The 228,550-nt window shown below is 45.8% G+C and overlaps 2 protein-coding genes and 1 pseudogene across 52 annotated transcripts; 1 reads left to right on the top strand and 2 right to left on the bottom strand.

The window, feature by feature from the left end:
* Positions 1-1,046: 1,046 nt before the first annotated feature.
* On the bottom strand, positions 1,047-5,003 carry LOC127484638 (cytochrome b-c1 complex subunit 7 pseudogene; annotated as a pseudogene).
* A 2,108-nt stretch (positions 5,004-7,111) lies between these two features.
* Positions 7,112-183,522, top strand: NUMB (NUMB endocytic adaptor protein). 50 transcript variants are annotated; one of them, XM_051826025.2, is made up of 14 exons: positions 7,833-7,988; positions 40,741-40,872; positions 81,177-81,261; positions 100,677-100,809; positions 102,012-102,152; positions 130,646-130,720; positions 138,890-138,922; positions 160,328-160,402; positions 164,123-164,263; positions 169,618-169,822; positions 174,738-175,031; positions 176,412-176,561; positions 180,070-180,216; positions 181,469-183,522. In XM_051826025.2, the coding sequence occupies exons 4-14, from the start codon at positions 100,726-100,728 to the stop codon at positions 182,182-182,184; spliced, it is 2,061 nt and encodes a 686-aa protein (XP_051681985.1). In that variant the 5' UTR covers positions 7,833-7,988; positions 40,741-40,872; positions 81,177-81,261; positions 100,677-100,725; the 3' UTR covers positions 182,185-183,522. The 50 variants fall into 50 exon arrangements, with proteins under 50 accessions (XP_069921339.1, XP_069921308.1, XP_069921336.1 ...); XM_070065202.1 differs by lacking the exon at positions 81,177-81,261 and adding an exon at positions 32,804-33,053 and having other exon boundaries at positions 7,899-7,988; XM_051826026.2 differs by lacking the exon at positions 81,177-81,261.
* A 1,257-nt stretch (positions 183,523-184,779) lies between these two features.
* PAPLN (papilin, proteoglycan like sulfated glycoprotein) lies at positions 184,780-215,314 on the bottom strand. 2 transcript variants are annotated; one of them, XM_008272099.4, is made up of 26 exons: positions 215,199-215,314; positions 213,435-213,493; positions 208,349-208,464; positions 207,452-207,512; positions 207,152-207,254; positions 206,428-206,558; positions 205,774-205,897; positions 205,423-205,503; positions 205,151-205,323; positions 204,869-204,992; positions 204,361-204,487; positions 203,706-203,913; positions 203,008-203,149; positions 197,519-197,605; positions 197,101-197,335; positions 196,193-196,316; positions 195,763-195,901; positions 194,442-194,901; positions 193,585-193,716; positions 193,281-193,405; positions 192,905-193,058; positions 192,311-192,448; positions 191,304-191,431; positions 191,107-191,215; positions 188,280-188,446; positions 184,780-185,634 (listed from the first exon to the last, which is right to left on the bottom strand). In XM_008272099.4, the coding sequence occupies exons 2-26, from the start codon at positions 213,486-213,488 to the stop codon at positions 185,459-185,461; spliced, it is 3,618 nt and encodes a 1,205-aa protein (XP_008270321.3). In that variant the 5' UTR covers positions 213,489-213,493; positions 215,199-215,314; the 3' UTR covers positions 184,780-185,458. The 2 variants fall into 2 exon arrangements, with proteins under 2 accessions (XP_008270321.3, XP_069921302.1); XM_070065201.1 differs by lacking the exon at positions 215,199-215,314 and adding an exon at positions 215,072-215,090.
* Between the last annotated feature and the right edge of the window lie 13,236 nt (positions 215,315-228,550).

Here is a 228,550-nt window from a genome sequence, read left to right as displayed (position 1 = left end):
ACCTAAACCCTCCGAAGGCGTTTCCTTGTAAGGACAGTTTTTTTTTTTTTTTTTTTTTTTTTTTTTTTTTTTCCCTGCCTGGAAGACGGAAGGAAAGGACACTGCAGATACACACAGGAGAGAGACAGAATTTGAATAGACCCCCCTGACATGAAAAGGTGAGACTCAAGGAGTTGTCAAGGCTCAGAACCTTTGTCTTCCTATATTTTGGCTGAAGCTTTATAGCTTAGAATTGTTTTCTATCTTTCTTATATAATAATCATGAGTGAGCCTTGAGAAATGACTCAAAGCCAAAATAATGGGGTTTCCTTGATTATAGTTCCTCATTTTCCCTGGCCGCAGGCCAACCTTCAATATCCGGCTGCCTTATAAGGAAGCAGCTTCAGCCCCGCCCTGCTGGGTTCCTCCAACCACTTAGCAATCTTTCTTTCATGTTGCACACTGGACACCCTTCTTCCAAAATTGCAAAATTGCTCTTGGCTTGGTCTCTTGCTTCTTACTGCTTCCAGCCCCGATTCAGGAACTTCCTTTCGGGAACCTTCATCCCGGCTGCAGAGTGGGCAGGACCCCTCTCTCATCCTCAGCTGAGGCCCGAGTCGCCAGACTACACAGTGACCGGCTTTGTCAGCGGCTGCTGCCTTTTTCTTTCTTTCTTTTTTTTTTTACAATAGACATTTGTAAGTAATAAATATTTAAAGTAATAAATACTTCTTTTTAAAAACAATTATTTTATTTGAAAGGAGAGTTACAGAGAGAGAGAAGAGAGAGAATCTTCCATTTGCTGGTTTTCTCTCCAAATGGCTGTCATGGCCATAGCTGGGCTGATCCAAAGCCAGCAGCCAGGAGCTTCTTCTGGGTTTCCCACATGGGTGCAGGGTCCAGGCACTTGGGCCACCCTCCACTGCTTTCCCAGGTGCATTAGCAGGGAGTTAGATAGGAAGTGGAAGAGCCGGGACGCAAAGTGGCACCCATATGAGATGCTAGCACGGCAGGTGGCGGCTTTATCCTCTATGCCACAGCTGTATCCACAGATTTCAGCTATATGATTACTTCTTTGCCCATTCTTCTTTCTCTTCTTCCCCAAATAACCTCTTTCAGATATGGTTCAAGGTAGAATTTATCCTCCTCATATTTTGTCTGCCGCTCTTTAGGCAGGATCTGATGCCTCATGGTCAGGTCCTGTGCCCTCTTCTTCGTGCGAGACATCCTCCTCTCATTATGAAGTTCTCAGGAAGACTTCTCATGGCCTCATTTCTACCCTCATCCTCGTATATTGTATCATCTCACGTTAACCCCAGTTTGTCAATCTTGCAGCACTGTATCAAATACCACCCAGTCACCGGCCTGCAGGCACACTGCAGCATCCCGCCTACTGCTTTTAAGATTTTATTTATTTATTCGAGAGGTAGAGTTACAGAGAGTGAGAGGGAGAGACAGAGAGAAAGGTCTTCCATCTGTTGGTTCACTCCCCAAATGGCCGCAACGGTCAGAGCTATGCAATCTGAAGCCAGGAGCCAGGTGCCTCTTCCTGGTCTTCCAAGCAGGTGCAGGGACCCAAGGACTTGGACCATCTTGTAGTGCTTTCCCGGCCACAGCAGAGAGTTGGATTGGAAGAGGAGTATCTGGGACTAGAACCAGCATCCATATGGGATGCCGGCGCTGCAGGTGGAGGATTAACCTATTGCGCCACGGCGCCGGCCCCCTACCTGCTGTTTTGACCTGAGAGCTTCTTTTGAAAACAGCAAAGGTCACACACCCAAGTCCCAGAACCTGGATGGAGCCAGTTTTGGACTTCCTGCAAATAGGAGGTACTGCCAGGAATAGCTGGCATGCTGGTTTTGAGCTTATCCTCCCTGGTACAGGGCAGGCAGGAAATGAGACTGGGTCACAGCTTTGCTGGTTTTATTTTATGAGCCTCAGCTCTTGGAACAGTGCTCTGGCAAGTGTAGGGTGCTCACAGAAGAACAAAGCAAGAGATCTGGAAATAAGACCATCCTGGGAAAGTCACCAGAGTGGGCAGAATGTGTGGCACGTCCTCCTAGTAGCTTGGAGAGGCAGTTAGAAACCACATAGTATTAATGTCAAGCGTAATTAATGGCTATTGAGTACTTACTATGTGTCAGGTCCTGAATTACGTGTATAATTTCATTTATTCCTCATAAAAGTTTTCCTTTTAGTAGCCAGAAGAGAGAATCTCCAACAATACTGTTAATAGTAATAATAGCTACTTTATAAGTTACCTGTATAGTATATTACATATGCCCGCCCCGAACTGGAGCATAGCCTCTCGTTTACTTTTTAAACAAACACCACAGGTAGGTATTATTGTTATTCCCCTTACCCTAAAGTCAGTGGCTTCTAAGGTGGTTCTGGATGATGATCTGCCTGCTAGTGTTTACATCCTTGTGTGATCCCTCCTTGAACGCGAGCCTCACTTAATGCCTTCCTTCTAACAGAATGTCGCAAAGGTGATAGAAACCACTTTTGGACTGGCTTACAAGAGACTGTCTTGCTGGCTTTCTACCTCTGCTTGGCCCCCTGGCTTGCTTGCGCCAATGAAGTCAGTTACCACCTTGGGAGCTGCTCTATGAAAAACCCGCAAAGCCAGAGAACAATGGCTGAGGAATGAAGACCAGAATCTAAAGCCCGTGAGGAACTGAATCTTGCCAGTGACCATGCGAGCGAGCTAGGAAGCAGATCATCTGATTTGAGCCCTGGGAGATACTCGGAGCTAGGAGACCCAACATTCTCTTATTTCTGATCTTCAGAAACTGTGAGCTTGTACTGCTTTAAGTGACCAGGTTTTGGGGGTTAGTTGTATGTAGCCAAAGATAGCTAATATACATACCCCATTTTGTAAATTAAGAAACTATAGCTTAGGGAGGTTAATCAATTTTCTCAAGGGCACACAGTGAGTAAATGGCAGAACCAGGATTTTTATTTTTATTTTTTGACACATCGTGTTCTAGAGTCTGACTTCAAATATCTTTCTTACGAGGTTCCAAGTGGTTGGGACACTGGAGTTGTAGTGGGCATTCTACTCTCTGAACTCCTTGGAGTGTAGCCACGTTTCCAGGAAATTCTTTGTGTGCATGTAAAACAGAGGTGGACACAACTTCAGTGGTGCTAAGTGCTTTGAGGGCCCTCTCCCTGCTGCAGAAGAATGAGCCGTCCACCCGGATATCTGATGATAGTAACCGGGAGCTCCAGCCACAGCGCAATGGCAGTACAGCCCACCTGAGTCACAGACGCTGAGTGCCTTCATGAGGGCACTTTAAGTTCATGGAATTAAACTATGGAATCAAATTAAAATTAAAAGATAAGTTTATTCTCGTGCAATATTTGAAATCCATGCATAGCCTTTTTTTTTTTTTTAAGATTTATTTACTTATTTGAAAGGTGGAGTTAGAGAGAGGCAGAGAAAGGGAGAGAGGTCTTCCATCTGCTGGTTCATTCCCCAGATGGCTGCAACGGCCAGAGCTGCAGGGATCCGAAGCCAGGAGCCAGAAGCTTCTTCTGGGTCTCCCATGTGGGTGCAGGGGCCTAAGGACTTGGGCCATCTTCCACTGCTTTCCCAGGCCATAACAGAGAGCTGGATCGAAGTGGAACAGCCGGGATTTGAATGGGCGTCCATATGGGATGCCAGCACTTCAGGTGGCGGCTTTACCCACTACACCACTGTGCCAGCCCTCATAGCTTTTTTATAATATGTATTTTCCATTAACTTTTTGATGACCCCTTGTAATCTGCAAGGTGGGTGAAGGGAGGCATACACTTGAAATAAATATAGTGTGGTATTTAAAATTCACATGAGCCCTGGAATTATAAAGCAAATGACTCCATCTTCGAGAATAACCCCTCCCATGGATCCCCTCCCCCCTGCTTTCCATCCCTGATCAGAGCCTTGAACTTTGAAACCACAGTATCTCGTTCTAACATGGAAAGCAGCTTGGCACTTCCCTATACTGGAAGCTCCCCAGCCTGGGATGGTAAAAACGTCTTTTCCCAGATAGTCTCCCTTTCATTCAGCCAGAGCTTTTTGTCAGTGGTCACCTTTATGAAATCAAATGAAGATGCGCTCTTTGGCTGACTGCGCGGATCTCCTTCCTCGTCAGCTTTGTGTTGCTGCCAGAGCAGCAGGCTTTGAGCTCGGGAAGGATTTCTAGGTGGCAGAACAGCGGCCCCACAGGCTTGAGCCCTGGCACACTTAGCCTTTTAACCAGTGGCAGAGACAGCACTTGCTGGTGCAATTATGCAACCAGGTATAAAGTCCACAGCCAGGGAGGGGCGGGGCAGGGCTTGGCTGGCTCAGCACTACCACGATGAGGCTTCTGGACTCTTTCTGGCTTTCCATACCCTTTTCTTTGCTCTCTCTCGCCCAGCCCTCTCTCTTCTTTCACTTCCCCTCTCTTCCCCCTTCTCCCTCTCCTTTTCTGGCCCTTTCTTTTTTCTTCCCCTCCCCCTCTATTCCTTTCCTTCTCTCTAATCCCTTCATCCTTATCAGCCTTCCACTCTGAGGGATCCCAAACTCAGGAAACCAGCTCTTATCAAGTATCTTGGCTTGTCTCCAATGGCTGGTGGCGGGCATCTCTGGCCCTTGTGCTCCAGCTGAGTGATTTTCTTTTCCACGAGTTGTTGTTTCTCTAATCCAATTGGAACTAGAGTTGTGTGTAGAATTAAGGGAGGGGGAAAAAAAGAGCATTTCCCTAGGGAGATTGTCCTTGTGGACTAAACCAGAAAAGAAAGGAGACTGGGATTCTGCTTCGTTGAAAAATGAAATTATGAACAGAGAGCAGGAGAAAAAGTAGCGTCACAGACCCATGACGCTCAAGGCATACCACCTCAGTCCTCAGATACTGGGACACTGCATGGAATCCTCTGTTTTGCAGTCAAGTGTATTTTTAAAAGGCTCTTTTTTCTTTTTTGGCTCTTACGGTACCTGCCATCCTGGTCTTGCTCAACTGGCTCGGAACAGATACCATCTGCTCCACCTCCACAGCCATCCACACCACACAAAGCTGCAGACTCCCAGACTCCAGATCTTGCTTTCTAAAAGCGGCCGGGAGAGTGGAGAAGCACAGAACCCAGGGAAGGAAAGAGAAGCTGCGTGGAGTAATTACCCGATAGAGTTACCTCGTGTGCATAAAAGAAAAGTGTAGGGCACAAGCAACAAGATCCCCAGCACGGCACTCTTTGGTAACGCAATAGCCTTCTTTGGGTTCAAAACATGTTCCCTAAAACCTTTCTTTAAGGATCCCCCTCCCCCTTACTGCATTGTACATATTTGTTTTATATTTTTTTTCTTAACCAATTTTCCCAAAGAATGAGAGTGATAGAAGTGTATATGAATGTATGAGCAAAAGCCTTTGGGAATGTCTTTTTCTTTTTTCTTTTTTTTTAGGTGTACAAAATAGAATGACTAGCTGAACTTTGTGGCAATTTTCTACCTGATTTCGGGGTAGTAATTTTGTTGAATTCCTAAACTTAGATGGCAAGTCGTCTTAGTGAGGCTGGCCTAATTCTATGTTCTCTATGGCACCTAGTCACTGTGGCTGTGCAAGAGCCATTATTACCCAAAGTACCATAATAATGGCCGTGCCCTCCTATGATGTTATTGTTTTCTATCTGCCAGGGCATTAATTGCCTTCTAGCTTTGCCCTAAAATCGGGAGTACAGCACACTGCCAAGCCTAGAGAGAAGAAAGCGCTGGTCGTGTAGTTAAAGGCCGTGGTGCCATCTCATTCTCTCTGGTGGTCGTCTTCACATTTGCATGTTACTTCATTTGCTGGGGAGTGTTAGCTCAGGTTTGCCTTATATGTCTGGTCTTGGTTTCCATCTTATCATGGTCAATGTCTGATTTTTCCTTCAGTGGAATGAGTCAGACATCTCAAGTTATTTCGGCTTTTCCACTTTCCTTTTACAGGCTTTTTTGTGAGTCACTGAATTGAATGGGAGGTTATTTCTAAATTGGAAGGTGAGGATGAGAGAAGGGGGAAGAAAGTTCTAGAAAATCACTAGGAAGAAACACCTTATTGTTATGTTTAGTTACTGGAGGAATAATTTCTGCTTAGTTTGGTGGTAGAAGTGCAGAGTTTATTTACACTTGACTTAAAAATATAAGCTAGAAAACACACAATTTTCGTTTTTTGGATAATGAACCACACTGTTTCAGAATCCTTGTAGCTTGCTCAGGAAAGGACAGGAGGTTGGTAAATAGAAGAATCAGCAGGAAGAAGGACGAGGCAAGGCACATTTCCAAAGTCCAGATTCTTGATCGACAGGAAGTAATTTTTTTTTAAAGATTTATTTACTTATTTGAAAGGCAAAGTTACAGAGAGGCAGAGGCAGAGAGAGAGAGAGACAGAGGTCTTCCATCTTCTGGTTCGCTCCCCAGATGCCCGTAACAGCTGGAGCTGAGCTGATCCAAAGCCAGGAGCCAGGAGCTTCTTCCTGGTCTCCCACGCGAGCGCAGGGGCCCAAGGACTTGGGCCATCTTTTACTGCTTTCCCAGGCCATAGCAGAGAGCAGCTGGGACTTGAACCGGCGTCCACACGGGATGCTGGCGCTGCAGGCACTGGCTAAGCCACAGCAGCAGCTCCAGGAAATACTTCTGAGGAGAATGCTTCCTTGACTGTGTCCCAACCCATTCCTGGGTGTAGGTTTCATGGCCCATGGGTTAATGTATTATTAGCAGAGTTGTGAGGAAGGTACATTTAAATCTGATTTAGAAATTGTAATCAGGCCAGCATTTTGTTATTTGAAAACAGAAAAAGTGGGTGGAAATGAAAAAGAAAAGCAAAAAAGCTAATGATGAATATATTTCTAGAAGCATAAGAGTTTTTATAGCAACACCAGATTTCTTCAAAATGCCTACTGTGATTTGTACCCAAATGAATAAAAATGAAATCATTTATTCTTGTGCATTTTGCCAAGTTAGGAAAAAAAAACTGCAATTCATTCAATTGTACTAATTTAGACTGCTAGGAAGAGGGGAGGTTTAGAGAAAAGAAAAAAGAAGCTTTTAAGGTATCTGACACAGCTAGCTAGTAGGGCTATTTAAGAACTGCCGAACATCAAAACCAAGTGGGGGTGGAGGTGGGCGGGGTGGGACGGAGCGGGATCCTCACTTCCAGAGCATCCCAGGCTTGTTCCGAACTCGCCTGGTCGCTTGGCAGAAGCCAGCCAGGAGGGGTCTGCAAGCCGGAGAACTCTCACCAGGCCACTTCGGGTTTGCTGGGGACGTGTACTGATTTCTGCTAAACAAACGGCTGCACTTTGCCCTTCAGAGACTCCCGGAAGGAACTTCGAGGAAACTGGGTGAGCTGGAACCTCAAAAAAAAAAATAAATAAAGGGGGAGAAATGTTAATCTCTACGGTATCTTTCTCCCGCGAGGTTAGAATCACTTCTTAAACACAGCCCTTGATGTTGGTGTTTCGCGAGTACTAGCTCTGAGAAAGCCGGCCGTGATGAGCTCCTTGTAGGTAGGGAGTTGAAGAAGGCGCAGAGTTTTACAGAGTGAACTCTACAACAAAGAGTTAACCCTTCCCCCGTAACCTCAGAGGTGAGCGTCGCCCCCCCCCCCCCCCTTTTTTTTTTTTTGGCTTTCTACTGCGCAACCAAACTGCACAAGCTCGAACAATCATGGCCGTCACATCCCTTGCCTGTCAACTTAACAGACACTTTCAGCAGCCTATAATAACTTCGAGCTTCTCAACAATCAACCAATTACAACTAGAGCTTGGTCTAGGACGCTTCAGGTCTGGGCGGGGGCGAATAACAGATCCAGGAAAAGGGGCGGTCAAGAGGCGATGATAGGCGGGTAAACTAAGCCAATCAGAACACACGGCCGCCGCCCCACAGCCCAATGGATAGGTCGGAAGTATGAAACAGGGTGGGCCTGTTGTCATGGGGGAGGTGGTGGCGCTTGGTGGCTACTGGCGGCCGAGGTAGAAGCAGTGGCGCTGGAGTTGTCCGGGGCCAGCGGCAGGTGAGTGCCGGTAACGCGAACCTGAGAGCTGGGGGCCGTGGCGGAGCAGAAACTGGCTCTGCGCTCTGGAGGCGGGAGCTGAAAGAAGGGGGCCTGGACTGCGGGCCGGGTCGGGGCCGGGGCCAGGGCGGAGGCGGAGGCGGCGGTGGCTGCGAGTTCGCGCTGACTGGGCTCGTGGGAGAATGGCCCGGCTCCCGGCGGTGGAGTTGGCGTTGGGAAGGTAGGCTGGCGCCGGACCCAAGCGGGTGAGGCCAGGAGGTCCCTTGGGACGGCGAGTTGCTCAGGTCTGGGGCACTGACTGGCGGCCGGCGTGTGCGGGGTAGGCGCCTGAGGAGACGGGAGCGGCTGGGGTCCCATGGAGAGGGTACCCGGGGGCGACCCGTAACGACCAGGTCCGAGGGTGGGGTCACTTGGGAATACCCTGGGCAGCTTGGGGGTGAGGATGAAGGAGAACCCGGGAAACTCGCCAGCGACCCTTGCGGAGAGAACGGGGGCGGGGGGTGCCCAGGGAAACTGGGAGTGGCCCCGGTCGGAAAGAGAAGGGGAAGGGAAGACCGAGGGCGGGGGGTGGCGGGGAGCGGCCCGGGGCCGAGTCGGGGCGTCTGAGGAGAGACGGGGAGCGGGTCGGGGGCCCTCCTGGGAAAGGTTCCCCGGAGAAAGGCTGCAGTGGCGGCGGAGGAGCGGCGGGTCTTGAGGAGGGTCGGACGGGTGGAGACCTTGAACTGCTCGGGCGAGGGGAATCGGAGCGCCCTGCCCCCATAGCTGGGCCAGGAAAGGAGACCCGAGAGTGGACCTGCAGCTCCGGGGACTGAGGATCCCCAGGGAACCGGGAAAGAAGTCCTGGTGCCGCAGCTCAGGCTCGAGGCCGGGGCGGGGGTCCAGCGGGGAGTGGAAGTTCCCCTGGTTGGAGAGGAGTCCAGCAAAATGGGTCCAGGTGGGCGGGGGTGGGAAGGGAGACGTGGTTTCCCTGTAGGAAGGGAGGAGATAGGATGAGAAAGTTCCCCGGGAGAGTGGTCTGGTGGAAGCTGGCCAGGACAGTAAACGCGAGAAAGCAGCAGAGGGGCCAGTATTGGGTTCTTCTGAAAAGTGATAGGTTCTAAGGTTTTCAGAAGCAGAACAAACTTCAGCTTCTACTTAACACTAAGGTGCCCTCCAAGGCCGCAGCAAAAGAGCCTAAAAGCAAGTTTAAGTGACTTGCATTCCGGTGCCTTAGAAGAGAAATTTGTTCTAGCGTGACGACAGTAATGTTAGAAAATAAGGACAGTGACAGGATGAGGGATTTAAGAGGGAAAGGGGAGGAGTGGCTGAAGGAAGGGAGGAGAACTGGGAACTAAATCCGAGAATATTCTTGTCGAGGATAGGCAGACCCTGCTAAATTGAAAATGTGTTTGAATTCTAGTTCCGCCACTTCCCTTGGCCGGCTTAGCCTCTGCTGTTTCCTTGTCTGTATAAAAGGGGTAGTAATAGTTCCTACCTCAGTGGTTTTGTTTCATCTATTTATTTTTACATGAATGAGTATTTGTAGAACTTTTAGAATAGTTACTGGCACACAGTAAGCACTGTGTATTGTTAAGCAGGGGATGCAGATCCGAGGTCTTGCTTGCTTGCCTGTGAAGCACCTGAAGGGCTTGGTAATACTCACTGCTGGCCCCCACCTGCGGTTTTTGATGCGGGAGGGCTGGGCTGAGGCCCAGGAATTTGTATTCCTCTCAGGTGATGCTTAGGTGGGTTAAGAGGACCACTGTTTAAGAACTTGTTTTAATGAAAATAGTAATAATGTGGCAGCCCTGAAATGCCTGCCCATCCTGTTAAAGAGGCAAATTGCAAAAAGGATCCTGTTGTAAAAGATATCCATTTTTAAGCCTCGATTTTTCAAGCTGTGGGTCATGATTTATTAGTAATTTATAAAATCAATTTTGTGGGTTACCACCAGCATTGAAAATAAAATGAATTAGATCAGGGTAGGCCAGCATTTGAGCTTGGTAAGGAAAAGTATTGTTTTGAGCTTTTCTCGTAAACGTATGTCACAATATAAAGTGACTTATACAGTTAAATGTTTAAAAACCTGTTTCGAGCCACTCAGTGTATTGAAAGCAACCCTCTAATACCTAGGAATTGGACTTATTATTTTTATTTCTGTGATAATTCTTAGGTGGTTATACATTCCGTTAAATTTTTTCAATTTTTGAGTTGCATTCTCCTGTGTTTGTCTTATCACATATTGTGTTGTGCTTCTGACCCTGGAACTTCTTTTGAATGTTGAGAATCTTTGGCATGAGGACTTGAGAGAGCTTGAAGCAGAAATTGAGTGGTGTTTCTCAAATGTGATCTAGTTTTGTTTCACTTGTGCCCTTTTGTTCACCCTTTCTTTTTTATCACTTTAAAGCACTGTCGGTAAAATACCTAAGGGTGTACAGACATATTGATGGTAACACCGCTGAAATGAACTGGTTTGAGAACGTTTCATGTATAGAAAATAAGCAAAAACAAAATAAGAAACATTTTAAAAGAGAAGAGTGAAAAGTTATTTCCTTTTTAGACAGTAAAGGCATTTTAAAGATTTCTTGGCTTTTCACTAATATAAAACGAAGATATTTTTAAGTGAACTGGATATACAGTTTCTAGGTTTTTGTGGAGAGGAAATAGTGATAATACTTGACAACAAAATGCACCTGGGATAGACGCGTAACTACAGAGTAAGTTGTTTATTAAGCAGGCACTTTTGTTTTGATGTTTTTCTCCTCTGGGAGTGAATTGGATATGGTATACGCTGTAACTTTCACTAGCCCAAGAAAACCTAAATGCAACCAATACTTATTTAAAGCCATAGGAAAATATGCGTGTGTCTTTTGCTACTCATGGTTTGAGTTTTCTTTACTGAAAACTAGATAGTTTATTTGAAAACTATATGGTGTTGCTTTAGATCCGTGCTAATAGATAAAAGAACAGAGAAAGCAATTTTGAAAACTGAAAAAGGTGCTTGCAAGTCTTTAACCTACGAGATTATGTAACCCTTTCATTAATGTTTTATGAAATTGTGAAGAAACTGTTGGTGTAGTGTTACATCAGGATTTTTGCATATTTTCTCTCAAAAATAATTTTCAATTATATTTCAGGTTTTTATATTTAAAATATTTTTTGGAAGACTACAAAATATAATCATCACAGGTTTGAGTTCCAAAGCAGGAGCAATCTTTTCACAAAACAAATTCACTGATTTTTTTCCATGACAAACATTATAAGGATGAAAGTTTTTGATTCTTTGCATTGAGTTAAATGGGGTACCCCCACCACTGGATTTTTTTTTTTTTTTTTTTTAAGATTTTATTTGTTTATTTGAGAGGTAAAGTTAGAGAGAGAAGGAGAGAGAGGTCTTCCATCTGCTGGTTCACCCCCGAGATGGCCACAAGGGCCGGAGTTGGGCTGATCTGAAGCCAGGAGCCAGGAACTTCTTCCAGGTTTCCCACATGGGTGCAGGGGTCCAAGCACTTGGGCTGTGTTCTACTGCTTTCCCAGGCCATAGCCGAAGGTTGGATCGGAAGAGGAGCAGCTGGGACTAGAATTGGTGCCTATAGGAATGCTGGCACCATAGGTGGAGGCTTAGCCCACTATGCCACAGTGCTGGCCCATAGAATGGTTATTCTTCAAGTCATTGCATAATTATATAGATCATTCAGTTTTATGCAAAATGATGGAAGAGTGTGAAATTTTAATCAACTATAGGAAAAATATAAAAGTTAATTCTTCATAATTGTGAACATTGAGCAGTTTGATCACTTTTAATGAATGGACTTTTAATAATTTGACATATCATCTGTAACTTAATCATATTTATCTACAAATGCTTTTGATTATCCTATTTTACATAAGGCTTCATTAATCTGTGGTTGATAGTGTTTTTTAAATCTCAAACTGTTTGCTCCAACTATATTATTATTATTTTAATTTTTTATTTATTTTAACAGGCAGAGTGGACAGAGAGAGAGAGAGACAGAGAGAAAGGTCTTCCTTTTTGCTGTTGGTTCACCCTCCAATGGCTGCCGTGGCCGGTGCGCTGCGGCCGGCGCACCGTGCTGATCCAATGGCAGGAGCCAGGTACTTCTCCTGGTCTCCCATGGGGTGCAGGGCCCAAGCACTTGGGCCATCCTCCACTGCACTCCCTGGCCACAGCAGAGAGCTGGCCTGGAAGAGGGGCAACCGGGACAGAATCCGGCGCCCCTACCGGGACTAGAACCCGATGTGCTGGTGCCGCAAGGCGGAGGATTAGCCTAGTGAGCCGTGGTGCTGGCCATCCAAGCTATATTATTTAATGAGACTCTATTTCACATATCAAAATTTATTCAGGTAAATGATTTTTTAAAATAGAAGTCCTGGGACTGGTGCTGTGGCATACAGGGTAAAGCTGACGCCTGCAGTGCTGGTATCCCATATGGGTGCTGGTTCGAGTCCTGGTTGCTCTACTTCTGATCCAGCTCTCTGCTATGGCCTGGAAAAGCAGTAGAACGTGGCCCAAGTCCTTGGGCCCCTGCACCAGCATAAGAGACCTGAAAGAATCTGCTGGCTCCTGGCTTTGGATTGGCACAGCTCCAGCCTTTGGGGCCAATTGGGGAGTGAACCAGTCAATGGAAGACCTTCTTTCTCTCTGTTTCTCCTCGTTCTGTGTAACCCTAACTTTCAAATAAATCTTTAAAAATAAATAAAATAAAAGTCCTATTAATACTAGTTAAGTTTATTTTCTCTTAAAGATGTCTGTTCTTTAAAATAGCTTCTGATGTGGTTTTTCTGCTTGCTGCCCTTCAACCACCCATATAATAAGTACTAATGGAATTGTTGGTGTCTGAAAATCTAGTTCTATAAAGGTATTTAACCCCTATATTCTGGGTTCTAGTCCCGGTTGGGGCGCCGGATTCTGTCTCGGTTGCTCCTCTTCCAGTCCAGCTCTCTGCTGTGGCCCTGGGAAGGCAGTGGAGGATGGCGCAAGTGCTTGGACCCTGCACCTGCATGGGAGACCAGGAGAAGCACCTGGCTCCTGGCTTCGGATCAGCGTGGTGCGCTGGCCGCAGCAGCCACTTGGGGGGGTGAACCAACCAAAAAAAGAAGACCTTTCTCTCTCTCTCTCACTAACTGCCTGTAAAAAACAAACAAACAAAAAAACCCTAAATGTGGGTTTTAGTTTGCTTCAAGAATGTTTATCAAAAAAGATTACCAAGTAAATTTATTACCTTTAAAATAAAGTAGTTTCTATAATAGTTCTTGAAAAGGTACATTTTGGTTTTGGACTTTCCAGAACACATCTATTGTGTTTTAATAAATTTTATTTCTACAGAATAGATGTTGAATTCTTCCAATTTCTGATTCTGATATGTTTCCTTGATAGAACTATGGAACAACATACTCCTTAAATTAAAAAATTTTTTTTCTATGATATTTTTCATCTTGACATTATGGTAAGTCCTTAGTTTCAAAGAGTATTTATTTTAGTAATGTACCACATTGTAATTTTCATTATTAGAGGTATAAATATATATAAAACCTTAGGATGTATGTTCAGATGTGCAACAAAGGTGATGAATAGGGTGTCATTTAAGAAAATATTGCCATGTATTTAGGAGGATATAAAATATGCACTTGGGCATTTTAAGACGAAAAGATTGAAGCTAAGGGATGATGAGAATACTGACATGTGCTTAAAGGAGGAGTCTGGAGGAACTGCAGGAAGTGTGTCTAGAGCAGTGAGTGGTTCTTGGCAGGTTTCCTGGAGTGACATATGTAAGGGAGGATGATCCTATTCACAACATTCTCCTGTGGACTTATTCTTAGTTCTCTGCAGTTTCTCTTGCTTGCTGTAACTCTTCCTTTATTTTCTTCCACTCAAGAAAATCATATTAGAACACAAGGAAATAGACTTAAGAAGTGCTAGTCCTAGAGGATGAGAGCTTGGACAAAACCATGTAGACTTAGATGGCAGTTCTTTGCTCCTGCAACACTTGGGAATAGTTCCCCAGCATAACTAGATCAAGCCTTCTTACTGGTCTACTATAGTAGAGTATGGAATTAGGAAGAGATCCTCACATCATTAAAAGAAACTTTTTTCCCCCCATTTTATCTGAAAGGTGGAGAGACAGAGAAAAAGGTATCTCCCATCCACTGGTTCCCTCCCCAGATAGCCCTACCTGCCAGGTCTGGGTCAGGCCAAAGCCAGGAGCCAAGAACTCCATACATGTCTCATGTGGATGACAGGGGCCCAAGCACTTGGGCCAGGTGCTGCTGCTTTCCCAGGCACATTATCAGGAAGCTAGATTGGAAGTAGAATAGCCTGGACTCTGACACTCCAATACAGGATGATGGTGTCTCCCAGTGGTAGCTTAATTTATTACACCATAATGTCAGCCCCAGGCATCTTTAACTGATGTGCCAAACGCATCCCTCCACCCACCAGTCATTTTAAATGGATTAAATGGGGAGCTGTTATATTAGAAATTAATGTTAAGTGACTTCCATTCTTCCTCTACCAGAACTACTACTTCCCCACTTGCTTGCTAAAACCTTAAGTTCTTTTAACAGAGATCAAAGTCTTGAATTCTCTGATTAGATAGCAAAATCTCAATTGTGGTGACCTGGTTTTATTAAAATACATATGATTAGCTCAGAAAATGATTCTGTTATCAGATTTTTTTCCCGGCTAGTAAAGAAGGATTGAAGGTGGTAGAATACTATTTGACTCTCAATAAAGGTAGTGTCAGGAACACAGAAATCAGCTAAATTCATAATATTGTTTAAGATAGAGCTTGGTTACCTTTGACTTTGGTAAAGTAAAAGTGATACTTTTCTGGTCAGCTATGCACATGTATAGCTTAAGTACATTTCAGTTGTATTATGTAGATAATTTGTGACGGTTTATTTACTTATATTTTAATATAACCAGCTTTGTTATAAGGAACTCCTGTTCTTTAATCATCATAAGCTTAAAAAATTATTTTTATTCTTACTTAACTTAATTGAAAGGTAGAGAGAGAAAGAGTGATAGGCAAATAGAGATCTTTGATCTGCTGGTTCACTTCCCAGATGCCTGCAACAGCTGAGGAGCCAGAAATTCAACCCACAAGGGTGGCAGGAACCCAGTCCCTTCAGCCATCACCTACTGTCTTCCAGGGTGTGCATCAGCAGCAAGCTAGAATCAGGAGAGCCAGGACCTGAACCCAAGTACTCTGATGTGGGAGGTGGATATCTCAAGTGTCTTTTTGTTTTATTTTTTAAGATTTTTTTGTATTTATTTAAAAGGCAGAGTTAGAGGCTGAGGCAGATCTCTCCCCAGATGGCTGCAACCTAAGCCAGGAGCTTCCTGTGGACCTCCCACATGGGTGCAGGGGCCCAAGGACTTGGGCCATCTTCTGCTGCTTTCCCAGGCACATCAGTAGGGAGCTGGATTGGAAGTGGAGCAGCTGGGACTCAAACTGGTGCCCATATAGGATGCTGGCACTGCAGGTGGTGGCTTTACCTGCTACACCACAATGCTTGCCCACTAAGTGTCTTAACTGCTGTGCCAAATGCCTGCCCCAGCTTTTTTTGTTGTTAGTTTTTTAGATCTAGGATTTCACAGAACTACAGAACAAAGTGATGATGACAGAAGTATATTTTTAACTACCATATCGTGAAATTGGAAAAGGAATCATTTGTGTCTAGAGAAAAACATAAAATGGATGAAGTCCAAGTTTTTAAAAATTTTGTATTTTATTTGAGAGAGAGAGAGAGAGAGAGAAAGATGGAGAGAGAGGTCTTTGATCTGCTGCTTTACTTCCTAAATGCTCAGAACTGCTAGGGCAGGGCTGGGCCAAAGCCAAGAGCAGGGAACTTCTGGGTCTCCCATGTGGGTGGCAGGGACCCAAGTACTTTAGTTATTATCTGGTATACATTAAAAGGAAACTGGATCTAAAGCAGAGTAGCACTTTGGTACCGGATATAGGCATCTTAAGCTTCAACTTAACCACTGTGCTAAACACTTGCCCCAGAGTCCAGATTTTATAATTATGTGATCATGCTTTTGAATTATAACCATATTATGTATTTAAAAAAATTGACATGAAAGGAAGAGAGAGAGGAAGGCAGACAGAGATCCGCACATTCTCTTCACAAATGCCCACAACAACTGGGGCTGGGTCACACCAAAACTAGTAATTCAGAACTCAGTCCGGATCCACTACGTAGGTGGCCGGGTTCCAGCCGCTTGAGCTATCACCTACTACTTCCCAGTGAATGCATAGCAGGAAGATGGATCAAAGTGGAGGCAGGACTTGATTTCAGGCACGATATGGGATGGATATCCCAAGTGGTCCTGCCCTCAGGTGAATTTTTTTTTTTTTTTTTTGATGGGTAGAGTGGACAGTGAGAGAGAGAGACAGAGAGAAAGGTCTTCCTTTGCCGTTGGTTCACCCTCCTATGGCCGCCGCGGCCGGCGCACCGCGCTGATCCGATGACAGGAGCCAGGTGCTTCTCTTGGTCTCCCATGGGGTGCAGGGCCCAAGCACTTGGGCCATCCTCCACTGCACTCCCTGGCCACAGCAGAGAGCTGGCCTGGAAGAGGGGCAACCGGGACAGAATCCAGCGCCCCGACTGGGACTAGAACCCGGTGTGCCGGCGCCACAAGGCAGAGGGTTAGCCAGTGAGCCGCGGCGCCGGCCATCAGGTGAATTTTTTAAACTTTAAAGGCTAGGCTAAGTTCAGAGCAGTGTTGGTTTTTTACTCATAAAGTGTTTGTTTTCATTTCATTTTTATTTATTTTTAAAGATTTATTTATTCATTTGAAAGGCAGAGTTGGAAACAGAGGGAGAGAAAAAAGAGATTTCCATCTGCTGGTTTATTCCCTGAATGGCCAGGACAGCCAGGGCTAAGCCAGGCCAAGCTGAAGCTCAGAGCCAGGAACTTAATCCAAGTCTCCCACATGGGTAGTAGGAGTACAAGTATTCAGCCCATTTTCTGTTGCTTTCCCAGGTGCATTAGCAGGAAGCTAGAATGGAAGTAGAGAGGCTGGGACTTGAACCAGTGTTCACATGGGATGTTGATGTTACAGGTGGCAGCTTAACCCTGTGTCACAATGGTGGCCCCTCATTTTTATAAAATGATTTTTTTTTACAAAATATTTTCATTTTACTTATATATATAGAGAGATGGAGACAGAGATCTTCCATCTTATTGTTCACTCGCCAAATGCCTGCAATGGCCAGGGCTGTACCAGGCTACAGCCAGGAGCCTAGAACTCCATCTGGGTCTCTCATATTGATGGCTGGAACCCTAGGACTTGAGCCACCTCCCAGGGTGCACATTAACAGAAGCTGGATTGGAAGTAGAGTAGTTGGAACTTGAAGCAGGTGCCCTGATAGAGATGTGGGCATCCCAAGCAGAAGCTTAACTACTGTGCAAAATGTGTGCCTGTGTTGTTTGACTATTTGCTCTGTGTTTGCTGAAAATTCAGCTATTACTAGTTGTGGGGTCAGCAAGATATTTTGGATTTCACAATGATTTGTCATACATAAAAATTCTCAGCCTACTCTTTTTTTAAAAGATTTATTTTATTTGAAAGTCAGATTAAAGATTATTTTTATTTGAAAGTCAGATTAAAGATTTATTTACTTGAGAGGAATGTTACAGTCAGAGGGACAGAGAAGTCTTGCATCTGCTGGTTCACTACCTAAATGAGCCAATCTGAAGCCAGGAGCTTCATCTGGGTCTCCCACATTGGTGCAGGGACCCAAGCACTTGGACCATCTTCCGCTGCTTTCTCAGGCCATCAGCAGGGAGCTGGATTGGAAGTGGAGCAGCCAAGACTTGAACTGGCATCCATATGGGATGCTGGCACTGCAAGCTGTGGCTTAACCTGCTGCACCAGAGCACTGGCCCTCTGGAACCTACTTTTTAAGAGTCTCATGCTCAGCCGACGCTGTGGCGTAGTGGGTAAAGCCATAGGGGCACAAGTTCAAGCCCCGGCTGCATCACTTCTGATCCAGCTCTCTGCTATGGCCTGGGACAGCAGTGGAAGATGGTCCAAGTCCTTGGGCCCCTGTACACCTGTGGAAGATCTGGAAGAAGCTCCAGACTTCTGGCTTTGGATTTTTGGATTGGCCCAGCTCTGGCCATTGTGGCCATTTGGGGAGTGAACCAGTGGATAGAAGATGGTTTTATCTCTCCCTCTATCTGTAATTCTTCCTCTCAAATAAATAAATCTTTTAAAAAATAAATTTTCTTGGTGAAGCTTATGATGGATCAGCTGGACCTGGGCCATTTGGGGAATGAACCAGCAGATGGAAGACTTCTTTCTGCCTCTCTGTAACTCTGCCTTTCAAATAAAATAAATAAATCTTAAAAAACTTAAAAAAGAAGTTATACTCTATTGACTGAGCTATGGAACTTTTTAAAACATATATATATATATTTTTTTAAGATTTTATTTATTTATTTGAGAGGTAGAGACACAGAGAGGGGGAGAGTCAGAGAGAAAGGTCTTCCATCTGCTGGTTTACTCCCCAAATGGCCACAACGGCCAAAGCTGGGCTGATCTGAAGCCAGGGGAGTCAGGAGCTTCTTCTGGGTTTCCCATGTGGCTGTAGGGCCAAAGCATTTGGGCCATCTTCCACTGCTTTCCCAGGCCATCAGTAGAGAGCTAGATTGGAAGAAGAGTAGCCGGACACGAACTGTGCCCATATGGTATTCTGGGCTGCAGGCAGAGGCTTAGCCCACTACACCACAGCGTCAGCCCTAAAATATATTTTAACATCCTTGTAATTGTTTGAAAGCAGTTTAAAAGAGCTGAAAAATAATCCATTAGTGGATATGTCATTTATGTAGCTAATTTACATAAATGTTCACATTTAGGTTATTTGCTTCCAACTATTATAAACAAAACTTTAGTGAATATTGCTAAATATAAATTGTTCACATTTCTGTATTCTAGAATAGGTTCCTGTAAGTATAAATATCAAGTCAAAATGTATTAATATTTCTAGGATTGTATTTTTTTTAGAGATTTATTTATTCATTTGAAAGGCAGTTACAGAGAGGCAGAGGCGAAGACAGAGGTCGTCCATCTGCTAGCTCACTCCCCAAATGGCTGCAACAGCTGCAGCTGGGCTGATCCAAAGCCAGGAGCCAAGAGCTTCTTCTGAGTCTCCCACATGGGTGCAGGTATCTAAGACTGGGCCATCTTCTATTGCTTTCCCAGGCTATCAGGAGGGAGTTGGATTGAAGTGGAGCAGCCAAGGCTTAAACCAGCTCCCATATGACAGAGGCTTGACCTGCTATATCACAACGCCGGCCCTAGTTCCTCCACTTGCTGATCCAACTTCCTGCTTATGTGCCTGGGAAAGCAATGGAGTATGGCCCAAGAACCTGACCCCAGTCACCTATGTGGGAGGCTCAGATTGAGTTCCCTGGCTCCTGGTTTTGGCCAGGCCCAGACCTGGCTATTGCAGCTATTTTGGGAATGAACAGAAGATCTCTCTCTGTGTCTGTCGGTCTGCTGTATTGGTTGCTCTGCCGTGGATTTTTTCAGCTGGCATTGGTTCTAAATTTGGAACATTGGAAAACTTGTGGTTCCTGCAACACAAAAGAAAAGGAATTTGGGAAGTTCACCAAAGAGGGTTTCGATAGTGCACAGAGAGGGAAGTTTGGATAGTGTAGACTGGACTGTCATATGGGCCTGCTGCAGCTGCTGCACCAGTCCACCATGGCTTCCACACAGCCAGAACAGTCATGCTGCTGACTGTACTGTGCCACTGGTGGATTGGGTAGGGGAGCACGATGGTGCTGTCAAACTTCAGTTCCTCTTGCTTTTGGTGTCCCCCTGCCTATATCACTATGGTGTTAGAATAATAGGAAAATCTTTTGTGATCTCGTTGGTGAAGATCATGCTTAGGGTTGATATAGGATTATGGGGACTGGAGTTTGGTATAGTGGCTGCAATCCTTTTTTTTTTTTTTAAAGATTTATTTATTTATTTGAAAGTCAGAGTTACACAGAAAAAGGAGAGGCAGAGAGAGGTCTTCCATCTGATGGTTCACTTCCCAGTTGGCTGCAACAGCCGGAGCAGTGCCGATCCAAAGCCAGGAGCCAGGAGCTTCTTACGGGTCTCCCACATGGGTGCAAGGGCCCAAGGACTTGGGCCATCTTCTACTGCTTTCCCAGGCCATAGCAAAGAGCCGGATTGGAAGAAGAGCAGCTGGGTCTTGAACCTGCGCCCATATGGGATGCCAGCGCTTCAGGCCAGGGTGTTAACCCTCTTCACCACAGCGCTGGCCCCTGCAATCCTTCTTGACACCAACACCTCATATCAGAGTGCCTGGGTTTGAATCCTCATTCTACTTCCAATCCAGCTTGTTGCTGACGCACATCCTGGGAGGTAGCAGGTGATGGGTCAAGTATTTGAGTACCTGCCGTTCACATGGGAGACCTGGTGAAGTCATGGCTCCTAACTTCAGCCTGGTCCAGGCTATTGAGAACATTTGGAGAGTAAACTAGTGGATGGAAGATCTCTCTTTTTCTTCCTTACAAGGATAAACAAACTAAAAACAGTAAATTAGTATGAAGGATTAAAAGGAACCACTTGCAGAGAACTGGATGTAGAACATTTCCTGCAAGTGCAAAAACTGAAGTAGAAAGAGCATGAAGTTTTTTTTAGATTTTTTTTTTTTTAATTTATTTGGAAGGCAGAGTTACAGAGAGGCAGAGACAGAGGCAGAGGAGAGAGAGAGATCTTTCATCCACTGGTTCACTCCCCAAATGGTCACAATGGCCAGAGCTGGGCTGATCTGAAGCCAGGAACCAGGAATTTCTTCCAGGTCTTCTACAAGGGTGCAGGAGCCCGGGGACTTGGGCCGTCTTCTGCTGCTTTCCCAAGCCACAGCAGAGAGCTGGACAGGAAGTGGAGCAGCCGGGTCTTGAACCTGCGCCCATATGGGATGCCGGTGCTTCAGGCCAGGACGTTAATCTGCTGCGCCACAGTGCTGGCCCCCACATTTTTATTTTTAATGGAATTTTTTTCTCCCCTAAGAGGCAGAGACAGAGATACAGAGATAGAATCAATGCATTTCCTATTCATTGGGACTTGGAGCCAGGAAGCAGAATGCAATCCAGATCTCCCATGTGGGTGAAAGAAGCCAATCACTTGAGCCATCACTCCTGCCTCGCAGTATCTGCATTGATAGGAAGCTGGAATTAGGAGCCAGAGCCGGGTATCAAACTCAGGAAGATTTTATTTATTTAATTTTAAAGATTTATTATTTGAAAGAGTTAGGGGTAGAGACAGAATATTTCCCTCCACTGGGTTATTCTCTGAATGACCCTAATGGCCAGGGCAGGGCCAGGCTGAAGCTAGAAGCCTCCCACGTGGCTGCAAGGGCCCAAGCACTTGGGCTGTCTTCTGTTGCTTTTTCCAGGCAATTAGCATGGAGCTGGATAGGAAGTGGAGCAGCCAAGATACAAACAGCCACTCAAATGGGATGCCAGTGTTGCAGGTAGTTTTTACCTGCTATGCCACAATGCTATCTCTTAAAGATTTATTTATATTTTTTTGAAACGCAGAGTTAGAGAGAGAGGGAGAGAGAGAGAGAGACCATCCGCTGATCCCTCCCCCCCCCCCCCCCCAAATGACCTCAGTGCCAGTACTGGGCCAGGCCTAAGCCAGAAGCCTAGAACTCCACCCAGTCTCCCACATGAGTGGTGGCAGCCCAAGTACTACCATTGGGCCATCTTCTGCTGTTTCCCAGGCACATTAGCAGGGACCTAGATCAGAAGTAGAGAAGTGGAGTCTCTTAATTGGGCTTTGCAGTCAGCAGCTTAACCCACTGCACCACAATACTGGCTCCAAAGAGTAAATTTGAAGATGAGGTTAGACAAATATAAAGAGGCCAGATCATGCTATTTCTTGTGTGTTGTAAGAGATTTAGATTTTATTCTAGACACAAGATGGCATTGAAGGATTTTAATCAGGGACTAACATAAATATGACTTACACATTTAAAGATAATTTTCATCACTATCTGATCATTGTAGGGGAGCAAGAGGGAAAGCAGGAAGAGTAGTTTAGAAGGGTGATGGAAACAGAGTAGAAGCAGTAGGGTCTAATATAAATTTCAGAGGGCTAGTGCAGTGGGTTAAAGCCCCAGCCTGCAACACTGGCATCCCATGTGGGCGGTGGTTTCAGTCCCTATTGCCCAATTCCAATCCAGTTCCCTGGGAATGCTGCTTGGGAAAGCAGCAGAGGATGGCCCAAGGGCTTGGACCCTTGTATCCATGTGGGAGACCTAGAAGAGGCTCCCAGCTTTGGATCAATTTAGCTCCAGCCATTGCAGCCATTTGGGGAGTGGACCAGTGGATGGTCTTTCTCTCTGTCTCTACCTCACTCTGTTAACTCTATCTTTCAAATAAATGAAATAAATCTTAAAATAAATTCCAGGGCCCGGCATTGTGGTGTAGTAGGTTAAGCCTCTGTCTGTGGCACCGGCAACTCATGGGCACCAGTTCCTGTCCCAGCTGCTCCATTTCCAATCCAGCTCTCTGCTATGGCCTGGGAAAGCAGTGGAAGATGGCCCAAGTGTTGGGCCCCTGCACCCATCTGGGAGACCCGAAAGAAGCTCCTGGTTTCAGATCGGCCCAGCTCTGACTGTTTCAGCCATTTGCAGAGTGAACCAGCAGATAGAAAAAGGTTCTGTCTCTCCCTCTTTTTGTCTTTAACTCTTCCTCTCACAAAAATAAATAAATCTTTCTTAAAAAAGATAAATGATGGAATTTCAAGATTTATTGATGGATTTGATTGGAAAGAGGAAAAAGGAATCAAGGGTTATTCTTAAGTTTCTGGTGTAATATTTATTGAGATAAAGGACTGGGGAAATTTTTTTTTTTTTTTTTTTTTTTTTAGAGAATGGGGACCACTATTTTGGATCTGTAAATTTCTAGGATATATGTACATGATAATGTTGCAGTGTGGGAGGCTGAAATTTGAGAGGCACTGCTGGAAATTGTCATTATATAGATGGGATTGTGAACCATGAGGAGAGGGTGATACCAGCTTTCTGGTCCTGAGCTTGGAGGCAAGGGAAGTGACTTTATGTAGGTGAAACCAGGGTGTGTGATGTCATGGAAGTCAAGAAAGGACAGGGAAATAGCATCCAGTGGATTTGTCAAAATGGAAATTATGGGGGAGGTGTTGTGGCATAGCAGGTAAAGCTGCCACCTGTGACGCTGGCATCCCATATGAGTGCCAGTTCATGTCCTGGCTGCTCTACCTCCAGTTCAGCTCCCTGTTAATGGCCTGGGAGAGCAGCAGAAAATGGCTCAAGTGCTTGCAAGGGCCCCCCACTCCCATGTGGAGGACCCGGATGAAGCTCCTAGCTTCAGCTTGGCCCAGTGCTCATGGTACAGCCATCTGGGGGGTGAACTAGCCAATGGAAGCCCTCTTTCTGTCTCTTCTTCTCACTGTAGCTCTTTCAAATAAATACATGAATAAATAAGTAAGTAAATCTTTTCTTTAAAAAAATTATGATCTTTGGATGATTATTCTCTTTATGTCCCTCCAGATTGGTTTTTGTCTCTTTTCCCTGCTTTGTGCCTCTCAGGAAGCTAAATGCTGTGAATTATATCATATAGGCTTCTTTGCCTTTGGCTTTGGGTTGCATTCAACCAGTGGAAGTACTACTGACAGGAGATTGGATAGTGGAAGGAAAAAGAGGTTAGGTTATTATTCCTTTTTTCTCCTTACCCAACTGCAGTTTAGGTAGAGATAGCATTCTTCTACCTATGACCTCAAGGTCCCTTTTCTACCACTATAGCTTTTTCTGCTTTCAGTAACCTCAGTCTTGGGGTGTAGGGGAAGCATTGGCTTCCAGAGTGCTAATTCCTGGACACTATATCATCTCTTTTTGGGTCTATTAATCTTGCCCACACCTTTGTAAATAGTCTCTCTGTTAAAGTCTTCATTGTCCCTTTAACTATGTCACCTGTTTAAATGTGTTTAGGAGGCAGTTTCAGTGAATTTGTAGAGTTGGATCAATTTGGAGCAGGTTAAATGAAAGGTTAGGAATTACAGGTTGTGAGAGCTGATATATTTTTGAGAAGTTGACTTACAAAGGAAAACTGAGAGATGGGGAAGAAGGTGGACTGTAGGGGAATGTGGGAAATGATGGGTGATTTTTCAAAATATAAGTATAGGAGTTTTTAGCATATATTTACATAAAGATGGAAATGATCCTGTGGAAGAGGGAAGATTAATGGTACAGGAGAGTGGAAGGAGGGAAAAATTTTTTTTTTTTTAATCTTTTTTTTTTTTATTTATTTATTTATTTATTTTTTTTTTTGACAGGCAGAGTGGACAGTGAGAGAGAGAGACAGAGAGAGAAAGGTCTTCCTTTTGCCGTTGGTTCACCCTCCAATGGCCGCCGCTGCAGCCGGCGCACCGCGCTGATCCTGGCAGGAGCCAGGAGCCAGGTGCTTTTCCTGGTCTCCCATGGGGTGCAGGGCCCAAGCACCTGGGCCATCCTCCACTGCACTCCCTGGCCATAGCAGAGAGCTGGCCTGGAAGAGAGGCAACCGGGACAGAATCCGGCGCCCCAACCGGGACTAGAACCCGGTGTGCCGGCGCCGCAAGGTGGAGGATTAGAAGAGGGAAAAATTTTTTAAAGATTTATTTATTTAAAAGCCAGAGATTTAGAGAGAGAGAGAGGGAGAGACAGAAAGATCTTCCATTGGCTGGTTCACTCCCCAAATAGCTGCGATGACCAAGGCTGGGCCAGGCCAAAGCCAACAACTTCATTTGGATCTGCCACATGAGTACAAGGGCCCAAGTACTTGGCCAGTCTGCTGGTTTCCCAGGCATATTAGCAGGGAGCTGGATCAGAAATGGAGCGGCTGGTGCTGGTGCTGTGGTGGAGCAGGTAAAGCTGCCACCTACAGTGCTGGCATCTCATATGGGTGTTAGTTTAAGTCCCGGCTGCCCCACTTCCAATCCAGCTCTTTGCTATGGCCTGGGAAAGCAGTAGAAGATGGCCCAAGTCCTTGGGCCCCTGCACCCACGTGGAGACCTGGAAGAAGCTCTTGGCTTTGAATCAACCCAGCTCTGGCCATTGTGGCCATTTAGGGAGTGAACCAGCAGATGGAAGATCTGGAAGACCTACCCTTCTCTATCTCTCTCTCTTTGCCTCTCCTTCTCCCTCTCTTTCTCTCTCTGTGTAACTCTTTTTTTTTTTTTTAAAGATTTATTTATTTGAAAGTTAGACACACACACGGAGAGAGGGAGAGAGGGAGAGAGAGAGAGAGAAAGAGAGAGGTCTTCCATTCGCTGGTTCACTCCCCAAATGGCCACAATGGCCAGAGCTGAGCCAATCCAAAGCTAAGAGCTTCTTCTGGGTCTTCCACGCATGTGCAGGGGCCCAAAGACTTGGGCCATCTTCTCCTGCTTTTCCAGGCCACAGCAGAGAGCTGGATTGGAAGTGGAGCAGCCGGGAATTGAACCGGTGCCCATATGGGATGCCGGCACTGCAGGCGGAGGCTTTACCCACTATGCCACAGTGCTGGTCCAAGGAAGGAAATCTTTAATTGAAAAAGAATACAAAGTGTAAGTTTTGGTAATAATCAGATGCTTACTGTGTTTTAAAACAAGAGAAAAGAAATGACTGGTTTATTTAGGGGCTTATACATTTGGTTATAGAAAGAGTAGGAAGCTTCTTCCATCTGATTGCTAATTTTTTTTTTTTTTTTTTTTTGGACAGGCAGAGTGAGACAGAGAGAAAGGTCTTCCTTCCGTTGGTTCACCTCCCCAAGTGGCTGCTACAGCTGGCGCACTGCGCCAGTCCAAAGCCAGGAGCCAGGTGCTTCCTCCTGGTCTCCCATGCGGGTGCAGGGTCCAAGCACTTGGGCCATCCTCCACTGCCTTCCCGGGCCACAGCAGAGAGCTGGACTGGAAGAGGAGCAACCAGGACAGAATCTGGTGCCCCAACAGGGATAGAACCCGGGGTGCCGGTGTCACAGGCGGAGGAGTAGCGTAGTGAGCCGTGGTGCTGGCTGCTAATTTTTTTTTTTTTAAGGTTTTTTTATTTACTTGAAAGGCAGAGTGACATAGAGAGATGGGGAGAGACAGAGAGAGAGGTATCTTCCGTTGGCTGACTTACTCCCCAAATGGTCACAATGGCCAGGGCTGGGCAAGGCCAAAGCAAGGAGCCAGGAACTCCATCTAGGTCTCTTATGTGGGTGACAGGGGCCCAAGTACTTGGACCATCTTCTCCTGTTTTCTCAGGCACATTTTAACAGGGATGTGGAACAGAAGTGGAGAAGCCAGAACTTGAACTGGTATTCCAGTATGAGATGCTGCTTAACCTGTTGCATCATGACACTAGCCCCTGATTGCTATTTTCTTGATGAAAGAATCTTAAGATAAAAGGGGTAGAAGTTGTAGGAAGTGACTGCGGTGAGTGGTGAAGGAATTCACCAGCAGTCAGACAAAGTGAGCAGAATTATATTTATACACTGTAAGGGAGCAACAGGAGAGCAGGCCAGCTGGAAGCTGACTACTGCTGCAGTGTGGATTATCATCTGGGAGATATATATCTGAGGCAGGTTGCTAAGAACTTTTCCATCATTAGTGGTTTCCTTATTGCTGCAGATTTTCATTAGGGGCTTCCTTATTGCCAGGCACCCAGTTGACCATCACAGAAATGAGAGGAAGGAGCCATGAAATGTTTAAGAATTGAAGAAATAGTATCACTATAGGACACTTGTAAGGTAGTATTGCTGTGACTGAGATTGTGAATTTATGATAACCAATCTGCCTGAGTACGATTTTTCTCTAGTGTTTCACTGCTCCATTACAGTCACAGAAGAAGGTTTTCCTGCATTTTTTCCAGGAGAGTATGAAGGGGAAAGACATGGGGGAGAGAGGAGTGTGTGTATGTGTTTAATTTTGTTTATTTTATTTTTATTTATTTGGAAGGTAGAGAGAGAGACCTTCCACTCCGCACATGCCTGCAACAGCCAGGGCTGGACCAGGCTGAATCCAGGAACTGACTCCAGATCTCTAATGTGAAGGCTTGGGCCCAGCTGCTTATGCCATTAGTAAGAAGCTGGAATCAGCTGAGATTTGAACCAGCATGAGTGCTTATATTGATAAAGTGTGCATTTTAAGATGGATAAAGATGATGAAAGTAGGAGAATGATAGGGAAAAAGTGGAGTATTTTAGGAGTTAGTGGTCTCATTAAGAACTAAGAATTATTTCTAAGGGCTCAGTCATACAGGTGAGTTGGAAGGGTTGAAGCTTTTACTAACACATGTCTTTCATCTCTCCTTCCTTCTCATTTATGTTAAAAACAAACAAAATAATTTGTGCAGACTCAAACACTAGGAATCTTCCATTCTAAATAGAAAATTTAAACCTACAATCTAGCCAAATACATTGAAACACACCCACACATGCAGTTAGTGACATATAGAACTTACAAATGTGATTTCAAATATGACATTTTAAAGTCTTTTTAAAAATCTTTGGTAACTATAAATATTTATCAAGTCAAATCAACTTCCTTTGTTAGTTAACTTCATACTTTCTATATATAGGACACAGAAAAATAATTTCTTATAAATATCTGGATGTACTTAGGATTTTTCTGTGAAATTTGTGACTTCAGATTTAATCTTATTTTTTCTTAAAACTATTTTAAACTTAATCGTTGTCTGTTCAGCCTCTTTGGAAAAACAGTTTGGTACATTTTCATATACAGTTAAATACAAACTCACCATACTGATCCAGTAGTTCAGCTCCTAGGAATTTACTCAAGTGAAATGAAAACTTATAGTCACATAAAAACTTATACGCTTTTGTCATAATTGCCAAAAGCTGGAAATGACCCAACACTTGAGCCATCATCTGTGCCTCCCAGGATGCATTAATAGTAGGAAGCTGGATTGGAAGTGGAGGAGCCAGGACTAGAACGTGCTATCTGATAGGGATATGGGCATCCCAGGCAGTAACTTACCTGCTGTAATACCTTCCCCTCTAGTGGCCAGCACTGTGGCATAGTAGGTTAAGCCTCCATCTGCAGTGTTGGCATCTCATATGGGCACCATTTTGAGTCCTGGCTGTTCCACTTCCAATCCAGCTCCCTACTGATGGCCTGGGAAAGCAGTGGAAGATGACCCAAGTCTTTGCACCCCTGCACCAACATGGTAGACCCAGAACAAGCTCCTGGCTCCTGGCTTTGGATTGGCCTAGCTGTGGCAGTTGTGGTCATTTAGGGAGTGAACCAGCGGATAGAAGACTTCTCTTTCTGTCTCTTCCCCTTCTCTCTCTGTAACTCTGCCTCTCAAATAGATGAATAAATCTTTTTAAAAATAATAATACCTGCCCCCTAAAGTTCTAATCTATAGTACCACATTAAAAAGTAATTTGGGGGTGTTCATCTGACCTCACACTTAAGATTCTGTTAAAGAATGCTTGTGTTCTATATTAGACTACCTGGATTCAGTATCTGATTCCGGTCCTGATTCCAGCTCTCTCTTGTACCTTTCTGCCTCTCAAATAAATACATAATTTATAAAAAAAGTTTCAAAAGTAGAAAATTTCCCTAAATGTTTTGTTTTAAAATCTGACTTTTTGAGGAAGAGAGAGTGGTGGAATGGCATCATTAGCACTGGTAAAGTTCTTTGAAGCTCTTGAAAACATGTAAATTCTGAATATATTTATATTTAGAAAACATTTCTGTCATATTTAGAGGGTTGTTGGGGCTGGTGCTGTGGTGCAGTGGGTTAATCCTCCACCTGTGGTGCTGGTATCCCATATGGGCGCAGGTTCTAGTTCTAGCTGCTCCTCTCCCATCCAGCTCTCTACTGTGGCCTGGGAAAGTAGCGGAGGATGGCCTCGGTGCTTGGGTCTCTGCACCCATGTGGGAGACCCGGAAGAGGCTCCTGGCTTTGGATCGGCCTAGCTCTGGCCTGTGCGGCCATTTGGGGAGTGAACCAGTGGGAGGAAGAACTTTCTCTCTGTCTCTCCCTCTCACTGTTACTCTGCCTGTCAAATAAATAAAAAAAAGGGGGGGGGAAGGGGTTGTTAGAAGAGCCTGAGAGACCTTATAAAGTATCTTTAGTTATTTATTTCTTTTAGAATTAATTTAAGTTAAAGAGTTTCAGGGAGAGGCGTAGGGGTGGGAAGAGAGACCGACCTTCTGTAGAGAGAGAGAGACAGACCTTTTGTCTACTCCCCAGGTGGCCACAACAGCTGGGGCTAGGCCATGTTAAAGTCAGGAGCCTGGAACAACATCCAGATTTCCCACCTGGGTGGTAGGGGCCCAAGCACTAGGGCCTTTTCTGCTGCCTTCCCAGGCACATGAGCAGGGAGCTGGATTGGAAGTGGAGCAGTTGGGACCTATTGCAATCTGGTGTCACAGGCAGGGGTTTGATCCTCTATGCCACAGCACTGGGCCCCAAGTTTATCTTATAAAGAACCTGAAGCCTAGATAGCTAAAGTAGTATAGCTAATGGCAGAGGTTCATATAGAATTGAAGTGATACATTACTAATTTGACTTCTGTTTTACCTAAATGTACTTTTTATTTATTTAAGTTATTCTTTCTAGGGACTATTTTTAATTACTTTTCAGAACCTTTCAATTGTGTCATCCTAAAACTAGAATCCACTCCCTTCCTTGTGGTAGTAAAATCCTATGTCTGGTTGATAATAAGAGGGCTGAATTTGAGAGATCTATGTTGCTTAAGTTTGCGTAGACATGGTCACATAGACATAGTTATATAGACAATTTTTTAAGATTTTTTATTTATTTATTTGAAAGGCAGTGACAGGGAGAGTGGGAGAAACAGAGATCTTCCATCCTCTGGTTTACTCTCCATGTCTCCCCCGCTGGGCCAGGCTAAAGCCAGGAGCCTGGAATTCCATCCAGGTTTCCTACATGGGTGCAAGAGGCCCAGGCACTTAGGCCATCTGCTGCTTTTCCAGGCACATTAGTGGGCAGCTGGTTCAGAAGCAGAGCAGCCAGGACTCAGACTGGAGCCCATATGGAATACCAGTGTCGAAGGTCTGGCCTAAGGCATTAGGCCATGGTTCTCGTCTCTATATAGACACTTTAGCTGTGGGAAATCTGCATGGTTAATTTTATAGTCATCAAAGGTCACCAATTAGAAATTGGTTTTCATGGCTTTGTTGTTGTGTTTTAGAAAATAATCATTTCAGATTATCATGATTGTTGGTTTTTGGGGAAGATAAAGTTTAAGTCTTTTATTAGATTCTTTCTGATTACCTTAAATGATAAGACTTATCTTATAAATATCCAGAGATAGGAAGGAATACCAGAAACAGTCATACAATCAGGAAATGGAGAAAGGGATGTCATATAGTAACAGCTTATTAACTATCTTCGATTCTTGAGGCTCCACAATTTTTACTGTCCTTTGTGTTCATTCCTCCTTGTATACTACTTTCATAGTTGCCTCTGGACCCCAATTCTAGAACTAGGCTAAGAGTTCTTGCTTTTCAGAGATGTTGGTTATATTATGGACTATACATATTGTCGGTTCTATTGTGGGTTCTATTGTGAGGCGAGCGGGTGCTTCGTTTTGAAGCTGTTTGTCCTGCAGACTTCCTAGGAGTGTCTATAAGCCATAGCCCCAGGCAGAGTTGGCAAATTGTTTTCAGCCTTCCTTCCTGGCCCTAGCTCTGGTAGTTCCCTGTTTTATATGGGGCATTTTTAGTCTCTGTTCCCAAGAAAGCCAAATTCGCAGTTGCTACTACCTGTTTCTTTAAGGCCCTGATTCGACCTCCCCTTACTACTATTTTTTTTTTTTTTTTTTTTTTGACAGGCAGAGTTAGAGACTGAGAGAAAGGTCTTCCTTCCATTGGTTCACCCCGCAAATGGCTGCTATAGCCGGCGCGCTGCGCTGATCCGAAGCCAGGAGCCAGGTGCTTCTCCTGGTCTCCCATAAGGTGCAGGGCCCAAGCACTTGGGCCATCCTCCACTGCCCTCCCAGGCCACAGTAGAGAGCTGGACTGGAAGAGGGGCAACCGGGACAGAATCCGGCGCCCTGACCGGGACTAGAACCTGGTGTGCCGGCGCCGCAGGTGGAGGATTAGCCAAGTGAGCAACAGCACCTGCCTCCCCTTAGTACTTTGCACATGTTTTCTATCACTGCCAAAGAGATATTTATATTATTTGTATAGGCAGCTATTCATTATATATGTATGTATGTGTATATATATATTTAAACATATTTATATTTAAATTATTTGAGAGGCAGAAAGACACACAGAGAAATCCCATTTGTTGTTTAACTCCCCAAATGCCCATAGTGGTCAGAGCTGTGCTGGGGCTGGAACTAGGAACTGAGAACTCAATCCAGGTTTCTCCATACTGGGACAGGAACTTAATTACTTGAGCTATCATAATTGCATTAACTGGAATCAGGAACCAGAGGTAAGAAATGAACCCAGACACTCTGATATGGGTGTGGGCATCTTAACCACTAGACTAAATGTGTGCCTCTTATTTATATATTTGATATATTTATAATTGTGCTCTCTTTACCAGAAATACATATTTTATTATGAAAAAACTATGCATGTGTTTTAAAATTTGCACCAAAATAAACTTTTTTTTTAAAGACTTATTTAAGTGAAAGGCAGAGTTACAGTGAGGCAGGGGCAGAAAGAGCAAGCAAGTGAGAGAGGTCTTCCATCTGCTGGTTCAGTTCCCAAGTGGCAATGATGGCTGGAGCTGGGCCTATCCGAAGCTAGGAGCCTAGAGCTTCTTTCTAGTGTATCATGCGGATGCAGGAGCCAAAGGACTTGGGCCATCTTCTGCTTTCCCAGGACATGGCAGAGAGCTGGATTGGAAATGGAGCAGCCAGGACTCAAATCAGTACCACCACTACAGGTGGTGGCTTTACCCACTACACCACAGTGCCGACCCCCAAAATAAACTTCAATTCCATTTTCCATGAACTTTTGGACTTACTCTTGCATATATGTGTGTGTGTGTGTGTTTGTGTGTGTGTATTTAAAGATTTATTTTCATCTGTTTGAAAGGCTGAGTATCAGAGACAGAGTTTTCTATTCACTAGTTCACTCTGCAAATGCCTGCAGCAGCCAGGGCTGGTCCAGGCTAAAGCCAGGAGACTGGAACTCCATCCAAGTCTCCCACATGGGGGCAGACTCCCAAACACTTGAGGCATCATCTGCCATCTCCCAGGATGCCTTAGCAGAAAGCTGGATCGAAAGTGGAATAGCTGGCGCCACGGCTCACTAGGCTAATCCTCTGTCTGAGGCGCCAACACCCTGGGTTCTAGTTCTGGTTGTGCGCCGGATTCTGCCCCGGTTGCTCCTGTTCCAGTCCAGCTCTCTGCTGTGGCCCAGGAAGGCAGTGGAGGATGGCCCACGTCCTTGGGCCCTGCACCCGCATGGGAGACCAGGAGGAAGCACCTGGCTCTGGCTTCAGATTGGCGCAGCACGCTGGCCGTAGCAGCCATTTGGGGAGTGAACCAATGGAAGGAAGACCTTTCTCTCTGACTCTCTCTCTCTCTCTAACTCTGCCTGTCAAAAAAAAAAAAAAAAAAAAAGGAATAGCCAAGAAATTGCCATTCCTACATGGGATTCAGGTTTCCAAGTGGCATATTAATACTCTGCATAGCAACACGTACCCCTTCCCATCCCTTGCATATAATTATTATTTTGGCCTTTATTGCACTATCTTGACTAGAAACCTCTTTAATGTTTTAAAGCTACAGTTTCTCATCAGGTGTTTTTTTTTTTTTTTTTTTTTTTTTTTTTTTTTTTTTTTTTAGAGCCTGGAGCCTTTTTATTTTTACTTATTTTTGAAAGACAGATTTCCATCTGCTGATTCACTCCCCAAATGCTCTCAATAGCCAGCATTGGGCCAGGCTGAAGCCATGAGCCCAGAACCCAGTCTGATTCTCCCGTCTGGGTGGCAAGAGCCCAAATACTCAAGCCATCACCTGCTAACTCCTAGGATGACCACCAGGAAGCTGGATCAGAAGCAGAGGATCTGGGACTTGAACCAGGCACTCCAGTATGGTATGCAGGTGTCCTAAGTCTTATCTTAACCATTATGCCAAATACCTGCCCCAAATTGGAAGTTTTCATGAATTGCAGGTTTTTTTTTCAATATTACATAGTATTAGAGTGCTTTGTTATTTATTTTTACTGTAGCTTTTTTTTTCTTCCAAATATTTGTTTTTATATACTTGAAAGAATGACAGAAAAAGACGAAGAGAGAGCTTCCATCTGCTAGTTCAGTCCCCAAATCCTGCGACAACTAGTACTGGCCCGGCTGAAGTGAGGAGCTAGGAACTCCATCCAGGTCTCCCCTCTGGATGGTGGGCAATCAACTAGTTGCTCCAAAATCTGTTGCTTCCCATATGGGTTAGCAGGAAGCTGGGTTGAAAGGAGGTGGGACGTCATTCCAGGCACTCCAAAATGGGATATGGGCTGGAATGTGGGCCTTCAAAGTGATGGCTTAACCTACTATGCCACATTGCGGCTCCCTATAGTAGCTTTTTAGAAATACTCAAGTATTGGCAATTTTTTCAGCTCTTTTGCATATGCTTTACATTAATTAGTAATCATTAAAGTCAGTGTAGTGTGACAGATGTCATAGTAGCAACATTATAGAAGTTGGAGTGAATTTTTTCTTTTTAAAGATGTATTTATTTACTTGAGAGGAATAGTTACAGAGAGATAGAGATCTTCCATCTGCTGTTTCACTCCCCAAATGGCCACAGTGGCCGAAGCTGGGCCGATCTGAGGCCAGGAGCCAGGAACTTTTTCTTAGACTTCCATATGCATTTAGGGGCCCAAGTACTTGGGACATCTACTGCTTTCCCAGGCCATCAGCAGGGAGTTGGGTTGGAAGTGGAGCAGCCAGGACTTGAACCTGTGCCCAAATGGGATGCAGGCACTGCAGGCAGATGTTTAACTTACCACACCACAGCACCAGCCCCTGGAGTGAATTTTAAGTCAGGAAAAAGAGATAATAGTATGCACGAGGGAGAAAATGAAATGTTGCTTGAGGGAGAGATGTGGCTCTAGACCATCATAGTTGTGAATGAGGTAAAGGTTTTCTGGGGGAAAGAGAAACAGAAACAGAAAAGAGGAATAAAATATGGGCTGAACTTCCAGTTTGTGAGGTTTCATTTATGACTAACATGATTGTATATTGTAACTCCTAAAGCTAGCCCTCATTTTAGTTGGTTAAACTTTACTCATGAATTTCAAAGCATAATTTTTCAAAAAGTTTTTTTTTGATACTAGAAATATCTATTCTTTCATCTTGGATTTTGGGTTTGAGTTAGAGAAAGAATGAGTTAGACTACTGTTTACTTAGGAAAGCCTGAGAATAATATTCTACTCTTGGGTGATGTGTCTAAGAGAATTAGGCTTGCTGACAAATGACTTTACTTATTTCGTCAGCTGAAATAATAAGATATACTGCTTATTTTTTCCTCTTACATCAAGCTCTAAGTATGTCTTTGCTTTTATTTTTTCTTATATTGTAAACATATAGGTGCTTAGAACCTTGAAAGTTTTATCAAGTAAGAAACATGGTACAATTTAAATTTTTCTTTATTTTAGGTAAATCTTTTTATTTATATAAGGTGCACAAATTAAATTTGAAGTTAATCTACCAATCACAAATACAAACTAATTAAAAAATGTCATCCCATCATGTATTTATTCTCAGATAATGGTGTTTCTGAGAGGACTGATATAAGTGACTATATTAGAGGCACTTTGGCTAAGCTCAGATTTTATAAATTTCTTTTAGAAAAGTATTTTATTTGAAAGGCAAAAAGACAAAGATCCTCCATTTTCTAGTTTAGTTCCCAGATGCCTGCAACAGCAGGGTTGGGCCAGGCCAAAGCTAGGAGCCCAAAACTCCATCCTCCTCTCCTGTGTTTGGCAGGGTCCCAAGTACTTGAGTTGTCATCTTCTGCCCTGGGTGCACATTGGCAGGAAGCAGGATTTTTGAAGCACAGTAGCTGTGACTCAAACTAGGGACTCTGATAAGGGATGTAGGCATCCTAAGCGGTTACCTAACTGTTGTGCCAAACACCCACCCCAGTAAAGTTCTTAATGATTATGTACTTATCCCCAAAAGGAAAGGTGTTTTTTTTTTTTTTTAAAGATTTATTTTATTTATTTGAAAGGCAGAGTTACAGAGAAAGAGCAGAAGAGAGAGAGGTCTTCCATCTGCTGGTTCACTCCCCAGACAGCCACAATGGCCAGGGTTGAGCTGGGCTGAAGCCAGGAGCTTCATCTGCATCTCCCACGTGGGTGCAGGGGCCCAAGCAATTGAACCATCCTCTGCTGCTCTCTCAGGTGCATTAGCAGGGAGCTGGATCCTAAGTGGAGCAGCCAAAACTAGAACAAGCACCCATATGGGATGCCAGCGTTGCAGACAGCAGCTCAATGTGTTATGTCACAACGCCAACCCCAAATGAAAGGTTTTAAAAAAGACTTTTAATCTTTATCAAAATCTATAGTGGTATTCTGGAATGTTTGATTACATAGAAGATTTGTTATGATTCTGATTCATAAGCAGGTATTAGATAGTAATTAAACACTGTCATGGTTACTCCTAAAATTTTACTTTTTTCTTTTTCAGATTTTTTTTCTTTTCACTTTTTCTTTTTGGACAGGCAGAGTGGACAGTGAGAGAGAGAGACAGAGAGAAAGGTCTTCCTTTGCTGTTGGTTCACCCTCCAATGGCCGCTGCAGCAGGCACGCTGCGGCCGGTGCACCATGCTGATCCGATGGCAGGAGCCAGGTACTTATCCTGGTCTCCCATGGGGTGCAGGTCCCAAGGACTTGGGCCATCCTCCACTGTACTCCCGGGCCATAGCAGAGAGCTGGCCTGGAAGAGGAGCAACTGGGACAGAATCTGGCGCCCCGACCGGGACTAGAACCCCAGGGTGCTGGCGCCGCAGGCGGAGGATTAGCCTATTGAGCCACGGCGCCGGCCATATTTTTTTTCTTTTTTTTCAGCATGAGACATGACAGTGCTAACATTTAAAATTTTCTTATACTGAGATAGGATTGTACTACATTTATTTATTTATTTATTTATTTTTTGACAGGCAGAGTGGACAGTGAGAGAGAGAGACAGAGAGAAAGGTCTTCCTTTTGCCGTTGGTTCACCCTCCAATGGCCGCCGCGGCTGGCGCGCTGCGGCCGGCGCACCGCGTTGATCCAATGGCAGGAGCCAGGAGCCAGGTGCTTTTCCTGGTCTCCCATAAGGTGCAGGGCCCAAGGACTTGGGCCATCCTCCACGGCACTCCCGGGCCACAGCAGAGAGCTGGCCTGGAAGAGGGGCAACTGGGACAGAATCCGGCGCCCCGACCGGGACTAGAACCCGGTGTGCCCGCGCCGCAGGCGGAGGATTAGCCTATTGAGCCACGGCGCCGGCCATATTTTTTTTTTTCTTTTTTTCAGCATGAGACATGACAGTGCTAACATTTAAAATTTTCTTATACTGAGATAGGATTGTACTACATTTATTAACTGTTTACATAAAATAGATCAAGAAGGATTTATATTGATCTTTTGCTATTAATACTTCCATTGTACAGACTGATGAGTTTCCTTTTTTCTTGCCATACTGGATCTTTGTGAAGCAGTACAGTGTGATGGAAAGAATATAGGATTTGAAATCAGGACTTGAAGTCATCCTGCCTCTTTTCATCTACTAGCTTTGTGATTTTTATCTTTTGAGATTGTTCTCTTTATAAGTAATCTGAGTGGTGCCTGTTTCAGGATTGCTATAAAGATTAACATTAAATAAAAATGCTTTGTGTAAACTACAACATACTCTTTGAGTTTAACTGTGTTTCTGAATTCTGACATTTGTTGTATTTTAGCAAAATAGCACTGTCTTCAAAGATTGCCATTGAATAGGTGAAAAAACTGCCAACTTTTGGTTTCGTTTATCATTTTCATTTAGGGTGAATATCTTAATATCTGTCTTTATGATTCTTCATTAATAAATTTCTTCACTTCATCAGTATTCCTCTTTTTGCTAAAGTTAGAAATTCATTAGGCTTTTTTATCATTACATTTAGCTTTATGGTGTCAATGAAAACAAAGTCTGGAGGCTTCAGTGGAACCCAACCTTTCTTGAAGGCTCTGGTTCTCAATGAGAGAGTTCTTTTGCTGTGAGATATTTGGATCTTTGAGAGTACACATCTGGTTGCCATAATCGTAGGGTAGGGTGGGCACAACTGTTGCATTCTTTGAGCAGGAGCTAGGAATGCCATATATCCCACAAAGCATGAGACAGTTCTAGGAATGCCATACATCCCACAAAGCATGATTTTTCAAATATTTTTGCAGATCTTTTTGGAGGTAAAAAATTTGTTTATACTTATCTGAACTAAATGCTGTTTATAGTTGAACACGAAGGGTTGTTTTTAATGTCTTTTTTTTTAACATGGTTTTAATAAACACTGAATTTTCCAGGAATGCAACTACAGAGTAAACAAGGGCAAACTGTTCTTTGTTCAGGCCTTCACCAAGAGTAGTTCACTATTTTGGAAAATTCTGTTACCAGTGTCAGTGCTCTTAATGGTATCTGATTTTCCTGTTCAGTTCATTGTCAGCCTGCATTAGTAGCTGTCACATTCGTGATGATTCTGTGTATAGGTACTATGTCCATTTCCTTAATAATATGAATTCTCAGATGTTTATGTTTGAACATTTACATCTTTAAAGTCTATTATTTTATTAAAATGTCTTTTCTTTCTCATATTCCCTGAGACATTATGTTAACTTAAAAACTAAAGATAGGTGGGTTATCCACTTGCACTTCATTTCACTTATGCCCTTGGCAAAAAAGCAAATGAAAACTCATTTTAGTAAGGTTACATGATAAAGCCTATATTTATGGAAAAGTCTGTGTTGTTTTTTTCAGAGACAAATGAGAGGTCCCTGTGTCTTACAATATAAATGTCTGTCCTACCTTCCTTTTTCCTTTTCTTTCCCTACCCTTTTTTTCTCTTTTCGCTTTCCTTCCTGTTTCCCCATCAGGTTAATGTGATATTTGATACATACTCAAGAATCTGATACTATATGTGTGAATAGCAAAGCATGTAATAAAACCAGTAGCAGTGGGGCCAGTGCTGTGGCGCAGCGGGTTAACGCCTTGGCCTGAAGCGCTGGCATCCCATATGGGCGACAGTTTGAGACTCAGCTGCTCCACTTCCGATCCAGCCCTCTGCTATGACCTGGGAAAGCAGTGGAAGATGGCCCAAGTCCTTGGGCCCCTGCACCTGCGTCGGAGACCCGGCAGAAGCTCCAGGCTCCTGGCTTTGGATCGGTGCAGCTCTGGCCATTGTGGCCAATTAGGGAGTGAACCATCAGATGGAAGACCTCTCTCTCTGTCTCTCTTTCTCTCCTCTCTCTGTAACTCTTTCGAATAATAATAATAATAAAAACTTTAAAACCAATAGCAGTGAATCTACCACCCAGAGCAGAAAATACTTAATAGGATCAAAATAAAAACCTTTAATCCTAGAGTAAGCAACCTAAATTCTTTTTAGAAATTTTAGTATCTATCATTTACATGAGTTCTAAAATTCCTTCTACTTCTAAAATTCTACATACTCACTCACTATTCAACTAGTATTTATTAGTTACCTAATATGTGACAGGTATTCTACTGGTGGCAGAGGGTCCACAAAATAAGTAAGATTGGTCCCTGCTCTTAAAAAAAAAAAAAGCTCTCAGTCTAATAGGCAAATAGACATAAACCTCAAAAACAATAAAAAGGGGAAAATCTCCTAATACAGGCTATGAACCTAATGACATATATGGGAAGAAGAATGGTATAAGTTTTAAAATATTAAAATATAGGAGGAGTTTTGAAGTTGGAGTTACTCAACCTCTTTAAACTCTGATTTCCTTATTTGCTTATTTGTAAAACAGGAATGATTGCAGACATTAGTCATCACAGCCATTTGGGAAATGAACCAGAGGCCAGAGTATCTCTCTCTGTGTCCCTCTCTATATATCATTGCCTTTCTTTTTTATCTGTAAAAGAGTTACACAGAGAGAGAAGGAGAAGTAGAGAGAGAGATCTTCAATCCGCTGGTTCACTCCCCAGATGGCTGCAACGGCTGGAGCTGTGTCAATCTGAAGCCAGGAGCCAGGAGCTTTTTCTGGGTTTTCCACGTGGGTGCAGGGACCCAAGGACTTGGGCCATCTTCTACTGCTTTCCCAGGCCACAGCAGAGAGCTGGATCAGAATGAGCAACGAGCAGCCGGGACTCATTTTCACCCATATGGGATGCTGGCACTGCAGGTGGTGTCTTCACCAGCTACGCAACAGCACCGGCCCCTATAATTGCCTTTCAAATAAATAAATCTTGAAAAGAAATTTTTTAAAAAGGCCAATCTACCAAAAAGTTGAAATTCTACACCTTCCAGATGGCAAATTAAATATTCATCATTTTGGCTAGCACTGGGGCTCACTAGGCTAATCCTCCGCCTGCGGCACCGGCACCCCGGGTTCTAGTCCCGGTTGCTCCTCTTCCAGTCCAGCTCTCTGCTGTGGCCCGGGAGGGCAGTAGAGGATGGCCCAAGTGCTTGGGCCCTGCACCCATGTGGGAGACCAGGAGGAAGCACCTGGCTCCTGGCTTCAGATTGGCGCAGCGCACCAGCTGCAGTGCGCCGGCTGTAGCGGCCACTTGGGGAGTGAACCAACAGAAAAAGGAAGACCTTTCTCTGTCTCTCACTGTCTCACTCTGCCTGTCAAAAAAAAAATTCATCATTTTAATAATGATCTAGCGCAAAAGCAGAGTTAACAACACTATATTTACTTATTTACTTAAAACAATATAAAATTCAATGATGCCTTTCTCCACTAACTTCTTAGTAGCTGAGGTTAGAACCTAATCTGTTCCATTTTATAATCCAAGCTTGTAGTATAATAACTAACAGTGATCAAGTATTAATATATATCTTATTAGGAAAAATGCCTGGAGGCTGGTGCAGTGGCACAGTGGGTTAAAGCCATGGCCTGCACTGCTGGCATCTCTTGTGGCCATTTGGGGAGTGAACCAGCAGATGGGTGATCTTCTTCCCCTTCCCCCCCCTCCCCCTCCCTCTCTGTCTTTCCTGCTCTCTCTAACTGCCTTTCAGGGTGCTGGATGGGAAGAGGAGCAGCCAGGACTAGAACCTGCACCCATAACTCACTCTGCCATAGTGCCAACCCCCCAAAATAATAAATCTTAAAGAAAAAAACCCAACTTCTGTGTTTTAGCACATTATCTCACAAAAGATGCTATTTTATTACCACAAAAGTAGGAAGGACAATCTCACGGTAAGCACAATTGGTAACTACAAATGTATTTTGGTCATGGTTAGCACCTGTTCAGGGATTAGATTTCAGGAACCACTATCTAATTCAGTCCTCTCCTTTTAGAGATGAGAAAGTGATCACAGATACATATCCAAGTTCTTCCAGCAAGGCAGAATGATAGAGTGTGGAACCTAGACTCCCAGCCCCAAATTTTGATCCTGTCCCCCTAATCTTCATCACATTATTAAATGTAGACACAGAATTTGTGAGGGATATTATAGCTCTTAAGAAAGTAGAGCTGGGACTAGAATCCACATTGTCTTAATTCCTTTTTTAGTGAAACTTGTGTACTCACTTCTGTGTATCTTGGTGCCTATATTTAGGATTTTTCATTCCTTATACATTTCAGATTTGGAGCTTCAGCAACTTCTTCCAGGGAAGAGTGCCAGTGCAGCTGCTGTCACAACCCAAGAACTTAACCCAGATCCTTAGATTGGAATATTGGTGGGCCAGCAATCATCAGACGCTTCACTTAGGACAGGTAAGCGAAATAGATAGTTGAGGATAAGAAAAGAGGGTTAACTGCTAATATTCTTTTTTCCTATTTCCAGTTAGATGCAAACAGTTAACTGCTCCTAAAAATTTAAGCTTCTATCTTTGTTAAAAAACAAAACATTTGGAATCTTATGTGGGTGGGCAAAACATTTTTCTTGATCATAAAAGATGTGTCAAAATGTTAACGCGGGTGAAACTTTGAGTAATAAAATTTTTCTTTTTTGTGCATTTTCCAAATTTTATATATCTATATATCTTCATTTTATATGAAAGGCAGAGAAACAGAGATAGAGATCTACCATTTGCTAGTTCTCTCTCCAAAGGAATGCCACATCCTGGACTGTGCCAGGCCAAAACCAGGAGTCCAGAACTCCATTTGGATCTTCCCTCATGGGTGGAGGGGACCCAGGTACTTAAGCCATCACCTGCTGCCTCTTGGGATACACATTAGTGAGAAGCTAGATCAAAAGCCAGGACTGTAGCATGGCACTCTGGTATGGGATGCAGATGTCCCAAACAGTGACTTAAACACTACACCAAAGGCCTGCCCTTCCAAATTGTACTTATGAGCTTGTATTATAGTTATCTATTACCTTATAACAAATTATAGTGATGTACAACAGAACAATAATTTATTTTCCTCATGTATCTGGAGTTTGGTCAAGACTTGTTTTGTTGGGCCAGTGCCGCGGCTCAATAGGCTAATCCTCCGCCTGCGGCGCCGGCACCCCAGGTTCTAGTCCCGGTCGGGGTGCCGGATTCTGTCCCGGTTGCCCCTCTTCCAGGCCAGCTCTCTGCTATGGCCCGGGAGTGCAGTGGAGGATGGCCCAAATGCTTGGGCCCTGCACCCACGTGGGAGACCAGGAGGAAGCATCTGGCTCCTGGCTTTGGATCAGCGCGGTGCGCCAGCTGCATCGGCCATTGGAGGGTGAACCAATGGTAAAGGAAGACCTTTCTCTCTGTCTCTCTCTCTCACTGTCCACTCTGCCTGTCAAAAAAAAAAAAAAAAAAAAAAAAAAAAGGACTTGTTTTGTGGAGATAACTGTTTCTGTTAGCATATGATAAGAGGTAGAATGGCTGGAAGGGTGAGGGTAATTCATTTACCTGAGAGCTAGAATCATCTGAAGGCTAGTTTGCTCACTTGTGTTTCTGGTAGTTAATGCTGGCTCTTGGCTGAGATCTCAGCCTGGGATCTTGGCCAGAATACCTACATGAGACCTTCCTTGTGGTTGCTTGGTTTCCTCATAGCATGGTGGCTATATTCCAAGAGAGAGCATCCCAAGCGAGGAAGGTGGAAGTACCTGGCATATTTGACATAGCTTGAAAGTTATATTGTGTTAATTCTGTTTTGTTCTCTTGGTCGAGGTGGATATGAAGGTGTTCTTAGGTTCAGAAAAAGGGCTCAACATAGACCCCACTGCTTGAAGGGAAGAGTGCCAAGAGAGCACATTGTAAGATGAGGATATGAGAGGGAATCTACAATTTTAGCCATCTTTGGGAAATATGCTTTGCCACAGTTTATATTACCTTTTTTTTTAAAAGATTGATTTCTTTGAAAATCAGAGTTACACAGAGAGAGAAGGAGAGACACAGAGAGAGAGAATCTTTCATCCAGTGATTCACTCCCCAGATGGCTGCAATAGCTGGAACTGCGCTGATCCAAAGCTAGGAGCCAGGAGCTTCTTCTGGGTCTCCCATGTGGGTGCAGGGGCCCAAGGACTTGGGCCATCTTCTACTGCCTTCCCAGGCTATAGCAGAGAGCGGGATCGGAAGTGGAGCAGCCAAGACTCGAACTAGTGCCCATATGGGATGCCGGCACTGCAGGAGGCATCTTTACCCGCTACGCCACGGTGCTGGCCCCAATATATTACTTTTAAGTTAAAGAATACTAACAAGCATATACAATATATGAAAAAAGTATTTGTAGGAAATTGTGGTATAAGAGTCTAGTAAGAATTTGGCATATTCTTGTCCAGTAGAATATGATAATAAGATGCCTAAATAGAAAGAAGGGAAACAGATTTTGAATTTTCCTTTGCATCAACAAAGTAGTATCCTACTGTATTCTAAAATTAAGACCAGGGGTTGGTGTTGTGGTGCAACAGGTTAAGCTGCCCCTCGAGATGCCAACATCTCATATGAGTGCCAGCTCAAGTCCTGGCTGCTCCACTTCCGATCCAGCTTCCTGCTGTTGTTCCTGGGAAAGTCGCAGAAGATGATTCAAGTCCCTGGGCTCCAGTTACCTACATAGGAGACGTGGATCGAGTTCCAGGTTCCTGGCTTCAGCCTGGCCCAGCTCTGGCTCTTGGGGCCATTTGGGGAGTGAACCAGAGGATGAAAGTCTCTGTCCCTTAACTCTGCCTTTTGAATAAATAAATGTCTTTTTTTTTTTTTTAAAGATCAAAGTTCATAAGCAAGATACAAAATAAGATTTGTATTTTTTTTTTCCCCTAATTATCTGAGAGAGTGAGCCAGAGAGTGCATGTGCACTTTCATCTGCTGGTTCATTCACCAAATTACTTCAATGGCCAGGACTGGGTCAGGCTGACTCTAGGAGCTGTGAATTCAATCCAGGTCTTCCAAATGGGTGGCAGGAGCCCAACTACTTTAGCCATTACCTGCTGCTGCACATGGTGTGATTAGAGGGAAGCTGGAGATGGAAGTAAACCCAGGCACTCACATAGGATGCTGGTGTCCTGGTCAGTGTCTTAATTGCTATGCCAAATGCCATTTTCTGTTTTTGTTTTTTGGTAACATGCTAATTATTTTAGTTCAAAGTCTACCTGGGTTTGTGTTTTTTCCTTATTGTTTTAATAATTCAAGAATTATTTGGGAAATTGGTTTCTTTTTTTTGACAGGCAGAGTTAGAGAGAGAGAGAAAGAGAGAGAGAAAGGTCTTCCTTTTTCCGTCAGTTCACCCCCAAAGTGGCCGCTATGGCTGGTGCGCTGCGCTGATCTGAAGTCAGGAGCCAGATGCTTCCTCCTGGTTTCCCACATGGGTGCAGGGCCCAAGCACTTGGGCCATCCTCCACTGCACTCCCGGGCCACAGCAGAGAGCGGGACTGGAAGACGGGTAACTGGGACAGAATCTGGCGCCCTGACTGGGACTAGAACCCGGGGTGCTGGCGCCGCAGGTGGAGGATTAGCCTAGTGAGCCATGGTGCCGGCCTGGGAAATTGGTTTCTAATATACATGTGAGGACTAGCACCAGTATAGTCATTTATAGTCATATATGCATCAGATTTGTTTTGTCTGTCTCTACTTCTTTTAAGGAGAATCTTGTGGTTATTTTCAGAACTGTACAATCTTACCTGCTAAATTTCCAGTACATATTTAAAATAATTTTCAGTGGGAAATGAAAATTTGGAAAGTTGTAGAATATTTGGTTGTCTTATGGTTCATACTTGCCCATTTCATTAATTGCCTGGGCAGGTTTGAATTTAGCTAAATACTTCAAAAGTTGACAAAGAAGTGAAATTTAATAATAAGTTTATTTTGGTGCAAAAGTATTTTTTAAATCCATGCATAGTGTTTTTTTTTTTTTTTTAAAGATTTTATTTATTTGAGAGGTAAAGTTACAGACAGTGAGAGGGAGAGACAGAGAGATCTTCTTTCTGTTGATTCACTCCCCAGATGGCCGCAACGGCCGTAGCTGCACCGATCAGAAGCCAGGAGCTTCTTTCAAGTCTCCCACACGGATGCAGGGACCCAAGGACCCAGGCCATCTTCTACTGCTTTCCCAGGCCTTAGTAGAGAGCTGGACTGGAAGAGGAGCAGCAGGGACTTGAACTGGCGCCCATATGGGATGCTGGTGCCGCAGGCGGAGGATTAACCTACTGTGCCATGGCTCTGGCCCCAGTTTTTTCATAATATACATTTTCTGTGAACTTTTGAAGACCTCAGGTTTTTTAGATAATTCTCTAAGTTTTATATGGCACTATAGTTCCATTCACTTCTATCATTTTTTTTTTCCTTAAGATTTTATTTTAGTTGTTTGAATGGCAGAAAGAGGGAAAGGGATTTTTCATTTTCTGGTTTACTCCTCGAACGGGTGTGATGGCCAGGGCTGGGCCTGGCTGAAGCCAGGAGTTGGGAGCTTTTTCCAGGTTTCCCATGTAGGTGCAGGGGCCCAAATTCCTGGGCCATCTGCTGCTTTCCCAGGGAGCTGGATTGGAAGTAGAGCAAACAGGACAGGAATCAGTGCCAGCACCACATTTACCCATTACGCCAGCCCCCTGGTCCATGCACTCTAACTGAGAAATAGGTTCTAAGATCTCATCTTTGAAACCTGACAAGTTGACTTGCTGTCTTGATTCTGTGCTGTTCTGAAGTGATTTACAGTGTAATGAGTTTGATTCAACTGAGTTGGTTCAGCACTATTTTCCCATTACTCAAAGGTCCATACACATTCTGTAGTGGAAAATAACTGAACCGGCTATTGTGACACTAAAGGTAATCTCAAAAGTTTGCTAATGCTCAACTGTGAGTGATCAGAATGGATTGATTTTGTAAAATAATGTGTTTTACTTTAGAAGGTACAGTAGTTAGGAAAACTGTTTTTGTATTTAAAAGCAAGATGAGATGTTTTACAATAGACCTAGACTGAGAACACTATATATATAGTACAAAATATTGTTTTAAATAATAGTAAGTATAGGCATTTTTATGAAAATATATATAAAATTTCAAACATTTAACTTGATTTACTTTTTGTCTTAAGCACTTTTTAGACCCCTTTTGCTTTTAAGAAATTAGTTTTATTACTGATAACACCTTTTTCAGATGTATCAAATACTTGATCTTGTCTCCATCCTTTTTTTTTTTTTTTTAAAGATTTATTTTTTTTTTAAAACTCAGTTACACAGAGAGAGAAAGAGAGGCAGAGAGAGAGAGGTCTTTCATCCGCTGGTTCACTCCTCATTGGCCGCAATGGCCGGAGCTGCGCCAATCTGAAGCCAGGAGCCAGGAGCTTCTTCCAGGTCTCCCACACGGGTGCAGGGTCCCAAAGACTTGGGCCATCTTCTACTGCTTTCCCAGGCCATAGCAGAGAACTGGATTGGAAGTGGAGGAGCCGGGACTTGAACCGGTGCTCATATGGGTTGCTAGCACTGCAGGCAGCAGCTTTACCTGCTATGCCACAGTTCCAGCCCTTGTCTCCATTCTTTCACAAGGCCTATACTTTAGGGATTAAAAAGTCTCTTATTTGATGAAATAGCTGTTCTCTGAAACAAACAACAAGAAACCCCTAAAACTTATTAGTGTTACATTTTATGTAATCCATGGAAGGAGGTAGATGATAAGATTCCTATCAAAGATAACACACCTATGAATGATTGTTTGACAATGCAAATCGGTTTATGGTAATTGGAAAAGTTATAAATTATATTGCTTTGGCATTTAGTGCTTCTCTTAACTTAGCATTGTTTTTTGATATAATTCTTATTTCTAAAATTATAGTGATTCTGACTTGAAAAATGTCATTAAGTTCTTTCTTGTATAGATTTTTGGCAATATAGAAATTGCATGACTTTGTTCTTACTCCCCCAATGACACCCCTTTTCCAGTTATTAAAAGGTATAGTACCTTTTTTTTTTTTTTTTTTTTTTTGACAGGCAGAGTGGATAGTGAGAGAGACAGAGAGAAAGGTCTTCCTTTTGCTGTTGGTTCACCCTCCAATGGCCGTCGCGGCCGGCGCACTGCGGCCAGCGCATCACGCTGATCCGAAGGCAGGAGCCAGGTGCTTCTCTTGGTCTCCCATGGGGTGCAAGGCCCAAGCACTTGGGCCATCCTCCACTGCCTTCCCAGGCCACAGCAGAGAGCTGGCCTGGAAGAGGGGCAACTGGGAAAGAATCCGGCACCCCGACCGGGACTAGAACTCTGTGTGCCAGCGCCGCTGGGTGGAGGATTAGCCTATTGAGCCGCGGCGCCAGCTGGTATAGTACCTTTTAATGGCAAAATATTTAACAAAATTATTTGAAATATGAGGTAATGAAGCAATTGGCATAGGGTAAAATTTACCATGTTAATAATTTTTAAGTGTAAGTTTAATAGTGTTCAGTATATTCCATAGTGTTATGTAGCCAACCTCCAGAATTCTTTTCATCTTGGAAAACTGAAACTCTGTACCATTAAACAGCTCCTTGTTCCTTATTTAATTCCAGCCTTTGGCAACCACCCCATTGTACTTTCTGTCTTTATGAATTTAATTACTCTAGATACCTCAAATAGTGGAATCTTACAGTATCTTTGTTTCTTGCTCATTTCAGTTACCATACTTTTTTTTAAAGTATATGAGTGCAGAGCTTTTTTTTTTTTTTAATGATTTATTATTTATTTGAAAGGCATAGTTACAGAGAGGCAGAGGCAGGGGGAGAGGGGAGGGTGCCCCCCATCAGCCTGTTCACTCCCCAAGTAACCACAGTGGCCAGAGCTGGGCCAATCTGAAGCCAGGAGCCAGGAGCTTCCTCCAGGTCTCCCACGTGGGTGCAGGGGCCCAAGGACTCGGCCATCTTCTACTGCTTTCCCAGGCCATAGCAGAGAGCTGAATTGGAAGTGGAGCAGCCGGAACTTGAACCAGTGACCATCTGGGGTGCCAGCACTGCAGGCAGTAGTTTTACTGCTACACCACAGCACCGACCCCCCCCCCCCACTTGATTTTTTTTCATGATAGTTTTGGCTTTATGGGCCCTTTTGAGGTCTGTCTGTATTTCAAGATTTTTCTGTGGGAAAAAGTCCATTGGAATTGTGATAGGAATTGTGTTGAATCTGTGGATCTGGGTGGTATTGTCATCTTAATAACGTTAAGTCTTCAATCCATGAATAAAAGATGTCTATTTATTTAGGACTTTAAAAATTTTTCCAGCAGTTCTTTATAGTTTTCAGTATAATAAGTCTTAGTCTCCTTGCTTGAATTTATTCCTTCATATTTTATTCTTTTGCTTTCTATTGTAAGTGATATTGTTTTCTTAATTTCCTTCTCAGATTGTTATTCAGTATATAGAAATTTAATTGATTTATATATTTTGATCTTGTATGCTGCAACTTTGCTGAATTAATTTATTATCTCTAGTAAGTGTTTTTGGTGTGTGGATTTGTGGATTTTTTGGATCTTCTGTATATGTCCTGAATATAGAGATAGTTTTTACCTCTTTCCAATTTCATTTTCTTTATTTTTATTGCTTAATTTCTTTGCCTAAAATTCTAGTACAGTAATGAATAGGACTTTTTTTAATGCTTAACTGTAGTGTTCCATAGAGCTAGACTATTTTCTGCAGTTTGCCTAGGAGGTCTTACCTTTGGACAGATATGTATTATAAGTGGAATGATTTTTCCGTTTTGTCAATTCTGCAAGCTGGAAATTCATGTTAAACTTAATCATTCATAATGACAGAGCTATTTTTATTTTGTAAGATATCACCAGAGATAATTAATTTATCTTGGTATAAACCTGATTATTACATTTACAAAATATTTTAGTAAAAGTGAGCTTTTGAGAGAGTTTGAATGTGTACTAACTCCATGTTACTTTTATAAAATGAATAGTTTGTATCAGGATTGACAATAAGAACTTCAGGATACGAGTCCATGTTCACGAAGGCACAGATTGTATATTAGTTATTAAGCATTAACATTGGTTATTAACCTAAGGATAACTTCAGTGGACAGGTAAGGAAAATTAAGGTCTGAGTGAAGAAAGTTATACTGTTATTAATGGAGATATTTTGCAGACATGTTTCTTACCCTATAAGAATAAAAAAACTATTTATAGTAAATCTTAGAGAAGACTAAAGTCACAGGAGAAGTGAAACGAAGAGCCTTTTCGAGCTATGGCAGAAGGAAATGATAGAGCTTCCTTACTTTCTCTTCAATTGGGATAATGTAACCTTGTAAGAGAGAGGTTGTGAGAATTTTGACATCTTTGAATCTCTTGGGAGTCATGAAACTAGATAAACACAGGAAGGTCTAATTCTGTCCATGGATAGAGGTAAATTAGAAAACTCAAGGCTTAACAAAACCAGTTAGAAGGAGCAGTGAGGAATGAGTTAAGATTAACAGAGTAGGGGCTGGCGCTGTGGCATAGTGGGTAAAGCTGCTACTTGCAGTGCCAGCATCCCATATGGTTAACAGTGAGTCCCGGATGCTCTACTTCCAATCCAGCTCTCTGCTATGGCCTGGGATAGCAGTGGAGGATGGTACAAGAGCTTGGACCCCTGCATCCATGTAAGAAACCCAGAAGAAGCTCCTGGCTTCAGATAGGTGTAGCTCCTGCCATTGTGGCCAACTGGGGAGTGAACAACTGGATGGAAGACCTCTCTCTCTACCTCTCTTCTCTCTGTGTAACTCTGACTTTCAAATAAATAAATAAATCTTTTTTTAAAAAAAAAGGATTAACAGGGTATTTTGCTATTGATATTTCTTTAAATTGTATCTCATCTTTTGAATATTAATACTCGTTAATATTCAAAGTTGTTTCCTAGAAAGCAAATTGAATGAAAAGTGTGTTCTATTTTGAGTCTGTTAACCATATGAGAAACCCAGTTACTCATCATGAAACTTCTACTTTCCTGCATGTTTCAGTTTACTTGATCTGCTCACACTAATTAAGAAAAAAAAAAAAAAGGCATAAAGACATGAATATCTTGCACTTAAGTCTATAAAGTAATAATGATGCCATAGAAAGAAATTTCCCAGAGCTCAGGATTTTTCTGTTCGTTGTTTTGAAGATTTATTTTATTTATTTGAAAGGTAGAGTTACCGGACTGGGGCCAGGCTGAAATCATTGGCCAGGAACTTTATCCAGGTCTCCCACATAGGCAGCAGAGTCCAAGTACTTGGGCCATCTTTGCTGCTTTCCCAGGCACACTGGCAGGGAGTTGGATCAGAAGTAGAGCAGGGGCCGGCTCTGTGGCACAGTAGGTTAATCCTCTGCCTGCGGTTCCGGCATCCCATGTGGGCGCCAGTTCAAGTCCCAGCTGCCCCTCTTCCTATCCAGCTCTCTGCTATGGCCTGGGCGGGCAGTAGAAGATGGCCTAAGTCCTTGGGCCCCTGCACCCGCACGTGAGACTGGGAGGAAGCACCAGGCTCCTAGCTGTGGATCAGCGCAGCTCGGGCCGTTGTGGCCATCTGAGGATTGAGACAACGGAAGGAGGACCTTTCTCTCTGTCTCTTCCTCTCACTGTCTGTAAGTCTACCTCTCAAATAAATAAATAAAATCTTAAAAGAAGAAGAAGAAGAAATAGAGCAGAGCAGACAGTACTCTAAGCAGCGCTGGAATGGGATATCAGTGTCGCAAGCAGTGGCCCAACCCACTAGGTCACATCCCCAGCCCCATGGGGATGTGTATTGTATTAAAATGAATTCTCCTGGTAAATAGCAAAACTGAGGTTGTATTAATTTAGTATGCTGTTTGCAATTTTCAGAGTAACAACATTGTGCTTTATTTAATATGTATCTGTAAAACATGTAATCTCAGAAACATTTTTGAATGTGGTTAACTTAATAGCCGTATTATACATTAAAAGATCATTTCTTTATTTGAAAGGTAGAAAGACAGTGAGAAAGACAGAGCTAGTTAACATTCACTGTTTCACTTCCCAAGTGTCTGTACCAGCTAGGTCAGTCCATGTCTCCCTTGTGGTAGGAACCCAGCCATCACCATTGTCTCCCAGGGTCTGCATTAGCAGGAAGCTGGAGTCAATATTCTGACCTGAGAATTGAACCCAGGCATTCTGATATGACATCTTAACCACTAGGCCATAGGCCTGCTTCTTAAGCATTTTATCTTTAAGCAAGTCTTCTTTTTATTCTCATTGTCACTGTGTTGCTTTTAGAGCTCTGTGGTATCTTTTAGTCACCAAGTAAGATCCCCTAACAACTTTCCAGATTCTTGTTTTCTAATCAGTTAGGAACTTGAACTTTGCATACATATTTGTATTAAGATATTTATATTTATTTCTATATTTTTCAGTAGTCTTATTGATAACTGACAATTAGGAGTAAAACTGATATAAACATCCATGTACAGATTTTGGTGCCATCTTGTTTTTATTTTTTCTTCTCTCATATATCCCTAGTCTAATGCATTTTTAATGTATTTAATATACATTATTTTAAAAATCTATTCATATTATTTTGTGTATGTATTTAATTTCTTTAGTAATATTGAATAGTGAATCTTCTTTTTTGCTCAGTACTGCTTAAGATTTAAACGAACTTGCAAATCTAGTTTACAGCTGACTGTTGTGTAATATTCAATTGTATATGCATTCCTGTCACGCATTCCTGTCACCGGAGAAATGCAGGGTTCTTGTCTTCGCGCAAGAGAGAATTCAGACGTGAGACAGAGAGTATTATTAGGGAAGGGACATCCGTAAGGATGGATGGGCACCTCTCCAGACAGGACCTGAGAGATAGTGCGCAGTCGCTCGGACTGGGGGTGGGGGGGTGAGGTTACATGGTTGAGTGGAGAGAGTACACCTGGCCAGACCAGGCGGGCGGCTCAGCAGAGAGGCAGAGGACTGAGCGCGCAGTCCCGTTGAGGCCGGTGGGGGTGGGGGGGGTAAGGAGATGGGTCTTTGTCTTCACACATCTCCTCCTGAAACAAAGGATTTTATGGCTGTAAATATTAAGAAGCTCCTATCTGAGTTTTCCCTTGAAGGTATCAGACAGGAGGAAGCCTAGCTGATGCCATCATGGGTTCAGAGGAAGGGTGAGCAGGACCCCCTAGAGAATGGGGTGTTTGAAATGCAGATACTGGGCTGCATCTGGGAGATTGTGGAAGATTTGTCAGGCAGAAGGGGTGGGGATCTCCACCTGGCAAGTTATCAGGTAGAAGGGGGTAGGGCAGAATGTGAATACCGGGCTGCCCCTGAAACATTGTCAGCAGATGCATATGCTGGACATAGATGTCTTCTCTTTAGGCCTTTATGTCACACACACATAAGCTCATAACTGACTTCCTACCTAACATTCCCTCATTTAATTTATACATTTCTCTAATAATGGATACCTAGGTATGCTTTGAAAACTAACACAGATAGTATTGCGATGAACATCCTAATACATATCCTTATTGGCTTGTGCAAAAATTTTTCTGAAGTACATTTGTATTGAAGAAAGGAATTGCTGATTTGTGGTCCATACAAATATCTAATGTCATTAGACATTGCCAGATTGCTTTCTAGGATGGCTGCCTAGTTTATGCTCCCATCAGCAGTATATTAGGGTTCACAATCCTTAAGTACTAACCAATTTTTGGTCTTAACCATTTGTTTAGCCTTTTTGATCTGTTAGCAGTAATGTAGTATTTTTAAATTAATTTTCATATCTGTGATTTAGAGGAGTAACGTTTGTCATCTTTTCATTTACTTCCTACTATTTATGTTTCCCCTAACAGTTCACTAAAAAAAGCACTCAAATGATACATACCTGTTGTACTTTTGAAAATATAGATAGGCAAATATAATGAGATTATCTTTAATACCCCAACCCATAGCCGGCGCCGTGGCTCAATAGGCTAATCCTCCACCTTGCGGCGCCGGCACACCGGGTTCTAGTCCCGGTCGGGGCGCCGGATTCTGTCCCGGTTGCCCCTCTTCCAGGCCAGCTCTCTGCTATGGCCAGGGAGTGCAGTGGAGGATGGCCCAAGTGCTTGGGCCCTGCACCCCATGGGAGACCAGGAAAAGCACCTGGATCCTGGCTCCTGCCATCAGATCAGCACGGTGCGCCGGCTGCAGCGGCGGCCATTGGAGGGTGAACCAACGGCACAGGAAGACCTTTCTCTCTCTGTCTCTCTCTCTCACTGTCCACTCTGCCTGTCAAAAAAAAAAAAAAAAACCCCAACCCATAGATAATTAGTTAACATTTGGCTATTCAAATATATACACATACTCACATACATGTATACAGTGTGTATTTTAGAGTTTATTTATTTGAAAGGCAGAGAGATGAAAGAAATTTCTCATTTGCTGGTTTACTCTCCAAATGCCTTCAACAGCTGGAACTTGGCCAGGTCAAAGCTGGGAGCTGGGAACTCAATCCAGGTCTCCCTTGTGGGTGGCAGGAACCTAAGCTATCACTACTGCCTCTCAGGATCTGCATTAGCAAGAAGCTGGAGTCAAAAGTAGAGTTGGGTTACAAGCCCAGGTACTCTGATAGGGGAAATCAGCCTCTTAACCAGCATCTTAGCCACTAGGCTAAATGCCTGCTCCTCTAGGGTCGATGTTATTGCTTCATTTTATAAAAACAAATCTAGTTCTTGATCTTCCAGGGCTGCGTTTCAAAGACTTTCCAGTTGGTCCTTATATCCTCCCTTCTTTTTTACATTTTGACAAGGCCAAAGGTTAGTGTAGAAGGATTGTGCAAGATTAGACTTGGACCTATGCTGAATATCAATGTCACTGTCTGCTCTGATAGAGGGACTTCTGAACTTAGACTCTAGAGAACTTGAAGTTGGTAACTTCATTTTATCTTTCGAAATGTTAATAACTTTATTTTTAAGATTTATTTTATTTATTTGAAAGAATTACAGAGAGAAGCAGAGACAGACAGAGAGGTCTTCCATCCGCTGGTTCACTCCCCAGATGGCCACAATGGCCGGAGCTGCACTGATCTGAAGTCAGGAGCAAGGAGCTTCCTCCGGGTCTCCCATGCGGGTGCAGAGGCCCAAGGGCTTGGGCCATCTTCCACTGCTATCCCAGGCCATAGCAGAGAGCTGGATTGGAAGAGGAGCAGCTGGGACTAGAACAGGCGCCCATATGGGATGCTGGCGCTTCAGGCCAGGGTGTTAACCCACTGTGCCACAGCGCCGGCCCCACAAAATGTTAATAACTTTTTATTACAAAAGTAGGAATACTCTTAAGACAAAATAAATTGAAAACCATAAAGAAATTAAAATTCCCATAATTCTATGATAGACAGCTGCTATTACCATTTTGCCTTCTATGCTTTTAGTTATTCATGGCCTGCATTGTAGCATAGCAGATAAAGCTGCTGCCTGCATTGCCAGTATCCCATATGGGTGTCCGTTCATGTCCTGGCTGCTCCACTTCCAATCCAGCTCTCTGCTAATAGCCTCAGAAGAGCAGCAGAGGATGGCCCTAGTTTTTGGGACCATGCATCCATGTAGGAGACCTGGAAGAAGCTCCTGGCTCCTGGCTTTGATCTTGCTCAGCCTTGGCGATTGCGGCCATCTGGGGAGTGAACCAGCAGATAGAATATCTCTTTCTCTCTGTAAGTCTGACTTCTAAGTAAATAAATAAATCTTAAGAAATATTTTTCAGTGTGGTATGCTTGAGACAGTTGTCACTGGCTCATGAAAGTCAAAATTTGAAGAATCACACAAGCCCAAATCATTGATAATAGCATGGTAGGAGCAGTTAAATTGTGGAAATTGGGAAATATTATAGATTAGGCTTCCTCCTTCTTGTTGAACTACATGCCCTGAGCCTGTTTACTAGTATACCATTGCATATATATATTATAGCAATAAATATGTATAGGCCTACTTCATGTTGATGGCTTCATAGAGGTCTGTCATACATATGGATTAGTAGTTCTCAGGGTTGTCCTTGGACCAGCAATATCAGCGTTGTGGGAGTATTTGTTAGAAATACAAATTCTTGGCCTCTACTCGCACCCATTGATTCAGAAATTCTGATATTGAGGCCTAAGAATTTATGATCTTACAGGCCCTTAAGTTGATTTGGATACATGCTAAAGTCTGAGAACCACTAGTGTAGATGTGCCATAAAAACTGATTGGCCTGATGATTTCCCTGTGACAAATTTCTAGATATATGTTCATTTTAAATTCCTTAGATGCATATTACAGAGTTGTTTTCTGAAAAGGCTGTATTAGTTTCCATTCTCATCTAAAGTCTTTATCAACTTCATTGTAGGGTCTTTTTCCATATATAGAGGAAAACAGCTATGTTAGGGATTTTATTTTTTTAAAGATTTATTTATTAGTTGATAGGCAGAATTAGAGACAGAGAGGGAGAGACAGAGAGAAAGTTCCTCCATCCGCTGGTTCATTCCTCAAATGGCTGCAACAACCAGAGCTGGGCCAATCCAGAGCCAGGGGCTTCTTCCAGGACTCCCATGTGGGTGCAGAGGCCCAAGCACTAGGGCCATCTTCTACTGTTTTCCCAGATCGTTAGCAGAGAGCTGGATTGAAAGAGGAGCAGCCGAGACATGAACTGGCATTGGCACCACAGACAGAAGTTTAATCTACTACACCATAGCACCGGCCCTGGGATTTTACTTTTTTTTTTTTTAATTATTATTTAAAGATTTATTTATTTATTTGAAAGAGAGTTGCAGAGAGAGAGAGACAGAGTCTTCCATCCACTGGTTTACTCCTGCAATGGCTGGAACTGCACAGATCTGGAGCCAGGAGCCAGGAGCTTCTTCAGTGTCTCACATGTGGGTGCAAGGGCCGAAGGACTTGGGCCATCTTCTGCTGCTTTCCCAGGCCAAACAGAGAGTTGGATTGGAAGTGGAGCAGCCAGGACTCAAACCAGCGCCCAAATGGGATGCTGGCACTGCAGGGTGGTGGCTTTACCTGTGCCACAGCACTGGCCCCATAGGATTTTACTTCTCTCTCTCTCTCTCTCTCTCTTTTTAAAATTTATTTATTTATTTTTTTTTTTATTTTTGATAGGCAGAGTGGACAGTGAGAGAGAGAGACAGAGAGAGAAAGGTCTTCCTTTGCCGTTGGTTCACCCTCCAATGGCCGCCGCTGCAGCCGGCGCACCGCGCTGATCCGATGGCAGGAGCCAGGATCCAGGTGCTTTTTCCTGGTCTCCCATGGGGTGCAGGGCCCAAGCACCTGGGCCATCCTCCACTGCACTCCCTGGCCATAGCAGAGAGCTGGCCTGGAAGAGGGGCAACCGGGACAGAATCCGGCGCCCCGACCAGGACTAGAACCCGGTGTGCCGGCGCCGCAAGGTGGAGGATTAGCCTATTGAGCCACGGCGCCGGCTCTCTTTTTTAAATTTATTTGACAGGTAGAATTATAGACAGTGACAGAGGAAGACAGAGAGAAAGGTCTTTGTTCTGTTGGTTCACTCCCCAAATGTCCCTTATGGCCGGCGCTTGCCAGTCCGAAGCCAGGAGCTTTTTCCTGATCTCCAATGTGGGTGCAGGGCCCAAGGACGTGGGCCATCCTCCACTGCCCTCCCGGGCCGCAGCAGAGAGCTGGACTGGAAGAGGAGCAACCGGGACTAGAACCCGGTGCCCATATGCAATGCCAGTGCTGCAGGTGGAGGATTAACCAAGTGAGCCACGGCGTCGACCCCAGGATTTTACTACTTTTTTATTTTGCCAGGCAGAGTTAGACAGTGAGGGAGAGAGCCGGAGAGAAAGGTCTTCCTTCCATTGGTTCACTCCCCTAATGCACTGTCTTAACAATAAGAAGCATTTTGATGTTATTTGCAATTTTTTAAAGAAAAAAATGGAGACAGGAAAAACTATGCTTTGGCTACAGAACACATCTAACATGTTGCATGGCTATACCTGTGAGTGTTTACTTATAATCCCTGTGTGAATGATCAGACCAAGGTTCATATTTTACCTCTAGCAGATAAAATCATTCTGAAATACTACTTTTAAAATGTATTAAGATTCATTGTGAGGCAGGTGCTGTGGCATAGTGGGTTAAGTCTCTGCTTATAGTGCTGGCATCCCATATGGTCACTGGCTCAAGTCCTGGCTGTTCCACTTGTAGTCCAACTTCTTTCTAGTGGCCTGAGAAAGCAGTGGAAGACGACCCAAGTGCTTAGGCCCCTGCACCCACATGGGAGACCCAGAGGAAGCTCATGGCTCCTGACTTTAGATCAGCCCAGCTCTGCCTGTCTCTGCCTCTTTCTTTCTTTAACTCTACCTTTCAAATAAGTAAATAAATAAATAAATCTTAAAAAAACAAAGATTCATTGCAGCGTTTATTCACAATAACCACAATAGGGAATCAACCTGGGTGTCCATGGATAGATGAATGGGTTTTAAAAAAAAAGAATATTATATACAATGGAATGTCATTTAGCTTTAAAAATATAGGGGACAGACATTGTGTCATAGCATGTAAGTATCAACATGGGATGCCTATGTTCCCTATCAGGGTGCCAATTGAAGTCTTAGCTACTCTGCTTCCAATCCAACTTTCTGCTTATGCACCTGGGAGATAGCAAATGATGACTCAAGTACCTGAGTCACTGTTTACCCACATGGGAGACCTGGATGGAGTTCAGGCTGCTGCCCTTGACCTGACCCAGCCTGGCTGTTGTGGGCATTGGGTAGTGAATCAGTGGCTGGAAGAGATCTCTGTTTCCCTCTCTCTGCTGCTTGAAAAAATATGCATTAAAAAAAGAGGGAAGGGGCCTGTATTGTGACATAAAGCCACATGGCATCTCATTTGAGCAATGATTCGAATCCCAGCGACTCCACTTCCCATCCAGCTCCCTTCTTATGTGCCTGAGAAAGCAACAGAAGATGGCTCAGGTGCTTGAGTCCCTGCCATGGACATGGGAGACTGGATGGCGTTCTGGGCTCTTGGCTTTGGTTTAGTCCAACTCCAATGGTTGCCTTTTGGGGAGTGAACCAGTTAGCTTAACCTGCTATGCCACAATGCTGGTCCCAAATAATTTTTTTGTTAAAGAAGGAAGTCCTGTCACTTGTTGCATTGTGGATGAACCTGCAGGGCATTTGCTAAATGAAATAAGCCAGGTGCAGAAAGACAAGTATTTCATATCTCACTTATTTGTGGAGTCTAAAAAAATCAAATTCATAGCAGCAGAGACTAGAATGGTGGTTGCTAGAGGTAGGGGAAGGAGGTAAGAAGAATGGGGCAATGTTGATCAAAGGTACGAAGTGACTCAAAGGGTACAGAGTTTTCAGTTAGGATGAATAAGTCTAGATATCAATTGTACAGAATAGTGAGTTCAGTTAGTGATAATATATGCTTGGAAATTTTTTGAGAGAAGACTTTAAATGTTCTCACAACAAAAAATGTTAAGTATGTTAGGTAAAAGATATGTTAATTAGCTTGATTTAACCATTTCACAATATGTGCTTATATCGAAAAATAACGTATACCAAATATATATATAATTTTGTCAACTATGCCTTAATGAAAAAAAAATTAGATTTAGGGTGTTGGCATTGTGGTACAGTGAGTGGATTAATCCTCTCTACCTGTGACACCAGCATCCTTTAGGGATGCTGATTGGTATCCTGGCTGCTCCACTTCTGATCTAGCTCCTTGATACTGTGCCTGGAAAAGTAGCAGAAGATAGCCCAAATACCATCCATGTGGGAAGCCCAGATGGAGTTCTTGGATCCTGGCTTCGCCCTGGCCCAACTGTAGCCATTTGGGGAATGAACCAGTAGATGGAAATTTTCTCTGTCTTTCCCTTTCTGTGTAACACTGTCTTTCAAGTAAATAAATTTTTTTTTTTTAGAGATTTATTTATTTATTTGAAAGTCAAAGTTACACAGAGAGAGAGGTCTTCCATCCACTAGTTCACTCCCCAGATGGTCACAACGGCCGGAGCTGCGCCGATCCGAAGCCAGGAGCTTCTTCCGGGTCTCCCACTCCAATGCAGGGGCCCAAGGACTTGGGCTATCTTCTGCTGCTTTCTCAGGGCATAGCAAGGAGCTAGATTGAAACTGGAGCAGCCGGGACTCAAAATGGCACCCATATGGGATGTCGGCATTGCAGACAGCAGCTTTACCCACTACGCCACAGCACCGGCCCTGGTAAATAAATCTTTTTTAAAAACTTAGATTTAAAAAAGACCCACTTGCTGTGAAAGCTGCTACTAATTAAGTGCCAAGCTATTGGAAATAAGAAGAATATTACAGCAAGATCTTGGGACTCTTTTTGGTTCACATAGATTAGCTGGAAATATTCTATTTTAAGAATTTTATTAGATTAGGAGCTAGAATTTACAAGTGTTGATGAGATAATTTAGTTAGGTTTTGTTGTATGATTATTGGTAGCTATTGTAGCTATTGTTGAATTTTGTGTTTTTGTTCAAGAACAGTTGCAAACACTAAAACTGCTGCCTTATCCTAACTTTTATTTTCCACTGACTCTTCCTTTCTTCTTTTCTTGGTAGAATGACTGCTTTGGACTCAGACTTAGTTTTATGATGGCATTAGTAGAGTCTGGTAGATTGCCAAATTTCAAGATGTAGGAGAACTCAAATCATTTGATTTAATTAAACAATGCATAATTTTGTCCTTACTGCTCTCTGTAAAGTTGATGTTTTTGACCTGAACAGTTAGTTCTCAGAGCCAGTGCTCTGAACATTGCAGTTGAAATTATAGTCCCTTGTTCTTCTGTGACTCATCCTACCTTCCTCTGTTGTAGCTTTGGTATCTACTTAGTCTTAGTCAAGTCATCTAATTTCTCTGTACTTTAGCTTTTTACCTGTAGAACTGGGCTGCTGATATTCATCTTATAAGATTTTTATCAGTACTAAGTGCAATATGATATGTAACGTGCATAGCACAGTTCACAAGGCACTTAGAAATAGATTCAACTTCTCTTCTTATTTCATATTTAGTTTTTTATTTGAAAGCCAGAGTTATAGAGAGAGAGAGATTAATCAATCGATTTTCCATCCTCTGGGTCACTTCCCAGTTGGCCACAACGACTGGAGCAGGCCATTCTAAAACCAGGAGCCAGGAGCTTCTTCAGGTCTCCTACATGGGTGCAGGGGCCAAAGCACTTAGACCATCTGCTTCTTCTCTTAATGGGTTATTATCAGCTTCAGTAGTTCTAGAATGATTCCAGTATTCACAAACGTGCCCTGCTCATATTGAGACTTTTCAGACTGAAACTAAATTCTGGGAACGGGGTAGAATTGAACAAATTGATGATGATGGATATGTGCGCCATGTATTAAATTAGCTACTTTGTTATGTTCAAGTGCTTTATGTCTAAATTAAAACAATCACTCACATCTCTTGGTTTGTTCTTGAAAATCATCTTTTCTGTCTCAATTCCTTACTATATTCACCTTTTTGACATTTTTGTCAGGGAGTATGTATATTAAAAAATATAATAAGAGTTGGGAATTTGTTAATTGATTAAGAGGATGGGAATTTTTTTTTTTTTTTTGACAGGCAGAGTTAGACAGTGAGAGACAGAGAGAAAGGTCTTCCTTTTCCGTTGGTTAACCCCTTAAATGGCCGCTATGACTAGCACGCTGCGCTGATCTGAAGCCAGGAGCCAGATGCTTCCTCCTGGTCTCCCATGTGGGTGCAGGGCCCAAGCACTTGGGCCATCCTCCACTGCCTTCCCGGGCCACAGCAGAGAGGTGGACTGGAAGAGGAGCAACCGGGACAGAATCCGGCACCCCAACTGGGGCTAGAACCCCGAGTGCCGGTGCCGCAGGTGGAGGATTAGCCAAGTGAGCCGCAACGCTCACTTGGAATTTTTTTCTATACAGTGTATTTTGACATTCAGATGTAAGACTTTTTTATTCATTTAAATTTTTAGATTTGATTACTTTAGTATGTAGCAGCAGAGAACAGAATGACAAGCTTTTTTGCTCAGAGAAAACTCTTGCTTTAAGAAAATAAAAAGTCTAGTGGAGCATTTGTTTAATTCTTAAAGTGAATAAGAATGAATTTCTAACTTTTCCTAAAATTTATAGAATGTATAGAATTTTCTACATTTCTATAAATTTACTTCAACAGTGATTGCAGTATATATTTTAGCAATATAAGTATTGATCATAATACATTGTTTTTTCATGTAATGTGTTCCTAGTAAGATTGATCTATAGTCATTATTTAACGATCTACTTGTATGAGTAACATGTTCTGGAATTTGTCAAAATTCTGAGAATTTTTCTGGAACCAAATCCAGTATTCTTTTTTAAAAATTTTAATGGTTTTTATTTATTTATTTGAAAGGCAAAGCTGTAGAAAGAGGGAGAAACAGGGCTGGCGCCGCGGCTCACTAGGCTAATCCTCCACCTGCAGCGCTGGCACCCCGGGTTCTAGTCCTGATCGGAGCACCGGATTCTGTCCCGGTTTCGCCTCTTCCAGTCCCGCTCTCTGCTGTGGCCCAGGAAGGCAGTGGAGGATGGCCCAAGTGCTTGGGCGCCTGCACCCGCATGGGAGACCAGGAGGAAGGACCTGGCTCCTGGCTTCGGATCAGTGCGGTGCGCCAGCCACAGCGGCCACAGCGGGGTGAACCAACTGGAAAGGGAAGACCTTTCTCTCTCTCTCTCTCACTAACTCTGCCTGTCAAAAAAAAAAAAAAAAAAAAAAAAAAAGGGAGGCGGGGGGTGGGGGGGAACAGAAATAGATCTGTGCTGTTTCATTCCCCAAATGGCTGAAACTGTTGGGACTGGAACAGTCCAGCCCCATGGTTATGTTCTTAATAGGAGATGTTAATCTTTCCGCTATAGAAACTTCTATCTGATGTGAAATAAATTAATGGTTGAATGTATACCTGTCAAGTTTCTTCTTTCATATTTGACTTCAAAATGTAAAATTGAGATCTCTAATTTGCAATAGAGAAACATTAAGTTTTAAAAGAAATAATAATACCTTCAGTATAAGTAAGTTAATATACTTCCAAATTTTAATTCTCCTTTGAATATAGTTATTGAAGTTTTAAGTTATTTCTGACTTTTTTTTTATTTTGAAAATATTTGAGGCAGGCATTTGGTTTAACAGTTACAATGTTGCTTGGGATGCCCACATCCCATCCAGAGTGCCTGAATTTGAGTCCTGGCTCAGCTTCTGATTCCAGCTTCCTGCTGGTACACACCCTGGCAAGGTGATACCTCAAATACTTGGATCCCTGTCACCCACATGGGAGACCTAGATTGAGTTCAGGGTTCTTGGATTCAACCTGGCCTAGCCCTGGCTGTGTCAGGCCTTGGGGGACTAAACCAGAAGATAGAAGATTTCTCTCTGTTTCAAATAACTAAAAATAATTTTTAAAGTAATATTTCAATGGTGGGGGATGGGAGAGGGTGTTTGGTGTAGCAGTAGTCACTCCTTTGGATACCTGCATTGCAGTACCTGGGTTGGATATCTGCATTACAGTACTCGGGTTTATTCTAGCTGTACTCCTAATTCTAGCGTCTGTGTACACCCTGGGATGCAATAGTGATGGCTTAAATACTTAGGTCTTTGCTAACCATGTGAGAGACCCAGGCTATGTTCCAGGCTCCTGGCTTTGGCCTTGGCTGTTGTGGGCATTTGGAGAATGAACTAGTCAGTATGTAGGAGATCTTTCTCTCTCCCTCCTTCCCTTCCTCTTCCTGTCTGTCTGTGTCTCAAATAAAAATTTAAAGCAAAAAAAATTCTTTCACAAGGAAGTTATATTTTATATAGAAAAGGTTTTTATTTGAAAAACAAGAAAAGAGCAAGAATTACCTCCCCAAATACCCACAGTGGCCTGAGCCGGAGTGGGCTGTAGGCAGGAGCCCAGAACTCAACCCCCTGTGGGCTGTAGGCAGGAGCCCAGAACTCAAACCTTGTCTGCTGTGTAGGTGGCAGGGCCCCAACTACTTGAACCATCATCTGCTGCCTTCCGGAGTACACAGTAGCAGGAAGCTGGAATTGGGAGCAGAGCCCGGACAGGAATCTAAGTTAACTCTGATAGAGGATATGGTGTCCCAAGCAGTGTCTTTAATGACTGAGGCAAACATCTTGCCCAGGATTCTTGATAAAACACTAGATCAGTGTCTTTTGTTATTTTGATTCTGGCTTCTTAAAATCCGATTAGAATTGGGCTGAGCACATATCAAATTGTCAATAAAATTTTTTGTAGGGCTTGGTAGATAATGGAGCACCTTTACATTTTAAGACTTCACTATATGGAACAAATTGGACTTGGAATTTTCTTTTACTTTTTTTTTCTTTCCTGATATTACTCTGTAGAGACTGAGAGATTTTCTTCCAGCAGTCAGGCAGCTTAAGCTTCTTTAGTTATTCAGTCTTTTCCCTTTGTGGTATGTGCTTACCAGGCAGAGTAGCCACTGTATTCCAGTAGACAATCTATTGCCAAAATACCCACTAGAGCAGAAAACTGACCTACTTAATGCTGACAGGTTTTTTTTTTTTTTTTTTTTTTTTTTTTTTTTTTTTAAAGTCTGTAGAATTGTAGGAGCATTGGACCAAATTCTTCCCTTCTCTGGTGGCGTATGGGGTTGGGGTAGAAAAGGATATGAGGAAGGTAGAAAATATGAGGAACTGCTACAAGGGAATCAGTCATACAGTAACTAGATATTTAATTGCAATTGATTCTATAAAAACTATTTATTTGGCAGAATTTAAAGACCTCTAAAATGAAACAGTTCTTCTTGAGTCACTTTAAATTTCTTTTTTTAAAAGATTTATTTATTTATTTGAAAGGCAGAGTTACAGAGAGGCAGAGGCAGAGAGAGAGGTCTTCCATCCATGGGTTCACTCCCCAAATGGCTGCAGGGGTCAGAGCTTCACCTATCCAAAGCCAGGAGCTTCTCCCAAGTCTCCCACACAGGTGCAGGGGCCCAAGGACTTGGGCCATCTTCTGCCATTTTCGTAGGCCCTAGCAGAGAGCTGGATTGGAAGTGGAGCAGCTAGGATTTGAGCTGGTGCCCATATGGGATGCCGGCACTCCAGATGTCGGCTTTACCCACTTCACCACAGCACTGGCCCAACACTTTAAATTTCAAAAATCAAAATTAGGTTAGGAGAGCCCTAGGAGTTTAATGCTAATAATAGAAAAGTTCACTTCCTAAGGTTGTCATCCAGCACTTCATTAACAGTAGTTTATTGCAACATATAGTATATTAAAAAAAATCCTTTGGGTTCACTATTTTAACATTTTATAAATACAGAAACAAAATGTTTGGAGTACTTACTTGTAGCAAATGACTGTAAGCCTTTATCAAACTTACTGTTTTCCCTGTTGTCCAACTGCTTTTTCACTGCTCTCAACATACCAGCTATGCCACTCAATATAGAAGCCATATGTGACTATTTTAAATTTAAATTAATTAAAACTGAATAAAATTAAAAATCTAGTTCCTCAAAGTAGCCACATTTCAAGTGCTTACTAGCTAGTAGCTACCAGACAGCACAAATACAGAGTATGTACATCATTGCAGACATTTCTGTGGCTATGAGTGTTCTAAAGGCTGCTCCATCTTTTCATGCTTCACTCAGGGCTTTTCAGCATTGGTATTGATGACATTTGGGCTAGATGATGCTTTGTTGTGGAGGGTTGTCCTTGTAGGATGTTTAGTAGTACCCCTGGCTCTACCCACTAGATACTAGAAGAATTTACCCAGTCATGACAATAAAAAATATCTCCATACATTGCCAGATTTCACTAGAGCAGGGGGCAGAATTGACCCTGCTTGAGAACCACTAATTTACCTACATATATTAGTTCTCTGTCAGTTAGTTTTTGCTATTATAAAAAGCTTAGGGGCTTAAATAAATCATCTAATAGCTCATGAGTCTATGGACTAGCAGTTTGACTTGGGCTTTGGTTAGGCCAAAGGATATAGAATAGCCTCACTCATGTTGATTGGCAGGCTTTTGGCCGGGGTAGGGGTCTGGGAGTTTGTTCTTCATGTGGCCTCTCTAGCAGGCAGGTTCATTCACTTCTTGGTTTCAGAGTTCTAAAATTAGCAAGAGAAAACAAATCCCAGTATGTGAATATTTTTTAAGACTCTGCCGTATCACATTTTCTAGTGTTCCATTGGCCAAAAAGCAAGTCACATGGGCAACCCCAAATGCAAGTAGTAGAGATACAGATTCCATCTTTTGATGCAAATAGTAGCAAAGTCACATTGTAAAGAGGTTTGCCAGGAATGAGAGGAATTATGGTGGCTTATTTTGTACCTAGTCTATTACTTCTGCTTTCTGGACCTCACAGCCCTTTCATTGCTTATCATTCTTCTCTTGTCTTTTTTTGTATTGTGTTAACTGTTGTTACCATCTTAAATGATCCATTGTTATTTAATTTCATCCAGATATTTCCTTTGTCTATTATTTCCTATGTTACCACACTTCCATTTGGGATTATTTTCTTTCTTTATAGAGAGCTCCTTTCCTTAAGTGTGAGTCTGTTGGTAGTGAATGCTTGGTTTTGTCTGAAAGCATTTTTTAAAATTTTGCCTTAATTTTTTAAGGATTTATTTATTTAAAAGGCAGAATTACAGAGAAAGAGAGGGAAAGACAAGAGAGAGGTCTTCCATCTGCTGGTTCACCCCTGAAATGGCTGTAACTTCCGGAGTTGGTCCATTCTGAAGCCAGGAGCTTCTTCTGGGTCTCCCACTTGGATACAGGGGCCCAAGCACTTGGGCCATTCTCTACTGTATTCCCAGAAGCGTTAGCAGGGAACTGGATCAGATGTGGAGTAGTACCCATATGGGATGCTGGCACTGCAGGTAGCCACTTAACCCGCTAGGCCACAGTGCCTGATGTAATTTTTGTAGGATATTTTCATTGGACACTAGAATTCTAGATTGGTGGTTGCTTGCTTTTAGAATGTTAAATATATCATTCCATTGCATTCTGACTTGATTATTTTTGCTAAAGAAGCAATATCATTTGTTTTTAGCAATGTGCCTAGGTGCTTTCTTTACCCTTAGATCCTCCTGAATCTGTAGCTTGATATATTTTGTCATTTCAGCGTTTCTTCTGATAAGGCTTTGCCCTACTCTTTCACTTATTTCTTTCTGGAATTTTAGATACCAAAATGTTAGATCTTTCTTTGAAACCCATATGTCTTTCATGTTCTTTTTTTTTTCAGTACTTTCCATCTTTTTTTTTTTCTTCTGTGCTGCATCTGGATATTTTCTACTGACCTATTTTCTAGTTAATTTTAATGTCCAATCTACTGTTAAAAGCATCTGTTATATTATGATTTTTAGATATCTTTAAATTTAGAATTTCAATGTGATTCTTCTCTGTTTTTAGAAACTTTAAATTCTCTGAATTCTTATCATGTCATCTGTTTTCCTGAACATATTAATCAGAGTTATTTTGAAGTCTGTGTTTGATAATTACAGTATTTGGAGCCGCTTTTGGTCTTTTTCTGTTGTCTGCTTTTTCTCTTGGCTTTTAGTCATTTGGTCCTGTTTCCAGGCATTCCTGGTAACTTTGAAAATGAATGTCAGGCATTGTGTATGAGAAATGATACAGGCTCTTAATGATGATACTGTTCTCTAGGGAGGATTTAATTTTCTCATGGTAGTTAAAAGTAGGGTCAGATGACCTTGATCCAGTACAGGCTTTTGAAGACTTGAGGCTTTGTTTTAGGCTTCTCAAAGATTTTAATCCAGTTTATACGTACTTTAAGAGTGTCGTACTTCAGAAGTATCAAATGGAATCCCAGAGTTTTTGTTAGGGCCTCTCTTCCTTGGCAGGTCCTGAACATTTTTTTTTTTTTTTTTAAGATTTATTTATTTACTTATTTGAGAGAGTTACAGACAGGGAGAGACAGAAAGATATTCCATCCCCTGGCTTACTCCCTAAATAACTGCAACATCTGGAACTAGGCTGATCCCAAGCTGGGAACCAGGAGCTTCTTCCAGGTCTCCCACATGTATACAGCAGTCCAAGAACTTGGGGCATCTTCTACTGCTTTCCCAGGCCATCAGCAGAGAGCTCGATCAGAAGAGGAGCAGCTGGGACACGAACAGTGCTTATGTGGGATACCAGTGCTGCAAACCAAAGCTTAGCCCACCATGCCATAGCACCAGCAGCCCCACCTTTTTTTTTCTTTTTTAAGATTTATTTGTTTATTTGAAATTCAGAGTTAGAGAGAAACAAAGAGAGAGACAGGTTTGTTCATCCTCTGGTTTGCTTCCCAAATGACCACAATGGCCAGGGCTGGCCCAAGCTGAAGCCAGGAGCCAGGAGCTTCATACAGTCTCCCATGTGGGTGCAGGGACCCAAGTACTTAGGCTGTCTTCCGCAGCTCTCCCAGTTGCTTTATCAGGGAGCTGGATGGGAAGTGGAGTAGCTGGGACTCCCAACTGGCTCTCAAATGGGATGCCGGAGCTTCAGGACCTGTTGTGCCACAGTGTAGCCCTGAGGGCCTGAACTCTTCATTTTTGCTTTGCTAGTACTATGAGACTACCAAAAGTAGTCTTACCTTTTAGTTATTTATTTTTTTTGTTTGTTTTCAAATAGGCACTTTGCTTGATTCTTGACTTCTTGTCTCCACGTAATTTAGGATTTAGTAAATACCCTGACAGCAAAAGCAGTCCAGAATGTCCAGACTTACTTTTCTGTAATAGTCTCTTTTCTAGAATTTTTCTCTTCAAATCATGCCTGTCTTTTTAGTCACGAACTCTTAATTTCTGTCTTGTAGCCCCTGTGAAATTGCTGAAAGTTCTTGTCTGCAGCTAGTTGCCCTAGGAAGAAAACTAATGAAAAAATCAGATTTAATTCTGCATTTTCTTTTTCTCTGGTATCTTGATCTCACATACTAGTTGCTTTTTTTTTTTTTTAAGATTTATTTATTTGAAAGGAAGAGACAAGATTAAGAAGGAGAGAGAGACAGATTTTTGATCCACTGGTTCATTCCCCAAATCACACAAGGGTTGGGGCTGGGCCAGGCTGAATTCTGGAGTCTGACATTCCATCTGGGTCTCCCACATGAATGGCGGGGACCCAAGTACTTGGGATGTCCTCTGTTGCTTTCCCAAGTGGATTAGCAGAGAGCTGGATCAGAAGTGGAGCAGACAGGACTTGAACTGTTGCATCATATGAGATGCAACACAACACCAGTCCCTTTTTTTTAAAAAAAAAGATTTATTTATTTGTTCTAAAGAGTTACACAAAGAGAAAAGGAAAGGTAGAGAGAGAGAGAGGTCTTCCATCTGCTGGTTCACTCCCCAGTTGGCTGCAATGGCCAGAGCTTTGCCAATCCAAAGCCAGGAGCCAGAAGCTTCCTCCGGGTCTTCCCATGCGAGTGCAGGGGCCCAAGGACTTGGGCCATCTTCTGCTTTCCCAGGCCACAGCAAAGAGCTGGATTGGAAGTGGAGCAGCAGGGACTTGAACCAGTGCCCATTTGGGATTCCGGCACTGTAGGCAGTGGCTTTACCCGCTACGCTTCAGTGCTGGCCCTCCCCTGTGTGTTTTTTTTCTTTTCATTAATTAATTAATTAATTAATTTTTATTTTTTGACAGGTAGAGTGGACAGAGAGAGACAGAGAGAAAGGTCTTCCTTTTTCCATTGGTATATCCCCCAATGGCCGCCACGGCTGGCGTGCTGCAGCCAGCGCACCATGCTGATCCAAAGCCAGGAGCCAGGAGCTTCTTCCTGGTCCCCCATGCGGGTGCAGGGCCCAAGCACTTGGGCCATCCTCCACTGCACTCCTGGGCCACAGCAGAGAGCCGGACTAGAAGAGGAGCAACCAGAACAGAATCCGGTGCCCCGACCAGGACTAGAACCCGGTGTGCTGGCGCCGCAAGGCGGAGGATTAGCCTAGTGAGCGCGGCGCCGGCCCCTTCCCTGTGTGGTTTTTTTTTTTCTTTCTTCCCTGTGTTTTTAAATCCAGTTTCTGCATTTTCTCTTACTTGGACAGTTGGTCAGGTTAACAGCTACTCCATAGTAACTGATAATAGATGATTCAACTTATTAATCCATTTATTAAATAATAATTTATAATAATAAACGTATTAAACTTTATGATTATACTAATATTATAGTGAGCCTCACACATGAGGTTCCTGCCGTCATGCATCTTACTTTCTTTTTTTTTTTTTTTTTCTTTTTTTTTGACAGGCAGAGTGGACAGAGAGAGAGAGGCAGAGAGAGAAAGGTCTTCCTTTGCCGTTGGTTCACCCTCCAATGGCCGCCGCGGCCGGCGCACCGCGCTGATCCGATGGCAGGAGCCAGGTACTTCTCCTGGTCTCCCATGGGGTGCAGGGCCCAAGCACTTGGGCCATCCTTCACTGCACTCCCTCGCCACAGCAGAGAGCTGGCCTGGAAGAGGGGCAACCGGGACAGAATCCGGCGCCCCAACCGGGACTAGAACCCGGTGTGCCGGCGCCGCAAGGCGGAGGATTAGCCTAGTGAGCCTCGGCGCCAGCCGCATATTACTTTCTTATAAGGAAGAGAGATATTAAGTATACACTTATTTAAAATTTTGACAAGTAGTTAAGAAGTATAGGCTGCTGTGAGTTTATTCTAGAGTACTTGACTTTAAGGAAGTGGTCAAGGACAGCTACTCTGAGGAAGTGATATTTAAGCAGAGGTCTGAGGATGTATAGTAATTAGGTTATGGAAAAGTAAAGGGTTGTTTGAAGTATGGATTGGAAATACTGTGGTAAGAAAAAAACATGACAGGTTTAAGATTAATCTGCTAGGCAAAGACTAAATCATGCTAACCTTTATAAACCATATAAAGGATTTTACCTTTTTTCATTTCTTTTACTTATGATTTGATTGTTGTTCTGACTCTGATTCATTTTCTCCTCAGTATCCTCATCCCAAGATATTTATTTATCTGGGTATTCTATGGAAATCTATTAGGTGGGAGTGGGTGTTGTGGTATAGTAGGTTAAGCCTCCACCTGCAGTGCTGGCATCCCATGTGGACAGTAGTTCGAGTTCCACTGTTCTACTTCTGATCCAGCTCCTTGTTAAAGGCCTGGGGAAGCAGTGGAAGATGGCCCAAGTGTTTTGGCACCTGCACTCTTGTGGGAGACCTAGAAGAAGCTGTGGGCTCCTGGCTTTGGATTGGCCTAGCTCCAGTTGTTGTGATCATTTGGAAGAACTCTCTGTGTGATTCTACCTCTCAAATAAATACATATTTTTTTTAAAGGAAAGAAATGTATTAGGTATCTTTTGTAGATGAGGTTCTAAATTAGGTAACAAGTTAATTAAATAAAACTTTGGCTTTATTTATTTTAAAAAGGTATGTGAAGTTAAACTTATTTATTTGAAAGAGATACAAAGAGATACACAGAGAAACCCTCCCACTCCCTGATTGACTCCCCAAATGCCTTGCCCTACCCGGGGTTAGGCCAGTATGAAGCCAGGAACTCAGTCCAGGTCTCCCATCTGCTGCCTTCCAGAATGCACATTGGCAGGAAGCTGGAATCAGGAGTGGGGCTAGAACTTGAACGTAGGGACTCCAATATGAGATGCAGGCATCCCAAGCAGTATCTTTTTTGTTTTGTTTTATTTATTTACTTGAAAGGCAGAGATACAGAGAGAGAGAAGGAGAGAGAGAGAGAAAGAAATCTTCCATCTGCTGGTTCACTCTCTTAAGTGGCTGCATCGGCCAGGACTGGACCAGGGCAAAGCCAGGAGCTTCTTCTGGGTCTCCCACTTGGGCCATCTTCCAGTGCTTTCTCATGCACATTAACAGGGAGCTGGATCAGAAGTGGAGCAGCCAGGACTTAACTGTTGCCTGTATGGGATGCCTGCACTGCAGGCAGAAGCTTAATCTTCTACACTTCAGTGACAGCCCCCAAGTGGTGTTTTAACCACTATGCCAGTTGCCTACCCAGGACATTGGTTTCAGATTCAGACCTGATTTTAAATGTTAGCCTACTTATTAGTTACCTAATTTTGGAACAGTTAGTTAATCTTTTGAACTTGAATTTTCTCATCTGTTAAATATTAAACAGAAGTGATAATGGAAGGATTAAATGAACTAATTGATAAATATGCTTGATAAATAATGGACCTTATTACTACTATGTAAACATAACCATGAATTCTACTTTCAAGATGTCTAAGTTCTATAGGATCATGGCATGCACCAGCAGTTATAAAACGGGGGTGATGCTGTGGCATAGCGGGTAAAGCCGCTGCCTGCATCCCACATGGGTGCCTATGAGTCCTGGCTGCTCCACTTCGATCCAGTTCTCTGCCATGGCCTGGGAAAGCAGAACAAGATGGCCCAAGTCATTGGGCCCCTACACCTGCATAGGAGACCTGGATGAAGCTTTAGATTCCTGGTTTTGGATCAGTGCAGCTCTGACCGTTGCAGCCAGTTGGGGAGTGAACCCGCGGATGGAAGACCTCTCTCCCTCCCTCCCTCCCTCCCTCCCTCTCTCTCCCTCCCCCCCCCTTCTCTTTCTCTCTGCCTATCCTTCTCTCTCTGTAATTCTGACTTCAAATAAAATGAATAAATCTTTAAAAAAATAGTTATAATACATGATGAAAAGAATAAATGCTGTAGGAAGTGAAAAAAATGATGTTTCAGTGGGAGGAGATACTGTGTTCAGACTTGGGGCTTAAGACTTTAATGGTGAAGACAATGTGTGTTATAATGGGAGGTAGTAATTTTTTAAAATTACTTTGACATAAAGTATCTAAAAAATAAACCTTTATATTTTATTATTCTTAGCTACTTAGCTGTTGATTTGCCCCCCTTCAACCTGTCCTTCCTCTGTCTTCTGTATCTCAGTAAATTGCTACTCCATTCTTCCAGTTGCTCATACTATCATCAACCTTACATTCTTTTTTCACTCTTCATTTTCTCACACTGCACTTTCAGTTCATCAGCAAAGTCTGTCAATTCTATTCTTAGGGCATATCCAGAATCTACCTCTTTGCAGGGCCTTAGAAAATGACCGTGGTTATTGTAAACTTACTCATTTGGTGATTTCTGCTGTATGAACACTAGATGAGGTCTCCCCTGGTGCTGGGAACACAAATAGAAAGTGGACCATCTCTGACCTGTTTCTGTCACTGTCATTCTGATCCAAGCCACTGTCATCTTTTATATGAAATAGTTTAATAGCTTCTTAACCACTTACTTGCTTTATCATCTGTTTACATTTGGTAGCTAAAGTGAGCATTTTAAAATACAAATCTCCGATTTGCAGGTTATATAGTGGGTAAAGCTGCTGCCTGTGACACTGGCATCCTATATGGGAGCCAGTTTGAGTCCCAGCTGCTCCACTTTCAATCCAGCTCCTTGTTAATGGCCTGGGAAAACAACAGATGGTGGCCCAACTACCTGGGCCCCTGCCATCCACATGGGAGACCTGGAAAAAATTCTGGCTCCTGGCTTCAGCCTGGCCCAGCAGTGGCCATTGTGACTATCTGGGGAGTGAACCAGTGGATAGAAGATCTCTCCCTCTCTTTATCTCTCTATAGTTCTGACTTTCAAAACAAATAAATAAATCTTTAAATAACAAATATAAATCTTATTATTCCTCTGCTCAGAACCCTTTAGTGTCTTTCATCGTATTAGAAATAAAAGCCCAAGTGCTTGCCTTAAACCCATGAGACACTTGACTTCCTTTGTGACCTCATTTTATACCCTCCCCTCAATTTGCAAGTTGTAGTCAACATCATCTCCTTGCTATTCCTGTAACACACTGAATGTACTTTGGCCTCTGGACTTGTGTACTTGCTGTTCTTTCCACCTGGAATGCTCTCTAGTTGGGCTTGTCCTGTCACTACTCCTTCAGATTTCTCTCCTCAAATAAAACCTAATAAATAGAGCCTTTCCTTGCCATTTTATTTTATTATTTTTTTAAAATTTTTTAACAGGCAGAGTTAGTGAGAGAGAGAGTTATAAACAGTGAGAGAGAGACAGAGAGAAAGGTCTTCCTTCTGTTGGTTCACTCCCCTAATGGCTGCCATGGCCGGCGCTGTGCCGATCCAAAGCCAGGAGCCGGGTGCTTCCTCCCAGTCCCCCATGCGGGTGCAGGGACTCAAGCATTTGGGCCATCCTCCACTGCCCTCCCAGGCCACAGCAGAGAGCTGGACTGGAAGAAGAGCAACCCGGACTAGTCCCTGGCACCCCAACCGGGATTAGAACCTGGGGTGCCAGCGCTGCAGGCAGAGGATTAGCCAAGTGAGCCATGGCGCCAGTCCGCCATTTTATTTTAAAAAGCCTCCTCCTAGGCCGGCGCCGCGGCTCACTAGGCTAATCCTCCGCCTTGTGGCGCCGGCACACCCGGTTCTAGTCCCGGTCAGGGCACTGGATTCTGTCCCGGTTGCCCCTCTTCCAGGCCAGCTCTCTGCTGTGGCCAGGGAGTGCAGTGGAGGATGGCCCAGGTGCTTGGGCCCTGCACCCCATGGGAGACCAGGAGAAGCACCTGGCTCCTGCCTTGGGATTAGGCCAACTTATCCAGCTTTTTAAAAAAACTTTATTTAATAAATATAAATTTCCAAAGTACAACTTTTGGATTATAGCGGCTTTTCCCCCCATAACCACCCTCCCACCCGCAACCATCCCATCTGCCACTCCCTCTCCCATTCCATTCATTTTCAATTATCTTTATATACAGAAGATCAATTTAGTATGTACTAAGTAAAGATCTCAACAGATTGCACCCACACAGATACACAAAGTATAAAGTACTGTTTGAGTACTAGTTTTACCATTAATTCGCATTGTATGACACATTAAGGACAGAGATCCTACATGGGGAGTAAGTGCACAGTGACTCCCGTTAACTGATTTAACAATTGACACTCTTATTTCAGACGTCAGTATTCACCCAAGACTCTTGTTTGTCATGAGGTGCAAAGGCATTGGAAGCCTCTTGTGTTCACAACCTCCAACCTTATTTAGACAAGGCCATAATCAAAGTGGAAGTTTTTTACTCCCTTCAGAGAAAGGTACCTCCTTCTTTGATCTTATCCAGCTTTAATTATTTCTTTCATGGAATATGTCTTTGGTATTGTATTTAAAAAGTCATCACCACACCCAAAGTCATCTAGAATTTCTGATATGTTCCAAGAGTTTTCCAGTTTTTACCTTTTAATTTTGATCTCTGACTCATTTTGAATTAAATTTGTTATGAGTTTAGATCTGTGTAAATTCGTTTTTGTTTTACATGTAGGTGTCCAGTTTCTTCACCATTTGTTGATAAAAATTGTCTTTTCTACATTTTATTACCTTTGCTCATTTGTCAAAGATCAGTTGACTGTATTTATGTGAATCTGTTGCTGAGTTTTCTACTCTGTTCCCTTAATCTTTTTATCTCATCTTTTGTCAATACCATACTTCCTTGACTATGGTAGCTTTATAGGAAGCCTTGAAGTTGAGTGACATCAGTCTCCCAACTTTGTTTCCTTTGATATCAAATTGGCTATTCTGAGCCTTTTTCTTCTCCATAAAAACTAGATTGAGTTTCTCAATATCCATGAAGTAACTTTTTTGGATTTTGACTGGGATTGTATTGAATCTATAAATGAATTTGGGAAGAACTGACATCTTGATGATATTGAGTCTTCTTACACATGTCCTTTGATTTATTTCATCAGAGTTTTGTATGTTTCTCATATAGATTTTTTAAAAAAATTTTATTTTTAGAAAGCTTTTATTTAATATATATAAATTTCATAGGTACAGCTTTTGGATTATAGCAGTTCTTCCGCCCCATACCCACCTTCCACCTCCATTTCCGTCCCACCTCCTACTCCCTCTCCCATCCCATTGTTGTTGTTGTTGTTGTTGTTTTTGACAGGCAGAGTTAGAGGCAGAAAAGTCTTCCTTCCGTTGGTTCACCCCCACAAATGGCTGCTATGGCCAGCGCTGGCTGATCTGAAGCTAGGAGCCAGGTGCTTCCTCCTGGTCTCCCACGTGGGTGCAGGGCCCAAGCACTTGGGCCATCCCGCTGCCTTCCCAGGCCACAGCAGAGAGCTGGACTGGAAGAGGAGCAACCAGGACAGAATCCAACGCCCCAACTGGGACTAGAACCCAGGGTGCTGGCGCCGCAGGTGGAGGATTAGCCTAGTGAGCCGAGGCAGTGGCCCATCCCATTCTTCATTAAGAGTCAGTTTTAATTATCTCTATACTAGGTAAAGATTTCAACAGTTTGCACCCACACAGACACACAAAAGCATAAAGTATTGTTTGAAGACTAGTTTTACTGTTAATTCTCATAGTGCAACTCATTAAGGACAAAGATCCTACATGGGGAGCAAGTACATAATGACTTCTGTTGTTGATTTAACAATTGACACTCTTATTTATGACATCAGTGATCACCTGAGGCTCTTGTCATGAGCTGTCACGGCTATGGAAGCCTTTTGAGTCCATAGACTTTGACGTTATTTAGACAGGGCCATAATCAAAGTGGATGTTCTCTCCTCCTTTCAGAGAAAGGTACCTCCTTCTTTGTTGGCCCCTTCTTTCCACTGGGATCTTATAGGGATCTTTAACGTAGGTCATTTTTTGCCATAGTTTCTTGGCTTTCCATGCGTGAAATGCTCTCATGGGCTTTTTAGCCAGATCTAAATGCCTTAATGGCTGATTCTGAGGCCAGAGTTCTGTTTAGGCTGTTTGTCATTCTATGAGTCTTCTGTGCGTCTTGCTTCCCATGTTGAGTCATTCTCTTCTTCTATCTACTATAATTAGCAGACAATTGGTCTTATTTATCTGATCCTCTGACACTTATTCCTATCTTTATGATCAGTTATGCACTTAAAATGATCACTTTAGTAAGATGGCATTGGTACTTGCTAACTTAATTGGATTTGGAGTCCCATGGCAACTTTTTAGCTTTACCCTTAAGGAAGTCTGAGAGAACATGCACCAAACTGTACATCCCCTTTCTCTCTTATTCACACTCTTATTTTTTTTTACAGGGATCAATTTTCAACTGGATTTAAACACGCAAGAATAATCTGTGTTAAGTAAAGAGTTCAACCAATGGCATTAAATAGAAAAAGAAAATAGTAAAAAGAGTAAAATAGTAAGCTGTTCCTCGACAGTTAGTACAGTTAGTACAAGGGCTGATCAAGTCATTGCCTCTCATAGTGTGAATTTCACTTCTACAGGTTTCCTTTTAGGTGCTCAGTTAGTTGTCACAAATCAGGGAGAACATATAGTATTTGTCCCTTTGGGACTGGCTTATTTCACTCAGCAGGATGTTTTCCAGATTCCTCCATTTTGTTGCAAATGACCAGATTTCATTTTTTTTAACGCTGTGTTATATTCCATAGAGTATATTTCCCATAATTTCTTTATCCCGTCTTCTGTTGACAGGCATTTAGGTTGATTCCATGTTTTAGCTATTGTGAATTGAGCTGCATTAACGTGGAGGTGCAGATAGCTCTTTTATTTGCCAATTTAATTTCCCTTGGGTAAATTCTGAGGAGTGGAATGGCTGGGTCATATGGTAGGGCTATATTCGGATTTCTGATGTATCTCCAAACTGTCTTCTGTAGTGGCTTACCGGTTTGCATTCCCACCAGCAGTGGATTAGTGTGCCCTTTTCCCCAGCTAGATCTGGATTGGGTGGTGGTGGTTCCAGCAAGGTTCATCCTTTATGGGAAATACACTGCCTGAACTCTAAAGCTCTGCTGCAACCTCTGAGCGAGAGAGGAGGCCTTGGCAGCAATGCATAGGACATCAGATCAGAATGTCAGAGAGATTGCCATGATGATTAATATTTTAGGAATTATAAAAATAGAATCAGAACAAATGGATCCAACCATATCTCAAATAAATAAAGTAACCACTCTGAAGAGGAAGTAACCCCTGTAATACTCAAACATAGTATACTTTCAAACTCAGGATAAACAGACCTATAAACAAATAAGGAACACTTGTTTGTAGATGAGGTTTATATAATGGTATGAATAAATTTATTTTTAAAATTTACTTGACAGAGTTAGACAGTGAGACAGAGAGACAGAGAGAAAGGTCTTCCTTCTGTTGGTTCACCCCCAAAATGTCCGCTATGGCCGGTGCTGTGCCGATCCGAAGCCAGGAGCCAAGTGCTTCCTCCTGGTCTCCCACGTGGGTGCAGGGCCCAAGCACTTGGGCCATCCTCCACTGCCTTCCCTGGCTACAACAGAGAGCTGGACTGGAAGAGGCACAACCGGGACTAGAACCTGGTGCCCATATGGGATGCCAGTGCCGCAGGTGGAGGATTAACCAAGTGAGCCACGGCGCCAGCCCCTTGAATTGATAATTTTAAAACTATTTTCTGGGGCTGGCACTGTGGTGTAGTGGATAAAGCCTCTGCCTGTAGTGCTGGCATCCCATATGGGCGCTGGTTCAAGACCCGCTGCTCCAGTTCTGATCCAGCTCTCTGCTATGTCCTGGGAAAGCAGTAGAAGATGGCCCAAGTCCTTGGGCCCCTGTACCTGCGTGAGAGACATGGAAGAAGCTCCTGGCTCCTGGCTTCTGATCGGTGCAGCTCTGGCTGTTGGGGCCAACTGGGGAGTGAACCAGCCTATGGAAGACCTCTCTCTCTCTTTCTGCCTCTCCTTCTCTCTCTGTGTAACTCTGACTTTCAAGTAAATAAATAAATCTTTTAAAAAAACCTATTTTCTGTTTATTCTTGGATTAAACAAATGGGTAAGTATACTGAGAATAATGAAAACTAGATTTTTCATTATTAGAAAAGAAATTTTATACACAAACTGTACAATTTTATGTAACAATGGAATTAAAAGATACGTTTAACACAAAAAAATTTAGCTTTAAAATTTTTACTTATTTATTTATTTGGAAAACAGAGAGAAGGGACAGAAATCTTCCATGTACTGGTTCACTGTACAAATGCCTGCCGCAGCCAGGGATGGGCCAGGCCAAAGCAGGAGCCTGGAACTTAGTCTGGAACTCAGTCTCATATGGCTAATGGTGACCCAAATACTTGGGCCATCACCTGCTGCCTCCCAGGGTGCAAATTAACAGGAACTATCCTATGCAGCATCTTTTTTTTTTTTTTTTTTTTGGACAGGCAGAGTGGACAGTGAGAGAGAGAGACAGAAAGGTCTTCCTTTGCTGTTGGTTCACCCTCCAATGGCCGCCGTGGCCGGTGCACAGTGCTGATCCGAAGGCAGGAGCCAGGTGCTTCTCCTGGTCTCCCATATGGGTGCAGGGCCCAAGCACTTGGGCCATCCTCCACTGCCTTCCTGGGCCACAGCAGAGAGCTGGCCTGGAAGAGGGGCAACTGAGACAGAATCCTGTGCCCTGACTGGGACTAGAACCCAGTGTGCTGGCACCACAGGCAGAGGATTAGCCTATTGAGCCACAGCGCCGGCCCCTATGCAGCATCTTAACTGCTTTGCCAAATACCTGTCCTTGTCCAAAAAAGTTTTTGATGTTCATGTAGTTCTTTCCGTAGTACACATTTTTCCATGAACTCTTTGAAATACCCTTATATGGAAAAGGCGGAAGGCCAGAATTAGCACTGTGATATTGGATTTGAATGGGAGGTCATGAACTCATAGTTTTTAGTATCTGTATATGTAATGATACACAATATACCCATACATTATATATGTATATATTTCTCATATAGACTTATGTATTTATGCATGCACACACATATGTGTGTCCTAGCTTTGTTTGCTAAAAGGACCTAAAGGCAATTCATCTTCCTATAATAATAAACACACCCAACTCCCATATATTGGTTTCTAAATCATTTTCCACTAAAAAGAAACCAGAGCTTTTTGTAGAAATGGGTCAAACCACAACATGAACCTGCAATATTTTATCATGTCAAGAAGTTAGAAAATGTTCAAAGGATGAAGAGGACATGTGAAAAAGAATGGGAGTAAGTTTGAAAAAGCTTCCACTGGCCAAATAAATAATGTTAGTAACAGATTCTAACCCATTAAGAAAATAAGAATCTGTAGGTATATACAAATATAAGTAAGTGAATGAATAAGTTAGGAGCTAAAATGGAATTAGAAAATGACCATCCGTGCACAGTTAAATTACTTAATTTGTGCAAGACCATCTCTGGGTACCAAAATTATTGAGTGAAACTTAATTAAGAACATGATATTCACATAGTTTTAAGGTGATAACTTATAAAATATTTACTTATTTACAGGGAGAAAAATACATAGCAGCTGTGTAGTAGAGAAAGCTGACAAATGTTCACTTAATCAAGTAATCAATATTAGTATCCCTGATAAAGGTAGCCTCTAATATTATGCAGTGAAAAGGATACATTATTTTGTGACATTCCAGCAAAAATGCGTAGCCTGAGTTTAACCACGAAATACTGTAGACAAATATGAGGTTTGTTCTGTCTGTGAACCGGTGAGAGAGAGAGAGTGATCTTCCATCTGTTGCTTCACTCCTCCAGTTGCTGCAATGGCCAGGGCTGAGGCAGGCCAAAACCAGGATCCAGAAGCTTATCCAGGACTTAAAGGACTTGGGCTGTCTTCCACTGCTTTCCCAGGCACATTAGCAGGGAGCCAGATAGTATGTGGAGCAGCCGTGACTTGAATCAGCACCCATAAGGAATGATGGCATTGTAGGCAATGGCTTTACACACCACACCACTTTGCTAACTCCATGATCTAATAAAACTTTTTAAATCTTTTGTGTGTGTGTGTGTGTGTGTGTTTGAATTGATTCTGCAAAGTTGCCTAATGTCACAAAGTATTAAAATTGGAATTTGAATTTAGTTTGTCTTAATATTATACTATCAACTTTTATCAAGGTTGATTAAAAAAGATTGAAAATATTTGGTTTGAATTGCCTTAATACCTCAAATACCATTTCATAGCATATTTTGCTTGTATAGTTTTCTCCTTAAGTTAGAGATTTTAAATATGCAGGTTAATAGACACTTTTTTTATGGCACTCTGCATTTTTGGAAGCTAAATCTGATTTCTTTAACTTTAGTATGTAATATTTACTCTTTACCAACATATAGTTTTCTTTTTAAGATTTTATTTATTTATTTGAGAGGTAGACTTACAGACAGTGAGAGGGAGAGACAGAAAGATCTTCCTTCCATTGGTTCATTCCCCAAATGGCTGCAACGGCCGGAGCTGCGCTGATCCGGAGCCAGGTGCTTCCTCCTGGTCTCCCATGTGGGTGCAGCGGCCCAAGGACTTGGGCCATCTTCCACTGCCTTCCCAGGCCACAACAGAGAGCTGGATTGGAAGAGGAGCAGCTAGGGCCAGCGCCAAGGCTCAGTAGGCTAATCCTCTGCCTGCGGCACCGGCACACCGGGTTCTAGTCCCGGTCAGGGTACCAGATTCTGTCCCGGTTGCCCCTCTTCCAGGCCAGTGCTCTGCTTTGGCCTGGGAGTGCAGTGGAGGATGGCCCAAGTGCTTGGGCCCTGCACCCCATGGGAGACCAGGAAAAGCACCTGGCTCCTGCCTTTTGATCAGCGTGGTGTGCCGGCCGCGGTGGCCATTGGAGGGTGAACCAACGGCAAAGGAAGACCTTTCTGTCTCTCTCTCTCACTGTCCACTCTGCCTGTCCAAAAAAAAGGAAGAGGAGCAGCTGGGACTAGAAGTGGCACCAGCATCTCATATGGCAGAGGATCACCTACTGCGCCATGGCGCAGGCCCTCAGCATGTAGTTTTCTTTGGGGATAGGAAGAAATAAAATTAGAAACCAAATCCCAAGCCACAATTTTTTTAAAAAAGATTTCTTTATTTATTTGACAAAGTTACAAGAGAGAAGGAGAGACAGAGAGATCTTCCATCTGCTGGTTCATACCCCAGATGGCCAGGTATGGGCCAGGCTGAATCCAGGAGCCTGGAACTTCATCCAGGTCTCCCACATGGGTAGGAGGGGCCCAAACACTTGGGCTGTCTTCCACCGCTTTTCCAAGGCCATCATCAGGGAGCTGGATTGGAAGCACAGCAGCCAGGACACAAACTGGTGCCACATGGCACCAGACGGCAGCCTAACCTGCATTGCTACTGCACTGGTCCCCAAGCCACATTCTTAAAAACGCTTTGCCAAAGTACTAATTGTTAGAAGAAAATTAGTAGAATTTTTTTTTTTATTGTGCATGAAAAGGGAAGTACAGATATGATTATGGAATTAAACTGTGGTCATTTTGAATAAGTTTCCCTTGTATTTCAGTGACCTCTGGGTTTATTTTCCACCATACTCTAACAACATGTCTGTTTTTTGTTGCTATAAAAATTTCTACCAGTGCCAGATATTGATCTTTTATGACACCACTCTCTACCTGTTTTGGGTACCTAGGCTTGAAGGCGTCAAGGAATACATGTGGAATGAGATTTGTGACAGTTGCCCTCAACAAATAACAAATGTATTATTTGTTTGTCTCTTTATGTATATACAGTATTTTATTTCAGTGATATAGTAGTTTACCTCTAGGAATTTGACTTTTATTGGGGGCATTATTTGTTATGTGTTAAAGGCAATTGCTCTACATTAGTGTGTGGATCTTGAAGTTGCTGCAGTGACTTGGATTGACTGTCTTCCTTATACCATGGTAATCAAGTCTTGTTTTCTGGGAGAAAATTGAGAGCCTCCTTCTTTTTTTATTTTGAGTACTTGTGTTTTGTCTGGAGTTACCATATCATGTAATGCCATAATAATTATGTTACTGAGAACAACTTTGTGAGATGTATATTGTTCTCATTTTTACAGATGAGGAAATTGAGACTTGGTGAAGTTTCGAAACTTGTCCAAAGTCACACAGCTTGTAAAGGGCACAGCCAAGAATCAGAGCCAGGTCTGTCCAACTTCAAAACTGTTAATCATGGCCATGAAACTTTGAAATAGCTGTGAAGTGTCAACCTATGATAAGTTATTTTGGTATTAATATTATTTAACTGTTGTATAATTTTTTAAAAAATTATTTATTTATTTTAAATGCAGAGTTACATAGAGGCAGAGACAGAGAGAGAGAAGTCTTCATTTGCTGGTTCACTCCCCAGATGGCCAGAGCTGAGCCGATCCAAAGCCAGGAGCTTCTTCCGGATCTCCCACACGCATGCAGGGGCCCAAGGGCTTGGGCCATCTTCCACTGCTTTCCCAGGCAATAGCAGAGAGCTGGATGGGAAATGGAGCAGCCGAATCTCGAACCAGCGCCCACATGGAATGTCAGAACTGTAGGTGGCAGCTTTATTCCGCTACACCACAGTGCTGGCCCATGTAGAATTCTTTTTTTTTTTTTTTTTTTTTTAAAGATTTATTTATTTATTTGAAAGTCAGAGTTACACAGAAAAAAGGAGAGTCAGAGAGAGAGAGCGAGCGAGAGAGAGGTCTTCCATCTGTTGGTTCACTCCCCAGTTGGCCACAAAGGCCAGACCTATGCCAGTCCAAAACCAGGAATCAGGAGCTTCTTCTGGGTCTCCCACGTGGGTACAGGGGTCCAAGGACTTGGGCCATCTTGTACTGCTTTCTCAGACTATAGCAGAGAGTGGGATCAGAAGTGGAGCAGCCGGATCTTGAACTGGCCCTCATATGGAATGCCAGCACTGCAGGTGGTGGCTTTACCCACTATGCCACAGCGCTGGCACCCATGTATAATTCTTAATAATAACTTTAACAGCTTATTTTTATCCTTGAAAGTAATTTATCTTTCATATATTGTAAAAAGCAATACAATATAGTAATTAATGTTCTGAATTCTTGAGACAAACTACTTGGGTATGAATCCCTAAGCTTCTCCACTTGTGTGACATTGGAAAAATTACTTAACTTTTCCACACCTCAGTTTTCCTATCAGTAAAATGATGATGGTAATATTATCTGTTTGATAAGGTTGTAAAGATTAAATGTGTACAAAGCATTAATATTGGTGCCTGGCACATAGTAAGCATATATGTCAACTGTTATATTATCGTCTCCTAGCAATAGAGAAAGCAAATGGTCATTATTTCTAATTTTCTGTTAGAAAATTTGGATAAAGCAAAGTGTAACCAACAATGCGGAGTATCACAAAACTTGCATAAACCAAAACTAAACTTGAGTTAGAGCTAAAGATCACTCCTTTGATTAAGTTCAGATCTATTGTGAAGTAAAACAGAACTGCTTATAGGTCTCACATGTATAAGGGTCTTCCATATATAAGAACTACACATGGGCCTACTGTAGATACTCTTTGAACCTTATGGGACTGTTACGTTAAAATGTTTTGTCTGTTTTCTCTTCAGAGTGCAATTTAGAACAAATGACTGCATTTTCATATGGCTTTTAAGGAGGTGGTATTTTGGCAATGTTGATAGGTAATTACCAAGAGCTGAAACATTATGTGTTCTATAAAATGTTGGCAGGGCCGGCGCCGTGGTATAGCTGATCAGCACAGCTCCGACCATGGAGGCCAATTGGGGAGTGAATCAGTGGATGGAAGATCTCTCTCTCTCTCTCTGTCTCTCTGTCCTCTCTGCCTCTCTGCCTCTCCTTCTCTATGTACTCTGACTTTCAAATAAAATAAGTAAATCTTTAAAAAAAAAAAAAAAAAAGAAAGAAAAGAATTAAGAGTTCAGGACCAGGGCTGGCATTGTGGCACAGTATAATAAGTCAATACCTGTGACACTGGCACCCCACATAAGTGTGCCAGTTCAAGTCCAACTGTTCTGCCTGTGATCCATCTCCCTGCTATCATGCCTGGGGAAGCAGAGGAAGATAGCACAAGTACCTGGATCTCTGTCACCCATTTGGGAGTCCTGGAGCAATTTCTGGGGTCCTGGCTTTCACCTGGCCCATCTCTGGCCATTGTGGCCATTTGAGGAGTGAACCAGAGGATGGAAGGAATCTGTGTATGTTTGCACATGTACATGTATGTATGTCAGTCCACTTTTCTTATTTATTTTAAAGATGTGTTTATTTGAGAGGCAGAGTTAGAAGAAGAGACAGAAAGGTCTTCCATCCACTGGTTCACTCCCCAAGTGGCCACAAGGGCTGGAGCTGAGCCAATTTGATGCCAGGAGCCAGGAGCCAGGAGCTTCTTCTAGGTTCCCCAAGCTGGTGCAGGGGCCCAAGGACTTGGGCCATCTTGTACTGCTTTCCCAGGCCATAGCAGAGAGCGGGATTGGAAGTAGAGCAGCCAGGATTCGAACTGGTGCCCATATGGAATGCAGGCACCACAGGGAGAGGCTTAGCTCACCATGTCACAGTGCCAACCCCTATCAGTCTGTTTTTCTTTCTTTCTTTCTTTCTTTCTTTCTTTCTTTCTTTCTTTCTTTCTTTCTTTCTTTCTTTCTTTCTTTCTTTCTTTCTTTCTTTCTTTCTTTCTTTCTTTCTTTCTTTCTTTCTTTCTTTCTTTCTTTCTTTCTTTCTTTCTTTCTTTCTTTCTTTCTTTCTTTCTTTCTTTCTTCTTTCTTTCTTTCTTTCTTTCTTTCTTTCTTTCTTTCTTTCTTTCTTTCTTTCTTTCTTTCTTTCTTTCTTTCTTTCTTTCTCTTTCTTTCTTTCTTTCTTTCTTTCTTTCTTTCTTTCTTTCTTTCTTTCTTTCTTTCTTTCTTTCTTTCTTTCTTTCTTTCTTTCTTTCTTTCTTTCTTTCTTTCTTTCTTTCTTTCTTTCTTTCTTTCTTTCTTTCTTTCTTTCTTTCTTTCTTTCTTTCTTTCTTTCTTTCTTTCTTTTCTTTCTTTCTTTCTTTCTTTCTTTCTTTCCTTTCTTTCTTTCTTTCTTTCTTTCTTTCTTTCTTCTTTCTTTCTTTCTTTCTCTTTCTTTCTTTCTTTCTTTCTTTCTTTCTTTCTTTCTTTCTTTCTTTCTTTCTTTTCTTTCTCTTTCTTTCTTTCTTCTTTTCTTTCTTTCTTTCTTTCTTTCTTCTTTCTTTCTTTCTTTCTTTCTTTCTTTCTTTCTTTCTTTTTAGATTTTATTTATTGATTTGACAGAGTTACAGACAGTCAGAGGGAGAGACAGAGACAGAAAAGGAAAGGTCTTCCTTCCATTGGTTCACCTCCCCCAGATGGCCGCAAAATGGACTGGAGCTGCGCTGATCCGAAGCCAGGAGCCCAGCAGCTTCTTCCAGGTCTCCCACACAGGTGCAGGGCCCAAGCTCTTGGCCCATCCTCCACTGCTTTCCCAGACCACAGCAGAGAACTGGATTGGAAGAACAACAGCCGGGACTAGAACCGGCACCCCCACATGGGATGCTGGGCAACGCAGGCAGAGGATTAACCAATGTGAGCCACAGCGCAAGCCCCTCATCAGTCTGTTTTTCAATAGGAAGATTTTATTTAAAAAGTTCAGGGTCCACCCAGCATGAAAAAAATCTAATGGGAGACCCTTTCCACATGAATCCACAAAGGTTTCTTCCTTTGGAAAGTCATGAACCAGAAGTACACCCACTTTACACCATCCCTACACCTCACCCAGATTGCAACTAGGAAAATTGTTTTCCTAGTGGAGAACAGAATAAAGACTCCTAAGAGGCCATAAATATAAGCAGGCCCATAGATATATATGCAGCTCAAATTCACTCTGTTGGTCCAAAATGCCTCAAGTGATGAATTTATTTTAAGGTGTCAACAAACTCTATATTTTGGAGCACCTGGAAAAAAAAAAAAAAACAAAAAACAAAGAATACCCAAAAATATTTTTCCAGGGAGAATAAGCAGGTCATAGTCAAAATCCCACATACAATAAATGAAAAGAAACTACACTCAGACAAAGAATCTGAAACTTCAAAAACAGAAACTAAGAGAAGAGTTTAAAAGCAACGATAGGCTAAAAAAATCCACTCAAAGAACAACTATTAGATAGTTAATATATCAGTAAGAACTACAGAAACCAGAAGAGAGTGGAATTATTTCTTCTGAGGGCTTAAACAATACAAAAGGGGCCGGCGTTGCGGTGTAATGGATAAAGCCACCACCATCTGCAATATTAGCATTGCATATGGGTGCCAGTTCAAGTCCCAAATACTCTACTTCTGATCCAGCTCCTTGCTAATGTGCCTGGGAAAAGCAACAGAAGATGGCTCAAGTCCTTGTGCCTCTGTACACACGTGGGAGACCCGGAAGAATCTCCTTTCTGGCCCATCTCTGGCCATTGTGACCATTTGGGGAGTGAACCAGCAGATGGAAGATCTCTCTGTCTTCCCCTCTCTCTGTAGCTCTGCCTTTCAAATAAATAAAATAAATCTTTAAAAAATACAAAAAAATTGCCAACCCATAATTATTTTAATTAATTAATCTGAAAGAGGGTAGGAGAGACAGAGAGAGAGAAGGATTATCCACCTGCTGGGTGCAGGTACCTGGATCAGAAGCAGAGCTGGGACTTGTGCTTAGGCACTCTGATATGGGATGCAGGCATTCTAGGCAGCATCTTAAACACTGCATCAAAAGCTTGTTCCCTCCTTCACTATTTTGTCAGTCCTTAAATTCTTGTAAGATTTCTTTGACATAAAATTTTATCCACCACATTTCATTGTTTTCAGTGAGAATGTTGGTTAAGTAATCTACCCTAATATGTATTTGGAAAATGATATTATCTTCCACTTCCTATGATTTTTCTTTTTATAATTTGTTAAGATAGATGCCTAACTCATCAATTATTGGTCTTAATTTTCAAATGTAAGCATTTGAACTACACATATTAAAGTAGCTTATGAGTTTGGGGATGGAATATTTCATTATTGTATACATATAAAGTTTAAAAATTTCTGTTGTAATCACCTGGACACAGAGTGTCATTTTATTAACAATTAAAGAAAGTGTGTATGTGTATTGAATCACGGCATAGGTTGTGACATTTATAATAGCAATCGATTTAGCTTGTTCATAAGAGGAGGTTAATACTTAACGTAAGTTAGGATTACCTTGGATAAAAAAATCAGAAACCAATGCTTCCTACCTTAACAAGTTAAAAAATTTGCTGATGTTCAAGGAAGAATTGGATCAATGAAACTAAAAAGGTAATTACAAAATGCAAAGCACTATGAAGGAAATGTAAACAGTAGTTTAATAAAGAATTATTGAGGATTGTATTTAGAAAATGGAAGCCGGCGCCGTGGCTCAATAGGCTAATCCTCCACCTTGCGGCGCCGGCACACCGGGTTCTAGTCCCGGTTGGGGCGCCGGATTCTGTCCCGGTTGCCCCTCTTCCAGGCCAGCTCTCTGCTATGGCCAGGGAGTGCAGTGGAGGATGGCCCAGGTGCTTGGGCCCTGCACCCCATGGGAGACCAGGAAAAAGCACCTGGCTCCTGGCTCCTGCCAGGATCAGCGCGGTGCGCCGGCTGCAGCGGCGGCCATTGGAGGGTGAACCAACGGCAAAGGAAGACCTTTCTCTCTGTCTCTCTCTCTCACTGTCCACTCTGCCTGTCCAAAAAAAAAAAAAAAAAAAAAAAAAAAAAAGAAAATGGAAAAAAGAAGGCCTTTTCAATGATATAGCATTTAAGATGACAGCACAGGTGTTGGGTCATAGTTGGGTAAAAAGTTGCTTGTAACACTTGCATCCATATCTGAGTGTGTGTTTGAGTCCTGAGTACTCCGCTTTTGATCCAGCTTCTTGCTAATGCATCATGAGAAGTAGCAGTAGGTGGCTCAGTTGCTCAGACCCCTGCCACCCATTTGGGAGAGGTGGAGTTGTGGGCTCCTGGCTGTTGCAGGCATTTGGGGAGTGAACCAGCAGATAAGATAGAAGATCTCTGTCTATGCCTTTCTTTCTGTTGTTCTGGCTTTCAAATAATTAAATAAATAAATATTTTTTAAAAAAAGATTTATTTATTTATTTGAAAGGCAGAGTTACAGAGAGGCAGAGGCAGAGACAGAGAGGTCTTCCATCTGCTGGTTCACTCGCCAGTTGGCTGCAATGACTGGAGCTGCGCCGATCTGAAGCCAGGAGCCAGGAGCTTCCTCTGGGTCTCCCATGTGGGTGCAGGGGCCCAAGGACTCGGGCCATCTTCTGCTGCTTTCCCAGGCCATAGCAGAGAGCTGGATGGGAAGTGGAGCAGCCAGAACTCGAACCAACGCCCATATGGGTTGCCGGCACTGCAGGCAGTGGCTTTACCTGCCAAGCCACAGCACTGGCCCTGATAAATAAATCTTTAAAAGAAAAACAGAATTGAAGAGATGAATTTGTCAAAGGGGAGTAGAGCTGGTTTTGCAGCTTATTTGTTTCTTTAATTTTTCCAGTGGCATTTCCCCTTGTTCTGCCCTCCCTTCTACTCCTCCTCCCTGCCACTCTCAGCCAAATATATTTTTATTCTAGTCTGTCTTTTCAGATTCCAGCACCTTTTTCTCATCCCACACTTGACAGATGCTTAGAGGAGGAAAGTCAGTGTAAAAAGTAGGATAGCATTCTTAGCAGTTCTGCCCTTTTTCATCAAGATGTTCCTTGCTAAATCAGTCTTCGCTATATTACAACAAAATCATTTTTTTTCTGTAAGATTTAATTCTTGAAATAATATCCTGATGAGGTCAGTCTGTATATATGTGTGTTGTGGGATTCCATGTGATGGGCATATGTGAGTCTTAACATGCTTTAAAAAGTGAGGTTTCGCCAAATCGGAAATTCATTTCTCCAACTCTCAGTTGAAAGGCAAGTGACCAACTAAAAGATAGCATTGGTTTTATAAGTGCAAGAAAATGCTCTCAAAAAAGATGGCTTTAAAAAGACGCTTCTGGGGCCAGTGTTGTGGCGTAATGGGTAAAGCTGCCACCTGCAATGCCAGCATCCCACTTGGGTACCAGTTCGAGTCTTGTCTGCTCTTCTCCCAACCAGCTCCAGCTAATATGCCTGCGAATGAAGGGAGGGCGTGTATGATGGGAAGAATCATTATTTCCTAAAGTTGTATGTATGAAACTTGTACTTATTAAATAAATTTTTTAAATGACTTATTTTTAGGCAAATTAGGTCAATTAGATCAATATCTAATTCAGAATTCCTAGGATTCATTGATTTGGTAGGGTCCTCTGGCCATGCTGAGAGGCTAGGATTCTTTACATTTTTTCCCACTTTTTAATTTGATAAAATAAACGGATTTGTTTTCCTTCACTGTATGTATAGAAAGCAAGTTTCCTACCTCTTGAGAAATAGTTGAAATCAGAGAAAGAAAACTCAAAAATAAAATACTTTATGCTTATTTAAAATACTCTACATAAATGTTTTGATGATTTAACTTGGTGTATTTTAGCTTTGATTTTAGTGAGTGAACAACTTTTTTTGGCCAGAGAGGTGTATGTTTTCTTTTTTTGTAACTTTCTCATGAAATTCTGGAGTAGAAGCATGACTGAACATACAATGAAATTGTGTAATTTCACGTTAACCATGTTTGTTTAGAGAGTGGTAAAACAACAGTGAGAGTTAAAATCGGTTTAAATACTTAGGTGATTCCGTCAACAGTCCTACTCAGTGAGCTTCTGCTGTACAGTGTTTTTGTGTTTCCCACAGTGTGAGCATGTTGTATGGTTCTTGTGGTAGATATTTTTCTTGTAACATTGCCCCTGAATGAGCTACTTCAGCTGTGTTCATTTGAAAATAGCAAACTGTTTCATCCTAGAAAAAAAAACCCTGGCTGCATGGGATTTACTGTAAGATAGTGTAGTGTTGTATTTTATGGATGATTTACAATACTCTCAAGGTAATTTTTGGATTTATATGGTTTTTCCTTTTACCTTTGGAATTTTTTATTTTATTTATTTATTTATTTATTTATTTTTTTGACAGGCAGAGTGGACAGTGAGAGAGAAACAGAGAGAAAGGTCTTCCTTTTTGGCCATTGGTTCACCCTCCAATGGCCGCCGCCGCTGGCCCACCGCGCTGATCTGAAGGCAGGAGCCAGGTGCTTCTCCTGGTCTCCCATGGGGTGCAGGGCCCAAGCACTTGGGCCATCCTTCACTGCACTCCTGGGCCATAGCAGAGAGCTGGCCTAGAAGAGGGGCAACTAGGACAGAATCCGGCGCCCCGACCGGGACTAGAACCCAGTGTGCCGGTGCCGCAAGGCGGAGGATTAGCCTATTGAGCCGTGGCGCGGCCACCTTTGGAATTTAACACCTGCATAAAATTAGAGTCTCCTGAAAAAGGAAGTCTAGCTAATTTAAGGTAATTTGTGTGCACTAATTTTTTTTCCAGATATTTACAATGATGTCCATAGTTCTAAAATTTAGATTATGCATTGTTATATTTGGAATTAATGTTGTAAACATTACAGAAGCATCTTGATTACTTGGTCTTTTTATTTATTTATTAAGATTTATTTGTTTGAGAGGCAGAGTTAGAGAGAGAGAGGGAGGGAGGGAGGGAGGGAGAGAGAGAGTCACTCTCCAAATGGTTGTGATGGCTGGAGCTAGGCAGATCCAAAGCCAGGAGCCAGGAGCTTCTTCCAGGTCTCCCACATGGGTACAGGGGCCCAAGGACTTAGGTCATCTACCACTTTCCCAGGCCATAGCAGAGAGCAGGATGAAAACGAAATAGTTGGAACTTGAATTGGCGCCCTTATGGGATGCCAGCACTCTAGGCATTGCCTTTACCCGCTATGCCATAGCACTGGCCCCCAATAACTTTATTCTTTCTAGTAAAAATGAATCTTAGTTTTTAAAAAAGATTTATTTACTTATTTGAGAGTTAGAGAAGGAGAGATATCATCTGCTGGTTCGTTCCCCAAATTATTGCAATGGCCAGGGCTGAGCTAGACTGAAGCCAGGAGTCAGGGGCTTCTTCCAGGTCTCCCATGTAGTTATAGGGGCCCAGGCATTGGGCTGTCTTCCACTGCTTTCCCAGGCCGTTTGCAGAGAGCTGGATCAGAAATGGAGCAGCTGAGACTAGAACCAGTACCCATATGGGATGTCAGCACTGCAAATGGTGGCTTAACCCTCTGTGCCACAGTGCTGGCCCTGAAACTTGAATTTTATAACTGTTGTTTGACATATTCTTACTTTTTGGTAGATATTTCCTTTTTTTTTTTTTTTTTTTTTTTTTTTAAGATTTATTTATTTGAGAGACAGAGTTACAGAGAGAGAGATAGAGACAGAGTTCTTCCATCCACTGGTTTGCTCCCCAGATGGCTGCAACAGCTGGAGCTCTGCCAATCCGAAGCCAGGAGCCAGGAGCTTCTTCCAGGTCTCCCACGTGGATGCAGAGGCCCAAGTACTTGGGCCATCTTCTACCGCTATCCCAGGCCACAACAGAGAGCTGGATCGGAAGAGAAGCAGCTGGGACTAGAACAGGCACCCATATGGGATGCCTACACTTCAGGCCAGGGCTTTAACCCACTGTTCCACAGTTCTGGCCCCTAGATGTTTCATAATTATGTTGTGTGTATGTATTTCTGTACCTCTCTTTCTATACTCAGTTCCAGAAGTATTTTAAACTGCTTTCCATCTAATTAAACATATAAAATGGTTGATATATTCAAGAGAATATGTGTAACATATGTAGGTGTATAGCATAGTGAAATGAAAATTTCTGTTTCTACTACTCTAAGAATTAAAACATTGCTAGAATGTTTGGTGTCCCAATGTGATGCCTTCCTGGTTGGTATCATTTTATTTTATTTTATTTATTTATTTATTTTTTGACAGGCAGAGTGGACAGTGAGAGAGAGAGACAGAGAGAAAGGTCTTCCTTTGCCGTTGGTTCACCCTCCAATGGCCGCCGCGGCCGGCGCGCTGCAGCCGGCGCACCGCACTGATCCGATGGCAGGAGCCAGGTACTTCTCCTGGTCTCCCATGGGGTGCAGGGCCCAAGTACCTGGGCCATCCTCCACTGCACCCCCTGGCCACAGCAGTGAGCTGGCCTGGAAAAGGGGCAACCGGGACAGAATCCGGCGCCCCAACCGGGACTAGAACCCTGTGTGCCGGCGCCCCTAGGCGGAGGATTAGCCTAGTGAGCCGCGGCGCCGGCTGGTATCATTTTTTTGTTTACTACATCATCTGTGTAACCCCAAATGTTACCCTGTTTAGTATTGTGTATTGGGGGTAGGGAGCTTCAGAAAGTGCATGAAAAATTTCCATTGGCTTTTAATTACATTTTCCACGAACTTTCTGTAGCTCCTTTGTATTTTGAAAGGCAGTGTAATACAGAGAGCAAGAGCACAGACTCTGGTGTCAGGAGGTCCCAACACTTTTACCAGTTGTGATTTTGGGTAAATTACTTCTCTGTATCTGATGTTTCCTCACCTAAGATGTAGATAAAAAATAAAATCTACAGGGCTGTTATGAGGATTTCATGAGCCATTTAGTTTTGCAAAGTGCTTAGAACAATGCCTGGTACATGGTCAATATTCTTTGCGTTTTAGTAGTTAACTGTTTATAAAAAGGAATCATAACATACTGTATTCTTCTGAAATGTGCCCCTTCCCTAACACATTTGGGAGCTTCATCTGTCTCGCTGGTTATAGCTGTAGATCATTCGTTTTTACTGCTGTGTGGTGTGTGTGTGTGTGTGGTTTTTTTTTGTTGTTGTTGTTGTTGTTTACAGGCAGAGTGGACAGAGAGAGACAGAGAGAAAGGTCTTCCTTTGCCGTTGGTTCATCCTCCAATGGCTGCCGCGGCCGGCGCACTGCGCTGATCTGAAGGCAGGAGCCAGGTGCTTCTCCTGGTCTCCCAGGCGGGTGCAGGGCCCAAGCACTTGGGCCATCCTCCACTGCACTCCCAGGCCACAGCAGAGAGCTGGCCTGGAAGAGGGGCAACCGGGACAGAATCCAGCGCCCTGACCAGGACTAGAACCCGGTGTGCCAGCACTGCTAGGTGGAGGATTAGCCTATTGAGCCGCGGCGCCGGCCCATGCTGTGTGGTGTTCTAATATGTTAATATCCTTTTTTAAAAAATACTGTATTTAGTTGAGAGGTAGTTACAGATAGAGAGATGGAGAGGGCCCGGTGCCATGGCTCACTTGGTTAATCCTCAGCCTGCGGCGCCGGCATCCTATATGGGCTCTGGGTTCTAGTCCCGGTTGCTCCTCTTCCAGTCCAGCTCTCTGCTGTGGCCTGGGAGGGCAGTGGAGGATGGCCTAGGTGCTTGGGCCCCTGTACCTAGGAAGAAGCACCTGGCTCCTGGCTTCAGATTGGCACAGCGCCGGCCGTGGCGGCCATTTGGTGGATGAACCAACAGAAGGAAGACCTATCTCTGTGTCTTTCTTTCTCACTGTCTATGACTCTACCTGTCAAATAAATTGAAAAAAGAAAAAAGAGAGGGAGAAAGGGAGGAAGGGAAGGGAGAGAGAGAGGTCTTCCATCCGCTGATTCACTCCCTAAATGGCCACATTGGCTGGAGCTGGGCCGATCTGAAGCCAGGAGCCAGGTGCTTCTTCTGGGTCTCCCACGTGGGTGCAGGGACCCAAGTTCCTGGGCCATCTTCTACTGCTTTCCCAGGCCATAGCATAGAGCTGGATTGGAAGACGAGCAACTGGTACTAACCGTTGCCAATATAGAATGCCGGTGCTGCAGGTGGAGGCTTAGTCCACTACCTCACAGTGCCAGCCCCCATGAATGTTCCATATTTCATCTGTTGGTGAATATTTCGGTTTTGGTGTTCCTTATTATTTTACTTTTACAGACAGTAAGTAATGCTACGCAGACATTATTCTAAGTTTCTCTAGGGTATATACCTAAAAATAGACTTGCTGGTTGTAAGCATGTATGCATCTTAAGCTTTCCTAGATAATGCTCAGTTATTTTCCAACTTTCCTAGATTGATGCTAAGTATCACTTTATGCTCCTATAAGAGTGCCTGTTGCTCCATATGTTATTGTCTGATTTCTGTAATATTTGCCAAACCGATAAATGCAAAATGGTGTATGATTTTTGATGATTACACTTATTGACGCTACTATACTTTTTTTTTTTAAAGATTTATTTATTTATTTGAAAGGTAGAGTTACAGAGAGAGAGAGAGAGAGAGAGAGAGAGAGAGTCTTCCATCCGCTGGTTCACTCCCCAAATGGCTGGAATGGCTAGAGCTGAGCTGATCTGAAGCCAGGAGCCAGGAGCTTCTTCCAGGTCTCTCACGCGGGTGCAGGGGCCATCTTTTATTGCCTTCCCAAGTCACAGCAGAGGGCTGGATGAGAATTGGAGCAGCTGGGTCTCGAACAGCCCATATGGGATACTGACTCTGCAAGCGGTGGCTTTATCTGCTGTGCCACAGCGCCGGTCCCTGGTGTATGATGTTTTGATTTGCATTTTCCTGATCACTAATGAGGTTAAACATTTTTTCCCTGTGCTCATTAGACATTTCTCTTCCTTTGTGAAATACTTGTTTGTACGCTTAGCCCATTTCCTATTAATTCTGTATTTTAACAGATGTATGATTTGTTATTTATGTTTAGAAATTCTGTAACTATTCAGATGCTAACATTTCATTTATTTATATAGTATATAACTTTTCCCAGTTTGTGTCTTGTCTTTAATCCACAGATAGATTTTTTTTTTTAATTTTGTTTATTTGAAAGGCAGAGTAACACAAAGAGGGACAGAAAGAGAGATCTTTGATCTACTGGTACACTCCTAAATACCCACAACAATTGGGGCTAGGCTAGGCCGAAGCCAGGAGCTTGGAACTCCATCAGGGTCTCCCACATGGGTGGCAGTTGCTCAAGTGTCTGGGCCATCTTCCAGTTTTTTTCCCAGGCTCATTAAGAGGGAACTGCATCAGAAACAGAGCATATGGGATGTCAGCCTTCCAGGCAGTGCTTTAACCCACTACACCACAATACCAGCCACAGGTAAATGATCTTTCACACACTTTTATAGATCCGGGGAAAATCTTTTGTTAGACTCATGTCTTGCTTGGGATATGTTGAGTATAGTTTCCAGAATCCTTAAACTATACTTTTTAAAATTTTATCTCTCTGGGGTTCTAATTCCTCCATTCCAGTGTAAATAACCACTATAGAAAAATAGTCTTGGGGCCAGTGTTGTGGCACAGCAGTTTGAGCTGCTGCTTGTAACTCCAGCATCCCATGTCAAAGTGCCAGTTTGAGTCCCAATTGCTCCACTTTTTTTTTTTTTTTAAGATTAATTAATTTATTTGTAAAGCAGAGTTACAGAGAGGCAGAGGTAGAGAGAGGTCTTCCATCTGCTGGTTTACTCCTCAGATAGCCTCAGCGGTTGGAGCTGGGCCGATCTGAATCCAGGAGCCAGGAGCTTCGTCCGGGTCTCCTGCTCGAGTGCAGGGGCCCAAGGACTTGGCCATCTTCCACTGCCCTCCCAGGCCATAGCAGAGGGCTGGATTGGAAGTGGAGCAGCCAGTACACGAACCAGCACCCAAATGGGATGCCAGCACTACAGGCAGTGGCTTTATCCACTATGCTACAGCACCGGCCCCTGCTCCCTGATCCAACTCCCTGCTGATGTGCCTGAGAAAGCAGCAAAAGATGGCCCAAGTGTTTGGGCCCCTGCTGTCCACATGGGAGTTAAGATAGAGTTCCTGGTTCCAGGCTTTGGCCTTGTTCAGACCTGGATTTGTAGCCATCTGAAGAGTGAAATGGTGGGTGAAACATCTCTCTTGCTCTGTCTCTCCCTCTCTCTCTAACTGTGCTTTTCAAATGAATAAATAAATCTTTAAAATAAATAAGGGCTGATGTTGTGGCATAGCAAGTTAAGCCGCTGCCTGTAGTGCTGGCATCCCCTATAAGCCCCAGTTTGAATTTCAGCGGCTCTACTTCTGATCCAGCTCCCTGCTAATATGCCTAGAAAAGCAGAAGAAGGTCAGAGTGGTTGGGCCTCTGCCACCCATGTGGGAGACCCAAATTTAGCTCCCGGCTTCAGCTTGGCCCATCCCCAGCCATTTTGGCCATTTGAGAAATGAACCAGGGGATAGAAGATCTCTGTCTCTTCTCTGTCTGACTCTGCCTTTCAAATAATAAGATATATCTTTAAAATAAATAGAAATATTAAAAAAAAAACAGTTTCAAAACTGTTAAGCTGACTACGTATGCCAGATTGAGCTGCTGTTGTTAAGAATTATATATACTTTTTTGCCATTAAATTCTTGTCTTTCCAGTTTTATTGTGTTTTTCCTAGTAGACAAGTTCATTTCTAGCTTGCAACTTGTCTATATGAAACAATTGTTTATTTTCTATTAGAGAATTTTTGTTAGCTTAAAGGCATGGTTATTTATATACTTTATGTGACTGAAATGGTTATGTAAGAAACTTTAACCTCTTTAGTTTGGGAGTATGAGAAGTCAGGTGATACTTTGATTACCATTTGAGTCGTTTTTTTACACAGGCGAATTCTTTTAGAAATTATGTTTTATTGGGCCGGCGCCATGGCTCATTGGGCTAATCTCCGCCTAGCGGCGCCGGCACACCGGGTTCTAGTCCCGGTCGGGGCACCGGATTCTGTCCCGGTTGCCTCTCTTCCAGGCCAGCTCTCTGCTGTGGCCAGGGAGTGCAGTGGAGGATGGCCCAAGTACTTGGGCCCTGCACCCCATGGGAGACCAGGATAAGTACCTGGCTCCTGCCATCGGATCAGCGCGGTACGCCGGCCGCAGCGCGCTGGCCGCGGCGGCCATTGGAGGGTGAACCAACGGCAAAGGAAGACCTTTCTCTCTGTCTCTCTCTCTCTCACTGTCCACTCTGCCTGTCAAAAAAAAAAAAAATTATGTTTTATTGTAGTTTTAGGTCACCATTATTTGTATATGATGTTTCATAGGAAGCATTAGGAACTAAAGCTGCAATTAGATGGTTTCTCACCATTAATACAGGCTTCCTACGGTCAAGGGCAGTCACTTAATCTCTAAACTTTCACGTTGAAACTTCTCGTATAATACCATTCACACAGTGAATGTTTGCTATTCATTACTTTTTGATCTTTCTTTGTTCTTATTTTGAGTAGAGTGAATCACTGTGTGTATGTGTGCACTTGTGTGTGGATATAATTCCCCATGCACATATGATTACAGTGGCTAAGAAATTTTTTTCTTCCCAAGCATATGATTAATTAACACAAAAAGGATCAGTTGAGCTGATCCTTTGAATGATATTGTAGATGTGACCTCCTTTTTGAAACAGTTGTGCTGTGAATGAGATCAGAGTGGAACAACCAAGATGTGTAAAAATTTCATCCTTAATTGTGTTTAAAAAAAACTGGCCGGCACCATGGCTCACTTGGCTAATCCTCCGCCTGTGGCGCCGGCACCCCAAGTTCTAGTCCTGGTTGGGGTGCCGGATTCTGTCCCGGTTGCTCCTCTTCCAGTCCAGCTCTCTGCTGTGGTCTGGGAAGGCAGTGGAGGATGGCCCAAGTGCTTGGGCCCTGCACCCGCATGGGAGACCAGGAGGAAGTACCTGGCTCTTGGCTTTGGATTGGCGCAGTGCGCCGGCCACAGCGGCCATTTAGGGGATGAACCAACGGAAGGAAGACTTTTCTCTCTGTCTGTCTCTCTCTCATTGTCTAACTCTGCCTGTTAAAAGAAAAAAAAAATCATGAATCCTGAATTCCAATATCTGAGTCTGGCATTTAGGAGCCTCTACAACTTGAACCCAAACTGCCAGTCTTTTAAATAAGTTTAAGTTTAATAAGTTTAAATTCACCAAGTATAAGGATGAAGACTAATGTCTTTAATTCCAGCCTACGTGGTGGAATCTAACACACCTTTCTCCCACTTAAATAGTCTAAGTCTGATGTCAGTAGATGCTGTGTTAGTGAATAGTACATTTTCTAGAGCAGGTAGAGAAATAATACCCAGAACATTTCTGCCTCACTTTTATAGGCTTATGTGGGGAAGGATTAGGAGATGAGGTAGAAGCACTCAAACAATACTCTATACTTTGTGTGTCTGTGTGGGTGCAATCCGTAGAAATCTTTACTTAGTATATACTAAGTTGATCTTCTGTATATAAAGATAATTGAAAATTAATCTTGATGAAGAATGGGATGGGAGAGGGAGTGGGAGATGGAATGATTGCAGGTGGGAAGGAGGTTATGGGGGAAAAGCCACTATAATCCAAAAGTTGTACTTTGGAAATTTATATTTATTAAATAAAAGTTGAAAAAAAAGAATTCATACCTGACCAAAATAAATCGCACAAAAAATGAAAGAAAAAAAAAAGAAGCTCTCAAATAACAGCAAACCCTAAGGTTTGTTTCTGACACGTTTCCCTTAGTGCAGTTTTCATGGGAGCATCAATATATCTCTCAGCGGAAAACATAAAGCCTTTGGCCTCCAGGTTCTGTATGACTTTGTCATATGCATGTCCTCTGGTCTTGGCATCTACTACTCTCTAGTCTTCATTTTTCATGGGACACACTAATCTGCTTTGTGTCCTACAACATTATGGGCATGGGCCCTCAGAGCTTTACATTGATTATTTTCTTTTCCTGAGCTTCTCATTGTACTGATGGGGCTCACTTTTTTACCTCCTTCAATTCTTTGCTGAAATGTTACTTTCTTATTTAAAAATTTTATCCTGCCACCAGCACTTCTAATCCCCCTCCTTCCTAATCCTGTTTATCTTTATTTGTGTAACATTTACCACCTATCCAGTTTGCCAAGGCCTCAGGAGTTGTATTTTAATTTCTCCCTTTGTCATCTTTCCTAATAAGTTTCTACTGTTGACTTTCCCCACACAGAGAGAATACTTGTTGATTAAACAATGATTTATTCAATGTACTGCATCAAGGGGTAGCAAGACTTTGACAGAGTATTTGTAATTAAAGTAAGTTAGTAAAGAGTATTACTAAGTATTTTTTGAGTTTTTTTTTTTTTTTTTTTTTTTTTGATTTATTTATTTGGGACCTGCATCGTGGCGTAGTGGGTTGGGCCGCCTCCTGCAGTGCTGGCATCCCGTATGGGTGCCAGTTCAAATCCTGGCTGCTCCATTTCCTATCTAGCTCTCTGATATGGCCTGGGAAAGCAGTGGAAGATGGCCCAAGTCCTTGGGCCCCTGCATCCACGTGGGAGACCCAGAAGAAGCTCCTGGCTCCTGGCTTCAGATTGGCTCAGCTCCAGCTGTTCCGGCCATTTGGGGAGTGAACTAGCAGATGGAAGACCTCTCTCTGCCTCTCTATAACTCTGCCTTTCAAATAAAATAAATAAATCTTTTTTCCTAAAAGATTTATTTACTTATTTTGAAAAGGCAGAGTTACAGAGAGAGGTCTTTCATCTGCTGGTTCACTCCCTAAATTGGCCACAATGGCTGGGACTGGGCCAGGCCGAAGCCAGCAGCTAGGAGCCTCTTCTGGGTCTCCCATGTGGGCACTGGAGCCCAAGCACTTGGGCCATCTTCCGCTGCTATTCTAGACACATTAGCAGGGAGCTGGATTCGAAGTGGAGCAGCCGGGGTTCCAACCAGCATCCATATGGGGTGTCAGCACTGCCGGCAGCCGCCAAACTTACTTTGCCACATCATTGGCCCCTACTTTTGAGATCTTGACTCAAGCAGTTGAAGGCATGTCCTTGAGGGGTGGGGATCCAGTTGGAATTAGGCAAAGTGTAAGACATAGTATTTAGAATTCGTGGGCATAGCAAGAAAAAGGCTTTTAATCTGTTATCTTGTCAGGAAAGCTGTTTTTTCTGATGTACAAACTGCCCAAATAAATTTGTCCACAAGAATTTCCTGAAGCAACTAGTAAAGCGGATTATTGGTGCGTAGTTTTATCATTTAGAGCAAAATAATTTCCTGGAGCACAGATACATCATGTTTAATTCTTCCTGCTCCTCCTTTTACCTTCTAAACTTTTCTTCAGTCCCCTTTTCTCCACCTACAACCACCACTGTCATAATTCAAGTTCTTACCAGTTTACCTGGACAATTTAGAAAGCTTTCTAATTTGTCTATAATCTTTTCCCCCCTCATATTTGTTTTCCATACTGCCCCAGAATAACAAAATTGCAACTCTGGCCATGTCAATGATGGCTTAAAATATTTTTTTAAAAAATTAACTAACTAATTTTTAAAGAATATAAATTTCATAAATACAACTTTAGGAATATGGTTATTCTTCCCACCATACTAGCCCTCCACCGACACTCCCATCCCTCCTCTTTCCCTTTCTCATTCCCATTCTCCATTAAGATTCATTTTTAGTTAACTTTGTACACGGAAGACCAACTCTATACTAAGTAAAGATTTCAACAATTTGCGCACGCGTGCACACACACACACACACAAAACTGAGAGCTAGCTTTACAGTTAACTCTCACACTACAACTCATTGAGGAGAGAGGTCCTGCATGGGGAGTTCGTGCACAGTGACACCTGCTGTTAATTGGCTTCTAATTTCCTATGGGATAAAATCCTAACTCCTTACTGGACCTGGATTCATGCCTACTTCTCCAACTTCATCTTTACCCTTCCTCTAATTGCATTACTACCTGACATTTGATTTCCTAAATCCATGCCTTTGTTGATGCTTTGCCTCTATAGAAATATCTTTCCTTTCCTACCCCCCACTGTATGTGGATAAGTTTTCTCCTTCCTTCAGAACTTAACTCAGGCAGTATCTCCTACAGGAAACCTGTCCTAAAACTGTACTGTGCTTCCAGAGCATACTGCATGCAGATTAGTGCTATTATTATACTCAATATTTTATATAGAAATTAACCTTTTATAAAGGGAAATAGCTACCTAAAGGCAAGGAAGTTTTTTGTTTCTATTAACATTAACAGTAGAGCAAAGCACGTAGAACTCAGATTATATACATATGATTTGTTTATTTGAATGGCAGAGTTACAGAGAGAGAGAGAGGCAGAGAGAGATCTGTCTGCTGGTTCACTCCCCAAATGGCTGTGTGGTCAGAGCTGGGCTAATCCAAAGCCAGGTACCAGGAGTTCTTTCTGGGTCTGCCACGTGAGTACAGGAGCCCAAGGACTTGGACTGTCTCCTACTGCTTTCTCAGACACATTAGTAGGGAACTGGATCAAGAGTGAAGCAGCTGGGACCTGACCAGTGCCCATGTAAGATGCCGGCACTGCAGGCGGTATCTTTACCCACTACACCACAGCGCCGGCCCCAATACTGTTTTTATTGAGCCAGACAATTCAGTGGGTGGGAGAAAGTGCCAGAGGCCCTCAAAAAAGTCAAAAAAAAAAAAGGGGGGGGGGGAGAAAGGTGATAAATGAAAGGAGTAGAGTATTAAGGTGAGGGTCGAGAAAGAAGCAAGTATATAAAAGAGAGCTATAGTCATGCTGTCAAGTTTTGCAGAGCAGTAACAGAAAATGAGAATTGTGAAAATTTTTTTTTTCAGTTTCACAACTAAGTGAACCTGGAAAATCTAGTGACCTAAACATTTTTTTTTTTTTATTTTTTTTTTATTTGAAAGTAAGAGCTACACAGGGAGGAGAGGCAGAGAGAGAGAGGTCTTCCATCTGATGGTTCATTCCCCAATTGGCTGCAACGGCCGGAGCTGCGCTGATCTGAAGCCAGGAGCCAGAATCTTCTTCAGGGTCTCCCACGTGGATACAGGGGCCCAAGGACTTGGGCTATCTTCTGCTATCCCAGGCCATAGCAGAGAGCTGGATGAGAAGAGTGATTGCTTAGTGTTTCTTTTTTTTAAACTTATTTATTTATGTATTTATTTATTTATTGGCAGGCAGAGTGGACAGTGAGAGAGAGAGACAGAGAGAAAGGTCTTCCTTTTTGGCCATTGGTTCACCCTCCAATGGCCGCCACAGCCGGTGCGCTGCAGCCGGCGCACCGCGCTGATCCGAAGGCAGGAGCCAGGTGCTTCTCCTGGTCTCCCATGCGGGTGCAGGGACAGGAACCTGGTGTGCCGGCGCCGCAAGGCGGAGGATTAGCCTATTGAGCCTTGGCACCGGCTTCCTTAGTGTTTCTTACTAGTAAACCAAAAAGGTCTCCCAAATTCCATTGTTTCAGAATTAGTTTTTACTAGTATGTATGAAAGTTTTCAGAAGGTGTTAGCAATCTGTAACCTATACACACAAATTTCCATTTTGGGGCCTGGTGCTGTGATGTAGAAGATTAAGCCTCTACCTGCAGCACTGGCATTCCACATCGGTGCCGGTTCAAGTCCTGTCTTGCTACATTTCCAATCCAGCTCCCTGCTAACGTGCCTGGGAAAGCAACGGAGGATAGCCCAAGTGCTTGGGCCTCTGTACACACACTGGAGACCCAGAGGAAGCTCTGAGCTCCTGCCTGAAGCCTGGCCCAGCTCCTGCCGTTGAGGCCATTTGGGGAGTGAACCAGTGGATGGAAGCTCTCTCTGTCTCTTTGTCTCCTCCCACCCCTTCTCATACCTATATATGTCTGCCTTTCAAATTAACAAATACATCTTAAAAACACAATTCCATTTTCAAGAGTTGGAATGGATTTGTCAAAGACGTTAGTAGCAAGAATTTCTCATTTGTTTATTACAGTTAAAGTACTTGAAAGTTCTCAAAATAATCTTTCCTTCAGATCCTACTAGAGGTTAATGTGGTTTTTATAAGAACTAGTATTGTAGTTGTCTTTTCAAAATATAAAATGGTTAATTTGTTTAAATTTGGTGTTACTGTAAGAGAAAGTGTACTGATTGTTCATTATCCTTTAAGCTAAAAACCTTCATTTGGGATGTTACCTCTTTATTAATATAGTAATCCAGAATTCAAATATATGGAAAACTAATAAATTATTTTTTATATTTTCTAACTGTCCACAGATTGTAAAAATTAAAATGAATAAACTGCGACAAAGTTTCAGGAGAAAGAAAGATGTTTATGTTCCAGAGGCTAGTCGTCCACATCAGTGGCAGACGGATGAAGAAGGGGTTCGTACTGGAAAATGTAGCTTTCCAGTTAAGGTAAGAGCTAATATTTCTATAAATCTCTGTGTAGAAAAGAACTGACAGCCTTTTATGTGTTCATTAGTTCAGACAGTTCATTAGTTCAAGGGTTCTCTTCAGATCTTTGTCTCTGTTTCCCTCTCTCTCTGTTTCTTTGACTTTCAAGTAAATAAATAAATCTTTAAAAAATAAAAAGAACCCTTCAAAAACTAATCCTTTCATATTATGCTTCAGTGTTAGAATTAAAATAGAAGAAAAATAAATTGTAATTGGTGATTTTTCCTTTCCAATTTTTTTAAGTATGTATTTATTTGAAAGAGTAACAGAAAGGGAGAATTTTCCATCCACTAGTTTACTCCGCAAATGGCTGCAACGGCCAGGGCTGGACCAGGCTGAAGCCTGGAGCCAGGAGTATCTTCTGGGTCTCCCACATGGGTGCAGGGGCCCAAGCATTTGGGCCATATTCCACTGCTTTCTCAGGCACATTAGCAGGGAGCTGGATTGGAAGTGGAGCAGCCAGGACTTGAACTGTTACCCATATGGGATGCTGGCACAACAGGCAGAGAATTAACTTTCTACACCACAGCACTGGCCCCTCTTTTACTATTTAATTAAGGATTTCTGGTGTGTAACCTGAAATAAGTACCAAGAAGATCACTTCTTATGAAAATTCTAATCCTAAAACATCTTGAGGATCTCTCTCTTTCTCCTTTCCTCTATCCCTCTCCCTCTATCCCCACTTCCCTCCCTCTTCTCCTCCCCCCCCCCCGCTGTGTTACTCTGCCTTTCAAATAAATAAATATTTTTTTAAAAACATCTAAACATCCCAAATTATCAGGATGCAAAAGATTTTCAGTGGGATATGCTTAATACATGATAGCGCAAGGGTAATGGAAATCTACTTTCTTAATTATACATCTGATATATTCTAGAAATCTCAGAATCATAAGAGTTAAAGGAAATTTTCTCTTTAATCTTGTAGCATTTAACCATATAGAAGGTATTGCATTAGAATGGCTTAGTTTTAGGCTGAAGGAATACTGGTTTTATTTCAATATGATTCCTCAGAAAGATGGAAAATAGGGAGAAATGTGCCTAAGTTTGTGGTGTGTTGGCTTGAGATCAGTAGAGTTCTCAAGGGAATAGGAAGTGAAGTTGTGTAGAAGAGTGTGAGTAGACAAGGTGTGGAATTGGATATAGAGGACAACAGAACAGTGACTGCAGAGAATAAGAAACAGAGCTTATGGAAACGTCCACAATTACTAGACAGTAATCAAATGAAATTGCAGCTTATTTGATCTCTACTGTATGTTTAAATATACTGGTAAATTTAATTGATATTAGAATAATGCTTAATTAAAGTAGGTTTCAAAGCTTGTAATTCTATCTGCTAGTATAACAAAGATGATATTATTAATGGAAGAGGAATTCCAGTGTTGCAAATGGAAATATTACCTATACCAGATATAATCTAGAGGTTCTCAAAGTGAGATTGCTAAAATGTTTTCAAGGAGTCCTGAAGTATCTTCTTTTCCAACCAATTATCTCTGTGAGGCCAAACTTTATATACTTTAACAAAATATTCTATTACAATAGATGAAATGTAGATTCAAATGTGAGAATCCAATCTTTTTCTATTAAGCTGAATATTAAGATTAATGCCACTGGGCCGGCGCCGTGGCTCACTTGGTTAATCCTCCGCCTGTGGTGCCAGCATCCCATATGGGCGTCGGGTTCTAGTCCCGGTTGCCCCTCTTCCAGTCCAGCTTTCTGCTGTGGCCCGGGAAGGCAGTGGAGGATGGCCCTGCACCCTCGTGGGAGATCAGGAGGAGACACCTGGCTCCTGGCTTTGGATTGGCCTAGCTCTGGCCATGGTGGCTATTTGGCGAGTGAGCCAGCAGAGGGAAGTCCTTTCTCTCTGTCTCTCTCACTATCTGACTCTATCTGTCAAATAAATAAAAATAATTAAAAAAAAAAGATTAATGCCACTTCTCACTAACTTTTTATTTTGGAAAATACAGTTATTTGTCCTTAAAAATATATTCTTTAGGGCAGACATTTGGTGCAGCAATCCAGATACTGCTTGGGGAAACCCCAGCAGTATCACAGTGCCTGGATTCATATCCCAGTTTCACTTCTGATTCCAGCTTTCTGCTAATGCTCAACCTGGCAGGCAGCATGTCATGACTCAAGTACCCTGGGCCTCCGCCACCCATGTGGGGTTAGGGTTAGGGATGGAATCCCAGGTTCTTGGATTCAGTTTGGCCCAGCTCCTGGTGTTCTGGGTATTTGGGGAGTAAACCAGCAGATGGGAGATTTCTCTCTATCCATCTTGTCTTTCAAATACATAAACATTAAATTAAAAATATATATAAGTATATTATTTATATTAACACTCAGTGGGCTTATTTTTGGATGAATTGAATATTTTATAAAATTCTTAATTTTAATTTTAAGTATTTTACAGCCATAACTGACATACAAACTATTGGAGATTCTCAATATAGTGGAGTCTGGAGACTAAAAATTTTGAGAACTAATGATTTAAACAATATGCTTCATCAATTAAAGTAATGTATAAAGAATCTACCTGTAATTGCCTACAAACATATTTTTAAATGCTAGTATTAATTTTGGTTGTTAAATAAATTGGTGGGGGCCAGTGTTGTGGCATAGCAGGTAAAAGCCTCCTTCTGTGATGCCAGCGTCTCATATGGCCGCTGGTTTGTATCCCGGCTGCTCCACTTCCAATCCAGCTCCCTGCTAATGGCCTGGGAAAGTGGCAGGGGATGGCCCAAGTGCTTGGGCACCTGCCACCCACGTGGGAGACCTGGAAGAAGGTCCTGGCTCCTGACTTTGGTGTTGGTAGCCATCTAGAGAATGAATCAGTAGATGGAAGATCTCTTTCTCTGTCTCTCCCTAACTGTGAGTTTCAATAAATAAATAAATCTTCAAATTAATTAATTAATTGGTGGAATCCAAGCTGATTCTTTGACTTATAATTGAAATCTTAAATCTCTCATTATGTAGAACATATAGCATGCCAAAATAGAGCATCTGTTTGGTGGATTCTGAAGGTCATATTATTTTCACATTTGGAGGAATAAAAATTAGGGCTGCCTGCAGAACTCATTATTTGAACTCAGTGTTAAATGAGATGGAAAGGCTTTTTTATCCTGTTAGTTTGGGAATATAAGGCATTTACTTAGTTGTTTCTAGGAGGTGTACTAGGTAGAGTAGATAGGGTATATCAGATGGAGAATTGAGCATATGGATGTTAAACTTGCATACTAGACCAACATTTTGCTCTGTTAAATGATCTACCAGTTGGTTTGTAGACCACACCTTTGTACAATAAGGACTGCCATTATTGTAGAAGTTAGTATTTTAACAACAGGTCTTTTTTATTTTGTTTGTGACCATATTAGCTGTATCACAGAAAGCATAGCTCTTATTCAGTAATTTTTTTTTAAGATTCATTTATTTATGGGCTGGCGCCGCGGCTCTCTTGGCTAATCTCCGCCTGCAGCGCCAGCACCCTGGGTTCTAGTCCCGGTTGGGGCTCTGGATTCTGTCCTTGTTGCTCCTCTTCCAGTCCAGCTCTCTGCTGTGGCCCAGGAAGGCAGTGGAGGATGGCCCAAGTGCTTGGGCCCTGCACTCGCATGGGAGACCAGGAGGAAGCACCTGGCACCTGGCTTCGGATCAGCGCAGAGCGCCGGCCGTAGCGGTGATTTGGGGGGTAAACCAACGGAAAAGGAAGACCTTTCTCTTGGTCTCTCTCTCTCATTGTCTAACTCTGCCTGTCAAAAAAAAAAAAAAAAAAAAAGATTCATTTAATTATGTGAAAGTATGTGAAAGGCAGGGTGACAGGGAAGGTGAGGGGGGAGAGAGAGATCTTCCACCTGCTGGTTTACTCTCCAAATGCTCACAGCAGCCAGGACTGGGCCAGGCTGAAGCCAGGATCTCGATTCAGGCCGCTCAAGTAGGTGACAGGATCCCAAAGGCTTGAACCATCACATAACTCCCAGTTCCATTAACAGGAACCTTTGCTGGAAGAAGCCATGACTCCAGCCAGTACTCTGATACAGTCATCTCAAGTAACAGCTTACTCCACTGCACCACAATATTCATCCCTGCCATAATTCCATATTTCTTTTCTTTTTTTTTTTTTTTTTTTTTTTTTTTGACAGGCAGAGTGGACAGTGAGAGAGAGAGACAGAGAGAAAGGTCTTCCTTTGCCGTTGGTTCACCCTCCAATGGCCGCCGCGGCCGGCGCGCTGCGGCCGGCGCACCGCGCTGATCCGATGGCAGGAGCCAGGAGCCAGGTGCTTTTCCTGGTCTCCCATGGGGTGCAGGGCCCAAGCACCTGGGCCATCCTCCACTGCACTCCCTGGCCACAGCAGAGAGCTGGCCTGGAAGAGGGGCAACCGGGACAGAATCCAGCACCCCAACCGGGACTAGAACCCGGTGTGCCGGCGCCGCAAGGCGGAGGATTAGCCTAGTGAGCCGCGGCGCCGGCCCATAATTCCATATTTCTTTTTTTTTTTTTTTTTTTTTTTTTTTTTGACAGGCAGAGTGGACAGTGAGAGAGAGAGACAGAGAGAGAAAGGTCTTCCTTTGCCGTTGGTTCACCCTCCAATGGCCGCCGCTGCAGCCGGCGCACCGCGCTGATCCGATGGCAGGAGCCAGGAGCCAGGTGCTTTTCCTGGTCTCCCATGGGGTGCAGGGCCCAAGCACCTGGGCCATCCTCCACTGCACTCCCTGGCCATAGCAGAGAGCTGGCCTGGAAGAGGGGCAACTGGGACAGAATCTGGCGCCCCAACCGGGACTAGAACCCGGTGTGCCGGCGCCGCAAGGTGGAGGATTAGCCTATTGAGCCACGGCGCCGGCTCTCATAATTCCATATTTCTAAGAGGCTAGTTCCTGATCTAGTACCTTATCTATCATGTAAGATTTAATAATGTAAGATTTTGGTACAAAGTGTTATGATAAATTATAAGTTGCTAAATATAATAATTTATCAAGAACAAAACAAAAATGCACAAAATATAAAATGGGAAATTAGTCACAGATACTGATGAAACTTAAATTTAAAAACTTGAAAATATGGATAAAATTGGTAAAATTCTTGAAATGACCAAAACTGACTCCTACAGAAAGTATAAAGAAATTAATTAATGTAAAATATTATATCCAAAAGTTACCTACTTCCCATCCCTAACATAGGTACCCTCAGTCCCTGACGGAGGCGCCAGGCCCAAATAACTTCAAAGGGGAACACTGTTAAGCCTTCAATAAAAATATAAAATCCATGCTTTATGTGTTCATTGAAGCCTTGTAGATTGTTGTAAATTGGTTTTATCTGTGTAGTATTTCTAAAGTTGACAGAATACATCAAAAAAGAAGTCTACAAGCTAACTTAACTCATAGGCATCAACACAAAGTACTTGATAAAATATTAATATTTATCCTAATTAATCATTATCTAAAGAGAAAGAATAAAGGAACATCTCTTTTTATAGGATGAGATAGCCCCTTATGTACCCACAGTGTCTTCCCACAGATTACTACTGAGTAGGACTGAATCAAATGCCCAAACCAAGTTGCAAAGAAAGCAATTGTTTTGTGTTTCAGCCTGTGCCATTGAGGTAGACCTTTCCAGCAGGGAAGCTGAAAGAATGGCTGTGATACAGGCAACTATCAGTGTCAACCGTGGTCATTATTTCATAAATATTTTTATAATTAATTTTTAATTAGTACACAGTATAATCAAGTTCTCATCTTTTTTTCTTTGACTATTGTAAGAACTCTTGACTGTTGATTTCAATGTTACCACCCTTCTAAACTGTTATCTCAAGTGTTCAGTTGTCTTATCACTTAATCCTTTGGTGGTTTTGTAATAAGATTCTAAGAGACATCAATAGGTCTTTTTTTAAAAAAACAATTAAAATTTTATTTATTTATTTGAGAGGCAGAGTTACAGACAGAGGGAGAGACAGAGACAAAGGTCTTCCATCTGCTGGTTTACTCCCCAAATGGCTACAATAGTTGGAGCTGGGCCGATCCCAAGCCAGCAGCCAGGAGCTCCTTCCAGGTCTCTCACACAGGTGCAGGGGCCCAAGCACTTGGGCCATCTTCCACTGCTTTCCCAGGCCATAGTAGAGAGCTGATCAGAAGAAGAGCAGCTGGGACTAGAACTGGTGCCTGTATGGGGTGCCGGTGCCACAGGTGGAGGATTAACCTACTGTGGCATACCCTTTTTTTTTTTTTTTTAATTATTTATTTGAAAGGGAGAGATACAGAGATAGGAGAGAGAGAGAGAGAGATCTTCCATCCACTGGTTCACCCCCCAAATGTCTGCAATGGCCAAGGCTAGACTAGGCTGAAGCCAGGAGCCAGGATCTTCTTCTAGGTCTCCTAGTTGGGTACAGGGGCCTAAGCACTTGGACCATCTTCTATTGCTTTCCCAGGCATACTAGTAGGGAGCTGGATTGGAAGTGGAGAAGCTGGGATTCAAACTGGTGCCCATATGGGATGCTGGCATTACAGATGACGGCTTTACCTGCTGTGCTACAGCACTGGCCCCAAGAAAAGGTTTTATTAAGACTAAATTAATCTAAACTAGAAATTTCTTAATAAGCACTATGACATGAAAATGTACTTTCCATATGGAGAATGAACCAGAGGATGCAAGACCTCTCTCTCTCTCTAACTCTTTCAAATTAAGAAAAAAAATAAAATACCACATTGGGGTGGGCATTTGGCCTAGTGATAAAGACACTGGTTCTGATAGCTGTGTCCCATATCAGAGTGCCTGTATTTGTGCTTGCCTCCCAATTCCAGCTTCCTGCTGATGCACACACTAGGAGTCAGTAGGCGATGGTTTGAAATAATTGAGTCCCTTCCACCCAAGTAAAAGACCTAGATTGAGTTCCCCCTCCTGGCTTTTGCCACTGCAGACATTTAGGGAGTTAACTGGCAAAGGGATGCTCTATCTGTCTCCCTGTTTCTCTGTCTCTCCAGTAAATAAATATTTAAAAAACACATCACTATCTGGCATATGTTAGGTGCACAGTGAGTGTTAATTGCTGCTACTGCTGCTATGGGTTATATGCCAACTGAATAGTGAAGTTTTCATTTGGATTTCTTATTTGTTGTTTTTTTTTCCTTAATTGAATTTTTAACACCAAAAGTTAAATACTTTCTCTTGAATAGGTGCCTGAAGTTTCTGATAGCTCTTTAGTACCTGAGTATGTACAGTTTGATTACACTAACCTGTTGTAACTTTAAAAATTCTGTTTTTTCCAAAAGAGGAGACATTTTCTGCTACTTATAATTTTGTTACCTGAGTATGAAAATTTTCTGCATGTACAATAATGTTTTGTTTTGAGGCTGCCTCACAGTGTAACTTTTTGGAAGATACTGTATGTGAGAGGTAGTGATTCAAAGTTAAGTGAATGTCCAGCCATGTGTGGTACCAAAGAAAAAAATCAAAATGACAACTGGTTGAACAGATTCATTGTATTGACAGTTAAGTTTACTGACATGCTGGCAAAAATTTCATTCATAATTCACTCTTCTATCTTAAACACTTAAAAATCCAGAGAGCAATGTCTTTAGATCTCAGCAGTGAGGTATTTGAGATGGATTTTCAACATAAATTATGAAATGTTAATGACTTATCCACCCCAAGCATTTTAATTCCATTTGATTTGCCATGTATTTTACAAAGAAGTTGCATCTGTATTTGGTAACTTTTTTAAAAAATATTTGTTTATTTACTTGAAAATCCGAGTTACACAGAGAAAGAAGGGGAGCAGAGAGTGAGAGAGAGTCTTCCATCCACTGGTTCACTCCCCAGTTGGCCGCAATGGCCAGAGCTCTTCGAACCAAAGCCAGCAACCAGGAGCTTCCTCTGGGTCTCCCACACAAGTGTAAGAGCCCAAGGACCTGGGTTATCTTCTACTGCTTTCCCAGGCCATAGCAGAGAGCTGGGTCAGAAACAGAGCAGCTGGGTCTCGAACTGGCACCCATATGGGATGCCGGCACTGTAGGCGAGGCTTTACCTGCTACGCTACAACACCGGCCCCCTGCATTTAGTAACTCTTACCTTATTTCTTTGCAGTGTAATATGCACTAAGATTTCTGTTATGCTATTGATAGGGAATATTTTTAATATCTGATTTTTAAAAAATTTTATTTCATTTGAAAGAGAGACTGTTCTTCCATTTACTGGTATACTCTCTCAATTACTGTAACAGCCAAAGCTGGGCCAGACCAAAACCAGAGCCCAGAACTCAATCTTAAGTCTCCTGCTTGCTACCTCCCAGGTTACATGTCACAACCAGATAAGGAATGGAGTCAGGACTCAAACCAGGTACTCCAGTATGAGATGCAGACATCCCAAGCAGTGTCTTAACTGCTGTATTAAATGCTTGCCCCAGAAATAGCTGATTATTTGAAACTAGCATTTGTACTCCAGTAATCTAAATCTAGAAGATACTGCTCTTACGGCTGTATTATAACTTTATAATGTAAAATGTTATAAGTTAAGTTTTAGTTTATTAAAATAATATTGAATATAATTGAAACTTTTTTTTTTATTTATTTGAGAGAGAGAGAGTTAACGTACAAAGAGAAGGAGAGATGAGAGAAAGGTTTTTCATCTGCTGCTTCACTCCTTAAATAGCCACAATGGCTGCAGCTGGGCCAATCCAAAGCCAGGATCCAGGAGCTTCTTCTGGGTCTTCCATGCAGGTGCAGGAGCCCAATCACTTGGACCATCTTTTTTTTTTTTTTTTTTTTAACCTTGTTTTACAGAATACAAATTTCATAAGTACAACTTTAGGAATATAATTATTCTTCCCACTATATCTGCCCTCCCACCCATACTCTCACCCTTTCTTTTCCTCCCTCTCCCTTCTCAGTCCCATTCTCCATTAAGATTCATTTTCAGTTAACTTTGTACACAGAAGACCAACTCTATACTAAGTAAAGATTTCAACAATTTGTACGCGTGCACGCACACACACACACACAAACTGTTTGAGAACTAGTTTTGCAGTTAACTCTAATACTACATTGAGGACAAACTCATTGAGGACAAAGGTCTTGAATGAGGAGTTAGTGCACAGTGACTCCTGTTGTTAATTTAACAATTAACACTCTTATGTATGACATCAGTTACCACCCGAGTGTCTTGACATGAGCTGCCTAGGCTATAGAAGCCTTTTTTAAAAAGATTTATTTACTTGAAAGTTACACAGAAAATGAGAGACAGAGAGAGAGAGATCGTCCATCTGCTGGTTCACCCCCCAACTGGCCACAGCAGCCGGAGCTGCACTGATCCAGAGCCAGGAGCTTCTTCCGGGTCTCCCCCTCTGGTGCAGAGGCCCAAGGCCTTGAACCATCTTCTGCTTTCCCAGTCCATAGCAGAGAGCTGGATTGAAAGTGGAGCAGCTGGGACTTGAACTGATACCCATATGGGATGCCAGCACTGCAGGTGGTGGCTTTACCCACTAAGCCACAGCGCTGGCCCCTATGGAAGCTTTTTGAGTCCACAAACTCCATCAGTATTTGGACAAGGCCATAAGCAAAGTGGAAGTTCTCGCCTCCTTTGGACCATCTTTCATTGCTTTCCCAGCCCATGTCAGAGAGCTGGATTGAAGAGGAGCAGCCGTGACACAACCAGGACACATAGGAAATGCCAGCACTGAAGGCGGATGCTTAGCCTACTATATACCACAGCACCAGCCCCCAAACTTTTTTTTTAAGGTTTATTTATTTATTTATTTTATTTTTTTATTTTTTGAAAGGCAGAGTTTCAGAGAGAGAGAAAAAGGGAAATATAGAAAGGTTTTCCATTTGCTGGTTCACTACCTAAGTGGTCACAATGACTAGGACTGTGCCCGGCCAAAGCTAGCGGCCAGGAACTCCATCCTGGTCTCCCACATGAGTGCAGGGGCCCAAACACTTGAACCATCATCTTCTTCTGCTTTCTCAGATGCATTATCAGGGAGCTGGATTGGAAGTGGAGCACCAGGACTTGAACCGGCACCCATTTGGGATGCCGGTGACACAGAAAGTGGTTTTACCCATTATGCCATAATGCAGACTCCTTTAATTCACTTTTTTTTTTTTTAATCTTCATTGAAGTAATAAATTCTATTTTTTTTTTTGACAGGCAGAGTTAGACAGTAGAGAGGGAGACAGAGAGAAAGGTCTTCCTTCCGTTGTTTCACCCCCCCCAAATGGTTGTTACAGCTGGTGCGCTGTGCCGATCCGAAGCCAGGAGCCAGGTGCTTCCTCCTGATCTTCCATGTGGGTGCAGGGCCCAGGTACTTGCGCCTGCCTTCCCGGGCTACAGCAGAGAGCTGGACTTGAAAGAGGAGCAACTGGGACCAGAACCCGGTGTGCCGGCGCCGCAGGTGGAGGATTAGCCTAGTGAACCGCAGCACCGGCCAGAAGTAATAAATTTTGTAATTAAAAAACAGCCCCTGCCTTACCCTATTCTCACTCCTCCATAATGCCTTTAATCATTTTTGCTTTTGCTTCTCTTGCAAAGTTTCCATTTATTTTTTTCTTAAGATTTATTTATTTACTTGAGAGTCAAAGCTACAGACAGAGAGGTCTTCCATCCACTGGTTTACTCTCCAAATGACCACAATGTCCAGAGCTGGGCCAATCTGAAGCCAAAATACAAGAGCTTCCTCCTAGTCTTCCACACAGGTACAGGGGCCCAAATACTTGGGCCATCTTCCACTGCCTTCGCAAGCGCATTAGCAGGAAGCCGGATCAGAAGGAGAATAGCCAGGACTTAAACCAGCTCTCCCATATGGGATGCTGGTATCACAAGCATAGCTTCACCTGCTGGGCCTCAATGCTAGCCCCAGGGGGTACAATTTAAAACAGGATGGTTAGGGTGGGCTTTCCTGAAAAAAGACTGAGCAAAGACCCAAAGAAAGTGGGAATGCAAGCATTTCAGGTATCAAAGGAAACAGATTGTAGAGAGGGGGACAGGTAGTACAAAGTCTTTGAGATAGAACAGTGGTTGGTTTTTTTGGAGGCACAACAAGGAGGCAAGTGTGTTTAGACTATTAGATACATTTCCTAGAGAGATGATGAAATCAGACAAATAACAGTGTGCCAGATCATGTAGTTTAGAACTTTTTAATATTATCTGACCTATTATTTGTATTTTTACTATAAAAATTTTATAATACTTCTTATTCTGTCCTAAATGAAATGTATATATGATATAAGCTACTTGTGCTTAAGTTTACAAAAAAGAGATTGGCACCGCTGCTCACTAGGCTAATCCTCCGCCTAGCAGCGCCGGCACACCAGGTTCTAATCCTGGTCGGGGCACTGGATTCTGTCCTGGTTGCCCGTCTTCCAGGCCAGCTCTCTGCTGTGGCCCGGGAGTGCAGTGGAGGATGGCCCAAGTGCTTGGGCCCTGCACCCGCATGGGAGACCCCGAGAAGCACCTGGCTCCTGCCTTCGGATCAGTGCGGTGTGCTGGCCGCAGCTCACCGGCCACAGCGGCCGTTGGAGGGTGAACCAACGGCAAAGGAAGACCTTTCTCTCTCTCTCTCTCTCACTGTCTACTCTGCCTGTCAAAAAAAAAAAAAAAAAAAAAAAACAATAATAATAATAAATAAATAAATAAAGTTTACAAAAAAGTAAAATCAAATCTTAATATATTTGTATCCATTGTTACTAACAATGCCTACAGACATTTCCTACACATGACTATTGAAAAACCACTGGTGTGGAACCTTGTAGACCTTTTTAAGGTCTTTGACTTTTATTAAAAGTGAAGTGGAAAGCCATTAGAGGGTTTTGAACAGAGGAGTGACATTATATTGTTTAAGTTTTGAAAGAATCAGTCTGTTTCCTGAGATGAGAAAATCAGCTACTGAAGAGCAAGTATGAAAGCAGAGAGGCCGGTGCCGCGGCTCACTTGGCTAATCCTTCGCCTGCGGTGCTGGCACCCGGGTTCAAGTCCCGGTCGGGGCACCACATTCTGTCCTGATTGCTCCTCTTCCAGTCCAGCTCTCTGCTGTGGCCCAAGTTCTTGGGCTCTGTACCCGCATGGGAGACTAGGAGGAAGCACCTGGCTCCTGGCTTCGGATTGGCGCAGCGCGCCGGCCATAACGGCAATTTGGGGGGTGAACCAACGGAAAAGGAAGACCTTTCTCTCTGTCTCTCTCTCTCTCTCTCTCACTGTCTAACTCTGCCTGTCATAGATAGATAGATAGATAGATAGATAGATAGATAGATAGATAGATAAGAAAGCAGAGAGATCAGTTAGACAGAAGTCGGGGCTGGTGCGGTGGTGCAATGGATTAAAGCCCAAACCTGAAGCAGCAGCATCTGCATATATGCATCAGTTCTAGTCCCCACGTGGGAGACCTGGAAGAAGCTCCTGGCTTCTGGCTTCGGATCTTCCCAGCTCCAGCCATTGTGGCCATTTGAGGAATGAACCAGTGGATGGAAGACTTTTCTCTCTGTCTCTCCTTCTCACTGTTTATAACTCTACCTCTCAAATAAATAAATAAAATCTTAGGGAAAAAAAAAAATTGGATTTGTGAATGGGGGATGATATCAAGCATTCAGTTGTGATGCTATTGGAAATGGTGCATTTCTTAAAAGTTCATTTTCTGTTTATTGCAGTTACAGAAATGCAATTGACTTGTATACTGAAATTAAATTTAGCAACCTTGCTAAACTCAGTTATTAATTTATTTGAATAATCTTGGATTTTCTAATACAATAATTAATCTATGAATAATATAGTTATATTTCTTCTATTTCTATCCTTATACTTTTTATTTCTTTTTCTTGCCTCATTGCCCTGGCTAGAGCCTAGTGTACAGTGCTGGGTAGAGTTGGTGACTAATAAGTACCTTTGCTTCATTCCTGATCGTACTACAGTTTCTCAAATTAAACAAATTCTCTCCTATTCTTAGGAAGTATTTTTTAAATTATGGAATGTAAACACTTTTTTTCAAGATTTATTTTTTTATTCTCAAGTCCATGTTATACAGAGAGAGGAGAGGCAGAGAGAGAGGTCTCCATCCACTGGTTCAATCCCCAATTGTCACAATGACCGGAGCTGTGCCGATCCAAATCAGGAACCAGGAGCTTCCTCTGGGTCTTCCTGTGCAGGTGCAGGAGCCCAAGGACTTGGGCCATCTTCTACTGCTTTCCCAGGCCATAGCAGATAGCCGCATCGAAGTGGGCAGCTGGGTCATGAACCAGTGCCCATATGGGATGCTGACACCACAGGCAGCGACTTTACCCACTATGCCACAGTGCCAGCCCCCAATGTAAATAATTTTACCAATAGTTTTCTATACTATAGAGAGGATGATGATTTTTATCTTAGTTCTCCTAAGTGGTAAATTCTGTGATTTTTTTTTTAATCAGTCAACCAACCTTGAGTTTCTGATATAAACTTACCTTGGTTAGTATACATCATGATCAAGTTGAATTTATTTAGTAGATAGCTGGTCTGTTTTGTTAATATTTTGCTTTTTTGTTTGTTAATGTGTTGCCAACCCCTGTTAATGTTTTGATAAGAAGTTTCACATCTGCTTTTGAGACAGATTGGCCTGTGCAATTCCCTCATCAGGTATTAACAAAATTGAGGCTAGATTATAGTTTGGGCATGGTTCTGTCTACCTCTGATTACTTCCGTTCCCAGGCTATACATTACAGCTGTTGCAGCTGACAGCCTAGGGTGTTTCATGGAGCCAGTTACTCCAGTAGGTTCTGAACGCTAAGCCTTCTGTCCTCAACAAATGAGAATACGTAAAACTAGTTTTGCTTAGTATGTCTCTCTACTTCCTACTTTCCTTTTGAAATTACCAGTTTTCAAGGCTTGATCAGATTTAACTTTAATTTTTTAGTTTTTCCTCCAGAAATACATCATTGTTGATATGGACTGCTATCTGAAGGCAGACAGTAGCTACCCTTTTGTAGTGACAGCAGCTATTGATGATCCTTGCCTGAGTTTATTCATAAAGGCTGCAAAATGGTGACACTCCAATTCTGTTATCACTTCTTCATCTGCCAACTGTAATATTTCTGTGAAGCAAAACTTCCTCATATCTTCTGTTTCATTAGCAATGATGTGGATTAGGAAAGGTCAGGGCTAATTTCAGTTATGGAAGAAATACTGAGCCATGAGGAAGATCAAGCCCTGCTTTAGCAATAAGCAACTGTACCCCATGGATAATTCTCCCTTTCTGATTTGACCACTTTTTAAAGAAAAATAATATATTAAGTTAATGCATTTAAGAGCAGTAAACCATGAGCATTATTTTAATAGGAGAATTGCAGATTGGCATTAACAGAGAGGTAGTGTGAGATGGTTGAAAGATGATAGAAGTAAAAAGACCAAAATTCTATTCCTAGTGCTGTGTTTATTTACTAGTAATATGATTTTCTCTAAACTACTTAATTGTTCTGACATCTGGTGCCACATTTGAAAGTGAAGATTTTGGGTTTCTTAAATCCTCTTCAGTTCTAAACTTATATGATTAGATTTAATATATCATCTTAAGTTGTATGATTTCAGGTGAAGTTGTATTCTAAATTAATAAAGAATATCTCATTTCATTCAGCTACTTTGTGGTTAAAGATCCAAAACAAATTTTGATATTGTGTTCTGCACAATATCAAAATTATATCTGCTATAAAGCATAACTACATATACATGATAAGATGCCTTTGGTTCCTTATAAATGAAGGATTATTGTGTTACTTTTTGCTAATGTTGGGAACTGTGGACTGTACAGTCTCTCACAGCTGGGATCTGCATTTCTTCTCATGGATAGCATTACCAAAGCAGGGGAAGAAATCTTTTTTTTTTTTTTTTTCAAGAAAGGGAAAAATGACTTAATTCATCCAAGAATGAAGTTCCACATACTGGTTTTTCTAAAGCACATTTTATTGAATAAAAGTCTCTTACTCAGAGGGAATTTGGAAAAGGCATACAGACAAAAGATTTTGTCCCAGTGTCAAATATTTTAGTCATTAAAGCATAAATCAGCTGCAGTTCTTCAGTGAGATAGTGTCTCAGAGAAGGAAAGAAATCTTTTTAATAATGTTTATTTCAGTGGTCATGTTTTTCTCATAATCTATTAAGACACAAGGCTGATTTCCATCTCCACATTTCTAAAATAGATTACAGAATCTAGAATCAGTCTATTTAGGAATTTTTTTTGTTCTCTTCACCTGATCTTCCTTTTTTGTGGTTGTTATAAACAGCCTTAATGTGACCAGTTGAGTTGATTAAGGTAAGTGATAGACTAATGACTGTTGGAAATACTTAGAAACTTATATCCTTAGAACCACAAGTAGGGGCCGGCGCTGTGGCACAGCAGGTTAAAGCCCTGGCCTGAAGCACCAGCATCCCATATGGGCACCGGTTCCAGTCCCGGCTGCTCCTCTTCCAATCCAGCTCTCTGCTATGGCCTGGGAAAGCAGTAGAAGATGGCCCAAGCCCTTGGGCCCCTGCACCCGCATGGGAGACCCGGAGGAAGCTCCTTGCTCCTGACTTCAGATCAGTGCAGCTCTGGCCATTGTGGCCATCTGGGGAGTGAACCAGCGGATGGAAGACTTCTCTGTCTGTCTCTGCTTCTCTCTGTAATTCTTTCAAATAAATAAAATAAATCTTAAAAAAAAAAAAAAGGCACAACAGGTATCAGAGATCATAAAACCCTACTTTCTCATTTTATTATAAGGGAAAATACAGAGATTAAATACCTTGGAGATAGTAGAAATAAGTCTTAATAAAGAGAAAAAAAAAAAAAAACACAGGTGTGTAATACTAGAGCTAAGAAAGTGTGGAGAACCCTAATAGGCAGTCAGCCTAGCATTATAGATGCTTGCATCCCACATCAGAGTGCTTGGATTTGGTTCCTGGCTCCAGCTCCTGACTTCAGCTTCTACAGTGCAGACCTTTGGAGAAGGTGGTGATGACTGAAGTAATTTGGTTCCTGCCACCTATGTGAGAACCCTAGATTATGTTTCCTGTTCTGGCTGTGGCCTTGAGCCTCAGCCCTGGTTGTTGTAGGCATCTGAGGAATGAACCAGTAAATGGGAAAGCTCTCTGTCTCATTCTCTCTGACTCCCAAATAAATAAAAAATAATTTTTAAAAACTTTTTTTAAAAAAGATTTATTTGTTTTATTTGAAAAGCAGAGTTACAGAGAGGCAGAGAGAGAGAGAGAGAGGGAGGTCTTTCATCCACTGGTTGACTCTCCAGATGGCCACAATGGCTGATCTGAAGCCAAGAACTTCTTCTGGGTCTCCCATGCGAGTTCAGGGGCCCAAGGACTTGGGCCATCTTCTACTGCTTTCTCAGGCCATAACAGAGAGCTGGATTGGAAGTGGAGCAGCTGGGACTCGAACTGGTGCCCATATGGGATGCTGGCACTGCACGTGGCAGCTTTACCCAATATGCCACAGCGCCGACCTTGGAAAAAAAATTTTTTTTTTTTTTTAAGATTATTTTATTTGTTTGAAAGGCAGTGAGAGAGAGAACTTCAGTCCACTGGTTTACTCCCCAAGTGGCCACTCCAGGAGTGGCTGAAGCCAGGAGCCAAGAGCTTCATCCGAGTCTTCCACGAGGGTGTAGGGTCCAAGCACTTGGGCTGTCCTCAGCTGCTTTCCCAGAAACACTAGCAGGGAGCTGGATTGGAAGTGCAATAACGGCCACAGATTGGCATCCACGTGAGATGCTGGAGGCAGCCTCATCTGCTACACCACAGCACTAGCCCTAAAAATTCTTTAAAAGAAACGTAGGAACTGGGAGCCAGCATTGTGGCACAGCAGATATGGCATCCCATATCAGCGTGCCAGTTCAAGTTGTAGCTGCTCCAGTTTCAATCCAGCTCCCTGCTAATGTGCCTGGGAAAACAGTGGAAGATAGCCCAAGTACTTGAATGCCTGCCAGTCGTGTAGGAGACCCAGCTGTTGTTCTAGTCTCTTGGGCTTCAGCCTCGCCCAGCTGTTGCAGCCATTTAGGGAGTAAAGCAGCAGGTGGAAGATTTCTGTCTCTCCCTCCCTCTCTCTGTCACTCTGCATAAATAGAATAAATCTTTTTTTAAAGATTTATTTTATTTATTTGAAAGAGTTACAAAGAGAGGTAGAGAGAGAGAGATTGATCTTTCATCCCACTGGTTTACTCCCTTAATGGCCACAACAGCCAGAGCTGGAGTAGGCCAAAGCCAGGAGCCAAGAGCTGCTTTATCTGGTCTCCCACGTGGGTGCAGGGGCCCAAGGATTTGGGCCATCCTTCTCTGCTTTCCCAGGCACATTAACAGGGAACTGGTTCAGAAGTGGAGCAGCCAGGACTCAAACCAGCGCCTATATGGGATTCCAGCACTGCATGCTAGGGCTTTAACCTGTTGTACCATAGCGCCGACCCCTAGAAAAAATATTTCAAAAAAACATTAAAAAGGGGCCGGCACTGTGGCATAGTGGGTAAAGCTGCCGCCTGCAGTGCCAGCATCCCATATGGGTGCTGGTTCAAGTCCCAGCTGCTCCAATTCCAATCCGGCTCTCTGCTGTGGCCTGGGAAAGCAGTAGACAGTGGCCCAAGTCCTTGGGCCCCTGCACCCACCTGGGAGACCTGGAAGAAGCTTCTGGCTCCTGGCTTTGGATTGGCGCAGCACCAGCTGTTGAGGCCAACTGGGGAGTGAACCAGCTGATGGAAGACCTCTCCCTTTCTTCCCTTTCCTCCTCCCTCCCTTGCTCCATCCTTCCCTCCCTTTCCCCTCCCTCTCTCCTTTATCTCCCTCTCTCCGCCTCCCCTTCTCTTTGAGAGAGAAAGAGAGAGAGAGAGAGAGAGAGAGAGAAAGGTCTTCCTTCCATTGGTTCACTCTCTAAATGGCCACAACAGCCAGAGCTGCGCCGATCCAGAGCTAGGTGTTTTTTCCTGTTCTCCCTTGGGGGTGCAGGGGCCCAAGCACTTGGACCATCCTCCACTGCTACCCCAGGAGACAGCAGGGAGCTTGACTAGAAGAGGAGTAACCAGGACTAGAACCCGGCACCCATATGGGATGCCAGCGCTGCAGGTGGAGGATTAACCTAGTGAGCTGGCCCCTCAAATAAATCTTTAAAAAAAAAAAAAAAAAAAGATAAGACAATAGAGAATGGTTAAAATCTTGAAAGTCATTTCTGACAAGGATCTAGCATCCAGAATTTACAAAGATCCTTTACAACTCAACAACAAAAAGACAACCTAATTCGAAAATGGGCAGAGGACTTGAATGGAAATGTCTCCAAAGAATATATACAGATGTGCAACAAGTACATGAAAAAATACTCAACATTATTAGTCATTAGGGGAATTAAAATCACATAAGGTACCACTTCACTTAGTTCACCATAATTTGAAAACAAAACCTCAAAAACAAGAAATAACCAGTGTGGACACAAATGTAAGAAAATTGTGATCTTTAGACATTACTAGTTAAAAATGTAAAATCATTCAGCTGCCATGAAAAGGGGATTGGTTTGAAAAAAGAAGAAGAAAAACAGATTGGTTGTTCCTCAAAAACTAAACATATGGGCAGGTGTTTGACCTAGATTTCACATGAGTTGAGTTGGCCCACGTTTGAGGCGGCCCACATCCAAATCCCTGGGCTGGGCTAAGTAATGTTCCTGTAACCCACGTGAGAGAACTGGCTTGTGTTCCGGACTCTTGCTCCGCCCTGGCCCAGCTACTGCAGGTATTTGAGGAATGCATTAGCACCTGGGGGCATTAGGTCTTTCACTCACATCTGTGCATTTTCTCGCTCTCAGATTAAAAAAAAAAAAAAAAAAAAAAGTTAACCATAGAATTACCATATATTACCATATGACCCAGCAGTTATATTCCTGGACATATACTGAAAGGAACTGAAAAAAAAAAAAAGACATCATATTGATAACTTATGTCACCAATCATTGCAGCATTATTCACAATGCCAAAAGATAGAAACAACTGAAGTATTGATCAGTGGGTGAATGGATGACCAAAATGTGATATGAAGCCATGTATACAATGGCCTTTTGTTCTACCATTGAAAGGAAAGAAATTCTTTTTTTTTTTTTTTTTAACAGGCAGAGTGGACAGTGAGAAAGAGAGACAGAGAGAAAGGTCTTCCTTTTGCCATTGGTTCACCCTCCGATGGCCGCCGCGGCCTGCGCACTGCGCTGATCCGAAGCCAGGAGCCAGGTGCTTCTCCTGGTCTCCCATGGGGTGCAGGGCCCAAGCACTTGGGCCATCCTCCACTGCCTTCCCGGGCCACAGCAGAGAGCTGGCCTGGAAGAGGGGCAACCGGGACAGAATCCGACGCCCCGACCGGGACTAGAACCCGGTGTGCCAGCGCCGCTAGGTGGAGGATTAGCCTAGTGAGCCGCGGCGCCAGCCCGAGAGAAATTCTGATCCTTGTTACTACATAATGATCCTTGAAAATTTTCTTTTAAATATAATAAAATAAAAGGACAAATATGTTATGATTCCACTTATCTGGAATAATCTGGGCAAATTCATAGAGACAGGAAGTAGAGATATTCAAGAGCTGGGGATAAGAAGCAGTGGGGAGTTTAGTGGTTGATAGTTACAGAATTTGTGTTTAGGGTGATGAAAAGTTTTGGGGACAGGCACTTAGCCTAGCAGTTAAGACACTAGGTAAGATACCCACGTTGCATATCAGAGTACCTGGGTGTGATACCCAGCTCCAGCTCCTGACTCCAGGTTCTGGTTAGTGTGAACACTGGGAGGCAGCAGTGACGGCTTTAAAAAAAATAAATAAATAAATAAATGAATAAATATATATATATATATATATATATATATATATATATATAAAAATTTGAAAGGCAGTGTTACAGAGGGGTTGAGGAGAAATAGAGCAAGATCTTCCATCTGCTGTTTTCACTCCCCAAATGGCTGAAGGGCTAAGGCTCGGCCGGGCCAAAACCAAGAGCTTCATTCAGGTCTTCCACAGTGTTGCAAGCGCCCAAAGACTTGGACCATCCACTGCTGCTTTCCCAGGTACATTAGCAGGGAGTTGGATTGGAAGTGGAGCAGCCAGGACTTGAACCAATACCTGTTTGGGATGCTAGTGTTGCAGGCAGCAGCTCAACCTGTAATGCCACAGCGCCAGCCCCAGTGATGGTTTAAGTAGTTGGATTCCTTCCAGTTGGGATACCTGAAATGAGTTCCTGGCTCCTGGCTTCAGCCTGGCTTAATTTAGCCTGTTGCAGGCATTTGGATGTGAACCAACATATGGGAACTCTGTCTTTCAGATTAAAAAATAAATACATAAAACTATTTTAAAAGGTTAGAAAGTAAAAAAAATTTAAAAAGTGATGGTTACACAGGATTATGCATATAATACCATTGAACTGTATACTTTAAAATGGATAAAGTGACAAATTATTTGATATATTTTATAAAAATTGATAATGTAATATAAAGTATTATATACTTTAAGATAATAAATTGTATGCCACAAGAATTGTATCTCAAAACTTATAAGAAATTAGTCTCTTACCCAGACACATGAAACTGAGAAAGAAAATTTTTAGCCAGGAAAAAAAGATACATCATATGCAAATAAAAATATAATGGATTATATACCTATTAGAATGACTAAAACCAATGGGCCAGCACCACGGCTCACTTGGCTAATCCTCCGCCTGCGGTGCTGGCACGCTGGGTTCTAGTCCCGGTTGGGGCACTGGATTCTGTCCCAGTTGCTCCTCTTCCAGTCCAGCTCTCTGCTGTGGCCCGGGAAGGCAGTGGAGGATGGCCCAAGTGCTTGGGCCCTGCACCCGCATGGGAGACCAGGAGGAAGCACCTGGCTCCTGGCTTCAGATCGGCACAGTGCACCGGTCGTAGTGGCCATTTGGTGGGTGAACCAACGGAAGGAAGACCTTTGTCTCTGTCTCTCTCTCTGACTGTCTAACTCTGCCTGTCAAAAAAAAAAAAAAAAAATGACTAAACCAAAACATTAAGAATAGCAAATGTTGGAGCCTGCGCTGTGGCACAATGGGTTAAAGCCCCGGCCTGCAGCACTGGCATCCCATGTGAGTGCCATTTCAAATCCCAGCTACTTTACTTCTGATCCAGCTCCCTGTTAATGTGCTTGGGAAACCTTTGGGCCCCTGCACCCACGTGGGAGACCTTGAAAAAGCTCCTGGCTCCTGGCTCCTGCCAGCCCAGCCCTGGTCATTGCAGCCATTTGGGGATTGAACAGCAGATGGAAGCTGTCTCTTTCTGTCTTTCCCTCTCTCTCTATAATTCCGCCTTTCAAATAAGTAAACCGTTTTTAAAAAAGAAAAAAGAATGCCAAATGGTGGCAAAGATGTGGAGGAATAGAACCTTTCCATTGATTACTTGTAAGAATTCAAGTTTGTATAGCCACTTTATAAGACAGTTGCCAGTTTTTTTTATAAAACTAAACATATATACTATCTAACAATCATTCTCAATCCAAATGAATTGCAGACTTCCACAAAAAAACTGCACAAGTGTATTTATAGCAGCCTTATTCATAATTGCCAGACTTGGAAGCAACCAAGATGACCTTCAGTAGCTGAATGTATAAACTGTCCAGACAATAAAATAATATTTGACATTAAAAAGAAATGATGGGGCCAGCATTGTGGCTCAGCAGGTTAGGTTGGTGCCTGTGATGCTTACATCCCTATAAGTGCCACTTTTAATCCCAGATGCTCCATCTACTGGTTCAATCCCCAGATGTCCCCAATGGCCAGGGCTTGGCTAGACAAAACAAGGAGCCAGGAACTTCACCCAGGTCTTCCACGGAGCTGGCAGAGGCCCAAACAGTTGGGCCATCTTCCATTGCTTTTCTCAGGCCATTAGCAGGGAACTAGATTGGAAGTAGAGCCACAGGGACAAGAACCAGCCCCCATATGGGATGCCAGTGTCACAGGCAGCAGCTTAACCACTGTGCCACAACACTGGCCCCAAGGAATCTTAAATGTATATTACTAAGTGGAAGAAGTCTATCTGAAGTTATATGTATATACTGAGTGATTCCAACTATATCATATTCTGGAAAAGGTGAAACTATAAAGACAGTAAAAAAGATCAGATGGGGGAGGATGAATGTGTAAATACAATGGGAAAAACTTGTTCACCGTAGCAAAAAAATCATTAAATACTTATACTGTTAATATAAAAGAAACGTACAAGTCTATATTTGAAAGCTACTGTAAAACTACACTTAGACTTGAATAGGAAGCGTTCGATGGAATGACACAATATTATAGCACTGTCAGTTTCTCTGATTAGTGAATTTAAAGCAATGTTAATTAAGATCTTGGAGGCTTTTCTTGGGTGGAAGTTAAACAAAATCATTCCAAAGTTGATCTTGAAAAATAAACACCAGGAACTGGGGCCGGCACCATGGCTCACTTGGTTGATCCTCCGCCTGCGGTGCCGGCATCCCATGTGGGCACCAGGTTCTGATCCTGGCTGCTTCTCTTCCACTCCGGCTCTCTGCTGTGGCCCAGGAGGGCAGTGGAGGGTGGCCCAGGTGCTTGGGCCCCTGCGGCCGCGTGGGAGACCAGGGAGAAGCACCTGGCTCCTGGCTTTGGATTGGCGCAGCGCCGGCCTTGGCGGCCATTTGGTGGGTGAACCAACAGAGGGAGGACCTTTCTCTCTGTCTCTCTCTCTCTCACTAACTCTGATAAGTAAAAAAAAAAAAAAAAAAAAAAAAAAAAAAAAAAGAAGAAGAAGAAGAAAGAAAAGAAAAGAAAAATAAATACCAGGAACTAAGTAGGAAAATTTTATTGTAGAAAAATTACTGAAGACAGTCATGCCAAAACAGATATTAAAATGTGGATTTTTTGGCTGGTGCTGTGGCTCACTTGGCTAATCCACCACCTATTCGCCGGTACCCCTGGCTCTAGTCCCGGTTGGGGCGTGGGGTACTAGTCCTGGTTGCTCCTCTTCCAGTCCAGCTCTCTGCTGTGGCCCAGGAGAGCAGCAGAGGATGGCCCCAAGTGTTTGAGTCCCTGCACCCACATGGGAGACCGGGAGGAAACACCCGGCTCCTGGCTTCGCATCAGCGCAGCACCAGCCGTAGCAGCCATTAGGGAAGTGAACCAACGGAAGGAAGACCTTTCTCTCTGTCTCTCTCTCACTGTGTATAACTATACCTGTTAAAAAAAAAAAAAAGTGGATTTTTTTTTAAACTTTTATTTATTTATTTGAGAGGTAGAGTTAGAGACAGAAAGGTTTTCCATCAACTGGTTCACTCACCAAATGGCCACAGTACCTGGAGCTGGGCCATTCCAAAGCCAGGAGCTGTTTCCAGATCGTGCATGTGGCTGCAGGGGCCCAAGCACTTGGGCCATCTTTGCTTTCCCAGACCATGGCAGAGAGCTGGATTGGAAGAGGAGCAGCTAGGACACAAACCAGCGCCCACATGGGATGCTGGTGCCACTGGCAGAGGCTTAGCCTACTATGCCTCAGTGCCAGCCCCTAAAATGTATTCTTAAATTGCAATCAAAATAGCATAGAAAGCCCTAAATGATGTGATTTTTTTTTTAAATGTCAGTAATGCCTGAGGTTAAGAAATCTAATTGGGGCAAACATTTAGCAGTTAAGAAGCTGGTGTCCCACATTGTAGTGCCTGGGTTTGATTCCAGATTCTGCCTCTTGATTCCAACTTCCTGCTAATGTGGACCCTGGGAGGCAGCAACTGATGGTTCAAGTAACTGGGCTCTGGCCACCCATGCAGGAGACATGGATTTAGTTCCTGGCTTCAGCCAAGCCTACCCATAGCTTTTGCAGGAATTTAGGGAGTAAACCAGTGAGTGGAAGCGGTACTGTTTCAAATAAATAAAACTTAAACACACACACATACACACACACAGTATTTCAAGTTAATAATCCAGGATAGAGAGTCAATTAAAAGTCAGGATTTTAAAACTTGGCAGTATATATGAGGGGACTTCAATAAGTTTATGGAAAAATGGAATTAAAAGATAGTACCGGGGCAGACATTTGGCCTAGCAGTTAAGCCTCTAGGTGGAACACCACATCCCATCTTGGAGTACCTGAGTTCAAGTTCTAGTTCTGCTCTCAGTTGGAGTATGCTGTTAATGTATATCCTGGGATAGGCAGTACGTGATGACTGAAAAGCTGAATGTCAGGGCCAGTGTAATGGTGCAATGGGTTAAGTACCACTTGCAATGCTGGCATCCCATAAGAGCACTGATTCAGTGATGGCTGCTATACTTCCAATCCATCTTCCTGCTAATGTGCCTGGGAAAGCAGTGGGTGATGGCCCAAGTATTTGGACCACCCACATGGGAGACCCAGATAGAGTTCCAGGCTCCTGGTTTCAGTTTGGCCCAGCCCCCACCATTGTGGCCATTTGGGGACTGAAGCAGGGGATGAAAGATATCTCCCCCTCCCCCAACTCTGCCCTTCAAATAAATAAATAAATCTTTAATGGAAAAAAATAATGAAAGAACATGAAAAAACAACTTCTGGAGTTGAATTCAAGCAATAAATGATTAAAAAATCTGTTTATTGTTATCAACTCGCCAGAATTCAGTATGGTATATGTACCACTGTAGTGTGTTACTGAATAATGAATAATCTTCAGGGCTGGCTATCTTTTGGCACAGTGGCAACTACTGGATCCATAACATGCTACCTCCCAGAGTGCATTGGCAGGAAGCTGGAATTGGGAGTGGAGCTTGGACTTAAACCCAGGCACTCTGGTATGGGATATGTGACTTAAGAGCTAGACCAAATGCCTACCCCCATTAGTTGTTTTTAATGTCTTTGTGCCTAATTTATAATCAGACTTTATCATAGGTATGCATATATCAAAAATAGAGTTTGATATTATCTGAGATTTCAGACACCTGCTGAGGGTCTCAGATAATATGAAATCTCAGATAATAATGGATAAGGAGGAACTACTGTACTGTATTAAGTGTTTGCTTATAATTAAGTACAGATTTAGTATAATATCCCAGACCCTCACCCACATTGCAAACTTATTTTCTATTCCTTTCCTTGGAAATTTTTCAACATTTTAGAAATGAACAAATACTTTGTTAAAATCTAGTTCTAAAAGACCTAGATTAACTGAAAACATTAAAGAGAACACCTTATTCTGTAGACATTTTCACTAATTGAAATGTTGTCATATTTAAGCTCCTTTATTGTTGGACTAATTTTATGTTAGAATACACTGGAAGAAAGATGTAGTGTCACATTCAGATTTGACCTGTGAGGAACTGTCTGAAAACCTATGTGAAATAATCTCCAAACTAAAATGATTTTTATCAGAGTTTTAAATAAAGTAACATGATAAATTAACTGCCTTAGTCATTTATTCAACTAATAATTACTAGCAGTAATAGCATATAGCAAGAGAAACATTACCAACCTACTGTATTAACTGCCTGTAGAGAATAACTTGTTATTAATTGCTAACAGCAATGATAACAACATGTATTAGCTCCCTATTTCTTTTTTTTTAAGATTTATTTATTTACTTGAAAATCAGAGTTACACAGAGAGGAGAGGCAGAGAGAGAGAGAGAGAGAGAGAGAGAGAGAGAGGTCTTCCATCCACTGGTTCACTCCCCAGATGGCTGCAATTGCCGGAGCTGCACCGATCCAAAGCCAGGAGCTTCTCCCGGGTCTCCCACGTGTGTGCAAGGACCCAAGGACTTGGGCCATCTTCTATGGCTTTCCCAGGCCATAGCAGAGAGCTAGATCAGAAGTAGAGCATCCAGGAATCGAACCAGCGCCTGTATGGGATGCCGGCACTGCAGGCAGCAGCTTTACCCGCTACACCACAGTGCTGGCCCCTAGCTCCCTATTTCTACTCTGACATGTTATCACACACTTGTTTAACATACATTTGTGGTGGTGATTTGTCACAGTGTTTAAGATACCACCTAGGGTACTGGCTATGTGGCATAAGCCTCTGCCTGAGGCACTGGCGTCCCATATAGGTGCTGGTTCCTGTCCCAGCTGCTCCTCTTCCAATCCAGTTCTCTACTGTGGCCTGGAAAAGCCGTGGAAGATGGCCCAATTGATTGAGTCCCTGCACCCATGTGAGAGACCCGGAAGAAGCTGCTGGCTCCTGGCATCAGATCAGCCCAGCTCCAGCCACTGCGACCATTTGGGGAATGAATCAGCGGATGAAAGACCTTTCCCTCTGTCTTTGCCTCTCTCTGTCTTTACCTCTCAAACAAATCTTTAAAGAAAAAAAAAAAAAAGATACCACCTGGGGCACCCACATCCTATATTAGAGAGCCTGGGTTCAGGTCTTGTCTCTGTTTTTTATTCCAACTTCCTGCTAATGTACACACTGGAAGGCAACAGGTGATGGTTCAGGTAGTTGGGGTTCATGCCAGCCAAATGGCAGAACTGGATGGAGTTCCAGGCCAGCCTGACACAGCCCTGGCTGTTTGAAAGCACTTGGGGATAACCCAGTAGATAAGATATTTTCTCTGTCTACCTCTCAGATAAATAAACTTTTTAATTAAAATATTTCTAGTATTTAAATTTTAAAATGTAAAAGACATCTTAAAAGATGATAAAGAAATTACTAGAACTTCTCCAGCCTTTGCAGGCATTTGTCGCATGAACCTGTGAATGGGAGTCATGTGTTAACTTATATGCATGTTCTCAGTCTCCCTCCCCTCCTCCACTTTACAAATAAAGAGAGCGGGAGCAGGACTCCTGCATTCTAGACTCTGAGCATAGTGGTTCCCTTTCCTGGTTCTCAGGCCAGAGCTTGAGTGCTTTTCCCAGAATTCTGTCCGTACGACAGCACTTACTTCTGGATTTCTGGTTGTGTTGTTAGGCTTGGAAGTACCAAAAGAAGTAGGGGAGTGGGGGAGGTAAACTCCTTGCCAGTTCAGCAGTAATTTGAATTCTGGTATTCTCTGATTTCATCTTCTACTGTTTACTTTTCAGAGATGTCAAATAGCTGCCCCATGAGCTCTGTATAGGTTTTATGGCTTTATTTTGTGGAAGGAACAGAATGTATAAAATGTGTTTATTCTAGAATCAGATTTTAATTTCCTTTTAAAAGAGAACATTTGTGGGGCTGGCGCTGTGGCGCAGTGGGTTAAAGCCCTGGCCTGAAGTGCTGGCATCCCATAAGGGCACCGGTTCTAGTTCCCGGCTATTCCTCTTCTGATCCATCTCTCTATAATGGCCTGGGAAAGCAGTAGAGGATGGCCCAAGTCCTCGGGCCCCTGCACCCACTTGGGAAACCTGGAAGAAGCTCCTGGCTCTTGGCTTTGGATCAGCGCAGCTCTGGCCGTTGCAGCCATCTGGGGAGTGAACCAGTGGATGGAAGACCACTCTCTCTGTCTGTACCTCTCTATGTAACTCTTTCAAATAAATAAAATAAATCTTTAAAAAAAAATGTAAAATTGCCCTCATGGTTATTCTCATACTAAAGTACAATTGGAATCATACTGGGGCTGGTGTTGTGGCATATTGGGTAAAGCTGCCACCTGTGACATCAGCATCCCATATAGGTGCTGGTTTGAGTCCCAGCTGCTTCACTTGCCATCTAGCTGCTCCTGGGAAACCAACAGAAAGTAGCCAAAGTGCTTGTGCCCCTGCACCCATGAGGGGGACCCTGAAGAAGCTCCTTGCTCTTGGCTTCAGTCTGGCACAGCGCTGGTCATTGGCAGCCATTTGGGAGTGAACCAGCTGATCAAGACTGATCGATCTCTCTCTCCCTCTCTCTTCCTGTTCCCCCTTTCTCTTTATAACGCTGCCTTTCAAGTAAATAAATATTTTAAAAAAATTGGAATCATATTACTACTGTGAAAAAAATACTAGCTCTCCATTGCATCTCTGGGATTAGAGTATAGATTCCTTATTTTAGCAATCAGATTCCTCAACTGCATACATCTCATATTCCAACCAAATAGGAATATTTGCTGATATATATTATGCTATTACATACCCTAACTTTGTGTTTCTTTCAGCCTGAAATAGTTTCTCAGCCTTTCCAATTTTTTGCCTATTCAAATTCAATACATAATTGAAAGCTTAGGTGCACTACCTTCTAAAAATTTGTTTTAGTAATCTGCTCTTATTTGCTTTCAATGTGGATATGTGAACTCTCCTAGCCTTTAAAAAATTATTATATTTATTTGTTTTTTATTATATGTATATATACTTTGTCTTGGGCTTAATTTTATGTGTATATATATGGTAACTGTATCCAACACAGGCCTTTATGCTTCCGATGCAATAGATTTAAGCAATATTTAGCACCTATCAGGTACTTTTTTTAAAGTCTTACTTTTAGGAGAACACTGAGGATAAGTAAAATAACATTATCTTAACTTTTCTGCAGTGGCTATGAGATTTTTGAATGCAGGAATTTTAATATTCAATTTTCTACCACCTCCTAACTGTCATACAGTATGCACTCAGTAAGCATAGCAATAGCTCTAACTTTTTTCTTTCTTACAGTACCTTGGCCATGTAGAAGTTGATGAATCAAGAGGAATGCACATCTGTGAAGATGCTGTAAAGAGATTGAAAGCTGTATGTATTTGATTGTTGTCAGTGTTGGTCCATTTGTTATCAATATTCTCTTGAAAGATTGTACTCAGTAAATTTCAGTGTCCCAGTATCTAATGAGAATGGTGTCTCCTTAAGGCAAAGCATATAGATTTACTAAAAAAAATAGTATCTGTGTTATATTTATCCAAAGGTATAAAGACCAGACATTATCCAATTATTATAACTCATATGAAACAAGTAGTATAAACCCTGATAAAAAAGTAATATTCTAAAATCAAGAAATCAAGATGCAACTGTACATCTTAACCTAACTGTGATAACTGGTTACAAATTATTGATTTTTAATCTATAAGAAGCAATTTTCCAAGAAGAAGTAGAGATTAAAGATTTCTGTGTTGATGCCTGGTGGGATTTACATTGGGGGGGAGGGGTTCTTTTTTTTTTTTTTTTTTTTTTTATTTGACAGATAGAGTTAGACAGTAAGACAGAGCGAAAGGTCTTCCTTCCGTTGGTTCACCCCTCAATGGCCGCCACTACGGCCGGAACTACACCGATCTGAAGTCAGGAGCCAGGTGCTTCCTCCTGGTCTCCCGCGCGGGTGCAGGGGCCCAAGCACCTGGGCCATCCTCCGCTGCCTTCCCAGGCCACAGCAGAGAGCTGGACTGGAAGAGGAGCACCCGGTACTAGAACCCGGCATCTATATGGGATACCGGCACTGCATACAGAGGATTAACCAAGTGAGCCAGAATGCCAGTCCATTTGGGGGGGATTTCTAATTATTATCTTGACTCCTTCCAGCTTTCTTTCTCTATACCCCTCTAATAGAGTTAGTTTCCACTTCCACTTGTATGAACTTGAGCCACTGTGAGTAGAGAGCCCTTTTCTAAGATAAATAATATTTCCTTTGCCTGTTATGCCATAGAAAATATCTCAGGCACATGCCTTTATTTATTTACTATTATTTTTTGACAGGCAGAGTTAGACAGTGAGAGAGACAGAGAGAAAGGTCTTCATTCTGTTGGTTCACCCCTCAAATGGCCGCTATGGCCAGTGCACTGCAGCCGGCGCACTGTGCTGATCCGAAGCCAGGAGCTGGGTGTTTCCTCCTGGTCTCCCATGCGGGTGCAGGACCCAAGCACTTGGGCCATCCTATTTTCTGTAGGTTCGAGCGATAGCTTCCTTTACAGCCTTCCCTTTTCCAGTACACAACCTTTCCCCACTTTGCTATGAAAGCTTTAGCGTTACTTCTGCATTTCCTTCCCCCAGCAGCATTAAATACTTGTTGCTTTGAGTTTGCTGGTATGGTGGGCTGCCACAAGTTTGGCTACTAATTAGTGCTTTTTTTTCTCTCTCTTAATTTGCTTTAGTAATCCAAACTTTTCTATTTGGTATCATCTATGTTATGTATTGTTATATATATATGTTATATATTCACCAATTTACAGGCTCAAAATATTAAATTTTCTGTTTTTACCAAAGTCAGTGTAAAAGGCAAATAAAAATTAATTTTCTTCTTTAACAAAATAATTCTCTTTTTTTTTTTTTTTTTTTTTTTTTTTTTTTTTTTTTTTTGACAGAGTGGATAGTGAGAGAGAGAGAGAAAGGACTTCCTTTTGCCATTGGTTCACCCTCCAATGGCCGCTACGGCTGGCGCGCTGCGGCCGGTGCACCACGCTGATCCGAAGGCAGGAGCCAGGTACTTACCCTGGTCTCCCATGGGGTGCAGGGCCCAAGCACTTGGGCCATCCTCCACTGCCTTCCTGGGCCACAGCAGAGAGCTGGCCTAGAAGAGGGGCAACTGGGAAAGAATCCGGCACCCCGACCGGGACTAGAACCCGGTGTGCCAGCGCCGCTAGGTGGAGGATTAGCCTATTGAGCCGCGGCGCCAGCCCTTATTTCATCTAGAGGAAAATAAATGAATTTAGTTAAAGGCAGTTTTAAAATAGAACTTGGTCTACTTAAACAATATATTTTTTAATTTTTTAATTTATTTGAAAGGGTAGAGAGATACCAGTTTTCTTCCCACCTGTTCACTCCTTAAATGGCCACAATAGCTGCGGCTGGGCCAGGCCAAAGCAAAGAGCTTAGGACTCATTCTGGGTCTCCCACATGGGTGACAAGGACCCAAGTACTTGGGCCACCACCTGCTGCCTCCCAGAGTGTGCATTAGCAGGAATGTGGAATCAGAAGTAGAGTTGGTCTTTACTTAGTATAGAGTTATCTTCTGTATATAAAGATAATTAAAAATGAATCTTAATGAATAATGGGATGGGAGAGTGAGTAGGAGGTGGGATGGTTTAGGGATAGGAGGGTGGGTATGGTGGGATGAACCGCTATAATCCAAAAGTTGTACTTATGAAATTTATATTTATTAAATAAAAGCTTTCTGTTGAGAAAGAAGAAGTAGGGTTGGGACTCAAACCCAGGCACTCCAGTATGGGGTGCTGGAGTCCTAAGAGGCATCTTAACTGCTGTACCAAACACCCACCCCTTGTTTCATTTTGTAACACTATATAACTAATGACTAAAAACAACTGACAAATCGGTGAGCAGACAAGATAAGCCTAAAACAAACTATAAATAATCATTAAAATCTTACAACTTACTAACTTATAATTAAAAGACCACTATGGAATGATCCTTTAGAAAATCTTTTAATTCAGAGTATGGATTCATGTTCATCCTATAAGCAAGGAAAAACTAGAGATAGAAGTTAGTCTAGAAACACTAAGAAATGGCATTTAGTTATTTAATGAGCAGTTAATCCTCCTGTCTAGTTTTTTTGTGTTTTAGGCTAGAGATGTTTTTAATTAGAAACATCTCTTTATTACAGAGGTAATATGTTTGTTGTATAAAATACAAGTTAACAAAGTGCATAAATTCTGCAATTGCAGAGATAGCTACTATTTAAAGTATTCCATTTTTTTCTTTTAAAGATTTATTTATTTGAAAATCAGAGTTACACAGAGAGGAGAGGCAGAGAGAGGCAGAGAGAGAGAGAGGCAGAGAGAGAGAGAGAGAGAGAGAGAGAGGTTTTCCATCTGCTGATTCACTCCCTAGTTGGCTGCAACTGCCAGAACTGGGCCGATCTGAAGCCAGGAGCCAGGAGCTTCTTCCGGGTCTCCCACGAAGGTGCAGGGGTCCAAGCACTTGGGCCATCTTCTGCTGCTTTCCCAGGCCATAGCAGAGAGCCAGATCAGAAGTGGAGCAGCTAGGACTCCAACCAATGCCCATATGGGATGCCGGCACTGCAGGCAGGTGCTTTACCTGCTACACCACAGTGCCGGCCCTTAAGTATCCAGTTTTAAAACTATTTTTTTAGTTGAGTGGAATTTTTTGTTTTTAACCAAGAAGACTATAAACTGTTTGCATAATTATTTAAGGGATAGCACTATTTTGATAATAAAATTCCTAAGTTTTTATATTTACCAGGAATAGGAACAAAATTGCTATTTTAAAGCTTGTGTTGGAGCCAGCATTGTGGCACAGCAGGTGGCTGAAGCACCGGCATCCCATATGGGCGCCGGTTCAAGACCCGGCTGCTCCACTTCCTATCCAGCTCTCTCCTATAGCCTGGGAAAGCAGTAGAAGATGGCCCGAGTCCTTGGGCCCCTGCACCCGCATGGGAGACCCAGAAAAAGCTCCTGGCTCCTGCGTTTGGATCTGCGCAGGTCTGGCCATTGTGGCCAATAGAGGAGTGAACTATCAGATGGAAGACGTCTCTCTCTGCCCCTCTCTATGTAACTCTGACTTTCAAATAAACAAATAAATCTTTAAAAAAAAAAAAAAAGCTTATACCTATGAATGTAACAATATCTAGCACATAGTAACCACTCAAATTCTTTTGGAATGAATATACAGGAAACAACCCAGTTTTCAGTCCATGGTCAGATTGAATCTGTAATAATTATCATAATCATATCTTGTGTTTAATGCTTTAAACTTTGCAAACTGGTTTGCACATCTCTAAGGATCCTCATTTCCCTATGGTCTTTTATGACTAAGAAAGTTTTCAATATGTTGGTGATGACCTTTTGAACATACTTACATCTTTTTTTAAAAGCATAATTTATTTATTTGAAAGACAGAGTTACAGAGAGGCAGAGGCAGAGAGAGAGAGAGAGAATCTTCCATCCCTTGGTTCACTCCCCAGATGGCCTCAATAGCAAGAGCTGAGCTGATCCAAAGCCAAGAGCTTGAAGCTTGAACCAGGTCTCCCACATGGGTGCAGGGGCCCAAGGACTTGAGCCATCTTCCACTGCTTTCCCAGGCCATGGCAGCAAGCTGGATCAGAAGTGGAGTAGCCAAGGATTAAAATTGGTGCCCATATGGAATGCCAGCACTGCAGGCAGCGGATTTTACCTGCTATGTCATGGCGCCAGCCCCACTTAAATCTTTTGAACTTGAGGGCAAATTGACCACTTCCGGACTTACATCATAAAGTTATTTAAAATTTTTTAGACAAACCCCATTCAAGAGATTTGGAGCAAATACAATATATAGTTTTGTACTTGCAAATATATATTATTTAAAACTGAGATAGGGGCTGGCACTGTTGCTCACTTGGTTAATCCTCCGCCTGCAGTGCCGGCATCCCATATAGGCGCCAGGTTCTAGTCCCGGTTGCTCCTCTTCCAATCCAGCTCTCTGCTGTGGCCTGGGAAGGCAGTGGAGGATGGCCCAAGTGCTTGGGCCCCTGCACCCGCGTGGGAGACCAGGAAGAAGCACCTGGCTCCTGGCTTCGGATCGGTGTAGCTCCAGCCATAGTGGCCATTTGGCGGGTGAACCAACGGAAGAAAGACCTTTCTCTCTGTCTCTCTCTCTCTCACTGTGTAACTCTATCTGTCAAATAAATACATAAAAATAATAATTTTTAAAAATGGGATGGAATCTTTTAATGACTGGGGTAAATTTCTTATTTATCATACTCAGTGAAACTCCTCTCCCCTCAATAAATACCCTTTTTTTTTTTTTTTTGAAGATTTATTTATTTTATTTGAATGGCAGAGTTACAGAGAGGCTGAAACAGAGAGGAGAGAGAGAGAAAGGTCTTCCATTCCGTTGGTTCACCACAATGGCCAGAGCTGCGCCAATCCAAAGCCAGGAGCCAGGAGCTTCTAACGGGTCTCCCATTGGGGCGCAGGGGCCTAAGGACTTGGGCCATCTTCTACTGCTTTTCCCAGACCATAACAGAGAGCTGGATCATAAGTGGAGCAGCTGGGACTCCAACCAGTGCCCATATGGGTTGCCAGCACTGCAGGCAGCAGCTTTACCCATTATGCCACAGCACCAGCCCCAATACATACCCTTTCTAGGGGCCAGTGTTTCAACATAGCAGGTTAGGCTAGTGCTTGCAATGCCCACATTCCATATCAGAGTGCCAGTTCAAGTCTTGGCTCTGTTTCCGATCCAGCTTCCTGCTAATATGCCCAAGAAGGCAACAGAGGATAACCCGACTACGTGGGCCCCTGTCACCAATGTGAGAGATCTGAATGGAGTTTCAGGTTCCTGGCTTCGGCCTAGCCAAGACCTGGCTGCTGGGGCCTTTGAGGAGTGAACCAGAAGATGGAAGATCTCTCTATCTCCCCTTCTCTCTGTCACTTTGCCTTTCAAATAAATGAATAAGTCTTTTTTTAAAATGAACAAATACCGTTTCTTGAGTTTTACTGAGAATATTACAGAAATTTGGGTTCTTTGGGATACTGTTCTTCTCAGATCATACTAGACCATCCATATTCATAATTTATCTGACAGACATCTAAGTGGAGATCTACAACCTGCTATACCAGATACTTGTATTTGACTAAATGCTATGTCTCTAAGGATTTCTTTTCTGTTTGTTTGTTTTTTATATAAATCTTCATTTCAACATTTCAAATAAATGGGAAAGAATATAGGGGTATATAACTCAGAAGATTAAAAAAGAAAGAATATTTTTTGAATAGTTTGAATGCCAGAGTTTAAAAATTGAAAGAATTACATAGCTCAGTTGTAACAATTTAGAAGAAAAACAGACATCTTAAACTTGTCATGTGAATAATTTTGAGCTAAAAATTTAAGATTTCCCATACTTTTTAAATTTGTGGGGAATTAAGGAAGATGATTTCCGATTTATGTGTGCACACACATGTGTGTGTATGGGGGGGTTCCCCAAAAAATAGTCCCTCACTGTTTAGAATTACTTTATTTCAAATGACTAAACAAGAGAGTATTTTAAAAATATATTCTTCAGAGCATAAATTGACTTTAATTTTTTTTTCACTTACTATGCTAACTCATTTACTTTATAGCATAATTTCTCTCATTAGCTATTTGGGGACTTAAATTGTAAAGCCTAAATGACGGAAATGTTTATTGCCTAATTTTTGTTGCCTTCATGGCATAATCAGGGTGGGTAGTATTTGTCAATTTTGTCTTTAGTTCACTTGCTTTACTGTGGTGCAAGATCAATTGAAGGTCATTTCTTCCCATTTGCTCTTAAATGTGTCTCCCTCTCTGTCTTGGTTTTAGACTAGTTTCCTTATACTACCTGTTCTAATGTTGGGTTTTTTTTTTTATTCAGTATTTGATATGTTTGTTTTAATGTATGTTCTTGTTTTAGCAGGTAAAAGAATCATAACATAATTGTTTTTAAAAGAATATAACATTCTTTATTAACTATCTTTTTATGGATTTTGCACGTCAACTTTTTCCATTAACATCTGGGATCTTTTATAAGGGGAAACTCCATATTAACAAGTGCTTTTCTAGGAGCTAAATTAAATTTTAACAGATCTCCTTCCCTCACCTTCCCACCCCTCAAGAATGATAAATCTCTTAATTTTGGCTGTGCCCTTGAAAGCTGGTAGTTACTCATAGTCTAACAAAACTAGGGCCACCAAACTTGGCAGCAGAAATACCCTTAATCTTAATGTCATAACGACCCCCATTGCTTTATGAATTTTCCAGCTTAAGTTCAGAATGTTTTGTGGAAATATTTGATGCTATTTATGATTTTCAAAACTTGGGAGGAAAACAAACTTTCAAGTGTTTGAGAGCATTGAATGAGTTTATAAATTGGCGTATTGCTAAGTGTATCTTTTCCTAGGCATTTATACAGTGTTCAAAACTAACAATTGTAAAAAGCACAGGCTTGAAGTAGTTCAACTACAGCTAGGAAATTTAAAGTGAAGCTGGCTTGGATGAGTTATAACCCATCTGCTGTCTAAAAGTTCTTCTTTTAAATGATGGTCAGTTTTTATAAATGATGCTTATAAATTGGCACTGAAACCATAAATAGTTTGGCTCTTGTCTGATAACTTCAAACTTGTATACTTATAAATTATGTCAATACAAGTTTCTGTATTTTACAACAACATTTAAAAAGGAAAGCAAAGTTTATTCTTGAAATTTCATTTGTGGCCCACAGACATGATTTGGTACTCAGATATGTTTTCTCAGCTCCAGTGTAAACATCAGATGTTCTTTATAGGTGATTTGTTCTTTTCTAGGACAGAACATACCTGTTGTTTCCCACGTATGTTGTGAAATTGATCAGCATACACATACCCTATAGATTGGTACTTATGCACAAGAAAATGGAAAGCCAATGGATAAGCTCCCTCAAGTAGTATGGAGTAATCGCTAAGTAATGTCTTTAACTCACCAAGCAAAAGTGTGACAAGTACTCTTAATGTGTACTCATAATTTAATTTTATGTTTTGAAATTTTAACATGATTTGAATGTTGACTGGTGTTTTAATTGGTAAATTCCACATAGCTGACCACTGCTTTTAAATTGAAGAATGTGGATAGAGCCAGCCTTCTATTACTACCCTCTGTTAGGAAATTTTAAAATGCAACATCATCCTAATTCAGCATGTTCTAATCTATTTCTCTGCTGCCAAATTTGTGTAATCTCTGTTTTAAAATTAGAGATTTATAAATTAGTTGCTCTGCATGAATGCAGGTCCTAATTTCTTCTCACTCTTTCCATGGATTCTCAGCTCATATATTGTGTTTTCCTGCATTTTTGTACACCCTTCCTTTTTCCCTGTCACTCCTGATATGGATAACTCTTTAAAACTCTCACTACCTCCCCTTCTCTCACTTTGTCCTTTCCCCGACTTCTGTGTGTGCTTATTTGTGTGAAATCCTGGGACATTTAGCCTGTACAGTAATAGCGCTCGACTTGTCCCCCTGTTCCTCCAGGAAAGGAAGTTCTTCAAAGGCTTCTTTGGAAAAGTAAGTTTGATGCCACATTTGCACTTGCTTTATAAGGAGTTACACCCCTAGTATAGCACTATAAGAGAGGAATTTTTTGTTTATGAATTATTTGTATATGGAAATTAATGAATTAGTTGCTATCAATGGCATTACCTGTGTGTCTGTTACTGTATCTCATGATTCCTTGGAGATCTCAATAAATTAGTTGAGTAGGTTAAAGATTGTCTCCTTAGCACTCAATATTAAAATAAATTTAATTTTATCTTTTAAAAATCTGTTCATGTTAGCATATTAGTGGTATTTTTAAGAAATGGATTTTACTCAGTGCCCAGTGTTGACAGAGAAATGTAAATAAATTTAAATTCAAGTGAAATTTTAGTGTACCCCAAATTTTACATTCAATGCTATTACTTTTTTTCAATTTAAGTTAATCTAAGTTCAGGTGAAGTAAATAAAAGTACAAATACTTGTTTTTAACCTAATTTGCTAATCTAAGAAAAAAACACTATAAGCCTATGAAATATTTGTGTCCAAATTTACCATTGTTTAATTTTTAATAAGTGTTAATAATTCAAACTGAAATAGTATAAGAGAAAAATATCATTCTTAACTGAGTTGTAGGTTGAGTTACTGTGACTGAAAATTTTCATTTCCTTCCCAATAAAATGTTTTTGCTGTAACATGTTTTTGCATTTTCTCATTCCAGTTTAAGTCACTTTTAAAGTCATGTAAACAATTTGAAATCTTTTGATCTAATGATTTAATTAAATTACCCACATTAATCTGGAATTAAAAAAGTCAAATCATTTTCCCACACATGTCACAATAAAAAAAATTTTTAGTAGGCTTTTATTTTTTCAGATTTATTTAAGTGAAAGAGTTACACAGAAACAGGAGAGGGGTCCTTATAATACAGGATGCAAATCTAGAAAGAATCCTATAAACATTTACAGCATTATAAATAATTGTTAAGGAAATTTTATGGAGTATTTATTGTTTCCCAAATATAATTTCTTTTTTTTTTTTTTTTTTTTTTGACAGGCAGAGTGGATAGTGAGAGAGAGAGAGAGACAGAGAGAAAGGTCTTCCTTTTGCCATTGGTTCACCCTCCAATGGCCGCCACGGCTGGCGCGCTGCGTCTGGCACACCGTGCTGATCCGAAGGCAGGAGCCAGGTGCTTCTCCTGGTCTCCCATGGGATGCAGGGCCCAAGCACTTGGGCCATCCTCCGCTGCCTTCCCAGGCCACAGCCGAGAGCTGGCCTGGAAGAGGGGCAACCGGGAAAGAATCCAGCGCCCCGACCGGGACTAGAACCCGGTGTGCCAGCGCCGCTAGGTGGAGGATTAGCCTATTGAGCCGCGGTGCCGACCATTTCCCAAATATAATTTCTAAAAGCAAGTCTATATCACCACAACCATTACGTGATTTTAATTACCTTCTAAGTGACCAGTTTTATATATCTCTACTTTAGTTAAAACAACCTTGTGTCTTTGAATATTAGGTTGTAGAAAATACTGATTTGGTTTATAGAAAAACAGTGTTGAAAATACATAGTTTAGAACTGGCGCTGTGGCTCAATAGGCTAATCCTCCACCTTGTGGCGCCGGCACACCGGGTTCTAGTCCCGGTTGGGGCGCCAGATTCTGTCCTGGTTGCCCCTCTTCCAGGCCAGCTCTCTGCTATGGCCAGGGAGTGCAGTGGAGGATGGCCCAGGTGCTTAGGCCCTGCACCCCATGGGAGACCAGGAAAAGCACCTGGATCCTGGCTCCTGCCATCGGATCAGCGCGGTGCGCCGGCTGCAGCGGCGGCCATTGGAGGGTGAACCAACGGCAAAGGAAGACCTTTCTCTCTCTGTCTCTCTCTCTCACTGTCCACTCTGCCTGTCAAAAAAAAAAAAAAAAAAAGCTAAATTAAAAAAAAAAATACATAGTTTAATGTGATCCCTGTTAAATATAAGAGTGAGAATAAGAGTGGGAAGAGATGTACAATTTGGAACATGCTCAAGCTGACTTGCCCCAAATGGTAGAGTTAAAAAACATACCAGGGGATTCCAATTCAATCCCGTCAAAGTGGCATGTACCAGTGCCATCTCACTAGTCCAAGTGATCAATTTCTGTTCACAATTGATCATAATGAAAGGACTAAGAGTCAAAGGGATCACATGAACAAGTCCAGTGCCTGCTAATACTAACCGATAGAATAAATAAAGGGGAGAGCGATCCAACCTGGGAAGCGAGATACACAGCAGACTCATAGAATGGCGGATGTCCTAAACAGCACTCTGGCCTCAGAATCAGCCCTAAAGACATTCGGATCTGGCTGAAAAGCCCATGAGAGTATTTCAGGCATGGCAAAAAAAAAAAAAAAAAAAAAAAAGGACCCAAATGAAAGATCTGTGTGAGTGAGATCCCAGTGGAGAGAAAAGGTCTTCAAAGAAGGAGGTACCTTTCTCTGAAGGGAGGAGAGAACTTCTACTTTGACTATGACCTTGTCTAAATAAGATAAGAGTCGGTGAACTCAAAAGGCTTCCATAGCCTTGGAAACTCATGACTGGAGCATAGGGAGATTACTGATGCCATAAATAGGAGTGTCAATTTGTAAAGTCAACAACAGAAGTCACTGTGCACTTACTCCTCATGTAGGATCTCCGTCCTTAATGTGCTGTACATTGAGAGTTAATGCTATAACAAGTACTCAAACAGTATTTTTCACTTTGTGTTTCTATGTGGGTGCAAACTGTTGAAATCTTTACTTAATGTATACTAAACTGATCTTCTGTATATATAGAAAATTGATAATGAATCTTGATATGAATGAAAGGGGAGAGAGAGCGGGAAAGGGGAGGGTTGCGGGTGGGAGGGAAGTCATTGGGGGAGGGGGACATTGTAATCCATAAGCTGTACTTTGGAAATCTATATTCATTAAATAAAAGTTAAAAAAAAAGAAAATACATAGTTTAAAAGATTCTAGTATAGTATTAGGGAACAAAGTTCTTCCTTCAAAATGAATCCCGAGGTGGCAGTATTCATTTCTATATATAATGGGGTCATGATGCACCTACATGTATATACTAGTTCAACTGTGTACTACATGATGTACTAGTCTAACTGTGCTTATTAGTTACCTTCGTTGCATTTTTGCTACAGGATAAATTTGTATGGCATAAGAGAAAATTATGAGGTCAGCACTGTGGCACAGTGGGTTAAGCCATGGCCTGCAGCGCCAGCGTCCTATATGGGCACCAGTTTGAGTCCTACTGTTCCATTTCTAACCCAGCTCCCTGCTTGTTCACCTGGAAGGGCACTGGAGGATGGTTCAGGTCCTTGGGCCCCTGCACCCATGTGGGAGACCAGGAAGAGGCTCTTGGCTTCTGTCTAGCCCAGACTTGGTCGTTGCAGCCATTTGAAAGTAAACCAGGCAGCTGGAGATCTCTCTCCTTTTCTCTCTCTGGAACTCTGCCTTTCAAACAAATCATTTTAAAAGAGAAAGTTATGTATCATTTCACTTCATTTTTAAATAACTTGAAATTAATTTTTTCCTTATTTTACAACGTAGAAACTGAGCTTTACAGAGTGTAAGTGACCTGGCTGAGTAATTCATAGATACAGTCAGTGACAGAAGCTAGGATTTTTTTTTTTTTTTTTTTTTTTTGACAGGCAGAATGGACAGTGAGAGAGAGAGGCAGAGAGAAAGGTCTTCCTTTGCCGTTGGTGGTTCACCCTCCAATGGCCGCTGTGGCCGGCGCACCGCGCTGATCCAATGGCAGGAGCCAGGCGCTTCTCCTGGTCTCCCATGGGGTGCAGGGCCCAAGCACTTGGGCCATCCTCCACTGCACTCCCAGGCCACAGCAGAGAGCTGGCCTGGAAGAGGGGAACTGGGACAGAATCTGGCGCCCCGACCGGGACTAGAACCCGGTGTGCCGGCGCCGCAAGGCGGAGGATTAGCCTAGTGAGCCGCAGCGCCGGCCACAAGCTAGGATTTGAACCCAGATAATCACACTGTTATTCACCAAGCCATGGAATCATTCCATTTTCATATTATTTACAATTAAGAGATTTCACCTTTAAAGGGGCTAGTAAATAAGGATCTTTGTATAAATTTACTTTAACTTTCTAACTTTTTTATGTACATAATATTAAAAATATTACTTATTTGAGAGGCAGAGGAGAGAGATGAGGAGAGAGAACTCCTGTCCTCTGGTTCATTCCCCAGGTGCTCGTAATAGCTGGAGCTGGGCCAGATCAAAGCCAGGAGCCAAGAATCAACCCAGGTCTCCCATGTGGGTGACAGACACTCAAATGCTTGAACCATCACTTCTGCCTCCCTGTATAGCAGGAAGCCTGAATGAGGAGCCAGAGTTAGGTATCAAACCCAGATACCCCAGTGTGGGACACAGACATTCTAACTGGCATCTTCACTGCTAGGCTCAGTAGCCATTTCTCTAGTTTTCTTTTGAAAAAGTAATTTAACTTCAAGTTTTATTTCTAGTCATCTTTTTCTGTGGCTCAAATAATTTTTTAATTTAAGACCTTTTTTTCCCCTCCCACAGGGTTTCTTAAAAGGTACTAAGCAACCCCATAATAGCATCTGTGAACAAATGTGACTATCAGAATTCTTTTCCTTATGTATTGAGGAAGGGGGAGATTCCTTTTATGGAAAAGTGATTTTATTCTGATCATATAATTTTTTTAAAATTACAGTAAGTCATTCAAAGAGTTTGGACAAAAAAGGAAGAAAAAGTATAACCCATAGACTTACAAAGAATGTGTTTTTTAAGGAAAATGTTTAATTTTGAACCTTTTAAGTCTTTTTTTTAAGATTTATGTTATTTATTTGCAAAGCAGAGTTACAGAGAGAAGATGGGGGCAGGGGGTGGAACAGATTAAGAGAGAAATCTTATGTCCACTGGTGCTGGGCCTGGCTGAAGCCAAGAGCTTCATCCACATCTCTCATGTGGGTACAAGGTCCCAAGGACTTGGGGATATCTTCCACTGCTTTCCCAGACACATTAGCAGGGAGCTGCATCAGAAGGAGCCTTTATAGGATGCTGAAGTTGCAGATGGTGGCTTAACCTATTATACCACAACACTGGCCCCAAGGACCTTTGGAGTCTTTTTTTTTTTTTTTTTTTAAAGATTTATTTATTTATTTGAAAGGCAGAGTTACAGAGAGAGAGAGGGAGGGAGGGAGAGAGAAAGAGAAAAAGAGAGGGGTTCCATCAGCTGGTTCACTCCTCAGATGGCCGCAATGGCCAGAGCTGTGCTGATCTGAAGTCAGGAGCCAGGAGCTTCTTCCAGGTCTCCCACATGGGTGCAGGGGCCCAAAGACTTGGGCCATCTTTTACTGTTTTCCCAGGCCATAGCAGAGAGCTAGATTGGAAGTGAACAGTCAGGGCTTGTACCAGTGCCCATATGGGATGCCGGCACTGAAGGTGGCGGCTTTACCCGCTACACCACAGTGCCAGCCCCCTTTAAGTCTTTCAAGCTGCCATCATTCAACTTGCCTCCACACTTACATTCAAGAAATTGGCTAGTAAAAGAGACTTGATTTGTTGAATTTGCTAGATGAATTGTGGTTTGATGAAAGCTGAAAGTGAAAAATCTCTTAGAGGCTGGCGCTGCGGCTCAATAGGCTAATCCTCCGCCTGCGGCCCTGGCACACCGGGTTCTAGTCCCGGTCAGGGTGCCGGATTCTGTCCCGGTTGCTCCTCTTCCAGTCCAGCTCTCTGCTGTGGCCCGGGAGTGCAGTGGAGGATGGCCCAGGTCCTTGGACCCTGCACCCGCATGGGAGACCAGGAGAAGCACCTGGCTCCTGGCTTCGGATCAGCGCGGCGCACCAGCCACAGCAGCCATTGGGGAGTGAACCAATAGAAAAAGGAAGACTTTCTCTCTGTCTCTCTCTCACTATCCACTCTGCCTGTCCAAAAAAAAAAAAATCTCTTAGAATAATATGGAGTTTTAAATCCAGTACGGTTCCTCATAAATGGTACTTTCTTAGTCTTCAAATCATGTATTGTGGTTTTTTTTTTTTTTTTTTTTTTTTTTTTTTTGTGACAGGCAGAGTGGACAGTGAGAGAGAGAGAGACAGAGAGAAAGGTCTTCCTTTTGCCGTTGGTTCACCCTCCAATGGCCGCCGCTGCAGCCGGCGCACCGCGCTGATCCGATGGCAGGAGCCAGGAGCCAGGTGCTTTTCCTGGTCTCCCATGGGGTGCAGGGCCCAAGCACCTGGGCCATCCTCCACTGCACTCCCTGGCCACAGCAGAGGGCTGGCCTGGAAGAGGGGCAACCGGGACAGAATCCGGCGCCCCGACTGGGACTAGAACCTGGTGTGCCGGCGCCGCTAGGCGGAGGATTAGCCTAGTGAGCCGCGGTGCCGGCCCAATCATGTATTGTTTAATTAATGGTCTAAGATAAGTAGAATAACATTAGTCAAGAAATATTTCTTACAAACACTTCTGCGTAAAACGAGGTCAATGGAAAAATCGTTAGCTTTGATTTTAAATTTCTTGAGTCATGGCCAGAAAGCCATTTCTGCTTTTTTCCCTTAACTCCTCCTGGACCTGATGACTATTGCTTCCCTATTCTTGCATCACCCGATGTGGAAGCAATCCCTCCAGAAACTTCAGCAGTAGGGAACAGATAATCTGGGTCTGTTAGAGGACCATATTAATCCATTTTAAGCTTTAAAGCATCCTAAAAGAGAAGGAAAGAAAAGAATAACAAATAGGCCGGCGCCGCAACTCACTAGGCTAATCCTCCGCCTTGCGGCGCCAGCACACCGGGTTCTAGTCCCGGTCGGGGTGCTGGATTCTGTCCCGGTTGCCCCTCTTCCAGGCCAGCTCTCTGCTGTGGCCTGGGAGTGCAGTGGAGGATGGCCCAAGTGCTTGGGCCCTGCACCCCATGGGAGACCAGGAGAAGCACCTGGCTCCTGCCATCGGATCAGTGCAGTGTGCCGGCCACAGTGGCCATTGGAGGGTGAACCAATGGCAAAGGAAGACCTTTCTCTCTCTCTCGCTCTCTGTCCACTCTGCCTGTCAAAAAAAAAAAAAGTAAGAAATAACTTCTTCCAAACTAGCTGTATTAAGTTGCTTGTTGCCTTGGGAAATCCAATAATGCACTTGATTTTTTAGAGGCTGCTGTGCCCAGGTTGATTAGTACAGTTGGCCATACTAGGCAAATAGTTTATTACCAAGTAATTAGATTGTACTGAACATTAGGAAAGAATTGTATAATTTTTTAAATATTTTTAATTTTATTTTATTTTTACAGGCAGAGTGGACAGTGAGAGAGAGAGAGAGAGAGACAGAGAGAAAGGTCTTCCTTTTGCCGTTGGTTCACCCTCCAATGGCCACCGCGGCCAGCGCGCTGTGGCCGGCGCATTGCGCTGATCAGGAGCCAGGTGCTTCTCCTGGTCTCCCATGGGGTGCAGGGCCCAAGCACTTGGGCCATCCTCCACTGCACTCCTGGGCCACAGCATAGAGCTGGCCTGGAAGAGGAGCAACCGGGAAAGAATCCGGTGCCCCAACCAGGACTAGAACCCGGTGTGCCAGTGCCACTAGGTGGAGGATTAGCCTGTTGAGCCGTGGCGCCGTCAGAATTGTATAATTTTAATGTATCTAAGAAGCCCCCATGAGCTGAGTAATGCACATTCTCATTTTATGAGGAGAGTGACTCTATAAAATGTTCTTAGGTCACCCTGTTAGGTCTCCTTTTTTTTTTTTTTTTTTGATTGATTTATTCATTTGAAAGAGTTACAAAGAGAAATCTTCCATCTGCTGGTTCACTCTCAGATGGCTCCAATGGCCACGGCTGGGCCCGGCCAAAGCCAGGAGCCAGGAGCTTCTTCCAGGTCATCCACATGGATGGCAGGGGCTTGGGCCATCTTCCATTGCTTTTCCCAGTCCATTAGCAGGGAGCTGGATCAGAAGTGGAGCAGCCAGGACGTGAACCAGCACCCATATAGCATGCCAATATTGCAAGCAGCAGCTTTACCTACTATCCCACAACACCAGCCCTTAGGTCTCCTTTTAAAGCAATTTATTTATATTTGTGTTGAGCCTTATAGTTTATGATATGCTGTGAGCTACTTTCTAATTTGCTATTCACTACAGCTCAGTAAATGTTAGGGTGATTTATGAAACTGTATTTTACACATGATTAAACAGAAGTTCAGGATCACCCAACGAGTACTAAATGGCAGCACCTACACTAAAACCAAGATTTTCTGACTTGCTGCAAAATTCTTTCCCTTAGCGCGTGTTCACTAGCAAAGTGTACAAAATAACCTCCTGTAGTTGATAGGTGCTAGGTATCTTTATTACAATCATCAAACATTTCCACTTTCATGTCTGATAAGCAACTCACATGTTGTCATTCAGAAGGATTGGCCTCTACTTTCCTCTTATGTTCCTTAGTTATAATGAATAGAAAATGTCTAATGCAGAGGATACTAGTGCTCAAAGGCCTAAATACTTCCTTAAAAATGGATTGCGTGGTCTGCACACAGTTTATAAATTTGAATTAGCTGTGAATATTTTAAACATTGAGAACTTTCATGTAAAACTATGATTTAAAGAATTAGATCTGGCAAAACAGCATGCTTTCTATGTAGCAATAGTGGTTTGAGCTGAGTAGCAACTGTTCCTTTGGTTGCCTGTTCACCACAGCTCCCTGTTGGCCCTTATGCTCTGCCTGCTTCACTCATTTTGTTATCTGCCTTTACCCTCCAGGCATTTGACTTTGTGAACTCTTCTCTTGGAGTTTTGTTTTGTTTTGTAGTAACTGCTTCTAACTAAAAATCACACAAAATCTATATATTGCTTTGTTATCTGTTCTAGCAGATCCTGTTAATGTATAGCCAAATTTATTTTTCCAAGTTTTTATGCTTTTAGGCTATTAAATGGCACCATTAGAAATGGTTACTTTTTAAAAAAAGATGTATTAGGTATTTGAAAGTCAGAGTTACAGAGTGAGATGGCTGCAGCTGGGCCAAAGAAACTCTAGAGGGCTGCGGCTGGGCCAGGCTGAAGCCAGGAGCTCCTCCTTGATCTCTCACATGGGTGGCAGAGGTCCAGGTACTGGGCCATCTTCTGCTACTTTCCCAGGCCATTAGCATGGAACTGGATCTGAACTGGAACAACTGGGACACTTAAGTAGTGCCCATATAGGATGCCAACATCACAGGCAATGGCTTAACTCACTATGCCACAATGCTGGCCCCCTAGAAATGATTAAGTTTCAGAGAATGCATTTTTGAAAAGTGTGGTTTTATGTGGTTATATTGTATTCACCTAATTATTGAGTTAAAACATTTCTTGCTATTTAATGACTCCACTCTTAAGTCAGTATATTCATATCTACATTCTATTTTATATTTCCTGAATGTTCTCCTCTGTGACAAATTATACTCAATACTTATCTTCATTCTGGGTTCTTTTCTTTAAAAGTGGGGACATATCTGCTGCCTTTTTCCTTTTTTCTTGATTTTTAAATTCCTGTACCTGCCCTTGTGTAAATTTGCCTTCTCTTGTGTTTTATTAAGTGCATCTTCTCAGGATTTGGTTTATTTTTCCTTTTAAAGTGCATTATTACAAATTCCTTGGGCGGGGGTGGGGGGAGGTACCAAAAAGATAACTCCAAGGGTAACCAGAAGATTTCCATTCTTTTTTTTTTTTTTTTTTTTTTTTTTTTTGACAGGCAGAGAGACAGAGACACATAGAGAGGTCTTCCTTCTGTGGGTTCACCCCCCAAATGGCCGCTACAGCCAGTGCGCTGTGCTGATCCAAAGCCAGGAGCCAGGTGCTTCTCCTGGTCTCCCATTCGGGTGCAGGGCCCAAGCACTTGGGCCATCCTCGGCTGCACTCCCGGGCCATAGCAGAGAGCTGGACTGGAAGAGGAGCAACAGGGACAGAATCTGGTGCTCTGACTGGGACTAGAACCCGGTGTGCCGCAGTCGCAGGTGGAGGATTAGCCTATTGAGCCACAGCGCCGGCCCTTTTTTTTTTTTTTTTTAAGATTTATTTATTTACTTGAAAGAGTTACACAGAGAGAGGAGAGGCAGAAAGAGAGAGAGAGGTCTTCCATCCAATGGTTCACTCCCCAGATCTGCAATGGCTGGAACTGCGCCAATCCGAAGCCAGGAGCCAGGAGCTTCTTCTGGGTCTCCCATGTGGGTGCAGGGGCCCAAGGACTTGGGCTACCTTCTACTGCTTTCCCAGGCCATAGCAGAGAGCTGGATCGGAAGTGGAGCAGCCGGGACTCAAACCAGCACCCATATGGGATGCTGGCACTGCAGCCGGTGGCTTTACCTGCTATGTCATAACACTAGCCCCTCAGCAACATTTGACATAGCCCAACCTTCTCTTTAAAAAGCTGTGGTTCATTTAGAGTTCAGGAATCATAGTTTCCTTGTTTCCCCTTTTATCAATGTCTATTTCTCAGTCTTTGGGCCTTTTTTTTTTTTAACTTATACTCTCCCTTGATGATCTTATCCAGTGTCATGGCTTTAAATATCATCTATGTGCTGATGGTGGAATTTATGTCTCCAGATCTGTCTCCTGAACTCCAAAGTGGTATTTCCACCTCAGAACAATACAGGAGTCAAAGGCACAGACTCAAGCCAGATTACCTTACCTGCCTTTAATCCTGGCCTAGGTACTTCCTAGCTTTGTAACTGATACCTACTTCGTCTAATTATTGTAAAGATTAAATGAGCAACCACAAGCAAAGTACACAAAATAACCTCCTGTAGTTGATAGGTGCTAGGTATCATTATTATAATCATTAAACGTTTCCACTTTCATATCTGATATGCAACTCACACTTTCACATGTTGCAAACCACCAAATTCTTTTTTTTTTTTTTTTTTGCCAGGCAGAGTTAGACAGTGAGAGAGACAGAGTGCGAGTTATAGACAGTGAGAGAGAGAAAGGTCTTCCTTCTGTTGGTTCACTCCCTTAATGGCCACTATGGCTGGTGCTATGCCAATCCGAAGCCAAGAGCCACGTGCTTCCTCCCAGTCTCCCATGCAGGTGCAGGGACCCAAGCACTTGGGCCATCCTCTGCTGCCCTCCAGGTCCACAGCAGAGAGCTGGACTGGAAGAGAAGCAACCGGGGCTAGTACCCCGCACCCCAACTAGGACTAGAACCTGGGGGTGCCAGCGCTGCAGGCGGGGAATTAACCTAATGGGCCACGGCACCAGCCGCAAACCAAATTCTTGATCCTTCTCCCCTAGTTTGGTCTCCCGTAGTTTTCTCCATCTCAATTCACAGTAACTCTGTCTCTGTGTTCTAGTTTGAAGTCCTGGCTGACCTTGACTCCTCTCTTTCTTTTATACCCTACAGTTCAGTCTATTAATACCTTCTTTCTGTTTCAGCATTCAAGAACCTAATCAGCTGTCGTTACTGGCCTGGCTTGCAGCAACTCTTCTCACCTAAATCATCACAGTAGCATCCTACTTCCGTTGTTGCCTCCCACCATCTTTTCTCAAAATATCACCCTGAGTGGTCCTTTTGAAACAGAGGTCCAATTATACTGCTCCACTGCAACAAATCCTCCTGACCTATTCAAAGTAAAAACCAAAATCTTTTGGGCCTTGTAGACCACTGTATATTAATTTCCTCTGTCTTTTTTTTTTTTTCCTCTATTATATCATCCTACTCTCCCTGTCCCTCCTCCTGTTCCTGCCATACTAGTTTTCTTGTTGTTGCTTTTTGCTATTCCTGGAACACACCAGGTGTGATTCCACCCCATGGCCTTTACACTGGCTATAACCTGTAGTGTGGAATTTACCTCTCTTTCCCTTTGTTCAGAAACCCTGTCTCAGTGAGGCATTTATTGCACTTCATGCACATACGTTCCTTGTTCCATCTCGTAGCTTCATTTTTCACTGATAGGGCTCATCACCACTTGTCATACCATACATTTGCTTATTTGTTTAATTCTTTTTCACTAAAATGTAAGTTCTGGAGACAGGAATGTTCACTGTTCAATCTTCAATGATTGCAATAGTTTGTGATCCATAGTATGTGCTCCAAAATATTTGAGCTAGTGGTTGATTGAATAAGTGAATTAATTACAAATGTACTACCCTCACATTTACCCTGTAGTACAAGGAATCAGTCTTAAAGATGGCAGCAAAATTGTATAACTATTACAGGTACTAGGGGAACAGAAAAAGAATGAATGTGAAAGAATGTGGTGAAGGTTTTTAGGAGATGATACAATGATACCTAAGGCTGAGCCTTAAAACTGTGAGTTCCACTTAAACTAGAGGAGAAACAGATATCAGACAGAAGAAATAGCACTACCAAAGGCATTTGGGGTAAGAGAGAACATGCTTTCTCATTCATTCATTCATTCCAGGAATGTAGAGAAGGATAGAAATTGAGATCTAAGTATCTGGCATGGATGACCAAAGGGATGGTAGAATTACTCATTGTGCAAAGGGGTATAATGAACTGTATTTTAGACAGACTGAAGTTGGGATGCCTATAGGATTTTCGTTTCAACTGTTAAATGTACTTGAAATGTGAACCTAGGATTAGAATAATCCCTCCCCTCCAACTAAAGTATTTTGGCAAAGTAGAAGAGTTAAATTGCCTCCAAAATCTCTCCTTTGTTGTGTGGTTCATGACCTGCCAACGTCCTTATTTTTGTTAAGTGCCCCTTTCATTTAAGAAAGTGCAAGAAATAGTGTACCTCAGTGTTGCTGTACTTGTAATGAATAAGCTATTAGAGTTAATGCCAGGCTCAAATATCTTTTTTTATTATTTTTTTATTAAATTTTTAAGGTAAACAGATTTCATGTATTTCATATATACAGATTTAGGATCATGGGTGATACTTCCCACCCCACCTTCCCTCCCACCCATGGTCTCATCCTTCCTCCTCCTTCTCTTATTCCCTCCCTCAATTTTTACAATGATCTACTGACCTACTTTCAGTTTACTTTATACTCACAAGATTAACACTGCAGTAAGTAAAGAATTCAACTAGTAAGAAGAAAAAAAAAAGTTGTTCCTCAACAGTAGAGATAAGAGCTGTAAACAGTCATCAACTCTCAAAATGTCAGTTCACTGCTGTATATTACATTTTTGAGTACTCTATTAGTTACCACAGACCAGGGAAAACATGACATTTGTCTTTTTGAGACTGGCTTATTTCACTAAGTAAAATGATTTCCAGTTGCATCCATTTTGTTGCAAAAGACAGGATTTCAATTTTTTACAGCTGAGTAGTATACCACACTATATGTATATTTCTTTTCCCACATTTTCTTTATCCAGTCATCAGTTGATGGACACATCTAGGTTGGTTCCATATCTTAGCTATTGTGAATTCAGCTGCAGTAAACATGAGGGTACAGATACCTTTCATGTACCTTTCATTTCTTTGGGTAGATTTCCAGGAGTGGGATTGCTGGGTCATATGGTGTATCTGTTTTCAGCTTTATGCAGTATCTCCATACTGTCTTCCACAATGGCTATACTAGTTTACATTCCTACCAACAGTGGATTAGGATACCTTTTCCCCCACATCCTTGCCAGCAGTTATTGTTTGCTGATTTCTATATGAGAGCCATTCTAACTGGGGTGAGGTGAAGCTTCATTGTAGTTTTTTCCAAGATTTATTTATTTATTTGAAAGGCAAAATTACAGAGAGGCAGAAGCAGAGAGAGAAAAAGAGGTCTTCCATCCTCTGGGTCAACCCCCAATGGCTGCAATGGCTGGAGCTGGGCTGATCCAAAGCCAAGAGCCAGGAACTTTTAGGTCTTCCATGCAGGTTCCAGGGGTCCAAGGACTTGCTGGACCATCTTCTACTGCTTTCCCAGGCCATAGCAGAGAGCTGGATCAGAAGTGGAGCAGCTAAGACTCGAACCGACATCCCAGTCTGCCAGCACCGAAGGCAGCAGCTTTACCTGCAATGCCACAGTGCTGTTTCCCCCTCATTGTAGCTTTGATTTGCATTTCCCTGATGGCTAGTGATCCTGAGCATTTTTTTCATGTGTTTGTTGGCCATTTGGATTTCCTCTTTTGAAAAATGCCTGTTCAAGTCTTTTGCCCATTTCTTAACTGGGTTGTTTGTTGTTGAGTTTCTTGAGCTCTTTATCAGACTCAAATCTTGAGAAAGTTATGTTTCTGCCTTTTACTGCTTTGTTCATGGGGGAATGTTCACTGTACCTTGGAATTATAAGATAAAAATAGGGGGCCGGCGCCATGGCGCAGTAGGTTAATCCTCCACCTGCAGCACCAGCATCCCGTATGGGTGCCAGTTCTAGTCTCGGCTGCTCCTCTTCCAATTAGCTCTCTGCTGTGGCCTGGGGAAACAGTAGAAGATGGCCCAAGTGCTTGGGCCCCTGCACCCACATGGGAGACCAGGAAGAAGCTCCTGGCTTCAGATTGGCATAGCTCTAGCTGTTGTGGCCATTTGGGGAGTGAACCAATGGAAGGAAGACCTTTCACTCTTTCTCTCACTGTCTGTAATTCTACCTCTCAAATAAATAAATAAAATCTTTAAAAAAAAAAAAAGATAAAAATGTTCACCATTCTGGTCAGAAACTCAAATATCAAATTAAAGACTTTAAGGCCTTTCTCCTCAAATTAAGAAAAAATAACGAAGCCAAGTTTCCTGTGATTAAAAAAAGTCTCTTGTGCATTTATAAAAGGTATACTCATGGTTGCCTGGTTAATATATCATTATTAATGTGTAATGAGTGGGTTGTCTCTATACAGGTGTGACAAAGAGACTGACCAGCAATCCATTACACATTAGGCACACTTGAAAACCTTTTTAGTTTATAGTTGAAAAAACTTGGCACATAGGCCGGCGCCGCGGCTCACTAGGCTAATCCTCCGCCTAGCGGCGCCGGCACACCGGGTTCTAGTCCCGGTCGGGGCGCCGGATTCTGTCCCGGTTGCCCCTCTTCCAGGCCAGCCCTCTGCTGTGGCCAGGGAGTGCAGTGGAGGATGGCCCAGGTGCTTGGGCCCTGCACCCCATGGGAGACCAGGAGAAGCACCTGGCTCCTGGCTCCTGCCATCGGATCAGCGCGGTGCGCCGGCTGCAGCGGCGGCCATTGGAGGGTGAACCAACGGCAAAGGAAGACCTTTCTCTCTGTCTCTCTCTCTCTCTCTCACTGTCCACTCTGCCTGTCAAAAAAAAAAAAAAAAAAAAAAAAAAAAGAAAGAAAGAAAGAAAAAGAAAAAACTTGGCACAACAGAATTGCAAATCACTGTTATCCAGTAATAGTAACTTTCTCTGTCCCTCTGCCCAAATTGGTCTGTTTGCTGCTGTTGTGTCTTCACATTCCATAGCTTTGCCAAATTATGCTTCCATGTGATTTTGTGGCATTACTTTGCTTTGACTTATATTAGGATATCTGTTAATCTTTTTGCTCTTACCTATCCCATGCGCAGCAGAGCTATCTTGCCTTTAAGTATCACTTCTGGTTATGTAGATTAATAGCATGCTTTTGGGAATCATAGAATTTTTGAGTTGGACAACACCCAAGATGTGAGTCACAATTTTAACAGGTAGGATATAAATACATTTGTCAAAAAGGGAGAGGATGCAGGGAAGAATTCAGGGACACCATTCCAAACAGGTCTAATAGTTCAGTTTAACAAACTGTCTTTCCAAAAATATTTAGTTAAGGATCACTTTCCAGAGATTATGATGATTTATATCAGAAGCTAGCAAGTGATGGCCCATTATTTATTTTTGTAAATTGAGTTTTATTAGAATGAAGCCATGACCATTTAGCTATTTTTATGCTGCAGTGACAGAATTGAGTAGTTGCAATAAAGATTACATGGCCCACAAAGCCTAAAATATTTTCTATTTGCCCTGTTATCACATTTTCCGATCCCTGATTTGAACAATTAAAAACTCATTTCTCTCCAGGATAATATCATTATGTAAAATGAAAGAGAAACATAAGGATCTTTCAGTCTACCAAGAATATCATCAATGTGTTATCTTTATCCTTTCCAGTTTATTTTTAAAAAGTGATTTCTACTAAAAAATGCTCTGGAAATAGATGGCAGTCCTTTGATGTAATTGGTTATTTCAATTGCCTTTTACTTTTATATTTACTAGAAACTGATCTTTTAGTATGCTGAGCCTAAGTTACTGTTTATGTGTCGTTTCTGCAACCATTTTGTGTTCTTTCATGGGGTTTTTTTTCATGTTAAGATTTCCTGTGCATTTCCCTTACTTGCAGTAGAAGTGTCCTGATTTAGTAATTTGTAATAGATCCACTACCTGCTATCACTTTTTCTAAAATTAGAGCCTGTTTGCTCTGTTGGTTTAGTATCTACCCTTAATAAAAGATGTCTAAAGCAGATGTTAACTTTTAAATTCTTTTTTTTTTTCTTTTTTTTTTTTTTTTTTTTGACAGGCAGAGTGGACAGTGAGAGAGAGAGACAGAGAGAAAGGTCTTCCTTTGCCGTTGGTTCACCCTCCAATGGCCGCCGCGGCCGGCGCGCTGCGGCCGGCGCACCGCGCTGATCCGATGGCAGGAGCCAGGAGCCAGGTGCTTTTCCTGGTCTCCCATGGGGTGCAGGGCCCAAGCACCTGGGCCATCCTCCACTGCACTCCCTGGCCACAGCAGAGGGCTGGCCTGGAAGAGGGGCAACCGGGACAGAATCCGGCGCCCCAACTTTTAAATTCTAAGCTGAATATTTGGAGAGTAGTGTGTTTACTTGAAAGTGATACTTTGATTTGTCAGTTTTCACTTGGAGGTTATTGTGGTTTTCTTCCTGCTCAAGATTGCACCAGCTTCTGAGTTAATAAAGTTCTGTCCATGTCAGATCCATCTTCTTTCCTTGAAGAATAAGCAGCTTAGTCTTTGTCGTAAAACTCATTTTCATGACAGTGACAGTAGTCGTGTTAATTCTACCTGTATCCCTGAAATAAATATGAAGTATTGGATTCTTAATGTTTCATATTTATACTATTGGTACCACGTTTTTATTAGTGCCTAAAGGATGGAGTTTATTTTTTATGAGGTATTTGGGCTACTAAAATGTATGTAATATCTACATTTCTTTTTTTTTTTAAAGATTTATTTTATTTAGTTGAAAGATAGAGTTACTGAGAGAGGTAGAGACAGAAAGAGAGGTCTTCCATCCGCTGGTTCTCTCCCCAGATGGCCACAATGGCTGGAACTGCACCGACCCGAAGCCAGGAGCCAGGAGCTTCTTCCGGGTCTCCCAAGTGGGTGCAGGGGTCCAAGGACTTGGGCACTCTTCCACTGCTTTCCCAGGCCATAGCAGAGAACTGGATTGGAAGTGGAACAGCCGGGACTAGAACCAGCACCCATATGGGATGCCGGCACTTCAGGCCAGGGCTTTAACCCACTGCACCACAGTGCCAGCCCCCGTAATGTATACATTTCATACTTCCTCTGAGTTATATTTTCTTTTTTGGTCCCTTGGTTAGGTAACTTTGACCTGATCTCCTAGGATGTTTAAGTGATAAGTTTTAGAACAGAAGCAAAAAACTTTTGATCTTCTATTGAATTTCATCTTTTCTTAAAAGTGCACAGGAATCTTAGTTTATATTATCAGAATGAATGAAAAACTTTGAAGTTTACAAGTACTACAGAAGGTTTGCTATTGTAGAATTTGTGAGAAATCTGTACTTAATTTCAACTACAAGAATCTTGGCGCATTAGTATCTCATTACCTGATTAAAGTAACTTTAAGGTAGCAAAGCAGACTTATATATAAGAAATTATACCCAAATGAATAAGCAGATACCAAAAGAATTCATATTATCTGTTTTCTTTCTCTGTTTGGAGAGATGAGAGGCCATGAAATTTGATAAATATAATTCCTAACTGATATATTAGTATAATACCATCAAATTTATTGTAAAGGTATATTAAAAAGCACAGATGTTTTCATAACTATGTAATTGGATAGAGACTGTGTTTTATTTCCCTGAATAAGGAGACTAACTGGATAATAGTCCCATTCTAAAATGACCTATCATTTTTCCTCACCTTCAGTCTTCTAATCTTGAAGTTGTCTTCTCTGTAGCCTCAGATGCTGAACACTATAGGCCACACTTACACCATGAGCAACTGATAAAACTGCAAATGTAATTGTTTAACACACGATTTTTAGTGCCACATGGCAGTCTTCTGTGTTACTGGTTACCATTCCCATCCCTTACCACAGATATTTAGCAGGTTTCTTCTTTCAGCAAATACTCCTTGAGCTCCTACTGTGTTCCAGGCATTGTTCAAGCTCCAGGGGTACACAGCAATGGACAATATAGTTAGGAAAAAAACCCTACCTTCATGGAGGATAACTTCCAGAAAAATATTAAATGTTACATAAAGTATTGATGAAATATGGGCAGTAGCTATTGTCAAAGTTTGGTTTGAACAGCCCCAGTGTGATACCTGTTTCTGGATTTTAGTAGTGCTACCTTTCACTTTCTTTTTTTTTTTTTTTTTTTGTTTAAGATGTATTTTATTTATATGAAAGACAAAGTTACAAAGGGAGAGAGAGAGGGAGAGACAGAAAGAGCTACACAAAGGGACCTACACAAGTGAGCACTTGAATTTACCGTCACAACTTCTATTACTCAACCCTGTCCTCATTGGTAAATCCCGTGGACACTTTAAAAAAAAAAAAGATTTATTTATTTTGAATGTCAGAGTTACAGAGACAGACAAGGACACACACACACACACACACACATACACACATACACACAGGGTTCACTCCCTAGATGGCTGCAACAACCAGTGCTGGGCCAGGCTGAAGGAGACAGGAGCTTTTATCCGAGTCTCCCACATGGGCGGCAGGGGCCCAAACACTTGTACCATCTTCCATACTTTACCCAGGCCATTAACAGGGGGCTGGACTGGAAGTGGAGCAGCTATGACACAAAGTGGCATCCATATAGGATGCCAATATTGCAGGCAATGTAGTTAACTACCACACCACAAAGCAGGCCCCCAGTGGGCACTTTTTACATCTTTGCTTAACTTGATCATTAATCACCACATACCATTTGATATTGGAAACCACTCACTCCTTTTTGAAACTCTTCTCCCTTAGTTTCAGTGACATTACTCTATCTCAATTCTACTGTCTCTGTACATATTCCTTTTCTGATAGTTCAAGGAATTACTCATGTTTTCCCAATGCCTTATAATTGGTGTTCTCCAGTGTCCTTGGCCCTCTTATTACTCTAATCATTTGTGTCTCCCAAATCTAAAATTCCATCTTAGAATTCTCTACAAGCTTCAAACGTATATATCCAATTGCCTGTTGAACATCTCCAGTTGGATATTCATGCACACCTTAAACTTGGCTTGAAATCCATTAATCCTGTCAAACTTGCTTTTGCATCTCATCTTCTTTTCTCTATCTTGTTTGATAGTACCCTCTGTCAACCAGCCTGAGCTGCTGTGGGTATTTGGGAAATGAACCAGCAGATGGAAGATCTTTTTCTGACTGTCCATCTCTGCCTTTCAGATGATGAAAAATGAATAAATGTTTTAAAATGCTCATCTGTTTAATTATGCTTAAATTCCTTCAGTAGCTTCTATTTACTTATTTTTATTTATTTGAAAGGCAAAGGGTCAGACAGATATCCCATCCGCTGATTCACTCCCCAAATGCCCACAACAGCTGGGACTGAGCCAGGCTGATGCAGGGACCTAGGAACTCTATCCAGTTCTCTCACCTAGGTAGCAGGTACCCATCTACTTGAGCCATCATCTGCTGTCTCCCAGAGTACACATTAGCAGAAAGCTAGAATCAGGGCAGAGCTGGGATATGAACTCAGGTATTCCAGTATAGAATGCTGGCATCCCAAGTGGCATCTTAACCACCACACCAAATGCCAACCCCACCTTCATTCACTTCTAATTGCCCACAGAATGAAGATCCAATTCCTTGGCAGATATACAATGCCCTCCATGTCCAGGCCTTTCCTTCCTCTTTTCTCTCATTGTGCCTTGCTCACCCAGCCTACTTTGAAGCTATACTGAAATATTTATAGAGCCTCAGACTTGTAGTGTCATTTGCCTCTGTATCTTCCACTGTTTCTTCTTCCTGACTTTTCTACTACCTCTGCCATTCCCTTTCCTCCCTGACGACATGTAGAGCATCAAGAAGAATGATTTCAGATTCAGTTATATCTTTTTCTTGGTATAACCGTCCTTGATTGCATAAACAGATTTGACTATGTCCCTTTTTGGAGTCATTATACCTTGTTTTCAGCTCTAGTCCAGCACTTACTACTGTGTTTATCTTTTGTCTATTTGAGTAAAACCTTTCAGTGGACTATGAGCTCTTCTAGTATTTCCTCTGGTGAGCACTTTATCAAGCATGTGGTGGTGGCAGAGATGAGGAGCCTAGCCGGAGTGGACCACAACAGTTAATTTAAACAAGGCCACCTTCCCATATCAAGGATTACCAGACTTAGACACACACAGAGGAGAATGGTAGCTAGTTCTGTTATTCTTTATAATCATGTCTAGAAACTGCTGCTCCAACCTGCACCAAATTTCTTTTGATGTATACTCTTTATAAAAGCCTGATTCCTATTCTCAACTTTCATTCTGCTTTTGTTTTATTTTGCTTTTATCTTTGGAGCAATTAAGAAAAGGCATTGTTCGGTTAGTGCTACATTCCACACAGGAGAAAATCTGCATCAGCTTGTGTGCCAAAAGAGGTCTATTGTGTGCCAGAAGAATCTTTTCTCAGCCAGGAAAAAGAAAATTCATGTTATAAGAAGTTATTTTTTCAGTAGTTTTATAATCCTCTTATGTTTTCAAAATGTCTTCATGAATTTAGTTTCAAATTAAAAACTAAACCAGTTCTGTGTTAATCTTGAGAGGAGAAATAATAATTTTTTGAAGATTTTTAATGAAATAATGTGGATTTCTTCTGTTTCCAACATGAACATTTCAGAGATCCTGCTGTATACACTGGGGTCAGACAGTAGAAGAATGGTCGTCATTTCCATTTAGACTTCTCCATTACTTCCTACTCCAGATACATTTGTAGAAGCTACTTGTGGTGTAACTCCTTATGTGTTTAGTATTTTTCTGACTCTTGGTTTTATTGGTTGATTTTTTTTAAATGGGTGCAGAATCTAGCTATGAATTCTTGGCCTTTTATGGAATGCAGTATCTTGGTTTAATTCCGTCTGTCCTTTCTCTTTTACTTAATGTTATCATTTTATGTTATAGTTCTAAAATAATGGCTTTGGTTTTTTTTCTGAATGTTTTTGCAGTTTGTTTTGAGTATCTGGCTTTAGGCACACCTTCTGAATTTGGACTCCATGCTGTACTTGTGACTTTTGGAAGGCAAAAGTCAGTATTTTTTTGTATAGGATGACTTTTTTTAAAAGTATTCTTTATGTGTGTCTCTTCCCCTTCCTCCTTTTCTCTTAAAAGACTGGAAAGAAAGCAGTTAAAGCAGTCCTGTGGGTATCAGCAGATGGACTCAGAGTTGTGGATGAAAAAACTAAGGTAAGATTTTTAGAAGTTTAAATGTGACTGCTCATAAGATTTTTTAATCCCTAAATATCAAATATGAGACTATTAAGTTTTTTGTAGCCACTCTGTATCTTTCAGCTTTGTCCAAAGTACAATCTTCTGAGAAACTACTTAACATTCAGGAAAGCAATTTAGTTACTCATGTACTTTATGAAAAATAGAATTCTCTCAACATACTATTCTGTATGCCATAGTATGTTTAATGTACTAAGCATTAGTACTTCAAGTTAAAATTTGAGTTCCATTTCTGTTCTTACATAGTAAAAGAAAATTTCACTCCCCACAAATGTAAAAGATGAAGGGCCTTGTTCTACAATTTAAAATAAATTTTAATAAAAGATGATGGGCTACAACTGAAATTTGTTGTCTTTAAGAAGTGGTACGTGAACTAATTAACAGGCTGTTTAACTAAAAACACAGTGTAAGTTAAAAGGCTATTTGGTTAACATTTAATTAGAATCCAAACAATATCTTAAATCATAGGTAGCATTTTGCATTTGAGAAAAAGTGCTCCTAAATGGCTAAATAAGAACAGAAACACAGACTGTGCTCCTAAAGAGCATAAGGTATTATGTAAGTACATTAACCATTAATTAAAACTTCATTATAGATCAAAAGTCAAGAAAAAGTTTAACAAGTAGACAGTTTTTTAAAAAGAAAATTCAAATGTCACTGAACAGGGGAGGGGGAGAAAGCCTGGTAGGCAGCTAAAGAAGTTTTGATAGACATCTTGCATGGTAAATTTTAAGTGGTTTAATATAGCTACATTTTTAGTCCTTTGGCCTCCCCTTGAAGGACTAAAGATAGATTTATTTATTTATTTGAAAGTCAGAGTCCTGGAGGAGGAAGAAGGTCTTCCATCCGCTGGTTCACTCCCCAGTTGGCCTCAATGGCCAGGGCTGGACCAGGCCAAAGCCAGGAACCAGGAGCTTCTTCCTGGTCTCCCATGTGGGTAGCAAGTGCCTAAACACTTGGGCTATCTTCTGCTGCTTTTCCCAGGCCATTAGCAGGGAGCTGGATCGGAAGTGAAGCAGCTGGGACAAGGAACTAACACCCAAATGGAATGCTGGCATCACAGGCTACAGCTTTACCTGCTATGCCACAACACTGGCCCCAAAGGCTTTGTTTTTTGAAGTTCAAGAAAAACAGTAGTCTTAAATTTTAGTGAGTTACTGTAGAAAATAGTGTTCATTTTAATTAGCTTATTTTTAAGAACTTGTATAGTTTTCTTTAGTGTTTAATATAAAGTTTGTTGGGGCCAGCATTGTGGTGCAACAGGTTAAACCACCTGTAATAGGATGAAGTGCTGGCACCCCCATATGGGTACCGGTTGAGTCCCAGCTGCTCCACTTCTGATCGAGTTCTCTGCTAATGTATCTGGGAAAACAGCAGAGGATGGCCCAAGTCCTTGGATTCCTGCACCCATATGGGAGACCTGGATGAAGCTCCTGGCTGCTGTCTTCAGCCTGGCCCAGCCCTGGCCATTGCAGCCATGTGGGAAGTAAACCAGCAGATGGAAGATCTCTCAATCTCTCTACCACTTCCCTCTCTCTCTCTCTCTGTAACTCTGCCTTTCAAATTAATAAAATAAATCTTAAAAATGTATGTGTGTATTTGTTGTACTTGGAGGCTATGTTCAAATATTTAATGGTTTTATACAATTGTTGGAAAGGATGTTGTCCCCTGGTAGCTTCTTACAGCACTGACATTCATTAATTTAGTTCCACATTGAGTGACAGGAAATAGTGCCTTGCATCCTTGTCCCATCCTCCCACCTTTATGTAAGTATTTGCTGTAAGAAGGAACTAATACAATATGGGGTCAGTGTTTGTGATAAGGCCATTGCAGTAATCTGCACAAATTTACCTTTTGAGATCCTTAACCTTTGACCAAGAAGCTTGTGAAATTACATTGCTGTCCCACCTTCCCATCCATGACCTTCTTGGTTCTGATAGTGCTTCTACTCAAGAGTATAGTTACTCTTGGATAGTTTCTTAGAAATAGATACACGTTAGTTGAATTGTGGGTAGAAAATGTGGTTGAGTTGTGGATGGAAGATGAAATTTGTATTACTAAAAAAAAATAAAAACTATTTAGAAAAAGTATCTTCAGCATGTTTCACTCTAGCAATGGCTGAAAAACTCCTACTGGACTGAATCTCCCAGAAACAACTACTAACTGAACAGAACAATCCAGTGAATATAGGCACTAGAGAATAACCCAAAGCAGGCAAACTCTGGAGAGAAATTGACACTTGGAAGAAGAAAATGGCACTGGGTGATTTCCCTTTTCACAGCTTCTAGCCTAAGGACAGGCTCTCATCTATGCCCTAAAGGGTAGCAAAAACTCAGTCTTTCTAGCCTGAAAAACCAGGAGACAAGGTTTAAAGCAACAACAGCTACTAAAAAATAAAAAGGAAAGCCGGCGTCGCGGCTCACTAGGCTATTCCTCCACCTGTGGCGCCAGCACACCGGGTTCTAGTCCGGGTCGGGGCGCCAGATTCTGTCCCGGTTGCCCCTCTTCCAGGCCAGCTCTCTGCTGTGGCCCGGGAGTGCAGTGGAGGATGGCCCAAGTGCTTGGGCCCTGCACCCCATGGGAGACCAGGAGAAGCACCTGGCTCCTGCCTTCGGATCAGCGCGATGCGCCGGCTGCGGTGGCCATTGGAGGGTGAACCAACGGCAAAGGAAGACCTTTCTGTCTCTCTCTCTCACTGTCCACTCTACCTGTCAAAAAATAAAAAAATAAATAAAAAGGAGACCTTTGGAGCCCCAAAATCTGTGTATAAATTCTGCCCAAACCTGTGACTCCTTAACCATTCAAGTACAAAGCAGACTCCAAATAGCCCAATTAAGGATATAAAAACAGATTGGAGCTACTGTCCAAAAGAAAACTTTTCATGTGAGTATGATCTAATTAGTTACTTGCTAAAACCCAAAACTAACAGCTCTAAGGAATGTAATAGAATCCAAACTCTCCAAGTTATACTCACAATGTCTACTATGCAATGCAAAATTACTCAGCCTACAAAGAAACAAAAGACTCATTCTCATCAGGATAATTAGAAACCCAACCATGAGTTGACCCATGACCCAGATGTTGAAATTAGCAAAGACTTTAAAGCAAGTATTACAGTAATACTCTTCTAATGAAAAGGAAAATATGCTCTTATTGAATGAAGAGATAGGAAACCTTAGCAGAGAAATAGAAAATATAAAAAAGAACCATGTGGAAATTCTACACCTGAGAAATAGAGTATCTAAAATGAAAATATTTACTAAATGAGACGTTGTTATTTGAAAAAAGTGAAGTGCAGAGCAATATATATATATAGTGCTAATTGTGTAAAAAGGTAGTTAGAATATGACTATCCTGTGTATTTGTTTATATTTGCAAATAAGCCAAAATAATTAGATATACTTATTTACATTCATTGTCAAATTGAACATGGAAGAGATCTAAAACTGGAATCAACAAGCTGTGATGAGGTGAAGGAGGCATCTAGGCAGTATGCCTCTTGGGATGTCTCCTAAGTTAAATTCTGAGTACTCAAATTAGTACACGTAGACTGAGCCATTCCATATCCTAGTTGCATCGGATTAGACATTCTGTATTGTCAAATGAACGTCATGTTTATTGAGAAGCTTAAATAACCTCTTATAAGTCCTTTTGTCCTTTCTGCTTCCCATTTTCTAGGACCTCATAGTTGACCAGACAATAGAGAAAGTTTCTTTCTGTGCCCCAGATAGGAACTTTGATAGAGCCTTTTCTTACATATGTCGTGATGGCACCACTCGGCGCTGGATCTGTCACTGCTTCATGGCTGTCAAGGACACGGTGAGCCCAACAACTTGTATTACATTATGAGTATTCTCAGCTGAGCTCCTTCCAGGTTGGTTCAACCAAGCAGTTTCCATTACATTTTTCAATTTATTTATTTTTACTTGGAAGGCAAAGAGGCAGAAATAGATGGACAGAGAAAGATCTTCCCCAAATGCCCACAACAGCTAGGGCTAGACCAAGCCATAGCCAGAAACCTAGAACTCATTCTAGGTCTCCCACATAGGTAATAGGGACCCAACTACTTGAGCCATCACTACTCTCTCAGGGTGTGCCTTAACAGGAAGCTGGAATTGATAGCAGAGCTAGGACACAAACCCAGCCCCTCTGATATGGGATGCTTGCATCCCAAGCTGTATCTTAACCATTGTGCTAAATCCCTGCCCCTCCATTACATTTTCAACAAATACGTGCTGCTAAGGCTGCTCTTGGCAACACCTAAACTAGCCTACTTTCATTTTTTTATTCAAGTAGTTCACACTCTTGGTGTGACCTTGTGATTTGCGAATCACAGAGTAAAATGATTGGCTTGAGATTTAAGATCATTAAAGGAAAGTGCTCTGGTGATAATGATTGTTAAACTTTAATTGATATATTTCATTATTGCAAATATTTCCACAATTTTTAAATGTATTTGCTGACACATCTATGTGGAAGATACTGGTGTTTAGAAAGTGCTTATAATTTATTTGCAAAAAGACTACTACAAATCAAAGAACTGAATTAAAATATATAATTAATTTTAAAATGGAAATAATAAATTATGATAGAACTGTGTTAGAAATTGTTGCATGGTGAAATATTTTTCTTTTAATAGGGAATACCTTTTTTAAAGGTTTATTTATTTATTTGAAAAACAGAGGGACAGAGACAGTTCTTCCATCCACTGGTTCATTCCCCAAATGGCCACAATGGACTAGGCCAGGCCAAAGCCAGGAACCAGGAACTCTATGCAGGTCTCCCACATGGGTGGCAAGGCCTGCAAATACTTGGGCCATCTGCTGCTGCTTTCCCAGGTACATTAGCAGGTAAATTAGCAAGGAGGTGAATGGGAAGCAGAATAGTCGGGACTCGAACCAGCACTCAATGCTAAATCAAGAATAATTTCATCCTTCGTATAAATTACAAATTATTACCTGAAAGACAACTCCCTTAGGTGACAATGATCATAATGCATACAGCATTGAGTATGTAATTTCTGAGTTATTGAAAGTTCAGATAGAAAAAAGCATTTGTAAGGGCCAGCACTGTTTTATAGCAGGTAAAGCTGCTGCCTGCAGTGCCAGCATCCCATATGGGCACCAGTTCAAGTCCCAGCTGCTCCACTTCTGATCCAGCACTCTGCTATGGCCTAGGAAAGCAATGGAAGATGGCCCAAGTCCTTGGGCCCCCGCACCCGCGTGGGAGATCCAGATGAAGCTCCTGGCTTTGGATAGGTACAGCTCCAGCCATTGTGGCCATTTGGGGAGTGAACCAGTGGATGGAAGACATCTCTCTCTCTCTCTCTCTCTCTCTCTCTCTGCCTCTGCCTCTGCCTCTGCCTCTGCCTCTGCCTCTCTGTAACTCTGTCTTTCAGATAACTAAATAAATCTTAAAAAAAAAAAAAAGGCATTTTCTCAATAAAGTTCTTGCCAGTGTTTAGCCTTGGAGAAAAGCACTCTAAAGCTGAGCAAACATGTTTCAAAGCTCTTTAAGACAGTGGTATTAATAAATATTAAGAGCACAGATGCTGATTCAGTTCTGAATTCCAGTCCTGGTTCTGATTCCTATTAGCTTTGAGGTTTGAGACAAGTTACCTAACATTCTCTAAGTATTTTTTTAAGATTTATTTATTTTTTTAAAGATGTATTTATTTACTTGAAAGTCAGTTACACAGAGAGAGAAGGAGAGGCAGACAGAGATCACAGAGGTCTTCCATTCTGCTGGTTCACTCCCCAATTGGCCACAATGGCCAGAGCTGTGCTGATCCAAAGCCAGGGGCCAGGAGCTTCTTCTGGGTCTCCTACATGGGTGCAGGGGCCCAAGGACTTGGATCATCTTCCACTGCTTTCCCAAGCCATAGCAGAGAGCTGGATCGGAAGTGGAGCAGCCAGGACTTGAACCGGTGCCCATATAGGATGCTGGCACTGCAGGTGGCAGCTTTACCCACTATGCCACAGCGCCAGCCCCTCTATAAGTATTATTATCCAGTTCTATGAATGGAAAACTGTGGTAAAGATTAAATTAGTTATACAGCTCAATTCACAATAGCTAAGATGGAATCAATCCAGATATCTGTCAACTGAAGACTGGATAAGGGAATTACGGTTGTATGTACACCATGGAATACTACACAGCACTAAAAAATGAAATTCTGTCATTTGCAACAAAAATGTATATAACTGGAAAACATTACATTTAATGAAATAAGCCAGTCCCAAAAAGACAAACACCTTATGCTTTCCCTAATCTGTGGTAATCAATAGCATACCTAAAAGGCAATCTATAGAAGTGAAATTGACACTTTGAGATGCAATGACTTTGAACAGCCTTTATCTCCATTGTTGAAGAATAGTTCGTTTTGTTTTCATACTGTTTGTTGAACTCTACTTTAGTGTAGGGTTAATCTTATGTGCATAAAGTTAATTGAAAATTAATCTTAGTCAAAAAAAAAATAAGAATGAGGAGAAGGAGGAGGAAGAAGGGTGGGAGTGTGGGTGGGAGGGAGTTATGATGGGAAGAATCACTATTTTCCTAAATTTGTATATACAAAATGCAGGAAGTTTGTATACCTTAAATAAAAGGTTTCTAGGTAAATAAAAAAAAAAGATTCAATTAGGTAATGATTTTTTTTTTTTTTTTGAGCATTTAATGTAGGGTCTGGCCATTGGCAGTCGCACCAAAAATTTTAACTAATGTTAAAGTTGTTCTTCCTTAGTTTGACACATGTGCTTTTAAAATGAGTTGAAATTATATTTTCTCCACTGTCTCATTGCTAGAAAGCCATAAAGATATGTATTTTGTGATCATTCCACTTAACAAGATCCAGAATTCAGGAGTTTACCTGATACTAATTTTAAAACCATTTTATTTATTTATTTATTTGAAAGAGTTAGAGAGATTATCCATCACTGGTTCACTCTACTGCAACAGCTGGGGCTGGGCTAGGCCAAACCAGGAGCCAAGAACTTCTTCTGGGTTCCCAACGTGAATGCAGGAGCCCAAGGACTTGGGTCATCCTCTGTTGCTCTCTCAGTCATATCAGCAGGGAACTGAATCAGAAACGGAACAGCTGAGATTCAAACCAGTGCCCATTTGGGATGCTGGCACTTCAGACAGTGGCTTAACCTGCTGTGCCATGGTGCCAGCCCCAAAACCATTTTATCATAACAATAGTCTGTATCTCCTAAGTCAGTGTTATACTGTCACAGTCACCTTTGCGACATTTTTTAATTTTTTTTAAAGATTGATTTATTTATATGGAAGGCAGAGTTAGAGAGAGGCAGAGAGAGAGAGAGAGAGAGAGGTCTTCCATCCGCTGGTTCACTCCCCAAATGGGGAGTAGGAGACCCACATGGGAGACCAGGAAGAAGCTCCTGGCTTCGGATAGGCGCAGCTCCGGCCATTGCACCCATCTGGGGAGTGAACCAGCGGATGGAAGACCTCTCTCTCTGTCTCTACCTCTCTCTGTAACTCTGTCTTTCAAATAAATAAAAATAAATGTTTAAAAAAAAAAAACACCATAAAAGTCTCCCTGTTCACAAATATCTTTTCTTGCTATGAATGATTCCAACAGTTATTATACCATTTATACCATTTCTAACTTTTTTATTCCCTAATTAGAAGTATGGTTTAAAACACAGATAACCCTAAAAAAAAAAAAAAAGTACACTGAATATATTAAGTTGACCTTTGTTAATCCAGTGTATCTTCTTAAAGATTTATTTATTTATTTGAAAGAGCTACACAGAGAGAGAAAGAGAGACAGAGAGAGGTCTTCTGTCCACTGGTTCACTCCCTGGTTGGCTGCAATGGCCAGAGCTGCACTGATCTGAAGCCAGGAGCTTCTTCTGAGTCTCCCACGTGGGTGCAGGGGCCCAAAGACTTGGGCCATCCTCCGCTGCTTTCCCAGGCCACAGCAGAAGGCCTGATTGGAAGTGGAGCAGATGGAACTCGAATCGGTGCCCACCCGCTACGCCAGAGTGCTGGCCCCAATCCATTGATCTTTAGCATAGTGTTTGGTTTATGTAAGCTTCCTTTTCCTCCTACACTCAAGTAAATCAGTTTTATCTGTTTAATTTTTAAGTAGAGAGTATAGGTGAAAACATGCTTTCATTTTTGCCTGTGTGTGTTTAGGAGGTAGATTTGAAGATTAGAGAGCACTACAAGAAAATAAGGAAGGTATAAGGAAAAATGTTAAGTTACTGAGGGCCATAAATGGAGAAGGTCCCTTAGAGGGAGAGTATTCAGAAAGGGGAGATGGAAAGCTAAGCTGGGGGCTGTCGCTGTGACAGTGGGTGAAGCCGCCGCCTGCAGTGCCAGCATCCATATTGGCTCTAGTTTGAGTCCCGCTGCTTCACTTCCAATCCAGCTCTCTGCTATGGCCTGGGAAAGCAGTAGACGATGGCCCAAGTCCTTGGGCCCCTGCACCCTTGTGGGAGACCCAAAATACGCTCCTGGCTCCTGGCTTTGGATTGGTGCAGCTTCAGCCATTGCTGCCAGTTGGGAAGTGAACCAGCAGATGGAAGACTTTCTCTCTCTCTCTCTCTCTCTCTAACTCTCTCTAACTCTCTTGCTCTCTGTAACTCTGGCTTTCAAATAAATAAATAAATAAATATTTTCAAAAATTAAAGGAAGGAAAGCTGTCCTTTGTTTGATTCCCTTTTTATCACTGGAGTTTTGTTTTTTTATGAGAAGTTTAAGTTCATGTCTTTTTTCCTAGACATGTTGACCATGTATTTTAGTTCCTGAAGTTGTCCCTGCCTTCCAGTGGTTTCTTAGAAATGCCTGACCAGAGGTCCCACTAAAAGGCAGATAGGGTTTACGTGTCAAAGCTTTGAACCTTGCACGGGGTCTCCTAAGCTACTGGCCAGTGCTAACATGACTTAATAATAAGAAGCTCTCTACGGTTGCTGGCAAAAGCACAGGTTGCTGATAATCACTTCCCTGAGCGTGTAACAGTTAATATACTTGAAGTACCAGAAGCACCATCTAATATAATTTATTCATTTAAATTAATTTGAAATGCTATTATAGTGTAACTTTTAAAGTAGAGTTTGCAATATTTTGCCTTGTATAAAAACAGACTATTTCTACATGATCATTGCTATTGTAACTCTGAAATAAGCTTTTAAAACCTCTGTTCTCTTCAGGGTGAAAGATTGAGCCATGCAGTAGGCTGTGCTTTTGCAGCCTGTCTAGAACGTAAGCAGAAGCGGGAGAAGGAATGTGGAGTAACTGCTACTTTTGATGCCAGTCGGACCACTTTTACAAGAGAAGGATCATTCCGCGTCACAACAGCCACTGAACAAGCAGAAAGAGAAGAGATCATGAAACAAATGCAAGATGCCAAGAAAGGTACAATGTGTTCTACAGTGCATGTTCATGTAATGCAGTTTCTCCCAAAAGATACTCAGAAGGTATCAGGAACAAGTTTTTCATACTCAAAGAGAATTTAGCAATATTTGAAGAACTTAACAACAAGCTGAAAATTTTTCAAAAGTGCCTTCTTTTAAAGTGGCTGGCTTAATAGCTTCAAAAATGCTTACTCTCCATTATAAGCTATGTGGGGAGGCTAAAAATGTAGTTGAAGTTGCAATATGGGATGCTGGCATTATGGTTCAGCAGTTTAGGCAGCCACCTGTGACACCAGTGTTTCATATGAACATGAGTGCAGTCACTGCTCCACTTCCAATCCAGATTCCTGCTAATGTGCCCAGGAAAGCAGCAGAAGATAGCCCGAGTATATGGATCTGTGCCACCCACTTGGGAGACCTAGATGGAGTCCCAGGCTCCAGACTTCTTCCTGGCCCAACCCCAGCAGTTGCAGCCATTTAGGGAAATCTCTCCCTCCTCGTGTGTCTTTCTGTCTGTGTCTGTCTCTCAAACTCTGCATTTCAAATAAATAAATCTTAAAAAAAAAAAAAAAAAAAGCTACTGCAGTGATATTGTTGCCCTGGCTACATCCTAGAACAAATTTTTAATTCTGTTGCATCTGATCTCTATGAGAAGTAAATGCCATTGAGGACCTACATCTTGAAAAAAGAAGCACAAGTCTCAGGGTGTAGGGCTGTAAACAATCCTCTCACTACAATGGTGGCAGGGATTTAACAGTGATATTGTTTAATACTGAAGTTACTCAGGCATCTGTAAAGTTTGGTTGGGTGTATTTTAGATCTAAATGATAGAGGTTGGGGAAAACATTTCTGCATTCTTGTGACCCAGTATAGCTAGGGTGAAAACCAAAAAAAAAAAAAAAAAAGTACAAATGGTTCAGTTTAATTAATAGCATTAAGATAAATTTTTTAAAGATTTATTTATTTTATTTGAAAGTCAGAGTTACACAGAAGAGAGGCAGAGAGAAAGAAAGAGAAGTCTTCCATCCGATGGTTCACTCCACAATTGGCCGCAACAGCTGGAGTTGTGCTGATCCGAAGCCAGGAGCCAGAAGCTTCTTCTGGGTCTCCCACGTGGGTGCGGGGGCCCAAGGACTTGGGCCATCGTCTACTGCTTTCCCAGGCCATAGCAGAGAGTTGGATCAGAAGTGGAGCAGCGAAGTCTCAAACTGGCACACATAGGGGGTGCCGGTGCTTCAGGCCAGGGCATTAACCTGAGCATTAATATAAATTTAATAAAAGTATTTATTTTCATCTACTTGAAAGAAAGAGAGAGATAGACATCTTACATCCACTAGTTCATTCCGCAAATGTCCAAAACAGCCAGGAGTAGGCCAGGCTAAAGCCAGAAACCTAGAACTCCATCTGAATCTCCTCTGTGGGTGGCAGGGACTCAAGTACTTGAGCCACCTTCTGCTTCCCAGGATATATTAACAGGAAGCTGGATTGGAGGCAGAGTAGCCAGGACTTGAACCAGCACTGCTTCTGGGATACAGGTGTCCAAGCAGGTGCTTAAGCATCTATGCTCAACACATTCCCCTGAGAATATTTTACAATATGTTTTAGGTTCTAAGCCAGAACTTTGGACATAATACTGACTGACCCAGACAGTTGTAATTATTAAGTCCTTCCTCAAAAGAATAAAATTTGCAAATATTTTAAAAGATTTATTTGAGAGGCAGAGTTATATACAGAAAGAGGGAGAGGGAGAGAGGTCTTCAATACACTGGTTCACTCCCCAAATGGCTGTAACTGCCAGAGCTGGGCCAATCCAAAGCCAAGAGCCGGAAGGTTCTTCCAGGTCTCCCACCTGGGTGCAGGGGCCCAAGCATTTAGGCCATCTTCCAATGTTTTCCCAGGTCATTAGTAGGAAGCTGGATCGGAAGTGGAGCAGTGGGGCCTTGAGCTGCCCCCCATATGAGATGCTGATGCCGTAGGCACTGGCCCTAGATTTATACATTATTATTTGAAATTAACTTATTGATGACTTTTGCTTTATTTCTTATAAACATTTATACCAGGCTACCAAAGAATAATAAGCATCTTGCTAGCTTTACTAGGAAATTTAATCTGCCTGTTATTTAATGTACTTTAGTGCTTTTTGGTTTGGAAGTATATTCTGGGGCCGGTGCTGTGACATAACGGGTAAAGCCACCACCAGCAGTGCTGGCATCTCATGTGGGTGCTGGTTCGAGTCCCAGCTCCTCCACTTCCAATCCAGCTCTCCACTATGGCCTGGGAAGGCAGTAGAGGATGGCCCACGTCCTTGGGCCCCTGTTACCCGTGTAGGAGACCTGGAAGAAGCTCCTAGCTCCTGGCTTCAATCAGTCCAGCTCTGGGTGTTTTGGCCATTTTGGAGAGTGAACCAGCAGATGGGAGACTTGGCTCTCTCTCTGCCTGTGCCTCTCTCTAACTCTGCCTTTCAAATAAATAAATAAAGGTTAAAAAAAGGCTAAAAAAGAAATATACTCTTTTTTTATTCATTTATTTAATACCACCAAATAATACTCTTTGCCACACCCAGCAACTACCAAAGAGATTGAGTCCTGTTATCTACAAAGGATGCTCAACTTCAGGGATAGAGATTCAAACTGGTACCCACAAGGAAGGAGTCTTTTTTTTTTTTTTTTTTTTTTTAAGATTTATTTATTTGAGAGGCAGTCACAGAGAGAGAGAGAGAGAGAGATTGTCCATCTGCTGGTTCACTCCCTAAATGGCTGCAACAGCCTGAGCTGGGCTGATCCAAAGCCAGAAGCCAGGAATTTCTTTTGGGTCTCCCATGTGGGTGCAGGGGCCCAGGAACTTGGGCCATCTTTCACTGCTTTCCCAGGCACATTAGCAGGGAGCTGGATCAGAAATGGAGTGGCCAGGACTTGAACCAGTATCCATATGGGATGCTGGAATTGCAGGCAGCAGCTTAATGCATTACACCACAATACCAGCCTCTGAACCATCACTCTTTAAAGAACTTCACATTAGGAGTTCATAGGAACTGGTTTTTGTAGTTTTTTTAAGAAAAAAGTTTATTTTTATCATGTTTGAAAGGCAAAGAGACATTGAGACAGAGAGATCTTCCATGCACTGGTTCACTCCCCAAATGCCCACAACAGCCAGGTCTGGGACAGCCCAAAGCCAGTAGCCTAGAACTCAGCCTGGATCTCCCATGTAGGAGAGGAGGCAGGACTCAAACTAGGCACTCTGATATGAGATGTGGACATCCAAAGTGGCTACTTATTCCCTGCACCATGGGCCCATTCCTGGGTTTTTTAAAATCTTGTTTAAAGTCTTAATTTGTAAGTTGTTGTGTGAGGATACAAGATCTAATATTTGTGTCTCAGAAAATATGTCATGTGACATGTAGTAGGTTATTAAACTTTTATCTGCCTGAAAACTAGGAGACATTGCTTCTAACTTATCTTTTTCTTTAACATTTATTTTTTTACTTGAGATTCAGAGTTACACAGAGAGAAGACAGCCAGAGAGAGGGAGGGAGGGAGAGAGAGAGGTCTTCCAACCAATGGTTCACTCCCCAGTTGGCCACAACAGCCGTAACTGCATCGATCCGAAGCCAGGAACCAAGAGTTTCTTCCGAGTCTCCCATGTGGGTGCAGGGGCCCAAGGACTTGGGCCATCTTCTGCTATCCCAGGCCATAGCAAAGAGCTGGATTGGAAGTGGAGCAGCCAGGACTAGAACCAGCACCATATGGGATGCCAGCGCTTTAGGCCAGGGCTTTAACCCATTGCGCCACAGCACTGGCCCCTCTAACTTATCTTGTAAAAGTTATTTTGGGGCCAGCACCGCGGCTCACTAGGCTAATCTTCCACCTTGCTGCGCCAGCACACCGGGTTCTAGTCCCGGTCAGGTGCCAGATTCTGTCCCGGTTGCCCCCCTTCCAGGCCAGCTCTCTGCTGTGGCCCGGGAGTGCAGTGGAGGATGGCCCAAGTGCTTGGGCCCTGCACCCCATGGGAGACCAGGAGAAGCACCTGGCTCCTGCCATCGGATCAGTGTGGTGCACCAGCCGCAGCGGCCATTGGAGTGTGAACCAACGGCAAAGGAAGACCTTTCTCTCTGTCTCTCTCTCTCTCTCACTGTCCACTCTGCCTGTCAAAAAAAAAAGTTATTTTGGGGGCTGGTACCGCGGCTCACTTGACTAATCCTCCTTCTGTAGCACTGGTAGCCCAGGTTCTAGTCCCGGTTGGGGTGCCGGATTCTTTCCGGGTTATTCCTCTTCCAGTCCAGCTCTCTGCTGTGGCCCAGGAGGGCGGTGGAGGATGGCCCAAGTGCTTGGGCCCTGCACCCGCATGGGAGACCAGGAGGAGGCACCTGGCTCCTGGCTTCAGATCAGTACAGTGCACCAGCCGTAGCAGCCATTTGGAGAGTGAACCAATGGAAGGAAGACCTTTAAATAAAATTTTTTTTAAAAAAAGAGTTACTGTGGGGCCAGGGCTGTGGTGTAATAGGTTAAGCCTCCACCTGTGGCACCGGCGTCCCATTTGAGTGCCCGTTTGTGCCCTGGCTGCTTCTCTTCCAATCCAGCTCTCTGCTAATGGCCTGGGAAAGCAGTGGAGGATGGCCCAAGTGCTTGGGCCCCTGCATCCATGTGGGGGACCCAGAAGAAGATCCTGGCTTCTGGCTTTGGATTGGCCCAGCTCCAGCTGTTGTGGTCATTTGGGGAATGAACCAGTGGATGGAAGACCTTTCTGTCTGTCTCTCCCTCTCTTTGTAACTCTGCCTCTCAAATAAATAAAGTTTTTTAAAGTGGGGAGAGTTACTGTGAAGGAAATGGGTAAAAGGACCTAGCAGGCTTTTGAGATTAGCTCTCTAAACTCCTAATTATTTGAAGACATTGTTAAGGTCCTCTTTCTGTTTTCTTGAGCTGAAGCAGATAAGACAGTTGTTGGCTCATCAGTGGCCCCTGGCAACACTGCCCCATCTCCGTCCTCTCCCACCTCTCCCACTTCGGATGCCACTTCCTCTCTGGAGATGAACAATCCACATGCCATCCCACGCCGGCATGCCCCGATTGAACAGCTTGCTCGCCAAGGCTCTTTTCGAGGATTTCCTGCTCTTAGCCAGAAGATGTCACCCTTTAAACGCCAGCTATCCCTGCGCATCAACGAGTTGCCTTCCACTATGCAGAGGAAGACTGATTTCCCTATTAAAAATTCAGGTAAAGCAGCATCCACCTGGCTCACCTGGTGCTGTAGCACTGAGGCGTTACCCCTTCCAGTGGAGACAGTCGTCTAATTAACTAGCCACTGCTCTTGCCGAGGCTGGTCAGTGTTTGCATCTTATGTCATTTCTCATTGTGAGAAAACTTAAGGTCCATGGAAGAGGACGGAATCACTAATTTCTCTTCAACAAATAGGTGCTTTATAAATCCATACAGTTAAATAATACTGCCTGCAGAGGTACCAGAAGAAATGGTACATTTCTACATTGTCCTTGTGGCTGGTTGGCTTCACAGGGAGAAAACTCCCTTGTTTAAATCTAAGATCTGTTCCTCAGAGAGAGCGGGCTTGTGTACACATATTCCTTGACTTTCAGAACCACCACACAGGCCTTTGTGCTGCTGCGCCAGCTTCTTATAGCTCTGACCTCATCACATGACCCAGAGCTAAAGTGCCAGATCTGGTCAATGCTTTTATTAGTTCCTGTTTTGCTTCCCTCCAAGAAACATGAAGACATTGCTGTCACAGGATATGACGAAGCTCTGTCTCAATAGGGTACTCTTAGCAATGATGGTATAAAAGTAAAGAGTTAAGTTCTTTGACAGGTAAAACCAGGCCTAAGAACAGCTGAAGTAGATGATTGCTCCAGATACTTCAGTTACCTCCTCTCAAGTCTCCCTGTGGGGCAGATGGAGAACAAAAACTCTTACTCTCTTTTTACAGATGAGCAAAGGTTCAGCTTCCTTGGTGATACAGAAGTATCCCAGAGTTAATATTAAGAACAAAGTCTCTAGAGTCCTTTACCTCAGTTCACTTGTTCATGCCATCATAGTTCATGTACTTGATACCAGAGACTGGAGAAAACTGAAAATGATGCCATTGTCATAGTCTGTTACAGAGAAAAGCACCAAGCATCCACTGGTGCCTTGGACTTTAAGCCATTTTTCCAGTGGAATCACTAAATGGCTGCAGACCAGAACTCAAACCACAGCCTTGGGAAGTGATTGGAAGGCAAACAGGTTGCACATTAGATGCATTCCAGGATGACCCTGCTGGCTGAACATCTTCGCAGAAAAGAAAGAACACCAAATTCCCAACAGTGTCACAAGAAGATATGAAGAAATTGGGAAATTTGCAAGGGAAGAAAATATAGCTTAGTACATTAATTGTTGATGTTTTATACTTTCCCATTGAAAAGCCACTGAAATTATGGTCAGTACAGTTTTTTGAAGCTGCTTTTATAGCCCACCGAACCATTAATGAGCCTTTTCCTTCCACAAAAAAAATGAAATACTTTTCAATGCTAGCTTGTCATACTGTAACATTTTGAGATTATTCCATGTCTTTCTCGCTGGAGCTATTTTCTATTTGTCTTACAGTGCCAGAGGTAGAAGGGGAGGCAGAGAGCATCAGCTCCCTGTGCTCACAGATCACCAGTGCCTTCAGCACACCCTCTGAGGACCCCTTCTCATCTGCTCCAATGACCAAACCAGTGACAGCAGTGGCACCACAATCTCCTGCCTTCCAAGGTTGGTACTTTCTGAGCTGCTCAGCTGTTCAGAAACTTCTAGTGCACTGCTCACTATTAAGCTGAGATCCTGAGCTTCCCAAGAGCTGGCAAGACCCTTTAATCTCCTTGTTTGAGAATGTCTTTGATGCATTGATTTCACTATTCAATGTCTTTATGTTTTGTCTCCCTTCCTGTTTCCCAAGGTGTCTAAGTTTGTTATTTTTGCATGTACATGCCCATCTTTCATCCCATTCTATTAGGACTTTGTCTAGTCCTAACCTACTGCTTTGTTACTTGACTGTTTGGGGTCAGAGTATCAAGCCAGTTTTCTAGAAGCAACAGTCATCAGATTTGGTTCTAGCATTATGCTTGCTTTAGCATGGTGGTTTTCAGCCAGGGCTGAGTCTGCCTCCTCAGGGAAATCTAGCATTCATCGTCTGCAGATGCATCTTGGGAGTTTTGCAAGTTGGAAAGAAAAGTGTTGTCATTAGCATCTGGGTCAAGGCTAGGAATGTGCTAAACATCTTTTAGTGTGCAGGACAGTACCCACAACAGAGAAGGGTCTGGCCCAGCATGTCAGAAGTGCCAAGGTTAAGAGGTCCTGGCTGGGGCTAGCGCCGTAATTCAGCAGGGTAAGCTGCCATCTGAAGCACCAGCATCCCATGTGGGCGCCAGTTCAAGTCCCAGCTCCTCCACTTCTAACCCAGCTCCTTGCTGATGTTCCTGGGAAAGCAGAAGATGGCCCAAGTGCTTGAGCCCCTACTTCCCATGAGAGGGACCAAAATGAATCTCCTGGCTTCAACCTGGCCCAGCCCCAGCTATTGCAGTCATCTGGGGATTGAACCAGTGTGTAGAAGATCTCTGTCTCTCCTCCTCTCCGTAACTCTTACTTTCAAATAAATAAATCTTAAAAAAAAAAAAAAAAAAAAAAAAAAAAAGAATAGGTAGTAGCAGCAGCAGCAACAGTCCAAGCTTACCTAGTCTACCCTATCTGAAGTTCATTTACAAAAAAAAAATAATAATAAAAAATAAACCAACCTTTTTTATTAACTCATTTTACCTTCTATAACAAATACCTTAAAATTTGCCTTTGTGGCATTGAAGAATTTCTACAAGTTGTTTGCAGAGATACTGAACTAACAGTAGTTATTGACTCAGAGGTCTACAAAGGATTTGTTAAATTACACACATCTAGAATATCAGCTTCTATGATTGCTCTTTCTCCATTTCTTTTTTACTTATTTGACAGGTAGAGTTAGAGAGAGAGAGATACAGAGAGAAAGGTATTCCTTCCGTTGGTTCACTGCCCCCCCTCCCCCCCCACGGCCACTATGGCTGGCACTGCGCCGATCCAAAGCCAGGATCCGAAGCCAGGAACCAGGTGCTTCCTCCTGGTCTCCCATGTGGGTGCAGGGCCCAATCACCTGGGCCAACCTCCACTGCCTTCCTGGACCACAGCAGAGAGCTGGACTGGAAGAGGAGCAGTCGGGTCTAGAAGCTGGCGCCCATATGGGATGCCGGCGCCACAGGCAGAGGATTAGCCAAGTGAGCCATGGTGCGGTCCGTCTCCACTTCTTCTGATAGAGAGCTCAGAGGAAGTTCTGCCCTAGAGTACAGTAGCCTGCTCCCACTGCAGGAAGCTACTGCATCCAGGGATCTTTTTTTTTTTTTTATAAACATTTATAGTCATGTCTACCTAATGGCTTTTCATCACCTCTAACAAACATTTATGATACTAATAATAGGCACAACTTTTAAAAAGTTATTTATTTATTTTGAGTTACAGAGAGAGCTCTTCCATCCACTTGTTCCCTCACCAGGTGGCCACAACAGCCAGCGCTAATCCAGTCTAGGTCTCCCATATGAGTGGTAGGGGCCAGGTAATTGGGCCATCATCTAATGTTTCCCCAGACCATTAGCAGGAACTGGTTGGGAAGTGGAGCAGCCAGCACACAAACTGGAATCCATATGGGATGCCGGCATCATAGACAGCAGCCCTACCCACTGTGCCACAGTGACTGAGTACAGCTTATTGAGCACATGGCACAGTGCTTGCCACGTTGTGATAAGGACTCAGGTATCACCTCCTTTGATTCCTCAAGCAGCTCTTTGAGGTGGGTATTCTAGAGAAGAAAAATGAGGCTCAGAGAGGTTAGGTAAATTGCCCAAATCATACAGCCAGAACTTAAATTCAGGTCTTTCTTTTTAAAATTTTTTTTAAATTTTTTAATTTTTTTGACAGACAGAGTGGACAGTGAGAGAGAGAGAGACAGAGAGAAAGGTCTTCCTTTGCCATTGGTTCACACTCCAATGGCTGCAGCGCTGCGGCCGGCGCACCGCGCTGATCCGAAGGCAGAAGCCAGGTGCTTCTCCTGGTCTCCCATGGGGTGCAGGGCCCAAGCACTTGGGCCATCCTCCACTGCACTCCCGGGCCACAGCAGAGAGCTGGCCTGGAAGAGGGGGCAACCAACCGGGACAGAATCCGGCGCCCTGACCGGGACCAGAACCTGGTGTGCTGGCACCGCAGGCGGAGGATTAGCCTAGTGAGCTGTGGCACCAGCCTCAGGTCTTTCTGATCATAGTGCCTGTTAGATTCTACTGACTCTGTATTTACAAGGCCCTGGATGTATAAGATTGAATACAACATGGTCCTTTCCATGCCTTTAAGGGGCTCACAGTCTACAGGGAAGAAGCCCTGAACAAATAGTGCCAACAACATAAGCATAGTTACCTAGTCCTAAAGTGGGATGATTGTGGTGTATGGCAGGGTAAAGTGCTTGTCTGCTGCACACTACACATGATAGAAAGCTGGACTAAGGAGGAAAAACAGAGTAAAAGAAACAAGGGTTAGGAAGCTTTAATAAAAGGAGATGAAGAAAGAATATAGTACTTAGATATCACAGACATCACCAAGGGAAAAAATTCTCAAAAGAGATTATTAATTCGGTAGCCAATTACTGATGTAATAACCAAATGAAAATACCTGCAAAGCTTGTCTTCTCATCTGTTATATGGGGATAATAACAGCCTTAAGAGATTTTTGAGAGAAGTAAACAAGATGGTGCATGTATTCTTAGCATGGTGCCTAGAACATAATAAGGAATCATCATATTTACTCCGTTATTACAGTTGGCATAATTTGACCTTCTGGAAAAGTGTAGAAGAAGGAAATGCTTTTATTTCATTATGCCAAAGGCTAAGTTACATCATAAATAAATTTTTGCTGGTCATGAGAGCAGTTCTGTACAACTTAGAAACTGTAGGTTCATTTCCTGCTTCCTATGCACATATTTTTATCTAACAGCCATTTGACTTTGTTAATGCAACCATGTTAGTTAAAACCTAATTCCTTCTTTACCAAAAAGAATGTGTATCCATTGCAAGACAGCATAAATTTCCCAACATCAACTGTTCTGTCTTGTCTGTTCTACCAGTATTGTACATTTGCCTGACTGACCCAGCTCTAAGGAGTTGCTTGTGAACCCTGCATGAATTAACTCCATTGATGTTGTCTGCTCCCATTGTAGCTAATGGCACTGACTCAGCCTTCCATGTGCTTGCTGCTAAGCCAGCCCATACCGCTCTAGCACCCATAGCATTGCCTGTGCGTGAAACCAACCCTTGGGCCCATGCCCCTGATGCTGCTAACAAGGAAATTACAGCCACACGTTCGGGTAAGGTGGCTACAGATGGTGGTGAGGATTCTGGGATCAGATAACTGAACCTGGTTCTAAAATCAGCCAATTACCTGAATGGGAACTATAGAAATTGTTTTAGGAAAAGTATGTTTCCTCCTAGAGATGAGAAAGGATGGTAAAGGGAGGAACAGAAGAGATTAGGTTAATAGTTCTTAGGGAAATGGAACCAAACCACCCAAAGAACTTTTATGCAGATTTCTGGAACCAACCCCAACAGAGCCCACCACTGACCAGACTGGGTCACGTGCAGACATGAAGACATGCCTGCAGGAAGGGAAGCCCTTGCCTCTTGGAATGGCAGGCCTGGCAAAATGCTACAAAAAGTACTTTTTGCCTTTTTCTGCTTCTTAGTTTCTGTAATGAATATTAACTCTAAAGCCAAAAAGTTGGAGAACAGTAATAAGACATAGGCATTTCACCAGAAAGACAACATAGGTCTGTCTAGAAGCCAGACATGTGTCAGCAAGGTTTGGCTGGACCACTGGTTATTTTCTTTTTGCCCTGTTTGAGCAAAGAGGAATCACCTCAGGCCTATAGAGCATGTGCATGTTAACTTGTGTACTGTGGAGCCGGCGCCGTGGCTCAATAGGCTAATCCTCCACCTTGCGGCGCCGGCACACCAGGTTCTAGTCCCGGTCGGGGCGCCGGATTCTGTCCCGGTTGCCCCTCTTCCAGGCCAGCTCTCTGCTATGGCCAGGGAGTGCAGTGGAGGATGGCCCAGGTGCTTGGGCCCTGCACCCCATGGGAGACCAGGAAAAGCACCTGGATCCTGGATCCTGCCATCGGATCAGCGCGGTGCGCCGGCTGCAGCGGCGGCCATTGGAGGGTGAACCAACGGCAAAGGAAGACCTTTCTCTCTGTCTCTCTCACTGTCCACTCTGCCTGTCAAAAAAAAAAAAAACAAAAAACTTGTGTACTGTGGAGGAGTCATGGCATCAGAGAGGGTTTCTGCCAACAGTCAGCTGCTTTGGCTGGCTGAGGACATTGGAGCCTTATCTAGACAGCTTCTCAGTGTGGCTGACACAATGTCATGATATAATGAGTTCTATTTGTTCTATCACAAAATCTCCTTTGCTGATCACATAGATAATTTCCTCTTACCTAAACCACAACAAGTACATTAGGAGGACTTGTTCCAAATGTTAGGATCATTCAGATACCAAAGTTGTAAGCTAATGAATGAAGCCTCTAATTCTGATTCTTTTGTCTGTTTTCATCTTGTTTCCAGGGACCGAATGGAGTCAATCATCTGGTGCTGCCTCTCCAGGTCTTTTCCAGGCTGGTCACAGACGCACTCCCTCTGAGGCTGACCGCTGGTTAGAAGAGGTGTCGAAGAGTGTCCGGGCTCAGCAGCCCCAGGCCGCGGCTGCCCCTCTGCAGCCAGTTCTCCAGCATCCTCCACCCACTGCCATCTCCCAACCAGCACCACCTTTCCAAGGGAATGCATTCCTTACCTCTCAACCTGTGCCAATGGGTGTGGTCCCACCCCTGCAGCCAGCCTTTGTCCCTGCCCAGACCTATCCTGTGGCCAATGGGATGTCCTATCCGGCCCCTAATGTGCCTGTGGTGGGCATGACTCCCTCCCAGATGGTAGCCAACATGTTTGGCACTGCAGGCCATCCCCAGGCTGTGCTCCCCCATCAGTCACCCAGCTTGGCCAAGCAGCAGACATTCCCGCAGTACGAGTCAAGCAGTGCTACTGCCAGTCCCTTCTTTAAGCCTCCTGCTCAGCACCTCAACGGCTCTGCAGCTTTCAATGGTGTAGACAATGGCAGGTTGGCTTCAGGAGACAAGCACACGGAGATTCCTGCAGGCACCTGTACAGTGGATCCTTTTGAAGCTCAGTGGGCTGCATTAGAAAGCAAGTCCAAGCAGCGTACTAATCCCTCCCCTACCAACCCTTTCTCCAGTGACTTGCAGAAGACATTTGAAATTGAACTTTAAGCAATCTCTATGGTTCATGTATCTTGTCCATACTTAGGCGAAGGGGTAGAAAGGTCAAAGGAGCCTTTGTCTTCCTGATCAGGACACTTTTCACTAACCCCAAAAAGTCCCCAGGAACAAGTCCAGGCACAGAGTACAGTGAGGGATGATTTTGAAAGAAGAGGGGAAAACCATTCCTAGAGAAGCCTGTCTTGGAAGTAGGCTAAAGAAATCAAGGGCGTGCCCTCTGTACCCTCTCCTCCCTCGTGCCCTTACAGATCTCTGGTGGCAGAGAGGCAGAAGTATCTGAATAGAAATCTACATTCAAAGCACATTTACTGGGATATGAAACACAATGGGAAGCAAAACAGTCTCCCTTTTGTTTTCCAGGCCATTCACCTGCCTCCTCTCAGTACTGGTCTGTCTTAGAGACGAGAACAGAGCGTTTGTGCTCTAGCTGGGAACAGAGAGGCTGTGCTGCCAGAATTCCTGGGAGGCCACATCAGCAACTGCCCAGCAGAGCTATACTGTGGGGGTAAAGTTAAGCTTCCATTTTGGGTAACAGAATTAAATATTATAAATATATATATATATATCAAAAAGCCAAAATCTTTATTTTTATGCATTTAGAATATTTTAAATAGTTCTCAATATTAAAAACTTGTATGAGTTGTAAGTAATCTTGCCAAAAGTAAAAGGGTTAGTTGTAAGAAATTGTATATAAGATTGATTTATCATTGATGCCTATTGAAATAAAAAGAGCGTCAGAAGTCACAGATGGATCCCTAGCTTGTTTGAGATTGAATTCATTGTGAGTAGCACGCTGCAGCAACAATCATGCTTGTGACCAACACCGTCACTAGGCTGTAGTTTTAAAGACAGTGAAACAGCAGTATTGTCCTGGTTTTAAAACTGATGAAAATGTAATGTCATTATTTTAATGCAATCAATCTAAATATGCTCTATAGAGAATATTATCTTTTATATATTGCTGCAATTTCCTTATGTTAGTCCTTTAACACTAAGGTGACAATGACATAATCACATCCGTAGAAGGGAATGCAGGTTCCTGTCTTGGTTTGTAATGTCAGTCCTGGTGGGTTTTGTTTTGTCCTTTAAATTTTTTTCCTCCAGGTTTTGTGGGGATGGGAATTCTGGTTTTGGTAGCTTTGTGTGTCCGCTGCCCCCCCTTTTGGTGAGCAGAACGTCCCATTGCCAGCTGACCTCGGGTAATGTGTAATCCCATCTCATTTTTACTTTTGAACGTTGGCCTTACAATCAAATGTAAGTTATATATATATATTTGTACTGATGAGAATTTATAATCTGCTTTAACAAAAATAAATGTTCGTGGTAGAAGCTCTTGCCCATAAAGGGCTGGTGTTTCCCCTTTCCTGTATTGGCAAATGAGTTTACTTTTCTTCTTAATTCTGCTGCTGCTGCAGGTCCCTAGTATTACAGAGTCTTTTATTGGGATTAGTATATCCTTAAAATTTGAATTTTCATTCATACTTTAGGTTTGTTTGATTCTGAGTAGATCTCTCTCAAGTCAGATTCTTGCTGCTCAAAATGTGGTATGAACAGCAGCATGGACTTGATGTGGGAGCTGGTTAGAATCCCAGGCACACCTCAGGGCTTCAAGCAGCGCTTTTCAACCTTGGCCACATGTTAGAATCATCTTGGAAACTTAAAATCCCAATGCCTGTCCTACACACCAGACCAGTTAGAATATGGAGGGAGGGAGCAGCCCCAGCTTCAGGGTTTGTCTTAAGTTCCCAGTATGGGAAAGGATTGAGAACCACAGGTCTAGAGTTTTATTCTCCCTCTAACTTTAAGGCACTGTTCCATGACTAGTTCTGAGCAGGCCACCTGCAACCAGCAGGCCAGCCTCGACTTCCTGAAGTGTGTCTATGTGACAGCAGGTAAAATTCTAGTTTCATTAAACTGAGATGTCCAAGCAAATGGCCTTTATTTCCCAATTTCTATAGCAAAACTAGCAAAGGGGTGCTCCTCAGTATTTTTTATAATAGGCCAAAAAAAAAAAACACCTATGCCCTGACCCGTATTTTCTTTTACTGAATGGAGAAGTAAGCCAAGAAGTATCACTCACCTAGTGACACAATTTGTTTTCCAGATAATGAAAGTCCACCTATCAAAGGTTTGGTCCTATCCAAAATAACTTTACTAGACACTCCTCTGGCGGGTTGGTCGAAGATTGAAAGCTACCGAATCCAAGCCTACTGTTTTGGTATCCCTCTCCTGCTAATGCTGTTTAGTCTGATTTTTCTCTGCTACTTAAGGAGGAGTCTCCACTGCCGCTCTACAGAGCAGGCTGGTGGGCTTCGTGCAGGTGACCCATCACAGCACTTGGTGTGGGTCCAGCTTCCCGCTGGAGGAAGGAGCTCTCCAGTCCTTTGAGCTCAGGTCACAGTGCTCCCTGCGGCTCTTGGTTCTGTGCCCTACGCTGTGTTCCACTTTCTGAGCTCTCCCAGCATCATGCTGATAGCTTTATCCCCATCAGTGCACAGGACTGACTGGCACTACCTAGACAGGTGAGAGAGACTGACCCCACATGAGACAGAGTTGTGGCACAGAATGTAAGACAGCTTCGGAGAGTTCATGGAACATAGAATTTAAAAGTTTATTTTGGTGCCCCAAGAAACTGAAGTCCACACGTAGTTTTTTTATAATATGTACTTTCCATTAACTTTTTGAAGATTCCTTATACTTCCTTGATACAGCAGTTGGCATTCCCCTTATAAGACAAATGTTAACTCAGAATTCATTCCAGGCCTCCCTGGCAAGTTACTTTAAAAGCACAGGAAACTGATTTCTGTCCATCAGTTGAACATCCGTAATTCAAAAATTTTCTGAAGTGACGAAGATTTTTGAGTTTCATCCTGGCACTCAAGAAGTTGCAGTTCAGAGAGTTCGATTTTTTGAGTTAGGGGTGCTCAACTGGGATGGTCTATGCACATGTTCCAGAATCTGAAACGGTTCTGATCCCAACCATCTCCGCCTGTAACAATTACATGGGGACTGCAAAGTGAACTTCACCCTTACCCACAGTCATCCTCTTGACATCTTAGTAGCCTGTGGTTATGGCAGACACAACACACTGCTGAGCACTACATGGGGAGGCCGGTACTGGCTGCTGCTGAGGCTGAACACTGGGCGGGCTTCGAAAGGGCCAGTGTCTCCAGAAGATGACCCCCTTTGCTAGCCAGCCAGGAAGTCCATCTGCCCTTCTCTCCGGCCCTAAGAACTATTTTAGAACCAGGGCTGAAGGGAGCTTTCATCCCTGCTGCCAGACCGGCTGAGCGTGAGGCTGGAACCGTGAACAGCTGGCACAACAGAAGCTGGAGTAATACTCGTTGCCACAGAGCTGGGCCTGCAGGATCAGATCGCAGTTGGCCAGCTCTGGCTGGTCAATGCACTCTGTGCTGGGGTCCCTCGGTTGGGCGGCAGCGGCTGCAGAACATGAGAGAGAGAGAGAGACAAGGAAGCTCTGTATGCTGAAGACCCTTAGTCTGCCATTTCATCTCCTTCAAAGGAAAGCAGCACTGGCACTACCACATTCAAGCCAAAGTTGCCCTGGGACCTCTTCACACCTGCGTGCACCAGCTCTGAGAAGCTGATTCCCGCCCCGTTGTTGGCCTCACTGCAGCATGCAGCGGTCCTCCTTGCTCTTATGCCTGGGCACAGCCCTTCCCAGACTCCCAAATACTGAATGGATGATGAAACATCTCAAGTTAATTCCCTGCCTTTCCTACTGAGACCTGGGACGCTGAATGACAACTGCATCAGCCTGTGGACTGAGGAAGGGCAGGTAGGACCAGCTAAAAGTAGCGTCTTGAGTTAGCGAGAGCTGAGTGAGGTTCTCCCTTTGACTGCTGGCTTCCTCCAACCCCAAGAGTTGTGTGCTTCCAAAATCCCCAGCATTGCAATCACTTGGAAAGATGGGGAGCTAATTTTTCCACTTCCCAGAGAGAGCAGTGCATATTAGCCAAAGTGATAGGAAAATGGTTTTGGAACTGAGGTGCTAAGGAATCCCTTATTGGGATGTATAAGCAGCCTTATGTGTGTTGGAACTCCCTGTTCAGAGTTTCATCCTACTGCTTCATCTTACAACTCAAGTGACATCAGTGAGCTTTTCTAGGACTGACTGTGGCTTCGGCTCGAGCGGCATCTTCCCTAGCATCAGACCTCTAGGGCAAAGCTCCTTTTCATCCTCTTCCCCCTTGCTCACCCAGAGTGTCCCCAAATCAGACGTAAGCAGTGGATGCCCTTAGCAAAGGCTTGCTCTGTGGTACAGCCAGAGCACCACCTATGTGCGTTTACACAAATGGCAAAGCCACTTACGTATATTGTCACTAGAATCCGACCTGAGCTCTTACAGCCCCCGAGTCTGTCACAGCAAGCATTTGGCACCATGGTTGCAAACACGAGCTGTGGAGCCAGACTGCCTGGTTTCAGTCCTGTCTCTGTCGCTCTCCAGCTGGGTATCTGGGGCAAGTTACTGAAGCTCTCTGTGCCTTTGGAGTACTATCTCCAATTCAAATGAAAGAAACAAAGGGATGCGATAAAAACTGAATGAGTTACGCTAAATCAAGCATGTAAAGCAGCTCCTGGGATGCACAGTAACAGGGCTAAAATCCGAGTGCTTAACTCTGCTCTTTTACCCTACAACATAGTTCCCCCTCATTTAAAAAAGTTACACTGGCCATGTTATCCCTACGGTATTTCCAGGTCCTTACTCCACTCTGGGACAAAACAGTCATGAAACTGCAGAGCATGACTGGCCCAAGTCCCACCCTGAAGGTGCTGCCACTGCAATTCCATGCTCTGTGACCCCTGCAAAACCAATGGTGAGAGCAGATCTGCAGCCCGATCAGTGAGGAAATGCAGATGAGAGAGGAGGAGGACAGCTGCTGGGATCGACAGCACTGGCCCGCCGGAGGCCTGGGAAGGGCACACAGCGCTACAGCTGGTCACATGTGAACGTCTGGACCCTCTCAGGAAGTCTGGTCAGTGCGTGCACAGGAGACCAAACCGTGGGACACAGTGGAGGTGAGAAGTAAGGCGAGGGCAACACCGTCATCCCTGCGCACCTGTCCTTCAGGCAGCAAGCATCAGAGCAGCTTTTTGGGGCCCCGAGCCACTGCCCGCTGCAGCTCACAAGCTGAAGGCTACTTGTCTGTTCCAGGCCAAAGCAACATTCCGACCATAGCAGCAGCTGGACAGCTGGGAGGAGGCAGCCAGGCCCCACTCTGTGCACGAGCACGCCCGCTATGGGTTGTGAGGAATCCCAGGGTCCAAATCAGGCCTGAGAGAACCAGGACCAAGGACCCGTGGGAGAGAGGCTGGGAGTGCACCAAGCCCCCTTGCTTCTCTTCCTGGTTCATCTGAACACAGAGCTCCTGCAAGCTGGAACCTCTAACCATGTTTGATCAGTTCCGAGATGCACGTATTTCCACACCTCAGATTGGTCTTCGCTCAGTCGACCATGTTGTCTTAAGCACTGCAGCACTTTTCCTCGGTGGTATGAAAATACTGCATCTTAGAGTGTGATGTCTCTGTTAAATTATAACTTAGCGTGCAGGGGCTGATGAATAAGGCTAAAATATCAAATTACTGAATACACAGAGTCAGAGACCTGGGTTCTAGTCCAGCCAGGCCACCACGTTGCCGTGTAACTGGTGGCTACATCACTTAAGCTCCTTTGTGAAATGGTGATGAGATTCTCTGGTCACATGGTCCAGTGGCCAGGAGGGCTCTTCTACCAAAGGAAAACTTTGCACCCTGACTGGAATGCCTTGATTTATAATATTGAAATTCCGATCGTACTTCACAGTAGAATCAGTAAGCCTGAATGGCAATCCTCAGCGTCTGTTAGGCTGCCCGCACGTGCCCAGCGCAAGCATGTTTCCTTCCTCCTCTTCCTTACTGCGGCCCCCCCGAGCAAGGAGGAAAGCGAGGCCCCTTGCCCCAAGTCACACTACCAGAACGGGCAGAGCCTGCACCACCCCCACCTCCCAGCACACAACCAGTCCTTGAGCGTGAGCAAGGGCGTTGGAGAACACACCCTTCCACCACCACAGACAGGCCGTGCTTACCTGGGGTGACCACCTTCACCTCGGTGCTGCGGCTGACAGCCTGGCTCCCACGGTAGGCACTGCACGTGTAGGAGCCCTCATCCCTGGCCTGCGAGTTACGGATCAGCAGCGTGCCATCTGGGGACTGGTGGACACGGTGACCATCGGCCTGCACCGGCACCCCATTCCTGGAGGGGAGAAGACACTGGGATAGCCATCCTGGGCCTCTGGTCTTCAGGCCCTACAGTGCCTGGGAGACACTAAGGAGAGGCAAACGAGCTATCGCAGGGCCAACAGTCCCTTGCAAGGAAGAGATAGGACAGAAGCACCAAAAAGATCAACACACAATAATTCAAGTAAGATAAAGTCACAAACTAAGCACACTGATCTAAGTCGCTGTAAGTCTGCCTCCTCCCCACAGAGAAGTCCTGCTCCTCATTTTCACAGGCCCTGTGCTGACTGAACTCACGGAAGCCCCAGGCACTCCCTGTCTCCAGGGCACTGGGGCGGCCAGAGGTGCAGACTTAGGGGAGCCTTTCCTGAACCAGATGGTTGGCCAAGGCACTGGGCAGGAGGGGCGGTGGCTGCAGCGGACAGGGAGGGTGACTGGAACACAGATGCTTGAAAGAAGGTCATGGTGGAGGCAGGAGGAGGACGTGTACGAGGGGAAGCTAGAGAGGGCAGGAGCCAGCTAGCAGGGAGTCCGGCTTCGCGAGGAATTTGGGTGGGCTCCTGCGGGTCAGAGATGCTTCACCAAGCAGGGAGACCAGGCAAGTGGTGGCTGCAATGGCACATACAGGGTAGGTGACACAGGGGGGAAAAGGGACATGGGTGGGGGTGAGAGTGGGATGTGAGAGGCAGAGAAGGGGAGGAAACGGCAAAGGCTTCGGGCTTGGCTACCAGGTAACAGGGCTGCCTCTCCCCCCTGGGGCAATCCGGGGCGGGGTTGGGTTACTTTCCACCATTTTGAATTAGGGGTTCCTATGAGATAGCAGGAGGGTCAGACTTGAACTCAAGAGAGTCCTGACCCAGATTATATCAGCACTGGATGGTCTGGGTGGAGGGTGCAGAATCAAGGACCGAGGGTCCATCCTGAGCCATACCAGACAGGGTGGTTTTCTGGAACCAAAGGAGTGTTTTGGTATTGGAAGAGCGGGGGAGAATCTTACCTGCTACACCACTCCCCAAATGCCCCCAACAGTCCCTTGCTGGGGCCTGAAGCATGGAGCCAGGTCTCCCACATGGGTGGCAGGGACCCAAGTACTTGAGCCATCCCTTGCTGCCTCCTGGGTGTGCATTAGCAGGAGGCTGGAATCGGGAATAGAGCCAGGGCTCAAACTCAGGCACTCAGACCTGGGATGTGGGCATCTCAAATACCTGCCCCAGCGAGGAGCAAGCACTCAGACGCCGTGAGACTTTTTAGGACTGAGACGTGTCTGGTGGAGTGAGAAAGAGGGAGCCAGTTGGTGGCCTTGACCAGGGCAGTGTGCTTGGGGCACCGGCTGTGAAGTAGGGAGAGGACAGGTGGCGACAACCAGGATGTTGTCTGCAGACCTTGTGTTTAGTGTCTCCCCTTCACAGCAGAGCAGACTCAAAGGAGGGTACTTACTGTTTGGAAGAAGGCAGCCCTGAGCACGTAGGCTGCTGGGAAAATCCAGACGAAAGGCCCGACAAGCTCTGATCTGAGTAGGACTGGACTTAGCACACCAGCTGGGCAACCTCCAGCAGCGCCCCGCTGCCTGCCCTAGCGTCAAGGCCACATGAGAGGCCGCCAACCTCTACAACCCAGCACCTCTCTCCCCCAGCATCTCAAGAAGGGCCTTGCCCCTCCCCAGCATTGAAGCCCAACATCGGGGCTGGTGCCATGGCTCATTTGGCTAATCCTCCACCTGCGGCGCCTGCATCCCATGTGGGCACCGGGTTCTAGTCCCGGTTGCTCCTCTTCCAGTCCCGCTCTCTGCTGTGGCCTGGGAGGGCAGTGGAGGATGGCCCAAGTGCTTGGGCCCCTGCACCCGTCCGTGTGGGAGACGGATCAGCATAGCTCTGGCTGTAGCAGCCATTTGGGGGGTGAACCAACGAAAGGAAGACCTTTCTATCAAGAAAAAAAAAAAAAAAAAGCCCAATGTCACTGCCCTGGCCACTCTGCTTGACTCTCCCAAGCCCCAAAGCAGCCTCACGCTCTGCTCCTGAGACGCTGGGCCATCCTTGTTTGGAAGTGCCCCGGGATCCCCAGAACCTAGCCTGATCCGGACACATCCCAAGGAAGAAGGGGCAGAGAATTCTTTGCTGAATAAATGAACTAAAGACCAAGGATGGGGGAGGGGCGGGGAGCTACCTACTTGCATCTGGTGTGTAGATGCCCCAGATGCTGTTGGGCAACGTGCAGGACAGCCCTCGGCAACCCACACTCGGCCAGCCCAAAACGCCAGTAGTGCTAAGGTAAGAAATCCCAGGGCGGGCTGGGCGTCTCGAGGTTAAGATGCCTGGATCCTACCATCAGAGTACTGATGTTTGGGAGGGAGCAGTGATGGCCCAAGTGATAGGGTGCCTGCCACGCAGGGGGAGACCTGGATCACACTCTTGGCTTTAGCCCTGGCTGCTGCAGACATCTGGGGGATAAACCAGCAGCTAGGTATGCACGCTCTCATGAAAATTTCAAAAACCAAATGGAAAAGCAAGCAGACTTACAGAGCTCCATTATGTCAGATGAAGGGACTGCAGGCCCTGTCGTGGTGACCAGACAGAAGAGGGTGGAGGTGGTATTGACAGTGACACCCCGGCGGAGTGGACCACACTGACCTGAGCCCGTGAGGGTTGAGGGCAGGAAGTGCCTTAAGGAGAACTTTACCTGGACCACCTGATGTTCACACTTTCCCCTGCTACCACACACGGCAGCCTGGCTGTGTCGCCCTCTGGCACTGTCACGGTAGGGGGCAGCCTTGTGATTGTCAGCTCCCCTGGACATGAGGAGCAGATGTCGTCAGCCCCCGTGTAGATCATGCCCCTCCCGGGCCACTGTGTGACCTCGAAGGACTGCCACCTTACCCAGAACTCTGAGCTGCACCCATCGCTGGTCTCGGTCCTGCCCATTGAAAGCAACACAGGTGTAGAAGCCATCATCTTCCCCAGCCACGTGGCTGATGACCAGGGAGCCGTCAGGCTGCAGCTGGTGTCTGAGAACCAAGCAGTCAGTTGTGAGGGCTGGCATGGGGGCGGGGAAGAAAGAATCTTCTAGTCCCTGGGAGAGCCTGAGCAGCCCCTGCTCACTGGGGTCAGGTCAAAGGGTGGTGGGCCGTACACTGACCAGCTGCCAGCACTTTAATATCCTCCAAAAAGGCTTAAGCCGGCCGACACCACGGCTCACTAGGCTAATCCTCCGCCTTGCGGCGCCGGCACACCGTGTTCTAGTCCCGGTCAGGGCGCCGGATGCTGTCCCAGTTGCCCCTCTTCCAGGCCAGCTCTCTGCTGTGGCCCGGGAGGGCAGTGGAGGATGGCCCAAGTCCTTGGGCCCTGCACCCCATGGGAGACCAAGATAAGTGCCATCAGATCAGCACGGTGCGCCGGCCACAGCGCACCGGCCGCGCCGGCCATTGGAGGGTGAACCAACGGCAAAAGGAAGACCTTTCTCTCTGTCTCTCTCACTGTCCACTCTGCCTGTCAAAAAAAAAAAAAAAAAAAAAAGGCTTAAGCCTACTAAATCATTTCAAAATTTTCTTACAATGATTTCTGACTTGAGTTTCTAGTGTTTGCTATGCTCATTTAGTTCTACAACTTAGAAGTTCAACATCACACAGCTCCTACGTGTCAAAGGCGGGCTAGCCCCTACCTCGGAATGAGGCTCCTTTGCAGATTACAGTACGGTGTGTACCCTGTGTGTGAGCAGTGCTGCAGCCACACCTCTGAGCCAGCCTCACTCAGAAAAGGCCCAGGATGCAAATACAGGCCAGCCCCAGGGACCCCTGCAGTCCTGCCCAGCACTGATGGGTGGCAGCATCCACAGCTGAGGTAGGGCTGGAGGCAGAAGGGGAGCGAAGGAGAGGAGCTGAGGAAACCTGGGAGAGGAGAGGGGCTGTCCGTCTCTGTGCCACTCGATAGTTGGGGGCGGGAAGCCTTCCGCGTGGCAGGTCAGCCGAACCCGCTGCCCTGCACTGGCCTCTACCACGCTGGGCTGGTTCTGGTCCAGACGCAGCCTGCAAAACAAGGCACGCTCAGCCACGAGGGGCCCCTGCTGCTGCCTCCCCCATTCCTGCGGGGACCTGAGCCTCGTGCGCCTTCTCTGTCTCTGCCAGATTCAGCTTCCTGAAATCCCCTTGGCTCTGGTTGGGACACCGTAGAAAGATGCAGGGCCGGGGGCCGGTCTAAAAGCCACCGCCACGAGGGCCTTGCGTTGGGCAGCCCTCCACCTGCCCTCTGTAAACCGTCCCTCCTCCAGCCGCTCGTCCCTTGTGGGCTCCAGAGCCCCAGGCCTGGGGCGATGCACCTTTCCCTCTGGCTGGGGGCTGGGGGCTTCCCTTACATGGAAGGATCAGCTCAGGGAGCCTTGTTTTCCTCACCAGCAAGGGGCCACACCTCCCCCTCCCACAGGCCCTCCACCCCTCCAGGTCCTCAGGCAGGAGGCGCTAAGAGCAAGCTGGCACTGCTGTTACCTGGTTGCAGGCCGTGGGTGTGAGGCGGGGACAGTCCCCTGGCCCCTGGCATCCCCTCCCAGGCTGGAGGCCTGAGGCCTGTGGCCCTGGGCTGGGTCCCTGGTCTGAGGGAAGCGCGTCTGCTCGGCCTCAGAGGGCATGGCCACGTCACCCCCTGTAGTGAGTCCAGAAGAAGGAAGGGGTGAGCTGTGGGGAGCCGAAGACAGAGGGAGGGCCACACGGCCAGCAGGGGGCGTGCAAGAAATGAGGGCCGCCAGGAGTGACCCACAGAAGCACTCCCGATCTCTCTAGTGCAGGGGCACACCAGCCCGGTCCCTCCCACCCTGAGGCCCTGAGAACCCAGCGGTAGATGGGGGGGGGGGGGGGGGGAGGAGACCTGTGATGCGCAGTTGGACCGTCTGGGAGTCGCGGCCTGGCCTGGCGCTGGCACAGCTGTAGCTGCCAGCGTCTTCTGCCCGCAGTGGGCTGATGACCAGGGAGCCATCGGACTGCAGCTTATGCCTGAATGGGCAGAGCGGGGAGACGTTGGTCTGGGCTCCTGCAGGCAACAGTGAGCGTTCCCCCAGGTCGGCAGCCCACAGCCCACTTCTGAGCCCACTCCCACAGCCACCCCGGGGCGGAGGGGACCAGCACACACGCTTCGGGGGGGGGGGGGGATGTGACTATCATTTCACACACACCTGTCAGAGGAGACGGGCCGGCCATCTTTCTGCCACACAGCCTGGGGCGCTGGAGAGAGGTCCCCCGGGCAGAAGAGCTGGACCACCTGCCCCAGGGCTGCCTGCACCAGGAAGGGCCCTGAGCCTGCCAAGCTGACCGTGGAGAGGTGGGAAGGAAGGGTCTGCCCACAGCTGAGTGCCATGACTGGTCACCACTCCACGGCACCACAACAAGGGTTAGCTTGGTGCCTGCCTGCTATGCCACAGGCAGCTGTGGGCCAAGCCCTGGAAGCCCAGGAACTGGGAGATACCCCCCCCCCATCAGCCTTCCCCATGTCCTGGCACTGCCACTGCAGCCCACCCCTGCAACGGCCACAGGTGGTGCAAGCCAGGCACAGAGTCCGCATGTTCACGTGGGGGCTGAATTACACACTTGACCTTGCGGGGATTCAGAGTTTGGGTTTTTAATCTTCCCAAATCCATAATCACTACAACCCAGTCCCAAGAGAATAATGAACGGCACCCCATCTGTGACCTGTGAGACATGCTGGATCAAGAAGCTGAGGCTTGGCAGATACTGAGCAACTTGCCAAAGGTCGCGAAGCCAGGAAGCTTATCCAGCGAGGCGGCCGGGGGACACTGGCAAACCCCATCAAGGATTCAGGAGCCCCAGCTGCCTCGCTGTCCGGCATGAGACGAGTCTGCTGTCTCAGGTCTCAGTGCCCCCATCTATAGAATGGGGCTGACCAGGCCCCCGCCTGGAGGGTTACAAGTCGGGAGTAGGGGGCAGGGCCAGCTGACTTCAAGGTTTTAGCTCCATCAGGCTCAGCCTGGGCCCGGGCACCCTAATCCCCCTACCTGGGAAGGGTGGGCCTCACCTGTGGGAGGGGCTGAGAGAGGGTCGTGCTGACCGTCCAGCATCTCCGCCTGCTCCAGGGGTCCTGGACCCATGTTCCTGGTCCCAGGGCCGTTCTCCGAAGGCCTGGGAGTGAGGAGCCTGCCCAGGGCCAGGCTCTTGGTCTGGCCGCCAGAGACCACCAGAAGCCAAAGGCTTTCCCGGCACCGTGTCCCCCGTCCTGGGCCAGCCATATTCCTGCTGGCCTCTGGGACCGGTGCCGGCACCCTCCGCATGGGTGCCTTGGCCAGAGGCCCCCGGATCTGGAGGCCCTCGGCAGATGCTCATGCACTCCTGCTCCGAGGCGAAGTTATTGGCGTTGCCATGGCAGCCACCATACCAGAATCGGTTACATCTGCCCACTGAGGCAACGAAGTACCAGCGGGCCGCCCAGTCTGTGCAGGAGCCGTGGGCGCTGGGCAGCAGGCACCGCACAGGGTAGGCTGGGGGTGGGGGAGAAGGACACCTATCATCACGCTGCACCCACCTCCCTCCCCTCCGCCCCAGCACCCAGGCCCACCCCTGCCTCTGCCCTGGGGACACAGGGCATGTCCACCAGGCTGTCCACCATGCAGCCTCGCCCCAGGCTGGGGCCACAGTGGCCTCTGTGCACAGAGCCCTCCAACAGGCCAGGGCTCCCTGGGCTGCCCTGCCCTGAGTCCCCTTGGCCCTGAACCACCTGGGGTGCACACAGAGTAGCCCCAAGCCTGACCTTGCCAGGCTTAGAATGATGTTCCCTGCCCTGGAACTCCCTATAACCTGGGACCTGCAGACGCCCAGCAAGGAGCCCACCCTTGTCCCCTGGATGCTTCGTGGCCCCCAGTCTGCCGAGCTGACGGCCCTCCTTGCCAGCTCCACCTGCCCAGATCTGACGTGGCTGCCTGTCTGGGTGCCCAGCCCTGACCACCAGCTCGTCCGGCCTTTGAGGTCCCAGGCAGCTGTAGTCATACTCTGAGTGCTCCAGCCTCGGTGGCCTCCCCAGCCCCCGCCCTCCCTCAAGATTCAGCTCCTGCTGCCTCCCCCGTGCCCCAATCCCCAGGCAAGGTCAGGACACCCCTGCCCAGCTGGTCCTGTCATCTCTTGGGATACCCATGCCACACTCCCAGTTCCCGCAAGCAGCCAGAGGCCCCTGGCGCAAAGTCTGGACAGCAGATCAGCCAGCATGCGCTCAGCCTGGCACCCAGTAGGCAGGCGCTCAGCGACTCCGCGTGGAGAAATCCAACAGAGCTGGCTGTGAGGTTGCACAGTGGGTGGGGGCACAGCGGCACCAGTGTGCACCCTGGGGGGGGGGGGGATGCACTCACCGTAGCCGGGCTGGCCCACGCAGCCTTCCCCCAGGGGGCCTGCGGCAGAGGCCACGTTGTCATAGCAACAGCCAAACTGGGAGCCCCGGCAGGCACTGGGCTCGCTCTGCTGGGCCTGGGGCCAGTGGGCGTTGGGGACCTGGGGAGGAAGCCCAGGATTGGGAAGTGGGGAACGGGGCTGCCCTTGGTGGAGGGACAGAACTGTGGGCCTGAGGTGCACAGGGAGTGGATGGGAGGCCAGAGCGTGCTGGAGGAAGCCCCTGCCCCAGGCCAGCCCGTCGTTGAGGCCCTGCCCCCCGCCAGAGGATGGTCTAAGCCCACAGGCTCACGGGGACCTCCCTCCTCCAAAGCCAGCGCTGGGTGACAGGACACTGGGCAGGCTCAGGCACTCGATTCTTGCCCCCTTCACACACACGAGTCAGACACTCACTGCAGAAGCCGCCGCCCTGGACCCTGGTCTGCTCCCACGGCTGTCCCCGCCGCCGTAGGGTCTCTCACAGCCAGCCTGCTGGGGCCCCTGGGCCACAGACACCCCATCAGGGCAGCACCCGTACCTAGGCAGACAGCACAGGGCCCCGGAGGCTCCACCAGTACCCCAGCAACCAGGTGCCCTTTGTGGGGAAGCCAACCAGGCGAGGCCCCGGGCCGGAAAAGGGGCCTCTGGGCACTCTGCTCTGCCTGCCCCCGGCCCCAGCCACCCCCAGCAGCCACCAGGGACATAGCAGAGCTTCCTCAACTCCCACAGCCCCCCACCAAACCAACAGGGGGAGTTCAGCCCCAAGCCTGTCCAAAAGTCGGGTTCCCAGGGGAGATGTTACAAAAAATAGCAGCAGATGGGGCAGAAGAGGGGGTTCTTGGTTTACATCCAAGCACCTTCTGTGGGCCAGCACCCTGAGACTTAGTCCCTCCTCAGGGTAACTCCACCCCAAGGCTGCCAGTGTTCCCAGTTCTAAGCCAAGATCAGAGAGGTTAAGTAACTTGTTCCACAGTGATCAGCATACAGCCAGGCCAGGCATCAGCCCCAGGCTGCTGACTCTGAGGCTTGGGCCCAGTGTCTGAGGGACTGGGCGGGCTATCAGGAGGAGGCCAGCAATAGAGAGGACGCTGGGCTCAGCCCCTCTGTCGGGAAAATCGTGGGGACCCGGCCAGCCCCTGTCCAGCCCCTCCCAGGGGCTCTGAGCCTGAGCTGCCCCTGGCCCCAAGCCTCCTGCACACCCAGCAGGACCGTGTCCCACCCAGCATCAACAAGCTTAGCAACTGCACCGCCAGGATCGCACACCCCCAGGGCAGCGTCCTGTGGGGGGCTGGGCAAACCCACCTGCCCGCCCTGGCACGCACCTGCTCTGCTGGCACGAGACCCTGGGCCCGGGGCAGCCCTGCCACTGCGGCCCGAGCGACGCCGTGTAGCCGTCGGGGCAGCACCCGTGGGGGCTGTGCCTGCAGTCGCGGGACCTCGGGGGCGGCTGCACACCGGAGGCTGGGCCGGGCTCTGGCCGCCGTCGCCCCCAGTCTCGCCTGGGACCGTCCCAGGCCCCCGGTGGCTCTCGAGCTGCCCACTGCTGGTTTCTGGTGTCTGGACAGGAGGGGATGCATAGGCTGTGCTGACCACGCCACTTCGCCCCGTGTCCTCGTCCTCGCAGGCCTCCCTACCCCGCCCCCAGACCACTCCCCTTGGCCACTGTCCCACCCCCACCCTTGACCGGCGCCTCCGCCACGCACGACCCGGGGAGGCGGGGCCTGGCCCCCAGCTCCTCACCTGCAGGGGGCGCCTCTCTCCGACCCAAAGGCGCCCCGGGCTCCCTGGGGCTCGGGCGCATGTGCGGGTCCTGCACGCTGGGGACCTCTGCGGGGAGCGGGGCGGAGGAGAGCAGGGGGTGAGTCCTGGGCAGCGGGGAGCGGGCCGGCGCCTCCTACAGACACCCATCCCCCGCTTCCGAGTCGTCACGCCAGCGGGGATGAAAGCAGCCCCCGTGCCGGGACCCCGACTCCGCAAGGGCGACGGCGGCACCTCGGCTTTCACACCGCGCAAGCGACCCGAGACCCCGGGCCTTTCTCCAAAGGAGGTACGCAAGGCCACCGAGCCGATGGGAACGCTCCCCGGCACTGGCGTGCACCCCGGGCAGAGGTGAGGCTCGGGGAACGCTCCCCGGCACTGGCGTGCACCCCGGGCAGAGGTGAGGCTCGGGGAACGCTCCCCCGGCACTGGCGTGCACCCCGGGCAGAGGTGAGGCTCGGGGAACGCTCCCCCGGCACTGGCGTGCACCCCGGGCAGAGGTGAGGCTCGGGGAACGCTCCCCCGGCACTGGCGTGCACCCCGGGCAGAGGTGAGGCTCGGGGAACGCTCCCACTGGCACTGCTGGCGTGCACCCCGGGCAGAGGTGAGGCTCGGGGAACGCTCCCCCGGCACTGGCGTGCACCCCGGGCAGAGGTGAGGCTCGGGGAACGCTCCCCCGGCACTGGCGTGCACCCCGGGCAGAGGTGAGGCTCGGGGAACGCTCCCCCGGCACTGGCGTGCACCCCGGGCAGAGGTGAGGCTCGGGGAACGCTCCCCCGGCACTGGCGTGCACCCCGGGCAGAGGTGAGGCTCGGGGAACGCTCCCACTGGCACTGCTGGCGTGCACCCCGGGCAGAGGTGAGGCTCGGGGAACGCTCCCACTGGCACTGCTGGCGTGCACCCCGGGCAGAGGAGAGGCTGGGGAGGCAGCAGAGGTGAGGCTCAGGGAACAGGCGCCCTGCTCCCAACATCTGGCAGTGAACCAGCAGATGGCTGCTCTCTGCCCATCTCTGTCTCAGTTTTTTAAGAAGGTCAACTGCACATCACATACATTTCACCGAGCAGTGGAGAACTCACAGGAAACACACTGGATTAATGAAAGGATGCAAAAACCACCGAGAAAGCAGAGTAAAACATTCACTGCACGTATACACGGTGGCTGTGACTGCTCACCAGATGTTTTCAACTTTTCTTAAAAGTTATCTTGGGCTGGCGCCGCGGCTTACTAGGCTAATCCTCTGCCTGTGGTGCCAGCACCCAGGGTTCTAGTCCCAGTCGGGGCGCCAGATTCTGTCCCCGTTGCCCCTCTTCCAGGCCAGCTCTCTGCTGTGGCCAGGGAGTGCAGTGGAGGATGGACCAAGTGCTTGGGCCCTGCACCCCATGGGAGACCAGGAGAAGCACCTGGCTCCTGCCTTCGGATCAGTGCAGCACCAGCCGTTGTGGCCATTTGTGGGGTGAACCAACGGAAAAAGGAAGACCTTTCTCTCTCTCTGTCTAACTCTGCCTGTCAAAAGAAAAAAAAAAAGTTATCATCTTGGTCTCCAAATTGTCAAATGTTCTAAAAACGATTAGACCAATAGAATGGGTGACAAGGATGGGACGTGACACTTATTAAACAACCTCAGTAAAGTTGTTAAAAAGATTTATCATAAAATGTTGGAGAAAATGCAGAAGGCTAGGTAGAGAAAACTGAGCCAAAAAATGATTAAATGACATGAAGAGGAAATTTGTAGAACGCATCCCAAAATGCTGAGGGAACATTTAAAAATTTTTTTACTTATTTATTTGAAAGGCACAGCAACAGACAGACACACAAAGAGGGAGGCAGGCCTTGGAGCTCACATCACTGGCTCACTTCCCAAATGTCTGCAGCAGCCAGGGCCGGGCAGGCCGAAGCCAGGAGCGGAGACTGCATCGGGCGGCCACAGGACGGGAGCGGCTGGAACCCAACCCCGCGAGCCATGACCCGCCGCCTCCCAGGCGCGTTAGCAGGAAGCTGGCTGAGAAGTGGCAGAGACAGGGCTGTACCCCAGGCCCTCCGATCTGGTGGGCCGGCACAGCTTAACCCGCTGTACTACACACCCCTTTAGATCTCTTGAAAATTTTACATGAGGGGCGGACATTGGGCACAGTGGCTAGGACACTGCTTGAGACACATGCGTCCCGTATCGGAGGACCCGGCTTGCAGTCCCAGTTCAGCCCTGATTTCACCCTCCTGCTAATGCAGGCTTGCAGGCAGCGGGCGACGGCCCAAGTACCCGGATACCTGCCGTCTCACCGGGGAGGCCCAGATGGAGCTGAGCCCCCAGACTGCATCTGGTCCAGCCCTGGCTTTTGCTGGCATTTGAGGAGTGAACGAGCAGGTGCAAGATCTGTCTCTTTGCCTTTCAAAAATAAACTTAAAACTGGTATTCAAAGCACCAAAGTCGTTACGTAGCAGGTAAAGCTGCCTCCTGCAGTGCCGGCATCCCATGTGGGCGCTGGTTCGAGTCCTGGCTGCTCCACTTCCAATCCAGCTCCCTGCTAATGCACCTGGGAAAGCAGTAGAGGATGGCCCAGTGCTTGGAGTCCTGCACCCACGTGAGAGACCCGGGTGAGGCTCCTGGTTTCGGCCTGGCCCAGCTCTGGCCATTGCAGCCATCTGGGGAGTGAACCAGCGGATGGAGGATCTTTCCGTGTCTGTCTCTTTCAAAACAAATACATAAATCTAAAAGAAAAATTTCCTTGAGAGAGCCGCAGACAGACAGACAGCGCTCTCCCATCTGCAGGTTTCCTCCTCAACTCCACAGCCAAGGCTGGGCCGGGCTGAAGCCAGGAGCGAGGAACTCCCTGCAGTCTCTCCTGTGGGTGGCAGGGGCCCAGCGCCCGAGTCACCACCACCACCTCCCGGGTCTGCATCGGAGGAAGCTGGCATCAGACACCAGAGCCATGGCTTGAAGCCACGCCCACTCCGCACTGAAAATCTGAGTGCCGGGGAGGGAGCTCCTTCCTTCCCCCTCCTAGTGTTGTTTAAACTTTCCACAACAAGCATGTAACTTACCAAGATGCGGTGAGTGGCTACCCCATTCCCCATGGACCACATCTTGCCAGTCCCCAGGAATGGAATAGTAAGAACACCATTTTGGGGTTGGAAGACACTGACAGGTATGGGCTAAAATCTATTTGTCATCAAAACCAAGCCAAAACCCAGAGCAGAGCACACCTGAGTCTTCCAGATGTGTCTTCCACAACCCCCCCTCCCCAGGCTGTTGGCTTTTGCACTCAGAGGCCCTCCGCCCCCCCCCCCCCCCCCACCTGCCTCTCCTGCAGGCTGGCCCCGCACACAGCCCTCCCCTGCTTTCCCCCCAGGGAGCATCCGTGGTGTCGCCCTCTAGTGGCAGTGCTTTCTATGGCAGCCCTGGGCTTGTGAGACAGGTGTAACCCAAGGGCCAAGGCCGTGGGCCCTCCAGCGTCTGACTGGTCCCCCCTCAGGGCCAGCTCTGGGCCCCTACTAATGTCAGAGTTGCTGATCACCTCTATGGTGAGAGTGACCAAGGAACCGCGGCTTCAGCTTCATTTAATTGCAAAGAATTTTAAATTTTAAAGTGGATTCTTGACTTATTTATGGGGAAACATTCATGTATATTTGGAACAACTTGGATATATAAATTTACCTCTTGTGGCCAGCACTGTAGTGCAGTGGGTTAACACCCTGGCCTGAAGCGCCGGCATCCCATATGGGCGCCGGTCCTAGTCCCGGCTGCTCCACTTCCAGTCCAGCTCTCTGCTGTGGCCTGGGATAGCAGTGGAAGATGGCCCAAGTCCTTGTGCCCCTGCACCCATGTGGGAGATCCGGAAGAAGCTCCTGGCTTCGGATCGGCACAGTTTCGGCTGTTGCAGCCAATTGGAGAGTGAACCAGCGGATGGAAGGACCCCCCTCCCCCACCTCTCCTTTCTCTGTTTAACTCTCTCAAGTAGAAAATAAATAAATCTTAAAAAAATAGATTTGCCTGTTGTTTATTTGTAAGACAGAGATAAAGATCTCCGGTCACCCCCACATGTCTCCACATGACTGCAATGGCCAGGTGGAAGCCAGAAGCCAGAAACTCAACCCAGGAACTGACCCAGGAGTCCCACATGGCGGCAAGGACCCAAATGCTGGAGTCATCACCTGCTGCCGCCCAAGGCCTGCATCCACACTCAAGTCCAGGCACTTCCACAAACCTGGGCTCACGAAATCTACAAGGACCAAGTATTCCAGTGAAAACTTAGCATCTGAATAGAGACTGCTATAAGTACACACTATGCAGTTTGAAAGTCTAGTTTGAAAAAATCTTCTACACGAGAATGCAAAAGATCCCATCGACGATGTTTTAAATTCTTTTTGCGGACAGGCTGGGAGAGCGCGCGCGTGCTTGCGCTTCAATCTGCTGGTTCACTCCCCAGGCACCTGCAGCAGGAGCTGCCCCAGAACCCTCTCTGGAGCTGGGAACCCCCCTCAGATCCACCGTGCGGGTGGCAGGGACTCAGCCTGCTGCCCGCCACAGCACACATTAGCAGAAAGCTGAAACCGAGATCCAGAAGCAGGTATGGAACTCGGACACCATGCTAAGGGATGCAGGCGTCTTCACCACCAGGCTAAATGGTACCCATTTCCAGACGTGGCTCTCGGACATTTAAAATGACACACATGACTCTACTTTTACTGCAGTCCACTGCCCCAGATCTGGACCCTTTAAAATAATATCTTTTTAATAAAATAAACTCGACATGTCAGACGTCGGTGGAAGCCCCAGACTTCGTACCCAGGATAGCGTGGGGGGCAGAACAGACACGCACCGCACACACTACAGGGCGATGCACCAAACAGCAAGTCCTTGCGGCCGGGAGTGAGGACAACTGCGGCTTCTCTCCGTGGACCACTGTCCCAGCTCCGCTGCGCGTTCCCCACAGGGCACACGGTATACTTGCAGGTAGGAGAGCAATGAGGGGCCTTCCCTTCTCAGCTCTGCCCGACCTGAAACTCCTCCCCTCCCCTCGGAGTTTGATCATTTTTCCGATGATGGTGACCCCGGGGCCAGCTCAGGCAGAGGCGCCCCAGGGCCTTGGATGGTCCCTGAGGCTGAGCCCCCCAGCCACCAGCCACCCTTGCCTCTCAAACTCCACGCCCTGCAGACCCACCCCAAGCCTGGACAGCCATTCTTTTTCACCTCTTTGTACAGATGGGAAACAGAGCCAGAGAGGAGAGGTACCTGCCTGGACCACGCACCTGGCCAGCAACCGGGAGTGGACTTGAACCCACGCCCACTGTCCACTGCATGTGGCACTGGTTCTTGGGCACCCTGCCACACCCACAGAGGTCCCTGCTGCTCACGGGGTCGCTCCCGCAAGCACATCAAAGGCACACACTCCCTGCCTCCAGACTCAGTCCACAGCACACACCAAGCCGGCTCTGGGCGGGGTATGGAGACCAAGTAGGAAGTCCTCCTTACCCGGGGGCAGGTGGCAGGGCTGCGTGTTGCACGGCTCCACGTCCGCCGGCCTCGGCTGTCGCAGGCTCCTGCAGTGGCTGGGTGGCCCCATGGCACACACGACCTGTCGCCTCCTAGTGCCTGAGTTGCAGCTCTTGGAGCACTGGGATCCAGGATGGGAGCGGAGAGAGACAGACAGACACACCCTGAGTTCTCCCAAGGGAGACAGGCAGGGGTTCCCGGGGAAGCTGCGGGCCGCACTCAGACCCCAGGCACTCACGTGCCAGGCCTGGTCACTGAGGGGGGGGCAGTCGGCACGCACACAGAGCTCGGCGGGGGTGGCCGGCCTTGGGGGGCCACAGGCCGTGGCAGGCGGCAGAGCCCCCGCACACGACCCTACGCCTGCGCACGCCGGTGCCGCCACAGCTCAGAGAACTGCAAGAACCGCCCTGAGCGGGAGCGCCCCTGCCTCGGGCCCACAGAGGCTGACTGCGCCCGCGCCAGGCCCAGGGGGTTCCCAGTGCCCCTCACTCGTAACCTGAACGTGTGTGGGTGCCGCAAGCGATGGCCAGCAGCCCCACCCACTGCGCCCAACAGCGCCCCCTAGCTGCTGCCTCAAGCCCAGGCCAGGCCTCGCCCACGGCCCGCCCCAGCTTGGGCCCCGCTTCCTGCAGGGCGCGCCCCAGGCCCAGCTCCGACACCGACCCGCGCAGCCTCACCTCGGACCAGGGCCCGGCGCTCCAGGCTGCACAGCGCTGCAGGTTGCAGGCCTGGGTAGCGGGCGGCTTCCGGGGCAGTCCCGCACACGCGGCCTCCTCCGCGGCTTCCAGGCCGCCGGCCCCGTCGGTGGACACGCAATAGACAGAGCGGGACTGGGTGCCACCTCCACAGGAGACCGAGCAGGGCGTCCACGGGCCTGTCTTCCAGCTGCGGGCGAGCGGGGTCAGGGAAGGCTGCCCCTGAGCACCAAGCCACACTGGCGCCCCAACCCCGCCCACCCTCTGAGCAGCTGGGCCTGCACAACTCAGGCCCAGAGCTCTGCACCCGGGCCAAGACCCGTGCTCGCCCTGCTCACTGTCCCTCAGCCTTCTTGTCCCCACCAGGTCCTGGCCAGCTAGGACAGGGGGCTCCACACCTCCTACCACCAGCCCTGAGGACTGCGTGGGCTGTGAGAGTGGAGAGGGTGGAGGCCCCAGGCACCAGCCTCGGCCGGTCACAGCTGCCACCCCAGTCACAACCGGGGAGCCCTGGGCTGCCCAACGCCTCATCTCTACACCTACACCAGCTTACGCCCCCACTCCCTTCCCACCCAGGTTCTGGGCCACCCCCACACACACACACACACACCAGCTTGGGCAGGTGCTAGGGCCTCACCGCTTGGTCTGGGGGCAGGGCTGAGGGTTGCACTGGCGGCGGCTGGCGGGCTGGGGCAGGTGCTGGCACATGTGGTCAGGGTAGGCCTCGGTGTCCGTGGTGCAGAACACCAAGCGGGTCTGGTGACCTGAATGGGGCCCGGCCGCAGGTCAGGGGCCAGTCCACATTTGTTATGTGACACCTAGGCCGGGGACTGGCCTGAACATACCCCTCAGATCACTCTGTGTCTCAAGTGACCCCTAAGATAGGCGCCACCATCATCCCCAGTCTGCAGAGAAGCAACCGGGACTCTTAGCTGTCCCCGGCTGCAGGCCTGGCCCGCGTTCCCAGGGGAGCGCCATCTCCTGGGAGGTGCCGCCCGCTCTGGGACGCCTAGGCCAGGGTCCCTCGTGCAGTCCAGGGTCTTCTCCAAGGCATGGAGACTGTGCCAACCCCACCCCAGGGGACTGCCTGGGGGCGGGGCTGCGATGGGACACCGCCCCGCCCCCGCACTGCCCCGTGCCCTCACCTCCACCACATTCGGTGCTGCATTCACTCCAGGAGGTGTGGCTCCAGCTGAAGCCCGGGTAGGGGGCTCCGAGGGGCAGGTAGTACTCAAAGTGCACGCCGGGGTTGGCCTCCTGGCTGATGAGCTGCCGCCGCCGCACAGGGGTCCTCCATGATCCCTTCTGCCCAGTGCCTGCTCCACCCCTCGTCAACCCCACAGCTCCCTTGGCCAGCCTCAGGCCCCAGGGCACCAACACACCAGTGCACTCGGCTGGGCGGCCTCTCCCCCCACAGCCCTGCTCACCTCGATGACCAGGGGTTCCGAGATGGGGCCCCGGGCACGGAGCCGCTCGGGGGCCAGGTCCCCCTCGGCACCGCGCTCGTACTGCAGGATGGTGTTGGCCACCGGCAGGACCCCGGCTGCCTCCACCGTCCAGTGCCCGTTGAGGTAGTACTGCCCGCGAGTGTTCTTCACCGCTGCACACAGGGCAGACGGCCAAGGTCAGCCAGGGAGCGGGGCGGGCCTCCGCCAGCAGCCCCACAACCCCCCACAAGCACCCAAGATGCGGCTCTCACCCAGGAAGTTCCTGCTGGCTGCAGCCTCCTCGATGTGGATGCTGGTGGCTCCCACGGGAATCACCAGTATCTGGTTGTAACCTGAGGGGGCGGAGCCGGGGTCCTCAGCTGACCTCCTGCGGGCCCCTCCCACCTCACAGGAAGGAGCCAGGGAGGCAGGCAGGGGGGCAGGGGAGGGCTGGGGGGAGGGTGGCCTGTGAGATCAGACCACACACACGGGGGCTCCTAGACATGACCTTAAGTGCCCAGACCCTCTGCTGCGGGGTCTGCTCAGCTCCCAGTCTTGGCCAGAGAGTTGGGGGTGGGGGCAGGCTAGGAAGGCCCCGGCACAGACTCCTCCCAGGGCCCCACCTCTGCTGAGGTCATTGGCGTCAAAGGTGCCTCTGACGGGGTAGCAGGTGGAGCCGTCGCCCCCGCACTGCAGACACTCATCTTCCTGCTTGGGGGAGTCCAGCTTGTGGTCGCAGCCGACAACCTGCCAGACAGAGACGGCTGTCAGCGCCACACCAGGATGCAGGCCGGGGGCCACAGCTAGCCAGGCGGGTCAGGGTAGGCCTCGGTAGGCCACAGCCAGCCCGCCCCGCCCCTTGGCTGTCCATCACTGCCAGCCGCAGCCCCCCTTCTCGGCTAACATGTGTCTCCTGCAGAGCTCAGGGGCTACCGCACAAGCTCCAGGCCAAAACAAGCGGAGCTGGGGCCAGCCCAGCCTGCTGGAACTCCTAGGAACGAAGCCCCCTCCCTGGGTGCTGCAGGCCACCCTCCTGCCTCCCAGACCGCCTGATCCAGACCCTGGCCCCCAGAGACAGCCTAAGCAGGAAGCAAGAGGTTTTTCCAGCAGCTCCAAGCCAACAACCCCTGCTGTGGGGCTCGAATCCCGAAGGGACAGGGGAAGGGGGTCACGGGGCAGCCAGGCGACTTGAGAAGAGGTCACTCTCCCCAGAGCCGCCCCGCCCCCAGGGTGCTGCGAGGCGCCGGGTGCCCGCTGCGGGAGCCAGCGACACTCACCCGGCATCTGCCTTCCACACAGACGTCGCGCCCGCCGGGCTCGCAGGGCGTCCCGTCCACCACGGCCTCCCTGTGCTTGTAATAGAAGCTCTCCCCCTTGGGAATGCAGTGCAGCTCACACTTGTTGGGGGCTGGGGTGGGCAAGAGGGGACAACGGAGACCCCAGGTTCCGCGACCACCCCGCCCAGGGCCCGAAGTTTCTCTCCTAGGCGCGGAGACGCCCGCACGAGGCTGGGAGAGAAGGCCGGACCCCTGGCGAGGTCTCCCGCAGCTCGGGTCTTAGCGCTTGGAACCGCAACCCGAACAGTAGCGCGGGATCAATACCAACATGCCAGCGGGCAGCCAGGAATGGTTTCCAGGCAGGGGCAGCGCCCCGGGAGCAGGCGGACCCAGAGCCCGGCTCAGGGCCGCACAGACTGGCCGCGCCGTGCTCCAAACGCACCCCCGGGCGGGCGAGGCAAAGCCCCCCTCCACCCCTGTCCACTCGACGTATGAAACCCCAACAAAGTGGGGGCCCGGATAACAGATGCAAGGGGCAGGTGGCGGGGGCGCCCGGGCTGAGGGAGGAGAGGGCTGGGGGGGGGGGGGGAGGCACCCGGGCTGAGGGAGGAGAGGGCTGGGGGAGGGGGGAGGCGCGGGGAGCTGGAAGGGGTCCTTGGGCGGGAGGCGCGGGGTGGGGGCCAAGGGCTCCGGCTTGGCGGGCGCCCCCAGCCGCTGTGCTCACCGCCATAGTAGGGCAGCCACTTGTAGCGCCTTCCCTGAAAGTCGGCGCCGTCGAACTCCGCGCACTGCTCGGCCCGAAAGTCGCGGGCGCCGCCGGGGCAGCTCTGCAGAGGGGGAGAAGGTGGAGCCCGGCTGTCGGCGCCCGGGACTGTCGGGCTCGCGCCCCCAGGGCTCCTGTGCGCCCCACCCACCCACCCAGCATAGTCTGCGCTGCAGGACGCAAGCCGCCGCGGAGGGCAAGGTCGCTCCCGGGATGCGGGGCGGGGATCCGCAGTCGGGGTGTGGGGAGGGGGAAGGGTACCTCCGTGCGGCACGAGCGGTGGCTCCGGAAGGGGCCCACGCAGCCGGAGCCTGCATCTCTCCTGCGGGCGAGAGTGTCCGGGGAGCTGGAGCCCCGCGAGCCGACCTCCCCCGCCGCCGCTGCTCTGCCGCCGGCCTGGCTTCCGGGGGCTCCCGGTGGGCAAGGCTGGGCTGGCGGGGCAGCAGGGCAACCACGGGGGCTTCACGGACAACTCCCCCGCGGCACGGTTACAGTCAGCCCTCGCTGGCACCTGGGAGAAGCAGGACTCAGATCCTCGCTGTCCCGCGGGTTACCTAACTCAGGAGCACCCTGCCTCTCACCGCGTTTCCAGGGCTGACCCAAACTCGGCCCTCGGGGATTAAATAAGAAGTAGTGAATATTCTGCCATTTAAGCAGCAAATGCATGGCATTAAAAAGAAAGGAAGAAAGGAAGAGAGAGAGAGAGAAAGAAAGAGCGAACCTGTCGCACCTGGCTCTCTTGCTCTTCCACGCAGCAGAGAGCGCGAGCAAACGCCCCTCGCCCCCAGGAGACCCTCATCATCCTTTCGTTTGTATCCTGCCCCCTCCGCCAACCTATCAAGGTGCAGAGCGCAGTAAGCGCTTAATAAGTCACCGGAAGTGAGCCGCGGCTGCACCTGGCAGGCTGCCCAAAAGCTGCAGGTGTTAGGAATTGCAGCTGCTGACTGTCCGATTCCACAGGACGACCTGCACCTGCCATGGCCGCACTGGACCTGCTGCAACTTCTCTGAAAACGGGGTGCTCGCTGGAATCGGGGTGTAGGGAGATGACTTGATTTCCTACCTTCTGCTGATATCACCTGCCCCTGGGGCCCAGGCCGGGCCTGGACACCTACTCCGTGACCTCCTGTAACAAGCAGGCCTGTGGTAGCCTCCCTACCTCTGGCTGTAGCAGGGGCGTTCCCGGAAGCTGATGCCCCCGCCGCAGGTCCGGCTGCAGGGGCTCCACTGGCCCCAGGGGCCCCAGGCGTCAGTCTGCCGTCTCACATTGGCAACCTGCAGACGAGGCGTGCACAGAGCGTGCGGCAGTCAGCATTGCCCACTCAGAGGGCACGCGGAGGCTCCCGGGGGGCCACTGGAGCCTGAGATCCCCCCTTCTCGAGCTAGCCCCTCAGGACTCAGCATCCCAAACACCACCAGGCTTCCCAAAACATATTGACTAACAAAATCGGCTTCAGCATGGGAGCTGGAAGCCAGGCCTGGGGGGGGGGGGGGGCAGCTGTCTGGGGGAGGTCCCTAAGGGAAGGCAGTGCTCAGGCACTGAGGGGTCAGCAGTGACATGGGGCAGGAGGCCCTAAGATCTGAGGGCAGCATTAAAAGGCAGCGGCAGGGGCCGGCACTGTGGTTAACGCCCTGGCCTAAAGCGCCGGCATCCCATTTGGGCGCCGGTTTGAGACCTGGCTGCTCCACTTCCCATCCAGCTCTCTGCTGCAGCCTGAGAAAGCAGTAGAAGATGGTCCAAGTCCTTGGGCCCCTGCACCCTTGTGGGAGACCTGGAAAAAGCTCCTGGCTCCAGCTTTGGATTGGCCCAGCTCTGGCCGCTGTGGCCATTTGGGGAGTGAACCAGAAGACGAAAGATCTCACTCTCTCTGTCTCTCTCTCTGATTGTCTGTAACTCTGCCTTTCAAATAAATAAATCTTTTATTTTTATTTTTATGACAGGCAGAGTTAGAGAGAGAGACAGAGAGAAAGGTCTTCCTTTTTCTGTTGGTTCACCCCCCAAGTGGCCGCTACAGCCAGTGTGTTGTGGCCGGCGCGCTGTGCCGATTCGAAGCCAGGAGCCAGGTGCTTCCTCCTGGTCTCCCATGCAGGTGCAGGGCCCAAGCACCTGGGCCATCCTCCACTGCACTCCCTGGCCACAGCAGAGAGCTGGACTGGAAGAGGAGCAACCGGGGCAGAATTCGGCACCCCGACCAGGACTAGAACCCAGGGTCTTGACACCGCAGGCGGAGGATTAGCCTATTGAACCGCGGCGCCAGCCCAATAAGTCTTTTTTAAAAAGAGAAATTGCAAGTGTTTTTCTTCTTCCTAATCTCCCTTTTCCCTGCCACTGGAAAGCAGCCATGACGAGTGCAGCTGGAGCAGTCTTTGGGGCTGTAATGTCATTGGGGGAAAAGGCTTCAAACAGTCAAGTCCCAGAGCTTGGAGGACTTTGTGGGACAGAGCAGCCCTGGACTTCCCGCCGCTGGGTGTGACGTGATTGCTAAAAGACTCGTTTGGGATTCTGCAGTGGGAACATAACCTTAACAGACACGGTTTCCTATCAGAAAGCTCTGACTTGGGGTGGGACTGTGGTGCAGCGGGTGAAGCCCTATGGGCACCGGTTTGAGTCCTGGCTGCTCCATTTCTGATTCAGCTCCCTGCTAATGGCCTGGGAAGGCAGTGGAGGATGGCCCAGGTGCTTGGACCCCTGCACCCATGTGGGATTCCCAGAGGAAGCTCCTGGCTCCTGGCTTTCGCCTATCCCAGCCCTAGCCCCAGCCATTGCAGTCATTTGGGGAGTGAACAAGCAGGTGGAAGATCTGTCTCTCCCTCTCTGACTATAACTCTGCCTTTCAAATAAATAAATCAATCTTTAAAAAAAAAAAAAAGAAAAGACGACCCTTGCTGCCAGCGTGGGGAGCCCACGTCTGTACTCACAGACATCTCTGCTGTGAAACCCTAGGAGTCCCAGGTTGGAGGAGAGAGAAGACGCCAGGGAGGGGCCCGGGGACACAGGTGCAGGTCAGAGGCCCTCCCGGCCTCTGCTCTCGGGCTAGGAGGAGCCACTGGGCACTAGAGCGGGATTGCACTTGACTTTCCAGTCCTGCTGGGGGGCAGGCAAACACGTCCCTTTGGCTGTCAGGGGGCTTTTGGGCGTCACCACTTAGAATTCCTAGTGCTCAAGGGGTGAGGCACAAAAGGAAGCCCTCTTCCTGCTGGGAGCCCCCAGCCCACCCCGACATCAGAGCTCTCGGGGGGGCAGCGAGGTGTGCTCGGCTCCAGCACCCCTGCTTCCTGACACAGCCCGGGGCCCCGCAGCGGGACAGGGCTCAGTGCACCTGCTCAACCCCAGGAAGGGCCCAGACCCTGGGTGCTTCTTCAGATTGTCTCTCCCCACCCCCCGCCCAGAGTGGGACAAAACCACCCAGCTTCCAAAGCCAGTAAGCCCAAGACCCAGGGTTCCCCCGGTGACACCAACGCCAAGATATGCTCAGATCAGGTGTCTGGGGTCAAAGGGAGGATTCTGGGTGCTGGGGTGACTTTGCAGGGCCCCCTTCACCCCCCCACACACACACCCAAGGCCGCATTGTCGGAATCCAGGGCCTTCCGGTACTCTAAGCAAAGCCTTAGCCCAGCGCCCTCGGCCTCCCCAAACCCACGCTTCCCGGGGCTTCCATGGCCATCAGGATGGGGGGTCGGGGGCAGGGGGTGCCGGCCTGAATGCAGGGTCCTCTCAGGGCCCCGTGCATAGGGCGGTGCCTTACGCACACTCCCTCCTGCTCCTGCGCCCAGCCCCTGAGGTGAGGTGGGCGTCCACGGGCCCAGGCGCCCAGCCTGTGGCAGCTCCAGCTGAGCTCTGTCCCCACGCTGGTCCTGCGAGGAAGGCAGCCACAGGGGATGCCGAGCAGCGCGACTGCCCTTGTTTCTCTGCGGTTACCCAAACCACCGGCGGGGAAGCCGGAGAGAACAGATCCGGCCCCGGCTCACTCTGGCCTGTCCTCACCTGTCCCAGGTAGCTCCCTCACCCCACCCACTCTGCCAGCCCCACCTGGAGCAGCTTGGGAGTGCGCGCGCACATGCACACTCACACACACACACCCACACACACACACACACGCCTTCCTGCTGCACTGTTGCCAGGGGAATCAGCTGCCCAGTATGCATGGGCCGGGGGAGAGAAAGAGTGAGCGAGCACCACCTTTAATCACCGCTCCGGGCAAGCCTTTGGCTCAGCTGCTTGGGATGCCCGCATCCCAGATCTGAGTGTCAGGGGTTCGAGTCCCAGCTCCGCTCCCAATTCCTGCTTCCTGCTAATGCCCATCTTGGGAGGCAGCAGGTGATGGCTCAATAGCCTGGGCTTCTGTCACCCATGAGGGAGACTCAGACTGAATTCCAGGCTCCTGGCCTAGCTTCTGCCCAGACAGGCCGCTGCAGGCATTTGGCGCAGATGGGAGCTCACCCTGCCTTTCAAGTGAATAAAAGCAGTGAATGATGAAAAACATTACCTATTCCTTCTGTTCCAGCTGAGCCCTGTCCCTTTGGACAGTGACCCCAGGGGGTGCTTGGGGATCCAGCGGCAGACTCCTCCCTGGGGTGGGGAGTAAGGGGTGGTCCAGAAAAGGGAGGAGCCGAGCCATGGGCCGGGGCCACACCCCCTCCACCAACCCAGGCTGGCCCAGCTCCACATGTCCCTAAGGAAATGAGGACCCAACAAAACCCAGGGCGCTTTGTAAACCTTGGCTCCCTGCATCTGTATGGGAGTGGGTGGGCGTTGTCACCCCCAAGCCGGCACAATCAGGGGCTGGGTGATTCGCCTCCAGGCAGAAACCATCGCAGGGTAGCTCTGGGCGTCATCGGGGTCCTAACACTGCTGTCAGGACCCCCATCTGGGCTTTGGCTTGGCTCTGGCCTTCAGGCACTGGGCACCGGCACACGCTGCAGGACCCCAGAGGGTGGCATTTAGGGAACACAGACCACAAGGGGGCAGAGGTGAGCGAGGGAAGCTGGCAGGGGAGAGCCCATTAGGCAGCATGACCCTAGCCACCCCCCCATCCCGTGACAACTGTGGCCCAGCCATCCCTGGAGGAGTGCCCGATGCCCACCTCCCTTTCCCCTCCCCCCCTTTCCACAGAGGCCCCCTTCTCTCCCTTCCCCTCAGGCAGCCAACACTGTGGGTCCTTTCCCAAGGGGCCTCGCTGTGCCTGCCTCACTGAGCAGCGGGCGGCACGGTGGGTGTCCCTGGTGGGGCCCCGCACCGGGCCTGGCTGCCCCCTCCTTCCCAAAGCTGGGCCTGCAGTCTAGAAATCCCTACGCTGCCCTGCATATGCCCGGGACCCAGGCCCGCTCCCCGCGGAGCCCCGACCTTCGCACCGCCCTTAGTGGTGGTGACTAGATCTCCTGTGTCCACTAAGTTTCTCTTCTCAATTATCTGTTTATTTGAATGGCAGAGAGAGAGAGGGAGAGAGAGAGGCAGATCTTCCATCTGCAGGTTCACTCCCCAAATGCACACAATAGTGGCGACGGGGCCAAGCCAACACTAGGAGCCAGGAGCTCAATCGGGTCTCCCTTGAGGGTAGCAGGGACCCAAGTACTGGCGCCATCACCACCGCGTCCCAGGGCGGTACGTCCTCGCCTCAGCAAGAACCTGGCACCGGGAGCAGAGCTGGGGCTGGACCCAGGCACTCCGCTGTTGGAGGCCCGAGTCCCGATCAGTGCACAGAACAGCCACACGCTAAGCTCCGACCGGCTGATTCGGTAGCTGCTGGCTGCGCGTGGCTATTTAAATTTAAGTGAATCAAAGTCAAATACATGTAAAACAGTTCCTCAACTGCACTGGCCCCACCTTTCAAGTACTCAGAAGCCACAGGGACCCAGGGGCCAGCGGTTGAACCGCAAAGATACGGAGGAGGCGCCCCTGCTCCCAGGAGCTCCGTGCACAGCAGAGGAGCGTCCTGTTTGGTCCCGCGCAGGTGAGAGGTGCCCGGAGGGAGAGCCCTGCACCTCGGCTGGACCAGCCTGGCCCCACCTGGCCCTCCACAGGGGAGGGGCTTCTTCAGCACTACCTAGGACTCCATGGAGTGCACCCACCACCTTTGGAGGGGGGACAGGGACGCGGGCAGGGTGGCTGAAGGGGTTGCCGGCCTGGCCAAGCAGCCTCGGGCCGTTCCCGGCACCCTGGGCGGCTGGCTTCAAGGTCCCACTAGTTACTGAAGGGGCTCGCCTCGGCCCGGCCCATCCAGCGGGCACTCTGCCGCCGCACTCACCGAGGATCCGGGCGCCGGGGCCAGCAGCAGCGGAACAAGCAGGAGCAGCCGCATCTCGCCTGCGGGAGAGGCCGCGCGTCAGGGCGGGCCGGACACCGACGGGCGCCCGACCTGACCAGGAGACCGGCGCGGGCACCGCAGCAGCGCGAGGGCGCGCGGGGTGGGGCGCGCAGAACCCAGTGCGCGCGCAGTTGTGGGAGAGCCCGCGCTCACCCAGAACCGGCCCGAGTTCCAGAACAACTTGTTTCAGGGAAGAAAGAGAGGGCAATCAAAAATAGTGCTCACTGTTGAAAAACGGAGTTCAGAACCAAAGCAATCGACCACTGCTTTAATGCAGCAAGCGGCTCCTTTCTAAAGCCGTTACCGCGGCTGCTTCAAAACAGCTGATACAGTCATTTAAGGTTATCACTGAAATAGACTTTTTAAAAAGTCTCTGAAGACACTTGAAATTCAACTGCTTTAAAAAAAACAATAAACTGGTTGTATCCTACTTTAAACCCAAGTCAGCAGAGAGCGCTTCGCAAGCAGGCTCTGCAGTCCGCGTGCGGGCCCAACCGCCGGAGGTGTGTGCACGCGTGCGGGGCGCCTGCGGGGAGTGAGAACTGTGCCCGTGCAGTGTGTGCACGCGTGCGGGGCGCCTGCGGGGAGTGAGAACTGTGCCCGTGCAGTGTGTGCACGCGTGCGAGCGTGAGTGCGTGCGTGCGTGCGTGCAGCCTCGGCGGGGCGCGAGGGGTGTTCGTGCGCGTGAGCAGGCGGTGGGGGGTGTGCGGTCCAGTGTGCGCACACAGGGCACTGCGCGTGCCTGTGCGTGTGCGTGCGTGTCCCGGCGTCGGACCCCGACAGGAGCAACATGCGCTGTTCCGCATAGAACATTCAACAAGCACCGACTCGCGCGTTTAAATTCTAAAATCTGTAATTCCAATTCCACTCGGTTTTTTTTTTTTTTTCTAAGTACACGATGACCTCAGTTTACAAGGATAAAACCCAAGCCGGTTCAGCACCGTCTCTCCCGGCGCCGTGAGTCATGTCAGGGATCCCCGGGGTTGGCCGGGGTGAGAGGCCGTTTGCGGCCTGCCCCTGCCGGTTCGGCACCTGCCCCCGCACGGCACCGCCGCAGCGCGGGCCCCCGGGGAGCCAGACACGGCCGGAGGGCAGGGCTCCGCGCGCGGTGCTCCCGCGGGCGGGAACGCAAGTCTGGGGCCCGGGGCACGAACGGCGGGCGGCGCGGAGCGGGTCTGTGCCTCCCCGCACTCCTGCGCGGTGCCCACCTGGCATGGGCCCGCGGGGGCCGGCGCGACGCCCTTCCCTGGGCACCTCGCCCCGACGGGGCGCTCCGCGTCCGCACCGCGCAGAGCGCCCCGTGCACCCTCGTGCCGGGTCCCGTGGAAAGCCCAGCGTGTGCTCCCGGGCTCGGGCGCTCCAGGTCCTCAACCCCGACGCCCCTTCCGGGCCTGGCTTCGGGGACGCCCGAGCGCGCGGAGGTCCGAGGAGGCGGGAGGCGTGGGCTCCGGGCCGCCGGGGTGGGTCCGCCCGGCACCAGCCCCGGTTCCCCGCGCTTCCTGCCCGCCGACACCCCCCACCCACCCCGGGCCGCCCGAGGGCGCGCGGGGCCAAGGTGGCCCCGGGCCTGCGCCCACCTAGGCGCAGTCTCCTAGGCGCCTCCTCATTTTCTCCCACACCGCAGTCGCCGCGAGCCCCGCGGGGCAGATTCCCGCGGAAGCGCCGGGGTGCGCCCGCGGGGCCCCTGTCCTCCCGCTTTCCTACCAGTCTCCGCGCGCCGGGAGTGCAGCGCCGCCAGGGCCGGTCCGTCGGTGCGGGGCCCCAGATCAAGCCCGGGAGGTCGGCCCAGCGGCGCGGAACGCCCGGAGGCTGGACTTTCCCCTGGCCGCCTCTGCCCCGCCCCATCTCCTCCCACCCAGCCCTGCCTCCGCCCAGCCTCAGTCCCGAGGGAGGACCGTGCCCTGCAGGGAAGCCCCTGTGGTCACTAGAGCTGCCCCAGGCTTCCAGCCTCTTGGGTCTGAGCCACGGTGCCTGCTCTTTCCTGCCCTGGATCTGCGCCAGTCACCTTTCCAACCCCAGTGCCCTTAACCCAGGTCCTCCCGGCCGTGCCACATACCCCTCCTCTCCACACCTGTGCTACACCCACCGCACCTCTGCCACCAGCAAATTCTGTGCTCCAGCCAGGGGGTCCACACACCTGCCGCTGTCTCCCACCTTCCTGCCAGCTTGTCCCCTTCTGCCTAGAACGCACTTTCCCAAATCCCTGCTACCTCACAAACTCCTACTCATCCCTCAAAACCCTGGCCACATGTCACTTTGTTTTGAGCCCTTCCCCAAGTCACCCCAGGCAGAGATGGTGCACGCCTGCTGCTCCTGTCTCTGGTCCCTGGCTGCTGCGGTTCTGTGGCGTGTGGCACAGGGGAACCTAAGTCTATCCGACCCAGCTGTAGGGCCCCCAGAGCAAGGCCAGGGCACTAAGCGGGCCTCAAGGTAGGTGCTCAGTAAGTGTGATAAATTGTTTCCTTTCCTGGTTTCTTGTTTCTCAACAAGCCACTCCTTCCCAGCCATTCCTTTTTGGAAACTGGAATTCAGCCATCCTTAGCATGATAGCATGACTGGGCGCAGGGGAGGTGGGAGTCATCCTTCCCCACCTTCTTCTGCCTTGAGCCCCTGTGGCCCTGGTGCCGATCACGGCTCCTCTGGCCTCCTGTGGGCAGGTGAAATCACTGGTGGGAAGCCCAGCCACTGCCGAGACCCCCGCTCCCACAGCCCACCCCCAGGCCCTGCTGAGCTGGAGAGAGAGGAGCAGCAGCTGTGTGGGTGGGAGTGGCGGGGCTGAGGCAGGGAAGGAAGGGGGCCCACTCCCCGGGGGCTGCTCGGAGCTGGGTCAAAGGTCCTCTGTTCTGCTCTCCAGCTTGCTCGGCTCTGAGTCCTTCCTCACACCCCACAGCCAGGTTGAAGCCAAGTTGCAGAAGTTACCAGCGTGAGTCAACTTCTCAAGCCTCCGCTCTCGTGATGAGCACAGCTCCCAGCACGTGACTGGCACTCAGGAGCCCGGTGGTCTGGAAGGGAGACCCCACATATTGGTGCAGGCCCTGCCCTTGTGCCCCTCCAAGACTGCATGGGCAGCCTCCACCCCCAGGCTTCTCGCTGCGGGACTGCAGCAAGTCAACGACCAGGGCCACCTTTATTGGCACAGCAGGGAGGGAGCAGCTGGGGACCCCAGGAGGCCCTGGCTTCTGACTGCTACGGTAGCAGAAGCTGCCATCTAAGAGGAACACTCTTAGATGCATCTTCAGTTAGGGTGAGTTTTCCTTCCCGAGAGCTAATGGGTCTAACCGGGCAGGTGATTTGCATTTCTGGGTGGAGCTAGGGAGCCTGCACTGCCTTTAGCTTTGGGACTTGCCCAGTGTCCTGGGGCGACCCTCCATAATGTCCCCTCCTTAAGCTTCAACCTGCTCACTGGAGTGAAACCGGCTGGATACAGGGCCTGGATTGTAGGTGCCGGACAGCGTCAGGCCCCAGTCTGCTAGCCTCCCTCCCCCAGCTCTGAGTGTCCCTGCCCTGCCTTCCTGAGAACAAATCAGTCACTAAAATCCACACCCGGAATGGAGGGAGAGGCAGAAAATAACTCCCACCTGTGTGCAGCCCGCTCCGGCAGTCCCCTGAAGAACATGGGTTAGGCCACCTCCTGCAGCACCCGCATCCCATATGGGCACCAGTTCGAATCCCAGCTGCTCCACTTTCAATCCATCTCTCTGCTATGGCCTGGGAAAGAAGTAGAAGATGGCCCAAGCGCTTAGGCCTTGCACCCACGTGGGAGTCCTGGCTCCTGGCTTTGAATCAGCTCAGCTCCTGCTGTTGCAGCCATCTGGGGGAGTGAACCAGCGGATGGAAGATCGCTCTCTTTCTCCTCTCTCTCTCTCCCTCTCTCTCTGTGTCTGCTTTTCCTTCTCTCTCTCTGTAGCTCTTTCAAATACAAAAAATAAATTAAAAAAAAAAAAAGAACATGGTATCAGGGCTGCGTTGTGGTGCAGTTGTGGTGCAGTAGGTTAAGCATCTGCCTGCAGTGCTGGCATCCCTTATGGGCGCCGGTTCAAGTCCCGGCTGCTCCACTTCCTATCTAGCTCTCTGCTGATGGCCTGGGAAAGCAGTAGAAGATGGCCCAGGTCCTTGGGCTCCTGCACCCATATGGGAGATCCAGAAGAAGCTCCTGGATCACTCACTCTCTCTCTCTCTCTCTCTCTCTGCCTTTCCCTCTCCTTTTTGTAACTCTTTCAAGTAAATAAATAAATCTTTGAACAATAAACAATAGGTGGCCGGTACTGTGGCACAGTGCGTTAATGCCTTGGCCTGAAGCACTGGCATCCCATATGGGCGCCAGTTCAAGTCCTAGCTGCTCTTCTTCTGATCCAGCTCTCTGCTATGGATGGCCTGGGAAAGCAGTAGAAGATGGCCCAAGTGCTTAGGACCTGCATGGGAGACCCGAAAGAAGCTCCTGGCTCCTGGCTTTGGCCTGGCCCGGCCTCGGTCATTGTAGCCATATGGGGAGTGAACCAGCGGGTGGAAGACCCCTCTGTCTGTCTCTACCTCTCTCTGTAATTCTGCTTTTCAAATAAATAAAATAAAATAAACCTAAAAATAAATTTGTATTCATTTATCTGATAGGCAGAAAGGAGAGAGAGAGACAAAGCACCCTTCTGCTGGTTCACTCCCCCAGAATCCTCAAGGACCTGGGCTGGGCCGAACCAGAGCTGGGAACTCAGTCCTAGGTTTCTGCGTGGGTGGGAGGCCATTGTCCCCGCCTCCCAGGTGTGTGTTAGTGAGCAGCTGGCATCAGGAAGCAGAGCCAGGACTGAACCAGACCTCTGATGTGGGCATCCTCACCAGAGTGCCTGCACACTTCAAATGTTCAAGATGGTACATTTTAAAAAATATTTATGTGTAAAACAGATTTTTATTTACTTATTTGAGAGAGACAGTTACAGACAGAGGGAGAGACAGAGATGCGTTAGCAGGAAGTTGGATCCAAAGCGGAGAAGGCGGGCCTCGGACTGGCCCCTGACATAGGGTGTGGGGGTCCGCAGTGGCGGCGGGGTCGGCTGTGCGGCACGCTAGTGCAGGACGGTGAAGTCTGTGTTGTGTCTAGCTCACTAAATAACGTAACACCAACAAATACACCAGGCGAAAGAGGAGAGCGCTGTGCTTCCTGCTCCGGAGAAGTTTCTGACAGAGGCAGCCTCTTTGCACTGCGTCCGAGGCCTCCAGTCTCCCACTTCCTCCCGTCCTCCTGAGAAAGTCGGGGACCCCTGACGGAGAAGCGAGGGGCCCCCGGATGGTGACCAGCAGCGCGGCGCCCCTGTGCCGTGGGGGCCGGGGCAGGGCGGCCTCTTCCTTGGCTTGCGTCTGCGACCCTCTCATCTGCAAAGTGGGGACCACGGGCCGCTTGTGGTGGGCGCATCAACTGCAAACGCGCCAGCACCGTGGCTTTTCTGGAGCAGGTGCCTTCCTCGGGGTGTTGCTCAAATGTGGGAGCAGCGTGAAGAACTGCACTTTCTCACCGGCTAATGCCCCGAGCAGCTCGAAGTCTTTTTTTTTTTTTTTTTTTTTTTTTTTGACAGGCAGAGTGGACAGTGAGAGAGAGAGACAGAGAGAAAGGTCTTCCTCTTGCCGGTGGTTCACCCTCCAATGGCCGCCACGGCTGGCGCGCTGCAGCCGGCGCACCGCGCAGATCCGAAGGCAGAAGCCAGGAGCCATCCTCCACTGCACTCCCTGGCCACAGCAGAGAGCTGGCCTGGAAGAGGAGCAACCGGGACAGAATCCGGCACCCCGACCGGGACTAGAACCCGGTGTGCCGGCACCGCTAGGCGGAGGATTAGCCTAGTGAGCCGCCGCGCGGGCCATCAAAGTCTTTATTGTGACTCTTCTATTTCTAGACCCTAAGCAGCTCAACCTACATGGATGCGCCTGTCTGAACTGCGCCTGCGTGCGCTTGTGCCCGCCCCCTCATGCATATTCATTTCCTCCCTATAATAAAAGAGCGCAGGGCTGGCGCTGAGGCACAGTGGGTTAATTAATTTAAGTCCATGCCTGTGGCGCCGGCCTCCCATATTGGAGCACCAGTTTGAGTCCCGGCTGCTCTGCTTCTGACCCAGCTCCCTGCTATGCACCTGGGGAGGCAGTGCAGGATGGCCCCCGTGCCTGGGCCCCTGCACCCACGGGGAGACTGGATAGGGTTCCTGGCTCCTGACCCAGTCCTGACCATTGTGGCCATTTGGGGAGTGAACCAGTGGATGGAAGTGCGCACTTTCTCTCTCTCTAATAAATAAATAAAAATTAAATAAGCAACCAAAAGATACCCAATTTCCCTGCTCCAGGAGTCACACTTTAGAAAGTATTCCCTGTGGTCCCCTTATTTGCTGCAAACAAATGACTTTGCATGACAACTCCCCGTGGTACAGTACTCAGAAATCCCCAGGAAGCAGGCCCACGAGTGTGGGCGGCCACCCCCCTGGTGACACAGACCCAGGACGACCCACACTCCCCTCAAGACCATGCAGCCACGTCCTGGGGGGGTGGAGAGGGGAGACTCGTGTTTGCATTTGCCCCGGCCATCTGTTTATAAACAGGGGTCTCTCAAGTGGGTACAGCCTGCAGACAGGGACAGAAGCCGCCCGTGTTTGTTCTTACTCCAAACACATTCCCCACGGGAGTCCCCTCCCCACCCCGCCAGCCGCTTCACCGCCGAGGGGAGGGGGCGACAGGGTCCCCGGGGGCCCGGCCTGTGCGCGGGGGCCCTCATTCGCTGCCCTCCCCCTGCCAGGTCTGGGCTCACCCCGAGGTGAGTGGCGAAGACGCGGGAACATGAAACTTCAGGGAAACCGAGGCCTCACCCCCAGGGCAAGGAGGGGGCGGGGGGGGATGAGAAAACCCGGCACTGGTGGGAGCTGGGGGGGAGCCAAGGGCGAGGCTGCTGCAAACATCTGGGCTGGCCCGGGTCCTGGCGGCAGATGGGGCCAGGCTTGTCTACAGTCCCAGGGCAGGGGCCCCTCGGAGGGGGTGGCGGGCCTCGCCCTGCTCCCACGCCAGGAAGCTGGAGCCCTGCCCGGGCCGGGGAGACGCAGGGACGGAGCCCATCACCTGGCCCCGGGCTGCGTGCACCCGGCTCCAGCAGACTCGGCTGTGCCTCTCGGGAAGATCAGCACCTCCGCTCAAAGGGGTGGCTGCCAAGGTGCCGGACTCAGGCGCAAGGATGGATGCGCCGCGCCGCGCTGTCCTGCGCACCTCTCCTGGTGAAAGCGGTGAAGTCACCTGCTTTTTTTCTTTTAAAAATTTTGTATTAATTGATTTGAAAGTCAGTTACAGAGAGGGGTGGGGAGAGAGGGAGAGATCTTGTATTTGTTGGTTCACTCCCTAGATGGCTGCAACAGCAGGCGCTGGACCAGGTGGGAGCCAGAAGCCAGGAGCTTCCTCCAGGTCTCCCACATGGGTGCAGGGGCCCAAGCACCCAGGCCATTAGGAGAGAGCTGGATCGAAATGGAGCAGCCGGGACTAGAACTTGTGTCCGTGTGGGATGCTGGTGTGGCAGGCAGCTTTACCCGATAGGCCACAGCACTGGCCCCTGTGAAGTCACTCACAATGCGTCTCTGACTTATCTATCTCATGGAGGCACCTATGGCGTTAGAGGGGAAAGGAGGTTTCCAATGGCTGCCAGTCAGGGGAACACGGCCCCCAGCCAGGGGAGGACCCAGGTCCCCACCTCCTCGCTAGAACAGGCTGTTCTGGGGCCATCCCCATGGGCTCATCTGGCACCAAAGCGGTGCCCTGCCCTGGTGTGGAGGGCGGTAGGCAAGGGCACCAGAGAGATGGCTGGTGTTCTCAACTGCACGTTAGCCTGGGCGAGGACCAGAGGCCCCTAATGCACCATTTGAGTATCAAAGGACCCGAGAGGGGGGCACTTTGACTTTTGCTTTGGTTTGCATTTCCCCGAAGCTTGGCCCTGGAAACCCATCCAGGTCTCCCAGGCAGTGGCGGGAACTCAAGTACTGGAGCTGCTTCCCAGGTGCACTAACAAGAGCTGGACTGGAAGAAGAGGCGCGTGGACTTGCAGGTGCTCTGATATGGGATGTGGGTGTCCCAAGCTTTGGTTTAACCTGCTGCACCACATCGCCAGTCCCCAGCAGAGACAGTTCCTTAAACCACAACTCCAGGCCTGAACAGTCTGAATGGGACAACCTCTCATTTCTCCTCCTCCCCACCACCCCCATTTGAATCTCCTGCTTTTTTCACTTTATGTTAAGATAAAAATGGGAGGGTCAGCATTGTGGTGCAGCAGGTTAAGCCACTGCCTGCGATGCCAGCATCCTACGTGGGCTCTGGTTTGAGTCCCGGCTGCTCCATTTCCGATGCAGCTCCCTGCTAATGTGCCTGGGAAGACAGTGGAAGAACCCCTCACCCAAGTGGGAGAAGCAGCTCCTGGCTCCTGGCTTCAGCCATTGTGGGAGAGAACCAGTGGATGGAAGATCTCTCTCTCTCTCTCTCTCTCTGTCTCTGTAACTCTGCCTTTCAAATTAATAAACAAATCTTCTAAAAAAAAAAAGAATAAAAATGCTGTTACAAACTAAAAGAAAACCAGAAACGCACAGGTGCTAGCTTCGAGACTGGCTTGGTTCTTTTCTTCCTTAGGGCATTCCAAACAAGGCGAAAAAAAAAAAAAAAAAAAAAAGACAAGACTTCCAAACTTATAGCTTTGGAAATTACAGCAGCTCCATGGCAACCAACAATCTAGACACCTAGGAGTCATCCCTTTTGGAAATATAAAGTTAGGTTTGCCTGGCTAACAATTGCTTAGGTGATGGAACTGTTGATTAAGGGAGTGATAGCCTAAGGGAAAAGAACCAGATAAGTGTGCAGAAAAGCTAGGCTGGCAGATCCAACAAGTCAAGACCTTGGGCTCAGACCAGTAATAAAAGGTATGTCTGTCTAGCATAGAAGAAGGTTGTTTTTTTCAATACTTATTTATTTGAAAGGCAGAGTGATAGGAAGGGAGAGGGACAATTTTCCCTCCGCTCGTGCACTCCCCAAATGGCTGCCGTGGCAGAAGCAGGGCAGAAGCCAGCGCCCAGAACCCCATCTGCGTCCCAGTGGGCTGTGAGGACCGTGGCCCGCGGCTTGTCCCGCACAGCAGGCGCTGTGTTAGAAGCAGCATGCCCACAGTTAGAAGCTGGTGTCGCCAGCAGCAACGTGGCCCGCCGCCTACAGTGCGGGCCCCTAGAAAGTGTTGTCTGCACACAGAACAAAAAAGCTGACGTTTCATAGTCGTGTGTGTGTGTAGGGTGCAACCTGGGGGGTGTTTCCTCTCTCCCACGGACTGGCCAGGCCAGCCTGGTGGACAGGACAAAGGAGAACGTGTTACTAGAACACCAGGCCACCTCAGGAGCCCGTTTTTCTCACACAATTTGGCCATCCTAACTGAAGTGTCATCATCTAAGAGATTAACCACCAAACTCATCTGAGAGTTGAAAAGCAGAGCGAGGGGAGAGGCTTTTGAGATCCACATGGTGGGGCCAGCACAGTGGTGTAGCGGGTTAGGCCTCCGCCTGCAGCGCCAGCATCACATACCGGGGCCCGTTGGAGTCCCAGCTGCTCCTCTTCCGATCCAGCTCCCTGCTATGGCCTGGGAAAGCAGCAGGTCTCCCACGTGGGAGACCTGGAAGCAGCTCCTGGCTTCGGATCAGGCCAGCTCCAGCCATTGCAGTCATTTGGGGAGTGGACCAGTGGATGGAAGACCTGTCTGTCTCTCTGTCTGTAACTCTGCCTCTCAAATAAATACGGATGAAGAGAGAGGGAAGGGAGAGAGGGGAAAGGAGGGGAGGGGAGGGCGGGGGGGAGGGGAGGGAATGGCACTTGGGTGAAAGCTGCATTCCTGGGGCTTTGGTCCTCAGCCTTCCCAAGACTGTCCAGGGCGAATGCAAAGCCTACAGGTCCCCTCCACCAGCGCCAGCGGGCCGCTCTAACCATGCAGCGCCGTCTTGGAGATGTAACTGGATGCAGCTGTCATGTTGTACACTGCGAGTTTCCATTGTCAAGTTCTATCAACTCCTGATTACAACTCTCCAGCTAAGCTCTCAGGTCTTCCTGTGTGTCTATGTGTTTGTATGTTTACAGATGCCCACATGTATGGTAAAATCCCCTAACCTACATCATCCCAATTGACTTGACAATGAGTGAAGACTGATAAATTATACCCCAAACTGTTCCAATATGAACCCAAATGCCTTTCAGTTTATGTGACTGAGGTAAATCTTTGGTAAATAGGCTGTCTTCACATCGTTGATAAAGTGAAGGTATCTTTAGAATTGCTAGCATACTTTACATTTGTTTATTTGAGAGGCAGAGAGAGAAAAATATTCAAATTAGAGGCATTTTCCACCTGGATTGCTCCCCTAACCCTGTAACAGAGCTGGGACTGGGTCAGGCTGGAGCTAGAAACTGGGAATTAAACCTGGGCTTCCCACACAGGTGGCAGGAACCCACTCGTCAGCCATCACTGCTCCTCTCAGGGTCTGTGTTGGCAGGAAGCTGGAGCCAGGAGCCAGAGCTGGGAGCTGAACCCTGGCTCTCCAAGATGGCACACAGGTGTCTTAACGGGTGACATCTTAACCACTGGGCCAAATGCCCACCCCAGTACAAATGCTTCTTTAACCTGGCTTTGACAGTCAAAGTTTATGTCTGCTAGATACTTCAAGGTCATAAGGCTCTAAATCCAGCCTAACAAGCAGAATGAGCTTTGCCTGTATGACTCTTTGATAAGTAAGGCTTTGGACCAGAGCTGTGGCACTGTGGGTAAAGCCACAGTCTGCAGTGCCAGCGTCCTATACGGGCGTTGGTTCGAGTCCTGGCTGCTCCACTTCCGATCTAGCTCCCTGCTAACGTGCCTGAGGATGCAGTGGAAGACGGTCCAAGTTTGGGCCCCTGAACCCACGTGGCAGACCCAGAAGAAGGTCCTGGCTTCTGGCTTCAGCATGGCTCAGCCTTGGCTTCTTGTGGCCATTTGTGGGGTGAAACAGTGAATGGAAGACCTCTTTCTCTCTCTGCCTCTCCCTCTCTGTAATTCTTTCCAATAAAATACATAATTAAAAAATTAGTTTAGCAAAAACAGCTGTATCTTCTGAGCCACTCGCAAAACACCCAAAACACTTGTCTTTAAGGATCTTAGGTGAACACCTGACAGCCACGTGCTGTAGACATACTTACCAGGAACCGGCTTGGATTGATAGCTAGATTTTTCCTAGTACCTTAGTTTTCTCAAGTAATCTGGGTTTAACTGTTCAAAATAAATAAGGTGAATACAAATGAAATAAACATCTGTAAACCTTTTATCTGATTTGAAATTTTAAGGCTGTGTCAAATTAAGTAACAGATATTCCTAATAGGTCTAGGGGTGAGTGTTGTGAAACCAAGGGTTAAGCTGCCTGCTTGGGATGCCCACATCCCGTATCAGAGAGCTGCTGTGGGCCCCCGCACCTTCCCTCCTGACCCGGCTCCCTACTAATGCATCCTGGGAGACGGCAGGTGGCTCAAGCTCTTGGGTCCCTGCCATCGAGGGAGACTGAGTGCTAGGTTCCTGGCTTCAGTTGGCCCAGGCCTTCCTCCAGCTATGTGAGTGTTTAGGGGAGTGAATCAGTGGATGAAGATATCGCTGTCTTCCTCCCTCCCTCCCTTCCTTCCTCCCTCCCTCCCCCCCCCTTTTCTCTGTCACTCTGCATTTCAAGTGGGTGAAAATAAACATCTGGGAAAAAGTTAAAAATCCAAATTCTATACAAAAAGTGTATAAAAAGAAAATTGTGTTTTTAAGAGAAAATTAAACATTTATTTATTTCAAAGACAGAGAGAGACAGACATTTTTCATCTGCTGGCTCACTCCCCAAATGGCCAAGCCAGGAACTGCATCTGGTCTCCCACGTGGGTGGCAGGAGCCCAAGTACTTGGAGCAGTTTACGTTGCTTTCCCAGACACATCAGAAGGGAGCAGGACTGGAAGTGTAGCAGCCAGGACTTGAACCGGAACTCAGGAGATGCCAACAGCACAGGCAGTGGCTTAGCCCGCTGTGCCGCAACGCCGACCTCCAAGAAATTATCGTAAAAGCATAACATTCTTTGAGAAAAATAATGTCTGACTCTCAGGTTGGAGCTTGTTTTCAATATGGATTTAGAAAGCAAACTTAAAGTTTTATATAAAAATATTTTATATAAATATATATTTATATTTATTGTACTTGGTCAAACTCAATTCAGAACTTTGTTTCCAGAGAAAAATCCTGATTTTAAATGCCGTGTTTTTTGGCTCCCCCATTCAATTCACGTGAGTCCACACTGTGTTGCTGGGCCCTCATGCGTGTCACTCTGTTTTCCCCAGGCCTGAGCTACTGCTCACACAGCGCACGCAGGGTGGGCTGCGGCCCTGGCCCACCGACGCAGGGAGCCCAGCCTCATCGCTCTTGCTCTCCATACTGCTCAAGGCCCACCACTCAGGAAGAGCGCCAGCCAGGGCTCCTAACACTCGGCAATCCCTGGACAACTCAGGACGCCTCTGGGGCACTCCGGTGACACTGCCGCAGCGCCGCTGACGCAGCCGACCTTCAACACTTACTTACTCGAGGAAGCTGCCCTCTGGGAACTCTTCCCTGCTACACAGACCCCGCACAGCACCTCCCAGGACCCAGGGTGACTAAGTGTCTGCCAAGAGGCACCCTGGTGCCCATGGCCCCAGCAAGTGGCTCTGACACTCAAGGAAGGGGTTTGTTCCAGCACCAGCGTGCTTTTATTCTTGGAAAAGAACACTATTTATTTATATATAAGGCAGAGATACACAGAAAGTTCTCTTATCTGCTGGTTTACTCCCTAGGTGCCTGCAATGGCCAGGGGTGCCGAAGCCAGGAGCCCAGTCCAGGTCTCCCACACGGACGGCAGCAACCTGATCACTGCAGCTGTCGCCGCCGCCTCCCAGGGTCCACGCTGGCGGGGAGCTGAGTCAGCAGGGCCAAGCACTGAACCCAGGCACTCTGATGTGGGACGTGGGCATCCTGACTGCAAGGCCGACTGCCCACCTCGACCAGCCTTTAACAGCAAACCTGAGGTGCTTGCCATGGAGGAGGGCTGCTCAGACGCCAACATACAGCCGATTGTGACCCTGAGCGGAGGGAGGCCTTGTGGGTGTGGCCTGGCCAGCAACTTTAACGAGCACTGGTAAGAGCTGAAACCGGTGTTTTCAATCTGTCCTGGGAATTTAAAGTGCTTAGATCAGAAGGAGCACTTCTGGGCTCAGGCTTATAATGATATAGTATTGCTTCCACCCCAGAGTAAAACCAAACCATTTGCAAGTCTTTTTCCAAACTCAGCATTCAGACCACTCTTAAGGTGAGGCTGGCGGCAGGTCTGAGCACTCTTCGCCGAAGAGCAGACGTAGAGAGCAGGGAGGCATGTGTCCTGAGAGGACTGGCTTCCGGGAGGACACATCAGAGACGTTAAAGATGTCATACACCAGGAGGCTTTCTGCCTAGGGGTTAGGTAGCTCATGTCCCTCATCCAAGTGCTGGGTTCCATTCCCGGCTCTGGCTCCTAACTTCAGCTTCCTGCCAGTGCAGTCTCTAGGGGGCCGCAGGCGATGGTTCACGTGACTGGGCCCCTGTCATTCGTGTGGAAGACCTGGATGGGGATCCCAGCTCTTTGCTCCTGCCCTGGCCAGTCCTGGCCATTGTGGGCATTTGGAGAGTGAGCCAGCAGATGGGGGCCCTGTCTCTCAAATACATTAAAAAAAAAAGTTATTCACCGGAACACAAGACCACAGCTGCATCCTGAAAATGCATGTATATCTTGCTCACCTTTGCATCCCTAGACTACAGCACCAGGACAGAACATGGAAGACACTGGAAACACCTTCCCCTAGAGGTTTCTGAACTCTTCTGCTGCCACAGTTCGACTAAGAATGGGCTAAGGAGCAAAGCTCAGCTCTTGGGGCTGCGGGGAGGGGATGTTCACAGAGTCCCTTTACAGGCCTGACCCTGGAAGACATTATGTGATAATTTATGTTTCATCTTCTGTATATTGTTTGAGGCCAAGTAAAGAACAAGACTAAACATACCCAGTATGTTTCAAAAGGAAGGTTTTTTTTTTTTTTTTTTTTTTTTTTAATCAGACACTGAGAAAATGGCATCCCGAGCGCGCAGTCTCCCGAGTTGTTTCTGCGGTAATGAAATCCATCAAGGGCTTATGACAGTCTCCCCAGGTGGCTTAGAAAACTCTCCTTTTTCTAACTGAGAAATGTCCACATTTAGTGAGCGCTGTGACCCTAGGACCACACACTGACCCAGTGAGAACAAAACAGGAAGGTGAGCCTTCCTCTCTGGAAAAATCCCACGCATTCCCCAAATATGGCTGCCATTCCCACAGACGCTGCAGCACACTGGACAAAGGGACTTCCAGGAGTGGATGGAAAAATAATTTAGAAGTTAATTTCGGTGTCAATTTTTGCAGTTCATGCACAGGTTTTCCATTACGCCCAATACCATGGACTTCTGAAGACCCCCTGGATACCTTCATTCTGCAGGCCTGCAGATGCACACACCCCGAGGCTGGGTTTCCTCGGGGTCTTCTTGTTGTTAGGCAGGCCGGTCAGCTGCTCAGGCTTTATCATTGGTGTTTCCTGGGGCCACGACCACTGCTGTCTCCGGTGACAACTGGTTCTTCATGGGGCAAGAACAGCATCTTGGTATTTCAGGAGGGACCCAGCTGAGTCTACCAAGACCGCCTGAACCCTTGTTTGTGTCTGAGACAGGTGACTCATGGAATTAAGACGGGTCCTTAGCACGCCATCTCACAGATGCAGTTCAAAGTTGCAGAGAGAGAATTACTGCCACCTTTCTACACACACACACACACACACACACCCTGTTATGAGGGCAAGTGTCACAAACGACACAACCCTTGCACAAGTACATACTCTCTGGATTAGGCTCCCTCAGGAATGCTTTGCATCACAAACGTGCCCAGGTGGCTTTCCAGAGGCTAACATTCAAAAGAAAGTCGAGGGGCCGGCGCTGTGGCGCAGCAGGTTAA

The sequence above is a fragment of the Oryctolagus cuniculus genome, chromosome 20 (genome assembly GCF_964237555.1).
Source record: "Oryctolagus cuniculus chromosome 20, mOryCun1.1, whole genome shotgun sequence".
In the NCBI taxonomy this organism is placed as follows: Eukaryota; Metazoa; Chordata; class Mammalia; order Lagomorpha; family Leporidae; genus Oryctolagus; species Oryctolagus cuniculus.
This window is presented reverse-complemented; position numbering and strand designations above follow the sequence as displayed.

Excerpts from the sequence above, each read along its gene's own strand:
- NUMB (XM_051826024.2), top strand. Across the intron at positions 175,032-176,411 it reads TTTCCCTATTAAAAATTCAG|TGCCAGAGGTAGAAGGGGAG; the intron begins GTAAAGCAGCAT and ends TTTGTCTTACAG. Across the intron at positions 176,562-180,069 it reads ACAATCTCCTGCCTTCCAAG|CTAATGGCACTGACTCAGCC; the intron begins GTTGGTACTTTC and ends CTCCCATTGTAG.
- PAPLN (XM_008272099.4), bottom strand. The coding sequence starts at position 213,488 with ATGCGGCTGCTCCTGCTTGTTCCGCTGCTGCTGGCCCCGGCGCCCGGA. Across the intron at positions 203,914-204,360 it reads CCCTGCCCCCAGACCAAGCG|CTGGAAGACAGGCCCGTGGA; the intron begins GTGAGGCCCTAG and ends GCTCGCCCGCAG. Across the intron at positions 193,059-193,280 it reads GGTCCAACTGCGCATCACAG|GGGGTGACGTGGCCATGCCC; the intron begins GTCTCCTCCCCC and ends GACTCACTACAG.